Genomic DNA, 288,358 nt, shown 5'->3' with positions numbered 1-288,358 from the left:
TACTCGTCGTACCGCATCACCAGCGAAAGGATGTTCGGCGACAATTCCACGACGCTCCAACTTCTGGACATCTAGGCGTCTCCAGAACTTACGACCGCATTCGACTAGGAGTATTCTGGAAGGATCTGTACCGCTCTGTTCACCGTTAAGTCACATCTTGCGACCTCTGCCAGCGCCGAAAGAAGCCTACGAATCCCTCTGTCGGTCTTCTTCAACCTATTGAAGTTCCAGCCGAGCCATTTTACTGGGTGGGGTTGGACTTGCTAGGTTCCTTTTCTACTTCTACAACTGGAAATAAATGAATTGCAGTGGCCACAGACTATGCCACTCGGTATGCAATCACTCAAACGCTACCAACCAGCTGCGCAACCGACGTTGCCGACTTCCTGCTGTACGACATTATTCTCCAGCATGGCGCTCCGACTCACCTGCTCACAGACCGTGGTCGCTACTTTCTATCTAAGTGTGGTTGATGATCTACTCCGATGTTGTGCTACCCGTCATAACTTCACCACATCTTACCACCCTCAGACTAACGGCCTTACGGAGCGCCTAAACCACACATTGACAGACATGCTTTCCATGTACATATCTACCAACCACACTGATTGGGACATAGCTCTTTCGTTCGTATCCTTCGCCTATAACTCGTCGCGTCATGAAACAGTGGGCTACTCTCCATTTTATGTACACTTCGGACGTCATCCCTTACTGCCCGTCGACACACTGCTTTCATCAGACTACCCATCCTCCACTTAGTACGCTCAGGATGCGATCACCCGTGCCCTCACGGCACGCGCGGTAGCGCGTGCTCGGTTATCGTCGTCGCAGACAGCACATAAGTCTCTTTATGACCGTCGACATAGAGATGCCATTTTTTCTGCGGGATCTCTTGTTTTCCTGTGGCTCCCATCTCGACGTGTTGGCCTCTGCGAGAAACTACTATTGCGATACGCTGGGCCCTACTGAGTCATTCGTCAGGTCACACCTGTGACCTACGGGATTGCCGCTACCACAAACTCATCAGCTGCTGCACCCAGAACGGAAGTAGTCCACGTTTCTCGTCTCAAGCCCTACAACGCCAACTCGCTCATTTAACAGGCACCGAAACGGTGCCTTACGGGCCAGGGTGATGATACGTGTATGGAACTGTCACCCCGACACAGCTGAATTGGCACCCAAATGAAGAAGACGACAACGTGGTTGTTGTGGGTTGGACTCTCGAGCTTCTCCTCCCGTTGGCCTGCATGACTGTGAGCTCTTTAAGCCGTTAGCAAGACCAGCTCTCGGTGAATTAATCTTCCCCGTAACAATATATATATATATATATATATATATGCTGCTCACAGTTGGTTATTTTTTCATCCATGTTTCTTCTTATTTTACATTCCAATGGTTTTAATAACTTCCCCTGTACATTCCTTGGCATTACTGTCTGTTAGATCTCATTAATATTGTGTTAAAACACGGAAAAACGAGCCCTTATGTATACACTTTTTTCCCTTATTTCATTGAACAAGGGTCTCGTACTGGCAGACTTGCTGTGTTTAGGTTGTATAAGAGGGACAATTAATCAGGTGCCCGCTCATAATAAGTTCACGTGCTACGTGACGCCAAACATGCGCATAAGAGTGTTTTCACACTCGTCGTTTGGCTTATAGATGGCGCTGACTGTCACTCCTACTTCTAAATTCACATATAAACCCAAAAAAGTGGATGGAGGGAAGGCCGCTGTGGTAGCTCAGGGGTTAGAGCATGAAACGCGTTATTCGAAGGTCGTAGGTTCGGTTCCTGCTCACAGTTGGTTATTTTTTCATCCACTTTTTTTCCTATTTTACATTCCATTGGTTTTAATAACTTCCCCTGTGCATTCCTTGGCATTACTGTCTGTTAGGTCTCATTATTATTGTGTTAAAACATGGAAAAACGAGCCCTTAGGTATACAATTCTTTCCCTTATATATATATATATATATATATATATATATATATATATATATATATATATATATATATATATATATATATATATTTATATATATGTATAAGACGATGACGAAACTTTACAAATGCGTGTTTACCTAAACGGGTGGTGCCACCCGATTTGTGGCACGCAAGTTCTTCACTGTAAGCGTTTGCTTCAGCTCCAGGAAGCATGGTACACGACCCAAGATTCATGTATTTTCGCTAAATAATTTAATATCGCTCTACTTAAGTGGACCATTTTCGGTTTTGGTTCACGGCGCCCAGTTGGGCAGTGATGTCGATGCATTGGTGTCTTGGTCACGTCACCACACAAGGCTGTGACGCACGTCGTGCTGACTCTCGTCGGCTCTCATACACACGTGACACACAAACGCCAGCAATACAAACACGCTGGCAGTCGATATGGCCAGCCGCACTAACATCAAGGCATCCAGGCAGTGGCATGGAAAATCCATACAAGCGGAAACAGAGCATTTATATCTGCAATGTATGCGTAGCACGTGGACGAGGAAGCGCTGTTCGACGCACGCAGCGTCTCTGACGGACACCTCCGTTGTAAATGAAGTGCGCCTCGAGTGTCTCTTGGAAAGCACCAAGTGTATCTTCAAGGAATACCAGCTCATTCGTAACAGCAGGCATGCGAGTTCTCTCCTTGTTCACAACATGCGTGTTGGAGATGGGGAAATCATTCACGTCACTATGGATCTGGTGTGACGTCACTACAACTCTCTTTGCTACTCCTCTTCTGAAATGTGTGTGTTGATGCGCAAGCAATGGTCCTAGATTATAAGAGTGAGCATCCAGTTACACGTTTAGAAGTTAAGTATGGTATACGCGTTTGTTGTGTCAGAATGTTCGTGTGGTGAGTCCCTGCATAAAAAGGAAACCCACAGCAGGCTTGGAATAGCTTCGAAATTTGGAGGCACCACCCCTTTAACGTTTTCAGCTTGTGAACCAGCCTTAAACAGGGTAATGTAACAAACATTCACACACATGGCTTTGAAAGCACCTTTCAGTTACAGGTTGGCGCCATCCGCACTGATCAGCTGATGAACGTTTTGTCGTCCCTTTCCTTCATTTGCATACAATACGTCAGGTCAAGTGTGAATGGTGTTCGATGAATCCGATATATATATATATATATATATATATATATATATATATATATATTGACACGTGTTTATATGAAAAAGAACGATGATAGGAATGTTTTGTAGATTCCAGCTAGTGGGTCAGGTGGTTTTTCGGGACGACAACGAAGCAGGCATCTTGCTGTACAGCTGATCCTGAATACGCTCTTTTCGCTGCCGTAAACTGCTGTCATCTTTTGTACGCGTTGCACTGCGACACTGGTGGAGGAGCTGGGCCGTGACGCTGCCCGATGCTTCACAGTCCTAATGGGAGCCGTTCATCCAGCCCGGACGTGCCTACTAGAACCCCTGTCCATCGATTCAGTCGTCGGCTACGAGGTATTCCTCCAGACTGCAACCCCTCGCAGAAAACCTCTACCAGACATCTAGAAATGGCTAACACCAGCCCCCAGCCTGTACTTCTCGGCACCAGTGCTCCCGCTCCATCCCAGGTAACGTTTTTTCAATCGCTGGAGCCTAAACGCTTTGGTGGTGGCGCACACGAAGGTGTAGAAGACTGGTTAGACCACTATGACCGTGTTGCGAAGATCAACCACTGGTCTGCTCAGGAAAAGCTCGGCCGGGCCTACTTCTACCTCGATGACAGCGCTCGTACTTGGTACGAGAACAGAGAAGGCAACCTGTCCACATGGACCGACTTACACCAGAAGATGGTTGAAACTTTTGCAAATGTCGACAGACGTGACCGCGCCCACCAACTACTAGAGCTAAGGATCCAAAAACCCAATGAAACGGTCGCCATGTTCGCCGAAGACATGACACGTTTATTTCGGAGGGCTGACCCGCAGATGACTGAAGATAGGAAGTTGCGCTACCACATGCGCGGCGTGAAAGAGCAGCTGTTCGCCGGACTTCTGCGCAACCCGCCAAGCACTGTCGAGAACTTCATCAAAGAAGCGTCGGCTATCGAGCGGGCCCTTCACCAACGCTGCCGACAATATGACCGCTTGTGCCGCAGCCCCCAAACTCAGGCCGCCGCTGTGACGTTTGACAGTCATGGCTCCTTACGTGACATAATTAGAGAGATTGTTCGTGAAGAATTGCGAAGGCTGCGGACTCCGGTAGTGGATACACCTATGGCAACCGTCGATCAAGTCGTCCGTGACGAAATCCGCCAAGCATTCTCGACAGCTGATCCTGCCCCCGAACAACGTCCCATGACGTACGCCGCCGCCCTTCGAAGCTCCCCACCCGCTCCGCCTTCATACTACCCGCCACCTGCAACTGTTCCTTGGTCACCACCACAAGGGGAGACATCGTGGCGCCCATCCATCCAGCCCCCATACGACCAGTCGTCTTTTGGCTTGCCATGGCCTTCGTCGCGTGAGGAGTCATCACGGCAACCACAGCTTCGCCGAACAGACACCTGGCGCACTGCCGACAGGCGTCCACTCTGTTTCAACTGCGGAGGTGTAGGCCACATAGCCCGCTATTGCTGGCACCGCACCGATCCGTCTCGCCCTCTCAGGCCACGGTTTGACATTCGACATGCCAACGAGTACGTATCCCGCCGTGGAGATGTCGGTTCTCAAGGACCTCCGGTACCTCGACACCCATTCGACGGCCGCCGTAACAATGATGACGAGGCTACAATTGATTACGAGCCGGTCTTCCGACATCGACCACGCTCTCCTTCTCCTGCCCAGTCACCTTCGTTGCAGCGCCGCACTTTTGCCGACACCAGAGGAGCGAGGTCACCCAGCCCACACCGGGGAAACTGAAGGCGGCGACCTCAGGGGGTAAGGTTAAGGTTGCAGGCTGTCAAGACGAAGAAAAAAAGCCCCCATTACTCCCACCTCAGGACGATGTAAAGCCGACAAGACGTAATACCGACGAAACCGTGACCCCGGGCCTTACCGTTCTTGTGGATGGACAGCAAGTCAAAGCTTTAGTCGACACCGGGGCTGACTTCTCTATTATCAGTGATGACCTTGCCGTACGCCTCAAGAAAGTAAAGACAGCGTGGACGGGACCTCACTTAAGGACGGCAGGCGGCCAATTACTGATGCCTGTCGGAATGTGCACAGCAAGGCTCGACATCGGTGGCTCTTCTTTCGTGGCGACGTTCGTCGTTCTCGCTTCATGCTGTAAAGACCTGATTATCGGAATGGATTTCTTGAGAGAACATGGCGCCGTGATCAACATCCCTGACAGTGTCATTACATTTCGCAACAACAGCCCTACTTTAGTCGATTGTTCAGAGCTGAGACATACGTCTTGTTCAGGGCCTTTGCGTCTGACGGATGACGATGTGGTCGTCCCGCCACGATCGTGTACGCTTGTTACGGTGGCAGGGGATGAGCCGTTTGACGGCGACGGCATTGCTGACCAAATAAGGTCACTGATATTTAGCCACGGTATTTCAGTTGCTCGAGGTCTTGTCACTGTCACTGCTGGACGCACAAACTTGCTGCTCACTAACTTCAGCACTGAGCGCCGACATCTCCCGAAGGGTACAGCCGTCGCTTACTTCGACACTACTGCAGAAATCCAAGGCAGTTTATCGGCCCTAGATGAAGCACCTCAAGAAGAATCACTACCTAATCTTGACGTTGGTACTACGTTGTCAAGGGACGAACGAACTAGACTTCTTGAGCTGCTAGCTGAATTCTAGGACTGCTTTTCATCGACATCACAGGTCGGTCGAACGCCGCTAACAAAGCATCGAATAATTACCCACGACGCAGAAAGGCCAATACACCAAAATCCTTATCGTGTGGCTCCAAAATAACGGGAAGTAATACAGCAACAAGTCGCTAAAATGCTTGAAGATGATGTGATTCAGCCATCACAGAGCCCGTGGGCATCGCCTGTAGTATTAGTTAAGAAAAAGGACGGTACCCTGCGTTTTTGCGTGGATTACAGGAAGCTGAATGAAGTGACTAAGAAAGATGTGTATCCGCTTCCACGTATTGATGACTCCCTCGATAGGCTTCGGAACGCTCGCTACTTTTCTTCAATGGACCTCAGAAGTGGATATTGGCAGATAGAGGTAGACCCAAGAGATCGGGAAAAAACCGCTTTTGTGACGCCGGATGGTTTATATGAATTTAAAGTTCTACCCTTTGGTCTGAGCTCAGCGCCCGCTACTTTTCAAAGGCTCATGGACACTGTACTTTCAGGGTTAAAATGGAAGACCTGTTTAGTTTATCTAGACGACGTCATAGTGTTTTCCCCAACTTTTGAAGAGCATCTCAAGAGGCTAGAAGTTGTTTTATGAGCCATACGCTCCGCAGGCCTCACATTGAAACCAGAGAAATGCCACTTTTGTTTTGAAGAACTGCTGTTTTTTGGTCATGTCTTCAGCTGTACCGGCGTTCGGCCTGATCCCGAAAAACTTGCGGCTGTGGCACAGTTCCCAGTACCGTCCGATAAGAAAGCTGTCAGGCGCTTTCTGGGCCTATGCGCCTACTATCGCCGGTTCATTGCCGACTTTGCACGGATTGCGTCGCCGTTAACTCGCCTCACTAGAGACGACGCCACCTTTGAGTGGAATCACGAACAGCAAGCAGCGTTTAATGACCTCCGCCAACGTCTTCAAACACCCCCAGTGCTTGCTCACTTCGACGAACAAGCGCCAACAATGCTTCTCACTGACGCAAGCAATGTAGGCCTCGGAGCTGTGCTTGTGCAGTGGCAAGAAGACACGGAACGAGTTATCGCCTACGCAAGCAGGACGCTAACACGCGCTGAGGCCAATTATTCAACAACTGAGAAAGAATGCCTCGCCGTGGTCTGGGCAGTTATGAAATTTCGCCCGTACTTGTATGGCCGTCCTTTCAAAGTTATAAGTGACCATCATTCCCTCTGTTGGTTGACTAATTTAATTGATCCAACCGGCCGATTAGCACGCTGGAGTCTGAAGTTACAAGAGTTTGATATGACGGTCATACACAAGTCTGGGAAGCGCCATACGGACGCCGACTGCCTGTCTCGATCACCAGTACAGTCAGCTTCTCTTTCTGACGACGACGATATGGCCTTCCTTGGTGTTCTCGACGCGTCCACGATTGCCCAACAACAACGAAGTGACCCTGAATTGCTTGATTTGATTAATTACGTGGACGGACGTTCTTCGAGGGCACCTAGAGTCTTTGCAAGGACATTATCGTCGTTTTGCTTACGCAATGGCGTCCTCTACAAGAGAAACTTTTCGTCCATCGGAGCTCCCTATTTGCTTGTTATTCCTGCACCTCTTCGAACTGAAGTGCTCCAAGCCTGTCACAATGAGCCGACGTCGGGCCATTTAGGCTACACTCGCACATTGGCAAGAGTACAGCAGGGATACTACTGGCCACGACTCACAACAGCCGTCAAGCACCACGTCCACACTTGCATCGATTGCCAGCGCCGCAAGTCACCTCCAAAGAGACCCGCCGGTCAGCTGCAACCAGTACAGGTTCCACGTACACCGTTTGAACAGATAGGAATGGATATTTTGGGACCCCTTCCTACTTCTACTGCAGGGAATCGCTGGGTTATAGTCGCAACAGACTACCTAACCAGGTATGCCAAAACAAAAGCTATTCAAAAGAGCACCGCAGTGGAAGTGGCGAGATTTTTCATAGAAAATATTGTGCTCCGCCACGGTGCTCCGACTATCGTGATCACGGACCGCGGAACAGCATTTACGGCAGCTATTTTAGACCACGTCCTGATGCTTAGTGGAACGACTCACCGTAATACCACTGCGTACCACCCGCAAACAAATGGACTAACGAAGCGCCTCAACAAGATAATTGAAGACATGCTGTCGATGTACGTGGACGCCCAACATAAGAATTGGGACGAGATTTTACCCTATATCACGTTCGCATACAATACGGCTAAACAAGAGACAACTCGCATGACTCCTTTCAGCTTGGTTCACGGACGAGAGGTACGGACTATGTTGGATGCGATGTTGCCACATGAATGGGACGCTACCGACACAGGCGCTGACGTATTCACTGAACGCGCGGAAGAAGCTAGACAGCTCGCCCGCTTACGGATCCACCAGCGACAAGACTACGATGCAGGCCGCTACAATGCTCGCCATAGAACTGTAACGTACAAAATCGGTGACAGAGTGTGGGTCTGGACACCCGTACGAAAACGTGGACTGTCTGAGAAGCTGCTAAGGCGATATTTCGGGCCATACCGAGTATCGCGCCAGCTAAGTGACGTCACCTACGAAGTTGTCTCGGGCAGTCCCCAATGCCCGAGGCGTCGCCAGCACCAGCCTGAACTTGTTCATGTAGTGCGTATGAAGCCGTACGTGAGTGACTGACTGCACGTTAAAAAAAATACTGTGCGTCTGCATCAGCATCGGGGCGATGCTCGTATAAGGAGGGGCAAGTGACACGTGTTTATATGAAAAAGAACGATGATAGGAATGTTTTGTAGATTCCAGCTAGTGGGTCAGGTGGTTTTTCGGGACGACAACGAAGCAGGCATCTTGCTGTACAGCTGATCCTGAATACGCTCTTTTCGCTGCCGTAAGCTGCTGTCATCTTTTGTTCGCGTTGCACTGCGACAATATATATATATATATATATATATATATATATATATATATATATATATATATATATATATATATATATATATATGGGAAGGAAGTGTGTACCTAGGGGCTCGTTTTTCCGTGTTTTGACACAATATTATTGAGATCTAACAGACAATAATGCCAAGGAATGTATAGGAAAAGTTATTAGAACGGATGGAATGTAAATAGGACTAAAGAAAAGAGGGTGAAAAAATAACTAGCCGTGAGCAGGAATCGAACCTACGACCTTCGAATAACGCGTTCACTGCTCTAACCAGTAAGCTATCACAGCGGCCTTATCTCCACACACTTTTTTGTGTTTATATGTGAAATTAGAAGTGGGAGTGTAAGTCAGCGCCCTCAGTAGCCAAGAGGCGAGTTCGAAACACCCTTTTATGCGCACGTGTGGCGTCACGTCGCACGTGAACTTATTACGAGCGGGCAGCTGACCATATAGTCCCTCGTAGACAACCTAATAACACCAAGTCTGCCAGTACGAGACCGTCGTTAATGAATAAGGGAAAAAAGTGTATATATATATATATATATATATATATATATATATATATATATATATATATATATATATATATATATATATATATATATATATATATATTACTTTAAATTGGGAGTGCATAATATGCGAAACCCGCCATGGTGATGCCGTGATATGTGGTAGCCTACTTCTCGGCTAATCCGATGGTCGCAGGCTCGCCGTGGAGGTCTAGTGGTGGCTAAGGTGCTCGGCTGCTGACCCGTACGTCGCAGGATTGAATCCTGGCTGCGGCGCTGCATTTCAGTGGAGGCGAAAATGCTGTAGGCCAGTGTGCTCAGATTTGGGCGCACGTTAAAGAACCAAACGTTGTCAAAATTTTCCGAGCTCTCCACTAAGGCGGCTTTCACAATCATATGGTGGTCTTGGGACGGTAAACCCCACATATCAATCAATGAATCATCAACCACATGGTCGCGATCTTTTTAGCAAACTTGATATTTGCGGCGCAAAGCTTGGAGAAGGAAGGAAAACAGACTGATTAGCGCCAGCTACGAACCCTTTAAAGGCTGCAAAGCAAGAAATATCTCAGCATGAGCAGAAGCATAAAAAAGTTATGTCAGACATGTCATCAAGAAAGCTTGTCTGAGCTAACTCTTTCAAACATGTCTATCCGCTAGGGAGTTTATTAGCTTTCAGAATTGACTCCTAATAAGCGGTAGGTAGTGGGCGCTTATCGGTCTATTTTTCCTATCTTGTCTTACCGTTCGAAGCACTGCGCCGCAATTATCATCTTCAGTAAATTTCCGCACCACCTCACTCAGAAAAACGTTCTTCTGTAGTCACAATACTTTATGCGGGGTTCACACTTTGCTTTAGACACAATGCTAGGGGCCATGTGCTTAGATTTTCGTGTACGTTGAAGAAAACCACGTTAAGAAACTGCACGTATCTCAGTAGTCTTGAATGTGGCAGTTCGGCAATGCTTAAAGTCGTTTACTGGGTGTCATTGTACGAGCGCTTCAACTCACAATACAACCAATGCACTTAATTTAAACGCTCAGAAACTACATATTCAGTGGCAAACGTCTTACTTATTTCACACCATGCAAGCATTCTCGTCACGACTGCTCTACTTCAATGTAAGCCATTGCATATCATTTTTTCCTAGCCATCTTTTACTCCGCGTATTGCTTATTCCATCTACGAGATCTGTGAACAACTAAAACGAACGGCATGTTGTTACATGCGCGAATAGCCCCTGCACCGCCTACCCTCCAATTTCTTTACCCCCCGCTTTCCTGATCAAAAAGACTATGGCTATCAACTAGAAAGGGCGACAGCAGCGACAACTGGTAGAGCGAAAATGCAAGTAGATTCGGTGCTAAACTAACCGCAAATGCTAGAATGTTTATCGCTGGTGAAATTAAAAGCGAAATTTATCCTCTACACCTATCGGTCTCTGTTGTATGCGCTTGTTAAATTTGTCGTTTTTTCAGAAGAAAGCAATAAAAAAGAGTCGCTTCTTTGTAGCTATATTCGTTAGTTAGCATTATGGTTATGGGGCTATGTGTTAAGCATTGGAAAAATCTCAGCCTTGAAAGTACAAAAAATGAACGAAACATTTTATGATCGTGGTCTTTGAAATGATCATTACATAATTTTGGTGCCTCTTAAGTAGAAGTTGAATGTACAAGCACCACTAACCCGTAGAGTCAAGCTTTGATGCTCGCAACCATAACTCTGAGCTTGTTGATTAGCTGCGGAAAACTGGTGTGGTGCCACCAGATGGGGGGCTCGAAGGACGTCACGTCATTGATAGTTTGGCACACGCGCGGGTGTACCTACATAAATCGCACTCATTTTGTCCTTTTTTGCTATTAGCATTCACCATTCGTTGTCTGAAGCTTCAGGCGAATGACAAAAACAGCATCGACAAAGTTCGCAGTTAAACTATAGGGACCATACATGGTTTTCAGCACAACTAAATTCGAATATGAATTCCCATTTTCGGCCACGACAGCCGCACTTCAACGAGGTTTAACACCAAGAACATGCGTTTTCTTACGTACAGCAGCACGCTAAAGAAAGCCCGGCCATCATAAATACTCTATAGTGAGCGTCGCAATTAGAAGTGGCTTTCAACTTGCACGTAAAGCACCAGATTAACACTATTATGTTGTATTGTGCGCGTACGCCTCCTTTAGAAGATGTAATAATTTTGCGTGTACAAATGATAATAACATCGAATGCATGCACGTATCAGTGGACAGCGTTTTTGCTGGTCTGCCACGCTCTGCGCACAGTTACCTAAAAAATGCTGTAGCCTACCCTGCTTTGCGAAACGTGTCGAAAGAGTTCCTAGATTATAACAGCCCAAGAATACTGCCTTATCTGCGGTGTTACTTTTTTGATTGCTCTTGCTAGGCCATCATGTTTAGTTTCCCGTTTGGTTTACGATGATTTCTGAGCATCACTTTTACAACAAAGACGAACTTAAATTAACGACTGAATCTTTTTATTTTTGTCAGATTACGTCTTCATGTCATGGCATCGCAGCAAAGGGGCTTTTAAACTCGTGAGTAGTACTGAGGGGAACAGCGCAGAAAAGGGGCGGAGAAAGAATGAACACACAACGCAACCGCTTGTGTCGTGTGTTCATTCTTTCTGCGTCCCGTTTTAGGCAATGTTTTCCTCAGTATCATGTGCCAACTGGCCTCTCAAGAAACCCTTTCGTAGGTAGTATTTTAGAAAGCCAGCAAATATTTTGATTTTTTGCATTTTATTACCTCTGAACACAATAAACCTGTATGCGAATGTCACTAGCGTTTCAGTCGTTGATTGATTGAGTGGAAATACTCCTAATTTTGATGTGGCCTTCTTTGTCCAAAGTGCCATCAAAGCGGTTCAAAATGGAAGCTGACACGTCTGTCTCGCGAAGTGTCACTATTAGGAGGGCCCACGTGAATTGAACAGAACCGCTGGCGAAGTGGAGGTGGATTGGACCATCAGTTTGTGCGAACCAGCGTATACGGCAACGTAATACGCGATGACTATTGAGAAGAATTTCTTACACGTAGAGAATGGCAACTTCTCAGCACTTCCATGACAACTGTGTGTTTGGCCGTATTAGTTTGTTTATTGATCCGAATATGATAATGTATGATAATGTACAAATTCATCACCATTCTGCACTAGGTGTGATACCAAAGCTTTGAAACTATTACACTCTTTCGTTCATTCGTCATATCAGTTATCTAATGACAATTACTTTGTGTATGCTGGTGCTTTACCAACGAGAAGAGTTCACAATCTTAACCTTAAGCCGTTTTTTTCACTTACTAACAAGTTCATATACAATTTCTTTTTCCATTGATAATTGTTTACCGAGAAGATTTATCTGGTTTTGTTCGCGAAATGAATATAAGAGACCCTTTAAGGTCATTTGAGTGACGTTAATATTTTTTCGCTCATTCCATACCCGGTTGTGCTTAGGGGGTGACAATATTCGTTCGGTAAATATCTTGTTCTGTTATTGTTGTTACTTTTTGCTGTTGTATATATGTACCCTACTCCTGCGATAGCCCTTAACTGAGCTGAAATACTTGAAAATAACTAAATAAATAAATAAAACGAATGATCTAAAGCTCCATGTAGAGGAAGACGCAATAATTTGTAAAAGCAGACACACCTTGTACAATAAACCGTAATGCGAATAATAAAGTGAAATCATCAGAATTTTATTTTACTAATTTGGAATTTCTTTTTTAGCCGTGGAGTCTACGCTAAGTTGTGAGGAATATTTTCTGTGCACCGATTTAGAGAGTGCGCAGTAAATCAGCTATAATCTATCTGTCTTGCATCACAATTATTACAGTGAATTTCTCATTTGGCTGGGAGTTTGATCATTATAACATATTTTATCGAAACTTTCTGCAGCTGACCTAACTTCTTGTAGTAAAAGCTCCTTACGGGAGAGGTTCACATGGCAAAAATGAGCAGTAATTTCTATTTTCAAGTAAAAGCTGTTACACGGCAGGCCCGGAAGAAGCCGAGCCTGGGCCATGGAGCAGGAGAGTCGTTATCGTGACGTTAGATCACCGGAACTACTGCACCGTGATTGTTCGTTCTTAAGGCTAAATTAGGGCAGGTACTCTATGGCGATCACAACGCAATTTGAAATAGTTTCTTATACTTTAGTTTCTTCACAGTACAAAGAAAAACCCAAAGATAAAATAAAGACCAACAGAAACTACTCCAGCATTAGTATGGCTTCCTTGAAGTTGTTTTCGGGAGACGCCCGTAACGCCTGAATCTATGCTGTTTGTTTCAAATGCGCCTGCTTTTTCCAGTCAAGCTATGTCGGACGTTCGTCAAGATATGTTCACCGCCTTCTCCCATAGAAACAGCTACGAGCGCACGTGCTTATCCTCGCTCCTATCAACCGGAGAATGGGGTACGAGAATGTATAGGAAAGGGTATGCGTAGTGCTTCACTGCTCCTCCTCTCGTCGTTCACGCTCTCCTCCCTTCGCCCCACTTTTTCGTCAGCTCGCGCCTCACTTTCGACCATGCGCTGGCTGCGCCCCTGTAAAGAACATTCGGAATTGTGTGCTCGAGACGCCGCTGGGAAACGCCAACGCCGAGCCGAGAACGCTGTTTTTTTTTTGTTTTTTCACTAGTATGTTTCAACCGTTTTCGCTAGCTACTGGAGTTCGGCAATCAAAAAACGCCACGTGCTGTGAACGGTACTATTCACTTCACGTTATAAAAAACTTAAAAAAAAACAACATTTTTGTAAACCTGGGTTTTCACGTGTGAAACGCCGTTATGAACGCTACGCAATGCTTTCGCATTTCTCACGATTTCCTTCGGGGAGAGGGGAATAATTTATTTTACCTCACGGTGCGTTACTTGACATATAAGTAGTGCATCGTAAACCTGACTCACCGGCGAATTCTAAATTTCACCTTGCAACCGAACAACCACTTCAGTGAACTTGTTGGCTCTCAGGGGCACTAAATTGAGTTTACTAAGAAGTGAAAATTAACGTCTGAGTGAAGAAAGCTTGAGTACTAAAAACACCCATTCACTGATATTTCTGGAGTTCGTGAGGTACGTTATTCGGCACATCAGATTGAATCTACTTAGCGCACTGGCCGTCGTAACATTGCAGATTGCGGAAATAGGCTTATATTTGAAGCCGAAATCCACGATATAGTTATCTATTTAATTATTTTCTTTACATCACTGCTGACTCTGGGTGGTGTCATTGCAGAATAGGGTTACAGTAGGAATGACGCATTGAACATTTTACAAAAAACAGTAAACAAAGAGACAATATGTAGCGGAGAACAAACCCAATGTCTTAAGAAAAACAGGAGCACAATGTATATTGACCAGAGGAAGCAAAAGAAAGAAAAATGAACAAAACAACACATACCCTATTCAAGTTAAAATGCAAAGCGATAGGCTTATTCTGCATAAGAATGGATCTTCACATAATAAACTGGCCAGTAAAAAACGGACAATTCTATAATGTTGGCTTCAACGATGGGTGTCTATAGGGCATTCCACTCAACGATCGTTCACGGAACAAAGAATACCTGAATACATTACTAGCCGTTTTATATGAAGTGATTGAAGAACAATGTTCCAGTATGGTATCATAAGCTGTTGAAAGATGCACGTAATTTCGTACGCTGCCATTGAGATGACCTTTAGCTATTTTAAACAGAAAACGTAATTGCGCGATTTTGTTCAATTCGAAAGTGTGCTTCAGATTAGCTTTAGCTACTAAGCCAAAGGCCGAGACCATATTGCAGGGAATAAAAATGAATTTTATGGTTTCGCTTGGGGCGCTTTCTCGCTTGTTTATATTAAATTGGGTAAAAGGATTCCAAACAATATTAGCATATTCTGCACTAGGTAATACGAGTGTTTGAAATGGTACAAGCTTTGTATAGCATAAGGAATGACCAAGAGAACGTTTTAAGTAATGCATTTTAGATATTGCTTGGTTAGTAATCTCTGTTTTGTGACAGTTTCATCGCAGGTAGCAGCTAATGTGAAGACCAAGATATCTGTAGCGCTTGACGCGCGATATAGAATAGTACTGCCTGTGATATCGGTTATCAAGCGAGCCATGACGTAAGACCGTCGTCACGATAAAGCGCTTTAAAGCAGAGCATTCCTTCAATAAAGATGCATTCGTTCCTGTCTGGTCCTAGCCCCGTGTCTTTCGTCGGACACGACATAACAACTGGCGACGCAGATGGGATGATAGTACGATCCTGAAGCAAGCCCCGGCACATCGTTTGAAGCGGAACGGACGACTAGCCCAAGCACAGAAGGCAAGCGTTTCAAAATGGCGATTCCACTAGCTTCGCAATGTTTCGGAAGCATGCCAGTGTTTAACCCGAGCAGCGACGACATCAAGTCGTATATAGAGAGGTTTGAGAACTTTGTGGCACTTAATGAGGTTCCGGAGACAAAGAAGCTGAGACTGTTCTTGAATGTTGTAGTAAGCATATTGTACGGGGAGCTTCAGAAAATTTTAGTCCCTGACAGACCTACTGACAAAACCTTCGCAGAAATACACGAGGTTCTAGAACAACACTGCAGTCCTAAGTATTCTGTAATCGCCGAGCGTTGCAAGTTGAACAAATGCATGCAGAAGGAAGGAAAATGCGTCAGTCTTCATGACAGAATTGAAACATCTAGCGCGTAATTGCGAGTTCACGGCGTTTTTAAACGATGTGTTAAGGGATCAACTTGTGGCAGGACTGCGCGACCAAGAGACTCAAAGGATATTGTTCGCTACTGAAAACTTGACCTTTGAAAAAGCGTGCAAAATTGCACTTGAAAAAGAACTTGCTGCCAAGCGAACCATTGAACTACATTCTAAAGCAGAATGCTCGACGGGTATTATTGCGGCCAGTACGAAAAGACAAGCAAAACCAGATCGTCGGCACATAAGAACAAAAGGGGTCAAACGAATACCACTTGTTATCGCTGTGCGAAAGCACACGATGCAGACAAGTGCTGGTATCACAACGCGAAGTGCCGCGCGTGTGCTAAAACAGGGCATCTGCAAACGATGTGTCGAGAAAAGATATACCGTGCGGTGAACTACGCTGAAGTGACAGAAGAGGAATCGGACGATTCCCAGACGTATCACGTCGTGATGTGTGCTAGAGATGGGAAAGGACGCTACAAAGTGTCTTTGCTGATTGAAGGAAAGCCTATTAGGGGCGAAGCTCCTTATGGCGTGGCTTGTGCGTCCCTCGTAGTACGTAACCACCAGTGGCACATACTCGAAATAGGTATAACATTTGACCTCCAAGGTAGTGCCGGTGAGAGATTTCTTCCGTGCATTGTTTAACAATAAAAAATAGTGCTCAATGTACATGCCAATGGCTGCTAATGGGGAATGAGAGACAGGAGCATTCGGCTTTTAGTCAACGCGCACGCTGCGATCCCCATTGGCAGCCATTGGCATGTACATTGAGCGCTATCGGACAAGAAAGGGTTGCTACATTATACTCGCTGGATGTAACCTCCTTAGTTTTAGAAAGGTTTAGCGAGCGTTGAGCCGCAGGGCCATGAGTACAATGAACTAGTATATACCATGAATGAATTCGAGGTGGTTAAGGGGGAAGCAGATACGAAGCGCAAGCCGTAAGAAATTAAAAGCTGAATCCTTCTGTCTGTCATTTCACATTAGCAGCCACTGGCATGTACATTGAGCACTATCTGACAGAAAAAGATTGCTACGTTATACTCGCTGGGCGTAACCTCCTCGGTTTTAGAAAGGTTTAGCGAGCATTGGGCCACAGTGGCATGAGTACAGTGAACTAGTATATACCGTGAACTCAAGGTGGTTGAAGGTGGGAAGTAGAGCCGAAGCGCAAGCCGTAAGAATGTGTGCGTGTGCCACCTCTCGTTTAGTCCTTGGAATGTCCACTGAATGGCGGTGCTTCTATATGGGGATTATATGATAAAAAGATGCGAAATGGTGGGACTTGGAGTGTTGAATAGATGAACGAACGGACACACAGACAGTTGCGTGGATGGATGCATGAACGGACGCAGGGGCGGATGCATGAACGAACGCAGGGACGGGCGCACGAACAGACGCATGGACGGTCACACAGACGGACGCATGGACGGACGAATGCTTCGCCCCACTCTCCATCATTCATTCCGTGGATATGCTGCCATTTTTTTCCTATCTATGCTTTTGGATTTGAGCGCAGCTGTCACATTGATGCCTGAAAGTACGTTCAAGCAATGGTTTTCGCAAACTGCATGCAAACCAACAAAGGCAGTGTTGAAAACTTGTACAGCCCAGCCTGTAAAGCTGAGAGGAACCATCGAGTATAACGGCTGCACAACAGAGCTTCCGCTACTTATAGTAGAGGTCCAGGGCAAGGCTCTGCCTACGCTTCCAGGGCGAGACTGGCTTGAAAAGTTGCAACTTGACTGGAATACCGTCAGTGCTGTCACACAAAGCGCGGATATCCGTTCTCTGCGGGAAAAATTTCCAGACGTCTTCCGTATGACACCGGGAATATTCCGCGACTTCGACGCCAAAATAGCCATAGACCCAAATGCTACGCCTCTGTTCTGCAAATCCAGGTCTATGCCTTTCGCTACTCAAGAGGCAGTCAGCGAAGAACTTCGGAAAATAGAGAGTCATCGCATCATAAAGAAAGTAACTGCGAGCAAGTGGGCGACTCCCATTATACCAGTTCCGAAGCGTGGAGTTGGATTCAGAATTGGCGGAGACTACAAAGTAACAATCAATCGAGTACTCAACACTTTTTGCTATCCACTACCACTTCCTTAGGATTTATATTCGATGCTAGCAGGGGACAAAGTATTTTGCGTGCTGTAGTTATTCTCGGCGTCCCAGCAAGTGCCTCTCAGCGAAGAGTCCAAGCCACTGCTCATGATAAACACGCATCAAGGCTTATACGAATTCCAAAGACTCCCATTTGGAATTGCGAGTGCTCCGGCCTTATTTCAGGCCATTATGGACAAAGTCCTAGAAGGAATTTCTAACGTAGGATGCTATATAAACAACGTCATCATCACTGGCCACACTGCAGAATACTGCTACACAAGTGACACAAAAGTCCTGAAAGCACTTGGCGACCACAACCTAACGCCGAAGGAAGAAAAATGAAAAGTTTTTCTCGAGTCTGTGGTTTACCTCGGGCACAAGGTCTCGGAGGAGGGCATATACCCCACCCCTGAAAAGACAAAAGCTGTGCGAGATACGCCAGAGCCCAGTAACATCACGGAACTGAGGGCCTACTTGGGTCTTCTAAAGTTATATGGCAAATTCTTTCGGGATTTGGCAACTGTGGTAACACCACTTTAGGAGCTTCTGCAAAAAGAATGCAAGTGGGAATGGACGCAACAGTGCAAGAAGGCATTCGAAGAAACCAAGGAAATGATTCTGAACAGCGGAGTATTAGCCTTCTACGACGTCACAAAACCAATCGTTCTTAGTTGCTATTCTTCCGCTAACGCCTTGGGAGCTCTTATTTTCCACAAAATGCCTGATAGAACCAAAGGACCGATCGCATTCGCTTCGCGCACATTAACCAGCAGTGAACGCAACTATGCTCAAGGGGAAAAAGAAGCCCTCGCAACACATTTGTGCCGACCATTCCATCGCTACTCGTATGGCCGTAAGTTCAGCCTATACACCAACCATCAGCCGCTTCTTCGGTTTCCTGGGCGCGATAAGCCACTGCCATCATTAGCAGCTGCGCGAATGCAGAGACGGGCACTGACGTTGACCGCGTATCATTACAATCTCAAGTTCCAGAACGACAAGAAAATGGAAGTCGCTGACGCGCTATCACGGCTGCCACTGTCAACAAGCTTTGGGAACGACGAACCGAAGTGTTTAGCTGTTTTCGACGCAACCCTGCTGACAGCGGAAGACGTTGCTCGAGAAACAACACGAGACATTGTTCTAACACGTGTTTTAAGCTACGTTCTTTCAGGATTGCCACAGCGTTACCCTAACGAACTGCGACCATTTTTCATACACAGAAATCACCTGTCTGCAGAACAGGGGTGCTTGACTCGGAGAAATCGGGTGATCGTGCCAGAAACTTTGCAAGCTCATGTTCTCTCAATGCTGCACGAGGGACAACCAGGAATGAGTCGTATGAAGATGCTTGCACGGTCGTACGTGTGGTGGCCTTCACTCGACAAAGACGTAAAAGAAACCGTCCGGAATTGCCAAGTCTACCAAAGCACTCGTCCAGCAAAGTCGACAGGTCCTCTACAACCCTGGCGGTATCCAAAGCTTGAGAGAGGATTCACGCCGACTACGCTGTTAAAGACGGTGTAAATCTACTCGTTCTGGTAGACGTGTACTCTAAGTGGGTTGAAGTGTTTGTCATGTCATCGGCTACAATTATGAGAACCTTGGAAAAAGTGGATACGTTATTCGCCTAATACGGCTACCCTGAAGAAATTGTAACCGACAATGGTCTACAGTTTACTTCGAATGACTTTGGAGAGTTCTTGAGGCAGAGGGGTATCAACCATACTAGAACCTCTCCTTATCATGCCGCTTCTAATGTATCAGCAGAAAGACCGGTAAGAACGACCAAGGAAGCTCTCTTGAAGCATGTTCTGATCGATCAACACGCTGGAGTGAAGAATACAGTACAAGAGCGTCTCAACAAATTTGTTTTTTTATAGAAACACCCGACACTCGATGACTTCCTGGACGCCTGCTGAAGTTTTCCTTAAGCGCCTGCCCCGAATTACGTTGTCTCTTCCTAAACCAAGCTTTGCAGGAGACATGGCGGAACACCTGAAACAAGACAGGGAGCGACGTAATCTCCTCAGAGGACCTGCTGAATTTTTCTCTGTGGGAGACAGTGTACGAAAGGAACACACGTGGTGAGCCGGTACCATGGCAAGAAGGTACTGTTGAGCAAGTTGTCTGCCCAGTCACATACATGATTAGGGTTGAAGGGCGACTACAGTTCACTCACGTGGATCACTTGCGACAGAAGAAAACTAGCGTATGTACCGAAGTCCCTAGTAAGCCCGCATCTGCAACTGGTTTTCAGAATGGAGGAATCCGCCCAGGAGGAATAAAAGCGCCAAGAAGCCTTTTACAGGATTCGTCTTCTCGAGAGGACTTTTCGAAAGGCAACGTATCAAGCGAACCTTGCCCAAGAAGACAAGCTCCAACTCAGGCAACCTTATCTTAGTTAAGAGATTCCAGCGAAAACCAGACTGCCCAGGTCCTACCAACAGAACCACCTCTAGACGCGTCGTCAGGTACAGAAATAGGGAAGGCAGGACTTAACAAGATCGGATCGAGCTCCCAAGCAGTTGAGCATCCTATTGCTACAGGCAACGAGTCATCGTCAGGATTACCGTGACGAAGCACCCGCGAACGAAAGCCTCCTGAGCGGTATGCTGCAAAATACTTCACGAAAAGAGCAAGTTGAAATAAATGACTGTTGTTTCACTAAGAAGGGAAAAGTCTGATATCGGTTATCAAACGATCCAAGACGTAAGACCGTCGTCACGATAAAGGGCTTTAAAAGCAGAGCATTCCTTCTATAAAGATGCATTCGTTCCTGTCTGGTGCCGGCTCCGCGTCTTTCCTCGGCCACGATAGAACACTGGCAATTGCATAGTTTACTGAGTGTATGCGCATTTTATTTGCGATAGACATGACTACGTTTTTCTTAAGATTATGATGGACGTCGTAGTGGAGGGCTTCAGAAGTGTACATCATGTGGTGTTCTTTCACGTGCACTAGCGTTGCACAGAACACGGGCCTTACAATTTTGCCACCACGAAAATGTGACCGCCACGGCCAACATCAAACTCGCGACCATAGGGGAAGCAGCCGAGCATCGTAACCACTAGAGCACCGTGTTAGACGCAAGAAGTAGCCAGGAATATTATATTAAAATCGGTCTTCCTGAAGGACGAAGAGCTACATGTCTGAACATGGATAACAGTGATCGAAACGAAATGTATGTAACGTTACTGGTGAACAAAAAAATCTTACCTGGTCGAAGTGAATGACATTCTTCATAGATGTTCCAGCCGGCAGGTGACATAAGTAGACTGGCAATCTGGACTATGCAGGAAACGTTGACCATGTAAGGCGACGTTGTATTAAGAAACTTTTCCTCCTTAGAACAATACCAAGAAAATTGAATATTTACTTGTTGACAATGGGGGAATTCTGTATTGCACGGGATTGTGCAACACACTAGTTTAAGCGATTTCGAGGAGAGCCTTTATAAAACTTAACATCTATAAATTCAGTGAAAAACTGTTTCATACAAAAAATAATACTTACTTATACCGTCCATGTCTCGAATCAGAGAATCGAGGACTTTGCAAAATAAAATTGAAATCTCTGTGAACTGGACAATTAGAACGTGATAATTTTGGCAAAGTTGCTAGCCATCACAACCATAATGCTTTCAAAGAGCCAGTGATGGGCGCTTTTTGAGAATGCCTAGAGTACATATCGCAAAAATATTTGCTTAAAAATTTGTAAAATACAGAAGTGGAGATTGAAATATAATAACGGAAGTTGGTAGACAAAATTCTCTTGTGAGTAAGGCGTTTAAAGGGTGGAATACCAGGCATTCCATTTATCTTACGAGCGTCCCCATGAGCCGTCTGTGCTATTCTCCATATGCACTGAAATATCTATTGTCTGACCTCAGCCTCTAGTTTGACGAAAGATTGCAATCTATTGTCATAGCTTTTAGGGGCGCCACCTGTGTAGCATTTCTCAGAGTGTTTCACATAAATTGTTACTGGTAGCTAGTATTTACGAAGAAGTGGTTAATTTCAACGGATTAAGACCATGATGAAACTAAATATGGACACTCGGAGTGAACACACGACGAGCACTTAATTTCCTTTCTGAGTATTCGTACTTATTCATCCTGAATTATAACAACTTTGAAAACTGTCAGTCATCCTAAATAGTACCAATGACATTGTTTGCCGCAATGCGGTGCTCGTTAGGGTATGTTATGCGGGTCTGTTAGGGTAACTACGCCTAACTTGGTTATTGACCGAGGTGAAACGCACTATTTTTGATATTCCTTTCTGAGCCAGGTGCTTTCTATTCTTCAGAGATCTCCAAAAATATGGACGTGATGTTTTTGTGAAAACATACATGCTTTTTAGTGATTTTTGAAGGCACTAAAGAAAAAAACGAGAAAAGTGTGCCCAGGTTACAGCCCTCATGTGCGCTACCATTCTGCAGCTCTCTGAAGTGTGCTTTCCGCGCAATCGTTGGCCGGGGTAAACTGAGCGGCCGCTGCATCGGTTACGCATTGCCTCCGCATCTCTGACTACGCGACACAGCACGCAAACGCCATTGTCCCTGAGACGCGACAGGATTATTGGGCACACGAAGGTTGTTTCACCCGAAGAACGCTTCTGAGATCTCCAGTGCCAAAGCATGGGCGCCATAAGATTGCCTGATTCTGAGTTTTTTAGCACACCTACATTTATTCGAGCCAGCAATTAAATTCACCGTGGAACGTGAAAAAACAACGTTCTTCCTTTCCTGGACGTGCTAGTGAAAATTCAAAAAGCGGGGAGTAGAGTTGAACGTTTCAGCTTTTCAGTGTACCAAAAAGCAACGAACACAGGACGGTGTCTGCAGTTCACTTCTAGTTTCCAGACTGCAACAAAACATCAGTGATTAAGGCACTCCTACATCACTCAGGGGTCATTTGCAGCTCCAAAATATGCGAAAAAAAGAAGAAGAAGCGATTGCCCCTGACCTGCCGGACAATCAATACCCGAGAAGATTTATTCTTCGAAAACGCCAGCGACTTGGCTACCACAAAATTGCCCCCTCACCTCCTGCCTTTTGCGAAAAATAACCCTAACAATGAAGCCCATTTGAAACAATCCTACTCTATCTCTGTCCCATACGGGCCGGGAACCAGCAAGCAGTTGTGCAGGGGACTGAGGAAAGAGGTCATTCAGGTGGCGCACGAAACTGTCTCAGCAATCAGGTGATTTTTGCCGCGACCAGAAGACGGTCTGCCGAAAGAGAGGTTCCCCGGGCTCGTCTACAGAATTCCGTGTACAGACTCTCCCGCCACCTACATTGGTGAGACAAAAAAGTTTCCCGAAAGGATACAATAAAATCGAAACGATGTACGTAACCTCAACACCGCGTGAAACGCTCTTGCTGAACACAGCGAGAAGATGGACCACCGCATCAATTTCGGCGACGCCCGTGTCATTGACAAGGACGATAGCCAGACAAAAAGACAGTTTTTAGAGTCCTGCCACATAAAAACATGCCCTGCTAATATTAACCGTTCAACTGGAATCTACCTAGTGAATACATGCATGGTCTACAGAACCAGTTGAGTAAACACCGCCGAGACAACAATGGTGAAAACAAGGGCGATGGAGAGGACGACACCGCCAAGAAAAATCGCGAGCTTCAAAGCCGACCGAGCAGTCACCCCTGAAGAAGGAACCGAATTGGTCCGGAGATGTCGGCTCGGTGTACAGTCCTTACCTTTAATATTTGGGTTATACCTTAGCTGGAGAATGAATGTTATTAGTATTGATGTAATGTCAAGCATTTAAAAGTTTGTTTGATGTGAAAAAAATTGTGTATAGTACTCCTTTGTCATGTGAAAATCGGTACGTTGGACAAACTGGTGGGTGCCTTAATTCACGTCTAGGCAAGCATGACTACAACAACACTCTAAAAAATATCGAGTAAAAAGGGTGTCTCTTTGTCCCACAATAATTATTGTCATCAGGCTTGCGTGCGCTTCCTTTCTTGAAAACTCGGCGCCGGCCACTTTCCTATCGAGAATGCAATGTAACCCTGATGATGGGCATGTCGATCGTGACCGGATTGTACCAGGCGCGGGGTGATAGCGCGAGGATGGAACACAATACATGACGATTATTGTTGCGGGACAAAAAGACATCCTTTTTAATCGCTCATTTTTTTAGAGTGAACAAGCACATTTGTCACCCTGGTAACTTAGCTACCTATTGCAGCAGGTGAATTTGCAAGCCAGATCACGAAAACACCGTTGTTTTTTCCAGATCTAAAGATATGAAGGAATGAAAAAAACATTGAAGCTTTCACGATGCTCACGCTTGGCGAAGACAGGTGTGTTAGTGCGCCATCTATACATTTGTCCAACGATGAATTTGCTTTTTCGGGGAAATTTGACATAGTTAATAAAGCTTTGATATAAAGCCACACAGTTCATTGCTCTGTTGTAGTGGGCAGTGCGCAATTTTACGCTCCTTATCTTTTCTTTTTTCTTTCACCCTATACATATTTGTCATGTTTTCATAAAATAAACTGTTTTTAGTTTGCCGTCGGATTGGTCCCACGTGTGCCTCGATGTGTTTTTTTCACGTACAATTCAGAGTGTCGTGAGTGTCAACCATTTTCATGGTAAATCTCTTTCTAACGAACACTTTAAAACAGTTATGTAGCCCCGCCGCATTGGTCTAGTGGCTGAGGTACTCGGCTGCTGACCCACAGATCGCGGGATCGAATCCCGGCTGTGGCGGCTGCGTTTCCGATGGAGGCGGAAAGGTTGTAGGCCCGTGCTCTCTGATTTGGGTGCATGGTAATGACCCCAGGTGGTCGAAATTTTCGGAGTCCTCTACTACGCCGTCTCTAATATTTATAAGGTGGTTATGGGACGTTAAACCCCACAAATCAATCAATAAATCAATCAATCAGGTATGTAGAATATGAAAAATTATTGCAATCTCATGGCCTCAATAATTTTTGAGCCCTGACTCTGTATTTTTTTCGCTTCATCTTGCGCATCACAAATAATATTGCTGCTAGCGTCGTACATTTTTACACTTGTGTGCTGGTGCAGTATTAAGAAAACGATAATGTGCCTACGGACAAGGTAAGTCTGCACAGCAGCATATAAGCCATCGCGTCGAGGCTTCTTTGTGAAGTTTTTGCTAGTTCATACAAGCTCGCTAGCTATCGCGAAGTACTAATTTAAATGCACATTGTTTTTTGTGAAATAGCCAAGAAAAAATATTTGAAGTCATAGATAACGATGAGCGGTATACCAAAGCTATACTTCAAAGTTCGCGGGCTATGTAGTAGGCACCAGCGAAAAAGAAATAAGAATGGCATCCTGATCCGCAAGTGAGGTCAGAAGACTACAGCGTTCTAGGTCCATGGACGATGTTTTACACTCGATTGAATGGATTCTTTTGTTCTCAATGAACTATTGCCCCTTTTCATTGTTACTCTGTTTCTAAAATTCTTTCAGACGCCTTAATGCAAACACAGCGGCGCCACGACGTGGTTTTGATGCTTCTTAGAAGCGCTCATCGCTTTTTATGCTGACGCGCCAGTTGTCCGACTGTGCTCGCCACAACTGGTCTTTCCTATAAAGGAAACCTTCACCATCCATTCACGTGCCATGATATTGAATTCGGTATATGCAAAGCTAGCGAAACGGCCCCGAGAACATCATAAGTGTGGCATGTAGTCTTGTTGTAACATGACACGCGTGTTATGAATTTGATGTTAGGGTCTGTCGGTTGTGTTCGCCACGAAGTCATGTCACACCATTCTAGATTCGCAACATATATGAATAAAACCACTGTAATAGCAGAAAGACCATGACACGTAAATCATAACATTTATGACATATCATGATTTTCTTGTTATGACTAGTCAGTCATGTTTGTCATACAGTCATGTTATGCCATTCCAAAATTGGTATCCAGACCATTATCCGAACGGCCAGGAGAGCTAAAAGTCGTAGGTGGCTAGATAGATAGATAGATAGATAGATAGATAGATAGATAGATAGATAGATAGATAGATAGATAGATAGATAGATAGATACGCTCAAATTTGCCGAAGTTCGCATTTATTAACATCCGCTGGAGAAGAACGGTTGCTGAGCCGACCAAACTCCGCGCTCAGCATCAATAACTGTTTTGCTCTCTCCTCGCAATGTGCCGACGCCGTCAAGTTTGGCACGAAAGCCACGCTCTCGAAGCGTACAACACTTCGCGTTCGCCCGTGAGGCTTTCCCAGTTTCTCTTTCCAACTACCTCCCGTAGCGCCGCAGAAGCAGGAGACTGGGAAGAGGTCTAGAATACGTCTAGACTGAACGTCAAAGGCTCTGCGACGACCACGGCCTCGTTACAGGTGCGCTTTGGTCACTTAGAGGCGCCCATTTGCACTGTGAGTTCTACGATGTTCAGTGGATATGTTGGGAATGGTTTGCTTGTTGAAGAAGAACGCCACACGCGTTCAGAGTTTTGTGTAAATATTAAACACTGCGCGTTACATAGCAGTGACAACTCACACTTTTTATTCTTGAGTAGTCTTTCTCGACGAATATTTGGTTTTCTGAAAGACGCCATTCCGCCGCATGTGCGACCCTTTGATTTGGATGTAGTCGAGATTACTATGACTGAACACGATACTGCTATTGCCATTGAAATACCAAAACATGAACATAATACAGATGACGAAAAAGGGGATGGTGATAAGTGATTCACTCTCTCTCTGAAGGACGTGAGGAGTACTTTTAGGTCACCTAATCGTAGCATTTCACAAGATTCTGTAAAATTTACTTATCACAATATTTACCGGCGCGATCCCAGTGGTTTTTTATCTATAGAGCATAAGTGGAATACGGTTAACCACCTGATAATATTGGTAAGCGATAAAATAGTAAAACTATTTCTGACGATAACAGGGCAATTTAATTCAACGACAATAACTAGCCCACTTTTCACCCATACACGCGTCTCCAGAAAGGGAGAAGGCTAGAATGCTTCTGTCACAGCCGAAATATTACCTGTTTGAAAAGATCTGTATAAGAAAAATTCGAAAAGTGCCATGCTTTTATTCGTCAATTGGACCAAAATGAAAGCAGTAACAGTAAAAAATACTTGCTTTCAGTGCTGCCGTAAGATTTGTCGGCGAGTTTTACTCACACGCGAGAAAAAATGAACATACGCCCACTGAATTCCCACGTGCTCTGTTTCCGGTCGTAGTCTCCGGTGCCCGACGAACCCACATTAGACGCGCCCTCTAGCGGTAGCCGGGCGCGTGAGGTTAGACTTGCTAATTTTGCTGGAGAGCGCGGCGATTGGGACGGCCGGAAAATCGTGCCGCGTGCCCGTAAGCTCGGAGGCCACGTCCAGAAACTCTCAAGTTCGCGCGATGACCGTAGAGGGCGAAAAAATGGACCATGGCGCGTTTCGTCCTGTGCTAACTCCTCTTTCAGTGATAGGATAAGTTAATGTGCATCTTTATTGTCAGGGACGCTCAACATGGCTGAAAGTTTCCTTCAAGGTGTATCAAAAGACCGTCAAAAGAGTTGTTATCACGTCTACTTTTATCAAAATTGAATAGAATGCTTTTGATTACTTTTACTGTTAATAGAAAAGCGATGACTGATCGAGCTCAAGTATTGAGATTATTCTGACGCTTGAAAAGCAGCAGCCTATTGGCATCGATTGAGTTTCTGCCGGTTAATTTGTTCAAATTGTACCGTGGTTAGCCGTGGTACTTTTTGTCGATCAGCATTACGAAGCTGCGTTTAAGGTCAGCTTTTATTTATCAATGCGAACTTGTGTGTCAGGCTTTACGGGCCGCTTCGACGAAGTGAACGTGTCTAAAGGCTGTGAATCATGTCAGCTGCTGTACTCCACCGACGTCCGGCTGCGCGACCTCCAGCGGGAAAGTTCATCGCCAGGAAATCGCTGGGAGACTGCCAACAAACATGGAATAATCGTGAACAATGTGGGCGTGTTCGCCGGTAAACAAAAATGCGCTGCTTTGCCTCTAAACATGGCCCTTTTCTTTTGCATGCGCTACCGTTTTTGTGACTTCATAAGACTTTTTGACTTGTACAGCTGATGAGATGCACACCTTGGGATTGTTTAAGATTGTTTACTTTGTTGTCACATTTGCTGAAAATATCTTTACTGCTAAAGTTTGTAAAACAGATAACAGCTAAAGTTCCACCTGTTTCTGCTCAAAATGAGTCTGCTATTATATATGCTCATAAATTGAATGCATAATGAATCCAGGTTAGCCTTTTGTACATATTAGTGTTTGTACTTTTTTTGTAAGTTTACCATGAAGGATATTACATTTGCAAGAACCAATATAGTCCATTCAGTTGAGGAATTACCTAGCTTTGCCCTCTGATAAATGTCACTAAAGCAAATTCATTATAAAGCCATCCACGAGACAAATTCACAAAAACAGCAATGTTATGTCCACACTACCTTTTCTTTAGGCAGCGTTTTCATACACATTCTTCTTAGTCATGCATCACAAATCCGTTCACGCTTTACCAGAGCAGCCAGGACTGTTTTTTCTTCTTACGAACCAACCGCACCCTCCAAGAAACTGCTCATATCAGTGTGCGTATGGATGCCTCATCGCTCTGAACCTACCTCAAGTCAGCGGAGAATGAGTCATCACTGAAAGCAAGCTCATGGGCCAAAATTCTCGCAAGGTATGGTCGAAGACAGTTTACTTATCGAACATATTTTGTTCAACCATTTATGTCTTACCTTGCTCATGATCCTGTTTTTTTTTCTTCTCAGAAAACTGGAGGACTAAAGCAAGACCATTGATTTCCAAGCTACCCACAATCAGTCGTCAGAGGCTCAACAGTTGGCCTAGTCACAACCCCATGCGCCACCAATATACTGGGTGGACAAATGGAAGCCTAATAGAGAAAAGCAGTGAAAGGGTACGGTATGCTCGAACTGTACAAATATGGGACAAAAACTGTTGTTGCTTGCTTTATGAAATACTCGGTTTACAAGAAATGTGCATGCTTCAATTTTCTTGGACAGTGCTTGTGATGACGTGCACACACTGTACTTCACTCTACGTGTGAAAATTTGCATAGAGTATCACATATAACTTGGTAGAATGGCCTTATAGTAGTCCATATATAGCAGAACTTTTTTTCACATTGTGTATAGATTGCTGTGAATGTAAAGACTGTTGCAAGGCAATAGTAGGTACTGCTACAGTAGTGTTGAAACGAAGTTACTGATACCGCTTGCATGTTGGGAGTGACACTGTCAAAGTTCTAAAAAAAAGAACTGCGTAACAGTTCGTCTCTTTATGTAGCAAGACATGTCCTGCAGAGGTAGCAACCGTGAAGCCGAACCTTGGGAGCTAAATAACTAGAAGATTAATGATAGGTGGATCACATTCGGCAAGCAAATCATGAATGATAATATGTCACTAACCCTCACGAAGAAGGTATACAACAGCTGCATCTTGCCCGTACGTACCTACGGAGCAGAAACCTAGGCTTACAAAGAGGGTTCAGCTTAAGTTTAGGACGACACAGTGAGCGATGGAAAGGAGAATTAGATGTGTCCCCTTAAGACACAAGAAAAGAGTAACTTGGGTCAGGGAACCAATCGGCGTTAACGATATCATGGTTCAAATCAAGAAGAAGAAATGAATATGGGCTGGGAGCGTCATTCAACTGACTGTAATCACAGAAAAGGAAAACGCACGAAGTGATCGCAGAACATTAGGTGAGCAGATGGGATTAAAAAGCTTGTATGTATTACATGGCCGCAGAAAGCACAGGACGATTGGCCTTTGGCCTCCAGTGGGTGAAATGAGGCTGATACGCCAAAAACAAGCACTGACATGCACGCAAGCAGTGAGCCTTAGTGTTGAAACGTATGTCACTATTGCTGCTTCGAAACTTGTTCGTTTACATGACGGAGATGACGCAATTGAAAATGAGAAGTAATCAGCAATTTACAGTCGCATGCATTTTTTCCACTGTGACTCCATGAACATCATTCTTAGCTTGTCTAAGGGCTCCAGTTCAGCATCCTAAATCTCGTCTGCTGATAAATGCTGCTGTTCGATTGTTTTCCACCTCTAAAAATTTAGTTTGGTTTGATTTTGCAAAATGTTGTGATCAATATGGACAGACTTGTGCGAGCACCAAGGAAACAAGGCGCTCCCAGTTTGAATTAGCTGTCGTGGATACCCATGTGTTCAAATTGTTGAGAGATTTGCCCCATGGAAATGCACTGGGCTGTGCGCTTTTATTTAACTGAGTTCAAATAACGACCTTTCACTGTATTATTATTTGTTCTATGTAAAAGACATGACACAAGACAAGGCGTTTTTTACGGTATGTTAATTTTGAACAGAACAATGACTGAGTGCACTCAGCAGGTATAATCAAAGTTGGCCAGTGTTTGTATATATTTATAATTGGAATGTCTACTAACAGCTATTTCGTTGATATTGCTGGGAAAATGTAGCCAACAGGATTAATTTTGTGAAATACCCGTGTTAGGATTGAGGCAGACAGTTAGGAAGTAGTGAAGAATAAAGATTTGAATTCAGCTTCTGCCGTTGCCCATCGTATGAGCAGTGTCTTTGATGACTATGCACCACTGGCACAAAAAAGTATCATTTATTTGTCTGCCAATGCAAAGCATAAAATTTTGAAGGTCACTTAATACGTAAGGGTCAATTGATTCCAAGCAGGCAAATACTCATTCGAAAACTTTTTTATTGGTGGGCTTAGTTTAGCGAAAACATACTTCACTTTTTTACAAAATCACTGCGTTACGTTTTGGTACTGTTTGTACCGTCGCAGGAGTTTCTTTAGTCAATTTAAATAAAAGATTGCCACTTCGTAATTGAACCTGTTCCGAACGGTGGTTTAAAATTTCTCACTCTTCAAATTGTACCCCGACCTACAGTTTCATGTGAAAGAAGAGGAAATAATCGCATGGTGCTGGCTCGGGGCAATAGGGTGAGCAATCAGTGTTCCCTACCCAAATATTTGGTCTTCCTATTCTTTCTAACTGTGGTGCAAGAATGCACATTGCCATGTAGGAGGCCAATTTCGGATAAGAATTTGTGACAATGAATGTTTATCGTACTTATTGCTGTTGTGGATGTTTCACAGTGTATGTCAGCTGAAATGAGGCCCACATTTCATGAAGTTAAACTTTAAAAACGCCGTTTCTCACTTGGAAAATGGTAGACACAATTTTTTAGCTGGAGTAAGCTAATTGCTTGAGTTTTTTTTGTTTTTGTGAAAAGGAATGGTGCCACCACTGTGTTGTTTCTGCAGCTGCGTACCCTATGAAGCGGCGTCACCTGTGCAACACTGTGCAAAAAGAAATCATCCTGTTTTATCAATAACAGTCCAAGAAATATTATCTACTTGATGCCCCTCGGTGTTTGAGTTGGTCAGTGAACATTTATTATCTGGGCATATCAGCACCACTAACTGTTAGTCCCCAGTCAATTGCAATATCTTGTCCACTTGAACAGTTCGGTTGGTCTGGATGCTTGGCGTGGTGCTCCACTCTTTGTCGTACACATTTGCGTAGCCATTGCGGATGTCTCAAACCCGTGTTATGACGCTTCTGTCATTCTCACAGTTGGCCCATGAGCTAGGCACAACTCCCCGTAAAGTGTAAAAGTGAGTGATTCTTTTGCATGCAAAAATGTAAATACAGTGTCCACCCCACAACAGGCGGGAGCAACAATATTCGCCAACATTGGTGTCTGCGTTCCCCGGCAAGCAGATGACTACTGAGCCAGAACAATCACTTCAGTGCCTTCGCTGAGAAGTAGCAGATTGTGCTGTGCACATAACTCTTCGGTCTGATGCGCAAATCTTGAAAGATTAGGAAATGACTCTTACTTTGTGAATAAACATAGTAGAAAATTTATTATGCAGATTTTACTGCAATAATTAATCACTACCTAATTTTCTAACATTGCTACCATGACTTCCACCACTTCTCAGCTGTCTAGAGTTACTAGTGTTTCCCATGTCCCTATTGTATGCGTATATGTCATGTGCAGTGTATAGTGAGTACTGTTCACTGGTTTGGTTCAGTTTGGGCAAACTTTATTGCGAAAGTTCCAAGGCGTGTGCCCTAGCACACAGCGGGCCGCTCCCACGATGGGACAGTAAGCCGAGACCTAGCGCCGCATTGGGGGCCCTCTGGGCAGACCAAAGTTGCGATGTTATGTCCGGACTCCTCAGAGCGGAGTCGAACTTTCTGGACGATGCTGTATTGGTACCGCATACCGAACAGCACTACCACAGCATGCGATGTAAGGTAGCTAAACCACCACAGTTTGTACGCGAACTGTTCAAATAAACCACAGGGTAAAGCTTGTGGAGAAAGGCCGGGTTAGGGTAGGTTTCTGTTTGAAGTAACGGCGATGTAAGTGCCTGCGCTCTACTTTGCTTACTATGTGGAGGTGGAAAGATTCTCCTGTTCAAAGCGATGTGTTGGGCGATTTCAGTGTATGTAGTTGGTGGATCCCTCTTTATGATATCTCCAGTTTGATCCAAAGGTCCTTTATGGCCGATGACAGCTAACCCTCGCACCCTGGAGTAGGCCAACTCATTGAGATTGATTATCCCTCCGTCCATGTTTCCCATATGAGCCGCGAACCATGTAAGGGGAATGGGTTGTAAGCGAGTTCTCACCGAGTATGTTTTCGGCCTCTTTGCCCACAGCTATAACACTGAAAGCACGAATGGCAGCTCTAGAACCACTAAATGTATGTTCATTATGCTGATCGAAAAGAGCCAGGGCACTGAAAACCTGCTCAGCTGCATTGGCAGTTTGTTTTGGCTGTGCACTGGTAGATTATTTATTTTTTATGAATTAGCGCTTTCGGCAACACCAACTGGCATTCTCTATCATGTGTCTCAGCTGACCAACAGTAGGCGAGCAATGGCAATGATAGCTCATTCTCTTATCTTGTCATCAGAGACAACTTTACCACGAGCGTTGACTTACCTAAATGTTTGACTCAGGCTTTTTTTATTCGCCAAATGTTACTCAACTAAAGTGCCTGTCATTGCAATCCTTTTACCTCCTTTAAAACGTAAGCAAAGTTTCCTTTTCAACGAGAACCAGTAAATAGCGTTTCCCCGGATTAGCGTGCTCACCACAACTGGAAGTTGATCTGGTTAGTTGTAAATAATCGGATGCGCAGGCAAGGATACAGATAATAAAACACAATATCGAGAACAATGTTCTATGCAGGGGTACCCAGCACAACAGCGTGGGGTAATTTTTTCTTATTCAACGCAATGTGCCTCTCGCCAATATGTTGTCATAAATCATATTGCGGCTCTGGCAAATCGTACCGACACTGCACTATTTGAGGGTACTTGTGATGAGGAAGACAACGGGCAGCATGGTACTAAGTACCGTGCAAGGTAGCATCCAGTGCAATTATTTTTGTCTTACTTAATGACAAAAGAGAGAAAGTTGCACAATTTCAGCGGGTAATTTTATTGTAAGAGATGGCCATTACTGTGTTTTGCATGTATTGTTCAACTCTGTGAAAGACAGTGTTCCTTGTTTACATGTATACTGCTGCATTCACGACTCTAAATAAACATTGTGAGCTTACTTGCTTGGCGTGTTTTTTGCCAGTTGAGGCTTCTCGGCCACCTGGCGCCATAGCGGAGATATTTATGGCCACGTTAGGCTGCCGTGTGCGCGCATACTACTCCTTATTAGAAGCGAATAAATGCCCGAAACCTGCGGGCGTGCACCGCGACCACCTGCCCCAGCACGGAGAAAGGAAAGGTAGGAGAGGCCCTAACGTCACTCGTTGTGAAGCCGCGATGAAGCTGGCAGTCGACTACATTGACTGAGAAAATTCTTCTCTCTTGTTTACATCCGAATGTAAAGCAGAAGGCACGATTTTCTTTCCGGCTCGGAAAGCACGTGAGCTGCGCAGCGCGTGTGTCGTGACGATCCGAAACTAGTGGAACGGGGCTCAACCCTCTGGGCCAGCGCGACACCTTCGGCGAAATCATTTCGTTCGAGTATTAACAGCGCGTAACAGCTCACCGACAACGAAGCAAGTACAAGAGAACGTGTGCTAGATGCACTGACAACAGCGAGTGTTTTCCCGTCATTATTTCAGAAACTGTACAGACAAGACGATCGGTCGTGCGCCTTCTACGGCTGCATTCCGCCACGCGGCCGACGCAGCGTCCGGCCACTGTGTTCGTGTTCCGCGTGAAACTCACCGGTGTCACCATTCTGCGACCATGGTGACTTTGAGCGCGGTGCAAGTGATACTTGAACGCGGTTACTGTTACGTTGAGATTACAAGCAATGCTAGGGGAGAGTATACGAAGCGGAACAGAAAAGGTGTTTCAATACACACACGCAATTTGTTACTGTACACGCACAACGCGAAACTACTTATGTGCACATGGTCTTCATTGCATCTTGCTGGGCTCAACAGCGTCATTCGTTGTCACAAGCAGGAGCACTGCCCAACCGCCACTGATCCGCAAGGCATTCGTCGTCGTTCCGCTTCGTTATGGTGCCAAACGCAACTTCGCTGAACACTAATTGCTTCATCTGTGTCGTCCACCACACGACACACGGATATGCATTTGTTTTACGCAATGTCGAAACCCCGTGATGGACAAAAGAATTTGCAAACGTTACTAAGTGTACAGTAACTGCCACGAGAACACTGCGTGAGCAATAACGCGGCGCAGAGCACGGATATTGTTCGCCACGTCTCAACACGAGACCTGGGGAGGCACACATGCCGCCGCCAGCCACGGCCGCTCACTGCTAGACCAGCTCTACTGCGCAATACGTAACCATAGCAATGCCGCCATTGTGCCCAGTGAAAATGGCCGACATGATGTCAATTCCTCCACACTTTTCATGTAGCACGGCGGCTGGGCATGCCCTCTTCTACCCTTCCTTCCTCCGTGCGCCCCTGCCACCAAAGCAGCTGCCATATTGCCCCACCACAATGATGATAATAGCAGGCCCGTGGCATGTTGCAAGCTTCGCTGCCACGTCGGAGGGAGTCGACGCCATCAAAATGACGACAGCGCACCGCCGGCGTCGGTAAACAAAACTGAACTAGGCCTTCTTTTTCGACAATTTTATTTACAAGTCTTCAAAATATTAAGCATAAAAATAAGTTTCTGAATTATTTTAGGCATTCAGAAACATGCATAGTGCCAACGCGTAGAAAAATGGAAAGTGACGCACTTTAGTTGGCAGCAGCGCGTACCAGAAAACAAAGTCTCACCGCACTGTTCGTGAAAGGCAAGAAATTATGTTGATACCAATTACAGAAAGTTTACCGAATACTGTGAACGAGGTGTTGCGAAATCTTGAGATGCACATGTGAATAGACGTAAGCAGTATACCTTTACTTACTGCAGTGAAGGTTTCGGGGAGTGCGATGGAATATATCAGCCAGCGCTGGACAGCTTCTGTGCTCCGGGCGTCTGCGCGGGGGCTATGCGTAGTACATACCTTCTTTTCACATGAACGCAGATGCACGGATATTTTTCGCAGCTGTTTGTGCCAAAGTGTTAATTACGTGGCGTCCATTTATTGCAAACATCAAGCGATTGACTTGCAATAAAATGATTTATTGCCGCAAGCTGGTGTGATAAGTGCTGCATTTCACCCTGCCTGTGTGCGGCATCACAACTTGATTGATTTGATTGATTTGTGAGGTTTAACGTCCCAAAACCACCATATGATTATGAGAGACACCGTAGTGGAGGGCTACGAAAATTTACACCACCTGGGGTTCTTTAACGTGCACCCAAATCTGAGCACACGGGCCTACAACAATTCCGCCTCCATCGGGAATGCAGCCGCCACAGCCGCGATTCGATCCCACGACCTGCGGGTCAGCAGTCGAGTACCCTAGCCACTAACCCACCGCGGTCGCGCACGGCCTCACAACTTACTTAAGTAAGTATGCAAGATACCAATTAGCCAATAGTAAGCAGTTTAGCGCAATAAAACGAGAGAAATTGAAAAAGGAAGCTGCTACAATGAGCGGGGGTTAGCCGTCACGCTGAAACAAACGACGACGAAGTCGTCTGCTATACGCAAGGCCAGCCGTCGTGTCAAAACACCGCGCTTTTGAAGTCTTTTTCATTTTATACGCAGTTATAAAATATCAGACATTATTATTAGTTATAAGTGGTTAAAAAGAACATTTGTCTGTGAGAGATAATAATTTTGTTCACTGATTGGTCAAAAAGTATTTTTCCAATCCTTTAGCGATTATTTAGGAAACCCAGACGGTGCTACTGTCACTACCAAAGTGCTGTCTCTATTCCCTTTATGAGCACTCCCTTGGTGATAGTTCTGGCAGCGCCATCTCTAGGCCGGATAAGTTAGGTCAGAACGTCACCACTACCCTTATTTTTGTTGCATTGTCAAAGCTACAGTTTTCCTTCTCTAAGTGGACGTATACAGGTGTTCTGCGCTAACGCTCACGCTTTCACCATCGCCTGCCGTGGCATTTGCGCGTCGCCGTTTCGTCCCGCTCTCTTGTGTCGGTCATTTCCAAATGGCTCGGCGGTGTCAACCATGTGCGCGTGTTTTGTGCTGGCAGCTTGGCTGTGCTCTAGAATGAAGATGAACTGATCTTGGCGCTGCGTATACTGCAAGCGCATTGTTTTCGTGATCGTCTCCGGCCCCGAGCGTTCTGCAGTGTGCTGCGTGCGTGCGATATACACGCTGCGTGCTTGGTGCAGTCAGGAAACCGAATGGTAAATAATGCTTCTGTACTATGTTTGCTCGTTCGCATCATCACTCGGGCGCTTGCGGGTGTCGTTCTTTACTATGCGTCACGGGAAAAGTCCAAACAACAGGAAAAAAAATAGTGACAGGGGCAATAAAGGCACATATATAGAACCTTTGTTAGGTGCGTGATGCGCGTGTGAAAATTATAGTGCCGGCATTTTTTACATGATTCATACGGCTAGTTTAGCGACACGGGAGCGCGCTGTGTGGAGGGTGTTTTGTACGATGTGATTGCTAGCGATAAATCACGCAGGCAGTGACTTGCATTCACGAAATAAATACTCAAGCGAAAGGTCTCGTTTATCATCCGGTCATTAGGTCGCATATTTAGACATTCTAGTTTGTTTTCATTGTTTCTGGTCTCATACCTGGCTTGTTGGTGTTTATCGGGATATGGTCATGTGCTCAATAATAATGTGTAACGTAAGCGCACAGAAGTGAACTACCCTGGACATTCTTTTTCCGCCACCGCGCAGCTGTGCACATGTGAGCAACTAAAATTGTTTCTAATGAACACTTTAAAATGCCATTATCTGTACTCGTTTTCGCTCAGCACGAAAACATTTCAGGACGGCTCTCTTGGTTGAAAGAGTGTCGTCATGAGTTGGTTTTTGTACCTTGTGTGAAAATGTGCAAATAATTCTATTTTAAGGTGCTCTTTCATTAAAACTTCCATTTAAAATTCAGTGCTCGTTTTTCATTCCCACGTAGCCTTTGAATTGGGTAGTGCCGAGCATGTAAACGTGCCTTAAAAGGCAAACAGTTGATAGTATCGGCTACACGCATCCTTTGATACGCTTACCTATGTTAGGTAAATTCTTACATTCATGTAGACTTGAAGAGTTCTGTTGATTGTTCGTCCAGTGAGTGGTGGCAAAGGGATAACTTAGGTAATATCAAATATCAATCAGCATAAAAATCATTCAGGGCATACACATTTCACAACTGGCTGAAGCAGGGTGGCATGTAGCTCACGGGCTAAAAGTGCACCTTCCTAGGCTTAGCCAGAAGGGAGTAAAGTACTAACAAGAAGGGTTAGGTTCTGCTATGGCATTCGCAGATGATAATTAGAGCACAAGAACAGAACGACGACAAAGGAACAAGAAGGAAAGGAGCACTCCTCTCCTTGTCTCTTTGTCGTCGTTCTGTTCTTGCCCTATAACTACCGTAATGTCATACCAACTAGTCCAAACCGCCACAGTTTCAAAGAAATTCGCACAGTTTGATATAAATGCACAGTAACGAACTCAAACTATCCACTTTGTTATGGCTCATAGGTTCAACATATCCGTATTGTATAGTCGAGCGTCAGGTTTAATTGATATGTGGCGTTTAACGTCACAAAACAACCATATGATTATGGGAGACGCCGTAGTGGAGGACTCCAGAAATTTCGACCACTTGGGGTTCTTTACCGTGCACCCAAACCTGAGCGCACGGGGCTACAACATTTCCGCCTCCATCGGAAATGCAGCCGCCGCAGCCGGGATTCGAACCCGCGACCTGCGGGTCAGCAGCCGAGTACCTTAGCCACTTGACCACCGCAGCGGGGCGCCCCAGGTTTAATTATTTTTGCAGAAGTTGCAGAACAATTATTTTTTTAGAGGAACACCTTCGATAAAGCAATGATCAGCAGCGCACACTATCCGCCATCCATTGTTACTTTTCCTTGAGTTAAGATGTTGTAGAAAGCACGCAGTGTTTGTTTTTGCTATGTTTTTTTTACGTATTACAAAGACGAAAGTCTATGCTTTCCTCATAAAGTGCAAAACTCATCATAAAATCTCAGCAAGCAGCATCTGAATTTATGTTATTGTGTGTTTTTGATAAAGACTTTGTAGTGGAAGAAGTCAAGCCAGAGTTTTCAGTTAAACAATCAATCTGATGAATGCTGAAAGCCTAACACAATATCTTTGATATTCATTCGAGGAAGACTTTTGGCGAAGCTGCAAGAGTCATTGGCCTAACTGTTTTTGTACAAGATGGTCGGGAAGGAGACATTTTCCAATGCTTTATGGCATACTTTATTAAATATAAGATATATCTCTTCGCATTTGGGCAAGCACTGCGATGTGCCGTCTCAGTGTTACTCGTTCGACTTCAATAAAGAATACAAACAACTTTCCCTTCCTCAGTTGTCGAGTTATGATATTGTGCCATGCACTAAATAAAGAAGAACTAGTGCGTGTGCGACAACTTACTGAAACACTGGCCTAGGTATGTTTATGCTCGTGTTCTACAAACCAAGTTAAACCAATGATTTTAGGAAACCATGGTGAAAAGGGAACAAACAGAAGGCAGCGAGACAGAAAGATCGAAATTGAAAATCGGTTGGTCGATGTTTGATTAGTTGTTGCGTAATTTGATGATGAACTTCAAGTACAAAAGTCAAAAATCAGGTGCAAAAGTCAGCAGGAGAGCGTGTGCCACCGAAATTTGCTAACTTCCTAAAATATTAAGCGCAGTTCCAATATTCCAGCATGGAAAAGTGACAATGCACCACGACCAAGACAACCAGTGTACTGCTGTGGAGATAATGTACCAGCTATAAAAATACCCATTGTCTAAATAACAACTTTATGCAGCAAGAATAAATAATTTTGGTTCGTTATGCACCATTTCTTGACCCCAACTGCACGCGGACGTTCGCAAAAGCGATGTACAGAAGCATTATTTATTTAAAGAGAGACGTACCTGTTCGTCATTAACTTGTGTACGTCACACTTGCCCTTGGCGCGTGTTTTGGTACTCACTTGAACAGAGGTGTGATTCTGAATAAATGTAAGGGTAGCCACTCCCCATAAAGAAGATCAGTTAAAGACTGAATATGAATAAAAACCACTTTGTATTGCGAAATAATGCACAAAAATTTATTTATGGAAATATGTAATTGTGGAAGCGCTAAAAAGGCGCTTCTGCCTCAGCGTCCAGCTCGCGGCAGTTAGCGTGTACGAAATGCAAATGTTAGAATCGGCACGCTAAAATACCCGTGTAACGTTTACGTGTGAAAGGGCATTGTTTTAAAGCAGCTTAGAAGAGTCTCATGTCACTGACACGCGTGTACCTCGCGACACAAATAAGCGAAATTGCTCAGAGCACACACACGTGCTAGAAACGTACGTAGGTTTCGCCAGCCGAACACAGCCTCGTCACACTAGTATCCGCAAAGTTCGATGAGCAAAACACCCGCGGTTCACGGGGAAGCACTAAAACGACGCACGATCACACGTTAATGTTTTCTGCGGAAAGACGCACCATGAACTGAAGTTGGAGCCGCAAGCGCTCACCATGGTTATCTATAGAGTTCATGAAGCCCCAGAAATTATTCGCTGATCAACTGCATGCGCAAACCAATTAATGTTTTGCAAAAAAAAAGTTTAACGTTCCACCGGCGGTTTGCAAAAAGCTACTTGTTAAATATGTACCCCACAAAAAATATAAAAAATTGGCACATCCCATGCACCTGGGAATCGACGTTATGCAAAGCACGCGGAGAAAAAGGTACCGTGCGGCAATTTTTTTAATTGAGCGACAAGTCATGAAATGACGCTAATGATATCTACAAAAGTTGCACGCACATGTTGAATAGTTGTAGATTTTTATGTAACCAGTTGTGTGCACTTGTGCAACGATGCCCACTTGAACATGCGTATTAGCAACACCAGAAGCTTATATCAAGCGCTGATGCTCACGAGGATGCTGGCCCTGGACACTGCTACATAAATCAACCCCAGTTTGTGGTAACTAACCAAAAGTCACAATAATCCAACGACTGTATCAAAGTAGTACATAGTAATATCTATAAAATTGGGTAGGCAGCACTGCAACCACTATTGACGTTTCACGAAGATTCGCGCCTATTCAAAAAGTAGTTCCCCGACCTGGCGTAGCTCTGTGGTAAAATACTTCGTTGCCATGCAGAATGCTCGGGTTCGATTCCTGCGGGGGCCCCTCACGTTTATCCTTTGCATTCGTGGGGTCAACCCTACGGATGTCGGGTATTTGTTTACGCTCGCGCGTTCAGATCGCCAATGTGTGTTCTCGTCGTTCCTGGGTAGATACTAAGTGTCATTCACGTGTGGCACATACCCGCATGCAAGCGGCACATACCCACCTGAAGATATGTGCCACTGTATGGCTGGAAGTGTTTGATGACGTACGCAATGGAATTGTGACATTATTCATGTCTTGACCAGAGCGTCATACTCGTCCCATGCTAATTTCGGTTCACGCCAACTTAAGGAGTGTACCACAATAGCACCCAATAGTAAGCGGTTAGATAGATAGATAGATAGATAGATAGATAGATAGATAGATAGATACGCTCAAAGTCCCCGAAGTTCACTGAGAAATTCTTCGCATTTAAAAAATTGCACTCATGCGGTGGCGCTGTGGTGCATCGGTAAACATCCGCTTCACGTGCATACGGTCCCGAGTTCTATTCCAGTGTTGAGTGTGGTTTGCATGGTAATCTCGCAGATGTTGATGATTGTGATACTAATGGTTTTATGGTTACATATAGTCACAATATCCACCCAATTATTGGTGAGAAACCGCTCTCGAATGCGTTAAGTAATAAGTTTTTTTTCGAAACCACGTGAGATCAGGCTGCCTACAGAAATATCGCGCATTACCGCAGGCCGTACCATTCCAAAAAAATATTTGTTCTGAAATATCGGCTATTCTGAAGGCCGCTTCGAATCGGGCTGAGTTCTCTGGGGCACGCCTACGGAGCCGCGTAACTGACTAGAAGCGGCTATAATTTAACTTGATTTCCTGCCTGCTGCCATTGGTTTGTTGCTTGGACCCAAAGGGATTGGCTTAACCCACTACGAGGGATTGGCCATGAGTCGTGCGGAAGTGGGATTTCGGGGAAAGAAAAAAAAGAAAAAGGAGAGGGGGATGCCTAAGTATATCTTTTAAATAATTGAGAAGCTTAGTTGTGCTATCAAGCTATTATAAACATCTTAAAAATAAAACAAAAGAAAAATCAATATATATAAGTAAAAGTACAGTAAAGATTATATAAAATATACTAATGAAAAAAATAAGCATTGAGTATGTACACATGATATTAACACGGTAGCCGTTTTGATTCCTTTATATAGTTATATATAGCTCCATAGATGCATCTGTTGCAATGGCCAAGTGCCGAAGCCCCTGAGAAGAGTAGTACTGTTTCAGATAGCTCAAGCTCGTGTTTTTGTAAAGCTGGTATTAAAAAATTCTGCCTTTAATTTCAATAACGGTGGCATTCTATGAAAAAGTACTCTATAGTTTCTGTTTGTGTACAATACTGTCGCGGGGTCGTGACGTGGCTGAAGACAGGAGACATTGTGTTGGAATTTAACTGTTTATTTAAACGAACCTGTGCCCGGTAAACGGAAAGTCTGATTACAGTAGCAGTCTTGGACTGATAGCGGCGAACGGAGCGTCGGCCGTCGATCAACTACTCACAAGCGGCGACATGCGTCGGCATTTATACTCTTGCCATCGAATGTTCTAGCGTTATCGCTGGTGGTGGCGTAGGTTCCATAATAATCTGTACAGTTTGCGGAGTGGGCGTCATCTTATCGAAATGATCTCCTACAGTCCGGAAGCTTCTCGAAAACTGCACGCGCGTTTCGCGCTGAGAATTTTGTAGTGTTTTGGGGCGACAACAAAAATTGAGAAATGAAACGTGGCATTGCCCCCCTCTGAAATGAGCATCGTCCCGATGCTTTAACTAAAGATGAAGGTACAACAATAATACAAGAATGTTCAATGAATGAATTACGATACAGTAATAATACAAAAAACACTGTTGCAGTTTGTTAACGCGCATGAAACGGCTTGAGGCGCGCGACATGGACGACTTCAGGTCGCGATCGGCGTCGTTGAGAGTTCGTGTTGCCGTCGGGGACAACCTCGTAATCAAGTGGGCCGAGACTTCGAACCACACTGTACGGTCTGAAGTACCGTCGCAGAAGCTTTTCACTTAGTCCACGTCGGCGTATCGGCGTCCACACCCAAACACGTTCACCGGGCTGGTATTCCACGAAGCGTCGTCGAAGGTTGTAACGGTGGCTGTCGGTCGTCTGTTGATTCTTGATACGAAGACGCGCAAGTTGTCGGGCTTCTTCGGCGCGTTGAAGGTACTCGCTCACATCGAGGTTTTCTTCGTCGGTGACGTTGGGTAACATGGCATCGAGCGTCGTTGCCGGGCTTCTTCCATAGACCAATTTGTATGGAGATATCTGCGTCGTCTCCTACACCGCCGTGTTGTATGCGAAGGTCACATACGGAAGAATGGTGTCCCACGTCTTGTGTTCGACATCGACGTAGATTGACAGCATGTCGGCGATCGTCTTGTTAAGCCGCTCGGTGAGGCCGTTGGTCTGTGGGTGGTACGCTGTCGTCCGGCGGTGGTTTGTTTGGCTGTATGCCAAGATCGCTTGAGTTAGGTCGGCAGTGAATGCCGTGCCTCTGTCGGTGATAAGGACCTCCGGGGCGCCGTGACGTAGGACGATATTTTCGACGAAGAACTTAGCTACCTCGGACGCACTGCCTTTTCGCAGGGCTTTTGTCTCGGCGTAGCGGGTGAGGTAGTCGGTAGCTACCACGATCCACTTGTTTCCGAAAGCCGACGTCGGGAACGGCCCCAGTAGGTCCATACCAATCTGCTGGAAAGGTCGGCGAGGTGGTTCAATTGGCTGCAAAAGTCCCGCTGGCCTTGCCGGTGGTGTCTTGCGTCGCTGACAGTCCCGGCATGTCCTCACATAACGAGTGACGTCGGTGGTAAGACGTGGCCAATAGTACCTTTCTTGTATCCTCGCGGGCGTGTGAGAAACACCGAGGTGCCCTGCTGTCGAATCGTCGTACAGGGCCTGCAAGAGTTCTCGTCGCAGAGCTGAAGGCACCACAAGGAGGTACTTAGCTCGAAGCGGTGAAAAACTTTTCTTTTGGTGAAGACCGTTTCGCAGGAACAATGACGCAAGTGCGCGCTTGAATACCTTTGGGACTTCGGTGGTCCTGCCTTCGAGGTATTCTATTAGGACCTTAAGTTCCGGGTCATCCCGCTGTCGTTCAGCGAAGTCGTCGGTAGTTATTGTTCCCAAGGAGTAGTCATCATCCGGGTCGTCGGGTAGTGGTTGGTCGGCAAGCGCACGAGAGAGACAGTCGGCGTCGGAGTGTTTCTTGCCAGACTTGTAAACGACGGTAATGTCATATTCTTAAAGTCTCAGGCTCCATCGTGCGAGGTGACCTGAAGGGTCCTTCAAGGTGGTTAGCCAACACAAGGTGCGGTGGTCGCTGACAACTTTGAAGGGGCTGCCGTAGAGGTAGGGCCGAAATTTCGACGTAGCCCAGAAGATGGCGAGGCACTCCTTCTCTGTTGTGGAATAATTGGCTTCTGCTTTGGATAGCAACCGGCTGGCGTAACCAATAACCCATTCAAGTCCGTCAGCCCTCTGCACAAGAACGGCGTCAAGACCTATGCAGCTTGCGTCAGTAGGTATTTCTGTCTCGGCGAATTCGTCGAAATGGGCAAGCAATGGAGGCGTCTGGAGGCGATGTTTAAGCTCCTGGAAAGCGTGTTCCCGCGGCGTTTCCCACTTGAACTCCACGTCAGCCTTGGTAAGCTTAGTGAGTGGATCGGCGATGCGGTCGAAGTTTTTTACGAACCACCCATAAGAGGCGCACAGGCCCAGAAATTGGCGCACCGCCTTCTTGTCAGTGGGCGGCGGGAAGTCGGCGATGGTGGCTGTTTTCCGTGGATCGGGACGAACTCCAGACTTGCTGATAACGTGCCCCAGAAACAAGAGCTCCTCGTACGCAAATTTGCACTTTTCTGGCTTCACTGTGAGTCCGGACGTCTTGATGGCTTAAAGTACAGCTTCCAGGCGCCAAAAATGCTCGCAGAAACTCGAGCAAAACATGACGATGTCGTCCAAGTACACAAGGCAAGTATGCCACTTCAATCCTGCCAGTACTGTATCCATAACGCGTTGGAAAGTTGCAGGCGCTGAGCAAAGGCCGAAGGGCATCACCTTAAACTCGAAGAGGCCGTCCATGTTATAAACGCTGTCTTCTGTCGGTCTCTTTCGTCGACTTCAATTTGCCAATAGCCAGTTTGGAGGTCCATTGATGAAAACTACGTGGCGTTATGGAGCCGATCATGTGCGTCGTGTATTTGTGGGAGAGGATACACGTCCTTGTGATTTTGTTCAGGAGGCGATTATCGACGCATAAACGTAGGGTCCCATCCTTTTTCTTCACTAACACCACGGTGGACGCCCATAGACTCTTGGACGGCTGGCTGATGTCATCCCACAGCATCGCATCAACTTGTCTCTTCGTGGCCTCACGTTCTCCCGTCAAAACCCTGTACGGACTCTGACGGAGTGGTAGGGCATTTTCTCCGGTTATGATGCTATGTTTCGTGTTGGGGTCTGCCGAATTTTAATGACGATGAAAAGCAATATTTGTATTGCAGGAGCAAGGCCTTGAGCTGTTCTTGCTTATGGTTCGGAAGTCTGGGATTGACGTCGAAAGCTGTGGGAGGGGCTTGGTTCCTCTGAGCAGGTTCCGCAGAATCGGTGAGAGCGAAAGCACTGGTGGCGTCCACAATTTCTTCGATGTATGCGACCGTTGTTCCTTTGTTCACATGTTTGTACTCATTGCTGAAATTTGTGAGCATAACCGTTGCTTTGCCTCCGCGCAGCTCTGCAATTACTCTTGCGACGCAAATATTTCGGGTGACCAACAGATGCTGACTGCCTTCAACGACGCCTTCCAAGTCAGGTGATTTAGGAGCGCCGACTGAAATAATGACCCTTGAGCGAGGCGGAATGGTGACTTGTTCTTCCAGCACATCCAAGGCATGGTTTCCTGATGGCGTGCGCGGCGGTAGTGCTTCTTTTGTGGATAACGTTATCGACTTTGTTCTTAGGTTGATGACAGCCCCATGGAGGCATAGGAAGTCCATACCAAGAATGACATCTCTCGAGCAACGCTGCAGGACTACAAAGTCTGTAGGATAAATACGGCCGTTAATGGTGACTCTCGCTGTGCAGATTCCTGTAGGCGTTACGAGATGACCTCTGGCTGTGCGGATTTCAGGGCCTTCCCAAGCTGTTCTAACTTTCTTTAACTTCGTGGCGAACGACCCACTGAAGACGGAATAGTCGGCTCTAGTATCGACGAGAGCGGTCACACTGTGGCCATCGATAAGAACGTCGAGGTCGCTAGTTCGGCGTCTCGCATTACAGTTAGGGCGTGGCGTCGGGTCACGGCTGCGTCGGCTTGTACCGCTGCTTCCATGTCGCGTTGTCAGGCCACCTTTGGTAAGTGAGCTTTCGCTGTCAGGGCTTTGCCAGGTTGGCGTTGTGTTCGGAAAGCTCCGTTGCGTCGTCGGAGGAGGAGGAGGAGGAGGATCTTAGGTAGTTCGTCGCACAGCAACCGCACCTCCATCGGTTGCTGCCCTTAGTTTCCCGGATACGGGCTAGGAGACCGGCCCCGCGTTGAGCCAGAGTACTGCCGGTGGTGCGGGGACATGCGGCGGCTGGGCGACGGCGAACGGGAAGGACTTCGTGGTGTCCTTTGAGTTCCTGTCACGCAGTCGGCGATGTCACGTGGCCGTTCTCCTGGCTGTGGACGCGGTGCATTGACGGCAAAGTCATGCAGTCCCATCTGTCGGTACTGGTAACGGCGGTATGTGTGTCCGGCCTCGCTGCAGTGGTAGCAGAGCGGGTGGTGGTCAGGGGTGCACCGGACGTTAGTGTTCCTCGGCGCACTGCGCTGGGCCGCTGGCGAACGGTAGGACGTCGGTGGGGGTGGTGGCGGTGGTGGCGGTGGTGGCGTCTGGCGACTGAAGTGCGATGGGGCAGCGTTTTGGCGTGCGGGTGGAGAAGGGGCGTGGCGGCGCGCGGGCGGCGCGCTGCAGCAGCATAGCTCATGGCTTGCAGCTGAGGGTCTTGAGACTGAGGAATGCCCAGCGATTGCTGGATCTCCTGGCGTACGACGTCCGCGACGGATTACACGTGAGGCTGCGCTGAAGAAAGTAATTTTCGCAGCTCTTCTTGCACGATCGCCTGAATCGTCTCACGCAAGTCAGTGGTTCCAAGCCCTTGAATGCCGGCGTAGCTTGTAGACGAGAAGCTACGGTTATATTGCCGCGTGCGCATCTCAAGCGTCTTGTCAATCGTAGATGCTTCTGAAATGAATTCAGCGACCGTCTTTGGCGGGTTTCTGATCAGCCCGGGAAAAGTTCCTGCTTTGCTCCTCCCATGAGCATATGGACCTCCTTGTCCTCGGACATGTAGGAGTCAGCGTGGCGGAAAAGTTTTATCATGTCTTCCATGAATAGCGCCACGTTTCCGTTTGGCATCTGCATGCGGGTTTCGAAAAGAGCTGCGGCCTTCTCCTTGCGCATGACACTTGCGAAAGTGGTGAGGAACCTGGCGCGAAAGACGTCCCACGTTCTAAGGCTTCACTCTTGATTCTCGAACCAGGTCCGAGCAGCGTCTTCTAAGGCGAAATACACATGCCGGAGCTTGTCATCGTCTGTCCAGTCATTGAAGGCGGCGACGCGGTCAAACCTTTCGATCCAGCTTTCCGGGTCTTCCAATGGCAAACCGCGGAAAGTTCGCGGCTCTTTGGGTTGTCGTAGCACGAGTGGGGCAAGCTGCACGGGGGCAGTCATGGTTGCAGTAGTTGATGTCGGGATCCGGGTCTGTCTGGCTGCTTCAGGAAGGGGCCCGTATTCTGAATGTAGTCCCCTCTGCCAGCGGCTTGTTCGCTGTTCGGGGTTAGCGTCCGTGTCTTCTTTGCCGCATGGGCTGCGGTCGCGGCTTGAAGGGGGCGTCCGGAGCATCAAAGAAGCAGCACCTCCACCAGATGTCACGGGGTCATGACGTGGCCGAAAACAAGAGACTTTGTGTTGAAATTTAACTGTTTATTTGGGCGAACCTGTGCCCGGTAAACGGAAAGTTCGATCACAGTAGCAGTTTTGGACTAATACAAAGAGAAGTTTATAAACTTCAAACTCAAAAAAACTCTACATCATTTTATACATACAGTGCTCGTTTAGACACTCCTCTTGTGCACTATGGGGCATACCATCTTCATTATCCATAGATTAAACTAGCGGCACATACACAGATATATATATATATATATATATATATATATATATATATATATATATATATATATATATATATATATATAGATGTTTGTGCTAAACTACGCATACATTCGTAAAAAAACTACAAAAATATATTTACAATCATATATACATATATATATAACAGATCGTGCACATGGGTAGGCATATTTACAAAACTTCGACGGGTGCTATACATACACTTGTAACACAATGTTTTGGGAAGAAGGGGTTAGAAGGGGATTATGGGGGTATGGAGTTTCGCACCTCTGACGAAAAAAAACTTTGTGTGCCAGCGGCGAAGGAACTGGTCCTCCCCGTCAGCTTCCAGTTGCTTGGCCAAGTACTGCACTATTTTCTGCCTGATCATGGCTACTGCTGGGTAGGCCGCTCTCACTGGGGTGTTCTTTACCTCAGGAAGGCACCGGCGTTTCCAAATCACAAAGAGTGTGATGGCAATCACCAGCCTTGCGAAACAGCCCCTATTCCTTTCGAGGGCCGAGGGAGGGCGGATGCTGAAGTACCTCGCAACCAGGCGCCATACCGACTTGGCCGCCCCGCATTCTAACAACGCGTGGGACATCGTTTCCTCAGTGTGGCAATTAGGACACTGGCTATTCGGCGTGATACCGAAACGGTGCAGGCGATGTCTCGTGGGCAAAACTTGCCACTTGCGCTTCCACTCGAAGTCATGTACTTCGCGTGGTAGGTACTTATTGCTTTTTTATTTGCACAGTCCTAGGCTTTTGATCTGCTCCTTTTTTTCTTCGCACAACTGGTTTTCTGTTATCGCTTCGACGATTCGGGCGGGTGGGTACTTGTCTTGTCTTGTCTTGTCTCCTAGGAGATCTTAGCTTATACCCACATGGGGGATTGGCCACACTGTACCTCATAATAGATCATTTTTTACAACGCTTGCTAAAAATAATAAAGAGAAATTAGATAGGAACAATAATAATTTTCCTTTGAAAAAACATGAAAAAATTGCAGAAGAATGCGATAAACCAGAATATATAAAACAAATTAACAAAAATTAGGAAGGGGGAGAAAGAATTGGATATATCTGGCAGTACCACTAGCAGCGTATCCTTCCGGTTGCCTGAATGAATTTATGTAGCGCTGACAGAATAGCACTGTGACCCACACCCAACTGACTGGCTCCAAACGATAATAGGGTGAATGTATTGACTGGCAATCTTGCCAATGTCGCAGTTCGAGGCTTCTTATTCTATGATCTTTGTCGTACTTGCCACCATCCTGTAAAAGTGTGAGGGCGCTTCCGCGCGCGGGCCAGTGTGTTTGTGGTTTTCCAGATAGTGCGTGATGGTGCGTGTCCAGTAGTTGATTAGATTCTTCCCAACGTAACTCGCTGCGTAATAAAGCATGCGGGTAATCTTGAGGGCCAGTATCTGGCTGGTCATTTGTACGTGCGGGAGGCCGAGGCCACCTTTGTCCTCGGGCAGTTGAAGGAGGTGTCGCTTGACTGGTGCTGGTTTCCCTTCCCATAGCAAATCGGTGATCATGGCGTTCAGTTGGCTCGCGGTTTTCCTAGGGATCACCGCTACCCTACTGGCGTACAACGCAAACGCGCAAACGGTGGTCCTTGCTGCCAGCGCTTTTTCACGTAACGTGAGGTTTAGGAGGCGAATGTGGTCGGCTGCCTGCTTTGCCCTCTCGGGGGCTCTCTGCCACGTGGCTGGTGCCACCCCTTCACTGGAGAAGTAGATTCCCAGTACTGTAACGATGAACACCACTTCGATGTTTCCTAGGGCTTCTCTGCGGAAAGTTCCTCTGCGGAAAGTTCCAGATAGCATCGCCTTGCTTTTGTCCGCATTTATCGCCGCTCCGGATGCCTGCGCGTATCTTGTGAACGTCGCACTGAAGGCTTGGAGGCTGCTTTCATCCCGAACAAACAGGGAAATGTCGTCCGTGTATGCCAGCACTTTCACCTGCTCCTGGCCCGTCAGTGGGAAGCCCCGAATGCCTTCATGCGCAATAACACTTGTGATCAGCGGCTCGCACGACATGACAAAAAAGGTCGAGCCCACTGGGCATCCTTGCCTTATGCCTCTGATATACTTGAATGCCGGCGTTGTGACTCCGTTTATCACAGCGGTGCAGGTTAGGTCATCGTACAAAGTTTTTGCCAGTTTTATAAAACTTGCCGGTAAGCCAAACTCCTGCATCGCGTCGAAGAGGTAATGGTGTCGTACCCTGTCAAAAGCTTTAGCTTGGTCTAGGAAAATAAAAACACCATTGAAACCTCTTGTCGTCGCGTATTCGAAAGAGTCACGGATCACTGTGAGGTTCGCAAAAAGCGACCTTACTGGAATCGCGCACGTTTGGTACGGGCTAATGATGTCCGGTAACAGGAGCTTGAGCCTGTTGTTCAGTATTGTAGCTACCAGCTTGTAATTGGTGTTCAAAAGCGTGATTGAACGCCACGCCGTGGGCTCGTTTGGTTGTGCGCCCTCTTTCTGTAGTAGGAGAATTTTACCCACTCCGAACGAGTCGGGTTTCTTAAAGGACCTGAAGATCGCATTCACCATCGCGAGCAAGGGTTCTTCGAGAACTTCGAGAAAAGTCATATAGAAGGCTGCAGTCAGACCATCAGCGCCTGGGGCAGAATTGGGGGTCATGCTTCTTATGGCTTCGCGAAGCTCTGCAGGGGAGACTTCAGCGCTAAGGGTGCTGGCTCCTCCTCCTCCTTAATTCGCTGCGGATGTTTGCAAAGTTCTTTGACATGGTCGGATCCCCGATTGGTGTCTATTGGTTTGGTGTCTTGGAACTATATGCTGAAGTACTCTCTGAAGATGTTCTCAATTTCTGCTGGGTCGTCGGTTACAGAACCGTCTAAGCGCTTTGCCTTCATAATTCGCAAACAGCCATTACCACGTACTTCCCTCACATCAACTCCGGTCGCCGTGCCCAACAGTCCATGCTCACTTCTAGGTCGCCTCATGGTATCTCTGAGGAGTATGTTGTATTGCTCCTCGAGCGAGGTCAGGTACTCTGTTGTACATGAGGTCAACTTGTCGGTTGCCTTGATGATCTGCATTCGGCGAAGAAGTTCTTTCATCTTTTGTGTATGACGTCTTTTTCTGGATTTTCCTTTTTTTGTAACAGGGCGTTCCATTCTTCCTTAAGTTTATCCCAAAGAGGGGGGGGGGTAATATGTCCAGCATTTTCTACTGATGCGCTGATAGCAGCTTTCAAGTTTCCTACACAAGTCTCATCTCTCAGCAGGTCAGCGGCTATTCTCCAGCTATTGTTATCAGAGTGCAGGCCGGGGGATCCCTTTACCATCGTGACGAGCGGGGCATGACCCGTCTTCTCTTTCAGGTTGGCCGGGAGCGCGAGTACTTCGCATCCTTCAACCAAAGAGAGGAGGAGGTCCGGAAAGTACATCCGGTCTAGTCTACTTCCTGCTGATTTAGAGGTACGGGTTGCTACGAAGCGGTCTTTATAGAGGTGTACCCATATGTCCGAGAGGTTTAGGTGCCGAAGAGCTTTCACCAACTCTTTTGCATTATAGGTTGATCTTCCTTGGCTTGGCCCCCTCACGTCCCGGTTAGAATCTACCACGAAATTAAAATCACCAACCAGTACGTGGGGAATGGGCTCTAGGAGGAGTTCGTGCATCTCTTGAAAAAACTTATTCGTATCTTTTCTTGTCACGGGGGCATAGACGTTCACAATGCGTATCTTTTTGCCTTCGATCAAAATGTCAATCCTTATGTACCGACCATTCGCCCCAAAAATACAATGGGATTTTGATCGAAATCTGCCTGATACGAATATAACTCCGACCCCGCATGCTCTCGTGGTCGCCAAAGAGAAAAAGGTGTCGGTCTGATGATCTCAGCGGAAATTAACCACATCCAGCGGCGTTCGGAATTTTGCCTCTTGAATAAAGAGGAGGTCTATGTTCTCGTTCCTAGCGAAACCTAGGATGGCTCCTTGTTTCGCCCTATCTCTAAACCCTCGGATATCCCACGTAGCCAATTTCAAAAAGGCCATCAAAAACCTTAAAAAGAAGAAAACAAAACGCGGGAAGTATCGAGGCTCGCAAGCAGCGTGGCCGACATCCGCTGATTGGGCGCGATGCCAAGCGCTGGAGGGGAGAAGGAAAGAAGGGTGAGCGAATGCACTGAGCAAGATAGGCGACAGCCGCGTGCCGACAGAAAGGGGCGAGGAGGGTGCTGCACCAGAAGGAGAAGATAAGGCAAATGGGACATAGTGCGGCCAGAGCGAACGAGAGGAAGGGAAAAGGGCCGTGAAGCCGACAGGGCAGGCGCGCCGCTTCAGTGACGTGCGTCTCGGAGCTTGGGGGGTGGTTCCTCTTTCACTACACCATCTTTCTCGAGCTTCTGAGCCTTCGCGTGTGGTGGAGCGTCGCTATCACTGCTTTGGCCTGCTGGCCCGGGTCTACACTGCCGGGCCTCCTTGCTGGCTGCCCTCTCACCCACATACCCCTTATCGTCATCAGGACGTCTTCGTGAGCGCGAGTTAGCTCTCTGCTCTAGCCCAGAGGCCATCTGTCCAGTTTTCGCGTCCGATTTCCGGCTTGGGCGTGCCGAATGGGAGGCGGGGGAGGAGGTCGGTGCAGCATGGTCGCATTCGCTGTCGCCGGGTAGAAAGTAATACCCTTTAATTTCTAGGGGGGAGTCGTTGGCGGCTGGGTCTTGGGTGCCAGCCTCCAAGGCCAGGCTGGTCACTGGGGCCCGGACGTTGACGGGTGTGTGGAATAAAGCGAGGAGGGCCTCTCCCTGCTCGTTGGACTCGGGGGTCGCCTCAGCCGCGGTCAGCGAATTCCCGCAGTCATCCCGGTTCGCCGAGGGTGGAGGCGGCTTAGGGGGGACGATTGCGCCGAACCCGTCTCGATATCGCTCGACTCTGTTTCGCTCGACCTGGTGGTAGTCTCGTCAAAACTCCCGGGCCTCTCCCCCTCACTGGCGGACCGATCGCCCATGCCACTGCCTGAAGTCAGATTGGAGTCTAAGTCGCGGTCCCCGGAAGGGGATCCCCTCTCGGTTGTGTGGGATGTGGACCTGAACGTATACCTACATACGCGGCGAGTTAGTTGCTCGGGCAGAGACGGGGCCGCCTGACTGAGAGTGCGACGAAGCGGATTCAGATAGCGAGGGGAAGCCGCGGGCGGCCGAAGCGTATGAGCGCTTACGAAAGCACTCGCGTGTTTCGTGGTGACCCCCGCAACGTTTACAGTCTGCCGAGCAGACCTCATTATCGTGACCGAAGGTGCCACACCGCTTACAGTACGCCGTGGTGCACGCAGTCGCCATATGCCCGACTTCACCACAACGCGCGCACACCCGGCGCATGCCTCTGTACTCGCACGTGACTTTGTGCTCCGCAATAGTGATGAAGCTTGGAACTGGGCGGCACATCTCAATTTTAATCACACGTACCCTGTTTAACTTGGTCTGGCGAGCGGCTAGGGTGGCAAACGTAATGCTCTTCACTTTACCAAACTGGGCTAAGGCGTTGCTAAGGGCCTCGTCTGATAGAAAAGCGGGGTAACAGTAAACGTTCACATATGTAACCGGCGGCCCGACTGCCTTTACTGGCACCCTCGCCCCATTCACTTCAAATCCTTCCGCCACCATTAGCCTCGTCGCCTGGCCAGCATTGCGGGTGCATAGAAGAAATTTTGCGCCCCACATATGTTGCAACACTAATACGCTGTCGTCACCAGCTGTATCTTCAATAGCGTCAATTAACTCATAGACAGAGATATCGCCCTCGGGTGCGGAAAACATGAAACAATTCTCCCTCACCGGGAGTTCAAATGGCGTGGCCATTATGGTGGGCGGACCCCGCAAGCCGCCGTTGGGCGTGGCTCGTGGGTGACTTGTAACGTGCAGTCGAGCTGCACTCTGGTAGGAAGCGGCTCAGCCGAGGCGGGCGCCGCGCAGGTCTTGGTGGTACCAGGTGGACCGCAGGGGGACTTTGGGACGGCGGGCGTGAACCGGGGACTTTGCACCTCCTCCTGGCATGGAGTAGGCGAGCTCCAGACAGCAAGGCCCGAGACCCAGGGGCGGCGGTCGCGCGTACAAGACGCCGGTGCCGCGTAGACTTCTTTTGTCGACTTGAACCCCTGGGGTCCACGTCCGCGTGACGGGACCCCGGTTCTCGCGCGAGGACTCGAGAAGAGACAGCTAGATCGGCGAACGGAGCGTCGGCCGTCGATCAACTACTCACAAGCGGCGACGTGCGTCGGCTTTTATACTTTTGCCATCGAATGTTCTAGCGTTATCGCTGGTGGTGGCATAGGTTCCAGAATAATCTGTACAGTTCGCAGAGTGGGCGTGATCTTATCGGAATGATCTACTTAATTCCGGAAGCTTCGCGAAAACTGCACGCGCGTTTTGCGCTGAGAATTGTGTAGTGTTTTGGGGCGATAAAAAAACTTGAGAAATGGAACGTGGCAATAGTGACAAGGGGGGAAAGAAACAAAACCCGGTCTGTAGAAATAAAAGTTTAAAGGTGGAACCAACCATTGCAATTTAGTGAATGCCACTTTGAATTGTCTTCTTGCGCCCCGCCACGGTGGTCTAGTGACTAAGGCACTCGGCTGCCGACCCGCACGTCGCGGGATCAAATCCCGGCTGTCGCGACTGCATTTGCGATGGAGGTGGAAATGTTGTAGGCCCGTGTACTCAGATTTGGGTGCACGTGAAAGAACCCCAGGTGGTCGAAATTTCCGGATCCCTACACTAAGGCGTCTCTCATAATTATATGGTGGTTTTGGGACGTTAAACCCCACAGATCAATCAATCAATTAGCGAAAAGTAGCGGCATATACCTATTCAGGATGTACTGGATGCCTTTTTTCTGTGATCGCCGCTGTTCTCACGACGTGCTGTCTTCCGTTTGAAAGTTAATGACGAGCACTCCGCGCATGCATTTTCTCAGCAAGTACTTCCGATGGGTTACGGTACCATTTTGTAAAATAATTGGCCACGGCATACGAATAAACATGACTCCATTTACATTATTTACATATATTAGTTTGAGCATAGTTCATTGTGGATGCTCCCTTTTCTTCTTTCCTTTCTTCAAAGCTCACGCGTGCTTCTCGATGGCTTCTTCTTCTTCTTCTTCATCTTCTCAACTGAAGGTAAACATTCACTAGTGGCATTGCAGCGGCAGAGGAGAAAGAGACAGGAACCAATGAAAAGGTGGCACCGCGTTGGGGGCGCGAAAAAAGGACAACGGGTGGAAATGTTGAGAAAGTCTGACTTGAACAGCGCAGAGGAAGATGCGCTGATGTCAGGGTCGGAGCCGTCCAGATTCAGACACGAGCAGAAATGGCCCAACACTGTCTGTATCCAGATGTCTTTGCAAACGGGTTATCCTGACAACTAGTCGTTCCTTCCGTCTAAGAAGCTGATCCGGAAAGTTAAATCTCCGTAACGAGCAAAATATGCCATCCCCGCAGCCGAGAGAGACCCGTAGATAATACTGGTGAACTGAGGAGTTGAGCGCGAAGGGCCCGGCAGCGTCGAAGGGTCTTCGCATGTCCGACCAGCTGGTTCGAGTAGCTCAACAAGCCCCGTATGCGAGCCACGGGGCTTGCCCAAGTGCTTGCCGCCAGACTCTACCCTGGGTGCGTGGGCACGGAGCTCGGGAGCCTTCTGTGACAAAGGGTGCCCACTTCTAGAACCTCTGCACTGACTCTTCTCCTCAACAACTTCACAACGCCTTCGTCATCGACGCAGGCCCATACCACGACCCAGCCGGCGCGGACATCGCAAGTGACGCAACAACTAGTGACATCGAGCTTTTCCTTGAACATTCGCTGAACTTTATTTACTACATCACCGGTCTCAAAATTATTTACGCGCGTGTAACTTCTCTAGTTATTTTTCTTTCGTTTACGTGTTCCTTTTATATTTTCGTGTTTCTTATAAAATTATACAGATTTTTTTCTCAAAAAAATGGTTTCTGCATTTCTTTCTTGAGACTCTGCCTCAATAGGAGCAATCACATTTCTTCTAGATTGACCCTAGATCAAAGACCGCACCTAAATCAAACCTAGATAGAAAAGTTCCGTTTTTAAAATTTCGACTGACGTTCAAAAGAAACCACCCCAAAGGTGGGACACGTCCGACGGTTCACTTTTTAATGTGATACAAAATAGAAAAGCAATTAAGGATGGTAGACAGTGCCTTTTGTGTCTTCTTGAAGTGCTTTAATAACGTTAGAATGTAGCCTATATAATTTAGTGTTCCCCTTCGTAAACCTTGGCAATGAAGCATTTTTTTTTCTCAAATGCTTCAGCCACTCTCTCGCTCTCTCTCTCTTTCTCTCAGCATCTATTGATTAAACAGCACCATTTTGTGCACTTGTTAACGTTCGACGTACCTCGTTGATGTACCTGCTTCCGAAATTGGCAAAGTTGTCGGCGAGGTAGGAGCAAATGCCGCGCGTCGCATGCCCGCAGAAGTGACGCACGAAGCCCGCTATCGGCATTCCCTGCGGCAGCACCTCGTAGCTGCCAGCGGCGTAGGCCTGTCGCTGTGAAGATCAAATATAATTCAAGGTACATTACGACCACCGAACACTTTCATTCACTGCTGTGTTCATCACACACACTTCGATAGGGGCATGCTATTGAAACACACAAAAACAGACACACGCACGCACGCAGAGACGCATTAAAAACACGCGCGCGAACAGGAAGAGAGCGGATTACTATTAGTTTCGTTTTGCCATGTCATTGCACGTCTAATGCTTGCTTTTGTTCAGAGAGTTTCCATAGTGTCCCCAAATGAGTAGATATATATCTATAGCCAACAAGCTCAAACCAGAGCTCTTTTATTCTTTTCAATAAAAAAAGCCAGTGTGACTGTAATGCTTTGATGTGCAACGTGCCTATTTTTTCAAAGAGAGCATACTTAGGCTTCCTGTAAGAATGTGAAGCCATTGTACTTAGCAGTTTCTTTCTCGGAAAGTTTTATTGTGTTTATGTGCCCAAGACGCACGAAGACCATCCCTTTCGCGTTACAATGACGTTCACCAAAAAAAAAACCTAGATTGTGAATTTTCGCACATTCACCTGCGTGTTTAATTCATCGGGTGGTGCTTTTAATCAGACTTAGTTTTAATACCATGGCTCTCTCATCGCGCCTTCTTTCTCGGTTAGAAAGCTCATTTTTGAGTTGGAAAGAATAACAGCTGAGCGTTGTTTGCTATTCTTTGGCAGCGTTTCGTTAACGCGTTATGTTTCTACATTTATTCGCTAACATCACTGTTACCCAGGATTTTTTTTTCTCACAAAGCTTACTTGGGCAATATTCGAGTACTAAAGGCACGTGCTACAATCTAAAGGGGGATCTGTTTTGTAGCAAGAGCTCTTTGCTGTACACAGAAAAAAGGAAAAAAGCGATTATAGAGATTTGTTACTGCAATTTTATCAGCCAAGCATGCAGTGTACCATTTGAGTGAATTTACACCTGTGTGTACATTTGTAACGACGATCTATTACCGTTGTGCTAATGCACGAGATCATTCTGCGTGGTATATTGATGCAGTCGCTCACCCATGCACGCTGAAAGGGATACCTGCTTTTGATAATAATATGTGGAGTTTGACGTCCCAAAACCACTATATGATTATGAGCCACACCCCAGTGAAGGGGTCCAAAGTTTTCTATTACGAAGATTTCTTTGACGTGCACCCAAATCTGAGCACACGAGCCTATAGCAATTTCGCCTTCATCAGAAATGCAGCCACCGTAGCCGGGCTTCGACCCCGCGACCTACGAGCCAGCAACTGAGTACTTCAGCCACTAGATCACCACGACGGGGCGTCTACTTGCTTTTTTTCAATTTTAGTGAGCTCATTCGACGCCAAACACCTGACACATTTCGCTTGACCATTTCCAATTCTATTCTAAAAAGACTGGGAGTAGTTAGTATTGTGCACTATATGATTTGCTACAGTATCTCTGCAAGCAAAATTTATTCTTGCCTTTCGAGGTATTTATTTCAATATTGGCGTTCGAGGCAAAATCTCTAAAAAAAACGCCCGCAGCGCCTAAAAACCATACTAGTTGCTAGAAAAGGAGAGGTATTTTCTCAATAAGACATGTCCCCTATTCTCTCTCACTATAAGTTTTGCGGTGAAGCAAAACGGCAATTCTGTATGAGATCTGACAATTTTTCTGAAGTTCCGCTGGCTATCAATGCGCAAGGTCACTTATCATGACAATTTTTCTGAAGCAACGAGGAACATGAGTTTTGGATTAGGGCAACATTTGTGCAAACCATGACAGTGCAAGAGCATAATTTCTTTGGTAGTTTTCATTGGACATGCAGAAAACAGATGGAATTCTGCGACAAATTTGTTTCAAAAGGCAGTGCAGACAATTGAAATGCCGCCCGACTTTTCGCATGGGGGGAACTTGAGTAAATGCGTCGAAGATTGCGGAAGGTATTGCGTGAATGATGCGTAATTGTGTTTGGTTTGGGCATGCATAATTGTTATTTCGTCTTTACTATATTAAAGAAGAAATACGTTGCTATGATGGACTATCGTGGCTGTGAATCACCTCACACGGTAGGCTGAAACTGCTGCTCTCTCATAGCGACAGCATATGACGTTGCAACTTTCATACTCAATTGTTTTGTGCTTCGTCCTCCTCGCAAACTTCATAGTGACCGTGGGCGTGTATTTCTCTCCAATGTAATTCAAGCACTACTTCAAAAGTGTCGTATTGTACACCAGAAGTGTACAGCCTACCACCCAGAGACGAGTGGTTTTACTGAGCGTTTTAATCGTACACTGGGGGACTTGTTCGCGACGCATGTCGCTTTTAATCAAACTTGGACCACGCTATTCCATTTGTAACATCTGAGTAGAGCCCCGCTACGCAAGTCACTACAGGGTTTTTCACATTTTTTCTCCTGGACGGTTGCCAACCGTTGCATACCATCAACCTTTTGCTGCCATACGCCCCAGATCCCTCCGAATGCACGCCTGTCTCGTAAGTCGCACGTTACGCTGAAGAGTGACACAACCTAGTCAAACGGCTCACAACCGCTGACCAAATGTGCCGGAAGGAGACTCAAAACCACGAAGACTGTTCTGCAACAACGTTCGTTCCGAGTGCACTTGTATGACTACGTTTAGCACCCTGTGCTCCTGGTGTATCGCCCAAGCAACTCTCTAATTATCATGGTCCCTACCGCGTAGTCGAGCGTACCTCACCCGTGAACTACGCCATCGAACCCCTCACGCCACGAACGAAAGTCGTCGACGTGGACGTGATATTGTTCGAGTAGACCGTCTCAGGTCTGCTTCACTCCGCTCGTCTCCACGTGTTAGATTGCCAGGATGACTTCATCTTTTTCGCCGGGGGTAATTATAATGAAGAAGCAAGACGTTAGTATGATGGGCTCAACTATCATCACCACGATAACAAGGCACGAGATCGGCGATCGAGCACCATCATCTGGGTCCACCTGCGTTCTTTTCAAGCTACCACCCGCTTGCTCGGCTCTTTTATTTAACCCCCTCTACATTATTATTATTATTTATTGAATGGTGGAGAAGCATTGCCTTCAAAGATTGGTAGAAAGCTGATATGCAATCCAGTGCATATGGATCAGGCTGGCCTTCCCCGTGACATTGCAGCCATCACGTGTTCATCAACGTTTGCGCAAAACACAAATGCATATTGTTTTTCAGAAGATCACGCTTTGTAACATCTATTTGTTAACCCACCCCTTATGTAGTACCCCCTCAACGGGGTCTTTAAAGTAATAAAGTGAAGTGAAGTGAAGTGCCTACATATAGACCTTTTCACCCAAGGCGTTCTGGGCGCTATCATTGTCCTGCCTGGGCTGTTGTTACCACGCATGACCCCCCACAAATGCACTGCCGAGGCTCTGACTTTGGCTTTTGTCCTCTCATGCAACAGCCATAAAAGTAGGAAGTCCTCCTCTCTGTAAAAAAAAGGTTCATACGGGGTGGCCAGTTAACAATTGTGCAGCTCGAGCAGTTGGCTTTTACTAGCAGACGCTGTCTGTGTCGACCATGCAAGGCAAGAGAGGGGTATCAAATAGTTGCTCCGAGACGCAAACATGCGGCACGATACGCGAAATGCGAGCATGCGCAGTGGGGGTGTGGACAACATCGACGCACGATGCGTGGCATCGTGCACCCAAGAAATGCTCCACATAAAAAATGTTGCAACCAACTGATGTTCAGGCACTTGCAGATGGATTATGTGCTTTGAAAAAATTGCATGGTCAGACTCTGTTGGCCATAAACACAAAAACATGCATTGCTGAAAAATTGTTAGGAGTGATTTCTGTCATTATTGAAAAAAAAAACTTTGTTATTTGCTACAGCATTCAGTATAAGACAGTACTAAAACGTCTTCTACAATTTAGTTTATTATGTATGTCCAATTATATTTCAGACCTGACACTATGTCTTAGTTGTTTGGTGGCTAAAGCACAATTAAACGTGGATGCGCCAATTTTAAAGCTTGGAGGTACATCTTCATCCAGCCGACTAAAGCTTAAGCTGAATGGTTAGACAAACTCTTGAGGTAGCTGTAGTATTTAACAGATTAGAGTGCAGTTGGAAAAAGCGGTGTGACAGCCAGTATATTGTCGCTGATGGGACGCAGAATTTGGACTAGGATCGCCATTCCACGGCATACTAAACTAAGTTCATGGAGCATCCACTCTCTGCAGCCAGTGAAATTATCCTGCCACCGGAACGCAGCGTCATTCACACTGGAGATGCACCTATTCCCAACCCTACCCGGGAGCAGTGAGACGCGACCATGCTTGGCTGCTGTAACCTTCAGGCCCAAAAAGCATTGGTTAGGTGAGCTCAGGCAGTAGCCGATTCCAACGGGGTCCGTGCGAGGGTTACCCACAAACTCGTTCTGGGTGCCATCCTCTTATGAGGTGGTCACTGCATGCCTTCCTTGTTTTAAATACCGAGAATTTTTGACGAACTTCGGCCACTTTGAATCTATCTATCTATCTATCTATCTATATATCTATCTATCCGACTATGACTCTTAGCTCTCCTGGCCGTTTTTATAATGGTATCGATAATAAACTTGGTATGATATAACATGACTGTATGGCGAACATAACTGACTAGTCATAACATCAAAATCGTGACATGTATGCCATAAATGTCATAACTTACATGCTGCGGTCTTGCTGCTCTTGCAGTCGTTTCATTGACATCATATGTAGCAAACCTGGTACGGTATGACATGACTGCATCGCGAACGCAAAGCACAGACCCTAAGATCAAAATCATGACATGCCTTTCATGTAACGTCATGGCTACATGCCACACTCTTGACGTGTTCGCGGCCACTTTGCTACCTTTGCGTATACCAAATTTGTTATTACGAGACGCGAATGGATTACGAAGGTATGTGACTGATGCAAACATGTAATAACATGACTACACGCCATGCTCACGATGCACTCGCGGCTGTTTCGCTAGTTTCTCATGAATCAAATTCAGTATTACGGAACATGAATGAATGACGAAGGTATGTGAATGGTGGAAACTTGATAATCATGAGATACGTGTCATGTCTTCTCAAGTACCACATTCGGTATTGCATGATGTGAACGGATGATATAGGTAAATGACACGTCCAACATGATGATTATGACATGCGTCTCATGTAAAACATGTATACATTACACGCTCATGATGCGTTCACGGCCGTTTCGCTACCTTCACATATGCCAAAATTTGGTATTACGTCACGTGAATGCATGACAAAGGTATGCGACTGGTTCAAACATGGTAATCATTAGATGCGCCTCATGTAAGAACAATAATACACGCCACATTCAAGGCGCCAATACACTTCAAGGTAAGCCGGCGCGCATTCGCGTCGGCTTTTGCTTTATTGCGTAACACCGGCGAAGCAACGCGAGGCGCCGATGTCCCCCTAGTAGAGACCAGTGGATCTGCGTGTCATATACTCGCTGGCGCGCGCCACGCTGCGTTCCTTTGATGCATGCGCGTTTGAGCGCACACAGCGTCCTTCCATCACGAAGAGAGGCAGACGCGGTGCTGTCTAAGTAACGTGGTCATCGCGAAATACTATATGTCGCATTTCGCGCCGGTTGCCACCAGACCTCGCCGGCGGACGCTGGTCGCACCGGTCGTGCCTGGCGTCACACAATAGAGCGCTCGCATTTCGCTATCGTGGCGTCGCTGCCCCCAGCCTGCGCGTGCATCATTGCTGCGTCGGGGTATGTTGTGCCCTTCATGACGCACTCGCCGCCATTGCGCTAGCTCCACGTGTACCTAGTTTGGTATCACGGGAAGTGAACAGACGACGGATGTAAATGACATGCCCAAACTTAATAATCATAATATTTGTTTCAAACAAAACATGACTACATGCTACGCTCATAGCTTCCTCGCGGCCGTCTCAGTAGTACCGCATATACCAAATTCGGTACTACGTGACGTGAATAGACGATGAATGTAAATGACACGTCCAAATTTGATAACAAAGTTATGAGTTTCTTGTAAAACATGACTACATACTACGCTCATAGCACGCTAGCGGCTGTTTCGCTAGCCTCATATGTAATAAAGTTGGTATCAGGTAGCGTTAATAGATGACAAAGTGAAACGTCTAAAAATGAAAATTATGACATGGAAGTCATGTACGGTATAATTAACCTCCACCTCTTAACGTTGTGCTGATTTTGAAGTGACCTATCACCTTTTCTCATTCATGCTTCGCATATAACTGATTCCCACTGTACGTGCGATCAGCCCATTTTAAATGCGAAGCATTTCTTAGTGAACTTCGGCAATTTTGAGTTTCAGTTGAAGTTAATTGAGCAAAACTTTGAGTCTATCTATCTATCTATCTACCTATCTATCTATCTATCTATCTATCTATCTATCTATCTATCTATCTATCTATCTATCTATCTATCTATCTATCTATCTATCTATCTATCTATCTAGGCGCTTGCGTTTGGGTGCTCTCGTGGTCACGCCCTCTACTTGGCGTGAACCAAAATTAGCATTTGAGGGTAAGATGGTTTGACGAATACGACGCGCTGATCAAGACACAAATAATGGCACAATTCTGTCGCGTACGTCATCAAACACTTTCCGCGAGAGTGTAACACATACCCACGGGTCTGTATGTGCCGCTGGTATGCGGGTTTGTGCCACAGGTGATTGACACTTAGTATCTACCCAGGAATGACGAGAACACTCATGGGCAATTTTAACGTGTTAGCGTTAAGAAATACGCGACATCGGTAGTGTTGACCCAACAAATGCAATTACTAAATCTCAGGGTCCCAGCTGCAATCAAACCTAAGCATCCTGCGTGGCAATGAAACATTCTACCACAGAGCTACGCCAGGTCTAGGAACTACTTTTCAAAGAGGCGCTAATCTTCGTAAAACGTGATCAGTGGTTACAGGGCTGCCTACCTAATTTTAAAAACATTACATAAGTACTCTATTGGTACAGCCGTCAACTCGGGTTAACGTCAATTGTGATTAGCTGCCTTGCGCTGAAATCTATTTATGTAGCAGCGTCTAGGGACAGCATCCTGGCGAGCATCAGCGCTTCAAATCAGCTTCTGGTGTTTCTATTATGCATGTTTCAGTTCGTATCATTGCAAAAGTGCAAACAACTCGTTATATCATCATCATCATCAGCCCGACTACGTCCACTGCAGGTCAAAGGTCTCCCTCATATACCACCAGTCAACTCGGTCCTGTCTTGCTGCTGCCAATTTATAGCCGCAAACTTCTTATTGTCATCTGCCCACCTAACCTGCTGTCTCCCCCTAAACCGCTTGCCTTCTCTGGATATCCAGTTAGTTACTCCTAATGACCAGTGGTTATGCTGTCTACGTGCTACATGCCCGGCCCATGTCCATTTCCTATTCTCGGTTTGAACTGTGAGATGCTTAATCCCGGTTTCTTCCATAATCCACTCAGTTCTCTTCATGTCTCTTAAGGTTACACCTACCATTTTCTTTTCCATCGCTAGTTGCGCCATCCTATATTTAAGCTGAACCATTTTTGTAAGTCTCCAAGTTTCTGCTCCACAGCTGAGTACCGGCAAGATGCAGCTGCTATATACCTCCCTCTTGAGGGATAGGCGCAATCGACCTGTCATGATTTCAGAGTGCTTTCCAAATGTGTACCACTGGTTTTATAAACATGTGCAAATCTTTAATATATGTCTGTGCATGCAACATTCGTACTTGTATTTACCATCATTTATTGATGTGTCACTCAAAAAAATTCGCAACACGGTCACTTTCTTCTATACCGTGTTGCGAAAATATTCGCAAAACGGTACGTGGGATCTGCCGAGTCTAATCTATCTGAAGGTAATGACTTTACCACCACCACCACCCAGCCGCCAAATGTGCCATCTACAGCGGGGCAAACGTAGGATGCATGCGCTGTCACCCTGTTGTTGTCGCGGCTCACAAACGTCACTACACTATCTGTTGGTATAGACATCGATGATTTTCGTACGCAGGGAGCAAGAAGAAGCAGTACTGCTTACTTCTCTTATTTGTCATGCATGAAGCGCAACGAAATGCCTATACCAGTGGCGTTAGTGGGTTAGTCTTGCTCTGAATTCAGGTAGCGCGAAACTCGATCCCGCCAACGACAATCTGGGTCACCTCTTCCACGAAGTGGGGACGTGACATAAGCACAAAGTGGGTTTAACTCCCGTTGGTTACAATATTCAGTTACGTGCACTGCGAAGTGACAAGTGTGTAAGGCTTCGCCGTCAATGTTGAAAATTTCTTGAGTAGTGCTCCTTTTGGCCCACGGCCACCGATTCGGTGGCAGGCGCCTCAAAAATTGGTTTCGAGAGCGATCGGCACGGAGAGGGCTTTTTTGGTGGATATTGCCTCAGCCGAATCGGCTTCGGTGCACTTTCGGCGGCCGCAACGCTCACCGTGAGTGAACCAAAATAGTTATTGAACACCACGAACTGACAAATAGGAAAGGCCATGCGCGTGACGTCTGTCCAACGCCTACAACCTGGTCTCGATTTTTCTCGGGGCCAGCATAAGCGGAGAACGCTTTGTATTAGCCAGACGACGCCTTCATGGAGGGCGCGTGTCTAAGAGGTATTCTTGGTATGAATCGTTGCTATAAGCATAGCCAATGCTTGGACTGAGGTCATCTCAACGCGAGGTGTTAGGGCTTTTACTAAAAAACCTGTACCAAACGCACCGAATGGAACGGGTGCGTGACAATGACGCGTTGCGAGAGCTAGTCGTGCAGCCTAAGGTAATGATGCATTGCTTAACTTTAGCACTCACAGTGGGCGAAAGTGCCTTGCCGATCAAGAGCAACGTGACAGGAAAGTGTGAGATATAAAAGTTGTATTTCCACAAAGCGCAGTTGTGGTGAACAGGATAGTGTGCCCGCGGCATCTGTTGTCGCTGATCGAGAGGTCATGGATTTGACTGACATAGTCGAGCATTCTTTATTTTGCAACGTTATTGTGCGCACGTTTTCAGGGGTTTTGCGCGACAGAAGTGCGTTAAAAAGAGGGCTAATCCCAGCAATAAACAATAAAAACTCTTGTACTCTGGAAACAAAATGCTAGGTTACGTGTTGAACATTGCGGCTGTGTATTGGCAGTTCCTCTAGACACGAGCCCGTAAGTCCGCTTCACTGCGAAAGGGTAAGGTGCGGTGGCCACGCGAATAGTAAGATGGTACGTTTCTTTGAGTTTTTTCACTGTTTGACACGCATTAGTCAGCTTGGTGCAGTGCATCTAAAAAAATTTCGAATTTCTTCCCGTCTTCCAGGCACATTAAAAGTCTATCTATCTATTTATCTATCTATTTATCTATATCTATCTACATATATATATATATATATATATATATATATATATATATATATATATATATATCCTATATAGCCCTGCCGCAGTAGTTTTGTGGCTAAGGTACTCGGCTGCTGATTAGTAGAACACGGTAACGAATCATGGCTGCGTCGGCTGCATTCTCAATGGAGGTGAGAATGCTGTAGGCCGTCGTACTCAGATTTGGGTGCGCGTTAAAGAACCCCGGGAGGTCAAAATTTTCAGAACCTTCCATTATGGAGTTCCCCCTATTCATATGCTGTTTCTGGGACGTTAAACCCCACATATTATTATCAATATCTATCTATCTCTCTCTCTATCTATCTATCTATCTATCTATCTATCTATCTATCTATCTATCTATCTATCTATCTATCTATCTATTGGAACATGACAGTTCGGCAGCGGTGCGCGCCTGAGCAGCACCTAAATATTGCGCTTGCTTTTACAGTGCTGTCAGACCCACAAGAGGAACTGCGGCTGCCCAGCCCAGTTAAGACGGATTTACGCCACGAGCCTAGAGTATTGCCTGCATCAGCTGTGTTGGCGCGTGGAAGACGAGGCAACGCCCACACTTGCGAGGACTGCCTGAAGTGCCGACGGCCTAAAAGGGCCAGCGCAACGAGAATTCGACACAGTTCGGCAGCGGTGGGCGCCTGAGCAGCACCTAAATATTGCGCTTGCTTTTACAGGTAGCCGGCATTCTTGAAAAAATTCTTTATGCTTTAGAAGTGTGCACTGCTGCCGAACAATTCGTCACTTGTTTTGTTTTCATAGTCGTTGCTGTTGGCCTGCTGTTTGTTTTACTGTTGGTTTGCTGTTGCAATGGCTAAAGAAACGAGAAAGACCTTCGAAGATTTCAAGCGTGAGCTTAGGCTAGAAATCAGAGGCTTAAAAGAAAAATTTGAGGGCATTGAGAAATCACGAAGCAGTTACAGGAAGTAATGAAAGAAAACAGACAACTTCGTGCCCAAAATATGAAACTCACAAACAAACTAGAAGAGCTGGAACAATATCGGCGTTGCAACAATGTGGAGATTAAGGGCATTCCACTTGAAGGTGAACCAGTAGCTATATTAAAACAAATTGGAGTAGTCATACAGGAGGAAGTAACGGAAGCTGTTATTGATGTTTGTCATCGTGTGACTACTGCTTGGCACGACGAATCAAACATATTAGTCAAGTTCATTCGTAGCACACCGAGAAAAGAGCTTTCCTCAGCAAAGCGAAGGAATCAAAATTAGATACAAACCAACTTCGATTCCAATCCCCTTCCAGAGTTTATGTGAATGAAAATCTAACCCGCTTTGGCGAGCAACTTCTCGGTGCCACAGTACTAAGAAAGAAGGAACTACGATGGAAATTCGTGTGGACTGCAGGAGGCAAAGTGTTTGCAAGGAAAGATGAAAACACAGCAGTGTTGAGGATTGCATGCATTGGCGACACTGAAAGGATGAACGAAGGAACGTAGTGCGTGGTCTTCTGAGTGTACTTGTAGAGTGCCGCATACGTAATGGACAGTCCTGAAGCCTGTAGCTATTACGATGCTGCCACCTTTAACAAAACTTTCTCATGTGATATTAAACCGTTCAAAATCCTACACCTAAACATGCGTAGTATTAGAAATAAAGAGCAACAACTTAGTGAGTGTATGCCTCGATCAACCTTAGCTTTGATATTCTGATGTACACGGAAACCTGGCTAACAGAAACGGAAAAACCGCCACATTTCCATGGTTACTCATATAATGGTTTCGTGCGGTGAAGTGGTAGAGGTGGCGGCATAGCAATTTATGTTAAAACGTCAATAAGGCATGAATTTATTTCTGAGTGTTCAGTAATAAACAGCAGCGTTGAATGTATGTCGGTTCGTTTACAGAAATTAATAGTTGTAGTTATATATCGACCACCAATGGGCAACAAAATAGACTTTTTGAGTATTTGGAGCTAATGCTTTCTTTTCTATGTCGATTTTTGATGCCTTTTGTAATAATGGGGGACGTCAACATAGGTATGTTATTGAGTAACACTGCCGCTAAAAAGTTTATTGAAATCATACACTCGTTGGCATGCACTAATCTTATTACGGAAGCCACAAGATTAACAGAAAAAAGTGCAACTTCACTCGACATCTGTGTAGCAAACATTCATTCCCGACACTGTTTTTCTGGACTGCTAACGGCTGACGTAAGCGACCATTTACCAATTTTTGCTCACTGCCAAATATGCAAGTCAAACACGAAACGACAGTGGAAGCCTTATCTCGCAGCATTAGTGCTGCAGGCTTGGAAGTGTTTCGCTCACATATTCATTCAGTCGATTGGAAATGCGTGTTTGAGAAAAGAAACCCAAATGCAACATACGAGGTATTTTTTGAAAATTTTAGACTATGTTAATTATAATCAAGCATTTCCAATGACCTTGCGAAAACCAATACCCAAACGTGCAAGGAAGCCGTGGACTGATGAAAAACTATTGAAAATTAATAAAACCAAAAATAAAATGTACCACACATTTGTTCGGTCACGGAACCTAGAGGCGTTGTCAGATATTAAAAAATACCGAAATAGGTTGAACACCGACCTAAAGCTTGCGAGGGAAACATTATGAAAAGTTATTTACGAAAATAAAAAAAATACTCTAGAAAGGTATGGTACGAGGTTAAGAATCTAGTGTCAGAGAAAAAAGAGCCCTCACCGCTATGTTTTCATACTAATGCAGGTACCTTATCTTATAGTGAAACAGCGAATAAGATGAATGATTAATTTGTCATCAGTGCAGAATACAAAAACGATAACAATATAGCTCCCTGTGTTACATTAAAAGAGTGTGGGCTTATAAACTCCGTGTCTCTATCGCCAGTGACATCGGAGGAAGTAATACAATTTATTAACCAGATTAAAAATAACGTAGCCGCTGGCTTTGATAAGATCAAGGCAACTCCACTAAAGTACGTAGCTGATTTTATAGCTCCAGTGATTGTTTATATATTAAATAGATTGTTCGAAACCGGTATTTTCCCAGACAGCCTAAAAATAGCGAGAGTATGACCAGTCTTGAAGGGTGGTGATAAACGGCTATTCACAAACTACAGGCCAATATCCGTTCTTGCTGTTTTATCTAAGGTATTTGAGAATGCAATATAAGCGTATGCTTGCACAAAGTTTTTGACAGCTATAATGTGATCAGTGAGGCTCAGTAGGGTTTTCAAAAAAAATAAATCTTGTGAAGCAGCATTGCTTAATATTAAACATGAACTGATCACAAACATCGTACATATACTGTACTCACTAGGTTTGTTCATGGACTTTTGAGAGGCGTTTGATTCGGTATCTCATGAAGTACTAACGGCTAAACTTAGCAAGTATGCTGTACGTGGTGTGATTCTTGAGTTCATAAAAGACTATCTAACAAACCGCCATCAATTTGTTTGCATAAACAAAAGTGCATCCACTTACTTAAACATAACAAGAGTACCACAAGGGTCAATTCTTGGTCCTCTATTGTTCATAATTTATATAAACAAACTGTGTGATATCCCATCTTCTCCTAAGCTAATGAAGTATGCAGATGACACTAACATAATTTTTAGCGGCACATCCATTCTAGAGCTTGAACACCAGGTTAATAACTCCCTACGAAAGTTGTCCGCGTATCTTAGTTTGAATAAACTGCAACTAAATGTTAGTAAAACGAAATACATTGTCTTTGCCCCACCTAATAATCCGCGTAACTATAGTTCAGCTGTTTTATTTGAGGGCAAAGAGATAGAGCACGTCACCAGCCAGAAGTTCCCAGGTGTATGGTTTTTTTGAAGGCTTGACATCGAACACACATATAGAAAAACTAACGGCAGAACTCAGTAAAACCGTTGGATGTTTATATAAGCTCAGCCCAGTCTTACCAAAATGGTTACGAATAGAATTATATTATGCCCTTTACTACTCTAAAATGACATAGGCTATCTTGGTATGGGGTACTACTACACAAGCAAACTATCAAAAATTACTAGTTTTTCAAAAAAGAGTTTTTCGAGCATTCAAGCAATACCATGGTACTATCAGGGACTTGAAAACCAAACCACTCTTTAAAAATTACGCAATACTAACGGTAACAAAACTGTATCAATGCAAACTTCTGCAGTGTATTAAAAAAACAAGCCACAGTGTCCTCAGAACCCGCCTGACAACACTCATACCATGCGTCAGCCACGCCGGAAAATCCCTGCTATAAGGACAAGTTATGGCAAGCAACACGTTCAGTATCAAATACCCACAATGTTAAATCGTTTACACGGTCTCATAGATTTCAATTCCGTACCTTCGAACACCATTATCAAGTCCATCCTAATGAACCATGATATTGAGTATGCTTATTAAAGTTTCTGTACTTGATTTGTTACATCCTATCAATTAATTTGAGTTATGTGTTATAGTTTTTTTCTTATGCTTTATTTTACACTCTGTATTGATGAAGTTTCTTTTCAGATGACGCTTTTGTGATGAAGTGATTTTTCAATGTTTTCCCTCAACTTTTGTAACAAGACCATGCTAAATTTTGTTGTGTTATGGTTTATTTTTTGTGTTATTTATTTATTTCTGTGTGTTATTTGCTGTGTCATATATTTATTTCTTAAAACATATGCGACAGATTGAGCGGCCTGCGTGCAAACTGTATTTAGGAGCAGAGGCCCCATGTCAGGCTATATAGCCTTTAGCCTCTGCTCCCGATCCTGTAAGAATTTCAGGACAAATAAACTTCAATTCAATCTATCTATCTATCTATCAATCAATCAATCTATCTATCTATCTCTCTATCTATCTATCTATTCGCCTTTGTACGAATGCTCTTGTGCTCAACCTCTCAACTTGGGGTACACCAAAATTAGTATGGGAAGGTAAGATGTTTTGATGAATATGACTTCCTGGTCAGGACAAGAATAATGCCGCAATCCCGTAGGGTACGTTGTGTATTTTCGCCAGACGCGCTGCACGTACACACGGCCGGGCATGCGCCGCAAGTATTCGATTGCGTGTCACATCTATTTGACACTTTATATTTAACCACGTGGACCACAAGTGAATCAATTTGGCGCAGCATTGTCATCACAAGTGATGGTTAACGCAAAAGTACAATAAAAGCCCCCATGAACGAATTCCCCAGCTCGAACGATACATTGAGCATTACTCACAACAGCTAAGCCAAGAACACTGGCATTAGCTTGGCGACCGCCTCAGCGGGCAGCTAGGGTGTAAAAATATGGGGTTCCTGCTTAAACATCTAATTGATCGTAACCACACTAAAACAGAATCGCACAAAAACCTTCAAATTATTACACGCTCAATTTTCGGGTAATAACGATGCGTTCATTAGGGAACTCAAAGATTGATACTTTAGCCTTAATACAGATCTTCCTGCGCCAGCCTGTTACATCAGAAAAACAACAAATAATTAGATCGGGAAATTCTGAGGTTCGAGTGGTTGGATCGAAGGTCCGAGGTTCGAGCGGTTATAACAAAAATCAAAATCACATCAGCCGCTCCTGAGGACCTTGTCACTAATGAAATGTTAGGCAGTCTAGATGACTTCTCAATCACAGAGATCACAAAACTTTTCGATAACCACTGGAAATAGGGCACCCTACCTTTTAGCTGAAAGCATGCTGAAGTAATTTTTATGCCGAAGCATGATGAGCAATAACACTTGGCGAATCTCCACCCCGTTTCTTTTACCCCATGTCTTGGCAGTGTTACCGTGCATGTCACTTTAGAAAGACTAAACGAGAACGCAGAAAGAGAGGAGCTCTTCCCCCTTACAGTGATCGGTTTCAGGCCTAATCTGCCCACGCAAAATATCATATGGCAGATACAACGTGACATTCTAGATACGGGTCTCATTTGAGCGACGCGCACCATTTTTGGGCTGCATGTAAGCAAGGTTTTCGATAACGTGACGGGCGCGCCGATACTTGCCGATCTGACACAAATGAAAGTAGGCAAGCACGTTTATACCAACACTGCCCATTTTCTTAAGAATATAACTATGGAGATTCATATAGGAAACACCAGGAGCAAATCTTTTCAATTAGGAACCTTGGGCACCCCTCAGAGCGCCGTGCTTTCCCCTTCATACTTATTGTTACTACGCAAGCTCTCTCTCCTTTACTGGAGTATATTCCTCATATAAAACACTCCATTTACGTGGACATCACTATCTGGATCAACAGCAGTCGAGATGTTGAGATCACAGACGTGCTACAGGAGGCCCCAATGTGGTACAAAATTTTGTTGAACGAAATGGCCTTCCGTGCTCTCTCCAAAAATCTGAACTTCTTGTAAAATCTCACAAACCCAGAGCTGCAGAAGATCCTGCATGTTCTATTTGCATGTATATGAATGATGAAAGGATCTGACCAGTGTTAATGATACGAGCGCAGAGAATGTTAATACAGCATGATACACGTAATTCAAAAGCATTCGCGCGGCTACAAGCCACGTGACCTGCTGTGGCCTGCTGCGGCATGTGGCTTGTGACCTGCTGTGACCTACTGTGAAATATGTGACCTGCTGCGGCACGTAGCCACGCGACATAATAGCATGAAAGAGCCAGACTTATGCCGGTGGCCCGAAGCCTTCCTCATCAGCCGCATTGTGTACTAATAATGTAATTCATGTACTAGTAATGTATTAGTATATTGTGTACTAGTAATATAATTCGCATGACTTACAAACCTGCCTCAGGACTTCCTTAATATGCACGTTCCAACCTATTACTGGACTTGGACATACATAACGCCTTCGATGAACTAAGTGAGGCGCGAAAAAGAGTGCATGTAGACCATCTGTAAAGTACTAAACCGAGTATAGGTGTTCTAGACAGACTGGGTAGCGACCCAGTGATAAAATTTGCAGGGCGGGCCTCCCTACCACAAGATGATCAGACGCCAGCTTTTGGGGAAGCCTCTGCCGAAGAACATACTACCGGACGGGCATGATAGAGGGTAGTCTGTCAGAGCAAAAGACCTTCTTGAGAGCTAGAAAACCAACCACTTCGTCGGGTACATAGACGTAGCGAAACAAAGTGAGCAATGGTATCCTGTAAGTGTGGTGACCGGAGGGAGACAAATTACTAACACCGCCTCGGTACAGCTTGCCTCTGCCATGGAGGCTAAAAAGACCACCATTGTTTCGGCCATGATGAGTGTCTTTCGCCCAACGAATTTAGGTGACTCGAAGTGATCCATATTTATTCTCTCTAGGAGGAGCATGAACAACCGAGCAGCCAAGATCTTAACAAAAATGATTAGCCTGACAAGACAATTGAATTACTATCGGTCCCAGCCCACTCTCATAACACCACGGGAGCGAGGAGGCGCACCACGTAGTTCGAAGTCTAACAAATCCGGGAGGCGCGTTTCTCGGACCCAATCTGCCCTGGTGAGGCACCTACTTTCATTATTGACATCACAAACTTTTACAGACGTGATCCGTGCCTTTTCCCATCACCTGAAAAATACCCTACGAGATATGGTAAAAGAAACAGTATGAAAAACGATCGCTCTGTGTGCGCCCTTTTTTGTCTGGTCTCTCGTTTTTAGCACTGTTTTTTTTCACAATGTTGTACCAGCAGGCCTGAGCATTCACTTTAGACCGCACGAGAGCACAGGCCACACTACTCCACTGCATTCAAACTTACTATTTTCTTACTTATCACTTACCGATCGGCGAACGCCACCTGACAAAACTGTTGCACGCAAGAATTAACTGCACAAAATAACGTATTGTTGGGCTCTGGTGCCTTTCTTCTCCCCCCCCAACACACCAACGCCAGCAGCGTGATTTTTTTCCGCACAAACGCTGTGAGCAATCATCAAATTTTAGAGGTGAAAAAACGAATCAGGGACCGGATCTCTTCACTGGAAAACAAAAGCAAAGAAGTAGTTTTCGTATTGACTACAGAGGCCCTGTGTATAATTTTACCCTACCCTAATAAAAGAAGTTGACGAAGACGACAACTCTTGTGCTTTCTTGCCTTAGCCTCCTGTTTTTGAAGACAAGCTTCAACAATTCTAAAACTCTTTTGTTTTTCGAATAGACCATGAAGCTACGTTTCGTGTTTTGTCGACAAATGGTCAAGTATATTTGAATGCAAAGTATAAAGTCAAGCGTAATAGAAGGAGCCATAACAGTTTCTGACGTATTACCCACTGAAACAATGCCATATGCTTAAGAAGCCCGCCATAGTGGATGGTTGCAGAAATTTGCGTGGGTTTTTCAATGTCTCATGAAAGCGCTCAGTACAAAAGCTATGAATTTTTACCTTCATCAACAACGCAATCGTCGCAGCCAAGATTATAGCCGTGCTTGTTCTCAAAGACAGGTTCACTTTGCTGGACTGTTTAATATTGTTACAAAAAAAAACAACAACCAGCAAACGAAGGACACCCTACGAAGACGAAGGCATCAGATGTGTCTTATCAAAAATCACGCAAACAATGAAACTAAAGCGACTTGAAACTGTGCATTCTCACCTTCAAAGGTGGAAACTTCAGAGACAAAAGCACCAGTACGTGCTCTTCGACGCCTTCCTACCGCAATGTTGGTAACACTTTGAGAAGCAATGCCATCTGACCGTCTTGCCTCCATTTTCAACTAGAACTACCTTGAAAGCTACGCCTTTAACGGCACTAGCTGATTTAATGTGCGTGGTCATGTTGTTACGAACAGTTAATAGCGATAGGTAATTGTACAGGCCTAATAATGGATGATCGCAGAAGAAAAGTCTAGCCCAGAATGCTGTCATTCCTTTCTCCTCTTTGCCGTCGCATCGAAAGTCTCGTATAATTTCCTCTGTTGCAGATGTTGTCCACTTGTTAAGTTAAAGTCGCGCGTGGTATGAATTGAAACAGATGACATGCATGCCGTCAGTTTGTCTGGAGGGATGACCAGAAGTTTCGGGGCGTCATATCACGTATGTAACGTCACTTAAGGGGTCATTATAGTGGGCCCAAAACTTTTATTAAAAGCCACGCTTACGCTATGGAGTCCACAGCCACAACATATCTCCTTCACTGTACGATACATGTCGATGTCACTTATCGTTCGAGCCTTTCACTGGCGTTGAGCTCCGAAATTCCCGAGATGTGCGATGCGCTGTGCTTCTCTGCGCCACAGAATATCTTTTCAAGCGATGGGCTCTCTTGCTCTGAAAACGGGAGAATTTGTATCAAGAGTACTACATCACTCATGGATATAGAAAAGGTATAACGGGCTAAGCCGGTGGTCTCTTGTAGCGTAGTGTTATAGACATAGGTCGTAAACGGTAAAATTTTGTCCCAGGCAGTATGCTTAGAGTCAACCTACATAGCGAGCTTGGTAATGAGCATCCTGTTTACACACTCAGTCAGGCCGTTGGTATCCGGATGATAAAAAGTGGCGGGATGAAACTGAGAAGCAGACCACGAAGCAACTCTTAGACGACGTCGGCTACAAATTGACGGCTACGGTCGCTGATGACATGAGGGCACCCATGCCGAAGGATGATGTAGCGTACTAGCAAGTGTAAAACGTGATCCGCCGTTTCGGCAGAGATCGCGGTGGTTTCAAAATATTGAGTGGGGTGGTCAAACCAAATTATGATCCAGCGGTTCATAGTGATCAATTTTAGCTTGGGGTGGCCATCAAGTCATGGCCGACGACTTCAAAGGGAAAACGTGGAGGCGAAATTGGATGGAGAAATTCCAGCGGTGCACTTGTTGGTTGTTTGTACTGTTCGCAATGCTCACAACTGATCATGTATTTAGCTGTAGCCTGAGGCATGCGGTGCCACTAAAACCAATCCAGAGTGCGCTTATCGGTCCTGCCGAACCCCATATGCCTAGATGTTGGGCCTTGCGTAGATTGCAGCAAGTGGGGTCGCAAAGCGCTGGGGACAGCTAGAAGTGAACGGGCTCCCTTTGCTGCAAAATTTCGCTTGTAAAGAATGTAATCCTTTACGACGAATGGAGATTTATGTGGCTTATCGAAGATTGATGAGAAAAAAAAGAGCCACACTAGCGTCTTGACGCTGTTCTGTACGGAACGTTCCTAAATCTAGAAACCGCGAGTCAAGAGTGGCCAAACAGTCATCTACATTGTCGGCGTCGAATTCAGTCGATGAAAGGTGAAGTCACGTAAGGCAGTCAGCGTCCGCATCATGGCGGCCACTTTTGAAGCACACATCAAAGTCATATTCTTCCAAACGCATGGCCCAACGTGCAAGACGGTGAAATTGAGCGGTGATATGTGGAGATACAGTGTGATGATATTCTGTGGGGTTTATTGTTTCAAAACCACGATATGATTATGAGAGACGCCGTATAGTGGAGGGCTCCGGAAAGTTCGACCAGCTTGGTTCCATAACATGTACCCAAATCTGAGCACACGGGCCTACAACATTTCCGCCTTCATAGAATATGCAGCCGCCGCAGCCGGGATTCGATACCGCGACGTGCGGGTCAACAGCCCAGTACCTTAGCCACGTGACCACTGCGGCGGGGCGGCGATACTAAATCGGCCGCTATATAACTACGGGCAATACTTCTGCTCGGTGAAGACAACTGCCAGATATTCATGTTCTGTAAATGTGTGATTGCGTGCAGCTTTACTGAAAGAACGGATTGCGTAGGTAATGACCTGTTCGGTGGCTTCGTGAGGTTGAACTAAGACTGCGGCGATACTGATTCCACTGACGTCTCTGTGCACCCCAGTGAGGACTGATGCATCAAAATCGCAAAGAGGCCCGGGAGTAAGCGGAAACATTCACTTTGGACAGCTCAGCTGGATTAGGTAAACTATAATGTGAACGTTATCTGCATGATACCACCACTGTCAACTGGCACTTGAACTAAGGACTGAGCCGGTAGAATTATGTCATCAACGACTGCGAAAGGCTGTTGGCAACGCGGGGCTCCTCGAAAAAACAGACAGTATATCTCTCACAGCAGCGCTGTCCACGGTGGCTTCACAATTTTTCAGAAAGTTAATTCCTAGTATAGCGTCTTCAGTAAAATTCACAAGAACTGAAAACTCTGTCTTAAGCAATTCAGCCCCAAAATAACAGTTGCAGTACACGCTCCCACTGGGCGCAACGGTTGTCCCCTGACAGCACAAATCATTGCCTTGTTTTTTCAAGATAACATCACTTTCTTACAGAGACGAGTCTTCAAATTGCTGCTCATGACGTAAAGATTTGCGCTCGAGTCGACTTAAGCTGACCTCAGAACACCCTACAGAAAAACATCGACCTTAGTGGGAGTGAAGCTACTATTAGTCAACCATTGTTACATGTCCCGCGTAACCGAGAGAAGAAGAGACGAGAAAGAAAAGAAAACAAAAGAAATGCATCATCATTTGTCGTCTCGTTTTCTTGAGGTTGTTACTTTGACACTACTCTCTGAATGGCTGCGCGCTCTTTCCCTGAGTGCACGGAGAACGATTGCCTCTCGGAGTCTCCTGGATAGTCATCGTTTATGGCAGATCATTGGTGGGGCATGGTCGAAGCATAGCGGCGGGCGCGTTGAAAGCGCTTGTGCTCGGCTTTCTTGGCTCACGTCTCGTCGGTATTACCGGCACGCCATCTGCATTCTAGAATGCGATTAGACGCATGAACGCGTGCACAGACGTATGCACACTTACGGATGCACGAACGAACGCTTCGTCTTACTGATCCTCATTCACTTCTTCAATATGCTGACTTTTTTTCGGTAGCATAAAAACAGATCGATGCATATGTGCACGCAGTTAAAAATGTCCGGTGACCTCACCTCCATCTGCCCCGGCGTCTTATTTCCTGTCGGAGGAGAAGAAGTGAGCCGCGGAATAACTGGTGATGGCGAACGATGCAGGCGGGAGCCTGGTGGCGTCACACTCTGCACAGAAGCAGGCATTCACTGGGGGACTCTCATGGAAGTTGTTTCAATAGTAACCATTCTGTGGCCAGTGATGGTCTCCCCGAGTACTTGAGCTCCGTGTGGAAGCCGGAGGTCATTCATACTGCGGCAGAGGCCCAACGGCGCGCCGAGCAAAGGCGAACTATATGTCAAGAACGGCACAATGGAAGCACACTGGTCATTCAAACACGACTCGCTGCTGAAGATGGCCAGCGCGATGATCTTGCCACGCTGCCACGACAGGGGTGACGTTCACATAGAGTCATTTCGCTGCTCATAAAAGAGGCATGACCACGCGACTGTACTGGTATCCTTGAATCGTCAAATCCGGCAATGTTGATAGACAGAGGTGGGGTGCGGCATGGCGTGAAAGATCCGTGAACTCGTGCGATCGACTACGCACCAGCGGCCCACCGATCAAGTTCTTCATGGGCCATTTGTCGTATTGTTGAAGCCAGATCGCTGGGTGGAAGACTCACATCGATGTTTGTGCCTGTAGTAACGTTGGGGAGCCGACCCAAATTTGCCTAAGTGTGCGGAGTTTTACGGACCTGACATGATTGGAAATGTTGGATAATTTCGGTCGCCGACTACAAATAATCTTTTCCTATGAGATAGTGGTAGTTATCCTCCACAAAGCCTTTGAGCAAATGCCCGACCTCATCCTCATCAGTCATAAGTGGGTCAACACGCTTGCACAACTTGAGAACTTCCTTTCTGTTCATAATACACGTCTCCCCAGGGACTTGAGCATGTCGGATCAGGGTTAGCTCAGCACCCTTTTTTTTCACGGCCGGATCGCCAACACACAACTTCATTTCGTCGACAAAATTTGCTCATTTAGTCAAATTGTCCTGGTCGTTGTCGTACGACATCAAAGCAGTTCCCTCAAGGAAAAATGGTACGTAATCCCGCTGTCTGGTAGTGTCCGAATAGTTGTGCAGTCTAACCAGCCGATAGTGTTCAGTCATTTCTCGACGTACTCTCCAGGTTTCCTTGAGAAAGTGCGCGGCTTCCTGTAATGCTCTCCAAGGGTGCCAGGCGCTGGTGGTTGGAAGTAACCGTCAGGGTTCGTGTCTGGTAGCGGTGGAAGTAGTGTTAGTTTGCGGCTTCAGCAAAGCTCCAGTGGCATGTCTTCTGCTTTATTTTCTTGGGGCTCCAAGGTGGTAGCTAGCCCTGTCCATCAACTTTGTTGTGGTGCGACATATTTATTTTACAGGTGGGGTGATGAATAATCGCAGAAGAAAAGCCGAGCCCAGGACGTTGTCCCCTGTTTCTCCTCTTTAACCTTCGTTGAAAGTCTCGTATCAATATTTTCAACCGTAGAAGTATGAGACGCTCCACATTGTAGTTGCATTCGTAAAACATATAAAAAATTTTCCGATCGGGCACAGAATCTGCGTTCGCACCACGGCAAAGTATATGGTGAGGAAGAATGACCGACGGCAGTTGAACGAAATAAAAAACACGCTATTTCTTGTCGAGCAAAGAGCCTTTATTGACTGTGTTTTGTGCAGTTTTGTGTTTTGGCGGATCTTTCTTTGACCCCATACGGCGACAATCGACCCCCTCATTGAGGCGAAAAATTTTGTCTTTGCAAAGATTCGATGGGAGACCGAAAATTGCTCCAAGCTTATTGCCTTCAATTTAAACGCAATAGCGTTATATAGGTCGTTTCGCAGAAATCGCCATGTAAGCGTCGGTGTAAGCGACAGCATCGTTGGTTGTGAGCAAAAAATCATAATTTTGTTCGTGACAAAAACAAAACCAAAACATTTGAAAATAAAATATGAAAAATCTTCAAATGCGGCTGAAAATCAAACACAGAAAGTATGCATAATAAGCAGGTATTCTACCATGAAGTCAGGTGGTATTGTGAAACAGCTGTGGGAACAAAGCTACGTGGATATCAGGTATAGGCAGCAATTTTTAACTCATGCAGTACTCTGTTAAAGAAGTGTGGAATTGTGCCAGGTTTGAAATTATGTTATTATCAATAGGTGTGTGTTTTCAATCCTCGCTCACTACAAAGCCCTCAGGCCTAATTCGTCATCTACATAAGAAGAAAAAGCACCAAGAAAGCCAAAAGCTGCCATAGGTAGGGCGCATTGTCGTGCCTTCGCTGATTCGCAAGAGTAATAATTATGACGAGAATTTCGAGCGCGAAAAACACATATCTGGGAGAACATTTGCTAGCACATAATAACTATATGCCGTAGGTATTCTAGGACTTTTGTGCACGGCCAGTTGTAAGCGGCTAGCTATTTGTATTTTTACTGCGTGGCTGAGGCGTGCACCGAAGCGATACTGGCAATAGAGAAGGCAATGCACAGGACACTCGGTTATGATATTGCCTTATACTCTCTGAACGAGCTGAGCGCTCTGTCTGTGACGTTCGACATGCAATGACCCAGTAGGCAGTACAGCTTTACTAAGGTTGCATGGCGGGCGTGTTGGTTATTCCTGTTGTTCGAGGTATAGCGCATCCAGGAAGGGACAGAGAAGAAGACACAGAGCACAGAACAAGTTAGCGCCGTGTATGTGTTCTGTGTTTTCTTCTCTGTCCCGTCCTGGATGCGCTATACCTCTAAGTACAGCTTTAATTGTAACAAGAGGCAGAGACAATAAAGAAAGTAGTGCTTGCTATACGTACCAATGGTGCTTCTGCATGAGGTGAGAACACGGCTAACGGTGGTACTTTTAGGTGTCCCAACTTGTAGAAAGGTGCCAACCCAATGAAAGCTTTAATCTGAAAAAATGAACTCAAGTTGTCATGCTGCCCACAAGCCATATTAGCTGTGGCACAAAACATCCTTCTAGCTTACCATGCGAAATTCTCATGTCATGAATGTCTCAGAATCAGCAACTTCTCATAACACAGTCACGCGCGTTTGTTATCTTTAGTCTTGTTTTATTTGGTTTTCGGCCACAAAGCTTCTTCGGAATGCGAGACTCACCTATTCCAGAAGGTTCGCAATTATTGTAGATCATTTTGTTAAGATCGTACGCAAGGCGTGAGCACTTGAGCTTATTCTAGAGCTTGCGGGGAGACCAGTCAAAGGCTCATCGATGACCAACAGTCAGGTCAACGCTACCGGTGTTCCTGTGTTACTGTAACCAGACTTCCCGTTTACCATCCAAAAGGTCGACCAAACAAACAGTTTCATCTAAACATCGAGTGTGCTCCCTTCGTCTGCGTCACGAGGCCGCGACAATACGTAATTTGAAATTTTAAAAAAAGCTGGTGATCAACTCTTGGACATAACTTTGCACTCTTTGTGAGTATACGTACAGAGTATGTGATGCACCAAAAACCACTTCTGCACGTGTCTACACGCCTAACAATTTCCAGGATTAACAAAACTGATTTCTCGCCTTCTAACGTGACAAAAATATCGAAAGTAGACTAGCTTCCTCTTAAATTCAAAAGAAAATAAAGGAAATACAAATACAAATACATACTTTATGAAGGGCGTGGCAGTCTGGTAAAATTGAAATTTCAAGGTTTTGAGAAAATACTACTTTGTATTTGTGCAAAAGACTAAAACATACAAAGGACCGCGTTGACAGAACACACAACGTGCACCCGCAAAGGACACACAAGACAAGACGATTATTTTCAGCATTTCGTTTTTTAATGAATGCACGGCTGATAGTACAGTGCGCTTTTATTTATAGCTACATGTGCGGTACCTCAATTCTCCCACTATTTAAGTTTTTATGGCGAAAATTTGATGGAAATATCTGCTCGCCTTCGCGTGTAGTCAAACCAGATAATTGAACCTGAGCTTTTTTGCGCACCTTAATGAACAATTTGGCTGCTAGCTCTTTTAAATCGCAAACACCTTTACACAACTTGCATAGTACTACAAAGAAAATTAAAATAAATAACTAAACATAATGGTGCGTTTGTTGGCTTGTCGGCAGAAATAACGGTTCAAGTACGAATAATGTTTCCAAACAGCAAATATTCAAACGTAAGCAAAGCATTTTTAATGAAGAATCTGTCAAAAAAGTCCTCGGCAGTTATGATATGGCAACTCTGAAGATCTGGCCACTTGACGAATGGCATCGCTCATTCAGAAACAAAAGGCATGGGGCAGCAATATTTGCTTTGCAACTGCTCAATTACTTCCCGAAGCTCGTCTTGGTCGAGACTTTAAAAATATTCAACCTGCTCTTAAGTTAGCATTTGCATAACAATCTTCATATCTGGACGAAATGTTTAGCGTAACAACAACCGTGAACGCCATCGTTCAGTCTGCTTGTAGTGGCATAGTAACACAACTCAATATGCGGGTGGTCTTTCAATTAGGCTTGCGTGAAGGTGATCACCAGATTGCGGTACTCGAGTGCTGACACGCAGGTCCCGAAATCGAATTACGGCCACTGTGCCCGCATAATGATGGTGGCGAAATGCTGGAATAATGAGCGTGTTAAACAACTCCTGAAGGCGAAAATTTCTGAAGTTCCACACAATGCCATTTCATAATCTTATTGCGGTCTTGGGAAGTGAAACCCTAACAATCAAAATATGAGCACATTCCAGCATATTGCACACCGAATTTTATATAGCACTTGTGCAAATAAATGTACATTGTTTCAGTGCTATTTCATCTTTGTTTCAGCGACAGCGTGAGGACATTTCATTTATCGTTGGAAGTGCCTTCATGCACATCGCCCTACTTATATTATCAATAACGTAACGATTGCAAAAATAGATGAACAACGCTTTCAAAAAATCAGCCCTTCCCCGTGTAACTGTTCCTGGGCTTCGCGACAGTATTGCGTCTGCCGGTTTCCGCCAAGCATTTATTGATCAGTTGCGTGAGCGTATTTAGAAATAGCATCATGGCGTCAGCATCAATTTTTCATATAGAGATACAAAGTGTCAAGAACAGGAAAAACAAGAGAAGCGTGGGTAGAGAAGGAAGATGACGTTGCTTCTACTGTGATCGCGGTCTCAGTGCCCATTAAACTCCCCTTAAGTTAACTCACCGTAAGTAACAATTTCGTGGAAGGTGAATTTGGTGGGTAGGACGAACTCAAAGACAAGAGCTTCACTACCGGACTTCGTCACAGCCGCCGCCTTGCCGGAATCCCGCCTTCACCGATCTTAAAGGCCAGGAGCAGCCATCCAACGCTTTGAGGCCAACTGTGATGGGTTCCGTGCCGTACTACAGACATAGTGCCACCAAACTTCGGCGAGACCTCAGAAATAGACGTCAACGTGTGGCTCAAGAACTACAAGCGGGTGAGCAGAAACAATGGCCCGGACTCGAACTAACAGCTTAATCATGCTGTATTCTCGTTAACTGACATTACCCTCATGTGGTACGAGAACCACGAAGACATATTCACGACTTGGCAACGTTTTGTTCAAGAAGTACAGAAGTGCTTGAGAAATTCTAACGCAAAATGGAAATGCGCGGAGCAGACAATTTTCAGATGGCACAGCTTTTAGGAGAAACATGTACGACGTACATAGCAAAAATCTCGAAGTAGTGCAAAATCGTGAATGCAAGGGTGTCTGAAGAAGACAAGGTTGGACACGTGCTCAAGGGTATGGCGGAAGACGTGTACCATTTCTTAATTTGTAAAGACTGTGTGAACTCCGTGTCCGACGTTATGAAGCACTGTCGTGGCCTTGAATCTCTCAAGATTTGACGAATTTCTCCGAAATTCGGCCGCCTGTTCAACGTCCCCACTCTGGCTGGTATTGAAACAGTTCAGCCTAACGACCTTGATTTGACCACACGGCAGATCATCAGAGATGAGCTGCTTCGATGTGAGCAGACCTATCATCGCCCCAGCAAGTTTCAGGATGCGTACGCAAGCGAACCAGAACGTGTGCCCACTCCTGTTTCTCTTCCACCATGGCAACCATCTATCAACGCAGCAGGCGCTTATGAATATCAAGGCACACGGCTGGCTGGATTCCCACGTCAACCACCTTCAAATTGCGAATGAAATTTTCGTCCGCCTGGTTCGCCTGCCTCGCCTGCCTACGGTGCCCCTGAAGAGCAGCACAACTATCCCATGCCTTCCAAGAGAAGTCATTACACTGAGCAGCCACGTGCCCCTCGACCAATTCCGGTATGCTACAAATGTAGCGTCCCGGGTCACATTGCACGCTTTTCTGACCGCCACTCATATCAACGACAGTCTTTGTACATGTCTCACCAACCTTTCGACCATCCGCCCTCCACGTCATGGAAACTACGTGCACCTACTGGGTCATGCTACCCCCGCCAGCCTCTGATCGAAGTTTCACGCCACCACAAGCTCCACGTGCTCTACGAACGCCATCGCCATGGTGACGCACACGGGCACCGCCGCTGGAAAACTAGTCGGTGCGGTCAGTGGGGGTGAGGCCACGAAATCACAGGCGCTATCTACAGATATACCCCCGTCAGCGTTTATGTTGAAAAACAGAGTTCATGTAGTTTTTGATGACGTGGCTACTATGGCATTAGTGGATACGCGCGCGACAGTCTCAGTGATGAGTGTAAATTTTAATAACATGCTAGGACTTAAAGTGATGTTTTCTCTAAACTGTGGTGTGATATTTCGTGGTGTAAGTGGTGACGCGTTGTGTACGGTGGGATATTGTACTGTGGACGTCTCGCTGTGTGGCAAGGTGTTTTGCACGGTGTTTGCGGTTATTCCTTGGTCTACACATGACGTTATTTTGGGTATCGACTTCTTGTGTGAGTGTGGGGCAACTATACCCTGCAGAAGTGGGCAACTTTCCATACACGGTACTTTCTCAACAATGCTCTTGAAAAATTCCTCACCGTATGAATGCATCTTTTTCGTCTTTATGGACACAGTCATTCCTGCATTTCTGATGTGTGTGTTCCCGTGACATGCTTCAATAACAACTGTGGCACGTTTGACGCCACGCTCGAACCGATTCTCTTGGCATGCCTGAAAAAGAACATTATCATTCCTCATTGTATAGTGCCAGTCGTTGATGGACTGGTAGGTGTGTGGACAATGAACAGTTCCATGGAGCCTGCAGTTTTTCGAGGCGGCATGAAACTTGCAGTATTTAGACCCGAATAGCGTACGACGCTGGTTGCACTTGTTGATGCTACAAGCCAAAATGATCATCTAGGCTCACAAGGTTCAGAGTATACCCGATTGCTACAAATGGTCAGCAAGTCACTTGACCAAAGAGAACGTCATACACTGCTCGACCTTCTATCTAAGCACTCGAAAATTCAATTTTTCTAAAACAGCCAAAGGCCCTTAATTGCACAGTCCCGGATACGTCATTAGATCCACACCAAGTCGGCGCATTCTATTAGGCAGAATATTTACCGAGTGGCACCATCGGAGCTCAAGATCATCGACAAACAACTCCTAGAAATGCTTGAAAAGGGAATAATACAGGCATCGGCAAGTTCGTGGGCTGCTCCCGTCATTCTAGTGAGGAAGAAGGATGGTACGGGCAGATTTCGCGTTGACTACCGCCGACTCAATTCCGTTACAGAGAAAGACGTCGATCCACTGACGCGCATCGATGACGCTCTAGGCTGCCTGCATTGCGCGTCCTACTTTTCATCTGTCAACCTGAGATAAGGTTACTGGCACATTCCGATGCACCAAGTTGACAAAAAAAAGACGGCGTTCATGACGACCGACGGACTTTACGAGTTCAACGTTATTCGGATTATGTAATGTTCCTGCGACATTCGGAAGATTTATGCACTCAATACTGAGTGGTTTAAAATTGCATATATGCATGTGTTACCTTGACGATGTCATAATTTTTGACGTACGTTTGAGGAGCACAACACTCGCCTAGACCTAGCGCTCAACTGCATCAAAAAAGCTGGCCTTGTATTGAATTCAAATAAGGCCACTTTGGCGAGCGACAGACATTGGTGTTAGGACATCTCGTCGATTAACATGGCATTAGACCTGACCAACAAAAGGCAGCGGCCGTTGAATAGTTCGAGCATCCTAAATCTGTGAAACGACTGCGTAGCTTCATCGAGCTTCATCCGGCTCTGCGCGTATTTCAGCCGGTCCGTATTAAGGTTTGTGGATGTCGTTCGCTCCCTTGACGAGCCTTCTACGCAAGAACAGCCCGTTCCAGTGGATCCCTGAGTGTGATGCCGTTTTCACCAGCTGAAGTCTGTGTTAACTTTGCAGCCAATACTTCGGCACTTCAATCTTTTGTCACCCACAGGAAATCACACACACGCAAGTGACATCGGTATCGGCGCTCTTATCGTTCATCGTTCTGGTAAAAAGGATAACGTCGTGCCGTACGCAAGCCGTTCTCTCAGACAGCCTGAACGCAACGCAACTACACAGTGACCGAACAAGAATGCCTAGCGGTAGGCTTTGCAAGCAACGGTTTCGCTCACACTTGTGGTCGCCCGTTCGCTATCATCACAGATCCCCATTCACCGTGTTGGCTGGTCAACCTTCGTGACCCATCCGCCCACCTCGCACGATGGGTCATTCGTTTGCAAGAATATGTCTTCACCGTTTCCTACAAGTCTGCACGCTGATGCGTGTTGCCTCTTCAGGCTGCCGCTACCAATGATAGATTGTGAAACCGAAAACTTTGACCACCTTATCGCTTCTCTGCCGTCTGGCTTAATAATAATAATGATGTAGCGAAGCCTCCGAACTATGAAATGGGTCGAACTCTTGAGTACCTTCTAGTGGGGCTACCCAACAAGGACGCCGCTCGCACTGAGAGCCCGTGCTTGGCCGTTACTGTCGCCATTGTGCTTGCTCGCTGTGGACCGGCTATTAAACGCCTTAACATTTTGGTGGAGAGTGCTGTGCCCTTCAAACATCTTCGGTTCACATTCGATGCCCTTGGAGCTTAGATCCCGTACCGTGCCTTCAACCATGCAACAAGACGCCGCCCAGCAAACGCTTCCTCCTGCGCCGACGCCATGTTCCGGTGTCCCCCGCATCCGCGACCCACCTGTCTTCACCGGCGCGGATGGCACCGACGTCGAGGACTGGCTCGTCATGTACGAACGCGTCAGCGTCCCCAATCATTGGGACGAGGCAGGTAAACTCGGCAACCTGGTTTTCTACCTCGCGGGTGTGGCCGGCATGTGGTATAACAACCACGCGTCTGATTTCGCAACCTGGCCCGATTTTAAGACCGCTATCACCAACGTTTTTGGCCGCCCTGCCGTTCGTAAGCTGCAAGCCGAGCAGCGCTTACGCGAACGCGCTCAGCAGGCCGGTGAATCATTCACCAGCTACATTGAAGACGTCTTGGACCTATGCAAGAAATGCAACGACAGCATGTCCGAATCAGACAAGATCCGGAACGTCATGAAGGGCATTGCCGATGATGCCTTCACGATGCTGCTGGCCAAAAACCCAGGCACAGTAGCTGAGGTCATCACGCTGTGCCAGAGCTACGAGGAGCTCCGCCGGCAGCGTTCGATGACCCGTCGCTCAACACCACGAGATGCAGGGCTTGCAGGCTTGGAGGCGAGCTGTGACCAGGTGGCACTGCTGGCAGACCTCAAGTCCTTCATACGTGAGAAAATCGCACGGCAGTTCTCTCTCCTGCCCTTCGCCCACCCACCGGCTGCTCAACAATCGGCCACTACCATTTTCCCCCCCATCCGCCGAGCGATTGAGCAGGAAATAGCGGAGGTTATGCCTGCGTACCACCCACAACAGCTTCCGGCTCCTGTACCCCCAAGTTACGCCCAAGTGGTCCCCAGGCCGCCTCCAGTCGTTCAAGCGCCCGCCCCACTGACTTACGCCGAAGCTGCCGCACGACCTCCATCCTTTGCAGCGGGTATGCCGGCTACGTATGTTGACGTGACCTCTCAGACTCAGCTCCAGCACCCCCTGCAGCCTTTCCAGCCACCGTTCCGTCCATCGGCTCTTGCGTCATGGACAAGACCTACCCCGGCGAACCGATGGCGCACATCCGACAACTGGCCCATTTGCTTTGCCTGCGGTTACGCCGGCCACGTAGCACGTTATTGCACTCGCGTACAGACGCCCCATATCTCGTCGCCTGTTGCTGGCCAGATTAGGCGTACCTATCACGAGGAAACGCCGTCTATGCCACCGCCAACTCGCCTAGCTTCATCTTCTCGTAGGTCACCGTCTCCACGACGTCGTTCCCCGTCCCCCATGCGGCCAAGTTCAGCTGCTCACGAGCGGGAAAACTAGTCGTCGCAGTCCCCGAGGCAAGGACTGCGACGCTATCGCATTGTGAAAGCCCTCAGAGCCGCCCATCTAATGTCATTGACGTGCTTGTGGACGGTGTTCACGCATCTGCTCTTATTGACACAGGAGCTGCAGTATCTGTTATGGACGAAAAATTTTGCCGCTTGCTTCGTAAAGTGACGACGCCAATTTCTGGATTGTCCCTTCGTACCGCCGGTTTGCATCGTATCCATCCTACAGCAGGGTGCACAGCTCGCGTTGTCGTTCAGGACGTTCTGTATGTCGCCCAATTCATCATCATTCCCGCATGCTCTCATGACGTCATCCTGGGGTGGGATTTTCTATCCCGCAACGACGACGTCATCCATTGTGCCGCCGCCGAAATTGAACTCTCCCCCTTCTCGCATTTGACGCCGGAAGACAGTTCTTCGAAAGTGAGCAAGATTCTCGTCAAAGACGATACCATAGTGCTTCCAAGCTCCACGATGGGTGTATCTGTCTACTGCGCTGGACTCTCCGACACAATTGCACTCGTTTCGCCATCCGACCGTGCTTGCCGAAGGAAAGGGTTGCTAGTACCTTTCGCGACCGTGCAAATCACCCAGGGCAACGCCTCTATTTTCGTGACCAACCCATCCCCGTACACTGTTACCTTGTCTCGGCAGAGTGTTACCTTGTTACCTTGTCTCGGCACTGTTACCTTGTCTCGGCAGATGTCTCGGCAGAGTGGAACCAGTGGATAACGCACAAGTCCTGGACGTACCTGATGACTCGCGTTGTCCCAATTTGCGTACCATCAGTGCTGTTTCCACTTCTGATTCGTCATCTCCTGATGTATTTGGCCCTTGCATTGATGACAACCTCACGTCGGTACAGCGTTCCCAGCTTCTGAACCTGTTGCGAGAATATCGTTCTTCTTTCGATGTCGGGCGAAGTTCTCTCGGTCGTGCGTCCGCTGTTACGCATCGTATCGACACTGGTGCCCATCCACCATTACGGCAACGTCCCTACCGCGGGTCGCCTGCTGAACGTCGGGAAATTAACGAGCAGGTTGATGATATGCTCAGACGCGACGTTATTCGGCCCTCGGACAGTCCATGGGCGTCTCCTGTTGTTCTTGTTGCGAAGAAAGATGGTTCTGCGCGGTTCTGTGTAGACTACAGACGGCTCAATGAGATCACTCGCAAGGATGTTTACCCACTGCCGCGCATCGATGACGCAATTGACAGCCTTCACGGAGCCGAATTTTTTTCTTCTCTCGATCTGCGCTCGGGGTACTGGCAAATACCCATGGCTGATGACGCTCGACCGAAGACTGCGTTCATCACACCCGACGGCTTGTACGAATTCAACGTCATGCCGTTTGGTCTATGTAATGCACCTGCGACCTTTGAGCGCATGATGGACACCGTTCTGCGCAACTTGAAATGGCACACGTGCTTGTGTTACCTCGATGACGTTGTGGTGTTCACTCCAGATTTCTCTACGCACCTCCAACGTCTGAAAGAAGTTTTTGCACGTGTCAGCAATGCCGGCTTGCAACTAAATCTGAAGAAGTGCCGCTTTGCAGCACGGCAACTCACCATCCTTGGGTACGTCGTGTCCAAGGATGGCATTCTTCCTGACCCAGCCAAGCTTCGGGCCGTGGCCGAATTCCCCAAACCTGCGTCCGTCAAAGAACTGCGTAGTTTCGTGGGCCTGTGCTCGTACTTCCGACGCTTCATACGCAACTTTGCCACGATCATATCACCGCTGACGAAGCTCCTTGGAAGTAACGGCTCCCTCAATTCGTGGTCGTCTGAGTGCGACGACGCGTTCGCGAAGCTCCGCCATGTGTTGACATCTCCTCCCATTCTACGCCACTACGACCCTACGGCCCCGACGGAGGTGCACACAGACGCCAGCGGTGTAGGCCTCGGCGCTGTCCTGGCGCAGCGCAAACCCGGATTCCCTGAATATGTCGTAGCATATGCAAGCCGTACGCTCACGAGAGCTGAGACAAACTACACCGTCACGGAGAAAGAGTGCCTGGCGATCGTCTGGGCTCTTACAAAGTTTCGACCGTATTTGTATGGTCACCCATTCGATGTCGTCACCGACCATAATGCACTATGCTGGCTTTCATCATTGAAGGATCCCTCAGGCCGTCTCGCCCGTTGGGCTCTTCGTTTACAAGACTACGACATCCGCGTGCTGTACCGCAATGGACGCCAGCATGCTGATGCCGACGCCCTCTCGCGCTCCCCTCTGCCTGAAGGTGATGTGCTTTGCTCAGTATCCTCGGCTGCTGTTTCTGCCATTGACGTTGACATAATCGCTACCGAACAGCGAAAGGATAATTGGATCGGCCCGCTGATCGACTTGCTTTCTGATCCATCCGCAACGCCATCCACGCGTGCATTGCGTCGTCAAGCTCGCCATTTCGCCATTCGTGACGGCCTTCTACACCGACGCAATTACGACGCCGACGGCCGGCAGTGGTTACTCGTGATACCCCGCAGTCTGCGGTCAGAGATATGTGAATCCTTCCATTCTGATCCGCAATGCGCGCACTCTGGGCTATTCAAAATCTACCATCGCATTCGACAACGCTGCTTCTGGCGCGGGATGTACCGCTATGTGCAGCAGTTCCTTCGCTCTTGCCTCACTTGCCAACGCCGGAAACCGTCAGCTCACATGTCGCACGCCAGTCTACAACCGTTACCTTGCCCTGACCGTCCCTTTGGGCGCGTAGGTATCGATTTGTATGGACCACTTCCTCTGACGTCGGCTGGTAACCGCTGGGCCATCGTTGCCGTTGACCATTTAACGCGATACGCCGAAACCGCCGCTCTCCCTGCGGCTGCTGCGCGCGATGTTGCGTCCTTCCTGCTGCATCGATTTATACTGCGCCACGGACCACCCCAAGAGCTTCTCAGCGATCGAGGCCGTGTCTTCTTGTCGGAAGTCGTCAAAGCCATTCTGACGGAGTGCCATTCTGTCCACCGCAAAACTACTGCTTACCACCCACAGACGAATGGCCTCACCGAACGCTTTAACCGCACCCTCGGCGACATGCTTTCTATGTACGTCGCTGCCAACCACACTAATTGGGATAATATACTGCCCTTCGTCACCTACGCCTACAACACCGCCCCTCAGAGCACGACTGGTTTTTCACCTTTCTACTTGCTGTACGGAAGGCACCCGTCGCACACCATGGACACGATACTCCCGTACACGCCGGATCCATCTGAGTGTACACCTATTTCCGAGACAGCCAGGCTTGCTCAAGAGTGTCGCGAGCTTGCCAAGACTTTTACGACGCAAGAGCAAGAGCGGCAGAAGAGTATCCGTGATGCCAACACCACTTCTGAGCCCACGTTCCTTCCTGGCGCGCTTGTATGGCTCTCGATCCCGACCTCTGCTGCTGGCCTCTCTTCCAAACTACGTCCCAAATACGAAGGCCCCTACCGTGTCATCGAGCGCACCTCACCCGTCAACTATCTGATCGAACCCGTTGAACAATCTTCGGACATGCGCCGCCGTGGGCGAGACATCGTCAACGTGGAGCGCCTGAAGGCTTATTATGACCCGCTCATAATAACAAGCTGTTAGGTCGCCAGGCGGCTCCCTCTTCGACCCCGGGGTAATTGTAGCGAAGCCTCCGAACTATGAAATGGGTCGAACTCTTGAGTACCTTCTAGTGGGGCTACCCAACAAGGACGCCGCTCGCACTGAGAGCCCGTGCTTGGCCGTTACTGTCGCCATTGTGCTTGCTCGCTGTGGACCGGCTATTAAACGCCTTAACAATGATAATAACCAGCCGTGACCAAGTCCTGCTCACGGCTGGTTCTTTTTCGCCCACTTTTCTTTCTTCTTATTTACATTCCATTGGTTCTAATAACTTCCCGTATACATTCCTTGACATTACTGTCTGTTAGATCTCAGTCATATATACATATATATTAATAAATTATGGGCATTTGTTACTTACATTGCTCTCATCCATGCATGATCATAATCACAATCATCAGCTTGTTTCTTTGTCCTCATGGCCACTCTGTGGCATCATCACCACCATTTTCTATGTACTGGCTCTGCCCATTCGTTTTGCACGGTTTTTTCTCAAATAAACAATGATGCGACCAAGACTACCAAGACTTCATACCTGGTGGAGGTGGATCTTTGGTCCTTTGTCCTTCCGCAACCCACTCTACCACCTGAAGCTTCATTCACGCCACCGCTTGCGCCCACTGTCAGGCAGCATGCCCCAGACCGAAGCTGCCAGCACTTATATCACCAACCACGCACTGCCGCAAGCTGCCCCTCCTATTTAAATACACGAACATCAGCGGGAACCCCCCTCTTTGCTGGTCTTCGTGGAGAAGACGTAGAAGACTGGCTCGATGACTACGACCGCGTAGGTGCCGCTAATCGGTGGGGCAAGGCCGCCAAACTCCATTACGTCCGTTTTTATCTGACTGGAGTCGCGAAGACATGGTATTTTAACCACGTCATTGACTTACCCGACTGCGCTATCTTACAGCAGCAGCTGCGACACGTTTTTGGGACACCGGCCATTCGATCCTCTGTCGCGAAGAGGACACTCGATACTCGCCGACAACATCGCAGCAAACTGTACACTTCATGCATCAAGGATGTCCTCGCACTGTGCTGGCGTGTCAATCAATTCATGGCGGAAGTGGACAAAGTGTGCCACGTATTGAAAGGCATTGAACATGTTGCCTTTGATGTTCTCGCTGTGCAAACCCAGCTACCATCGCTGATGTAGTGACGACATGCCAGCGCCTTGATGAGCTGGACTCCGTTCGTCTCCAACCGGAACTTGGCGACGACCACTCTACGTCTGATTGCCATCTTTGTGACCTCGCCCGGGACAATGTACGCGAAGAATTGCGGTCTATGGCTTCACGCCTCCTGCACCACGTCCTACACAGTCTTCGGGAGTGCCCTTGCGTGACATCATAAGGGAGAAACTTACATCCCAGAGAAACTTACCTGTCACCACTATTTTGTCTATAAAGGCATAGTTATTCCGTCCGGTGTCATTCGTTTTTGCAATGGCTCTGCACTTCTCACTGCCATATACTGTACACCGGTGAAGATTCTACTGCCACATGGCACTGCTGTGGCCTGTGTTGCCGACTTCGAACCTGTATTTGTCATGCCACTTCAGACCATCGCGTCCAAAAACCCTTGCCTCGGTGAGCATGTTTCTTCCTCCGCCACTACCACTGCTATCAACAACGACTTGACACATTTACAGACACAGCACCTGCTCGCATCGTCACAGAAACACGCGATTTTCTTTGATATTTGCCCGTCTAAGCTGGGCCCACTCATAATACAGCACATCAAATTCAATCAGTGGGGACCTCTATTATAAACTGCCGACCCTTCCGCGTGTCTCTAGGTGAAAGAAAACTTATAGAAGAAAACGTTGCTGACATGCATAAACAGGGAGTCATCCGTCCCTCATCTAGCCCTTGGTCGTCTCCTGATGGTTTGGTCCGTAAAAATAATGGCTCTGCGTGTTGTTGGATGGACTACCGGGAGCTCAATAAGATCACACGCAAGCACGTGTACCCTAAGCCACGCATTAACGACGCCCATGATTCCCTACAAGGCGCGGAATTCTTTTCTAGCATCGACTTGCGTTCTGGGTACTAGCAAATTCTCATGCTTCAAAACAATAAGAAGAAAACGGCTTTCGCGACCCCCGACATTCTACACGAATTCAACGTGATGCCTTTCGGGATCTGCAACGCACCCGCGACATTTGGGCGCATGAGAGACATCGTGCTCGCGGCCTGAAATGAAAAAGTTGCCTTTGCTACCTGGACGACACTATTATCTTTTCGTCAACGTTTCCTGAGCACCTAGAACGATTGGACAGAGTTCTGACGTGCCTTGCCGGTGCCGGGTTTTAAATAAACACTAAGAAATGCGCTTGCGCTAGCAAATCTATCAAGGTCTTAGGACACGTCGCTAGCAAAGATGGCATTTGGCCCGACTCTGACAAGATTTCTCAAGTCCTCCACTTTCCGCGTCCCGAAAGAGCAAAGGAGCTTCACAGTTTCTTTGGCGTCGCCGCCTATTTTGGCCAGTTTATCGAGAGCTTCGCCTCTTTAGCTGCTCCAATACACCAGCTACTTGCTTCCAACGTCCCCTTTTTGTGGTCTCAAAACTTTCAAACGGCATTCGACCTGTTTAAGCCGGCCCTCACGTCTGAACCTCTCCTCTGCCACTTTGACGAAGCTGCACTGACTATCATCCATACCAACGCTAGCGGCCTAGGTATAGGAGCCGTTCTTCTACAACGGGACAAGTCTTCTTTAGAGAAAGTTGTTGCATATGCCAGTCGCGTACTCACCCCTGCCGAAAAAAGCTACATGCTAACTGAGCAAGAGTGTTTAGTGGTGATTTGGTCGGTGAAGAAGTTCCGTCCCCATCTCCACGGCCGTCACTTCACAATCATTCCGGACCACCACGCCTTATGCTGGAATTTTACACTGAAGAACTTGTCCGGATGCTTGGGTCGGTTGATACTACGCTTGAAGGAGAACGACTTTGACATAACCTACAATTTAGGTAGAAAACAACAAGACGCCGACTCTTTATCTCGTTGCCCGCTTCCCACTACCCATATCAGCGTTGGTGAGAACTCAACCGCCACGTCTATCAACGTTCGTACGCTCGCATCAACAGGGCAAACCTTTCCGGACGATGAGCCAACTTTTATTTCGTGCCAGTGGCCCGATTCATACAGCAGACGCATGATGGGCCACCTTTCGGGAGCTTCTCATCCACCAAACGAACGACTTTGTCATCAACTTCTGCCTTTTAAGCTGGACATTGGGGTTCTCTGCCGCGAAATTTACCATCCTGATGGTCAGCGCTGGGTTCCTGTAATGAGGCAGCAATTACCAGCGTGTTCTGTGTAGCGCAATTAACGCGGCTGATGCAGAGCACGTAGCATGTTCCCGACCTGTCAACTAGCAAAGCTGATCGGTTCCGCGAAGGCGAACCCGGAAGACCCGAGCGCTGGAAAGAAAGGAGAGCGGAGGTTCAGGCTTGAACTCGGGCACTCGCCTGAGGCAGCAATAAAGCGTCTCTTCACCGGACTACGGCTCTTCCTCTGCGCTGCCACCATGCACTCGAGTCATAAGGGGACCCATTCCGAACCTCAAACATCTTCCCTCCTTAGCTAGTATAGAAGCTAGTCGAGGAGGAGGAAGTGAACTGGCGCAGTCGACGTGGAGTGGAGAGCCCACTGCGAGGAAGGTGCTGATGTTCGGAAAGCTGACAAGACGCATACTGCTTCGGGACCTGCTGGTGCGCTGCGAGAAGCAGCATATTGGCATTCAGTATGAGCCTGCTGGTGAACATTGGAGCCTAAAGTTGGGCAGCACAAGAGTGCTGCGCGTCACTGAACGAGAGCAGAGCCAAACGTGGTCGTTGACTCAACAGAGAGGCACTGCAGGGTGCTGCTTCAGAAGCAGAGCAGCAGGGCAGTGGATGTGACCGACTGAGTCAGCGACAAAAGTGATCAGGCAGAGACCCACTGCATCGAAAGTGGTCGTTGCACATTGCGTTGGTGACGAGACCGACGCCATTCCTACAGTCAACTTCATCGGGCCTCACTGCAAGATGAGGCCTGCATTGTGCTCTCTTGGGGCCCCAAATTTTTTTCGTACTGAAAGCACTTGCTTTTAGGCACAATCTACGTGATGGCAGATTCAGAGAGAGATGTGGTGAAAGGTGACAGTGTGAATGAATTCGATCGCACTCCCGAGTTGCAGCTGTAGATAGAAGTGAAGCTCAAGCTTGAGCTACAGAAAGTTAAGTCATCGCGTGCCTTGTCAGAGGAGTTGGAAAACCGGAACCAGCATGTTAGCATCGCACCGTACGCTAAAGAGCTGAAGGCAGTCCTAGCATCCATGCCCAGTAGTGAGTCGATGATTCCAGCTTGGTTGAAGAACGTGGACGCTTTTTTTACGGCATTCAGCATTCCTAGGCAAAGACAGGGCGCAATTCTGTTGCCATTCTTAACCGATAAGACGCGTACGTTCGTTGCCAATCAGGCAGAAGCTGGGGTAATGCCGTATTTAGATAATGCTGCGACAGGTTCGCCACATTCAAGTAGCCCGCCACAATCATCGTGGCACCAGCACCAGCAAGACCCGGCTCGGCTGGCATGCGCCACGCGTTCGCACGTTCAACAACGAGGAAGAGGAAGATAGTCGGATCTGTGCCACTCGGCTACTCGAACTTGACGACCATAGTTTTTAGAAATCGTGGGCACAAGTTCGCCCTAATAAAAACGCTTGTTTTCTTAACCTGTCGGCGTCAGCATCGCTACATTTCTGGTGGAGTTGCTGGGTATGAATCGAAGCCCCACGAGCTCAAGACAGCGTAGCCCCGACGACCAGCGTATCAACCCCGTGGAAGTGACTCCTGTACACCAGAGGGCAAGTCGCCGTCTTCGAGGTGACTCACCTGAGTTCGGTCCTCTTCACTTCACACCAAGGGGAATTCAAACAATGGATGCCACCACTATGACTAGCCAGGTAACACCGGCACAAGTGTTCATTAGCCAACCGCACCAGCCGCCAGTTTTCCATGGCGACTCGTACGAGGATGTTGAAGATTGGTTGGACCTGTTCGAGAGAGTAGCGAGCTTGAATGGATGGGACGAAAGAGAGAAGCTCCGTCGCGTATACTTTGCCCTGGAAGACTTCGCGAAGACATGGTTTGAGAACCATGAAACCTCGTTGTCTACCTGGGAGGTATTTCGACGACAAGCGGTGGCTACGTTCGCGAACATAGACCGGAAAGAAAAGGCGGAGGCAGCTCTTCAATCGAGGAACCAGCTAACGAACGAGAGTGCTGCTATGTACATTGAGGACATGGTCCGCCTGTTCAAGCGTGCGGATTACAACATGGCTGAGGATAAGAAGCTGCGCCATCTAATGCGCGGAGTGAAGCAAGAGCTGTTCGCCGTTCTCGTCCGCAACCCTCCGAGCACGGTTGCTGAGTTTTACTCGGAAGCGACGGCCATCGAAAAAACACAGGAACAGCGGGCTCGGCAGTACAACCGGAATCTTAACTGCGCATCTGCACAGGTATTCCCCGGAGGCGTGCGAAACGACGTTGAAGCCCTGCGAGAGCTGCGGAACTATATAAAGTCGAGGGTGCTGAAGGAGCTGAGGACGACTCCGAATGAGTATAGGCGAATATTCGTAGAAATGAAAAGAGAGGCAGGCAAATATTGGAGCCAAGTGACGGCGTGCCTAGAGACTATGTTTGCGTACTACGTGAGAAGTAGAGAGGTGTAGACATTTGAAGGTCTTCAGGAGTTGCTTATAGCGGACAGGCTAAAGCAGTTAATGCAAAGTGATCTCCGCTTACTGGTCATTCAAGAGGAAGTGAAGGGCTGGTTGAAGGCGAAGGATGTTGCGGAGTTAGCCACGAATTTGAAGACAGCTTCGACAGCATCAGGCAGGGTAGTTACTGCGGTGCGGAAACAGAAAATTTAAATTAGAAGCCGCAAGCCAAACTAATTACTAGAGCGAATTTGAGCCGTACTTCAGGAGCGTCTTTTGGCTGCGGAAAACGGATCCACTTTCAGAGAGATTGCGAGCTTTCACGTGACACTGCGGCTGATACAGCAGAAGTTTTATGCGTAGCTTCACATAATAGGCGACCATTTGAAAGCCAAGGGGCACCGTCGCGACACTCCACCATTGTGCAAAACTTGCACATGAGGGATCCGCAGACTGAAATTCTCGAGGGAAGCAAGTCATGTTGTGCACGCGTTGACGAAGGTGGGGATGTTACAGTGGTACGAAAAAATGAAGTGCATGCCCGCTGATGTTTTGTACCAAAGTAGGGACACTATAAGGCAAACAGACGCTTTTGGTCATGATGTTACTGCACGTCTGCTGTACGTACCTCTAGCTCTTCCAACCTTGTCGAGAAGCGCTGCTGAGCCTGTAAAATTTCGATGTGCAGTGACCGATCAGTTGAATACGAGTGTGTAGGTATCGCGGAATCCCGCTTATTATGAATGTCTTCGTCATGACCGGCAAAAGCCACAGCGCAATCTAAATGAGGGTAATAAGAGGGAGATCAGCTGTTCGAGACAGAGCATTACACAGGAGCAGCACTTACCGATGAGGGAGCCAAAGCATGAGCCTCGATGTTCTAGACTTAGCACTGATGCTGTACATCGCAGAGTGGAGAAACAGGACGACCGAGCAAGAGAGCCGCAACCGACTAATTTCGCGTCACTTGTACAGCAGGCGCAGTTGAGAAGTTGCCGTGAATGTAATATTGTGGGCAGCACACGGCTTATTCCATTCGATGGAAATGCTCTCGATGGAGAGAAGGAACGTGATGAGCCACTTGCCGATGTGTGGCGTCCGGTGAAAAAGAGATCGCGTTTCAAAGGAACTGATGTACGGTTGCTGCGTCACAGGGAGAAGTTACACGGGAAACAGCCGCGCCCGTCTGTGGTGCATAAGTCGAGCCGAGACGAAGTGTCAGCGCACGACAACGTTTGCAGTGGTAACTGCCCAGAAAAAAAACGAGAAAGCATGTTAAAAAGCGGCTAGCATTAGCTTTCGGCGGTGGAACAAGGGGGTTCTACGTCTTGCGCATTCCCCGTTTAAAACAAAAAGTTTCAGAATAGGACCGTCACGTGCCCGACAGAAGTGTAAAATGGAGCTGTAAGTTCTTTGGCGAATCGAACTACTGAATTTGTTGAAGGTAATTTTGAGTCGCGTTCTTTGTTTAAGGTATGATGCAGTTATTTTACGTGACGAGAGGTTATTTTAGTGACAAGTTTTGCGTTTTCATTTTTTATTGTTTAGGGATGGCGTGTTACCGAAGAGTTGTGGCATGGTGAAAGGCTTTTAGTGAAAAGTCGGCTATTTATTGGTAACAGCATTTCGAGAGTTTGAACACGCTGCCATGAAACGTAGAGGCACAGGTAGCGTTTGATTGAGTTGGAGGCCTTCGCTTTGATTTCGGTTATGACGACAACCAACCTAGCGAAGCTTTTTCTTTTGCTACGAACGCACTGGAAAGGGCAATGAGAGGTTGCCTCTCCCAAATGATAGGGGAATCAGAACTATCACTCGCATTCTTCAGTAATATACTGAACCAGTTTCAACGAGAGGCGTCCACAGTTGAATGAGAGGCGAATTAAAAAAATAAATTGTTCGTATTGAAGGCAGCCGAACGAGGCTGCTTGTGCTCTTTCGCGTCTCGGATGATCACTGGATTGCGTGATTGTAACTCTTTGTGGCAAGATGCTGTTTTATCTGTCTCATACGGTTGAGTTTTTTTGTTGTTGTTGTTGTATTGCAACTCAAGAAGTATCTGCGAATTGAATGACTCTACAGGAGTTTGCATCACAGGTCAAAGTGTTATGCGTGATGTTTAAATGTTTCCAGCGTGACGTGAAAATGTTTTGTTTTTGTGCATTTCTTGTTGAGTTGCTTGTTACGATACCAGCTTGCCCCCAAGTGGTAGAATTGCTTTTAAGTGTATTAGACGTGTTATGTAGGAATAGTTTTGTAGATAATATAATGTAGTGTTTGTGAAGTGAGTTTGTTATAATTTTTTTCTTGATGCGATTCATTGAGACTAAGGTATACATATAGCGCTCGGTCCATCGCTCCCTTTCAGTGTGCCACGCGGGGCCTGGAGGGCGCATGGAGTGGGTCTGCTGTGTTGGGACATTGATCTTGTGGTGTTGTGAATTTAAAAAACAATATCGCCAGACAATGCACGGTGCCGTGCCCTGTTTCAAGCCAATGCGAACTTACTGGCGCGGTGGACTTCATTCAGAGTGTGTTATTCATTGTGGTGCATTACGAGTGTGTTTTGCTTTCGGAGGACCATTCGCGCTATATGTATATATGTCACTTTGTCTATTTTGCAGTAGAACACGAAAGTTCTCCGGTTGAGTTTAAAATGACAATCGGTTCATGCATGTGCGCGCACCGAGAGTGGGTTTATGTTGTGCGATTTTTTTGTTTGTTTTGTATCACGTTACCGGACATCGAGTATCCAGTAACACTCTGGAGGGGGGAGGAGTTAGTACGAGGCAACAATTACCAGCGTGTTGTGTATGCAGAGCGCGTAGCCAGTTCCCAACCCGTCAACAAGCGAAGCCGATCGGTTTCGCGAAGGCGAACGCGGAAGACCCGAGCACGGGTAAGGAAGGAGAACGGAGGTTCAGGTTTGGCTCGGGCAAACGCCTCAGGCTGCAATAAAGCATCTTTTCACTGGACTACGGCTCTGCCTTCGCGCTGCCACCGTGCACTCGAGTCATCGAGGGGACCCATTCCGAACCTCAAACATCTTCCCTTCTTAGCTAGTGTTGAAGCTAGTCGAGAACGAGGAAATTAACAGCAACCCTTTCCGAACGATGAGCCAACATTTATTTCCCGCCAGTGGCCCGATTCACACAGCAGACGCATGATGGACCACCTTTTGGGAACTTCTCATCCACCAAACGAACAACTTCGTCATTTACTTCTGCAATTTAAGCGGAACAATCGGGTTCTCTACCACCACATTGACCATCCTGACGGTCAGCGCTGGGTTCCTGTACTGCCATGCTCTCTTCGACTTCAGGTGCTCGAAGTCTTTCACCATGACTGAACTGCTGGTCATCTTGGTTTTCAAAAAAAAAACTCTTGACCACATTCGGTGTCGTTATTACTGGTCTGGCCTTTCTTCTAGCGTAGCCCGGTACGTCGGTTCTTGCTACCGATGCCAGCGTCCTAAACTCCCGACGTCTGCTCCTGCTGGACCTCTACAGCCACTTCCATGCCCTTCAATGCCGTTCGAGGTGGTAGGTGTCGACTTTTACCGGCCTCTCCCCGTCAAAACTGCTGGCAAACTCTAAATAGTGACCGCCTTTCACCACCTTACACGCTTTGCTGAGACGTATTCTCTTATTACGGGCTCAGCTATGAAAGTTGCAGACTTTTTGTTCACGCCATAATCCTGCGTCATGGGGCTTCTCGTGTACTGCTTAGTGACCGCGGCAAAATGCTCATGTCACAAATGGTAAATGAAGCACTGAGCGCTTCTGGAACTGCTCACAAGACAGCTTCAAGGTACCACCCTCAGACAATGGACAAATGGTCTCACAGGATGATTTCATCGAACCCTTGCTGGCATGGTAGCCATTTACGTCCAACCCGACCACAAAAACTGGGGTACTTTTTCACCATTCTTGACCTTCACCTACAACGCCGCCGTTCAGCGAACAACTTGCTACTCATCATTTTACCTCATGTACCGGCACACCCCAACTACCTTTCTCGACGTCTCCTTCTTTAACAGCCATGCAATTCATGTCAGTCTTCTAGCGAAGAATACCTTTCCCGCCTGGCCAAGTCTCGCCATCAGGCTCACATCAATACTAAAGCGAGACAGCACGTGCGGAAGATCAACTATTTATTTACAAGTACTGCTGTCCCATGCCTGGGACATTGCAGGAGCGGGTATAAAAAAATCAACGAAAGCACAGAAACAAACGATAGTGCGCACAAATCTATGTGACTAACACATAAAATTTTTCCCGAACTCTACAGTGTTCAGTCTACGCAATGCACCATCAAGCTTGTTCTAAATTTCCACCACACGCGGAAAAAAAGAGAATTTGAAACAATCCAAACCAGACCTGAAGGGTACAAGGTTCAAAGCGTCTGTACTACGTGTTGTATGCGCCGGTATATCAGAGAAAGATAAGGGCGCGTGAAGGCGGGTCATTTTATGTACAATCTTGTGCAACAAGATAATACTCTCACGTGTACGGCGGTGTTCCAGTGAATGAAGTGACAACAAATGAGCATGTGTAGACGGGGAGAAGTCCCGATCATAACGGTTAAAAACGAACCGTAAAGCCTTATTCTGCACAGATTCTAATCTGTTTTTATCTTTCTCAAGAAGTAGGCGACCAAACCGCAGAGGCGTACTCGAGCATCGGTCTCGCTAGTGTCTTGTAGGCAGTTGACTTACAATCTTTTGTCGAGTTTTTCAATCTTCGCTTTAAGTAACCAAGTTTCCTTAGAGCTTGACAAGTTATCTGATCAACATGTTTGCCCCATTTAAGGTCATGTGTAAAGGTGATGCCTAGGTATTTGAATTCATTCACATGTGCTAGGGGGGACCCATTGTAGTTATAACTGAAACTGAGAGCCTGTTTTTTATTTGAGAAAGTCAAAGCTACAGTTTTCTTGTAATTTATGGGCATTTGCCACGTTGAGCTCCAATCACAAAATAACGAGGATACGTTGCTGAGGACTGACTGGTCTTGAAAGGTAGTAATGCAGTTATACAGTACACAATCATCGGCATACAGACGTATGTTTACAGGGGTTCTAGAGATGACATTAACAACATCATTAATAAATATAATAAACAAGAGAGGCCCTAGCACAGAGCCTTGCGGCACACCGGATGTGATTTCAACAGGGGATGACTGCACCTGGTTGAAAGTAACGAACTGAGATCGAGAACGCAAGTAATACGCAATCCAACCGAGTAATTTAGAATCTTTAAGAAAGGAACTAAGTTTTAGAAGAAGTTTGTTATGGCATACGTTGTCGAAAGCTTTCGAGTAGTCTATGAAAATTGCGTCTGTCTGACCCCTTTTGTTAAGTGATGTGGCAATGTCATGGGTGAATTCTAGGAGCTGCGTAGTTGTAGAAAATCCAGCTCGGAAGCCATGCTGACACCGGGACAGAAGGTTGTTTGCGTCCAAATACTCAACAATATGTTTATGATTGATATGTTCCAGTAGTTTACAGCTAGTTGAAATTAGGGAAATTGGCCTATAATTTGGAATGAGCTGCTTATTGCCAGATTTGAATAACGGGACAACATTAACTGTCTTCCAAAGTATGAGAACAGTGGCCGAAGCTAGCGATTTATTAAAAATGACAGTCAAGTAACGAGCGCACCATTCGGAGTACCGCCTCAAGAACGTATTAGGAATGCCATCAGGACCGGAACTTTTAGTCACATATAATTTTAGTATCAAATTGTGAACACCTGAACAAGAGATTGTGATGTCTGGAATTGTAGACTGAACAAAGCTGCAAGCATAATCTGGGATAGTGCCATCATCACGAGAGAAAACGGACTTGAAATAGTTGTTGAAGCTTTCTGCAATAGTGTTAGAACCGGAGCATGATTGGTCATTTATAAGGAAGCAAGACTGAACAGATGACTTCGGGTTAATGGACTTCCAGAATTTTGTCGGGTTTTCTACCCTAAACCGTGACAATGTATTGTTGAAATAGAAATTTTTTGCTTCATGCATTTTCGCCTTCAAAGTACACCTCAAAACATTTAGCAGTGATGATCACGCAACTGACAAAAGAGAACGACCTTTGCGAAGTCGCTTTATACGGGGAGTTAGTTGAATAATTTCCCGTGTGTACCACGGATGTTTTGGATTGCGTTTAATGCACTTTTGAGGCACACACTTTGATATGCACTCCTGCACAATACCATGAAAATGACCTAAGAGTACATTTACATCACTGTGTTCACTGCTAGGAAAAAAATCTTCAAAACTAGATGCAAGCGTATCGATAATAGAGTTGTCATCGGCACGACTAAAATCAAGCACACGCTTAAATTCAGGTCGTTTTGGCGGGCACACTATGTTGAGGCACGCAATTACAGCATTGTGATCAGACAAACCTGTGACAACCTAACTGTGGTATCCCTTTTTGCAAAATTCGTCGCTTATGAAGACAAGGTTAAGTATTGAATTTTCACGGGTAGGGGATGTGACAATTTGAGTGAGGTCAAATGACAGTGCCATGTTTACGAGCGAGTCACAAAGCTTTTTATCATGACCGTAGGATGTAAAATTGTTCTAGTCAATGCACAGGGCATTGAAATCGCCAGTCAAAATTAATTTGCCTAGGTGAAGCTTGCGATCTAAAATATAGTTGGTAATATCAGAAAAAACGTCAGAAGTTTCGTTTGGAGGCGATAAATAGCTCCTACAGCAATAGCCTGGCCAGAAATTTTTAACTTGCACCAGATAGATTCTGTGTTTGGCAGATCAGGAAGCAAAGAAAAGTCAATGTGATTTTGGATAAAAAGCACTACACCCCCTCCACGACCACTTAGTCTGTCTTTGCGTAAAATTACATAACCCGGGGGCAAGATTTCAACATCTAAAACCGAATCATTTAACCAGCTTTCGGTGATGCATCCCATCGCGTTGTGTCTTTCCAACCTGGTGGCGAGGTGCTGTTTTTGACCCCTATTTGCACTCCTGGTCTCTGTGACAAATTCCATCCGCCCTTCATCGGGCCATACATAGTTTTAGAACAAACTTCGCCTGCCAATTATCGTTTGACACCACTTGTCGCTCCAACCAACCACCGTTATCGCAGCCCCAAAATTGTCCGTATTTCTCGCATGAAACCTTTCACGCGACGTTCCCCATCAATTTGACTTACGGCGGCCAAGCCGTGTGCTTCTAAGTAGAGAAAACAAGAGTGGCCGTTTGTTACTTACATATTTCTCATCCCTGCATGATCATAATCACCATCACCCGCTTGTCTTTTCCTCCTCATGGCCAAGCTGTGGCATCATCATCGTCTATGTACTGGCTCTGCCCGTTCGCTTTGTGAGGTCTTTGCTCAAATAAACGCTGTCGCAACCAAGACTACCAAGAGTTCATAATATATATATATATATATGTATATATATTGTGAGCGCTGACTATGTTCTTCATCTTCATCTGTATGACCAAACCATTGTAGTGATCATCATCGTATGTCACGCGGGCTGGCTCTCTGGCTCGTGCGTCTGGATTAAAATAGGATAACCTGGTTGCTGCCGTACCGGACGTGGTCTCATAATATATATATATATATATATATATATATATATATATATATATATTATCTAACAGAATAATGCCAAGGAAACTATAAGGGAAGTTAGACTGAATTGTAATGTCAATGCGAAGAGATAAGTTGCCGCGGGCAAGAACCAAACTTGCGACCTTCGAATAACCCGTTCGATACTCCACCACTGAGCCACCACAGTGGCTATCCTCCCGGCCACGTTATTGGGTTTATATGTCAATTTAGGCGCGGGAGTGTCAGTCAGCGCCTTATGAAGCCATGGCGGCGAGTGTGGCACACTATGAGCCTGTATGGTGTCACGTAGCACGTGAACTTATTACGAGCTGGCAGCTGACCAATATCCTTCGTTTACACCATAAGGCTCCAAGTCCGCTAGTGCAAGACCCTCGTTTATGAATAAGAAAATGAAGTTTGTACTTAAGGGCTCGTTTTTTCGTGTTTTGACACAATAATATTGAGATATAACAGACAATATTGCCAAGGAATGTGTAGGGGAAGTTGTTAGACCAAATTTTAATGTAAATGCGAAGCAAAAAAAGTTGGCGAAAAGATTACTTGCCGTGGGCAGGAACCGTATATCATCTTCCGAACACGAGATTATATAAGAAAAAGGTAATTACATGCTCGCATCAATGTTATCAGGCTTTCAGCACGTTCATGGTCTTCTGCTGTAGTAGTAATGAAAAAGAAAGATGGCTCAGTGCGATTTTCTGTCGACTATAGAGCGCTGAACAAGCTTGCCCATAAGGACGTTTGCCTATGCCTCAGGTCGAAGACGCTCTTGATACATTAAAAAGTGCCGAGTACTTTTCAAGTCTTGACTTACGCTGTGGGTATTAGCAGAGTCCTGTGCACGAGTCGGATAAAGAGAAGACTGCCTTTGCCACACTTGATGGACTACTTGTATTCAAAGTAATGCCAATTTGTCTATGCAATGCCGCTGCCACATTTTAACGCATGATAGATACGGCACAGGGGGGGGGGGCTTAAAAAAGACCTGCCTTTGCTATCTGGATGCCATCATCATCTTTTCATCCAGCTTCTCACAGCATCTGGAATGGCTTGACGAAGTTCTAACGTGTCTACTTAAGGCTAGTCTGCAGCTCAACGCTAAGAAGTGTTGGTTTTCCAGCCACAGCACCATTGCTTTGGGTCACGTCGTCAGTCAACTTGGCATTGAGCCCGATCCCGGCAAGGTTGCTGTGCTGCTTCAATTTCCTACACCAACGACATCTACAGACCTTCGCAGCTTCCTTGAATTAGCGACGTACTTCCGCCGCTTTGCGCGTAATTTCGCCAGTATCGCCGCTTCTCTGCACAAACTTTTGACCACGAACACACCCTTTCTCTGGTCGGATGTCTGAGAAACTGCTTTTCATATTCTCATGCGATGCCTCAAACCATGGGCAGTGCTCCACCATTTCGACCCTGCAGCACCTACTGTTCACACACTGACTGACACGAGTAGACTTAGCACCGGTGCGTTCCTGCTTCCGCGGAACGACGCCTTCGAATAACAAGTCGTGGCTTATGCCAGCTGTTCTTTTTCTTTTGATGAGCTAAATTATAGCATAACCAATCAAAACTGCCTTGCCATCGTGTGGTCTGTGCAAAAGTTCTGCCTCTACTTATACGGCCGGCATTTCACAGTCAAGACTGACCATCATGCACTGTGTTGGTTATGAATCTCAAGAATTTGTCGGGACGTCTTGGCCGTTGGGTGCTAGGCTTACGGGAGTATCACTACAACGTCACAAATAAGTCATGTCGGCAACACCAAGGTGCCGACGCTTTGCTGCGTTGCCCACTCTCGCCAAGTTCTCAACTTCCACCTTCCATCTGTTCGTCACTGACCAGCCAAGCGAACGAGCAGCCGGCTGTTAGTCCGAAAGAGTTCGTTGCCTCGGTGGCCCTTGTTGCATGCACAGATTTCCCATCACTCCAACAAGCAGATCTATACTGCCACATAATCATCGAATGGCTCACTGGCTAATCCTGGCTCAAAACAGCCGCTTAAGACGACATATTGCACGCTTCGAACTTCAAAATGAACAATAATGTCGACAAATTTACCACCCTTTCGGTAACCAATAGGTTTTGGTCGTCCCTCGCTCACTTCGTCTCCAGGTTTCAGAAGTATTTTCATAATGACGTGACAGCTGGCCACATAGGCCTTCATAAGACTTATGACTGCATCAAGACTCACTGCTTCTGGCCTGATCTTTTCATTAGTGTGGCCAAGTACGTCGGTTCGTGTGCGTCACTCCAGCATCGAAAACTGACCACATCTCTTCCAGCGGTGCCGTTGCAACCTTTGCTGGGTCCGTCCAGACCTTTTCGGATTCATGGGCATCGATTTATGTAGACCAGTCCCACTTACTCAAGGCTTGTCATCGTTCGATTGTTACTGCCGTCGACCACCTTACTCGCTATGCGGAGACAGCCAGCTCTTCCCTCTGGTGCTACCTCTGAATTGACCGTTTTTATCCTGCGTCCCATAATCTTGCGCCATGGCACCTCGCATGTGCTCCTCAGTGATAGTGGCACGACATTTCTTGGCCAAGTCTTTGCTGAAGTCCTCCAGGCATCTAACACCATCCACTGATCCAAATCAGCCTACCAGCTTCAAACGAATAGTCTGACAGTGCGCTTTCATCGAACTTTGTGCGACATAATTTTCATGTATATTCAGCAAGATCACTAAAACTGAGATGATATTTCCCTTCGTTACATTTGCATACAATACAGCCATACCATGTACGACAAACTACAGCCCAATTTCCCTCGTGTATGGTAATTCACCGACTTTCGTTCGGAACACCACCTTTTTGTCGACGTCCTTTGCTCTGTTCGTCTATACCAGGAGAATTCACTGCTCGCGTCGCCTGTTGCTGTCAAATTGCCCAAACCAGCAATGCTACAAGAAGAAAATCGGTATTGATTCGAAACGACGGCTTGTTTTGTTTCGCCCTGGCCACGAAGTGTTTATGTGGACACCTGTTCGTGCACTTTGGCTCTGTGAAAAATTCCTTCACAGTTATCTCGATTCATACAACGTGCTCAAACAAGCATCTGATGTAAACCATCGCTTCGCTTCTGGGAGCACAGCTCCCTATCATCGTCACCACAGGACCGAGATCACTCATGTATCTCGAATAGAGCAATATATTCAGCATCCCACCCTCTCTAACTTGCTGCCCTGTTTCGCCAAAGGGGAGGGGGGCAGTGGGAGAGCTGACTGTTCGCTTCATCATCTTTATCTGTATACCCAAAAGTCATTGTAATCGTCATCAATGTTTGACGCCGCGTTCTGCGCTGCTTGTGGCTCACGCGCCTTTGTTGGAGAATACAAGGGTTGTTTCATCGCACCTGACAACGTCTCACAATACACATATAAATATAAATATATATACATAGTGACGACAAAGACCGGAACTGGCACTCTGGCAAAGACGCGCATGCTAGGCGAGGAAGAGAAGAACGAGGTCAGAATAAGAACAGCTGGCCTAGTATCGAGTGTTGTCTCTTGTTCTCTTTCTAGTACATTACACTGGCGCAGTCGACGAAGAAGAAGTCTTACGTCCCAGCTTCGTCATTCAGGACAGCCGCAATAAACGCCGCTTGAAGACGGCGTCAAGGCCTCCTCGGCAGGTGTTCACCTGCCGCCACTGCCACCACCGTTCGGGGACGGCGTCAACGCCTCCTCGGCGGCTGCAGTACACGTTACCGGTACCATTTCACAAGGACGCCATCCACGCGTCCTTGGCGATGGATTCTGCCGTGAGCGCAAGCCGACAAGTGAACCCTTTGAGGGAAGCCACCGGTATGTGTCTTCGTGGTTCCTCGGCAGTGCGGGCTTCTCCATCGAGGAACACCGTTCACGCTTCCTTGGCAATTGGGGTCCCACCCGTCGCTTCAGCTACCCTTCAAACCACCAGTGGATGGCATCCAGGCCTCCCTTGGGGCTGTAGGGCATGACCTTATTGACACCCTGCTACCGTTTCGCGGCAGGGATCCGCACCGGCTCCTGTCCTTTGGGAATGCCGCTCACGCTTCTCATTGCCTACATTCCCGTTGCCGCACTCTTTCAACATACGAGCTGCCAGGAAACGCCTTCCAGGTTTCTCTGCTCATCAACCTCACCGGCGTGAGTGCTGCAACCGCTACTCATTCGAAGACCGTGATCACCAACGCTTTGGACTTCACACACGACAGCGCTACGAACCTGCGGCGTACCATCGCGCTACTCCGCGTCAAGACTAACAAACTGACTACGTCAATCTCCGAGCGAGCTCCTACATTGCTGCCAGAATTGCGTGCCACTAACGCCGTCTTCGATGTAGCTGCCACGCACGACCTTGAGGCAAGCCCATTGGAGCAACGCAGGCAGCTTTGAAACACCCTCCTGCAGCTCCCAGACCACCTCAACAGCGTTGCTTCAGTGATATCCGCATTCTCACGTGCCACCCCACTATCGCCGTCCACCTACAAACTGCCGGCATTCAACGGGGTCCGGAACGACGCTGACAGCTGGGTGGCAACCGTCAACGCGCTAGCAATGCGCGCAGCCTGGACAGAGAATCATAAATGGTATGTGCCCGTAGACCGTCTTCGGGAAGGTGCAGCTGCGTGGCACCGTTATGATGGTTGGAAGCAGCAGTCATGGGCGGAGTGGAGCGTCAAGCTCAAAGCTGCTTTCAGTCCGATTCCCTGTGCCGCCTGCCCATGTAACTAGACCTTCTCTCAGGATGGAACTTGGGAAAAGCCCGACCTTGAGGATGCGATTCAAGCCCCTACCATCCTGTCATCTCTCGGTGACCAAGATGTAGGGAACAATCATGATCGTGTAACTCTGCCTTGCACAGGCAATTCTGCTGTCGTATTTAGAGCACCTGAGGAGCACTGGCCCGACGTTGCAGTTGTGTCCGGCGGGTCCCTGATGGCAAGCTTTGCGCAACGCTCCGCAAGAGGCCCCAACGCAGGTCGTCCGGTCGACTTAGAGGCACCTGCCCCCCTCCTACTGGACATTCTACCACCTAATAAGACAGGTCTTTCCGCTGAGTCTAATGACATCCCATCTGACCAGACAGAAGAGGATATGCGTGCGACGCATGCACTGCCTGAATCGGTAGAGTCTCCGATTTTCGGAACGGCTTCCGTCGAGGATCTCCCGCCAGTACGCAGCGTGGATTCAAGAATCGCTGACTTTACCGCGTCCGGGAGCCCCATAGTGACAACGCTGCGCAATTCACGGACTACGCAAGTCACGGCGCAGAAAATTGCGCAGATGGCTGCAGAGGATGCTACTCGTTTCGTTGCCGGATCCACCATTTCCTGCCCTGTTTTTTAAAATGTGGTGGAACAAAGGAAAGCGTTTTGTAATCAACCTGCAACCATGTCGATCCAGTCGCGGCCGCCCGCCAGAACCATCTCCAAGAAAACCACACCACCGCAGGAAACTTCTACCACGAGAATGCTTGCTCGGTCCACCAAAGGAAAACCGGAGTCGAACTACTTTCTCTGAAAAGTCGCAGCGTGGCCGAGGCTGTAGGCTGCCACGCGACAGTTAATGTCGGCCCGTGGAGTCATCAACAAAGGGACCAACCAGGACCCAGTCCCCACCACGACATGGCGAACGACCCGGGCGACATAGCCAGTGTCAGCCACCGGAGCCAATTTCGACAAACTTCCACGTGGTCGGGGCCGACCACGACGATGCAGCCAACCCCGCCCACCTGAAGCAATGTCAACTGCTGCAGCTAGCCTCACCCACATGAACATTGTCGTGTGGCCCAACGACAATGCTTGCAGTCATGGCCGAGTGAGACGACAAAGACCGAAACTGCCACTCTGGCACAGACGCGCATGCTAGGCGAGGCAGAGAAGAACGAAGTCAGAATAAGAACAGCTGGCCCAGGATTGGGTGTTGTCTCTTGTTCTCTTTCTAGTACTTCACAATATATATATATATATATATATATATATATTGTGGGCATTCATAAGACGCCTCCTCATTGCTTTCAGATATCCATCATCACATGGTGTTCTTCATCTCACCATTTGTGGGGAGATCCCTTGAGTCTGTCCTTTTACGTCGGATGTTATTGTATTGACCACGTTTTTCAGGCCAATTAAAGGCATGTAAAGCACTACGTCGCAAGTTTTGGAGGTCGCTCCTTGATTCCCTGTCCCGGTTCACCCACTATACCTTCGAGAGCTTCGCTCAGGTCGCAATTTGGGCCACGTGTCTGCCACCATGTCACTGGACGAAACCTTAGGCGCTTCTTCCTTTAACTCTCTTGCTAAGACTACCGCAGCTACATACTCTTGAATCGTCAGCGGGCCATCTTGCGGGCCTTCTTGCGGGCCCCCTGAGTTTGCTGAACTCCGCAATGAGGACGTGGATGGCTGGCTACATCAATACGACACAGTGAGTGCGGCAACCGTGGGGACGATCCGCGCAAGCTCCGACACCTCTCCTTCTGTCTTACCGGCGTGGCGAAGACTTTGTTTTTTAATCACCAGATTAACTTTCCGAACTGAACCGTCTTCAAAGAAAATCTACAAGTCTTCACTACACCACAAGTTCAAGCCAGCCTGGCAAAGAGAACACTTGATGGTCGCAAACAACTAGGCGAGTCTTATAGCTAGTATATCGAGGATGCTCTCTGTCTGTGTCGACACGACAATGCCTCCATGACCGAGACAAAAAAGTTCACTATCTGCTCAAAAGCATAGGGCCTGTTGCCTTCATTGCTTTGATCATAAAGGACCCAACAACCGTTGCTGACATTGTTGCTATATGCCAGCGCCTGGAAGAGCTCGAATTTACACGGCTGCAGCCAGACAACTCTCCTGCAGCCACCCGAGACAACCCTACTGCCCACCCCTCTTTACGCGCCATGATCCGCGCAATGATACGAGAGGAACTTAATCACGTCAGTTCCCGTCTGATACCCCGAGTACAAATTTACATGACGTTGTTAAGGAAGAGTTGGTGGCTATGACTGGTAATGCTTACGCAGGCCCTCACGTCTCTTAAGCCCCACTTACTTAAGCAAAAGTCCCCGCAGTCACTTTATCCTTCGTTCCGTTGATGCCACCGGCGACGACGCCAGCCCACCTCACGTCCCTGCACCCAGCATTCAAAACCAGCCTTACTATGCACCACCGGCGCCAGCACACCTGGCTTCCATAGCACCAAGTGCAAACACCCAACCATATTATTAACCATGGCGCCCGACAAGACTTACATGCTACTATTGCGGATATCGTGGACACAACGCACGTGTCTGTCGCACGCGCCAGCGAGACAAGTGTTATTGGTTTTGCACTTACGAACGGAATGACTTTGTTGCTACGGCCACTTTACCACACCGTCAATACGCTACGGTTCATGGTCGCCCTTCCTCGGCATCATCAACCCCTAAAATGACTCCTCATAATATTGTCAAGACGTCAAAATAGAAGTCTTGCCACAGAGATTGAGACACCAGGATGAGGTCGGTTCTTTTTATAGAACGCGCAAGAGAGTTCTTCTTTTTCATCCAATTTCTTGTACTTAATGGCACATGCACAGCTGCCATTGTCTTTATTTTTGACAAGCACGTGACATTTGCACCCCACCGAAAGAGGCATCGTCCCAATGCGCAACTTAGGCGCTCTACCAGGCATATGAAGTGGTCGCGTCAACTGGATAAATACGGTTTCATACGCACGACGTGTACGACTTCGGGTAAAAGCTTTTGGCGCTTAGAACTACTGTCAGTGTCGGGAACAATTCATAGTTCACGTCGTTCAAGCGTCGCGTGAAGCTGTATGGGCTAAAGTACCGTCTTAGCAGTTTTTCCGACAGTGCACATCGACGTATCGGAATCCAGAACCAGACCTTGTCGCCTGGTGTGTAGCTTATAAACTTGTGTCGGGAGTTGTACCGTTGTGCACCTTGATGCTGTTGATGACAGATGCGCACACGCACGAGCTGTCTGGCTTCCTCGGCGCGCTGAGTGAACTCTTCTGCGTCTACAAGGATGTCGTCAAACTCATGCGGCAACATGGCATCCAATTTTATCGTGACTTCGCTACCATAGATCAGCCTGAACGGCGTCACTCCAGTGGTTTCTTGTCGAGCGGTATTATAGGCAAAGGTCACGTACGGCTGATCTTTTCTGTGAGGGTCCTATTGAGGCGCTCCATCAGTCCGTTTGTCTGCGGATGGTATGCAGTTGTTCTCCGCAGAGCTGTACCGCTGAGTCTGAGAACCAACTCCAAAAGCTCTGCAGTGAAGGCAGGTCCTTTGTCTGTGATCACTGCTGTCGGAGCGCCATGCCGAAGGACGATGTTTTCATTGAAGAACTGAGCGGCTTCTGCTACTGTGCCGCGCTGCATAGCTTTAGTATCCGCATGACGGGAGAGGTAATCGGTGGCCACGATTATCCATCTGTTCCCTGTTGTGGAAGTTGGAAAGGGACCCAGGAAATCCCGTTTAATCTGGGTGAACGGCTTCGCTGGTGCTTCGACTGGATGTAAAAGACCGGCTGGCTTGCTGGGAGGTGCTTTGCGTCTTTGGCAGTAGGTGCAAGTTCGCACGTGATGGTTTACAGCAGCAGGTAACTTTGGCCAGTAGTACTTGCATCGTAGTCGGCACAATGTTCGGGTGTAGCCTAGATGACTAGAAGTTGCTTCATCATCGCACGCTTCCATAATTTCTTTTCGAACAGAGGCAGGCACGACGAGCAAGTGCGGGTTGCCGGTTGGTAAGAAGTTTTTCTTATAGAGAACATCGTTTGGCAAGCAAAAAGATGGCAGTTCTCTGACAAATAACCGCGGCACATCCTTACGTCATCCTTCTAAATATTCAATGAGTGGTAACAGCTCGGGGTCACTGCGCGGCTCCTGTGCAATAGTGGTCGTGTTGACAACTCCCAACTTTTGAAGCCTTAGGCTCCAGCGCGCCAAAGGGCCAGATGGATCTTTAAGGTTGGTGAGCCAGCACAAAGAGTGATGGTCACTAACAACCTTGAAGGAGCGGCCGTACAAATATGAACGAAATTTGATGACCGCCCACACCACGGCGAGATACCCCTTCTCGGTGGTCGAGTAGTTCTCCACCGTGCGAGAGAGAGTTCTGCTAGCGTAGGCCATTACTCTTTCACAGCCGTCTTGCCACTGCACCAGAACGGCACCCTGACTTACATAGCTGGCGTCAGTGTGAAGTGCTGTAGGAGCTTCCTGGTCGAAGTGTGCGAGAACTGGAGGTGTTTGCAGGCGTTGTCGTAGTTTATTGAATGCCAATTGCTGTTGTTCACCCCAAAAGAAGGGGACGTCCTCACGTGTGAGTCGTGTCAATGGCGCCGCAACAGACGAAAAGTCCTCAATAAATCGTCGGTAATAGTCGCACAACCCTAAGAAGCGTCTTACGGCCTTTTTGTCGCGTGGTGCAGGAAATGGCGCAACGGCGTCTATTTTGGCCGGGTCAGGTCGAACACCCTCGTGACTGACGACGTGGCCTAGGAAGCTGAGTTCATTAAAACCAAAATGGCATTTTTCCCGTTTTAAAGTAAGGCCGACCGAACATATGGCTTGGAGGATGGTGAATAAACGGCTGAGATGTTCCTCGAATGTTGCTGAGGTTACAACAACATCGTCCAGATAGACCAAGCATGTTTGCCACTTCAGGCCTGATAGTACGGTGCCCATGAGACGCTGAAAAGTGGCTGGCGCCGAGCACAACCCAAAAGGAAGCACCTTAAATTCGTATAGACCATCGGGCGTCACAAAGGCCGTTTTTTTCAGATCTCTTTCGTCGACTTCTATCTGCCAGTAGCCGCTTCGGAAGTCCACTTAAAAGAAATAGCCCGCATGACGCAGCCGATCGAGTGAATCGTCTATGCGGGGCAGTAGATAGACGTCTTTCTTTGTGACTTGGTTCAACTTGTGATAATACAGAAGCGCAAGCTGCCATCTTTTTTCTTGACCGAAACCCCGGGGGACCCCCAAAGACTTTTCGAAGGTTGTATGACGTCAACCGCGAGCATCTTGTGTACTTGCTTCTGAATCTCCTCGCGCTCTTTCGGAGCCATACGGTAAGGGTTCTGCCGAATCGGTCGCGTGTTGTCCTCAGTAATAATGCGGTATTTGGTCGATGGTGTTTGTTGGGCCTTTGACGTACGCGAAAAGCAGTCTTCGAATTGGTGTAGAAGTTCAAGCAGGCGCTTCCTATCAGAAGGCTGTAGCGTAGAGCAGATGTCTACTGACAAAGTTGTCGAGGCGGGGACAGCCGCGTCATCTGGTTGCAAGGCAAAACAATTTCCGGCTTGGTCTACATCGTCGTAGTAGGCAATTGCAGTACCCTTCTGGATTTGACGGCGCTCGTTGCTGAAGTTTGTGAGGAGCACTTCTGCCTGTACACCAGTAAGCGCCAGGACGCCCCTCGTAATGGAAATGCCTTGCGTGAACAAAAGAGCGACGATTTGCTCCATATCACATCTTTATATCAAGGGCACCCACTGAACACCGACACAAGACAGCAGAATCTCGGTGGGAGTGTCACATCGTCGGCTATTCGCAAACGGCCGCGTGGCTCTTCGCTGCTGTTGTCGGCATACGGATGTGCGCAAAAGGTCACCATACGTTGAGGGATGTTGATAACAGCGCCATAATCTTGAAGAAAATCCATGCCCAAAATTAACTCTTTACAGCAGTCTGGCAACAGGACGAAAGTGGCCACGAAGCTAGAATCCCCGATGCGAAGTCTAGTGGTGCATTTAACCGTGGGTTTCATCAGCTGACCACCAGCACTCCTTATGTGCGGCCCTGTCCACGGTGTGTTGATCTTTCTAAGGTGGTCGGCGAGCTCTTGTCGCATGATTGAGAAGTCGGCGCCAGTGTCGACCAGTGCTGTAGCGTGATGACCGTCAATGAGAACGCTCAGATCGGCACGTACAACTTCATCGGCATTAGTATTCGTCGTCGTATTTGTCGTCGCAGTCGTCATACCTTGTTGCGATGATTGGGGGAACTTTTCAGTGTCTCAACGATTGGCAACCTTGCCCCCCGAGGTCGCATCAGTTAGTTTCCCTGGCGTGGGCTAGACAAACGGCCTCTGGTGACGTCCGCGTAGCTCTGAGGGAAGTAACGGTGACGCGCAGGTGATGGAGATCGCCAGCGACCCGGTGGGATTGCTTGGGCAGGCGATAGTTGATAGGCATCGTGGGCACGATGGTCTTCGGAGCGGAAAGAAGCGGGACGAGAAAAGTTCCTGTACCCGGAATCGCCATGACGGCAATGGTGGGCAATTTGACCTGGTTCTCCACAACGGAAGCAAATAGGTCGACGGTCGGCCATGCACCATAAGTCAGTTCGGCGAACTGGTGGTCGTCTCGTAGAATCCCATTGCCACCAAAGTACGGCATCGGGTCATGGCTGGAAGGGCGGCGCCACAAATGTCGGTGGAGGGCGACGAACCACATCAGCGTAGCTCACTGGATGTGGCTCAGGACTTGGCACGGGTGGTGTAATAGCTTGCCTCAACTCCTGGCGGACGATTTCGGCAACAGATGCGACTGGCGGTTGAGCAAGGGGAATGGAGAGGGCCCGAAGTTCCTCACGCAGTATTTTCTTAATGATTTGTTGCATGGAACTTTCGCATACGGCAGTGTTCTGAGCTGCAGCACTTACTGCCGTGTGATTCTGCAGGCGGTCAAAGTGTTGGCATCATTGTTGCAGTGCGCGCTCGATGACAGTCGCCTCTCTTATGAATTCATCTGCTGTGGTAGGTGGATTTCGTACGAGGCCAGCAAACACTAATTCTCTAACAATCTGCATTAGGTGACGCACCTTCTTCGCCTCGGGCATGTCAGGGTCAGCTCGTCGGAACAGACGGATTATACCCTCTGCGTACATGGCGGCTGTTTCATTGGGTTTTTGCACGCGGGCCTCAATCACTTGCTGTGCGCGATCCCCTTGGTCCGAGTTCAAAAATGTAGCCAGGAGCTTTCGACGGAAGTCTTCCCAAGATTGGAATGTAGCCTCGCGGTTCTTACACCAAGTGCAAGCGCTATCTTCTAGTGCGAAATATGCACGGCCAAGTTTGTGCTGTTCGCTCTAGTGGTTAGATACAGCGACCCGTTCAAACTGTTCGAGTCAGTCCTCGACATCCTCGTACTCTTCCCTACGGAAAACTTCAGGAACGCGAGGATGTTTTCAAGAGTTACCTTTGAGGGTAGAGTGGTCTGCAATGGCGGGATAATCGTGGATGTCGTAGGAGCTGCCTAGCTGGAACGATGTGGAACAGGAGTGTACTCAGGACTTAGGCCTAGTAGGCGCCGACTGAATCGGTGCACTGGAGTCATGACGAGGGGCTGAGTCTCCGGACTAGGCGAACGGGTCCGAGCAAGGCTGTCCTGCATCAGATTGTAGGCTCCAGCACCTTCACGAGTGTCAAGACGTCCAAACAGAAGTCTTGCCGCAGAGATTGAGACACCAGAAGCAAGTTGTTTCTTTGAATAGAACGCGCAAGATAGTTCTTCTTTTTAATCCATTTCCTTGTACTTCATGGCACATGCACAACTGCCATTGTCTTTCTTTTTGACAAGCAGGTGACATCAATACATCTGTTTTGGTAAAAGGTATAGCAGTGGAGGCAATAATAGACGCAGGTGCTAGTTTGTCAGTTATTTACCGTTAGTTGTGCATGCGTTTCCGCTAAGTTACTACGCCGTACGATGAATCTACGTTGTTCCCTGCTCAAGGGGACACCATTCAATGTTTCGCCCAGTGCACTGTTCGTGTCTATCTTGATAGAATTTTTCATTATATACAAATCGTGTTGCTTAGGCCGTGCGGCAAACAGCTCTTAATAGGATAGAATTTTTCGGTCCACAGCGTCCATCTTCATCTGATGCCGGCAACGCGTTCTTCACATAAACGATACCGCCCACTCGCTTCACGCATATGACACACCACTTCGCCTTTTTTTGCTGCAAAAGACACTGAGCTACCTACGCACAGTCAGATCATTGCTAAAGTTATATCTGATGTCATTGATCATCGCTATGTGCTCGTAAGCCATCTGAATGTTGTGTAACCAAAGGGATAGTCTTCGCATCAGGGCTCGTCCGTTTCGAAGCTGATTTGGATTTGTTTGTATAGCAAACCCAACGTGCGGAAAAATTTTCGTTCCGAAGGGCATAACGTTAGCTTGCGTCGCTACATCGGAGCTGCTCTCTGTGCTTACTCTTCAAGAGGCTTCTCCTTAAGATTCTTTGTGAAACAGTCGGCATGCATCTCCGTCATCAAAAGTACCATCAGTTCTCACCTGTCTTCTTCGCAGACACAGCAGCTGTTTGCCTTGCTGACCAAGCACGAATCTTCGTTTGACGTCTGTTCTCCTGTATTGGGACAGACGTGCGTTACAACCCATCGGATCGAGACCGACGGTTTGTTCATCGTTCTTCGTCGACCATATTGTGTATGTGTAGCCGAGCGGAACATTAATGAAAAAAAAACGTGGGCGACATGTTGAGACGGAAGGTAATGAGCCCTTCTGCTAGTCCTTGGTCAACACCTGTCGTTTTAGTTCAAAAAAAGGTGGTTATGCTAGATTACCGGGCACTAAAGAAGATCACACGTAAGGCTGTATACCCTATGCAACGTATAGACGATGCCTTGGATTCGCTACAGGGGGCCCAGTACTTCCGGAGTCTCGATCTACGTTCTAGATAGTGGCAAATACCGATACATGAGGACGGTAAAGAAAAAACGGCGTTTTCAACACTAGATGGACTTTACGAGTTCAATGTAATGCCCTTCGGCCTCTGCAATGCGCCCGCAGCATTCCAGCGCTCGACCATTCGATCGTTCTGCGTGGCCTGAAGTGGAAGACTTGTCTGTGCGATATGGATGATATTGTTGTTTTCTCTTCAACCTTCTCTCAACACCTACACCGTTAAGACAAAGTGCTCACGTGTCGTGCTCGCGCTAGCCTTCAGCTGAACACGAAAAAGTGCCAGTTCGCAGGCAAGACAATTAATGCCACAGCGTGAGTGCGGACGGCATTCGTCCTGGTCCCGCTAAGGTTTCGGCCATTTATTTTCCTCGTCCTGAAAGGCTCGAAAACTTGCCCAATTTCCTTGGACCAGCTTCATACTTCCGCCTACTTATATGAGGCTTTGCCTCGAGAGCGGTGCCTTTGCACTAATTACTCGGTTTGGGTGCTTGCTTTGACCTGCCTTCCGACTGCGTATCAGCGTTTAGCCGTCTGAAAAACGCCATCACATTAGAACCAGTACTTCGCAATTTTGATGAAACGGCACCCACCCACCCGCATACTGACGCTAGCTGTCACCGCGTCGGTGGTATTATCTTGCAGCACAATGAGTCATCACTTGAAAGACTGGTTCTGTGTGCAAGCCACGTCTTGACGAATGTCGAAAAGAATTAGACCACCACGGAACAGGAGTGGCTAGCTGACGTGTGGTTGGTCTAGAAGCTTTGACCGTACCTACATGGCCGCCATTTTATCATTTGCTGCTGACCACCATGCCTTGTGTTGGCTTTCTACGCTCAAGAACTTTTGAGGACGCCTTCATCAATACATTATACGTCTTCAAGAATACGATTTCACTTTTATGTGCAAGTGCGGTAAGAAGCACCAGGACGCCGATGCGCTTTCTCGCGGCAACTTCCTACGACACCGTCGACTGGTACCGCTTCTAACTTCAGCGGTGAACGCTCAAACGGTCTTTCGAGATATGTTTCGTTATCAGCCACCATTGTCAAGACACCTCATGAAGACCACGTTTTCATCGTGACGCCCCAACTTGATGAAACTTGCTGTAGACGCGTCATATTGAATTAGTCTGTCAATCTATTTTTGCTGAACACATGGAAATATGTTTCCTTCAGCATTGCTCACATGCCGACGCGAAGCATCTTAACAACCAATTGGTCCAAATTGCGATATTTCACCCCGAATTTCGGTAGGAATTTCATTCTGCGCTGACAGCGCCAGTGTTACGTTCATAATTTGCCACCACATCACGATTATTTACCTCTACTTCTGGTAAACTTTTATTCTCCGCTAAGAGTAGCAGTGTTAGGTTCAGCATTTGCACTACATGCTGACCCGCAGGTCGCGGGATCAACTCCTGGCTGTGGCGGCTGTATTTCCTATGGAGGCGGAAATGTTGTAGGCACGTGTACTTAGATTTGTGTGCACGTTAAAGAACCCCAAGTGGTCGAAATTTTAGAAGCCCTCCACTACGCGGATCTCTTAATCATATGGTGGTTTTAGGACATTAAACCGCACAAATCAATTAATCAATCAATGAAATAATTATCATTTTCACTACATTCACCAGGCGTCCTCGGTTCTTGATTGTACGTCTAGGTGCAGAAGAAAGACACCCTGTCAAAATGAAAAATACTTTTTGACAATTGAAAAACACTAGGGTAGCCCCGAATTGAATTATATTACCCAGTCTGAAAATGGTCACTATAACGTAAATCATGTGGTTACCTACAGCACATGCACCTAAAGTCCAAGTGCAAGTACAAAAAATTATTCCCGCATACCCATTCCCCAAAAGCAGTGCATTGTTTTTCAACAAAAGTGATCACTACCACGTTTATTTGATATGACACCTATGTGCTCATACATTGCATATTACAGTCAATCTGGTCCACTCACCTTGTCGTTGTACCATGGTTTTTCAGCCAACATTGTGAAGAACGTAAGGGTGCCTTGAGACATGCCGATGTAGAGCAAGTCTTTTCGCTTTGTCTCCCTCAGAATGTAGTCGATGTTGGCTGGGACGTCAAAGATGGCGTGTTCGTGAAATCTGTGGACGTAGTGGTATTAAAAACAGAAACTTTCATACAATCATTGATGCTCTCTTTGCCCCACTTTTTATGCTGGAGTGGTGCTCTTCACTTACCATCGATATATATATATATATATATATATATATATATATATATATATATATATATATATATATATATATATATATATATATATATATATATATATATATATATATATATATATATATATATATATATATATATATATAACTATATATATATATATATATATATATATATATATATATATATATATATATATAACCAGCCGTGAGCAGGGTCCTGCTCACGGCTGGTTATTTTTTCATCCACTTTTCTTTCTTCTTATTTACATTGCATTGGTTCTAATAACTTCCCCTGTACATTACTTAACAACACTGTCTGTTAGATCTCATTAATATTGTGTTAAAACACGGAAAAACGAGCCCTTAGGTATACACTTCTTTCTCATATATATATATATATATATTATATTATATTATATATATATATATATATAATTATATTTTTATTATATATATATATATATATATATATATATATATATATATATATATATATATATATATATATATATATATATATATATATATCAAAGTAGATGCCCTTTCACATAACAACTGTGTATTGTGCCGATCGACGGGAACCCCGTCGAAACGTCGGCACAATAAACAGTTATGTGAAATCGCGTGTAATTTGATATTTATAACCTTGCGGCAACCGAAGTTATTCTCCTGCTTTTATATATATATATATATATATATATTGTTGGCATTCATTATACGCTTCTTATCATATATGCAATATCATAATAATCATCATCCGTCTGGGTCCTTGTCCTCATCTTCACAATCATCATCGAGTGGGTGCGCGCTCGGTCTCAGACTGCCCGTTTGCTGCTGAGCCCTTGGCTGAATAAAAGCTGTCTCAACCCAGCCGTCATACGTAGTGGAGGTGGATTTTCGGTCCTCGGTCCTCTCCCACCCCGCTCGACTCCCTGGAGCTGCGTTCAGGCCACCGATTGCCCCCCACCCTGTCTGGCAGCATGTTACAGAACGAGCCTGCACGCGCTGCTGCCATCACTGCTGCCATCTTTTTCCCGCCGTCTCCAGCCGCGCCTCCTGTTCACGTAAACAGCCACCAGCGTATATGCCACTTTCTTCGGCGGTTGTCGTGGGGAACACGTGGAAGACTGGTTGGATGAGTACAGCCGCGTGAGTGTTGCTAATCGCTGGGACGATAGCGCCAAGCTCTGTTATATCTCTTTCTACTTGACCGCTGTGGCGAAGACGTGGTACTTTAACCGCATTATCGATATACCCGACTGGGCGACCTTCGAGCAGCAGCTCCGTCACGTTTTCGGCACACCGGCCATTTGGTCCGCAGTCGCGAAGAGAACCCTGGACACTCGCCAACAACATTCCGGTGAGTCATACACGTCGTACATAGAGGACGTTCTTGCACTTTGCCGGGAGGCCAATTCATCTATGCCGGAGTCCGACAAAGTACGCCACATTTTCAAGGGTATAGGCCCTGTTGCTTTCAATGCCCTGGTTGCTCAGAACCCGGCTAGCATAGCCGACGTCGTTACGACATGTCAGCGCCTCGACACTCTGGACTCGGTTCGTCTACACCAGACATAGGCGAACAATCTAACAGACCTCTCCGTCACCTGATAAGAGACATGATACGTAAAGAGATGGAGAACATGGATTTCACACCTTTTCAACCGTATTCTTCACAGTTTACTAGAGCGGAATTACGCGACATTATCAGGGAAGAACTGACATCTCTGAACTCTCCGGCTTACCTCCAGTCACCCTCGTCTCGGCCCATACGAACCTACGCGCAGGTCGCTGCTATGCCTCCGAGAGAGGTAAACACAAAGTTGTAACTGCCATCGTAATCGTTGGTCGCTGCCGCTTCTACCCTCAACCTTCCTTCGATCCCGCCTGACCCTTCCTCTGCACACCTGACCGCACTCTCTTCAGGCACTCCGCATGGTTTCTACCCTTCCCCCTGACGCTCACCTTGCCCAGTTTGCTATTGCTGTGGGTATCGTGGCCACATTTCTCGTTTCCGCCGCAAGCGCCAGCAAGACGAGCGCCGCGGTTACGACATGCGTGAACGAGATACTTTTTACTATCAAGGTCAACGTCATTCATCACCTACACACTGGTCTCCCTCTCCGCCCGTAATTAGTGCACCTCGGAACAGCCGGAACTCCAGACGCCGTTCACCATTACCCTTTTGCCGCTCCTCCTCCCTACTTCGACCTGCCTCATTCGTCACTCCCAGTCATTCGAAAACTAAGTGATGCAGTGTCTTGGGGAACAACCGAATTCCGAATTAGGACTGATATTCCTCCGCGATGCCCGTGCAACACTATTTCGGTGGTAGTGAAAGGAGTGTACGCGGATGCTCTGGTGGACACGGGTGTGGCTTTTTCTGTTATCAGTGTTGATATAGACCAACGTCTGAAAAAAGTGATGACCCCTTACAATGGACCCAGGTATGTTGCTGCCCAGGGGTATGCCATTCGCCCTCCCGCTTTCTGTACAGCCCGCGTTTATGCATAGTATCCGACACCACATTCAGTTCGCCGTCCTGTCTGACTGCTCCCACCAATTACCTTTAGGGTGAGATTTTCTTTCTTCTGCCTCCGCGGCTATCTCCTGTGGCCAACGCGTCGTCCACCTCGCCGACACGGACTTCGCGCTCAACGACGACCCCCAGAGGCCACTTCGTTCGAAAGCTGCGGAAGATACCGAATTACCACCAGGTCAAGAGTGAATTGTAACTATTACCTCCAAGGACATCAACCATGGCGACGTCTTGGTCTCACCATCATTTAGTTGCGTCGGTAAAGGCATTGTTCTTGCTTCCGATGTAGTTCGGTTTCTCAATGGTTCCACACTAGTCATCGCTGTGAATACAACATTCGAAAAAATTCTACTTCCCCAGAACACCACGGTGACCTGCATGACAGATCCCGAGCCTGCGTGCGTCGCGCCACTTTATGCCGTCTCCTCCAACGACAGTCTTAGGCGTGAGCTTGCTTCTTCTTCAGCCTTTACTGCAGCCATTAGCGACGACTTGACACCTTAACAGACACAACAGTTACTTGCTTTGTTAAAGAAACACGCAAGTTCCTTCGGTGTTTACTCCTCGACGTTGGGCCGCACTACTACTTTAACGCATCGAATCCACACAGTCGGAACATCTGTTGTACGCCGCTGGCCCTACCACGTGTCTCCTGCTGAGAGAAAAATCATCGAAGAAAACGTAGCTGACATGCTCAAAAAAGATAATTCGCCCTTCACTAAGCCCCTGGTTGTTGCCTGTGGTTCTGGTTCGTAAGAAGGATGGCTCCGTGCGCTTTTGCGTCGACTACAGGGCACTCAACGAGATCACTCGCAAGTATCTGTACCCAGTGCCTCGCATTGATGACGCCCTTGATTCTCTATAAGGCGCGAAATACGTTTCCGGCCTCGACCTGCGTTCCGGATACTGGCAAATTCCTATGCACGAAGAGGATAAAGAGAAAACGGCATTCGCAACCCCTGACGGGCTATTCGAATTCAACGTTATGCCTTTCAAGCTGTGCAACGCGCCCGCTACATTTGAGCGCATGATCGATACCGTGCTGCGCGGCCTTAAATGGAAGACATGTCTCTGCTACTTGGACGACATCGTCATTTTTTTGTCAACGTTTCCCCATCGCCTGCAACGTTTGGATGACGTTCAGACGTGCCTTGCCGCCGCTGGTTTCTAACTCAACACGAAAAAATGCCGTTTTGCCACAAAAGCTAACAAGGTTTTGAGCCACGTCATGAGCAAAGACAGAATTCGGCCGGATCCGGACAAAATAGCTGCGGTGCTTCGCTTTCCGCGCTCCAAAAGGCCGAAGGAGTTGCGAAGTTTTCTTGGTTTCGCCTCCTATTTTCGCATTTTTATACAAAACTTCGCGTCATTAGCGGCTCCACTGCACCAGCTTTTTGCTACCAACGTGCCCTTTCTGTGGTCGGAAGAATGACGAACGACATTCGACCTGTTAAAGTGTGCCCTCACGTCCGCACCTGTACTCCGCCACTTTGATGAGGCCGCACAGACCATCCTACATACGGACGCTAGCGGCCGTGGTATAGGTGCCATTCTGCTCCAACGCGACACCTCCTCACAAATAGAGTAGTTGCATATGCCAGTTGAGTACTAACCGCGACCGAGAAGAACTGTACCGTAACTGAGCATGAGTGCTTGGCTGTGGTCTGGGCAGTGCAAAAGGTCCGTCCCTATCTCCGCTGCTATCATTTTACGATCGTTACGCACCACCACGCCCTCTGCTGGCTTTCCACGTTGAAGAACTTGTCTGGACGCTTGGGTCGGTGGATTCTACGTTTACAGAAGTATGACTTCGATGTCATTTACAAGTCAGGTAGAAAACGCCAAACCGCCAACGCCCTTTCGCGCAGCCCGCTACCAAATACCGAGCTCAGCATCGTTCAAAGTTCAGCCATCACTTCTACTGCAGCGCCCGCGCTCACCTCAATAAACCAGCTATTATCGGACAACAAGCGCACACTTCACTCCTGCCAGTTGTCTGATCCATACTGTAGGTGTATAATGGATAAGCTCTCAGGAACTTGCCATCCACCTAATGCACGGCATCTTCGTCAACGCTTGCGATTTAAGCTGGAAAATGGTGTTCTGTATCGTCACATCTACCACCCTGATGCTCAACCCTGAGTTCCTGTGTTACCACACTCTCTTCGACTTGACGTGCTTAAAGCCTTCCACGATGACTTGACTGCTGGACATCTTCGTATCCGAAAACCTCACGGTCGCATTCGAGGTCACTTCTACTGGCCCGGTATTTCTACTAGCATCGTGCGCTACGTCGGTTTCTTTGTCCCGTGCCAGCGTCGTAAAATCCAGACAACTGCACCGGTCGGGCCTCTACAGTCATTTCCGTGCCCCACAATGCCATTTGATGTTGTAGGTTTCGACCTTTACAGCCCTCTTCCCATCACATCTACTAGCAAACGATGCATAGTGACCGACGTAGACCACTTAACACGCTACGCGGAGACAACGTCTGTATCTACTGCCTGCCCCGCCGCGGTGGTCTAGTGGCTAAGGTACTTGGCTGCTGACCCGCAGGGCGCGGGTTTGAATCCCGGCGGCGGCGGCTGCATTTCCGATGGAGGCGGAAATGTTGTAGGCCCGTGTGCTCAGATTTGGGTGCACGTTAAAGAACCCCAGGTGGTCTAAATTTCCGGAGCCCTCCACTACGGCGTCTCTCATAATCATATAGTGGTTTTGGGACGTTAAACCCCACATATCAATCAATGTATCTACTGCCTCTGCTTCGGAAGTTGCCGACTTCGTTCTGCACGTCATCATTCTGCGCCAAGGTGCCCCTCGTGTATTGCTGAGTGACCGTGGAAGGGTGTTCCTGTCAGAAGTGCTAAATGAAGAATTGCGTGCCTCTGGAATAACACACAAGTTAGCTTCAAGCTACTACCCTCAGATCAATGGTCTCACCGAGAGGTTTCACCGTACTCTTGCTAATATGATAGCAGTCTACATCAGCCAAGATCACAAAAACTGGGTACTCTCCTACCATTCCTCACTTTCGCTTACAACACGGCCGTTCAGCGCACCACCGGTTATTCGCCGGTCTACCTGGTTTATGAACGTTTCTCTACTGTCTTCCTCGACGTTTCCTTTATCAACAGTGACGTCAACTCGTCTCCGTCTTCCAGCGAGTAATACATTTCAAGACTAGCCCGGTGTCGCAATCGTGCTCGCCTTAACACGGAAGCGCGAAAGCAAGATAATTTATGACGCATACCATGGCCGTGTACTCTTCCAACCTGGTGAATAGCTGCTCCTGTTCACACCTATTCGTACACCTGGTCTGTGTGACAAGTTTCAGCCACACTTCATTGGGCCTTACATACTTATCGAACACACTTCATCCGTTAATTATCGTGGGACCCCTTTTGTCGTTCCAACAGACTGCCGTCACCGCACCACAGAGATCGTGCACGTGTCTCGCATGAAGCCCTTCAGGTGACGTTCTCTGCCACATTGACTTGCTATGGCCAGATTGGCCACTTCTATGGGGGGGGATTAGTGTGGGCATTCATTATGCGCTTCTGCTCATATATGCAATATGATAGTCATCATCACCTATCTGGGTCCCTGTCCTCATTCTCACAATCATCATCGTGTGTGTGCGTGCTCGGTCTCAGACTGCCTATTTGCTGCTGAGCCCTTGGCTGAATAAAAGCTGTCTCAACCCAGACGTCATAATATATATATATATATATATATATATATATATATATATATATATATATATATATATTGTATTGACAAATATTGGCACTGCTAATGGATCGATTACTGTCTCGTTGCTGTTTAGCACACAAAACAGTTGCCTTCCCTGGGCGTCTAAAATTATTCTTACATTTCACTGAGAGCGCTGGATTCCTCAACCTGGAACTCTGTTCGCGGACTCTATCTCAACACTCTGCCTCGTCAATGCTTGACGACATGATCCAGCCACCTGCAGTCCCAATCCAATGTACCACCTGTTCTGAAACGCTGCGAGAGCGAGGTCCGGTGATTTTCAACGCGAGCGACGACAAAGGCGCCGAAAAACGGCTGTCCCAGCATAGAGTGGTAAGCGTTCACAATAAGAGGTATGACACAAACAAGCTTGGTTACCTTAGTTTAATCTCGTGGATGTGGTACACCTGTGGTTTCACAACCATAGAACTGAAATTTCTTCTTGTTCACCTTTTAAGACGTGATTTGCCTAAGTCTTTGGCTGACTCACTGTAAGGCGCGAAGAGACTCACTGTTCGCAAGCTTCGTGTCGAACAGTGCTTGCGCGGCCACGCACAGTGTTCTATCGAATCTTTTATATCACATGAATAATGATCTGGACCTCTATCGTTGAATTGAGCCCGACATACCCGACACTGACAAAATACGGCACATCCTGAAAGGTATCGAAGACGACACCTTCCATATGCTTGTTGCAAAAAAACCGAATGTGTTGCCCAGCTTTTTCAGCAGCATCAGAGTTACAACGAGCTGCAGATAGAGCGCGCTTCTACGTGATATCCAAACCCCGACATGACCATCGCATCTTCGTTAACCATTGGCGCTGTTTTCTCCGAAAAAAACCACTCTAATGCAGCAAATTCATCAAATCATCTGAGAAGCTGTGGCAAGCTAATTGTTCCTTGTACCGTACTTTCCGACTAGTGAGCACACGCTGACCCTAACGCTCTGCAAGGCAATCGAAGAACAAGTTTATGACGCTCTCCAAGATAACCTCTTTCGCCTGTCTCCTCACCTCTGATTTACGCTGGGGCCGCAAGGCGATTGTCGCCATCGCTACTACCCGTCACAGATCCTGCTCGACAGCCCCATCCCCTCTACAACACGAGTCCACTGATCCATCTGCACCCACCTTTTGTTTGCCACCCCACACTGCCGTCAACTAACCCTTGGTGCACTGCAGACAACAGGCCAATTTGCTATTTCTGGCATCTCCTCGGTCATATAGCTCATGTAGCGCACACTGCCGCCGCCGGGATTACAACCCAAATGCTGGTGAGGGGAGTTACGGCTCCTATCGTCCAGACAAACCACATTTGTCTTCATTCCCATCCACGTCTGATCAGTCACCTTCACGTCGCCACGGCTTCGTAAGAAATTGGTCGCCCTCACCACGGTGCCGTTTCATTTCTCCGGTGATTCCTCGACCTCCACCCGCCCAAGAGAAAAACTGACCATCACAGTTCTGGAGGCAAGAGCAGCGTACATATCGAAAACGCCAAGGCCTCCATTTTTGCCTGCTGATCAATCAACCGTGCATATTGATGGTGTACGCGCGCAAGCAATGGTTGATTCTGGTACTGTCGTGTCTGTGCTCAGTGGTGAAATGTGCTGCGAGTTGAATAAGCCTGCGCTGCCACTTTTTGACGTCATTGTCCACACGGCAACTGCGCATCACGTTCAAATTTAGGTGGCGTGCACAGCTCGACTGGTAATGCAGAATGTGTTGCATTTAGTCGAATTCGCTGTGTTTCCCTCATGTTTGTATGACGTCATATTATCCTGCGACTTCCTCTGCGCTAATCATGCTGTCTTTTACTGTGCGCGTGCCGAACTTGAGTAGTTGACGATGTGTACACTGCCCATGTGTGAAGCATTGACAATTGACAGCCCCTCTTTCAAGCTGTTATCTTCTCGAGTCATCGTTGCCATGGACACTCGCATCCCTCTTCTATCCTGTGCTTTTGTGCCACTCGTCTGCGATGACGCGCCCTCTGTCGTCACGATTTTTATCCCCTTCAACACCGTCGCCTCTTGCAAACGCTTTCTTCTCCCGTTCGCAGTTGTCACCGTAAAAAACTTACGTGGCTCCATCTATACGACGAACTTATCTATCTTTACAAAGAACTCAATCTATACAACGAAAGCCATCTTATGTCGGGGCAAAGTAATCGGTCACCTTGAGGAAACTGATTCTGTTTCATCTAGTCACCTATCTCCTGACTTGTCATCATATCATATGAACGCCATTACTCCTGGTACCACTTTTACTTCATCTGGCGAGACTCCTTCCCATCGATTGATCCTGAACTTCCACCTGTTATGCGTGCTTAACTTATGGCTCTACTCAATCACTTCAATATGTCTTTAATTATAGGCAACTTTCTTTGAATAGCACGTCTGCCATGGTTCACGAAATCAACATCGGTAGCCATGCACCTTTGCGACAGCGCCCATATCGAGTTTCTCTCGCTGAACACCATGTAATTGATAATCAGGTACACGACATGCTACAACGCTGCGTAATACTTCTTCAAAGAGCCCTTGGGCCCCTCTTGTTGTACTGGTAGAAAACAAGAACGGCAGCATTAAATTCTGTGTTGCTTATATGCGTCTTATTACGATTACCAGAAAGGATGGATGTTTATCCACTGCCCAGAATTGATGGCGCCCTGCATTGTCTACAAGGAGCAGAGTTCTTTTCTTCTTTATACCTTCGATCTGGCTTCTGCTACGTCTCTATGAATGAAGCCGCCTGCTCCAAGACTGCGTTTTGTAACGCCCAATGAATTGTACGAATTCAACGTGATCCTGTTCGGCCTCTGTAATGCGCCTGCCACCTTCGAACATATCAAGGACAACATTATCAGAGGCTTTCAATGGACCGCATGCCTGAGCTATTTGGAGGACTTCGTCGTTTTCTCTGATGACTTCGACTCCCAATTCAACTGCCTCGCAAGCTGCTGAGGTGAGGCTCCCGCCCCAGCCTTCTCTCTTACGGACGCTGGACTGCAGTTGAATTCGAAGAAATGCCACTTCACCGCCTGCCAGCTTACCATTTTAGGGCATGTTGTTAACAAGCATGGTGTTCGTCCTGATGCAGCCAAAATTCGCGCTTTCGCAAACTTTTCCGGGCCGGCTGCCCTAAAAGAACTGCGCAGCTTCATAATTCTCTGTATATATTTGTGACAATTTGTGCACAATTTCGCCACCATTATCATACCCCTGACGCAGCGACTTGCCGGCAACTAGGACATTTCGGCATCGTTTCCCGCAAGCGACGAAGCATTCACCCCTTCACTCCACCTTCGGGCGTTACCACTTACCTAAAGCCACTTTGATCCAGACACTTCAAATGAAATCTATGCGGACCCTAGTAGAGTAGGCCTCGACACTATTCTTGCCCAGCAAAAATCTGGTCGCGATGAGTATGTTGTTTCCAACGGTAGTCACACCCTCACTAAAGCGAAAAATAACTACTGAGTCATGGAAAAAGAATGTTTTGCCATTGCTTCGGCAATCACAATATTTCGACCTTACGTATACGGCCGCCCATTCGACGTCGTGGCTGATCACTACAAATTGTGTTGTTAAAACATCCATCTGGTCCCCTGATTCGCTGGGCACTACGTCTTCAAGAATACGACATTCGCGTGGCTTATTTATCAGGCTGCAAGCATTCAGACGCTGATGCTCTTTATCGCTCGCCACTTCTCCACGATTATGCTACAGTGTCTGTTTTCAGCCGCGAATGTTTTTCACTTGAACCTGCCGACAATTCTGCAGAGCAACGCCAGGATACATGGATAGCGTCCCTTCTTGAGTGCCTGTCCCAGACGTCTCCAAGTACTAACAACTGTTTACTTCGATGAGCTGCCCGCCATTTCGCCATCCGTGATGGCCTTTTGTACCGCGAATTTACTTATCTGATGGCCGCAAATGGTTGCTGCAAATCCTACGCCACCTACGTTCTGACGACTGTGCTTCCTTTCACGCGGATTAGCAATAAGCTCATGCAGGTGTAGTGAAGACGTATGCTCGCCTATGAACTCGATGCTACTGGTGTGGAATGTACCGCTTCGTGCGGCAGTACGTCCGTTCATGTTCCTTGCGCCAACGCCGGAAAAGCTCCCCTCGCACAACCACAAGGCCACTACAGAAACTAGCTTCAGAAACGGCTAGCCAGCGCAGTAGGTTATGAATTATATACATATACGCTACGGCTCCATCTGTGCGATTCCAGACATGCCATAGTGTTGTGTACCTAAATAACATATAATGAGATCTGTTGTTGTTCTCATAACGCGCATAGTTTTTTAGGTCACCTACAGTCATTCTTTGCCTACTAAGTTATATATAATATATTTTCGTATTTCAAAGCTTCTTGATCAATGGCATCATATCTTTTCATTGTATCTGTATGTCACCCGTACACTTTCTTTCTATGAGTACTCTATCGTATGGTGCTTGTAGGTTGACATGATTATTTACTATTGATTTGATTAAATAATCTTGCTTTTTTGCCTTTCAAATATATTGTTTTGATATATTTGTTATTTTTTCCCTGAGGTGCTAGGATATTTTTATAGGTATTCTTTTTTCGGACCTTCAGCTAGCCTTCAGCTATAGGTCTGACAAGAGTTTGTTATCTGTATATAAATTACGAAAGAAACATTTATTTATTCATTGAAACCACAATCGAATTTTGATGAACCTGACAGTCTATTGCAAAATCTGTTCCATGACCTGGCTTGGCTCTGTGGTAGAATGCGTGATTGTCATGCAAAACGCTGGGGTTTGATTCCTATTGTGTCGCTTGCATTTATTGCAATGCATTCATCGAGTCAACGCTGGCGATTGCAGATTTTTTAACGCGAAAGGGTTTCATTGCGGGGTCGACCACGGCACTGCTGACATACTTACGTCATGGAAGTGACGCTGAAAATCAAAGGCAAGCCCCTGTCCTACATATATGAACCAGCAATCATTCAATTGTAAACGCGCGGCGCTAACCCCTACGCCACAAAGCGCACGTTGTCTGGAATACTAACGGTAAGCTATATATATATATATACACAATACACCGTTTGGCAGTCCCGAAAGCTTCAAAACATTAGCGCGTTTCTCCTATCACCGGCGAGATGGCGCGACGAGCTTGCGCCATCTCGCCGGCAGAGTTACCGATAGAGTTACACCGGTAGAGTTACCGGTGTGTTGCCTATAGAAGTGTAGTAGCGCATAGGTGTGCCATTTTGCCTGGTTAGCAACCATAGTTACGAGGCGAAGCCATGCTCTGTTTTTGCAGGCTACTAAGGTGTCATCCATCGGCAGATTCGGAGCACTGCCGGTATTTTTTTCCTGCTCCCTGCGGAGCAGGTCTATTGTATTGGCAGACTGAGAGTGCTCCTTGTATGTTTCATTGGCAGATCTGGAGCAGCTCTGTCGCAAGATCCACTCCACGGAGCAGCTTCCTATATACCGCGAAAATCGGTGAATTTGACCTGAAGTCGCAAGCACTCCGTGCCTTGAAACGATGCCAACTTTGGGCGCACCAACGGACGCCGGTCGCGTCATTTGCGCCTCGCCTCGAAGCTCACGTTTTGCTAGCGTAGCGCCGCTGTGCCCAGCGTAGCCACTCAAGCAAAAAGCAGGACGCGCGCATCACGTTCCAATCTGACCCTGCTTTTCGCAGCGCGTATGTTTGAGTGGTAGGTTTCATTCTGTTGCCCCCCGCCAGAGTAGAGTGCTTCAGCGCAGAGCTCGTCGGCTACTGTGATTCTGCCAATCGATGGCACCATTACTTAATTATGTTGCCGATCGACGCAGCTTGTCGCCGATCGCCAATCGACGTGCGTGACGTGACATTGACCATAGAAGAAAGAAAAAACAGCTGCTTTTGAGACTGTGTCACGAGAGTTGAAAGCATTTTTAGTCTGTCCTGTAAAGCAAACCGCAAAGGCGTAGAATAGTACCGAATAACGTGCACCGCGGCTGAAGCCAACTAAGTGAAATAACGCCAGCTGTGGAAGATGAGCAAAAAGTCACAGACATAAAATATCGGTACTCTGAAAGTTAAGTAGCACCCCAGTAAGCCTAGAGCATTGGTTATTTCAGCATCTTTTTTGAAAAAATGGTGCCCACTTTACACGCATACTTTGCTGTCGACGGTTAAGGGTACGAATATAAAGCAAATGAAAGCATCGGTACGTAGCTAACGAGCTAGAGAGCTTATGATTGTGACCTGATAGATTCCAGATGAATGGCAACGGATTTCGGCAGTGCAGCCTGTGCACCAGCTTCTCCGCAGTATATGCGCGTTCTAAAGGTCGGCGCGTCCACTTAGCGCCGCCCCCATAGAGCATGGTCGCTCCTGAGTGAGCGCTTATCAAACTTGTAATTCGCAAGAAGACGACAGTCGCTTAAAAGGTGCCACGGCAGCGTTTACGAATGCAGCGCGCTGCCGACACACGACTCGGGAAGGACTGTTACAGGACAGTTGTCCCCGTTTGTCGCGTGCATACTTGTGTGTTCGTTTCGCACGTCTTTCTTCTTGTCTGAACAACGCGCTTTACGTGTCGAGCTGTGACAGATGTTAGTCCGTACTCACACTTTATGCCACTTTGGTGCGTGCTTTCTCCTTGAGGTGCGCGCTGCTAGTTTCGAGCTACCTGCCGTTCCTAGCGTGACTGGTATGAAATTCGAAGCATCTCCTGGCAAAGTTCAGCCACTTTGAGCGTATCTATCTGTAGCGCCATCATCATCATCGTCATTTTTTCCATCACCGCGCCGCGTCTCTCGCGCAGCTGGCGCGAGCTGGAGCTGCGCGAGGAGGAGAACGAGCTTATGGCCTGGCGGTTTGGACGCTGGTAATCGACGTGGCTCCGCTTCAGGCCTAGCATAAAGTGGCGAGATCGGCACGGCCCCAACGGCCGCCTTCGACGTCATCTCACGTCTCCTCTTCTCTCGCCGCTACATTGGTGACCCGGAGAACAAGCCCTTCGCCGAGCGGCCCGCGGCCATGTTCCCGCAACTCTGCCCACCAGTGCCGCCGTACCAATCAACTTACCCCAAGGTATGGTTTATGCAGCTCGACGCCGTTCTTGCGGTACGCAAGAACGGCGTCGAGCTGCATAAACCATACCTTGGGGTAAACCATACCTTGGGATAAACCATACCAGGGATCTTGCTCGTCTGGGTCACCAATGTAGCGGCGAGAGAAGAGGAGACGTGAGATGACGTCGAAGGCGGCCGTTGGGGCCGTGCTGATCTCGCCACTTTATGCTAGGCCTGAAGCGGAGCCACGTCGATTACCAGCGTCCAAACCGCCAGGCCATAAGCTCGTTCTCCTCCTCGCGCAGCTCCAGCTCGCGCCAGCTGCGCGAGAGACGCGGCGCGGTGATGGAAAAAATGACGATGATGATGATGGCGCTACATATCTATCTATCTATCTATCTATCTATCTATCTATGTATCTGTCTATCTATCTTTCTATCTATCCGCCAACGACGTCTAGCTCTCCTGGCCGTTTCAATACTGGTATCGATACCAAAATTGGTGTGTCACATTATGACTGTATGACAAGCAAAAGTGACTAGTCATAACAAAAAAATCATGAGAAGCATGTCATCAATATCATGATTTACATTTGATGATTTCGCTGCTTTTGCATTGATTTCGTTCACATAACATGCTGCAAAACTGGTATCGTATGACATGGTTGCATGATGAACACAAGCGACAGACCCCAAAATGAATATCATGACATGCGAGTCATGTCAAGCGCATGACATGCATGTCATGACATGCGTGTCATGACAACAAGACTACATGTTACACTTATGATGCGCTCGCAGCCGTTTAACTAGCTTCACATATTCCAGATTTGGTATTTTGAGACCTGAATAGATGACAAATATATGTGGCTGGTGCGAACATGATAATCGTGAGATGCGTGTCATGTAAAAACATGAATACAAGCCACACTCATGGTGCGCTCACGGCCGTTTTGCTAGCTTCACATATACAAAACTTGGTATTATATGACGTGAATTGATGCCAAAAGTATGTGACGGGTGCAAACATGATAATCTTGAGATGCGTGTCGTGTAAAAACATGACTACATGCCACGCTCACGATGCGCTCGCGGCCACTTTGCTAGCTTCACCTATAGCAAATTTCGTATAAATGTACGTCAATTGATGAAGAAGGTGCATGATTGGTGCAAAGAAGATGATCATGAGATGTGTGTAATGTAAAAACATAAAAACATGCTAAGCTCATGATGCGCTCTCGGCCTCTTTGCTAGATTCACTTGCACCAAATTCGGTATTACACGATGCCAACGAACGACCTGGGTAAATGACACGTTGAAGCATGATAATAATGACATGTGTGGTATGTGAGAACACGACTACATGTCCCACTTATGATGCGCTCGCGGATGTTTTGCTAGCTTTATGTAAGCCAAATTTGGTATTACGTCACGTGAGTGGTTGACGAAGGTATGTGTCTGGTGCAAACATGATAATCAAGAGGTGTGTGTCATGTAAGAACATGACTGCATGCCACACTCAAGGTGCCAATACAATTCGACGTGAGTCGATTCACGCTGGAGATCCCACTCCAGGCTTTGATCTACCTACAATATACTCCAGGCGCGCAACGCGCTGCGTTGCTTTGAGGCATGCGCGTTTGAGCGCGCCCGGCGTCCCTCCGTGCTAGTTTCTGCGTCGCGAACAGAGGAAGACTCGGTGCTGTCTTGGTAACTTCGTCGGCACGAAATGCAGCATGTCACATTTCGCGCTGGTTGCCGCCGGGCTGGTCTGGTCGCGTCTGGCGTCAGACTATTCAGGGCTCACATTTTGTAAGCAAAGAGTCACTGCGCCTATCGTGCGCGCGCGTCAACGTTACATCGGAGTATATTGGACCCTTCTTTATGCGCTCGGCGCCATTTCGCTAGCTTCCCAAACACGAAATTCGGTATTATACGACGTGAATGGAAGACAAAGGTATGTGACTGCTACAAATATGATAATAATATTATGTATATCATGTAAAACATACCTAAAAGCTACGCTCAAAGTGTGCTCGCGGCCATGTCACAGTTTCACATACACCGAATTTGGTACTACGTGACGTGGATGGACGGCGAATGTAAAGGACATGTCCAAATATGATAATACAGATATGCGTGTCATGTAAAACATAACTACACGCTGCGCTCATAGCACGCTCACTGCCATTTCGCTAGCTGAACATGAATAAGCGACGACGGTGAATTACACGCCAAAACATGATAATCATGACATGGTAGTCACGTACAGCATATTTCACCTTCACCTCAAAACATTGAGCTGAATTTAAAGTGACATTTCAACCTTCCTTATTCGTGCTTCTCATATGATAGATTCCCACCGTACGTAAGATCTGGCAATTTTTTCTTGTTGTGGAGCTAATACACAATAAAATCTTAAAGGACCACTAACATCAAATTTACCTATGTGAAGACTTTTGCGTCAACGAGTAGCTATCGACCCCCTAGTCGCGATTTGTGGCCTAAAACGCATCTGAGTGAGGAATGAGTATCTGTATTATTGATTAATACATTCGCTATTGAACGCGCCACAAAATGGGTGCAAAGTCCGCTAAATTGTAGTGCTGGCAGCGCTCATCACCACGTTGAGGCCGCTGCAGCGCTGGTGCCACATTCGCAAAAAATGGTGACGTCACATTGGTGTTTCGTCTGCTAGGAGCGCACGTACAGTCAGTCCAGCTGTGTCTCTGGAGGCGTAGACATGCCTCTGTCGCCAATATCATCGTCCGCGCTGTCGTCTCGGTAAACATCGGCAAGTGATGATGACAGTGACCTAGAATTGGGTATCACAGTGATTCGCGATGATTTTTGCTTGACAAGCTCCGCGTTAAATGCAATGTATTTATCAGTGCCGGCCGTACTGTCCGGGCTCTGGAAAACCAACTACGCACCTCATGTCGCGGATGTTTGGCGAGTGAATCACTGCTTTAAGCTGCAGCAGGGCACGCGGTAGGAATAGCCCCGGCCTCGAGAAGAGGCTTTGTACTGCTTGTGAAATCCAACTGGTTCGCCAACACAGGATTTACCCTGTATCAGCTCACCACAAAGTGAAGGGAGCAAATGCGGCTGTTGTTGACAAGCGTCCAGTCCCTCTGTCCAATGGCGCATACGAAGTCAACCCACTGGCTGAAATGAGGTTGGTGGCTTGGAAAAACATGAAACGCCCCGCAATTTCCACTTTTTCCGCGCCTCGACGTGGATTTTCTCACTACGCAGCTGTTTCCCGACATTCTGGCACGCATTGTTGCTTTGAATGATAGTACTCATACGCAACGGGACACTACGCAAATCAGTCGATGCGACACGATGAGTTGCACACCCACTTCAACGCAGCAAGGAGAGCCACTAGTGAAAGCATGGCTGGAAGTCCGCTCCAAACACACTCGGAGATCGTCGACGTCATCGTTACAACGTCATCGTCACTCAGAATGGTAATTGTGGAATGTATCACACCAAACACGTAGTACTTGTGTCGAAGTCGAAGGCAGTCTATTTTTCATTTTTTCTTCCTTAGCCTTTCTACGCTGTTTGACGTCTAAATAACATAACTTCAACGCAATGGACGCCATTCAAATTTGGCCAAGAAGACCTATACATACAATGTGATTGATTGATGAGCACATCTCGATCGCTTCGCATGCTATATGATGTCAGTGCTCCTTTAAGTACCTCTGTAGAGACACGTTTCACTTTCACGTTATGCAGACTTGTTTATAGGGGGTCAGCCACGTTTAATTTGATTAGGTTCTCCCGTTGAAGCTCCACACGTCTGTTCTCGCCGTTCCTGGACAGATATAAACGATTAATGACTTGTGCCACAAGCCTGAATACCTGTGGCACATACCCCACCGTGCGTATGTGCCCCAGGTCTGGCGCAATGAATTTGACGACGTGGGCAACTGGGATGTGGCGCTATTCATGTCATGAGTAGCTAGTCATATTCGCAAACCATTTTACCTATAGAGTTTTCTAAATATAGCTAGAGTAAACGCTGGTGGTGCGATCATTCAGCGACTATAGGGATGAAAAGTAGTACACGGTTTCGTCTAGTCTTCGTGCTTGCGGGCCTCGAACACCCTTGGTCTTTTTTAAATGTGAAGCATTTCTTAGCGAACTTCGGTGACATTGAGCATATCTGTCTATATATCTATCTATCTATCCATCTATCTATCTATATATCTATCTATCTACCTTTCTATCTATCTATCTATCTATCTAGCCGCTTAAGCTTGGGTACTCTCATGGTCACCCTTTTAACTTGGCGTGAACCTAAATTAGCGTGAGAGGGTAAGCTGGTTTCACATGTATGACGCGCTGGTCAAGGCATGAATAATGTCACAATCTTGTCGCGTACATCGTCCAACACTTTCAGTCAGACAGTGGCACATACACACAGGCCGGTATGTGCCGCTGGTATGCGGGTATGTGCCGCAGGTGATTGACACTTAGTATCTACCCAGGAACGTTGAAAACACACATGGGCAAATATAGCGTTCGAGCGTTAAGAAATACCCGACCTCGGTAGCGTCGATCCGACCAATGCAAAGAATAAATTTCAGTGTCCCAGCTGGATTCAAACCACGTATTCTGCGTGGCAATGAAGTATTTTACCACAGAGCTACGCCATGTCTCTGAATTACTTTTCGAATAGAGGCTAATCTTCGTGAAACGTCAATAGCGGTTGCGGTGCTGCCTATAGACCAGACTTTATAAACATTACATATGTACTTTTTTGATACAGCCGTCCCGTTGGGTTAACATCAATTGTGGTTAGTTTTCATGCGCTGAAGTTGATTTATTTAGCAGTGTCCAGGGCCAGCATCCTCGCGAACATCAGCGCTTTATATCAGTTTTTAGTGTTGCTAATACGCATGTTTCAGTTGGCATCGTTGCGGAAGTGCAAACAGATGGTTATATAAAATTCTGTGTGGTAAAAAAAACGCTGCCCTGGAGAGTGTGCGTCATGCTTTGACGTAGAAATCGGTGTGCGGGGCCGATTTAGTATTTCAGGGTAAGCGGGAAACATCATGATGGTGATAGTGGTGAAACTATGAGCTCGCCTATGCGCATGCTCGTGCGCGTACCTCGTGAAAAGCTCCCGAGCCACGGGAACAGCTCGGCTAACTCCAGAGAGCAGAGCGCAAGGACAAATTCAGGCCACGCCCCGGCTGCTCGTTCTGACCCTCCGTGTCCGGGCCTCGTCCCGGCGTTGAAGTCCTCGGGTGCGTCCTGGAGTGGGCATCGCCCCACCTCACCCCCGCGTTGGTCTGAAGCAACGTTCGTCACGGCCAGCTGCTGTTCTGGTCTCGGAGCGAGACGCTGTCCCAGGTCTGTTCGTGGCAGTCGGCGGTACGCTGTTCTCGGTAGTGTACAGGCAAGCCCAGGCGTTGACCACCGTACTGGGATGCCCCTGGCGGTTATCTTCTAGGCTGGGCCCCGCCTCGGTACGGACTCCGCAAGCACAAGGCACACCGCCTCCTGACTACCAGACAGCTCAAGGTCAAGCGCAACGTTCACGCCCCAAGAGTAGAACGTGAGTGGACGAACGAGAACATTAACTCCCTTCCGCATAGGACCGTGAACGCGTGTATATATGTGTGAGTTTATGTTGTGTGTATCCCCTAGTCCGTCTTCATGTATATAAAAGTCTCTCGTTGTCCTCGCAGAACCTCTGTCCTCATCTGGCTAACCTGCGCCCACAGTTGCCCACAATCTGCAACTCTTCAACTTATGTTTGTGCGTGTAACAATTGTACATATACTTAGTGTCATTTCGTGGCGTGTCGCTCAATTAAAAAAATGTAACACGCTGACATTCTCTCCGCATGCTTCATATAACGTCGATTCCCAGGTATGTGGGATCTGCCGATTTTTTTTATTTTAGTGATTGGCTCTTGTTTAAAAAAAACTGCTGGGAACTTTCTGACTCTATTTGAAATGGTGAGTTTAAAAATTAAGGTAGTGATGTGCAACTGCTGAACATTTCCTGATTTTTGTTTTGTAACAAAGCAGATTGGGGCCACGCGAAACCAGACGGAAGCGAAAGTACGAAGAATAAATTCGTGTATTAGCCATAAATCCCAGGCTCACTGAATCACTGTGCATTGCAGCTGCCATAGACACAAACGCCAGAGTTCCCTCGACTGTATTTGTGAGAAACGTTATGATCTTTCCTTTCCACACTAACCTTAGTTTCACCGAAGTTAGGGGGTTATCACGGGAGCACTGATACGTAGGCTGATATATATATAAATATATATGTATATATATATATATATTGTTACGAATAAATATAGCACCTAGTACTATATAAACTCTTTATTTAGGGCGAACTTGTGCCCGTAAATTCAAAGCTAAAGATGGTCAGCCAAGAATGCATCTTGCTCGTTGACTCCAACTTCGTCGGTCTCTTCTTCTGCCCCTCTAGTCTCGTGCCGGTCCCGTGGCGTAGCATCGTGGCGCGTGCAGGACGGCGTTCCATGGCGCGGCTTTCTTGCTACTTGCTTGGCGGCTTTTACGAACGCGAATTGTGGCAGCGTCTTCTGCGATGGTCGAGCTGTGGCATTAGTCCCCCTCCTAGCACGCATCGCCCCGATGCGTAGAGCCGGTTGACAGTTTCTAAACAATAGGACTTGTCCTTGTGTTAGACGACGTTAGTCAGTTCACTTGTTGAGTTCCTGTCATAGTACGGTTTCATCCGTACTACATGTACAACTTCCGGGAGATTCCGGCGTCATGTTGTGCATAGTTGACCTTCAGGGATCACTTCGTAGTTTAATGGGCCTAGCTGACGAAGAACCCTGTAATGGCCAAAATAGCGGCGCATAAGCTTTTCCGATAGGCCACGTGCACGTACAGGCGTCCAGACCCACACTTGGTCTCCAGGGGAGTATTGAACATCCCTTCGTCTTAGATTGTAACGGTGCGCGTCGACGTCCTGCTGTTGAATGATGCGGTTCCGTGCTAAATGTCGCGCCTCTTCTGCCCTTTCTACATATTCGCTCATGTCAGGGTCCTCTTCATTCGTGCTGTTGACAGGCAGCATCGCGTCTAATGTCGTTATTACTGTCCGACCATAAACAAGTTGCAATGGCGTGAAGTGGGTTGTCTCTTGTACTGCGGTATTGTATGCAAATGTAGCATACGGTAATATGGTGTCCCAAGTCCGATGCTCGACGTCCACATACATCGCGATCATGTCAGCAAGCGTCCTGTTCAGCCTTTCAGTTAACCCGTTAGTTTGCGGATGGTATGTGGTAGTTCTTCTGTGGTCGGTGTGCGTTAGCTTCATGACAGACTGTACTAGCCTGGCAGTGAACGCAGTTCCTTTGTCAGTTATAAGGACTTTAAGTGCACCATGTCGCAGCACTATTTGGGTCACAAAAAACTGAGCCACTTCATTTGCCGTTCCTTTTGTGAGAGATGACGTCTCGGCATACCGGGTCATGTAGTCGGTTGCTACAACTATCCAGCGCTTCCCAAACGATGTCATAGAAAATGGTCCTAGCAAATCCATTCCGACCTGCTCAAACGGAATTTTCGGTGGCTCTATCGGTTTCAAAAGACCTGCTGGTTTTAGGGGTGGTACTTTGCGTCTTTGGCATTCTCTACATGATCTTACGTAATGCTGTACTGCATCCATCAATTTTGGCCAGTAATATCTCTGGCGGATTCTTCCCAAAGTCCTACTAATGCCCAAGTGACCTGCCGACGGGTCATCATGACACGCTTCTAAAATTTCCGCTCGCAGTGATGATGGTATCAGCAGTAGGAACGTTTCACCGGTGTGTTGAAAGTTTCTCTTGTAGAGAACGTTGTTGCGGAGGACGTAGGAACGTAGTCCACGGATGAAAACTCGCGGTACTTCGACTTGCTGCCCCTCTAAGTATTGAATGAGCAGAAGTAATTCTGGGTCCATTCGCTGATCATGAGCCATCTCCGATACATTCACAGCTCCAAGAAACGCGGAGTCTTGTTCATGCTCAGGAGATGAGGTCTGGACTGGCGCTCGTGACAAGCAGTCCGCGTCATTGTGCTTCTGGTCAGACTTGTAGACTACGGTGATGTCATATTCTTGTAGATGCAGGCTCCATCTAGCAAGTCTTCCGGAAGGATCCTTGAGGTTCGCAAGCCAGCACAACGAATGATGGTCACTGATGGCTCGGAATGGTCTACCATATAAATATGGACGGAACTTACTGATGGCCCATATAACTGCGAGACATTCTTTTTCCGTAGCTGAAAAGTTATACTCAGCTTTCGACAGAGTGCGGCTTGCATAAGCAATAAATTTTTCTTCCCCGTTCTGCCATTGCACAAGAATAGCACCGAGGCCAACGTTGCTGGAGTCCGTATGAATGTCTGTTTTGGCATCTTCGTCAAAATGAGCGAGTATGGGAGGGGACTGCAAACGCCGTCGTAACTCAGAGAAGGCGTCTTCTTGCTCTTGATGCCAGATAAATGGTACACCTTCCTTCGTAAGCCGTGTCAGTGGTTCCGCAATCTTGGAGAAATTTTCAACGAAGCGCCTATAGTAGGCACAAAGCCCCAGGAAACGTCGCATAGCTTTTTTGTATCTTGGCCTTGGAAAATTTTCAACCGCAGTGATTTTATCAGGATCTGGGCGGACACCGTGAGAAGTGACATTGTGCTCGAGGAACCGAAGCTCCCGGAATCCAAAGTGGCACTTTTCGGGTTTGATCGTAAGTGCAGCCATACGAATGGCGTCCAGTACCGTTCTCAATCTCTGTACGTGCTGCTCGAACGTAGTGGAAAAAATAACTACGTCATCAAGATAGACAAGACATGACTGCCATTTGAGGCCGGAGAGCACAGTGTCCATCATCCTCTGGAAGGTAGCGGGAGCAGAACACAAACCAAATGGGAGTACTTTGAACTCGTAGAGTCCGTCGGGTGTCACAAACGCCGTCTTTTCCCGATCTCGTTCGTCGACTTCTATTTGACAGTACCCACTCTTTAGATCCAACGATCCAACGATGAAAAAAAGTGAGCATTGCGCAGTTTATCCAGCGTATCGTCGACTCGCGGGAGTGGGTACACGTCTCGCTTCGTGACGAGGTTGAGTTTTCTGTAATCAACACAGAACCGCATGGTGTTGTCCTTCTTCTTCACCAGTACTACCGGCGATGCCCATGGGCTTTTGGAGGGCTGTATGACATCGTCGTCGAGCATCTCCTGTACTTGCTTCTTTATCGCCTCCCTTTCTTTTGGGGCTACTCGGTATGGATGCTGACATACTGGTCTAACATGCCCTTCGATTACAATGCGGTGCTTTGCTACAGGTGTACGTCCGCTTTCGATGAAGAGGAAAAACACTCTGCGAATTCTTTGATCAACTCCACAATCTGGTCTTTCTGCAGAGATGAAAGCTCTCGGTCAATATCTATTTTCTCGAGGACACTGTCCACTGTTAAGGGCGTTGTGGGTACTTTTTCTATAGTGCAAACATCTGAGACTTGTACGTAGTCATGAAGTGATGCTATGGCTGCTCCCTTCGCCACATGCTGTACCTTGTTGATAAAGTTAGTCAATAGCACATCAGTATATCCGTTCCGCAGGTTCACTAGACCGCTCGCCACGCGTATCCCCTTTGTGAGTAGCAGTTCGATATTTCCATCAGCTAGTCCGGCATATTCACGAAAAACGTCGCTTTTCACAGAAACTGTCACGCTTCTACGTGGCGGCACTGTCACACTTTCATCCACAATACGAAGAGTCGAAACAATTGGTTGCTCCGCATGACACACGGCAACAGCGTTCTTTGTAGAGAAAGAAACTTGGGATTACTGCAAGTCGATGATGGCACTGTTCGCTTGCAGGAAGTCCATGGCCAGAATTGCCTCACGGGAACACTCGGGGAGAACAATAAAACTGCAAACGTACACATGGCCTCTTATTCCCACTCTCGCTGTGCACATTCCTATGGGGCTGACTAAATGCCCTTCGGCGGTGCGTATCTGCGGTCCGGTCCAATGAGTGAGCACTTTCTTCAGCTTCTTTGCGAGCATGCTACTTATAACTGAGTAGTCTGCACCTGTATCTATTAACGCTATGGTTTCGACGTCGTCGATTCTGACTTGTAGCTCGGATATCCCGTGACCATTAGTGCGCTTGTCCGTCATTGTGTCAGTGTCGTCGTCTGATCCGGTTAGCGATGGAGGGTTTTCAGTTTTCCGAAAATCAGCGGCCCTGCCTCCACAGGTCGCTGGTTCTAGTTTTCCCGTCGAGGGCTTGGTGAACGACGCCTCGGAAGTAGATGATGGGTGTGGACTTGGCGACCTATTGCGCATTGGTGCAATCGACCGCGATTCATGTCGCTGAGTGTTTGGATATGCATAGCGCGAAGATAAATATTCTTCAATTTCGTAAGGGCGCTCACCGTTACGAGGGCAGGGTGCATTCACTGGGAAGCCACGTAGCCCGACCCGACGGTAGTGGCATGTCCGATAAAGATGACCTGCCTCTTCACAGTGGTAGCAGAGGGGCCGCCGGTCTGCCGTGCGCCATACATCACTTTTGCGGGGTCTCGCTTCTGGCATCGGCGGTGGCGTACTGCGAGGAAAGGTCGGTGGCATAACGGGAGCTTGTGCAAAGCTCGGGCGTCTCATGTCTTGCCGTACGACTTGCGCGTATGACAGCTGTGGCTGAAGTTACGGTTGCGTGTGGTGTGGCACCTGAGGCTGCGGTTGAATAATCGCTTGCCGCAATTCTTCACGTACAACGTCCGCGATTGAGGGCATCGCTTGAGGACTTTGGGGGAGTTGCAGTTTCTGGAGCTCCTCCTTAACAATAGCCCTCACCATTTCCCGGAGGACGTCAACGTTGGTGGGGAGGGTTGTTGACTCCACCCTGACTGAAGAGACGCTGAAGTCTCTGTTGTACAGTTGTACAGTCGCGCACGTTGTTGTAGTGTCCTTTCCATGGTCGTTGCCTCAGATCAGAACTCCGCCACAGTTCGCGGTGGATTACGCACCAGGCCTGCAAAAATCTCTTCTTTGACTCCGCCCATTAGGTGCCGCAACTTCTTCTCTTCGGCCATGTTTTGGTCGGGTCGGCGGAAGAGCCGCAACATGTCTTCTATGTACATGGCCACGCTCTCGTTATTCCGTTGGTTCCTTGTCTGAAGAGCAGCCTCTGCCTTCTCTTTGCGGTCCGTGTTCGAATAGGTTGCGATTAGCTCTCATCGGAAGTCATCCCACGACAGCAAGGACGCTTCGTGGTTCTCAAACCACGTACGTGCCGAATCTTGCAGGGCGACGTACACGTAACGAAGTTTTCGGGCTTCGTCCCAACCATTCAATTGTGCAACGCGCTCGAAGCCTTCAAGCCAGTCCTCGGCATCTTCAAAGGCCTCACCGTGGAAGACCTCTGGTGTACGTGGCGAATCCACAATGAGGTGAGATGGAGATGGCATCGACTGGGTGGCCATCGCAGTGATGCTAGTGCTTGAGGTCTCGACAGGTCTTGATGGGTCAATTAGGGGGCCGAACTCGGGCTGCTCACCACGTAGTCGGCGACTCGTGCGTTGGTGCACGGGTGTCAATTCTGCTGGCTCCAATCTTGTGGGATCTGGGCTTCTCTCCCTTGCCTGTGGTGGGCTTGGAATCATACAAAGCACTTCCACCAGATTGTTACAAATAAATATAGCACCTGGTAGTATATAAACTCTTTATTTAGGGCGAACTTGTGCCCATAAATTCAAAGCTAAAGATGGTCAGCCAAGAATTCCTCTTGCTCCTTGACTCCAACTTCGTCGGTCTCTTCTTCTGCCCCTCGATTCTCGTGCTGGTCCCGTGGCGTAGCATCGTGGCGCGTGCAGGACAGCGTTCCATGGCGCGGCTTTCTTGCTACTTGCTTGGCAGCTTTTACGAACGCGAATTGTGGCAGCGTCTTCTGCGATGGTCGAGCTGTGGCAATATATATAAATATATATATATATATATATATATATATATATATATATATATATATATATATATATATATGACGTATCAAGCGTTGGGTAGTAGAGGCAGAGAAGGAAGAAGTCAGAACGAAATAAACATGGCGTATGAGCCAGGCCACGTCTCCCATTCTTCATAGCGTCACACGAGTCGACAGGATGGAGACCTCCTGCCCCTTCATCAGTCACTCATCATCGACGCAGTTCCCCAGAAAACACCCTGACCATACAATGACTACCGAATCATCGCCTAGAAGGACAATGACCAGCACTATGACAGAACCATCGGCTGACCTCGACATCCCCAAGTACACCGGATCAGCGGACGACGGACCCGTACAGGACTAGTTCAACCTATTCGAGGTCCACGCCGCCGCTACATCCTGGTCGGAACGGGAGATGTTCATCAACTTCACTGACTACATCTCCGGTGAGGCATTTAAGTTTTACCTCACCCACATCTTTCAAAATGACGAGTCTTGGCAAAAGATAAAAGAGGAGATGATTACCCGTTTTGATGACTATGACCAATACTTACTCATTGCCAACCATCTAGAGAAAACTCCACACTATCGTCAATTTCCTAAGCAGTCCTCAAGCATTAGAAAGTCCAGCGCGAATTGACAAGTGCTTCAAGACGAAGTGGCACATGCGTTTACTTACAGAAGGCCATGCGTATACTGGAAAAAACCTAACCGACAAGCGCGCCTCCCTTCTGCGCGAAAGACAGCATTCCCGAAGTCATCGCTTCCGCATATGACACGAGACGTTGCTCAACTACCTGATGCCCTTCACTCTTTGTCTCGCGTACGTGGTCCACCACGTGGGTTTTCGTCACGTGGTTCTTCAAGCGCTCCTAACGCTCCCCACTTGCCTTATAAGGAAGCCTTGCTCATGGTAGACCAGCTGACGCATGGAGAAAATGCCGAACAACGACATGATGACTCGAAGAATGAAAATCAGTCTTCACACGTTGGATCAGATTACTTTCCATCTAGCACAATTAGGCTACCTCGTGGTTTTCCGTCACTTGGCTCTTTCGTCGCTTACAACGCCCACCTTACATCTAGCACGCCCACAACGGTCGGGATAGAGCTGCGGAGCTCGGAGAATACTCAGCCAAGCCCTGAACTTACCATCCAGATTCAGGGGCAGGAACCACTCGCTGCTAACAGCGAAGAAGAAGCCCCTGTTGATGTATCAATCAACTCTGAAGCATTAGCTTCATTACCCGAAATGCAGCACAACAGCGTAGAGACTACTACCTGCCCGCTCGACACCACATTCAGTTGCCCAGAAAGTGAGTGTCATGGACAAAAAGGGCTGCCACCTCAGCTCTTTTCGCAGCAACATCATCAATGCCAGCAAGTCCAAGAACAACAAAGATTCCAAGGGCTGTACGATCAAGGACGATGACGAATGGTATCATCTTCGGAAGAACACACGCGGTTTATGGAAAGCCGTTTACAAATGTTTCAACCAAACAGACGACATATTCAAGATTTCTCGCACGAAACAAAGAAAGCATCGAATCCAGGATATTTTTTCAAGAGACGTCAAGTAAGCTTTCTCCAGTCGAGATAAAAACTCAGGCAACATGACATACAACGTCGAGAAAGGCGCCAAAACATACCCTGTATTCCGCAAGAACGCAGAAATCACCAAACCAGCCTCGTTCAACAAGCACGCAAACGGGTGGCGCCACATGGGTTCCAATCAAGACAAATAGCACGACACCTGCGCAAATCATCCAGCCAGTGCTTCAAGGCCGTCACACTACGTTCATTCATCGCAAGAATACCAGCTGTGTTTCCATCTGATTTCACGCTCAAAGCATGCTTATGTCGTCCAGAGCGCAACAGCCAGCCTCGCCCTCCAGAGCTGTACTTGATACCCCGGATTGCTGTCCTCTCCTGTGAAGTTATACTGTGTTAACGGAAACTTCCTCGGGCTTGAAATGACCTTCTCTTTTTGACAGTGTTCAGTTCTAAGCCGTGCATGTTGAGTTTTCATTTCTGTTCGTCTGACGCGACTTCTTTCGGGGGGCGGGGGAATCGTGTAACGTATCAAGCGATGGGTAGTAGAGGCAGAGAAGGAAGAAGTCAAAACGGAATAAACATGGCGTATGAGCCAGGCCACGTCTCCCAGTCTTGATAGCGTCATATATATATATATATATATATATATATATATATATATATATATATATATATATATATATATATATATATATATATATATATATATATTTATATATATATATATATATATATATAGAGAGAGAGAGAGAGAGAGAGATAGATAGATAGATAGATAGATAGATAGATAGATAGATAGATAGATAGATACATACATAGACAGATAGATAGATAGATACTCAAAGTGCTTGCAGTAAGTAAAAAATGTTTTTTAGGAAAAAAGTGACAGCCGGCATTGGTATGGGCGGTCCCAACAATCGGGTTAGGGCATACGAGATAGCGAGATGAGTGATGCGGGATGATACACTATCGTTATGTCACAGGTCGTCGCGAATTACAATGATACATGAACATATCATCGCATGGCATTGTCTCTTCGTCAAAAAAGTGTAACACCAGCTGAGAAGCGGAAAGAATGGGTGGGAAGGGCAACTGAGAAGCAGAAAGAATCAGCAGGAATGGGTGGATGAACTTAATGAAACGCATCAAAGCACAATAAAGAGAGCAAAAGGGTATGAACAATTATGTTTCACACTTAAGCGAATGCTTAGGGGTCCCTGTGAGCTTTTGAGGAGCGTATACATTTTTTGCTCAGCTTCTCATAGCAATTATTCGGCCTTTTCTGGGACAAAGAAAACTGGTTGAACAGCACTTTCAAAAGAATAGGACAGCACTTTCAAAAGAATGGGTGATGAAATGAAACCATTCACTCCAGCATTGAAGACGTACCTCGCAATACCGAAGTTGCGACATTGATCTTTATTAGCGGCTATGTGGACTATGTGAGGATCAAGCTGATAAAATAGGTTGATAGGAGTTGCTTCTGGTAATAAGCATATCTGTAGCCACTGCGAGAAGGTAACTCTGCCGTTATTCCTGAAACACATATGTGACTGTTGTTGAATGACTTATGATCCGGATAAATTACATAGGAGAGTGTATGCATGACCATATCGTACGTGTCATAGCTTTGAGAGCAAACTGGCGTACTGCAGTCGTTCACTCACTATATGAGCTAAAATGCTAGGCTTTCTGTTAAACTGTCTCTCAACTTAGTGATCCACCACTGTGGTTGGCACGCGATTATCCGATAAGCACCGTTCTCACTGCCTTGCATTAGCAATGTCACACTGTAGGCAAAAAAAGAGGCATACATAGGGCGGAGCCTTAAGCTTCGTCTTTAAGGATGTATAGATGGATGGATGGATATGGCTGTACCCTTTAGATCGCGCGGTGGCTAGCGCCACCAAGCCGTAATACCTAATGAACCAAAACTAGATAGATTTTTTTGCTTAAATAGTGAGGTTGAGGATTCGTACTTTGCAGTGAAGGGTTTATTTTCACTCGTGCCTTGAATTTAGCCACCACTCAGATAACCTCATACTAGTTAATTCTACCCGCTTAAAGTCAATTTTGCCCTCCCTGTCCCTGAACCTCAGTGGTTTGAAAAACTCTGCGCCATCATCCTGAACAATGGGGTGAGGCCCTTTACAGAACATTATCAAGTGTTCGGCAGTTTCTTCTTCCTCTCCACACGCACTGCATACCGTATCTACCCCTTCGTATTTGGCCCGATATGTCTTGGTTCGCAACACTCCCGCCCTCGCTTCAAACAGTAGAGAACTACCCCGAGTATCATCATAGATCTTTTCCTTGGCAATTTCGTGCTTAAAACTTCGATAGATCTCTAGTGCGGACTTCTTAATCATGCCGATTCTCCACATATTGGTCTCAGCTTCTTTCACCTTCTTCTTAACCGATAATTCTTTTTGTTTTGGCCCCCTGCTGTTGAGCGCAATAGTGACATCTGTTCCCTAGTGCGGCCTTCAAGCGCAAAGTGCCTGTTTCACAATATGTTTTATTACATACACACACACGCACGCACATACACACGCACACACTAGATTGTACCAGCGCGCACGTGCGAATGGTACATAAAGGTTTTTGATCTAAAGCAAGAGTCGCATGGCCTCCAAGATACACGCCGCGCGCTTGTCATCTCAGAGCCCATAAAGGGTCTCACAATGCCTCATAGGTAGTGACACATTATCTAGTGTTTGCTGTTTGCTTGATCAACGCCTCTGAAAAAGCATGATATATTTTCCGCTGGATGGACATAGCTGTTCATATTAGAGCTGTTTGAAAGTTCCTGTGTATCTCTAGCGGCGATGGCTGCGCTATCACGGCCATGTTTGATGTAGTTCAAGGTCTCCCCAAATGCACCTGATAACTGCCGAATCGGCTCGTTTTCGTCGTGACACCTGTCGAGCAAAAGGCGTTAAAGGAGCCCTGAAACACTGTTTCAAGTAACCATGGAATGAATTTATTGGAAGAGCTTATTGCCTCACAAATTCAATGACGCAAAACTTTTACAAATCTGTACAGTACTAGTGGAGTTACAAAAGTCTGTCGCACGGTGCAATGGCATTTTCTATTCTCTCGTCCTGACAAAAACGCTGGAAGCTAAGCAAGGAGGGGCGGCAGAGGCAAAGAAACTACGTCACCTTCGCCTCATGACCTTGACCACTTTTTTTTTTAAAGCGCAGCGTTTCCGTGTGGTCGCGTGCACAAGCGTAGACAAGTAGCAGCCTCCCGCAATAATCTGTGTAACTTGCTTTTTCGCTCATGAACGATTTTTTGTCTTCACCGAATGGTGCCTACGCCGACAGCGGGATTTTTTCGACACGAGCTCTCTAACTCTATTGCATTAAAACGTTATTTTGTGCCCTTTGAGAGTTGGGAGAAGTGGAAGCTCTAGGTGAACCCTGTTTCTGCTTCCGACTGGGTGTCTGCTCTCGTCGTTGTAAAGAAAAATAATGATTCCTGTAGCGAGGCCATCAGTCGGGTGAACAACCACTTTATTTCAGTTAGGTTAGTGCTATATAAACAGATGCGTGACGTAACATGTCACGTGATTACGGGTGCTATCTGATTGCTGCACGTCCAGCCGGGTTACATCTTCCTTTTATTGTAGCACAAATTAATTATGCCTTTCAGACTGTGGGTATCGACAGGGCTGGCGGCGAGCTCTTGTGCTTCGGCGAAGCTCTCGGGGGAAGTTTTCTTCTCTGGGGCCTTCGTCGCTGTGGGTTGTCCTGTCCCGCAGGTGCTCTCATGTGCGCCTGAATTCTCGACCCTCTTCTGTTTTAAGGATCACTGACGGGGGCGTGCTGGCTGGCCTCAGAAAAACAGCCGGTGACCATGTTCGCCGGAGGGTGTCGTATTCAGACACTGGCTGGCCTTTTCACCCAAATGTTGAAGTCAGTGTACTGTACTTGCCTGTTTTGTGTGTGCTGTAGCCCCGCCGCGGTGGTCTAGTGGCTAAGGTACTCGGCTGCAGACCCGCAGGTGGCGGGTTCGATTCCCGGCTGCGGCGGCTGCATTTCCGATGGAGGCGGAAATGTTGGAGGCCCGTGTACTCAGATTTGGGTGCACGTTAAAGAACCCCAGGTGGTCGAAATTTCCGGAGCCCTCCACTACGGCGTCTCTCATAATCAAATGGTGGTTTCGGGACGTTAAACCCCACAAATCAATCAATTGTGTGTGCTGTATCTCTAATGTATAACGCTCAAATTCTACCGCTTGGTATGCTGATATGACTACTTTCCTCTTTGCATAAAGATGTTCGAGCGTCACAATGTATTTCTTTCCAGAGAGACAGGTCGACGTAGTGTTATGTTTGTTTCGGTTTCAGTTCTATTGTTTTGTGGCGCCTCGCGCGCCAGTGATATGAACATCTTCATATATCTGTATATAAAGGAGTTCGGGAGAAGCACGGGAACAAGGCGGATGTTCTTTTCTGCACTCTGTGTCCCGTTGTGTGGTAGCTATCCGGCGAGCCCACTCGCAGCGTCGTTGCCGGGGCTGCCAAGGCACGATACAACGGGCATCATTTGAGTTTTCAAATAGCATTTGTCCCCGTAAATACTGACGTACGCTCGAGTCATCGCAAAGGGGCTGTGCGGGCCTCGTGGACAGCACGCTATTTCGCTTTTTTGTGTGGTGGCACCGCAAATGCTAACCCAGGTTATCTTCATAATGCATGAGCAATGACAGCAACCACAACTGATAGCGTTTTCGAACGCTACTCACAAACTCCCTGATAATGTTGTGATTTTCTGAGGCAGCCCAACGTTCCAATACTAAGCTACATTGCTATATTGTTTAGGCTTATGCATTATAAGTACAATCATGACATAGCGAAGAGCAGACTCTTATTGAACACAATTTATTGTACGCTACAACAAACATACTGGAAGTCACTTTTGTTCACTCGGTATCAAAACTTCACCGTGAACATTGTGCACGTAGCCCTTCAAGATATCGTCTTTTTAAAGTGGAGGTCAAACACAGTGCAAGATCTTGATAGTTCCTCATCCAATCTCCGTATTGCTCGTTGCCACTGTTGAAGACCCCCCTCATCAACGGGTGGCTTGAAAAAATGCCTTTTTTCGGTCACAAATTTTGTTGAGTCGTAGCCGCATCGGCAACCAGTGACAAAGCAGCAAGGCTTGTTTTATAACGTCGAAAAACCGTCACATGACGCATGAGAGCTATGCAGCTAACAACCAGCACGATAACACAAAAGAGCTGACAGCAAGTGAGACACGATGTGGATTGTCACCATGATATTGCAGTAAGCAGAAGTGGGAGCACAAACTGCGCGAATGTGACCGATCTCGCTGAGACACACAATGATAGCGATTGGCACGAAACACACTTGCACTATATTTGCACGCTACGAAGAAGCACCTGCTGTTCGCCAACGTGGTCGGTCACGTGCAACTAACCGCCGTGAGCCTCGTCAGACCAGTCGAAAAACGACGAGGGCGCCTCCTCGTGGTGGTGCATAGAAAGCTGACAGCTGCGGCGGCGCAGTTTGCAAACTGAAAGAAGAATCTGGTAACGTTGTGTTGCTGGGCCTCGCAGGCACGTGTGCCGCAAACCATTCGATTGGCATACGTATCATCTGGCGCGCGTAACTTGAAAACACACCGTGTCATTGCCCCCCTTTGCAGAGTGCATCGTCCCGATGCTTTTTGCAAACTCGTTGCATGGCGGTCATACCTCGTCGTGGATGCAGTTAACGTCGAACACCGTTGTGTGCTGATGTTTCATTGCCTGTCGTAATACGGTGTCATCATGACGACATGCACAGTTTCCGTGCGATGCCGCCATAGTGATGAAATATCCTGTCTCTTTGGGATAACTTCGCAGTTGAGCGAGCCAACGTGGCGGAACACTCTGTAAAGATTGAAATTGCAGCGAAGCGGTTTTTCTGACAGGCCACGTATCTGTACGGGAATCCACACCTGTACTCTGTCTCCTGGTGTGTACTTGACGTCCCTTCGTCGCAGATTGTATCGGTGCGTGTCGGTTTTCTGCTGTTGAAGAATACGTTATCGAGCCAGACATCTGGCTTATTCTGTTCTTTGTATGTAGTTGTGAACATCATAGTCATTCTCACGCGTCTCGTCAATAGGTAACATTGCATCTAAAGGTGTCGTTACCATCCGGCCAAAAAGAAGTTGGAATGGCGTCATCCGTGTTGTCTCTTGCATCGTGGTGTCTAGGCTAATACTGCGTAAGGTAATATTTTATTCCTTGTACGGTGTTCTATATCTCCGTACATCTACAACATATAAGCAAGCGTTCCGTTCAGCCGTTCAGTAAGACCATTCGCTTAAGAATGATATGCCGCCGTTTTCCTATGACTGGTGTGTGTCAATTTCCTAATAGCCTTCGTCAGGTCGACCGTACATTCACTTCTTCGGTCAGTGATCAACACTTTAGGAGCTTCATGCTCCAGTGGTATGTTCGAGATGAAGAATTCAGCTACTTTAAAGGCAGATCCTCTTACAGGATTCGCTGTCTCGGCATATCGTGTTATACAGTCGGTCGCAACTATTATCCCCCGCTTTCCGACGACGAGGTAAAACTGGGCCCAGTAAGTCTATTCGCACTTGTGTGAATGGGGCCTCTGGTGGGTATGCTGGTTGAAGGAGACCTGCTGGTTTTAACGGTGAGGCTTTATGCCTCTGGAACTTTCGACATGTTCTGATATAGTGTCGTACAGAGCTGAGCGACTTCGAGCAGTACTATTTTGTGTGGATGCGTGCCAACCTTCTGCATACTCCTAGAGGTCCAGCTGATGGATCGTCGTGGCGAGTCTCCAAAATCTCTGGTCAGTAAGGTGAAAAGACGACAAGTAGAAATGACGCTGTATTGTTGTCAAAGTTCCTTTCATACAGGATGTTGTTTCGTAGGACAAACGCTGACAAACCGCGGGCGAAATTCGTGGAACGTCGGAAGACTGTCTTTGTAGGTACTTGATCAACGGGAGTAGCTCAGGGTCGGATTGCTGATGATGTTTCATCTCTTTGAGTGCCCAAGAAAGCAAAATCTTCATCGTCCTCGGTGGAAGTAAAAGTAGCAGGGTGAATCAGAGCACGTGACAAGCAATCTGCATCACTGTGCTTGTGACCAGACTTATACACAAGCGTGATATACTACTCCTGTAATAACAGGCTCCTTCTTGCAAGCCGTTCACGTAGGTCCTTGAGATTAGCCCGCCAGCATCGCGAATGATGGTTGCTTATAGCGCGAAATTGCCTAACATTAAAATACTGTCAAAACGTGCTGGTAGCTCATATCAGGGCAAAGCATTCTTTCTCGTTTGCTGAGTAGTCACCTCAGCTTTCGAAAGAGTGTGACTGGCATACACAATGACTCGTTCTTGTCCCTTATGCCATTCGATTAGTACGGCTCCAAGACCTAAATTGCTGATAACCGTGTGATTATCAGCACCCTCTTCCTCTTATTAATGCGCCAGAATAGGATGATTTTGAAGACACTTCCGTAGTTCATTGGAGGCATCCTCCTGCTCGTCACGCCATACGAAAGGCATGTCTTCTTTTGTCAGCCGCATCAGTGGTTCAGCGATTCGCGTGAAATTTTTCATGAACCGTCGGTAATAAGCGCACACACCTAAAAATCGCCTAACAGCCTTTTTGCCTGTAGGCTTCGGACATTTCGCCACTGCCTCAGATTCCCGGGGTCTGGCCGGACACTTTCTGAACTGATGACATGGCCGAGAAAAAAGAGCTCATGGAAGCCGAAATGACATTTCCATGGTTTTTTCATCAAGTCTGCTGACTTTATAGCAGTGAGCATAGCCTTGAGCCTTACCAAATGTTGTTCGAAGGTAGCAGAGTAGACTACAGCATCGTCGAGATAAACTAGCCACGACTGCCGTTTCAGACAGAGAAGCACTGTGTTCATTATCCGTTACAAGGTTGCGGGCGCTGAACAAAGGCCAAAAGTACCTCGAACTCATATAAAACGTCCGGTGTCACAAAAGCTGTTTTTTTCGCGATCTCTTTCGTCAACTTCTATCTGCCAATATCCACTTTTCAGATCCAGTGAGGAAAAGTACCTGGCATTTCGCAGCTTATCCAGAGTGTCAAGATATCTTGAAAGAGGATAAACATCTCGTTTGGTCGCAGTGTTGAGCTTTCACGAATCAAAGCACAAACGTAAGGTTTGGTCTTTTTACATCGTTTTTTACATCGTCTTTTAGCATTCCTTTACCCTGATTACCAATAGCTTCTTTTTCTCTTGGCGACACTCAGTAAGGTTGCTGCTATATCTGCCTCACTGACTTATCGACAATGATGTGATGTTTCGCGTTACGAGTACTCCGAACTTAAAACGACAACGAGAAAATTCGGCGAATCGTCTCACGAGGCCCTATATTTGCTCTTTTGACTTGATAGTAGCCCTGAGTCGATGTCAATGGCTGCAAGGACAGACTCCACGTCTTGCAAATCAGGCTCATTGGCTTCGAAAGTGCGCAGCTTTGTAACCTGGACAAATCATTCAGACTGGTGATGACGGTTTCTTTGGCAACATGCTTCACCTTGTTTCCAAAGTTTGTAAGCAAAATATTCGTACATCCTTCACGTAACATAGCAAGGTCTCGTGCATCGCAGATCCTTTGTGGAGTAACAAGGCAGTGTTGTTGTCAGCAAATCCTTCAGATTCACTGAATCCTTTGTTGGTTACTGCGACAAATATGTTCGTTCTTGGCGGCCTTATGACGTCATAATCTGCAATACAAAGGCAATATATGTTTTCTTCAGTTTCAAAGTTAGCAATGGCGTGCCTTGTCGAGAATGCGACGGAAAATTCTCTCAAGTTCATTACAGCACCGTTAGTTCCTAAGCGATCTATGCCGATAATCAAGTCCTTTGAGAATTTCGGTAGCCCAATGAAGGTGATGACGTACATAAGAACCCTTAGTCGGATTCTTGCTGTGCGTATTTCAGTTACATCGATGAGAGGCCCTTCTACTTTGCGAACGTGTTGTTCCTCCAAAGGAGTAATCACTTTCTTGAGTATTTTAGAAAGCCCGCTACTTATCACTGAATAATCAGCGCCCATATGTACCAGTGCGATGATTTCGTAGCCGTCAAAAAACACACGTAAAGCTCAAGTAACGTCACTATGAAAGTACCGGTTTCTGAGTTTGTCGTCGTTCTGAGCCAGCGATGGAGTTTTTTCTGCATTAGCGTTGACAGTGGCCTTGCCTCCACAGGTCAATTACTCTAGTTTTCCTGACGCGGGCTTGGGGAACGAGACCTTGGGCAGCTTGAGAAAATTAGGGGGCTTGGTGACTGGTCCCTTCCCGTGGCCGTTGCTCGAGGTTGATGTCGTTCGAAGCAGCTTTTTACTCAATTTCAAAGGGTCACTTATCACTTCCTGGTCGAGGTACACTCATACAAAAATTACGTAGTCCTTCCTGGCGGTAGTGGCACGTATGGTAGAGGTGACCAGCCTCCCCACAATAGTAACAAAGTGATATCCTGTTGGGAGTGTGCCAGGTATCGCTCTTTTTTGTTGCCTCTCGGGCGGTGGCTGCAGAGTGCTCGGCGGCATTTGGCACTTCATAGCAGCCACGACATCCGCACGTCCTGGAGAACCTCGCAGTAGCACATCGGCATAAGTAATTCTCGGCTGCTGTAGCGGCGAATCTTGCTGACCACTAGTCGAAGGTTCCCGTACCACCTGCCTAACCTGCTCACGGATCACGTGGGCCAGAGACGATATCATTGGAGCGTTCCGGTCAAGGCACTGCTTTTGGAGCTCTTCTCGCACAACACACCGCACTAGCTCGTGTGGTGCTTATGCTGTTGCCGATGACTTGTGGCAAGATGTCAAGGCAAGTGATGATTGCGTACCGGTTGTACATCTTTGCTCATTGTTGTAGCGTCCTCTCCATCTTAGAGTCGTCTCGGAACAAAACTCTGCGACGGTGCGGGGTGGGAATTGAATTATTGCGGCAGAGAGTTCCTGCTTCACGCCTCGCATCAGATGACGCAGTTTCCGGCCTGCGTTATGATTTATATCCGCTCGGTGGAATAGGTGACACATGTCTTCCACATACATGGCTAAACTTTCATTATTGCGCTGATTCTTGTCTGGAGCGCAGTCTCGGATCTCTCTTTGCGGTCAGTATTCGGAACTTAGCTATTGTGCAATAATATGGGGGACAACAACTGCAAAAAATACAACAATTAATAAAACTGCAAAAAAGGGCAATGCGAATTTTCGAAAACTATCACGTTAGACCGCGAGCTTTACCCACACACAATCTCTTTGAGAAACACTCGTTAATCAGAGCCAATCAAATCTACTATTATAGATTGCTTTTGCCCATAAAAAAGTGCAAGCTCTATGTTAGTAGCCTGCCCGTTTCTCCCCCTCGATTTTAATTACGCCACCGAACGACAATGCCACCACTTATGCGAACTAACTACGGGTGTCAGGACATTGAGCATCAAGTACCCCGGCTATTGAACATTGTTGAACGTCGTATAGATTTTCAAGCACCCCGCTTTAAAAATTTAAAAAGAACTTTTTGTTACATCCCACGATAACTTATAAAAAATATATCTAATTTTCTTTGTGTACCGCATATACAGTTTGTGCTACAATTTTAAAGTTCACAATTTAATGCGCATAGGTATATATTCATGGAGTGTCTGAAGGATATGTTTGTTTTCATGAAGAGTTTACATAATGATGTCTACCTCTAAGGCATTATTTGCAGTGACAATTATGTACATGCACGTTTTGATTTTTCTGGTTGTTCTATTGTTTGTATACTCGCATCGCATGCAAACATGTACGCGCGTGCCGAATGCGCATGGGAGTAGGAGCCTCTGTCAGGCAATACGGCCTTTAGCTCTTACTCCTCCTTCTGTATCAGAAAGAAATAAAATAAACTTCCAACTTCAAACTTCAAAAGCAGCAAGCAGCTCCCATCCAAAGTGATCCCATGATCGGAAAGCAACTTCGTGGTTTTCATACCACGTTCGTTCGCTATCTTCTAGCACGAAGTAAACACTTGAAAGTTTGCCATCTGCCTCATATCTGCTAGCCTTTGCGACGCGTTCAAAGTGTTCTAACCAGTCCTCTGTGTCCTCATAGCTGTCACCGTGGAAAAGCTTTGGTAGCGTTGGCTTGTTCACTATAATGTTAGCTGGTGTGACCTGAGCAGTCAAGTCGGTTGCGTACCCTGTCACAGCCGCTGAAGTTCGAAGAAAAGTCGACAAAAATGAAAATTCAGGGCCCTCTTCATGTACGCGTTGACTGCAGCGCTGATGAACAGGCGTCCGATCGTTGGATCTAAGTCACAGTGGTTCTGGACTCTGTTACGTCACTCGAGAGGAGCTTGGCATCACACCGAGCACTTCCAACAGAGTTGTAACGCACAGTTAAAAGAACGCTTTTACTTAAACAGCGTAGGCAAGGCGTCCAAAAATGATAAAGCTGCTAGAACGAAATCTCCTAGCAGTCCCGAGAGCTTACTTCTTTTTTTCCGTGGGTCGAGTGCTGCTGGTTCTCCCAGGCACGTGTGCCACAAATCATCCGATTGGCTTGAGCATCAACTTGAAATCACACTGTGTCATTTAGGATGGTCTTAGCGTCCTTCCAAGACTCCGGTGCTCTTCCCGTCAGGAGAAACTTCCTAAACAGGGTGGCTAGTTTTTCTAACACGATCTGTCCTCCATCTTTCAGCAGATTTGATGTTACCCGATCTACACCAGCAGCTTTGCTTCCTCGCATTTTTTCCAAGGCTTTTCTGAATTTTTTATCATTACTGCTTGGACGCCATCTGGGTTCCTGCTAGTTCTTACATTATGACTGTGGTTGTCTCGGCTACTGTACATATTTTTGTGAAACTCTTCCGCTATTTTAACTACCCTATCCATATTGGCAGTCACTTTGCCTTCATTGTCCCTTAGTGCATACATCTGGTTTTCGCCCACCCAAAGTTTCCTCTTTACCGCTTTGACGCTTCCTCCATTCTTTAGAGCCTGTTTTTTCTCTCTATGTTATACCTCCTCACATCGAATACCTTGCAATTATTATTCAGCTATGAAAGCTCTGCGAATGCTATTTAGTCTGTTGTATTCGAGGATTCCTTGCTTTGGCATTTCTTAATGAGGTTCTTCTTCTCCGAGCTGCGGAGAGGTACCGCAAGGGTGATTCTCACGAACTTCAGCAACGAGTGCAAACACGTGAGCAAATATACGACGGTTGTCTACGTGAAAGAAATACTGGAAACCAGAAATTTTATCGCCATTCTCGATTCTACTGAATGCACTCCGATGACTCAAGCGTTTCAACTAGCTTTCAACGTTAATCCGAGCCATCCGACGCATGAACAAGAAGAGCTCAGAAACCTGCTTCTAAAATACAAGAAGTGTTTTTCGTCATTTTCCAGAGTTCAATATAGCCCCGTCGCGAAACATCTAATCGTAACAGAAGAAAGCACCAGGCCACTCCGTTAGAGCCTGTACAGAGTGTCACGACGTGAACGCGAGGTCATTTAGAAATAAGTCGATGATATGTTCCACGACGACATCACTCAGCCTTCAAAGAGTCCATGAGTGTCACCGCTGGTGTTAGTGAAGAAAAAGAACGAAACTCCACGCCTCTGCGTCTAATAACAGTGTCTGGAACGCCATTGTCTTAATCGACGTGAACCTCAAGGACGAAAAGTTGATGCCGCAGGTTTGCTTCACTATGCGACTTCACAATGTTCAGGTTCAATCGACATGAATACCACCTATTGTTAAATTGAAGTCGACGAGAGAGACCGAAAAAAGACTGTCTTCATAACACCGGACAGCCTCTTAGAGTTCAAGGTCATGCCATTTGGTTTTGTTCGGCCCCTGCGACTTTCTATTGAGTCCGGGATACAGTCCTGGCTTGCTTGAAGTGGCAGACTTGAATTGTTTTCTTGAATGACATTGTGTTTTCTTCGAGCATCGACAAACACTTTCAGCCTCTCGAATCCGTATTTCAAGCACTCGGGAGCTCTGGACTAACCCTGAAGCCAGAGATGTGTCGCTTTGCGTACAATGAGCTTATGTTTTCGGGTCACGTGATCAGAAACACCGGAGTCTCCCCAGACATCGAAAAAACAGCTGCCATCGAAGCCTTCCCGCCACCCACCGACAAGAAGGCCGCGCGCCGATATTTCGGCTTGTGTGCCCATTCATCAAGGACTTTTCACATATCGTCGAGCCACTAGTGCAGCTCACGAAGACTGATGTCAATTTAAAGTGGGAAACAGTGCGAATAGAAGAGTTTCAGAAGCTAAAACGACGCCTACAGGCACTTTCGCTACTCGCCCATTTACACGATTACGCCGAAACAGAAGTGTCCAGGAAGATCAGTACATGAAGATCAGTACGACCAGGAAGATCAGTAAATCTTAGGTACTATAACTGCCGATGACTTCAGTGAGCAACAGCGAGCCGACCTGAAACTGAGAGGGCCAGTAGAATACTTGTAGAGGGCCAGTAGAATGCTGTAGAGGGCCAGTAGAGGGCCAGTAGAATGCTGTGCCTGCTTTGCAGTTTTCACCTTTCTTTATCTGCGCGGCCTCGATAACTGCTTTGGCCACCGAAGCGCTGTCAACATTATAGAGCTGAAAGAATAGAAAAAACAAAAACTAGCAATTGCCTGAATTCGCGGTTTTTATACTGTAAACCTATTCTCGCTTCGTGATATTATATTACAGCGAAAACAGTTCCTCGTTTTTTTGCTTTTTTGTTGTTTCGCTAAATCATTCACAGTGCTCTTTACAGCCAAAGCAGTTCTTACATCCGCGGTGAGAAACAGGGAGCAGTCCTTTAAGGCTGGCACATCACTAGTGCCCTGCATACTTAGATGTGGCATATTTGCGACTGGAGATGTCACTCGTGCTGGTCCGCGCTTGACGCTTTGTCGTTATCGACATGAGAGTTCAGCATTGCACATAATTTTCAGCGCAAACAACCCATGCAGTGTTCGATAAGCTTCAGTATTGTAGTAGATCATTTCGTCAAGATTACGCCCACTACGCGAACATTACAGATCATTCTGGAACCTACGTGGCGGCTAGCGATAATGCCAGAATATTCGACTACATGTGTACGAATACCGACGAGCTTCACCGTTTGCCAGTTGATCGATGGCTGACGCTCTGTCAGCCGCTATCTGTGCCATTGTGTATCACTGTAATCGTACTTTTCGTTTGTTGGTCACAAGTTCGGTACAAATAAACAGCTTCTTCTTCGATCTTTAGTCTGTTCCCATCGTCCATGTCACGACCCCTTGACAATATTGCCTTAGGTACAGAAATTTGCTTGTCACCTAATATTGCTCGCTGTGAGTTGTCTTTCTCCCGTCAAATTACCTTATTTAGGGGAGACAGGGACAGATCGCAAGGTGGTGGAGTGCTGATAGCAGTGAAAAAAATTTGGAGGCTCATATTGTTGACACTGACTCATGTCTTGGACATTTGTGGGTAACCCTCTGTTTTCTGCGTCGTGTCACATGTGTAATTTCTTTCTGTTTTGCCCACCAGATGCGTATGGTGAAATTCATGACTTCCTGGATCAGTCACTAATTTTCGTTCAAAATAAGTGGCTCACTTCGTCAATATTCTTAGCCAGCGACTTCAGCTAAACGCTTTTTGAATGGCACTCATATCGACCCATAGGTGGCTTGAAGAAAAATGAATGTGCGAGTTTTTGGTGTGTATCGATACCACGGACCCGAACTATTGAGGGGTTTGATCCTCTGCCACGTCTAGCCGTGCATGGCTAATTCGTGTCCGGGGAAAAGGAGATCCGGGCGGTTTAGCCGACGCCGGCTGATTGGACCCCCGGCAGAAGCAACACACCCCTTCGGCCCCGCCTTCACGTAGAGGGCACCCCTGGGCTGACCCACCAAGGTGAAATAGGAAGTCACGTTTTTTTATCTCTCTCTCTCTCTCTCTCTCTCTCTCTCTCTCTCTCTCTACTCCTTCGTCTTTATCTCTCACTTTTTATTTGTCTTGTCTTCTACTCTCTTCCGTAAACCTAGCAGCCAAACTTCCTGCAACTGGCGTTAACCCTGTGCAAATAGCCTACCTTGGTGTAGGTGCATAGGGTTAAGACAGTGCTGCACAGCGGACGTCTGCAAGCTTTCAGCATCCGCAAACTTGCAGCGTCCTCTTGTTGGGCTCCTTGGTGGGTGGTTGCCAAAACTGCTGAACAGCATACAGATAGCATGCATGAAGCGTTCTCTTTGCTGAGCGATCGCGCCTCCTCAAATCGAGTACGCACCGAAGACTATTTTTTCAACCGGCCAAGACAAATATTCTTTCACTTTCCCGCTATACACTGTGAGAGAAGCAATAAGCAAACCAGAACTGTGTCCGCCTTCGTAGTTGCTAGGTGTTTAACAGATACTCTCGGTGACAGGTTCAAGGCTACCTAAATGGCCAGCAGAGATCTGCTTCTTGAGATGCGAGATAAGGACCGATTCGAAAAGCTTCGCTCTCTTACAAATTTTGGCAATACACCAATCAGTAATACACCGCACAGGTGTATGAACTCCGCTCGAGGGGTAGTATCATACGCTTATCTGCTTGGTCTGACCGAGCGGAACTTCTGGAAGGATGGAGGAGCCGGAACGTAACCAATGTGCCGCAGATTAAGATAAGAAGAGAAAATAAGAAAACACCAAATAAACACTGAATGTTGACCTTTGCTTCGAGCGATCTGCCGGAAACTATTCAAACTGGGTATACAAGGACTTCTGTGAGAACATATACTATTCCTAACCACCGCCGTTCCTTCCAAAGTTATAGATATGCCCACGACTCGCAAAGCTGTCGTGGTCGGCAAACTTGTGCTTTATGCACAATCTAGGGCCACGCGTCCGACAAATGCAAAAAATGGTTACACTGTGCGAGCTGTGGTGAAAATCATGTCGCATTCTCACGGTCCTGGCTATTTTGGAAAAAAAAAACAGATCATCCCAACAAAGGTAAGAAGGAAAACATCACAATAAAAGAAGCAAGAAGAAGGGCCTCGCCATTTTATGGCCCCTTATGCTGATGCGGCGAATCAGGGAGCAGTGTCGCACCAGCCCTCGCCACTCCTTCGGCCTGTGCAGAGCGAGCCATCGGCTGTGGCGCCTACCCCTAAGGCGGTAGTAGTTGAGTCCACTCCGCCTAGTATCTAACAGAGACAAGAGACTCCAGGGTCATGTGGTCTCAATGCCTCACCTCACCTGTCGAGACCTAAACTTCGAACAACCAGCTCACATGTGCGGGCATCCAGTGCCTCCAAGAGCCAATGGATACGGCGAGACCCCTGGTGCCGAAAGAGCGGCGCGGCTTTTTGGAGCGTGCCAAGAGAACTAAAAAGCTAAAAACAGGGCCTGATGCCAGCCCTGTTACTTGAGTCCAAACTTTCAACTTAAACAAGCCGCCCTCTTAAGGTACCCTCAGTAACCCTTTACTTTCACCATGAACACTCAGAATATACAATTTAACGTTAGAGGTCTTCTCGGGAACCTTGCCGACGTCCAAGAACTTCTTCTAAACACCCTCTAAATCTACCTTGTGTACAGTAAACACACCTAAAATCTAAACTCACCAACATTTTACGCAGACACATTATTTTCCGAAAGAAGAGCGATGACGCTCTGGCATCATCCGGAGGTGTAGCTGTTATAATGAACCAAGGAATAGCGTGTAATAGCGTGTCGAGCTTCATCTTGTCCTAGGTGACTTCAATGCGCATAGCAGTCTATGTGGAGACTCTCGTTATGACGCGCGAGGTCATTTAATTAAACAGTTTCTTTTTCTCTTCCGGCGCTTGTCATCCGAATCGGAAAAAGCCGAACTACTACAGCCTCGCTAACAATACTTACTCCTCCATTGACCTAAGCATTGCATCCCGGTCGCTTCTACTCATGCTTCAATAGAAAACAATTATAATCCTTACGTGAGTGACGGTTTTCTATTAGCTTTGAGAACACCAATACTATATGCATATCTTCACAGGTACCCAAATGGCTCACCAAAAAAGCTGACTGGGAACAGTTTCGAAAAGAGACTCTACTAACCTGGGCTGACTTGTGTGCGTTAAGCATAGGGGCTGCTGGGGACTCCTTCACAGATATTTAAATTGAAGTTGCCATCGAAATGCATTCCACAAAAAAGTAGAATATCTAGCAAACGAGGGGTTCCTTGGTGGAACGACGAGTGTCGAAAAACAAAAAAAAACTAAACAAAGCGTGGAGACTGCTTCGGGAATCACCCACGACTCAGAATCTCACTAATATTAGGAACATAAAATCCCAGGGCAGTAAGACGCGCAGACAAGCAAAGAGGTAGTTGGCAAAAGTTTTTATCTGGCGTCACTTCGTCTGCACATGAGGGTAACGTCTGGAACATGGTGAGAAGGGTGAAGGGTAGAAGGAAAACAATCATTTTCGCTCTCTCTGGTGGACACACAAAACAACAGCTTGGAAGGCCAGGCAAACCACTCAGGGGCACGCTTCAAACATGTTTCGAGCTGATCACACTGCTCTCGAGATTTTCAATGGTACAAAGCAAGAATGGAGAAGCAGAAACTAGATACCAAATGTACAACATACGAGCCATACAACCAATCTTTCTCCTTAGCTGAACTGCAAGCATCTCCAAGCTGCTGCAGCGCTGCCGATCCGGCATCTGACCGTGTGGTCTCTGAAATGTTCAAATACCTGCCCCTTGAAATGCAAAAAAACTTTACTGTTCCTTCACAATGTCATCTGGCTTTCCGGCGACATTCCTTCCACTTGGAAAGAGACCATTGTCATTTTCCATTTTGAAAGAAAGCAAGGATTCATCCTCTGTTGCAAGTTACAGGCCCATCGCACTGACAAGCTGCCTATGCAAACTTTTTGAAGAGATGATAAATCGCCAACTCGTGCACTTCCTTGAAACTAACAGCTAACTTGATTCGTGCTAGTGTGGATATCGAAAAGATTGATCCACTATTTACCACCTGGAACGTGCCGAGGCACAGAAATGAGACACTTTCGTCCATAAAGAATTTTTTCTGTTGATCTTTCTCTATATGTAAAAAGCCTACGACACCACATTGCGCTTTGAGATTTTGGGACACTTCTCACACTTTGGTGTCCGAGGTAATATGCTGAAAATATTGCGAACGTATTTGTCAAATCTCACTTTCCCTGACCGAGTGGGAAATTCCTTGTCTTGAACTTTCGCCCAAAAGACGGGAGTGCCACAAGATGGTCTGCTGAGTCTTTTTATTTTAAAAATTGATACTTTGTATACCTGCCTTCCACAGAATACGTTTTGTTATACATATGTTGACGACGTGCAGATAGGTTACAAATCATGCAACCTCGCAATGTTCGAGTGACAGGTTCAACATGACCTGAACAAGGTAGCCAAGTGCGCAGACGGAAATAGATTTACCCTTAATCCAAAAGTAAAGCACATGTGCTTTATTCACAAAAAAACAGAGGCCTCCATCCCGATCCGGACATTGACCTGCATGATCAGAGGCTAACAGTGAAATCTGAGTAGAAATTTTCAGGTATTATTTTAGAGAAGAAAGTAACACATATTCCACACATTAAACATCTCAAAAAACAAGCGCCTTGAAGCAATGAATGTACTCAAGGTTTTATTGCGGACATCATAGGGGAGTGATAGAAAATGCCTGATGAATGTTCATCAAAGCTTGATATGCACACGCCTAGATTATGGGGCATTAATATATCAGTCAGCAGCCCCAAGTGTCCTGAAAATGCTCGATCTTGTCCACCATCCGGGCATCCGCCTTTCTGCGGGTGCTTTTCGCACTAGCTCTGTAGAAAGTCTCTATGTCGAGTCTAATGAGCGGTCGCTTCATCTGCAGAGAAGTTGCACGTCCTTTGTATATTTCCTTAAGGTGAACGAAGACAAGAGGCGCCCTTCATACTCCATGATCACCGATTTGTCGAGCTCCACTCTGTTTGAAAACAGGCCTTAGATGAGACAGCCCAATTGAAGTTAGCCTGAAAGGTCTTGCTGAGGAAACTGGTGCGCCACTTGAACACAGTTTAATAGCTCCCGCAGCATAACCGCCACCGTGTCAGTGACAGACTGTAGATAGCGATGTGCCTTTCTTACAAGTTACAAAACACGCACCCATTGCTCATATCCGCACATACTTCCTCAAACTTCCTCCTATGTACACACATCCTGAGTTCATTCAAGATGCCTCGAAGTCTAAATCCTCTGTCTTCTACGCTGCTGTCGGCCCAACCTTTTCGGTTACTGGCCCTCTACATCAAGATACAAGCATATTCACAGCGAAAACTTACGCGATACTTGTGGCCGCTAAACACCTCAAACAATTACAACTACAAAAATCAGTAATTTACACCATCTCCCTCAGCGTGTTAAAGCCTCGCAAACTCTTAAAACAAAAAACCCATCCTCCTCTCACTTGCTATTCTGCACACTCTACAAACTCAAACATCTGTTAGTGTCCTGGGTGCCAGGACAGCGCGGGATCCACGGCAACGTGATGGCAGACCAGCTTGCCGTATCATTCCACGAAAGCACTGCCATTACACCCATATCTCTCCCAGCGCTCTACCTTAAACGCTCTTTCAATCGGCAACTCAGAGAATACTGGCGTAGCAAGTGGGATAGACACACACTAAGCAAACTTCGCGTTATCAAGCCACACCTTGGTAACGAACGCCAGTATCGAAATCACGTCGACAGAGTTAACACTAACAAGGCTGAGGTTAGGACACACATACATGACACACTCATATCTTTTGTCTGGCGGCGATCCAGCGCTATGTGACAGATGTAGTCAAGCACTGACGATGCTTCACATTTGAACTCAGGGTGAAGAGTTACACAATATAAGAAGACAACATTTTTCGTTACCCTACGGACAACAAATATCGCTTCACCCAGCGATGTTCGCCGGTGGGGATCCACTTTTCACTTATATATCTGTCTTGGCTTTTTGAGAGATGTCCGCACTTTTCATGTAATATACAGAGGCGTCGCGTAGCGCAGCCTCTCAAAAGAGGTTGCTGCTGGGGTGGCTACATTTCAAATTACTTGACTCGAAGCCCTAGAACACAGGGGCGCTGACGAGGCACGTGTGCTAGTGGCAATTATCTCCATCACGCTTTTATTACTAGAACCTTTCGCGATTCAATCTCACTACACATTTCACGTGACTGTTGTGGTTTTATCACTTCTGTGTTTTACCCGTCTTAGCGTGAGGAATTTCAAGGCTCTTATGCAGTCACTCAACATATTCGATATTCCCATCTCCTGTCGTGTAACCTGGCGCTCATAGGCCATCAAATGGCTCTTGCGCCATAAAACTCCGCAAATCATCAATGTGCGACTGTTTGCTATGTACTGTCGTCATTTGATTTTATCCGGATGGCTTCTGATTGCACGCGTGGCATTTACTTTTCAGATTTTGTAATAACAATGGAGACAAATCGTGTTTTATTAACCGTCCTTGAAGGCATAAGTGATCACAATTATTCACAGCAAATTTATATGCGATCGTAAAAAACAGGTTAATGCAAAGAAAGTATTTTTCATTTACGCATAAGTGAATTTCAATATGCTGAATGTTGACCTTTCGAGATTTTTGGCCAGTCTTATACACTTCTTTTATCTGCGCAAAGCGAACATAAACTGGGTCCTTATTCTTGACAAGTTAATATTACTTAAGGAGAAAACTGTAACGGTGCTATGAATTCACCCTAGCAGGTTCAAAAGAAATAAAAAGGACGAAGCACACGCTCTCGGCCACACACACACATAGACATTTATAAAGGCTCAGCCAACTCGTGTTATACACACCGTACTCAACACAACACTTTCGTTAAGTACAATATATATATATATATATATATATATATATATATATATATATATATATATAAAGAGAGAGAGAGAAATTACTTGAGCGGACAAACGTGCGAAAACTTTTAGTACTCCTAAGTTTCGGCGGGGGTCCGGCCTTCTTCAGGGAACGCCGGAACCCTGATTCCCTGATGAAGGCCAGACCCCGGTCGAGACGTAGGAGTAATAAAAGTTTTCGCACGCTTGTCCGCTCAACGCTCAAGCCAATTTCTATTCTTCACTGGATCCACAAAAGACACTCGCTTGATATAACTATATATATATATATATATATATATATATATATATATATATATATATATATATATATATATATATATATATATATATATATATATATATATATATATATATATATATATATATATATATATATATATATATATACAGAAGAATAACTATAATATGCAGAAGAATAACTTCAGTTGCCGTAAGGTTATAAGTATAAAAGTAGATGCGCTTTCACATGACAACTTGTTTATTCAGCCGATGTTTCGATGGGAACCCCGTCTTTTTCACAGCATAATACTATTTACACTTTTTTTTACATATTTTCGTGCTTTCTTACAGCTTCTCGAGACAGAAGAAAAGGAAACAGAAGAAAAATATTAACAACAAAAAAATAAAGAAACAAACAAAAAGAAGAAAGACGCGTTATAAAGAAGCAAGAGGGTCATGTCAGGATTGGGAAGGAAGAGGAACTTGACAAAGGCGAACGTAAACGAGCTATGCCATCTTTGTCAACAGTACCTGCCGAGCAGCCACCCTTCCCCCAAGTGGACATTTTGACCACCATTCCTTTATTTCACTATCTGTTGCAATCCGCTGGCAACTTGCCCTCTTTTGAAGTTTACGACAAATTGGTGGCAGAGCTTAAGCGCCTCAAGTGCATGTTGATGGCGTTGGAAGATACCAAAGAGCCGGTGATTGTGGTGCCGCTATCAATATTCATTATTTGCATTGCCTCCTGTCAGTGAAGGTAAAGAAGAAACACAAGGCAAGAAAAAAGAAAAGAAAGGGAAAAAGAAAAAAAAGGTGGAACTTGTACCATATCCGGGACAACTTAGTTGTGCATTCCGGCTGTGCCTAAAGTGGCAAACTATTTCTCTATATTCAGATGTATACACTAAAAGATTTGTTAGGGAGAATATTATTGTTGTAATGGACGGCAAGGGGCATAGTATTGATTAAAGAGGGGCGTTTGCGTCAATTAGTGATCGTAACGCTGACAGAGTGCCTGCATGTTCATTTATTTTTATTTTTATCGTGTGGAATTTCTAGATAAATTAAGATTCCCGTTGTTCCCGCTCTCTTATTGTTCGAAAGTTGTTTTCCAGTAGTGTAACTCTGATGTCATCAAAGCTGTGGTCTTTTAATGTACTGTGGTTTGAAAGCGGAAGGCCTAGTAGGGAACGTACATGAGCCCGATGGTTGTTGAATCTAATTCTAAACGCTGTGTCTGTCTGTCCCACGTACTACATGTTACACAACCCACATTCCAGAAGGTCTATGACGTTATCTGAGTCACACTCCAGTGCACCTCTTATTCTGTGCTTAAAATCTGAGTGGGTGCTTTCCGCCACTGTCGTTGTCTGCATGTGTTTGCATACTTTGCTTCTACTTTTTCCGCAAGCGCTACACCCTGTTTAAGCTTTCACGCCTATTTTTCAATTCATCAAATGATCCCTTATACTTTTCGGCCGTTTGCATGCCACACAAGGAGGAGAAATTAAAACTTTGGATAGTCACAAACTCTGTTTCATTATGTTAAAATTCTTTCTTAGGACCCTGTTTATGCTAGGTAGGTTGCTCGTAAAAGTTAATAACAATTTTTTGTTGCTGTGCTAGTCAATATCTCTTTGGTGGTGTAGTAGAGTCCGGCGGTCCAGATTTTCCGCTTTTTTGATGGCGTCATCAATGATAGCTGACGGGTGTTCTTGATGAAGGAGTACTTCGCGCATATGTATGCTGTTTTTGTGGAAGTCCTCGGTGCGGGAGCAGTTTCGTCGGAATCTGTGTGCTTCGGAATAGCGAAAGCTGGTCTTGCAGTGTCACGGGTGGCAGCTGTTTAAGTGCAGGCATTGTTGCCTGTCGTTAGGTTTTCTGTGTGAGCTAGTTACTAACGCACCATCGTTCATTCGAATAAGTACATCAAAAAAGCCTAATTCTGGGTTAGAGTAGGAGTGTGTAAAATAAATACTGAGGTGTACTTGGTTAAACGCCTGTATGAATTTAAGCAGTTCGTTTTCCGAATGTGCCCAAATCATGAATAAATCGTCTAGGTACCGTTTATAGATTAGAGGTTTGATATCACAAGATGAAAGAAAATTGGACTCTATATGGTGCACGAATATGCTAGCGTAGTCTGGGGCCATTCTTGAAGCCATTGCCGTGCCGTTGATTTGAAGGTATTACCCATTGTCAAATTCAAAGCTGTTCAATTCGAGTACAAGTCTCCTTAAGATTTCAATTACTTTTTTTGCTTGAATATGAGATTGGGTTGTGGGAGCCATACCATTCAGCAAGTGCCCTTACGCCTTGTTTTTCTTCTTTTCCTTCACTGACAGGAGTCAATGCATATAATGAATATTGATAGCGGTGCAACAACCACCGGCTCTTCGATATCTTCCAACGCCACCAATATGCACTTTAAGCACTTAAACTTTCCCACCGACTTGTCGTAAACTTCAAAAGAGGGCAAGTTGCCAGCAGATTGCACCGGAGGTCGAAATAGAGAAACGGCGGTAAAAATGTTCACTTGGGGAAGAGTGGGTGCTCGGGAGGTACTGTTGACAAAAATGGCATACCTCGTTTACGTTCGCTTTTGTTGAGTTCCAGTTCCTTGCCAATCCCACCATGCCCCTCTTGCTTCACACAAGAAAGGACAGTGTACACGTACGACTGACTCGTACGTGTACACTGTCCTTTCTTGTGTGTGTTTTTTTGTTTCTTCTTTTTCCCACATGCACATACAAAGTGTTTACGTTCGCCTACCTTTTCATGACCATTGAAGGGAAACGGACGAAGATTAAAGGTAAATAGCCGACCGACCCATTAACGAGAAACCTTTCCTTTACGCACGCCGCCCGCCGCCCACCGACCGACCCATTACGGGGAAACCCCTTTCTTTACGCGCGCCGTCACGGACCCTCCCGGCACCGCGGCGACAATCTTGGGTGGCCCGACACACGTCAAGAACTGAACAGCACGTGATATGAACCGTATGTGGATGTAGACGGACAGTTGGTTTCGTTCTCAGTGTTGACAGTGGTCCTTCCTCTTTTTCACTTTCTTTCTTTTCTTTCTTTTTTTCGTCTTTTTTTTCTCCTTTTTTGTTTTTTTCCTTTTTCTAGTTCCCTCTCACTCTCGCAAACGTCTTTCAAGGCGAGAGGGACGCAGCAGCAACGAAGTTTGGAAGCTCATGTCAGTATAACTCATCCCCTGAAGAAGGGAGGACCCCTCCCGAAACTGTTGGGAAATAAATATATTTATCCTTGTCGACAACGCTCCCGTTGTGCCATATCCCATACCTTCACGAAGACTAACTAGCCCATTGAATTATTAATCCCACTATATATATATATGGTGAGGAAATATCGCGGACCATAAAGACTCGTTGGTTTGGCACTGTATAATATCACTAACACTTCTTCTGATGGACAAGACTTTGTCAAAGTAAGAAGTACAATGTGTTAGGTTTCCTTATAAACACGTCTAATTCTAATTAAAATATGTACATGGGGACTATCGATAGAACGATTGAAAAATAGAATCACCGTCACTCACTTTCAACATAGATTAATGCACGCACAATGGTCACTCGTGGTAGCAAAGTCAGATTACAAACAGTAGGATGGATTACACACACAGTTGATATGGCATTGCGCGGTAGTGATGTGGTATTAATATTAGACTGCACGTCACTATGAGGCAAAAAAAGCGGGGAGGAGATGACGTAACATATGCGCTCAACCTAACTTTTTGTAGTTTTGTTAAGCGTTATATATGCTAGTGTTATACTGCAAACAATTTGAGATCGCAATTACTAAATAGGCACATACCACTAAGTTCTTGTCTTTAGGACAATTGTTCTTTTTTTTCTTTTTAGCTTGGTCTCAACCGCACTTCAAGGACGTTAAGGTTAATACAGCAAGACGCTCAAAAACAAGTTGAAAGAAAAATAGGAAATACCACAGCACTGACACTGATCATGATACAACGCAGTACATCAGCACGTAGCCTGGTACCATAGATGTGAATGGTAATGGACGATTATCAAAGTAAACCTATTAGAAACTTGCACGATATTAGAAGCGAAGCTGCCTATCCTTAGGAACACCAGACTATGACTAATTGTGCTTAGTGAGAACGCTCGTAAGTGTGCCTGTGCTTGAGTTATTACCAAATTAGACGGTGTTAAACTTAAAGATGAGGTAAGAATCGTGGGCCTCCAGATCGTGATGCGAATGGGGGCCTTACTCAACTATACTGGCCCGAATATTTTCAAAGAATGTCTCCGTAACCGAACCTGTTTTGATAATGGCAGGCTAGAAAGCTTATTGGCGTGCGATATATTGTAATTGAAGCGCAATATAAATGAAGTTTCTGTTTGATCAATGTACTGTTCTTTGCAGATGGTACACTCAATCATATATATAACGTTAGAACTATCACAATTAAATGAACCTGGAATGTTAAGGGTGACGTCTTGAAACATGCAAATGGCATTCTGTGTCGTATTTTTTGCGCCCAACGTGGAACAATGTCCACGTGCAAAAGACGGGGAATCACGAGGAGCCACCTGTGGCCATTGGTCAGGTGATTGCGATGATACAGCATGCCTTCACGAAGTGTGAAATGTTGAACCTGACGACAAAGGGTGCGTGAGACAGTGTTTGGGGGATGTTAGACAAAATGTCAAGCAGAGAAGCAATCCAGGGATCTTTGCGTTCTTCTTCCGGCATGTCCGTGATGGTCAGAGATGATGAATAACAAGTGGAAGCTGGGGAGAAGTAGGCGGAGCCCCGTCAAGAATTCATCACAATTGGCATTTCAACCTGAGAGGTCAGTGCTGCCGGCGAGAGGCTTAATTGATGGGGATATAATGTACTGCCCAAAATATGAACACAGCCCTATCAAGCTTCGGAGTTTCTTGAGAGTGCTGGGCTTTGGAGGTTCGGCAACCACTCGAAGTTTAGCAGGATCTGGCGAAATTCCTCCTTCGAAGACGATGTGGCCCATGATGGCAAGCTGATGGGCGCAAAAATGGCATTTCTTTAGCTATAACTGCAAGCCGATTTTGATGAGGCACTCTTGAACTTGCTCAAAGTGAGCGATACGATATAAAAAATCTACAGAAAAATACTATATGTCATCTAAGTAGCATAAACAGGTCTGCCATTTCAGGCCTCTGAGATTGGCGTCTATAATTCTCTCGAAGGTAGCAGGCACGTTACAAATGCCAAAAAGCATTACCATAAACTCCTATAAACCGTCAGGAGTGAAGAACGCTGCTTTGGGCGGTCGGCTTCAACCACGGGCACATGCCAGTAGGCTGAGCGCAGAATCAATGATGAGAAATATTCGGCTCATTGAAGGCACCCAAGGGCTTCGTCAATGCGGGGTGGGGGGTAAACATCTTTCCACGTAATCTTGTTTAGCCGGTGTCTGTCAACGCAAAATTGTATCGAACCGTCTTTTTTCCGCAACAGCACGACAGAGTAGGCCCAGAGACTGTTCGATTCTTCAATCACGCCTCGTTGCGGCATGTCATCAATGTTGTCACTAATAATGCGGCGTTCATCCTGTGAAACTCGGAAGGGACGCGGCCGCAATGGAGCATTAGGACCAGTGTCAATACGATGAATCACTGCAGACTACTGCCCCCATGATAGCTGACCGACGTCGAAAGAAGCACAAAAGCGTTCGAGCAGTTCAACAACCTTTGTGCACTGGAATGGCGTAAGCACGTTATCGATGCTACGCAGCAGGATGTCATAGACAGGGGAGGTGGTAGCCACGGTGGGAGTGATGGAATTCATTGGCAACAGTTCGTATAAGGCACCAATTACGAGCATGTTGGATGTAGCGCAATCAATGCAGCTGATGTAGAGCGCGTAGCCAGTTCCCGACCCGTCAACTAGCGAAGCCGATCGGTTCCGCGAAGACAAACGCGGAAGACCCCGAGCATGAGAAAGAAAGGAGCCTCCTTCGTTCTCACGGTCAAAGTAATCGCCGTTCGAGACTAGAAGGAGAAGGCTTACTCGGAAAAGCGTCTAGCAAGAGGCAGGTCAGGCGCCACCGTCTGACTTTAAGCCATTGTTGGCATGCACGCGTGATTTGAGAATGACGTGGGGATGTGACCACTTGGCTGACCGAGACATAGTGGCGGCAGGGAAACGACCGTGATCTCCCCCGCTGTTGTTAGGATGTCGGGGCGCCTCGCTGTCGCACGCACACCTGGTAAGCGCACGGAGCCCAACGGTGTACCCACCACTCTTAAGGAGGCTTCTAGGAAGCAACAATTAATGAGAGAACTGACGGGGCTCGAGCGTGAGAACGGCTGCCGACGGAAATCGGCCGACGGATGCAGCACGGCCTGGCATGGGAGAGAGTCACACGCGAAGAACCGATCTCTTTGCGTGTTTTATTTGGTAACGTGGTTTTAACCAATGTAGTACCTGTTATGAAGGTGTTTCTGCGATTGGTTGTGATGATGCGAGTCCCAACATGTGATTGGTGTTTGTAAAGACTCTTTGTTCAACTGAGGGTTGAAAAGAGGATGCTTGAATTTGAAATGAGAGCGGAGGTTCGGGCTTTGACTCGAGTAGTCGCCTGAGGTTGCAATAAAGCGTCTCGTCTCCGGACTACGGCTCTTCCTTCGCGCTGCCACCGGCCACTTGAGTCATCGAGGGGACCCATTCCGAACCTCAAACATCTTCCCTTCTTAACTAGTGTTGAAGATAGTCGATGAGGAGGAAAATAACTGGGGCAGTCGACGTGCAGTGGAGAGCCCGCAGCGAGGAAGGCGCTGAAGTCCGGGAAGCTGAGAAGACGCTCACCGCTTCGGGAACTGCTGTTGCGCTGCAAGAAGCAGCATTGACATTCGGTACGAGCCGTTTGGTCAACATTGGAGCCTGGAGTTGGGAAGCGCAAGAGCGCTGCACATCAGTGAACGAGATGCAGAGCTAAAGGTCGTCGTTGAGCGACGGACTTGCCGGAGAGGCGCTGAAGGGTGCTGCTTCAGGAGCAGAGCAGCAGAGACAGTCAATGCGAATCAGCGACAGGGATGATCGGGCGGAGACCTGCTGCATTGGAAGGGGTCATCGCACATAGCGTTGGTAACGAAGCTGACGCTGTTCCAACTGTCAAGTGCATCGGGCGACGCATCACTGCAAGGTGAGGCCTGCTTTGTGCTCTCTTGGGGCCCCAAATTTTTTTTCCTTACTGAATGCAATTGCGTTCAGGCACACTCTGGGAGACGGTGGATTCATAGCAATGTGTCATGGAAGGTGACAGTGTGAATGAATCGGATCGCACCCGCGAGTTGCAGCTTGAGATTGAAGTGTTAAAGCTCAAGCTTGAGCTTGAGAATGTAAAGTCATCGCGTGCATTGTCAGAGGAGTCGGAAAACCGGAACCAGCATGCTAGTATCGCACGGTACGCGAAAGAGCTGAAGGCAGTCTTAGCACCTATGCCCACTATTGAGCCTATGATTCCCGCTTGGTTCGAACATGTATACGCTCTCTTTGCGGCGTTGAGCATACCCGAAGGAATACAGGGTACGAATATACTGCCATTTTTAAGTGACAAGATTCGCACGTTCGTCAACAATCAGGCAGAAGCTGGGGTTTTGCCATACTCGGATTTAAAATCTGGAGTGTTAAAGGATCTACGTATGACTCCGAGCGAGTACCGTCGCTTGTTTGTGGAAATCAAAAGAGCAGCAGGTGAGTCTTGGAGCCAAGTGAAGGCGCGCCTGGAGACTATGTTCACCTACTACTTGAGAAGTAGAGCGGTGGAGTCGTTCGAAGATCTTTGGAAGTTGCTAATCACTGATAGGCTAAAGCAGTTATTGCCAAATGAGCTCCGCTCACTGATGCTTCAGCAGGAAGTGACGGCCTGGTTGAAGGCCGATGATATTGCGGAGTTGGCCGCCAATTTTGAAGAAAGCCTCGACAGCAGACAGGGCAGTTACCGTGGAACAGAATCAGGAAATTTCAATTATGGGCTGCAATCGAAACCCTTTGCTAGAGAAAACTTCAGCCCCAAATCGGGCTCGTGTTATGGCTGCAGAAAACAGGGTCACTTTTAAAAGGATTGCGAGTTTTCCCGTGGTACTGCTGCTAATACAGCCGAAGTTTTATGCGTGGCTTCCCAGAAAAAGCGATCATTTGAGAGCCGAGCCACACCGTCGCGGCAGTCTGTGGTTGTGAAAAACTCGCTGATGCGGGATCCGCAGATCGAGATTTTCGTGGGAAACAAGCGAACTTTCGCACGCGTTGACTCAGGTGCGGATGTGACAGTGGTATGTGAGAATGAAGTGTCCGCTGAAATTTTGGGTCAGAGTAGCGGCACAATAGAGGTAACCGACGCTTTTCGGCAGGGTGTGACCGCGCGCCTAGTGTGGATACCTCTCAGACTCCCAGTCTCACCAGGAAGTGTTGCTGAGCCGGTGATATTGCGATGCGCGGTTACCGATCAGTTGGCTTCGAGTGTATCCGTTTTGCTTACACCGAAGGAATATGAGTGTCTTCGCCATCACCGGCAAAAGCCACTGCGCGACCTAAATGAGGGTAATAAGAAAGAAATGAGCTGTTCAAGACAGGGCATTACACCGAGGCAGTATTCACCGATCAAGGAGCCAGAGCATGTGCCTCGAGGTTTTAGCTTTAGCGCTAACGCCGTGCAGCGCACAGTGGAGAAACAGGACGGCCGAGCAAGGAAGCCGCAAACGATAAGTCCGCTTCACTTGTAGAGAAGGTGCATTTAAAAAGTTGCAATTCTGCTGCGGAAGGTAATGTGGACAGCGAGCGGCTTGGTCCATTTCGTGGAAATTATCGCGACGGGGAAGAGGAACGCGATGAGCGTCTGGCTGATGCGCGGCGTCAGGGGAAAGAGGTATCGCATGTCAAAGGAAACGATGGACGGTTACTGCATCACAGGGAGAAATTACACGGGAAACAGCCCCGCCAGTCTGTGGTGTCAGAGTCGAGCCGAGACGAAGTGTCAGCGATCGACAACTCTTGCGGCGGTAACTTCCCAGAATATAAAATGAGAAAGCGCGTCAAAAAGCGGCTAGCATTGGGTTTCGGCGGTAGAACAAGGGGGCTCTGTGTCGGCGTATTCCCCGTTCAAAAGGAAAGGTTTTCAGGATGGGACCATCACGTGTGCGACTCAAGAGTGAAGTGGAGCCGTAAGTTCTTGGAAGGATATAACTACCGAATTTTTTTAAAGGTATTTTTGTTCTGCGTTGTCTTTCTTTAGTTTTGAAACAATTCCTTTATGCAATCGCCGATAAGAGAGGTTATTTTAGTAACTAGTTTTGTGCTTTCTTTTTTTTAATGTTTAGGTATGGCGTGTTACTGAAGAGTGGTGACATGGTGAAAGGCTTTTAGTAAAAAGTCGGCTATTTGTCAGTTACGGTGGTTCGAGAGTGTTGAACACGCTGCCGTGCAACGTAGAGACACAGGTAGCGGTTGATTGAGTTAGAGGCCTTCGCGTTGGTTTCTGAGTTGACGGCAACCAACCCCAGCGAAGCTTTTTGTTTGGCTACGAACGCATAAGAAACGGCAATTAGAGGTTGGCTCTCCCAAACAATAGGTGAATGCGCAGGATCAGTCGCGATCTTCAGTGAGAGGCTCAACCAGTCAAAACAGCAGGCGTCCACAGTTGAACGAGAGGCGAATGGGAAACAAGAATGGTTAGTAATTAGGGCGCTTTGACCGAGGCTGCTGATGCTCTTTCGCGTCTTGGATGATCATTGAAATCAGTTTTGTGACTGTTTAGGGGCAATAGGATGTTTTGTCTATTTCATAAGGTTGAGTTTTTGTTGTTTTTTTTATGATATGTAGCCACTGAAGTAGTTCCTGTGAATAGAATTACTGTACAGGAGTTTTCATCGCATATTTAAGTGCTATGCGTGATTTTAAAGTGGTCGAACTGACCTATAGACCCGGCGCGATGTGAAATTTTTGTTTGTTGTACCAAGCAGTTTTTGTTGTGTTGTTGAGATGCGAGCTTGCCTCTAAGTGGTGGAACTGTTTTTAGGTGTAATATATGTGTTATGTAGGAAAAATTTTGCAGATAAAATAGGGTAATACTTGTGAAGTTCATTATCTATTTTTGTCTTGGTGCGATCCATTCAGACTGAGGTATACCTATAGCGCTGGGTCCGTTGCTCTCTTTGAGTGTGTTATGCGGGGCCTGGAGGGCGCATGGAGTGGGTCGGCCGTTTTGGGACAATGACCGTGTGGTGTTGTGAATTTAAAAGACAATATGCCGCCAGACTATCCACGGTGCGTGTGCCCTGTGCCAAGCTAATGTGAACTGACTGGTGCTGTGGACTTCATTCTAAGTGCATTATTCAGTGTTGTCCATTACGAGAGTTCTTTCTGTCGGAGGACTATTTGGGAGCATTAAGTATATATGTTGCGGTGTCTATTTCGCACAAGGACGCGAAAGCTCTCCTGTTGAGATGGAAGTGATAATCGGTTCACGCATGTGCATGCACCGAGAGTAAGTTTATTTTGAGCGATGTTTTTGTTTGTTTTTGTATCGCGTTACTGAACATCGAATATCCCGTAACACTCTTGAGGGAGGAGGAGTTAGTATAAGGCACCAATAATGAGCATGTTGGGTGTAGCGCAATCAATGCGGCTCATGTAGAGCGTGTAGCCAGTTCCCGACCCGTCAACTAGCGAACCCGATCGGTTCCGCGAAGACGAACGCGGAAGACCCTGAGCATGGGAAAGAAAGGAGCTTCCTTCGTTCTCACGGTCAAAGTAATCGCCGTTCGGGACTAGAAGGACAAGGCTTACTCGGAAAAGCGTCTAGCAAGAGGCAGGTCAGGCGCAACCATCTGAGTTTAAGCCTTTGCTGGCATGCACGCGTGTCATTGAGAAGGACGTGGGGACGCAACCACTTGGCTGACCGAGACATAGGGGTGGCAGGGGAACGACCATAATCGCCCCCACTGTTGTTAGGATGTCGGGGCGCCTCACTGTTGCATGCACACCTGGTAAGCGCACGGAGCCTAACGGTGTACCCACCGCTCTTGAGGAGGCTTCTAGGAAGCAACAATTAATGAGAGAACTGACGGGGTTCGAGCGTGACAACGGCTGCCGACGGAAGTCGGCCGATGGAGGCAGCACGGCCTGGCATGGGAGAGAGTCACACGCGCAGAACCTATCCCTTTGGGTGTTTTATTCGGTAACGTGGTTTTAACCGATGTAGTACCTGTTATGAAGGTGTTTCTGCGATTGGTTTTGATGATGCGAGTTTCAACATGTGATGGGTGTTTGTAAAGACTCTTTGTTCAACCGAGGATTGAAAAGAGGATGTTTGAATTTGAAATGAGAGCGGAGGTTCGGGCTTTGACTCGGGCAGTCGCCTGAGGCTGCAATAAAGCGTCTCTTCACCGGACTACGGCTCTTCCTTCGCGCTGCCACCGTGCACTCGAGTCATCGAGGGGACCCATTCCGAACCTGAAACATCTTCCCTCCTTAGCTAGTGTTGAAGCTAGTCGAGGAGGAGGAAATTAACTGCAACGGTGCCTTATCGCACGTTGCATCATAACAGAAGATGGCGTCAAAACTGTCTAAATGACCAACACATTCGTCACGTAAGACAGTTGCTGAGGAAGACAAGAGATTGCACGCGTAGACCACACCGGCACCATTCACATGGGTAAGGATGGCGAACGGGAGTAGGAGGTTCCGTCAGCGTTCACAGTTATCAGACGGTGTAAACAGGGTGGTCGAATCAGAAACAGAATCATAGAAAACGGACACCAAGGTCACAGAGAACGAAGAAATGATAGCGTCTGCAGCGACAACCAATTTAGGCACCGTGCTGTGGGCATCGACGAATGTGGTACAAAAAGGGGATTGCGAGAGGCACTAGGTTCGTTACCCCGCACTTCATCCACCAAATTTAACAAGTGTGTTCTTCGGAGGAGTTTTCAGCAAGAGACTCCCCAAGGCAGACAATACTGACTGCTGCAGCTCAAAAATGCAGGAGGACGAGAGCGCGACATACGAATGTCGTCGTGTTCTCTCTCTCTGGCACAGAACATGGCACCAATTTGCACCTGTACAGTATATATATATATATATATATTTGTATATATATATATATATATATATATATATATATATATATATATATATATATATATATATATATATATATATATATATATATATATATATATATATATATATATATATATATATATATATATGAGATCTAACAAACAGTAATGCCAAGGAATGTACAGGGGAAGTTATTAGAACCAATAGAGTGTAAAATAAGAAGAAAGAAAAGTGGATAAAAAAGTAACCTGCTCATGGCTGGTTATATTTTCATCCACTTTTCTTTCTTCCTATTTTACATTCTATTGGTTCTAATAACTTCCCCTGTACATTCCTTGGCATTACTGTCTGTTAGATCTTATTATATTGTGTTAAAACACGGAAAAAAGAGCCCTTAGGTATACACTTCTTTCCCTTATTTCATTGAAGAAGGGTCTCGTAATGGCAGACTTGGTGTGTTTAGGTTGTATAAGAGGGACGATTAATCAGCTGACCGCTCATAAGTTCACGTGCTACGTGACGCCAGATATGCGCATACGAGTGTTTTCACACTCGTCGTTTGGCTTATAGATGGCCCTGACTGTCACTCCGACTACTAAATTCACTTATAAACCAAAAAAAGTGGATGGAGGGAAGGCCGCTGTGGTAGCTCAGTGGTTAGAGCATCGAACGCGTTATTCGAAGGTCGTAGGTTCGTTTCCTGCTCACGGCTGGTTATTTTTTCATCCACTTTTCTGTCTTCTTATTTTACATTCTATTGGTTCTAATAACTTCCCCTGTACATTCCTTGGCATTGCTGTCTGTTAGATCTCATTAATATTGTGTTAAAACACGGAAAAATGAGCCCTTAGGTATACACTTCTTTCCCATTTATATATATATATATATATATATATATATATATATATATGAAGATGCTATGGGAGCTTTGAGTTCAAGTATAGATTATCGAGTTACATAAACAGATACATATACCATCGTGATTCGTTAAGCGGGACAAGGGAGGGACCAGAAGCTCAACAGCATAATATTTCAAGGGGAAGGGAGACACATGTGTGAAGAGTCAATAGTTTTTTAAACTTCAAAAGAGGAGGATACAGTGAAAAAAAACTAAATATCAAGAAACATCAAATAGAAAGGGCGAATGAGACGGGGCTACGTGTGTGACTCAAAGAAAAAAAAGCACAACTCAAAAGTAAACAAGTTTCAATGAAGAAGCGATGGCTACCCCGCTAAAAGGCTACTATCCAATCGCTTCAGGATGAAAGTGAAAAGTGGTCATGCATACCGGATGTTATCTGAAGGTGCGTCTTTCTTTGTTCAGTATGTTATCTTCCGGAAGTGCGTCAAAAGTATTTAAGTGCTTGTCTACGCGTGCACTTGGGGGATCAATGTTGAGGGGTTGGGGTGCACTGTGTGTCTATTAAAGTCGGTCGCTGTCCTCGGAGGCGCTAGTGGAAAGCATCGTAGAACACCCACAATGTCAAGGAAGCGGCTTGCCAATGTATGATATTGTGAACAGATGTAAGATGGACAGCATGCGTGAGCACATTAGATATTGATTTCAGCAAATCCAACTGTATATATATATATATATATATATATATATATATATATATATATATATATATATATATATATATATATATATATATATATCTTATGAGACCACGTCCAGTACGGCAGCAACCAGGTTATCTTTTTTTAATCCAGACGCACGAGCCAGAGAGCCAGCCCGCGTGACATACGATGATGATCACTACAATGGTTTGGTCATACAGATAAAGATGAAGTACATAGTCAGCGCTCACACTATTTTCCCCTCTTCGCGAAAAAGGGCAGCAAGTTAGAAAAGGTTGGGACGCCGAATATATCGTTTCAGTCGAGAGACGTGGGCGATCTCGGTGTGCCGGCGACGGTGGTCAGAAGCCGCGTTGACAGGAGCCACGCGATAGTTGACTTCAGATGTTTGTTCTAGGACGGTGTATGAACCGAGATATCGATGAAGGTTTTGGGACGTTAAACCCCACATATCAATCGAGATATCGATGAAGGAATTTTTCGCAGAGGCCAGGTACTCGAACAGGTGTCCACAAAAGAACTTCGTCGCCTGCGCGGAACACAACAACTCGACGCTTCGCATAAATGTCAATTTTTCTCATGTCCTGAATGGTAGCAGTGTTGGCGTGGGTGATTTCACGGCAGCGGGCGATGCGAGCGGCGAACTCTTCCAGGAGAGATGAAGATGGATTGGAAGATGTGGACAAAAAGGTGGTGTCCCGAACAAAAGTCGGTACACGGCCATACACGAGAAAAAAAGGGCTGAAATTTGTCGTACGCTGTAGGGCAGTGTTATATGCGAACGTGACGAAAGGAAGTATTGTGTCCCAGTTTTTGTGATCGGGTTGCACGTACATATAGATCATGTCGGACAAAGTTCGGTGAAAACGCTCCGTCAGACCATTAGTTTCTGGGTGATACACTGATGTGGTCTTGTGGATGGTGTTAGAGGCCTTTAACACTTCAGCAAGTACGTGTGAAAGAAATGCCTTGCCACGGTCACTTAGAAGCACACGCGGTGCGCCATGTCGTAAAATAATGACGCGAAGGAAAGAATCGGCTGCTTCAGAGGTAGCACAAGATGAAAGAGCTGCCGTCTCCGCGTAGCGAGTAAGGTGGTCTACGGCAGTAACAATCCAACGGTGACCGGCTGGCGTAAGCGTAAGAGGTCCGTATAAGTCTATGCCCACAAATTCAAAGGGGGTGGACGTGCACGGCCGTGGTTGCAATGGCCCCGTGGGAAGATACGTGGTATGTTTTCGTTGCTGGCATGACGCGCAGGAAGCGACGTACTTAGCGACAGAAGAAGAGAGGCCAGGCCAAAAGCAGCGAGTCTTGAGGCGATCGTAGGTCTTGTGGAACCCTAAGTGGCCAGCTGTGGCATCGTCATGAAACGCTTGTAGGACTTCCACACGAAGTGAGCGAGGAATGACGGGAACCCATTGGTTACCGAGAGTATGGTAAATTTGCCGGCATAATGTTACCTGTTGAAGCTTAAAACGGGCAAGTTGTCGTCTTAGGCGGCTGTTTGGAGCACGCGAAAAACCAGTGAGCGGATCGATGATTGTGCGGCAGTAGGTATCGGCATGTTGGAGCGAGGCGAGATCTGAGGACAAAAGAAGGTCCGCCGAGGCAACTAACTGTTTCGAAGCAGCAGCCGTCTGTTTGGTCACTTTGGCGGGCGGTGACGAACAGATGGAAGGAGACACTTCGGCGCTTTGCGAGAGCGGGCAACGGGACAAAGCGTCAGCATCTTGGTGCTCTCGGCCCGACCTATATGTGACGCTGTGGACATACTCTTGCAATCGTAGTACCCCACGGCCAAGGCGTCCCGACAAATTTTTGAGAGACGATAACCAACACTGAGCGTGATGGTCCGTCACTTCTGTGAAATGCCGGCCGTATAAGTAAGGACGAAACTTTTGTATGGACCACACGATGGCGAGACATTCTTGCTCAGTGATGCTGCAGTTTTGCTCAGCAGGTGACAGAGTACGGCTCGCGTAGGCCACGGCTTGTTCTTCGGAAGCGTGGTTCCGCTGAAGAAGGACCGCACCGATACCAAGTCCACTTGCGTCATTGTGTAGCACAGTAGGTTCTGCAGGGTCGAAATGGCGAAGCACTGGCCGTGATGTGAGGCATCGCTTGAGTGTGTGAAAAGCGGCTTCGCTGTTATCCGACCAGACAAAGGGTGTGCTCGTGGTCATAAGTTTGTGTAGAGGAGCCGCAATAGTAGCGAAATCACATACAAAGCAGCGGAAATACGACGCTAAGCCAAGGAAGCTGCGGAGGTCTTTCTGTGTGGTTGGTGTAGGAAAGTGCAGTACCACGGCAACCTTGTCATGATCGGGCTCAACGCCATGTTTACTGAAGATGTGACCTAATACCTTGATGCTGTGACTGGCAAACCGACACTTCTTAGTGTTGAGCTGGAGACCGGCCTTAGCTAAACAAGTGAGGACTTCGTCTAGCCGTTCCAGGTGCTGTGAGAAGCTGGACGAAAAGATGACAATGTTGTCCAGGTAGCAAAGGCAGGTCTCCCATTTTAATTCCTGCAGTACCGTGTCTATCATCCGTTCGAATGTGGCTGGGGCATTGCACAGGCCGAGAGGCATCACATTGAATTCAAAGAGCCCATTTGGCGTAGCAAACGCAGTCTTCTCTTTATCAGACTCGTGCATTGGAATCTGCCAATAACCGGAGCGCAAGTCGAGACTTGAAAAGTACTCGGCACCTTGTAAAGTATCAAGAGCGTCGTCATTGCGAGGCATTGGGTAGACGTCCTACGAGTGATTTTGTTGAGACATCTGTAATCAATGCAAAACCGTACCGAGCCATCTTTTTTTTTCACTAGTACGACAGGAGAAGACCATGTGCTTGTCGAAGGCCTGATGACGTTGCGCGCGAGCATGTCGTTGACTTGTTCCCCTATAAGCTTGCGTTCAGAAGCCGACACACGGTAATGGCGGCGGCGAATCACACGGGATCCGTCGGTGTCGATACGATGGGCGGTCACTGTTGTTTGACCCAGACCTTCGGAACAAACGTCAAAGCAAGTTTTGTGCTTCATTAATAACGCTAGCAAGGCATCAGTTTGCGTTGAGTTGAGATGTTCACACAAAGTGGCCTTGAGAGCAGTAAATGCATCTTCCGTGGGCATACACTTTGAGAATGACGAAGCAGATGAACCAGTGACGACACAAAAGGGTGCTTCTTTGGTAATGCTGGCAACAGTGGTCCCCTCTGGCAAAAGAAGTGGTTCTGGCGTCGTGTTGCAGGCCGTGATGCTGGCATAACCACGGGAGAACCGCACAAAACAAGATGCGATGGTGATCCCCAAAAAATGCAGCGCTGGCAAGGAACAACTACAGTGTCACCATCTAGAATGTCTCGTGACTTGATCGTAAGGACACGTTCTTGTCCGGGAGGCAGGTGGAAATCCGCAGCTGTCACAAGGTTGGGCGACGAAAGGTCGGCAGCAGAAGAAAGCTCCGTGTCCGTAATACGAATGAGGGGCCGACCACACGATATTACAGCAGACGCCGCTGACATGAAGTCCCAGCCTAACATTATCTGATAAGCGCACGAAGACAGCACAGCCAATAGTATGTGATGACGAATTCCATCGATGAGAATACGAGCAGTGCACAACCCGGTCGGGCGAATGGAACTGTCATTAGCGCCGCATTACATGGGACCGGAATAAGGAGTTTGCACTTTACGCAGGCGAAAACACAATTCACGATCAATTAACGAAATTGCGGCTCCAGTGTCTATAGGGGCGTCAACAGAAACACCTTCCACACAAACAGGCAGCAAATTAGCTGGACGAGACGGAGGAGTTGTAACGTTCCGACAATAAGCAATTTCCCCTCCAAAAACTGCACCTTCTAGTTTTCCGAGTCCAGAGAGATCGGAGCGGGACGCAGGGGTGATGACGTACGCCGAAACGGTGACGGAGAACGGCGGCGAGATGAACGACAAGGATGAGGCCCAGCATGAGACCGTGGAGGGGAGGGCGACTGACGGGAGGTTAATGGATATGGTGCGCGATTGTATTCATCGGGTCTCGGGGCAAAGTCTCTCTGGCAAGCTGAGTAACCACGTCGTTCATCCTGCTGACGGCGGCGGCAGAAACGGGATATATGACCCCTTATGCCACAGTAAAAGCAGATGGGGCGCGGAGGGCGCCATGTAGAATGTTGGCGTGGCTTTGGCGCTTGCGTTGTCATCGCAGCCACATGGTCGCATCGGACGTCCGCAGGCACGGTTGGAACTGGTGCAGGGGCCCACGATGCAACTTCTGCGTACGAAGGCACTGGGAAGCGCACAAAGAGACGGGGCATGTGCAGCGCTTGTCATTGATGCCAGTTCGTCCTTGATTATCTCTCGCAGGTCGGAAAGAGGTTTGTGGACAGACGCAACGGTAGAGTTGCCTGGAATAAGGCCGTGAAGTTCTTCTCTGACAATTGTGCGGATAAGGGCCCGCAATTCATGCTCTTTGGTAAAGCGAGCATCGCAGGAGGCGTGTGGAGGGCGCATGGAGTGAAGCGCGTCGAGGCGTTGGCATGTAGTGATGACGTCCTGGACGGTAGTCGGATTCTGGATCACGAGAGCATTGAAGGCCACTGAGTTGATACCTTTCAGTAGATGTCGGATGCGATCGGCCTCCGTCATTTTTGTGCTCGGCGACAGAGAGCCAGAATATCTTCAATGTAGGACGTATACGATTCGTCGTCCCCCTGGATGCGGGTTGCGAGCTTCTGTTTCGCTACTACAGAACATCCTGCAGAAGTGCCAAATACCTGACGGAGATGCCCCGTGAAGGCCGACCAATTGGAGAAGTCGCTCTCGTGGCTGTAATACGAGGTTTTAGCGACGCCATCGAGGTAAAAAGGAATGTAGCGCAGTTTGCGCACCTCGTCCCAATAATTACAAACGCTGGTTCGATAATAACTGTCCAGCCAATCTTCGACGTCTTCGTTGAGAAGGCCGGAAAATACCGGAGGGTTTCGATGAGAGGTACTCACGGTGTAGTGAAGCCTAAGTGGATGAGAAGGAGCGGTTGCTGCAGCGGACGCGTTGGGTTCTGCCATCGCTGTTGCTTGAGGGCTCAAACATCGACCACGTCGGAGCTCCAGGGGTGACGGGTAGAGCAGGAGGACGTGGGAACCGAAGCACGCTCCACCACTTATGAGACCACGTCCGGTACGGCAGCAACCAGGTTATCTTTTTTTAATCCAGACGCACGAGCCAGAGAGCCAGCCCGCGTGACATACGATGATCATCACTACAATGCTTTGGTCATACAGATGAAGATGAAGTACATAGTCAGCGCTCACAATATATATATATATATATATATATATATATATATATATATATATATACCCATTCAAAATAACAACCGATGTCTCATGGTTACATCTTCTATTATTGTGTGCATAGGGAAATCAGCAAACCGCATCAATTCGCAATGCAACGCTATTGAAATGAAGGAAAATTCAACAATGAAGAGTTTTGGGGTGGAGAGAGGCTTCATCGTGTAGGTGCCGGCGAAATCAGTATTTTCAGGTTCGCCGTAGGCCAAGCACGATAGCCGGCATTTGCAGTTTAATAACTTGTGGATAAGAAACGATTATCAAGCCTCCCGGTCATGTAATGGAACTGGATTGAAGTACTACCACGTAAAATGTGTGAAAAGAGTGGCCAAATTCATTAAAATGTGTAAAGAGAGAAAGGTGGGGTAGGAACTTACGTGTGCTCTGTGGTTGCCGATTGTGATCTCTAACACAGTCTCAGTTAGACCAACGTACTGGGCGTCAAAAAAAGGCGCATTCGAGAAGGTAGATGACGCTTACGCTGTCACAATTGAATTTGCATTTTATTTGATGAGAAATTGATGATGCGGTACTTGTGAAGATGGATACCTTGTTTAACATTTGACTGATTATTCACCTAAGTTTGTTGCAGGGGCGGCTGCTGTGTATTCTGGAGCGCTAACTTGAGAGGGCGTTACAATATTTTTTTAGGTTCCTTGCAGGTCTGTAGACGACGCGTGGAGGCTTCGTGAAGACACACTGACTTTTGTCGCTCTCAAGAAAAATGTTGTGGTGCCTTTTGGGGATGCGGATTAGTTGGGGGAGAACTTGAATATGTTAGAACAGGATTGGGAGTAAAATTTGCGGAATTGAACTTTGCGTCTTTTATCAAATGGCGGTAATCCTGATTGTCATATTTTTTTATCAGCGACATTTATGACAAACTGCGGGTATTGTTTTCCGAGTTAGGACCTTGCTTAGTTGTTGACAGAGGTGAAATCAGCCTGTTCAGAACATGTACGCCTAAACTGAAGACATTGACTTTATGGTATGCCAAGTTAACAGTGCTTAACGTGGCTGCTGCCAAAGTGGAGGTATTGGTGTCTGCCAGTCGGTTTCTTGTTAATGGAGGTCACAAGCTTATCATCCAAAGATATTTATGACGAGTTGAGGAAGTCTATGGTAAACGCAGAATATCAATTGATTAATGAAATATTCTCGTGAGCATTGTCGAAATCACCTATGAAATTTATAAGCTTCTCTTCTCCAAGGCACCAAAACAGAAAGATGTCATCGCAAACTTTCAATACAAAAAGGGGTGGAATGGGGCGCTACTTAAGCATTTTGACTCCAATGTACTCCTAAAGAAATCGGCATAGTTATTTTTGTTAAAAAGATAATGCAATTCTTATTTTGATTCATTTCTCTTTCTTCCCCGGGAAACACGTCGGTTCACAACTAATGATGCCGACACCGACACTTTGGTGACGCTAACTATTTCAAGCTATCGTTTTATTATTAGTCACCAGTACCTTGAACACATAGACAGCGTTAACCTGAAGCGGAGAGCCTACCCCTCTCCTTCACTATAATACTTTGACCTCGTACTTACACTACTAGCTCTTATTAGCTGATGATGCAGCCCACTCCGCTCATGAAGTATCACGTGTGGTCCCAATTCCTCTATCAAGAACTGACGCAGCAAGACAGCTTTACTTGATGGCTCGAGATATTACACGCACGTTCTGGTCGTCTACAAACTTCGAAAGGTATCGTTTATGTAAATGGATTCTTCACTCACGCTGCAGCTACGATCGCAACTTTCCCGCTCGCATGGGACACTGTCATGCCGCCTTTGGTTGGGTGTTGCATTCACAAAGACATACTTATTTCACATCGGTATGGTAGACACCTCTACATGCGACTCCTGCGGAGCTCAAGAGACCATCCAACACGTTCTGGGCAGGTGCGCTTGCTACGAAACCCAGCGATGTCAGCTTCGGATGGTTTTGAACCAACTGAAGTAAAGACCATTATTTGTGCAGAAGACTCAGGCACCTTGGGCATGTGCCTCAATACCGCAGAAACCGACCAAAGCGTTATTACAGTATTTCAGCACAACAAACCTGAGTGGCCGCTTATAGACTGTGTGTGCTCCCCCAAGTGTGCTCGTGGTTTTGTCGATTTGCTCTCTCCTACCTCTTTTATTCTCTTCATTCTCTTATCTCAGTGCAGGGTGGCAAACCGGAAGTGCATTTGGTTAACTTTCCTGCCTTTCCTTTCATCTGCATCTGTCTCTCTTTCTCCCTGCACTGCCAGCTCGTGCCCCCATTGTGGGGACGCAGCTAACTTGGAAAATAGGCTCTGACAATGCCCCTTGATACTCGGCAGTGATCATGCCAACCCGGCCAAGTGGTGCTTCGCCATTAGGAACCCCAACAAGGAGGACCAGCTCTAGGAGAGAGGCCCCAACGCGGCGATCAGGCTTAGCCTGTCCGTTCATCGTGGAAGAATCCCATTGCGAGCTAGTTCAGTTTTTCAGGAGTAAAAATGAAATTATTCCGTATATGTACTACCGTACAGCTTTCTAGCTTGTCTTGCGTTTTGATAAAGTCTAAAATAGCCCTTGCAGCAGTTTTCGACACTGTTTGGTCGCACATACGCATCACATATTCCTGTCCCTATCATCATTCCTTATGTCCTGTGTAGAATTGACTGCACCAGCAGAGACCGGCCTCTGTGCCTTTTAGTGAATTCTACCTCTCTATTTCATCTATCGACAGCTTGATTTAGAGACTGACACTCAAGAAAAGAAATACTGGTCCTCACGAAAAATTCCAGAACTTTTTAGATTTGACTTCCAACTCCTTATGCTTCTTTCCATAGGTGGTCCCACGGACGTTTCCGAGCCACACGTCGTATCCATTGTCAGCCAGTACGTATCCTGAAATATCGCATTGAAAAGAGAACAAATTACATATGTAAAAAAGAAGGTCATGTTCTCAATTTAAAAAAAAGGCTTGCTTGCTTAACCAGGCTCATCACACTTTTAATAAGTATAGTATAACTTGTCCAAATAATTTTATAGGTCATGTACATCGCTTGTTGTCCAAAAAAATTGACACTGAGGCCATGTCGATTCTGATACAGACGTGGTTGCTTCGTTTGTTGTGCGGCCATGCATCTCAAAAATAGAATTCATATTGCTCGATATAAGAAACATTTTTTTCGCCGTATTAACCTTGAATATCACGAAAGCTAATGACAGCGTGCAGCATGTGAAACTGCTATATTCGCTTCAGGGCTTAAGACTGCCTCAATACCGTGCGGCCTTAATCTCTGCTTTTTTAAGTGATAGATAATTTTACTGCCCGTAGTCTGGCACGCACAAATGACGCAGGAAACGTACTGACACGTACACATGAACGTCAACAAGCGTCTCAGTTGTGACTTTGCTGAGTTTGAAAATCGCGCCAAACTTGCCACCAAACGGAGAGTGCAACGACTTCAGTGACCTTTTTGCGCCTGGTAACTGCAACAGAATTGTTCCGGTGAAAGCCCAAGGCAAGCGAAGACGTACGATTGTCCTTACCGTGAGATGTGCGGCAGAATCACCCTGGAAAACCCACGTATTCGAATAAAAAATATTGCAGCATATCCACGGAGTGAATGATAATGAGTGGGGCGTAGCTTCGATTGGTTTATTCAGGAAACTGTAAATCACCCGCTGGCCACGTCCGTCCGTCTGTCCGTAGTTCGTCTGTCTGTCTTTCGGCGTGTCTGTTTACCTGTCTGTCCGTCCATCTGTCTGTCGCTATGTATGTCTATACGTCCGTCTGCCTGTACGTATGTCTGTCCGTCTGTCCGTGTGTACGTCTGTCTGTCCGTCCGTCCGTCGATCCACACATCTAATGAACACTCCAAGTACCGCCATCTTAAATCTTTCCATAGTATATTCAATACACGTACCGCAATCCAGCGGACATTTCAAGGACTGAAACGAAAAGTGGCTAGTACGTAGAGGAAACCCAAGACCTACGCCTTAAGGAGCTTTGCCCCTAAAAGTGCTCAACATCATGAGGCACGTAACGTGTTTTCTTTTCTCATCGCAACCTACCCTACTTAGCTTCCAGCACTTTTGTTGGGACGAGGAAAGAGAAAAGCAATCTTTTAACTCCGCTCGTACTGGACTGATTCTTAAATTTTGGAGGTGTTCAATTCGTGAGGCAATCGGCTCTTCAAGTGAATCCACTTCATGGTTACATAAAAAGTGTTTTAGGGAATCTTTAACTTATCACTTTGTTACGTGGGCGGTGGCAATGCCGCTCCAGCAGTAAACGAAACAGTCGGATCATGCCAAAAGAAAAGCTGCCAGTTTCATTCACACTTGTGAACATATAGCAAAATAAAAGAAAGAGAGATGGGGGTGAAAGATTGCGCACTTGAAAATTGCGCACATGCATACTTGAAAGCTGAGGTCACGTTATTCAAACGGAGAGCTCATTCTTCTTTTTGTGAAACTCGGCGATTGCTCTAGCTTCCAACTCAAGCTTATGTGGCCAACCTTCAAGTGTGTACTTGTGAACCTGGAACAGTACCTCATCCGCAACGAAGATTACCTGAAGATCCTTCAATGGCAAGGCTGGCTGATCTCACTCAATCAGAGCCAGAACCCTCATCCTGCTTTTGTCTTCCTGTAACGGTTGTGGTAGACGGCTCAGAACATCGACATTGCACATATGTTTACCAGATCGATGTTGCAGTCGATATCGATAGGCCCCAAGTATGATGGCCCAACGCAGAATACTAGCGGCAGCCATAGCAGGCGTATAAAGATCGGCGCCTAAGAGACCCAGCATTCGTTGATTGTCGGTGATAAGCGTGAACTGTCTGCCCAGAAGATAATCTCGGAATCGCGTGACGCCATAAACCAGGGCCAAAGCCTCACGTTCGATCACTATTTTTATGCAGTAGTCAGGGTCCTATACCTAAAGCCAGGTGGTTGATACAGTCTTTCCGTTCGGTGAAATAAGGCCACTTCCACACCATAAGGTGACGCATCGCACTGCAGAAATAGCTCTTGTGCGGGATCTAATTGCGTTAGCACTGGCTCGGAACACACAACAGCTTGTGTTTTTCGGAAGGCATCGTTTTCGCGCTTCTCCCAAGATCATTTCGATTTCTTTTCTAGCAGATCATATAGAGGGCTCAGGAACGTGAAAAGATTATTCAAAGATTTGTTGTACAAAGAAGAGATGCCTAAAATGCAGTTCCGTGCCATTGCGAGGAGTCTGTGCCAGCCTAATTGCTTTGATGCTATTCTCTGAGGAATGCAACCCAGCCGCGTCAATGATGTGTCCTAGATACACAACTGACTGCTCCCCTATTCGGCACTTGTCCGAGCGGAGCTTGATGCCGTTTTTTCTGAAACACTGCAAGACTGCTTCAAGGTTCGCAGTAGACATATCGTTCACATCTGCTATCAGGACGTCACCTAGCCTCACCGTGGTGGTCTAGTCGCTAAGGTACTCGGCTGCTAGCCCACAGGTGGCGGGATTGAATCCCAGCTGCGGCGGCTGCAATTTCGCTGGAGGCGAAAATGTTGTAGGCCCGTGTGCTCAGATTTGGATGCACGTTAAAGAACACCAGGTGGTCAACATTGCCCGAGTCTTCCACAAAGGCATCTCTCATAATATTGTAGTGGTTTTGGGACGCTAAACCCTCCATATCAATCAATCAGGACGTCATCTAGGTACGCTTGAACCACTGGAAGGCCTCGCAGAATTTCCTCGATGGTTCTTCGAAAAGTCTCAGAAGCTAAGGCTATCCCAAACGGTAGCCTATTACACAAAAGAGGCCCCTGTGAGTGCTTATAACCGCTATCTTGCGTGAATCTTCGTCTAAAAGAATTTGGTTGTAAGCGTCGCGTAGATCTAAAATGCTGAACTGCTGCCCTCCGCGAAGCGTAGCGATAATGTCGCCCACTACGGGCAGAAGATATCCCTCCATTTCACATACTGGAGTAAAGTAACTTTGAAATCACCACAGATGTGGACTTGTCCGTCACGTTTCAGCACGGGTACCACGGGGGTTGCGCATTCAAATAGAAAGCTGGCGTAATGATGCCTTCGCCAACGGGTCACTCTAGCTCGGTGGACACTTTGTCAAGCAAAGCAAAAGGAAGTTTTCTTGCTTACAGAATTTTCTGGTTGTTCCGTCTTTTACACGAAGCCTTACTGGTGGTACCTTCATGGCTCCCAGGCTCTCCACAAAAAGGTCTCTGTACTGTTGCATCAAGGCTTCAGCTGCTGGACATTCCAGCTTCCTGTCAGATGAGAGGGACGAGATGTGCTAAAGCTGTGCCCCTCGGGTCTCGAGCATCTGCAACATGTCACGGCCACAAAGACTAGGACCTCCGCAGTCTAACGCAACGAGATCGCGGTCAACTGTTGCATACTTGTATGAAGCTTGCATTTTGACAACAGCCTGCACTGGCATCTTTCCAAGATAGCATGACAGACTTATTGCTGCTTTAGGAAGCGGTGGCCGCTTATGAAGACAGTTTCCGTATATCACTTTGGACAACACGGAGACAGGTGAGCCTGTGTCGATTATGATATTCGGTGGCACTCCGTTCCATGTAACCCATTTGTGTAGGGGCGGAACCAGGCTCCCCTTACTATTCACTGACAATGTTTGTAGTGCATTACACTCGTTACCTTCACTTTCTGCTGAACTGTTATTGCGAAGGCTCTGTTGGTGGGGACCGTCTGTATGCATACTCGTGCCAAGTGACCTTGATGGTCACGTGTGTAGCACCTGCGCCATCGCAATGCGTATTCCGTGGCATGATAACTATGTTTGCCACAGCAGCTGCAGTGCTATGATAAGCTGTTCGGTTCTCTTCGGCTGATTTCATTTTGCCCGTTATGCTTCACGCTGAACAACCCGATGGTGTGACCTTGCCTGTTCTTCTGTTGAGACCCTAACTTCGCATTTCCGGTTGCTAGGGCTAATGCTTGTGCTCCTGCCAGCGTCAAGTCTTTTTTTGCTGGTAGTTGTTTCTGCAGGGTTTTCCACCACACTCCACAAACGATGCGATCACTCAGCGTTCGCTCTAACAATGAAGAGAAGTTGCAGTTATGAGGTAGCTTGCGAGTCTCGACGATAAACGCCTGCACGCACTGTCCTTCTTGTTGGTTTCTGTGAAAGAACTTCAAACTTTCTTACATCTCGTTCGGTGATGAATCATAATGCTCGGTCTAGCTTGCCACAACTTCTTGATAGCTCAGCGAGCTCGGATTTCGGGGTGAGATTCCTCCCGCACAGAATTTCAATGGTCCTCAATTCTAACGCTGCCACCAACAAGGCCCTTTTCTTCGCGTCGTCAGTCACCTCATTTGCTTCGGAGTAGGCATCAATCTTAACAAGACACACTTTCCACTCATCTGTATCCTCTGCAAGGTCCGGAAGCTTCAGGGCCACGGTTGCACGTGGGCTGATGGGTGTCTTCGTCTCGGTTTCGTGGCAGGCACCCTGCTTAGGTGGATAAGTGGGTATTCTCGTCTCCACTGTTACGTGGGCGGTGGCACAGCTGCTTCAGCAGTAAACGAGACGGTCAGATCATGTCAACAGAAAAGCCGCTAGTTTTACTTACACTCGTGAATACATAGGAAAGTAAAGGGGAGAGGGAAGGGAGCGAAGGATTGCGCACTTGAAGATAGCGCACATGTGCACTTGAAAGCTTCAGGCATGTCATTGAGTAGGTTACCGCACACTCATTATTAGCAAACGCGCAATCGTAGTTTTTGCACAATAATAATCTGTGCAAATTTCGTTAATGTACTGACAAGATGTAATACCTCAGGTTGAGTCATTTAGGTGTTTATATGTAACTGACACCAAAAATACATACCCGGAGTCCCCATAAAAAACAATGCTGCTAAGAGAGCACGTGCAGTAGGGATGCTGCGTACACTTAGCAATAACCATGTGGTTTGCTAGAAACGTGCTTGTCATGATTTATTGCATCTATTCTCGAGAGATGTTAGAGCTCAGCGCCATTTTGTTTTATGGCGCACCGGCCTATAAAGTTCGACCAGTGGTTCTGTTTGAAGGTTAATCATTACGATTGTGCCTGCAGCGACCTAAATATGCTCCGAACAATATTTTATATGAAGAATCGTTTCCTGTTCTTTCTAACCAAAAAAATTTATATTTTAACCGTAAGAAGGGTCCTAAAAATTTATGCATCACCTCAGAGGAGGTCACAATATGTGCTAATTAACAAGCAGGCCTCAATTTTCAACCACAAATGGTCTATATTGTGGTGCATCCCGGTTATTAGGGTCGAGGCTTCTCTTATTTTAATGGGGCACGGACGTAGCAGAGCGGCGGGTGCGCTGAAGACGTTTAATTGTGCTCGGCTTCCTTGGCTCGCATCTAGTCGGTGTTACCCGCCCACCGTCTGCAAAGACGGATGGACAGATGGACGCTGCGCACCACTCATCATCACTCAGTCTAAGATTATGCTGCGATTTTTTTTTTGCACAGACATTTTCGGACTCGTTAAAAGTTCTCTTTTGGGAAGTACTTTTACTCAATTCCGAAGATACAAATAGCATTGAATTTTAGAGTATATATTTGAAAAGCACTGAACGTTTACCATATCCATATATAAATGACATTTTGGAAGCTCATTTGGTCGATCTAGAAACAACCATTATGATAGCGACTGTTGCTTCTGTTTGTGAACAGGCGTGGGAATTGTATCATCCTCTCAAGATTGGGCTTTCTCGATTGGGATGCCCCACTATACACATATTAACCAAGCTGAGCTACTATCAAGAGTCCTAGCGTTGGCCGAATCACCCCATGCTATATCAACGGCGGTTGTTATAGGAGGTTGCCTCTCTGTCTGTGCTGCCGTAGGCGCACTTAATATTTCACGTACCTTAGAGACATTCTACTCGCTCATTCCTATAGAAAATGGTGACTCGTTGAACTACTTTGGATACACGGCTGTAGAGACTTAGCTCTCAATGGGCATGCAGATACACAAGCAATATCTTCCTATGATGCTCCTGTTTTGCCTACGTCGGAGTATATCACAGCAGCGTGTTTTGAAAAGCGTACGATGGCCAATTTCCTCGAAAGCTCTCCTATGTTTTCATCACAATTTTTATACTTGAAGTTTTCTTGGAAGAGTAGGTGGTGTTTATCTAGAAAGGAGGAAATAGTAATTGAAATGCTGCATTGTCGAGTTCCTTCACTGAACTTTTACTTTCTGAGGTTAGGTCTGGCACAGGCGCCTTTATACCTTCACTGTAATCCGAATAAATTTCTTGAGCAGTTCTTGACATGCCGAAGATATACAATTCAAAGGAGAAAACTACCAAACGAACCCCTCCGAAAGTTGTGCCTAAACTTGTCACTTCCAGTGATTCTTTCATTCGGCCCAATCACATTTGGTTTTAGCCACAGGAGCGTTTTCAACTCTGTTACAAAATTTTTGTGAGAGTTTAAAAGAATGAATTGTAAGTATTCTAAATTCAGTTGTATCAGGTACAGATGTTCTTGTTTGTGTGTTGTACGTTATTTCTAAAGCTAATTTTTGTTTTGAAATCTTATAATGTTAAGTATTACCTGTTGTGCCGAATAAATTCAACCTGTTCCTTCAAAAAATGAATTAGTTTCGAAAGAAAGGCACCGTCCAATTCATGGTCTATTGCCCCGAGTGGGTTCCACCCAGCTGTTGAGGAACCAACCAACGGACTAAATGCACTACTTACCTGCCGTTCACCATATTTAAAATGTGGGGACTAATTCTTTTTTTACTTTTCTTCAGCTATAACTGAACATTGTCAAGTATTTCTGATAATCTTGTACTTTTCATTGTAACTCATATGCGTGATATCTGATATATGTTACGTATACACTCTAAGAAGTAAAGATTGATCATTGAGTTTGCGCCCGCAGTCACTGAACACACAAAGCCCCTTACCATTCTAACAATACATAACAGGCATTTCCGGCGATTCCGACATTTATTTTATATCCCCAATAAAAGAGCTAGAACTAGCCGAGTGTGTTTGCAAAACGCCACTACGTCATAAGTGACGTCACTTCTAGTAACGTGAGTCAGAAGAGCGTCTTCGAAAGCAAGTAAAGATTAGGATTATACTGATAATTTATTAAAAAATGCCCTGGAAGAATGGAAAAGTCAGAGGGCTGAGACATATATAGAATAAACGTCATACACATGATATTGGAAACAATGCGAAGTGAAGAACTAAAAAGATAGCTTGAACTGATAAAGCAAGCGCATCATAAATGAGAGCGAACAAAGCAAATACAGGAACAAGCTGTTTAAAAAGACGGTTAGCATACAATAAATGCGAGATACGCTGTAAATAAATTGGGGGAGACAGAAGACCTAATAATATAGATAGATGTGGCAACTAACCAAGGGACTGCTTGGGGAAGTCGAGCACCAAGGAGGCTGAGTCCGCCAAAAGGCCTGTCATGACGAACACCGGTCCACGCTCGCAGCACGCCATGCCTGTCTCGTTAGCACCGCAGTGTCCATCCCTACCGTGGAGAATCCGGTGCATCTGCAGAAGGTAGCCGTCTTGCGTGGCAACCTCGTGTGTCTCCAACGGGTAGCCCTTGCTGCGAACCAGCGTCTCCTGCATTTCGTACAGCATCCAACGATGGCGTGCATCCCTACGAGGCCACGGGTGTAGACGGACATACTTTTGGGCAGGTGGTTCGGGAGGGGTGCATGGGGTACCATTAGGATTTGATTAGCAGCAGGACAGGCAAGTCATCAATTTGTGCTCCCTTATTTTCTCATCCCCCTCCCCTAGCGTGCGGTAGCAATGTGCACATAGTTAACGTCCCTAGCTTTCGTAATTTTCTTCTCTCTCTCTCTCTCTAGTGCTCTTTGTGTCTTGGTGATAATGGTTTCGGGAGGGGGTGCGTGGGTCAGCGAGCCACTTCCTGGCTAGAATACTCTATCAGGCAGACGTCATGATTGCCCTTCGTCGGTGGTGTTAAGACGCATGCGCTCGGCACACCGACTCAAGTGTCTCTACAAATTAACTCCCATCCAGCGGCGCTCTCTTGGAGCTGCAGAAGTTAACAGCACTGTTATTGTTTGTCAAACTCCCGTCATTGTAAATGCAGTTCAGCTGAAAGATGCAGCTGTTGATCAATTTTTCAAAATAATTTACTTTCGGTGCATTTATTCACGAGTGCGGACTGATTATTCGGTTGAAGCATCACACAGAACCCACGAGTAGACTGCAAGAAAAAAAGTAAGCAAGCAATCACTAAGCAAACAAAAATAGATGAGCGCAGTTTGTACTAAGTCATGCGAAGCTGTGTCACAGAACAGCTGGAAGGAACCCATACTACATATCGCCAGTTCCCTGCAACACTGTGAAGGTTATCAGGCCCTTCATCAGTAGGAAGGACGACCAGAACCTCGTCTTCCCAGTGTTTGCTCACACACGCAGGGCAAGCAAACGCCGCGACACACTTACGCCAGGACCGAATGGCTGGGCGCCACGAAAGTGCAGAATCACCACTCACAATGAGACAAGTGGGCCGTAGGGTTTGGAGAATTTTAAGTGGCAGGAAAGCAGGATGGTGCGCAAAGGACGTGGCGAGCGGAAGGCTGTCATCGAACCGGGCGCTGAATATTGGTTGTTGGTTTAGGGCTTGGAACATCGAAGATTTCAACCGTCCAGAGCCTCCTGCCATCACATTCATGTGCGGCAAGACGAGAGCTTCTATACGTTAACTCCGGCCAGGGCCTGTCAAGCAACAGCAGTCCGGCTGTAGGTCCGAGCTGTTCATCCAGCAGCCTGGCGAGGTTTTAGGGACGAAGCTCCTTAGAGCGGCACCAGTTCGTCCCTCGAAGTCGTAGTCGTAGTCGTAGTGTGTAAGGAGTGTTACATTTTGACTTCCAAGGTGGTGCCGGTGGGAGAATTTTCCTGTGCTTTGTTGAACAATAAAAAAATGGCAGCATATCTATGGAGTAAATGATGGAGAGTGGGACGAAGCATCCATCCGTCTATTCTTTCTTGCTTCCGTCCGTCCATGCGTGCGTCTGTGTGGCCACCCGTGCGTCCATCCGCATGTCCGTGCGTGCGTCTGTTCGTGCGTCCGCACGTCCATCTGTGCATTCGTCCCTACGTTCGTCCATCCATCCGCTCCTGTGTCGGTCCATGCGTCTATCCGTCCATGCAGTCATCTGTGCGTCCGTCCATACATCTGTCGGTGTGTCCGTTTGTCCACCTATTCAACACTCCAAGTACCACCATCTCGCATCTTTTCATCACATATTCTTCATATAGAAGCACCGCCATCCAGCGGATATTCCAAGGATTGAACAAGAGGAGGCACACGCACACTTTCTTACGGCTTCCGCTTCGTGTCTACTTCTCACCTTTAACCACCTTGAGTTAATGGTATATACCAGTTCACTGTACTCAAGGCACTGCGGCCCAACGCTCGCTAAACCTTTCTGAAACCAAGGAGGTTACGCCCAGCGAGTTTAGCGTAGCAACCCTCTCTTGTCAGATAGTGCTCAGTGCACATGCCAATGGCTGCTAAGGGGGAATGAGAGACAGGAGAATTCGGCTTTTAGTTAACGCGCATGCTGTGAATATTTCATTCTTCAACAACGCACAGAAGATAACTCTCAGCGGCACCACCTTGGAGGTCAAAATGTAAGTCTGGTTACACACTACGACTACTACGACGACTGCAAGGGACGAACGGGTGCTGCTATAAGGAGCTTCGCCGTTAAAAAATCTGATTGATTGAGGGGTGTCTGTGGAAGCAGGCCTTTGGTGTGTAGCGACACCACGGACCAGAGCTAAAGGGGGGGGGGGGTGCTTCGACTCCCTCCCATGCCAAACCATGTGTGGCAGAGCTATGTCTGGAGAAAACAGGATCGTGGGGGTTGAGCCGACGCTGGGTGCTTGGACCTCTACGGCCCCCCGGCAGAAGCAACACACACGAGTGGCCCCGGCTTCACGTAGACGGCTCCCCTGGGTTGATCCACCCAGGGGAAATCGGCAATCACCTTTTCCTGTCTATCTCTCTTCTGATATTCGTCTTTTCTCTCTTCTAATCTTTCCTGTCAACTCCTCACTTCTGTTTACTTCCATCTTCCAGGTGGCAAGAGTTAATCTTGTTTATGTGCCCCCTCTTGGTCACATAATATTGGGTTATAGTGGTTTTGTACAGCTGGCGTTGCCATGCCTTTTAATAATTTTGCTGACGCATCCCTGTGTTGGGCTCGATGGTGGACAACTGGTATATCTGCTTTTTTATTGTTCAACTACGCACAGAAGAAATCTCCCACCGGAACCACCTTGGAGGTCAATATGTAATACGGGTTACATACTACTACTACGACTACGAGGGGCGAACGGGAGCTTCTATCAGGAGCTTCGTCTCTAAACGTTCGCGGCGTGTGCGTTAACTAAAAGCCGAATTCTCCTGTCTTTCATTTCCTATTAGCAGCCATTGGCATGTACATTGAACACAATCTTACAGGAAAAGGTTGGTACATTATACTCGCTGGGCGTAACCTCCTTGGTTTTAGAAAGGTTTAGCGTGCGTTGGGCCACAGTGCCATGAATACAGTGAACTAGTATATACCATGAACTCGAGGTGGTTAAAGGTGGGAAGTAGATTTGAAGCGCAAGCCGTAAGAAAGTGTGCGTATGCCACCTATCGTTTAGTCCTTGGAATGTCCACTGGATGTCGGTGCTTCTATATGAGAAATATGTGATGAAAAGATGCGAGATAGTGGTACTTGGAGTGTTGAATAGAAGAACGAACGGACACAAAGATAGATGCATAGATGGACGCATGAACGGACGCAGGGGCAGATGCATGGACGATAGCAGGGACGGACACACGAACAGACACACGCACGGACGGGCGGATGGACGCATGGACGGTCACAAAAACGGACGCATGGACGGACGGAAGCAAGAACAAATTGACAGAAGGATGCTTCGCCCCACTCTCCTTCATTCACTCCGTAGATATGCTGCCATTTTATATGACTTCACGACGCGTCGCTCAGCCACAAACAAACGTTCCTTTGCCATGACCATTGAAACCGCGTTTGCAACACCAACAGCCAAGACTCTTCATGGTTGACGAGACAAAACTCTCACCTTTCTCCACTCCTCCGCTCAACCACGTTCGCATTGTGTAGTTTAGCTGTATGAACTCAACTGGTATTGTGTTTGTAATGAAGAGGGTTTTACCGTATATATTCAACCTTTTAAAAGATACTTTGTTTTTTGCTATTTTTGTGTGTTTACCTAAGTAAAGATTTCGTGTGAGTTCTGGTAAAACATACGGTTTTGACCTTTACGGCTCTCATAGGCTCTACCTAGAGAGAGAAAGAGAGAGAGGTAAACTTTACTATGTTGCGACAGGTTCCTGTCTGGGCTCCCACCTAGGATCTAACGGAAAGACCGTATCTCCCGGCAGCTTCATTTGCCTGCTGGATCTCCCATAGTTGCTTCTCCAGGTCCGAACTAAGCAGCGCAGCCTGCCAACGCATGCGAAGGTTTTTATTGGTGGCTGTGACCCCAGAATTTTTTATAATGCTGGGCATTCTCATTGAATAGCGTCAACAGTGGCTCTGGTACTGCAGTGCTGGCAGAGATTAGAACTATAGACGTCGGTATATATGTGGTGAAGCACGACAGAGATATTAATAACATAAAAAGAACCTGCACCACAAATTGGCCCACGCAGAGGCAGGACAAAGCTCTTTGTTCGCGCTGGATTTCATCGGGAGTACGATCAGTGGTGACCGCCCCTGTTTGCACAGTGACAAGAGTAATCGCAGTTTCAGGAGAGGTGGTCTTTTTGGTGGACATTTAGCCCACGTTGATTTCCCTCGGCCAGCATTGAAACCATTATCATGCCGTTAAAATTTGAAGCGCCTCCACAGATTTGGTACGTATGGCCACACTTGCAGTATGTGTAGAATGTTTAATGTGTTTTGGCAGTTCAATAGACACAAAAGTAAGAATATTGTATTTCGTTGGCTTATCTGTGTTGTCCAGGGTGATCTTTATATTCTGAACGTTCACGACATTTTGCTATTTCGATTCATTAAGCAGCTCAGCTTCAGTTAGGTCTATGAGATCGTCATCAGGGACAACACCTTGAACGGTATTTATTTATTTAATTATTAAAAATACCTTTTTAATTTAAATAATAAATATTTATTATTAAAGAAATTATTGCAGGGAGGAATACACAACGTAAAATACACTTACACAAAGAGAACTACTCAAAAACAAGATGGTCACAAAAAGATATATAGAATGCAACTATGACGGTAGCTATGTCTCTGAAAAATGTTTCAGTGTGGCAGTCAGCAACCTCCTGTGGGAGCCAATTCCACTGGAAGATTGCGAGCAGAAAAAGGAAGTTTTGATAAATATTTGTTCTGCAAAAAACTTCATTTGATTTTAGATGGTGGTCAGGTTTATTGGATAAAAAATGGGGAGGCGAAAGGTTAAACTTTTCATCTATTTTGATGAACCCATCACTTGTTTTGAATAGCATTTCTAATCTCGAGTGTTGCTGACGTATTACCAACAAATTCTACCCTAACCTATCTTTAAGCGCAGTGATACTGACACTGAAGTCTTACTTCCTAGTCACAAAACAAGCTGCACGGTTTTAAACGATATCAAGCATAATAGACAAAGTTTTTGTTTGTGGGTCCCACGCCACACAGGCGTACTTTAATATAGGTCAGGCATTCTAAAGGTAGAGTAGTTCTCTGATTTTGGGAGAAACTAACCGGAAGATTTGTTTAACAAAGATCAACGTTCTGTAGGATCTTGCTGTGACATATTCGACGTGTTTATTTCAGGTAAGATTTGAAGAAAAGTAAACACCTAGGTATTTATACTCACTCGAATTTACTGGATATTGTCTAATGTATAATGAAACAGGTATGTGTCGCGTTTACGAGGGAAGGAGACGCACTGGCACTTCTTAGGGTTCAGACTCATACGCCACTTATCACACCACCGCGTAATACCGTCTCAATTGCGTTGCAAGTAGTGATGGTCAGAGGTGGATCAAATACAGTCATCTGCATACAGACGTACTTTACATGACAAACTTTGAACAATATCGTTGATGTACACCACGAACAGCAAAGGTCCCAATACAGACCGTGGGGGAACTGCCGTAGTAACTGCAACACAATAAGATTGGGAACCATTATTACGACAGGTTGCATCCGGTCTTGTAAATAACACCTGATTCAATCAAGCAAAGCCGGAGTAATACCAAGGAATGAGAGTTTATGTAGCAACAGAACTTTGGGCAAAGAATAAAGCGCTTTATGAAAGTACAGGAATGTGCAGTCCATCTGCACCCCAAGGTCAGATGAACAAAAAAGATCATGACTGAATTGGTTGAGCTATGTTCAACAAGAAAGACCAGACCGAAATTCATGCTGAAATTCCGTAAAAATTGTTACTTTCTAAATGTTTCTTCATAACGCTGTAGACTATGCGCTCCATTGTTTCCCTGCACATGCTCGTTAGGGAAATTGGCCAATAGCTGAAGACAATATTTTTTGGGTCAACCTTATGTATCGGAACTATATTCGCGACTTCCCATTCGCTAGGTAAACAAGAAGTACGCAATGATTTCTCAAAGATTAGAACAAGGTAGTGGGCAATTACATCAGGACAAGCTTTTAGCACATTAAAAGGAATTACGTTTGGGTCATTTGCAGAAGAAGCCTTTATTTTGTCAACTAACTTAAGTATACTACAACGTGCTATCACGAACTTCGACATAGGTTCAAAGACATTTTCAGGAATACGTGGTGCTTCACTGTGACAAGGGTGCGTAAAGGAAGCCTGAAAATATCAATTGAAAGCAGAAGCTTTATCGATCTTATCAATTAAAAGTACACCACCATCCTTTTTGCTCGAGATTCCTATCGATTCTTTGCTTATTCATTTTAAACACTTCCACATTTTTTCTGGGTTATTTTGTAACTTTAGGCCCAACGCTAGAGAATATTTTTTCTTGGCAATCTTGTTTTTGTTTTTATATGTTTTCCAAGCAACTTTATCACCATGATTAAACCAGGATTGCGTTGCTCTCTATAAGAATTCAGTAGACGATGGCTCTTGTTGATCATTCGCTTGACTTCTAGAGTAAGCTAAGGTTTATCACTACGTTGTTTGGCAGACAAACATTTACTTGGAACACGTTTGTATATCATCTGCTTTAGTGTGAAACAAAATGTATCCCACAGGGTGTTGCAGTCTGCGGACTGAGCTAAATGTTTGAATTCCTGCAGAAAATCTGCAAGCTCATTCAATAACGAAGCATACTTTTCTTTATCAAAAAGATATATCTTCTTTGGTCGATCATGCGCACAAGAAAATGGGACTGTCTGAACGTGAGCCATAATACATTCATGATCACTACTTCAAGAAATAACAGCGATACCATGCACTAGCGATGGTTGATTTGAAAAGAGCAGATCTAAGACGGAAAAACTAATGCAACCACACTTAATAGGTTCAGTAATAAACTTATACAAGTCATTGGCAATAATTGCCTCATGAAACGCCATATATAGGGCAGATTAATAACCAAGGACAAGTTTGTTGTCGACCCACCTAACATAGGGAGTATTGAAATTACCGCCTATCAGATAGCCATTGTTCATTGCAAAGAGAAACTTGCAAGGAGACCTGAAAGACTCAGGCGATACGTGGGCAGGGGCATGGTAAAAGGAAGCAATTGTCAGCGACCTTGCAGTTTTGAAATTGATATTGCATCAAACTGACTCGGAAGAATCAGATGGCGTTAACACGGGAGACTACTGTAAGCATGAATAAACAAGAAGAAAAGCACCACCATCATGCACGTGGCGATCAGAATGGTAGGCGTGAAAACCAGGTTGGAAAAAAACTCTGCGCTACCAACAGGTTCCGTGAGCCAGGATTATGTGCCTTAAATCGCGTTATGTTTGACTGAAGAAGTCAGAGAAGCGAATTCATCGGTCTTGTGTTTTTATGCTTTGGCAGCTAACGACCAAAATGGTGAGCTCGGAAACTGGATTGGTAGAACGCCTTCTGTCGACACACAGCTCTGGGGAATCACTGCTCGGCCACCGCCCCTTTTGCTTTTTTTTCCAATTCAACTACAATATTCTGCGTGCCATCATACACGAATCTATTTTTATCAACAAGGAGCATATCGTATCAAAGTTTAAAGGGGCATTTTAGCGTTCTTGCATGTTTCACAAGTTTAGGTCATGCAAGCCTGATGTCCGGGCTGAAGTCCTCAAGATTAGCGAAGTCAGTGCCTTAAGCTTATTAGCACGAGATAAGATGCTCTTATCCTTGAAGTTATGAACCCAATAATGAAAACCGGTTTTTTTTAGAATCTATCAAGCCGATGACAGCGTACAACAGTTATCGCACTTATCTGTTCACCCAGTTGCCCTTGTAAGAAAGATAGCACTTTCTCCTCTGACTCAAATCATGTTACCTTGTTTGTGTCATCTAGGACAACAATAATTTGGCTGTTTCTTCTGGATCGGTTGCTCTCACTATCGAGCGACGCCCAAAGCTTCACCACGTCTTGACAAAGGGTATCAAGAACGCATTCCCTGCCAGATGATGGTGAACGCGGGATGGAAAGCGATTCTAGTGCGGATACACGAGCCTATAAAGCGTCAAACCTAGAGTTGACAATTTACTGGAAATACTTGATTCTATGTATACCTTGTGATATACGTTTTCGACCCTTATTTGACTCAGTAAGCGTTTATTCACTGAATTTGAGTCAGCATCTGCACAGACAGAATCACCTGTCTCATAGGCAATGGACCAACCACGTAGACGAGCGCTAGTCTTGTTTAATTTAGGAGGCCCCGAATTCAACTCTACATCGCCGGACAAAAGAAGCTTGCTAACGCAGACTCTAATGCCAGAGCAAAAAGACAGAATATCAGAAGTACAAGGCAAACTGTGTGGGCGAGCAGGCAGCCTGCTGCAAGAAGGCAGCCTGCCTCGGACGACATCATTCTCATCGGCATAAAGGATTTTACTCGCGAAACAGCAGAATTAGTGGAACATTGCCGTGAACTTAGTCACCTACAATTCCTGCACAACATAATAAATGGAAAAATTGGCCTTCAGAAGCCTCATTTTTAGTGCCCCTAAACGCACGGTCGACTAGACACAGACACAGCTTTTCTCTCATGCCTATATTCGCCAAAACCGAATCTCACATGAACAGTTTTTTTCCGCGCACCATAAAAGAATGGAACTCTTTACCTGTTCACGTCATACAATCGGAAAACTTTACAAAAAAATTAGGAAACCACTTCTCTTAATATTTATTGTTCAAACATTTCTTGCAATTGTGTCGTGAATCCTATGAGTCTCACACTGTACGTTTTTCTTCTTGCATTGTTAGTCTTTTTGTGAATGCCTTGTCATTGTATTATTGTATTTACCCCTCCTTCATGGGCCAGCATAATGGCCTGCAGTATTGATAAGTAAATAAATAAATGAATAAATATACTGTGCGCGCAAACATAAGACCTCTTCGGCAAACCGCATTAGATTTACTTCAAGTTGAAATACTTGTTTAGGAATGACGATAGTTAGAGCGAGAGAACAAAACGACGACACAGAGACAAGAAGGACACGAAGGACATGAGCGCTCGTGTCCTTTGTGTCTTTCTTGTCTCTGTGTTGTCGTTTTGTTCTCGCGCTCTGAGTATCGTCATGCCATACACACTAGCCCAAGCTGTCACACTGTCAAGGAGCCCAAGGTTTAAGAAGGCAACTGCTCATGAGCAGCGTGTCTCTCGGAAAGGTGCTAGCACTTGGGCTGCATTGGAGCAGTTCTACAGACAAGGCCTTATCAGTTTTCTAGGTAAATGCGTTGCGACTCGTCGTGCTGCCGCTGCATGTATCCCGTTTAGTTGTGTTGGCCTATGAAACGAAGAATTCACATGTCGTTCACTTCATTACAGAAGAGAGCTCTGCCTGGGTCAGTTTAATTTGAGATAAGCCAAATCGCAGTTTCGATTGCAATAGAAGTGCCCCTTTCTACCCGTTCGGCGATCTATGCTAGTAGGTTTGTAATAATAATAATAATAATAATAATAATAATAATAATAATAATAATAATAATAATAATAATAATAATAATATGTATATATATATATATATATATATAGAGAGAGAGAGAGAGAGAGAGAGAGAGATACAGAACATAACTTAGCGGTTGTCTTATTTTATTTTATCGCGCGGCGGCAGCGGCTGCATTTCCGATGGAGGCGGCAATGTTGTTGGCCCGCGTGGTCACATTTGGGCGCATATATATACACACACACACATATATATATATATATACACACACACATATATATATATATATAGATATATATATATATAAATATATATATATATATATGTCACCAGAAGAAGCGAACAAGCAAACGAAAAACGATGCTTTATTGTCAACGTTACAGCCGGGGAACGGCCTTCGTCAGGGCATACGTGCAAATTACACTAACACGCACTTCTTAAGGACATAGCATGGAGGCCTCCAATTGTAAATAATCACTCTTAGCAATATTGACATACATGTTAACAAAAAGATATTCAGACATGCCCAGCATTTTGTTGATAGCGGAGCAGCAGTGCGCCATACAGAATATGGTAGGGCAAGGTGACTTGATAACATAGATACAAATAATATGATGGACACTTGTGATATCGCAACATTTGTGAATGAATAGAAACAATAAAAGAAGTCAATGCCATGTTAAGTTACGTTCGTTGTCAATAAAATATACATGAGCATAATATCACCATTGATGTCACAATGTGGTAACAGAGTGTGCATGCGTTCTGGCCAACTAACTAATGTGTCACCAATGACACCACAACGTAATCACGGCAGTGAGCAAACGTGTATATGGGCTACGGCGGTTTGATTTATCTGTTTTGCTGGTAAAATCGTAAGCCTCCCTGGGTTCTCGTTTATTCCAGACGCTATGGCGTTAAATTTATGAATAAGAAAAGATTCACGAACTTCCCTTTCGTAGTGCGATTTAAAACCAGATTCGAGTATTGTGGCAGTTATGTTGTCGAAAGAGTGGCCTGGGGTAGCGAGGTGTTTGGACACGGGAAGGCTAGGCAGGCACAAGACGTGTGACCTGCGATTATTGAAGCGCAACCGGAAAGCTGTCTCCGTTTGACCAATATATTGGAGGTCACACAATGAGCAATGAAGCAAGTAGATTGCATTGCTCGTGTCGCAGTCGAAATTGCCTTTTATACAGAGAGTGAAGTTTGATGCGTAGCTGAATGCGTGCTGAACAATACGCGACGTGGTCATGTGGGGGCACACCTAGCAGCGTGCCTTGTTACATGGGTGACACCCCACATGGGCTGGCGTTGGTATTTTGGATGACGTAAGTATGTTTCGTAGGTTTCTCGATCGGTGGTAAACTGCTCGTGGAGGCTCCGGGAAGACGTCTTTGAGGCGATTGCTCTGCATTAGTATGTTGTAGTTCTTTTTGAGGATCGCGTTAGCATTTGGAATTGATGAAGAATGTGTCAGAATTAAATTGATGTGCTTCCGGTGCGCAGGTTCTTTATTTAATTTTAGAAGTGCTCTTCGGTCTGTTGCATCGGCGCGTGATCGCGTTGTCAATAATCTGAGGCGGGTACTGTTGCACAGTTAGGGCATCACTAAGCTTATCACAGTTTGCAACCAGCTCTGAACGTTCAGAGCAAAGCCTTTTAAAACGAAGTGCTTGACTGTAGGGTATACTCGTCTTACAATGTTTTACATGGCTGCTTTTGAAATGAAGGTATCGGTGAGCGTCGGTGGGTTTTCTGTATACTTTAGTAGATAATTTTTTGCCACAAAGGGATACTGTTACATCCAGGAAACAGGTGGATGCCTTCGAGTACGATTGTGACAATGAAATGGATGGATGAACTTTGTTATAGTCTGCAATGAAAGTCATGAGTTCCGCTTCGCCGTGCTGCCAGATAAAAAAAATGTCGTCTATAAAACGTTTGTAGTAGTATGATTGTATTCTGCACGTTGAAAGAAAATGTTTTTACAATTGGCCCATAAATATATTCGCGTAATTTGGACCAATTTTGGTGCCCATTTAAGTGCCACTAACTTGTACGTAGTGAACACCACAGAACTGAAAACTGTTAAGCTCCAGGACGAGTTTTAATAATGTGGCTAATGTGCAGCTATCAACAGATTTGTCACATGGTGAGTCATTATAAGCATCCACTACTACTCGAATGTCGTCTTTGTGGGGAATATAAGTATAAAGTGACGCAACATCTTATGTTACCAGAAATGAGTCAGCAGGTATATTGAGGTCGACGATGCCAGCGAGGAAATGAGAAGTGTCCTTCAGATAGGATGGAAAAGTTGGAGGTAGTATACTACTCAGGCCATTGACATAGCTTGAAAGTAGTTCGGTGACAGTGCCAATGCCTGACACTATAGGACGACCGGGGTTATTGAGCTTATGTATTTTAGGCAATAGGTAAAACCTTCCTGGAACAGAGCTCAGTGGAACTAATGAGTGCTTTGCTTTATCGGGAAGTTTGTCATTCAGTATTAAATGCTTGATTGTATCAGTAACGATGTCCTTAAATTTTTCGGTGGGGTTTTCACTGAGTCGCTTGTATACGTGTCATTATCTAGCTGTCTCTGAGCTTCACAAACGTAGTCCGTTGTGTTCATTATCACGATTGCGCCTCCTTTATTAGCGGGTTTTATTACAATATCTGTGCGTTCTTGTAAACAATTAACTACATTCCGTTCTTTGAATTTCAGGTTTCCTTTGAATGAAATGCGGTTTCCATAAGCCTGCAGGATGTCACGCTGAACTGCAGAAATGTACATATCAAGGAATTTATTGCGTTGTGTTGGCGGCGTCCAGTGTTGATGGGAAGACATGTTACTCTTGGATGATGAACGTTTATGGAAGAATTCGCTTAGCCTCATACTGCGCGCGAATTCATCTAAGTCTTTTATCAAGTTAAATTCATTGTAGCCGCCAGTAGCTGGACAGAAATTCAAGCCCCGAGCAACCACCTTTGAAACGTTTACTACGTTAGGTCTAGCTGATAGTTTGTCTCGTCTAGAACAGGATGATTCGACGGAAGTGAATCTTCGTTGGTCAGTGGTTTTGGAAGGTTAACGTGATCGCGCAAAAACTTTTTTGATTTCTTCTGTTCAATTTCTAATTGTTTTCTCTGTTCGTATTTAACCAGCGAAGCCGATTCAGAGGGATCCAACCTACGAGCTTTGCGCAACTGTCGTTCACTGTTTAGCAAAGCTTTGACAGCAGAATTATAATGGTCGATGATGATGCGCATGAGAGCTAGGGACGCGTTCTTTAACGTTTCGTTCCATTTCTCAACGTTGCGTTGTGACATTTGGGAAGTTGCTGGTTTGAGTGAAATCACAAGTCCTTTCGGTACAGTCAAGGCGTTTAAATAGGTGTTTAGCGTAGATGCGTGAAGTTTGTATTTCACACGTTTTTCCACAATTTTTCTGATTCTGAGAAAGTCACGACTCGAACAGGGTTGTCGAATGAGGTCAGTATTAGTCAATTCTTTGAAGATACAGTGCTTTTCTCAGGATTGAGTTTTCTTAAAGGGTACCGGTGAGACAAAGAAATGTTTCCAGACCTTTCACGAGTGGAGAGTCCTTGGTTCTTTGCTTTCGCAGCAACTGTGGCGTAGGTAAAGTTTTCTTGCGCAAGTGGCTCGGTGTAGATTTCGGGAACGTGGAGGCGTTGGGGTGAACATGAGCGGGACGAGGACGCAAGTTCCACAAAACCAGGTTGGTAGGCGTTGGAGGATTGCTTCTTGGGGCCACTGGGCATGTGGTCTAGCCAAGAGGAAGACGAGGCGTCCATTGCGTTCCGGAAACACAGCTGCTTGATGTGGCTAGCCGTCAGAGCAACGCCCTCGAAGTTTGGGTGAAGGCCGTCTGCCGCGAGGATGCGCACCGACGGAAACCATTCCAAGGCATGGTCCAAAAAGAACACCCGGTCATAGCGACAGCAGAAGCTCCGTAGGCGGTCGTTGAAATCACAGGCTTCGCGATTACAGTGGCGGACAATTGCTTCATTGTGCTTGTCACGACGGCGGTTTAAAGCACGGGGTAGTAATAAAGTTGCATAGATGCGGCTCGTCATGGGGCGTTTTGACAGAACGAGTTGTAGCAGGGCCTTGTACTTGTAGAACGTTACACGTCCAGTGCTGTGAACCAAATAATTTGTCCCAACATGAAGAATCAGAGTTGTCGTTGAAGATGGCACGAAGTCCAAAAGGCCACGTACGTCACGTATCACAGCGCCAAACTGTGTGATAAAATATATATATATATGTATATATATATATATATATATATATATATATATATAATAAGAAAGTTTTTCCAACAGGCCAAGCTTAATTTTATTACCAATAGTTTCAGCCAGTAGACCGGTCTTCATCGCAAACCCTGACGCAGACTGGTCCTATATATATATATATATAAGGAAAGAAGTCTACACCTAAGGGCTCGTTTTTCCGTGTTTTACACAATATTAGGGAGATCTAACAGACAATATAGCCCAGGAAACAATAAGAGAAGATATTAGACCCTTTTGACATTGAATTGAAAAAAAATTGACCCAATTGTAATGTAAATATGAAAAAAGTGGGTGAAACAATAACTTGCCGTGGTCAGCATCCGAACCTGCGACCTTCGAATGACGCGTTCGATGCTCTACCACTGAGCTTTCACGACAGTTCTCCTCCAGCCACTATATAGGGCTTATATGTGAATTAAGCGTGAAAGTGTCAGACAGCGCCACCAGTAGCCATGGCAGCGAGTGTGGCACACTCTTTTAAGCCTGTTTGGCGTCACGTAGCACGTGAACTTGATACGAGTGGGCAGCTGACCAATAGTCTCTCGTATACAACCTAAAGGCACTAAGTCTGCCAGTTCGGGACCCTCGTTAATGAATAAGAAAAGAAGTGCATACTTGAGGGCTCATTTTACCGTGTTTTTACACAATAATAATGAGATCTAATGACAATAATGCCAAGGAAATTATAGGGGAAGATGTTAGACCAAATTGTAATGTAATGATGAAGAAAAATACGTGAAAAATAACTTCCTGTGGGCAGGATATGACGCGTTCGAATGACACGAATGACGCATTGTCTGTTAGATCTATAGGTGTATATATCGTTGTCTGTTATATATATATAAATATATATATATATATATATATATATATATATAAATAAATATATATATATATATATGTATATATATATATATATATATATATATATATATATATATATTTGTGTGTGTGAGTGGGTTTGTGTGTGTGTGCGCGAGGCGCGTGCGTGCGTGTGTGCGTGTGCGTGTGCGTGTGTGTGTGTGTGCGTGTGTGTGTGCGTGTGTGTGTGCGCGTGCGTGTGTGCGTGTGCGTGTGTGTGTGTGTGTGTGTGTGTGTGTGTGTGTGTGTGTGTGTGTGTGTGTGTGTGTGTGTGTGTGTGTGTGTGTGTGACCTAGGAAGGCAGTGACTGGTGATAGAGGCGGAGAAGGAACAAATGCTTTAGAATAAACATGGCGTATGAGCCAGGCCACGTCTCCCGCATCTAGCGTCACAAGAGTCGACAGGATAGAGACCTGCCAGGCCCTTTATCCCTCGCACATCATCGACCAGGTTCTCCACAAACACCCTGACCATAAATGAACTAGCGAACCAGCACCTAGCAGTACACATCGACGAGCATCATGACGGAATCATCGACTGACCTTCCTGTCCCCAAGTACACCGGAGAGGCGGACGATCGACCTTTAAATGACTGGTTCGACCTATTCGAGCTCCACGCTACCGCTGCATCATGGTCGAAACGGGAGATGATCACCAACTTCCCTGACTACATCTCCAGTGAGGCATTTAGGTTTTACCTCACCCACAACTTTGAGAATAACGAGTCAGGGCAAAAGATCACAGAAGAGATGATCACTCATTTAACGACTATGACCAAATCCTACTTACTGCCAATCATTTAGAGAAAACCACACACTATCGTATAATTTCTAAGCAGTCCTCAAGTAATTGTAAAGCCCGACGTGAATTGAACATGCCAGAAGAAGACGTGGCACATGAGTTTACACACAGTTAGGCTATGCGTGTTTTAGGAAAAACCTAACCATCCAACGCGCCACTCTTCCGCACGAAAGTCGGCACTTCCAATGTCCTCGCTCCAGCATAAGACACGACACGTTGCTCACCGACCTGATGCCCTTTATTCTTCGTCTTGCGTACGCGGTCCACCACACGGTTTTCCATCACGCGGCTCTTTAAGCGCTCCTATCGCTCACCATTTGCCTCATAAGGACGCCGCGTCCACTGTAGACGACCTTACGCTTCACGAAAATGCCCTGTCAAGCAGTGCTCCTTCCGGACAGGTTCATTCATCACCGTTTGGTGCACATACACTAGACAGTAGAAGCAAAGCAGGCGGCTTAGATGCATCAAACTTCGCACGCTACCAGGCGGGCGAACCACTTAGAGTGAACAGCGAAGAATTCCCTGATAAACTACCTGTCAACCCTGAATGTTTTCCGTCGCAAGCCTTCATTTGTCTGGCAGCAAATACTTGCCAAAATCTGCAGTTCAAACCTGGTGAGGCCAGGTCAACTGTGGTACCCTCATGCAGTTCTCATCAATTCAAGAATCGAACCAATTTAGAAGTACATCATACATCACACCTCGTACGCAGTTGTCTTTAAGAAGCGTTCGTAATGAACCACGCCACCGAAGCCTCTGAAGAGCATGATAGCAATGATGGCGCACCACCAACCGTGCCCAATAAGCAAGACACAAGTTCACAATGCACCAGCTGTCTACAGGACGCGTCAACTTGCGAAAGAAATGAATATGCAATTCACCAAGGTGCTCCACTACAGTCATCTCCTGAGCAATATCAGCAAAGCAATCATAGCCAAGCCCACAAAATTGTGCGACAACGAAAGAGACTGCAACGAAAGCATCGACGAACCCGAAATTCAACGGAAGCACACTCACCATTTGAACAGCGGTAAACAAAATCTCCAACCCAAAGACTATTCCAAGATGTCAATTTTTCTCGCACAAAAGAAAGTCGCCAGAGACGCTCCCTGCGCCTGCATTTAAACAGACTCCAAGACCACGGAAAACGCCACGAAAGCTGCGAAATCACTTCTTGCATACCGCCAGCACTCAGGCATCACGCCGTCACAATCTGTCAAGAAGCACGCATACTAGAAGCAAAGCGTCTGCCGCAGCCACGACTCAGTATCCAACGCGTGAGACGTCCGAACTTCCAACGCTACAGAACTCCCAGCCTTGTTCGTTCCTCACTACTAACCAGTCTTTGTCATAATTTTTCGCGCTGAAGGCATGGCTATGCTGTCGAAAACGCAACAGCCAACCTCGCCCACCTTAGGTCTCCCAGATATCACCAGACTGTCTTTGCTGGGAACGTTTTTGTGCAAGTGCATGGAACCACCCGGTGACATGGAACTAGTGCTTTTTGTGGCATTCATTTTTATTATGGGACTCCATTTGTTCATATTTTGATTTCTCGGCCTCTACTGATGGTAGAGGCCGAGAAGAAAGTGCTTTAGAATAAACATGGCGTATGAGCCAGGCCACGTCTCCCGCACCTAGCGTCACACACACGCGCACACACACACACACACACACATACACACACACATATATATATATATATATATATATATATATATATAATCAATTTTGATGAAGGTTAGACTCTGGCTGAAACGTCGAAATAAACCACGTTGTGACTGCTCTTGGAGGATCTACTTGACTATATATATATATATATATATATATATATATATATATATATATATATATATATATATATATATATATATATATACGAACATGCATAAACGCACGCGATGCAAACTCGACCCCTGCACCTACGAGCCTGTTTTTGTGCGCGTATATGAACACATTCGCAATCAAAAATGCTCGGGGGGAAGGATCCAAGAAGCTTATTTTCATAATGGGTAGCTCTACGACTAGGTCAGACAAGTATATGCGAAAAATACAGTCACACATGTGAGGTCAAAGTTTCCCAAAGCGCTCGCTTATGTAAACAATACTACACTCCATGCTCAAAGAAGCTATAGTATTGATAAAATGAACACGCTCTAAATAATGGTGTACTCACAAAGGAGAATTAAGCCATCATGAGTGAATTCATTAGAACAAACTACTGTGGGTCCCGTCACCTTTTTGCATGCGCAAGTTTGTGATTTGCGCCGTTCTCCGTCGAACTACTCTGTACGGTCTGAAGTACCGTCGCAAACGTTTTTCCCTGAGCCCACGTCGGTGAATCGGCGTCCATACCTAAACAAGGTCCCCGGGCTTGTACTGCACGAAGCTTCTTTGGAGATTGTAATGGCGGCTATCAGTCGCCTGCCGACTCACGGTGCGCAGGCGGGCGAGTTTACGAGCTTCTTCCGCACGCTGAAGGTAGGCAGTGACATCGAGGTTTTCTTCGTCATCAACATTTGGAAACAGAGTCGACCATGGTTGCCGGGCTCTTTCCATAGACAACTTATACGGCGGCATCTGCTTCGTTTCTTGAACGGCCGTATTGTACGTGAAGGTCACGTACGGAAGGATTGAATTCCACGCATTGTGCTCGACGTCGACATACAAGATCAGCATATCAGCTATTATCTTTTGAAGACGCTCCTTGAGGCCATTGGCCTGTGCATGGTAGGCGGTGGTCCGGCAGTGCCTTGTCTGGCTGTACATCGAGATCGCCTGAGTTAGGTCTGCTATAAAGGCCATACTTCTGTCTGTAATGAGGACCTGTGGAGCTCAGTGACGCAGGACGATGTTCTCGACGAAGAATTTCGCTACCTCAGTGGAAGTGCCTTTGGGCAAGGCTCTCGTCTCAGCGTAGCACCTGGGGTAGTCGGTTCCTAGCATTCGATGTAGGGAATGGCCCCAGTACGTTCATGACGATTTGCTGGAGCGGCTTGCGAGGTGGCTTGATGGGCTGGACAAATCCGGCTTGCCCAGTTGGCAGTGTACTTCGTCGTAGCCAGCCCAGCATGTCTTCACATAACGAGTGCCATCAGAGGAGAGGCGTGGCCAGTAATACTTCTCCTGTACTCTTGCAAGCGTACGGGAAACACCGAAGGGTCCAGCAGTTGGGTCGTCGTGTAGAGCATTCAAAACCTCTGGACGCAGCGCTGAAGGTACTACGACGAGGTAGTTGGCCCGAAGTGGCGAGAAGTGTTTCTTCAGAAGAATGCCGTTCCGCAGAAAAAAACGACTCAATTTCTCGTTTGAATACTTTGGGAACAACAACGGCCTTGCCCTCGAGTTATTCAACAAGGCTCCTGAGTTCCGGGTCAGCTCGTTGTCGCTCGGCGAAATCATCGGTACTTACTGTTCCCAAGAACCAGTCATCGTCTGTGTCGTCTTTCGGTGGTGGTTCGACGGGGGCGCGAAACAGGCAGTCGGCGTCACAGTGCTTTATTCCGGACTTCTAAACGACGGAATTGTCAAATTCTTCAAGTCTCAGGCTTTACCTTGTGAGACGACTCGATGGGTCTTTCAGGCTTGTCAGCCAACACAACGCGTGGTGGTCACTTACAACTTTAAAACGCCTGTTTAATTGTAGGGGCGAAATGTTGATGTAGACGAAATGATAGCAAGGCACTCCTTTTCTGTTGCAGGATAGTTGGCCTCTGCCTTCGATAATGATCGGCTAGCATAACTGATGACCCTTTGCTGTCCATCAGTCGTCTGTACAAGAACGGCGCCGAGTCCTACACTACTTTGCGTCTGTATGTATTTCTGTTTTGGCGAACTCGTCGAAATGCAAAAGTAAGGGCGGCGTCTGCAGACGTCACTTTGGTTCTTGAAACGGTTCATCCTGCTGCTTCTTACACTTGAATTCTACGTAGGACTCAGTAAGGTTAGTGAGTGGCTCGGCGATCTGCACGAAATTTCGGACTAACCACCTCTAATAGGCCCATAGGCCGAGAAATCGACGGACGCCCTTCTTGTCGGTGGGTGGTGGGAATACAGCGATGGCGGTCGTCTTCTGCGGGTTGGGGCGTACTACAGACTAGCTTATCACGTGGCCCAAAACATACGTTCCTCGTACGCGAAGCGCCCCTTTTCTGGCTTGAGGTTGAGCCCGGAGGTTTCGATTGCTTGAAGTACACCTTCGAGGCACCGGAGGTGTTCGTCGAAGTTTGCGAAGAACACAATGGCGTTGTCCAAGTACACAAGGCAAGTGTGTCACTTCAAGCCGGCCAGTTCAGTATCCATAACACGTTGGAAAGTCACGGGAGCCGAGCGAAGACAAAAGGGCATCACCCTAAACTCGAAGAGGCCGTCTGGTGTTATAAAGGCGGTTTTCTCTCGGTCTCTTTCGTCAACTTCACTTTGCCAATAGCCGGTCTTGAGCTCCATTGACCAAACATACCTCGTGTTGTGGAGCCGGTGGAAAGTGTCGTTTATTCGTGGGAGAGGATACACATCCTTCTTCGGGCGGCGACAGTCGACACAGAAACATCGGGTGTCATCCTTTTTCACTAACACCACAGGGGATGCCCACGGACTCTTGGAAGGTTGGATGATGTCGTCGTGTAACATTTCGTCGGCTTGCTTCCTTATTACCTCTCGTCCTCCCATCGAAACTCTATATGAGCTTTGACGGAGTGATCTGGTACTCTCCTCTGTTATAATGCGATCTTTTACTACTTTTGTCTGCCGAATGTCCGACGACGACGAAGAGCAGTCCTCGTATTTTCGGAGCAGGCTTTTCAGCCATTCTTGTTTATGCTTCGGAAGAATCGAATCGGCGTCAAAATTTTCTTGGAGACCTCAATTCGTTGAAACAGGTTTAGTAGACTCAGTGAGAGTGATAGCGCACTGGCTTCTACAATTTCATCAAAACAGGCAACTGTCATCCCATTGCTCACGTGCTTGTATTCGTTGCTGAAGTTCGTGAACATTACTGTTGCTTTCCCTCCTCTCAGCTCGGCTACTCCACTTGCGGCGCAAATCTCGCGGTTCACTAAAAGGTGCTGGTCGTGTTCAAGGACAACTTCCAGGTATGTTATTTCTGAGAGCCGACAGAGATGTTGATGCTGGAGCGAGGGGAAATGGTCATTTGATCTCTCAGTAAACTCAATGCCTGCTTTTCGGGCGGCGTGTGCGGCGTTAGGGCTTCTTTTGATGACAGCGTTATTGACTCGAATCTGAGATTGATGATTGCACCATTAACGCATATGAAGTTATTACAAAGGATAACATCTCTCGAGCACCCCTGTAGTACAGCGAAGCTTCCGGGGTAAATGCGGTTGTTAACGAACACTCTCGCTGTACAGATTTCCTCTGGCGTTACTAGGTGGCCTCAAGCTTTACGTATATTAGGGCCTCCCCAGGCGTGCTTGACTGTCTTCAACTTCGTGGCGAATGCTCCATGGATGACAGAAAAGTCGGCTTCGGTGTCGTTAAGAGCTGTCACACTGTGGCCGTCGATACGGACGTCGAGTTCGCTAGTTCATCACCTCGCGTTGCAGTTAGGTCATGGCGTCGCGTTACGGGTGCACCGGCTTTTTCCGCTGCGTCAATGTTGCGTCATCAGAACATCTTCGGTAAGTGCGGTTCAGTCGTCAGGGCTATGCCCGGTTCGTGTCATGTTCAGTAAGTTCCGTCAACGTCGGAGGGTGTTGGGTATGTAGTGAAGAGAAATGCCCACTACCCAAGCGACATCGACACGTTCGCGCGAGGCGTGAGCTGGCACTGCCTGGTTGCTGCTGCGACGACGCCCGTATATCCGGCCAGCTCTTGCTGCTTATGTTCAGACGCTGCTACCTTTTATCGCCTTGCATTTACATTACATTTTGGTGGAGGTTGCTGCAGTTTTCCCGGACCCTGGAATTGCTTAGCCGAAAGCTGCCGTCCGTCATGCCTGACGACGCTGTCTTCACTCCCCCCCCCCCCCGAGCTTCGCCACCAAGGGGCTGTCCCGGTGCCCAGCTCCTGCGCGAACCCGACAGCTTCAGCGGCACAGACGAGAAAGACGTTTAGGATTGGCTGGAATCCTACGAACGAGCCATCGCTATCAAGAAATGGAATGATAACAAGAAACTGGGTACCGCGATGTTTTATTTAACGAATGTCACCAAGCTGTGGTACAGAAATCACGAGATGGACATTCCTACTTGGATGACCTTCAAGACCTGCATCACAGCTGTTTTTGGACGCCCTGGGGTGCGCAAACTTCGTGCAGAACAACGCCTACGAAGCCGGTCCCAACGCACTGGTGACGCATTCACCAGCTACATCAAGGACATCCTCGACCTCTGCCGGCGTGTTGACCCGACGATGCTGGAAACTGACAAGGTAGGACTCATTACGAAAGGAATTTCCGACGACGCCTTTCAAATGCTCCTCCCGAAAAACCCGGCCACTGTCTCGGAGCTCATCGAGCTGTGTCAGACTTTTGACGAACTCCGACGACAGCGTCTTCTGACGCGACACCCTCACGTCCCGGATGACACCCTCTCAAGCTTGACAACCACCTCTGACCATCACTCGCTGCTATCGCAGATCAAGGAGTTTGTTCGCGCTAAGGTTGCTCGTCAGCTGTAGCTGCTATCAACAGCCGGCCAACCACCGTCACATCTGCCAGCAAACATTCGTGAGGTCACCCAGGAGCAAGTTTGCACGGCTCTGCCACCTTCCCGCGAAACTTCACCATTTTCGACCCCTGTGGCCTGTGCCGAGGTGAATGCACCTCTGAACTATGCTGAGGTTGCCGCAAGGCCACCTCTCCAGACTTTTAGGTCACTACCATCAGTCGTGCCCACTCCTTGGTTTGCTCAGCCAAAATCTCTTCAGAGTAGTGGACAATGGCGTACACCCGAATATCGGCAGATATGCTTTGTCTGCGGGTTGCCTGGACACATAGCGCGATACTGCCGCTGGCGTGTCCCTGCCTATCACCAGAACTACCACCACAGCTTCGAACCTCTTTTTATGTGCCACCTCACCCTCGTTCGCTAGATCTCAGCGTCCCGACCAGATGTGATTGTCCACCGACCACCACCCACCTGTTAACCGTCGCTCGCCTTCATCGCGACGCCGCTCGCCATCGCCGCTGCGTCGTCGTCCTTCATCGCCGGAGCGGGAAAACTGATTCCCGCAGTTCAAGAGGCAGGAAATGCGGCACCCGCGAAAAGACCAAGGCCTCTCTCTTCACCGACGAATTTAGTGAACGTATATGTGGAAGGCGTCGCTGCACTCGCTCTTGTCGACACTGGTGCCGCAGTTTCAGTGATGAGTGCCTGACTCTGCCGCTTGCTCAAAAACGTTATGACGCCACATGCAAGTACATCACATCGTACAGCAAGCGCAGAGCACGTAACGCCGGCCGCTGCCTGTACTGGTCGCATTTCGATTGACGGCCTTATATATGTCGTCAAATTACTATTGTTGGATTCCTGCTCCCATGACCTCATTTTGGGCTGGGACTTTCTCTCCGCTAATAAGGCCGTCATCGACTGCTCGCGTGCTGAGGTGGCATTTGAAATATTTAGCGATGCTACTTTACACGACGCCGTTGAAACCGGGGACAAACTATTTGTTGCTGAAAACGTTACGATACCGCCGCACTCTTTTGCCCTTACCATGGTTTCTTGCAACGTGCTCGCCGAGTCAAGTGCCCTTTTCACGCCATCTACCGTTTTCGTTCGTCGCAAGTGTTCGCCGCTACCGCATGACCTTTTGGAACTTCATGACGGTGTCAGAAGAATGCTCATCTCGAATCTGCTGTCATCTCCTGTAACACTAGTTTGGGGCGAGTGCGTCAGGCGTGTTTACAGTCTCGACCCTTCTGCCATTATTGACACGCCAACTGGTTCTTTCAACGAACACGAAGTCTCTGGATTGACGTGTGCCTCTTCGCTGCAGAATAATAGGCCTGACGTACTGAGCAGCTCCGTCGCCAACACGTTAATTGTTTCGCAACGTGCTCAGCTTCTACGACTCCTGAACAAGTTTAGATCTTCCTTCGACTGCAAGCATAGTCCCCTCGGCCATACATCAGCTGTGTGCTACCACATCGACAAGGGCACCAATGCACCACTGCGTCAAAGACCCTATCACGTGTCCGCGACAGAGCGCCAGGTTATCGGTGACAAGTAGCTGACATGCTCAAGGGTGGCGTCATCCAGCCTTCGAACAGCCCCTGGGCATCTCCAATCGTTCTCGTTAAGGACGGGTCAATTCGCTTCTGTGTTGACTACCGTTGTCTTAACAAAATAACTCGAAAGGACGTTTACCCCCTTACTGAGAATAGACGATGCCCTTGACAGCCTCTAAGGTGCGGAGTTCTCTACTTCTGACTTACGGAGCGGCTACTGGCAAGTCCCTATGGCGCCTGAAGATCAGTCTGAAACGGCCTTTGTCACACCTGATGGCCTTTACGAATTCCGCGCAATGCCTTTCGGTCTTTGCATCGCGCCCGCAACATACGAGTAGATGATGGACAATCTTTTGCGTAGCCTGAAGTGGAAAACATATCTGTGCTAGTTAGATGACGTGGTTATATTTTCGCCAGATTTTCTCACGAATCTCCGCAGGCTAGATGAAGTACTACAATGCCTAACTGACGCCGGCCTTGAGCCTAACCTGAAAAAAAGCCGCTTCGGTGCAAGTCAGCTCACGATCCTTGGCCATATTGTCTCTAAAGACGGTATTCTTCCTGACACCGCCAAGCTTCAGGCAGTTTCAGAGTTCCCTAAACCCTCATCTCCGAAGGATCTGCGCAGCTTCTTTGGCCTCTGCTCATATTTCCGCCGCTTTATTCGGAATTTCGCGGTGATCACCGCCCCCTCGACTGAACTTTTACGGAATGACTCGAAAAGTTACCTGTCGTCACCCGCCTGTGATGATGCCTACAAAAAGTTGCGCCACCTGTTAACCTCACCGCCAATCTAGCGTCACTTCGACCCGACTGCTCCGATTGAGGAACACACCGATGCAAGCGGTGTTGGTCTCGCCGCCGTGCTTGCACAGCACAAATTGGGATTCCAGGAGTATGTACTCGCTTACGCAAGCCGTACCCTCACCAAAGCGGACAAGAATTATTCTGTAACAAAGAAGGAGTGTCTGGCAACTCTTGGGGCTCTAGGTAAGTTTAGACCATACTTATATGGTAACCCTTTCGACGTAGTCACCGACAACCATGCACTTTGTTGGTTATCCACGTTGAAGGACCCCTCCAGCTGTTTAGCTCGTTGGGCGTTGCGGTTGCAAGAGTTTGACATTTGTGTTGTCTAGAGGTCTGGCCGACGTCACACTGATGCCGACGCCCTATAGCGTTCACCTGTATCATCGGAAAGCTTTGCTTGTCTATCTGCCATGGACGAAATGGTTGTGTTTCCAGCAAACTGTGACATGGCGTCTGAGCAACGTACGGATGACTGGATTAACGCTCTTCGGCGATTCCTATCAGACACATCGACTTCTCCATCTTCTCGAACATTGCGCCGTCAAGCGGTTCACTTTGAGATCCGCGATTACATCCTTTATCGCAGTAATTACAAGTCTGACGGCCGAAAGTGGTTTCTGGTCATAGCTCGCCATCTTCGTGCTGCAATATGTTAAGGTTTTTACGCTGACCCTCAGTGCGCACATGCGGGCATCTTCAAAGCATACGCTCGGCTTTCCTCCTGGTTTTATTGGTGAGGCATGTACACCTTTCTGCGCAAGTACATTCAGTCATGCCCGCAGTGCCAACGACGGAAAGCTCTGGCTCATCACACCTCTGGTTCGATCCAGCCAATCCCTTGCCCATCCATGGCTTTCGATGGCATTCGAATCGATCTGTACGGACCTCTACCATTCACGGCTACCAGAAACTGTTGGATCATTGTCGCTGTTGACTACTTGACGCGATACGAAGAAACAGCCGCTTTGCCTGCTGCCACAGCAGACGACGTATCATCTTTTTTCTTGCGGAACTTCATTCTCCGTCATGGCACACCGCGTGAACTTCTCAGCGACAGAGGACGTGTGTTCCTCTCTGAAGTCGTCAACCTTGCCGAATGCCGTATCAATCACCGCACTACCACCGCCTACTATCCACAAACGAATGGCTTGACGGAAAGATTGAACCGTACCCTTGGCGACATGATATCTAAGTATGTTGCCTCAGACCACTCCGATTGGGACCTCAATCTGCCTTTTGTGATATACGCCTACAATACTGCTCCACAGGCGACTACGGGCTTTTCACCATTTTTTGTGTTATATGGCCGAAGCCCTTTCACCACACTAGATACCATTCTGCCCTACCACCCCGATTCCTCCGAGTCTATGCCCATCTCTGAAGCTGCCCGCCGCGCCGAGGAATGCCATAAGCTCGCCCAGTCGTTCGCAACCTTCGACCAATGGTGACAGAAATTTCGGCATGACGATAACCACCCGTGCCCTAACTTCGTTCTGGACACCCTTGTGTGGGTTTGGGTTCCAGCTGTCCCTACAGGTCTTTCTCCGAAACTTGTTTCAAAATACCAGGGACCTTACCGCGTTGTCTCGCAGACTTCACCTGTTAACTACATCATCAAACCCGTGACGCCATCCACAGACCAGCGCTTTCGGGGTGGTGAAACCGTTCACGTACAGTGGTTGAAAGCATATTACGATCTGCTCGTACTCTGTTCTCCGTGAGTCACCAGGATGGCTGTTTTTCTGACGGGGAGGATATGTAGTGAAGATGAATGCCCACTACCCTAGTGACATCGACACGTTCGCGTCAGGCGCAAGCTGGGACTGCCTGGTTGCTGCTGCGACGACACCCGTATATCCGGCCAGCTCTTGCTGCATCTGTCGGGACGCTGCTACCTCTTATCGTCTTGCATTTACATTGTAGGTAGTTAGTCGCACTGCGACCGCACCTCCATCGGTTGCTGCCCTTACTTTCCCGGATAGGGGCTAGGAGACCGGCCCCGGGTCGGGCCAGAGTACTGCCAGTAGTGCGTTGACATGCGGCGGCTGGGCGACGGTGAACGGGAAGGACTTCGCGGTGTTGATTGTGCTCCTGCCAGGTAGTCGGCGATGTCGCGAGGCCTTTCACCCAGCTGCGCACGCGGCGCTTTGATGGCAAATCCCCATAGCCCCATATGTCGGTATTGGCAGCGGCGGTAAGTGTTGCCGGCCTCCCCGCAGTGGTAGCACAGCGGGCGGTTGTCAGAGGCACGCCAAACGTCCGTGTTCTTAGGTGTGTAGCGCGGGCCGAGAGGATAACAGTAGGGCGTCGGTGGTGGTGGCGGCACTGGCGTCTGGCGATGGAAATTTGACCGTGTGGCGTCTTGGTATGTGCGCGGAGGCGGGACGTGGCTGCGGGCTGTAGCAGCGTAGTTTATCGCGTGCGGCTGAGGCTGCGGTGTTTCGGAAACAGCGATTGCCAATTTTTTTCGCGGAGAATGTCCGTTTGGGGTCACGAGGAAAGCAGCAGTTTCCGTTACTCTTCCTGAATGATCGGCCGGGTAGTTTCACGTATGTCGATGGAGCCGAGAGCGAGAACAGTTGCACTACCTTGCGTTGATCGGCGATTGTACTGGTGGGTACACATTTGAACCGCTTTTTTGTTCAATTGTTGTAGCCTCCGACACAAACTTTTGGACTGTTTTGGTTGGGTTCCGCACCAGCTCAGCGACGATGTCTTGCTTTACTACTCGCATGAGCCAACGAACCTTCTCCTCTGTCATGTCGAGGTCGGTAAGCCAGAACAGATGAACCAACTCTTCTGTGATGATTGTGACAATCTCGTTTGGTAGCTGTACCCGGGTTTCGAGCAAAGCAGCGGACCTTTTTTTTTGCGGGTGACACCCGTGAAAGTTGTTTCTAGGAACGGGAGCGAAGTGCTGACTCCCGATTCTCGAACCAGGTCCTCGCCGCGTCTTCTAGGCAGAAGTAGACGCGACGCAGCTTTTCATCTGAGTCTCACTGGTTCAATGTTGCCACTCAGTCGTTCGTCTCGAGCCAGGTTTCCGGTTCTTCAAATGACGATCCGTGAAATGTGGGCGGCTCCTTTGGCTATTGCATAACGAACATGGCGCGCGTTGGTACAGGGGCTGTCAGAGTTGTCGCAGTAGAGGTGGTGTCCTTCGGCTTGCGACTGTTATCGAATGGAGCCCCGTACTCCGGAGGCAGCCCTTATTGCCGGCTGCTTGCTCGTAGGTCGAGGTTGGCGGGGATGTTTGGTTCATGGTTGGGGCTTGCCTCTCGACCGGAGGGGGGTGTTAGGTACATGAACGGGAAGCACCTCCACCAGATGTCACGGGGTCGTGACGTAAACCAATGAACCAGACTGCAGGTTGAATAATAAACTGTTTAGTAGGGCCGAACTTGTGGCCACTTAAAAAAAGTCGGAATATAGCAAGATGCTGGCGCTGACAGTGACGAGTATGGTGTCGGCCGTCGATCAACTGACAAGCGCCGAACCGTGTCGGCATTTATAAACTTGCCATGAAATATTCTAGTGTTACCACTAGCGGCGACGTAAGTTCCAGAATAACCTGAAAAGTTCATGAAGTGGGCGTTATCTTAAGAAAACGATCTACTACTGCCTCGGAGCTTCTCGAACATCGTAGATGCGGGTTGCGCTGAACATAGTGTAACGGTGCGATAACAAACCTTAAAGGAAGGAACGTGGCAATAGAAAAGAGCGAAACCTTGTGACCCAGGTTTACGAGGTAATCCAGTTCACTGAGTTTCTCAATAACAGGGAAAGGACCCTTCCAGAGAAGCACCAGCTTGTTAGCGTCGGCTGGTAACAACACCAGCACCTGGTCACTAGGGACAAGTTCGCACTTTCTCGCTTTCAATCAATCAATCAATCAATCTTTATTTTTGCATAGTATGGTTACATCGTTAAGGATATGCAGAAGAGGGTTCCAAGGTCAGAAGAACCTTACCGGGACCCTCTCGACATGATCATTAGGTAAGGATTACAAAATATGAAAGAAAATGGAAAAATTAAAAGAAATATCAAGTCAACCTAAAAACAAGTGTACAATAGTTATACAGAAAGAATACTACGATAACGATAATCGGAGACATCGACATTTTTACGCGTACAGAACTGTTTTCCAATTGTATAAATACTAATATTAAATATACATACACATGCATATAAGTATATACACACATCTATATACAAATATATATTCATACCAAAGTGAAAACATGTAAAGAGATACACCACGAAAAATAACAATGTATTTCACGTAATGTTCATATTGTTACGGATGTGATGGGTTTATTTACAATGAAAAATGTCAGCGCTCTACCGTCACTGCCGAATCACCATCGCTCGAGCGCGTCCGATCTCTTCTTCTTCCTCGCTCTTTCAGTCCGCGTTACATTTCCCTCCGGGCCAGACAAAGCTCACCGAGCGAGTAGAAGCGATCGGTTGTTGTAGGGCTTCAATCGAGCAATGTGCACAATTTGCGTCTTGCGCGAACGCCGGTTCTGAGCTGTCACTCTCGCGACAGCGTAAGTGATGTCACTTAAGCACTGAGTAATGACAAACGGTCCTGAGTACTTAGAAAGAAACTTCTGGCAAAGTCACTTTTTTCGAATAGGCGTCCACAGCCAGACCAAATCACCTGTAGCGAAAGTCACGGGTGGGTGTTTTGCGTCGTAACGGTCTTTCGCGCGAGCGTGGGCGGAAAGAGTTCGGAGCCGTGCAAGTCGACGAGCTTCTTCGGCGCGACACAAAGTCTGCGCGACACTGGCGTTTTCGTTCGTCGAAAATGGAAGTATGGTGTCAAGGAAACTTTGCGGATGACGAGCATAGAGAAGAAAGAAAGGCGTATAACCTGTGACTTCGTGTTTCGCGGTATTAAAGGCGTATGTAACAAAAGGTAATACGGCAACCCAGTTCTTGTGATCCGCTGCGACGTACATTGAAAGCATGTTGATGATGGTACGATTGGTGCGCTCAGTGAGGCCGTTGGTCTGAGAGTGGTATGGCGTAGAATGGCGATACTGACACCCACAAAGCCGTAGCAACTCTTCGACAACGTCAGCGGTAAACTGACGGCCGCGATCACTTATCACCACACGAGGGGCCCCGTGACGAAGTATGATCGAGTGTAGAAGAAACCATGACACATCAGATGATGTGGCTGAAGCAACCGCCATCGTTTCAGTATACCGCGTCAGGTAATCTACGCACACAATAATCCAGCGGCGGCCGGTGGTATACTTGGGGAAAGGGCCCAGTAAATCTATGCCGACTTTTTCGAATGGTGATGTCGGTGGCTTAACCGGCTGCAGTGGGCCGGCCGATGGTGTGGTAGGTTGTTTGTGGCGTTGGCAGACATCACAACTTGCGACGTAGTGCTTGGTGGTCTTCCAGAGTCGAGGCCAGTAAAAACGTTGTCGGATACGGTGAAGCGTTCGGGCAAATCCAAGGTGCCCAGACGTGATGTCATCGTGCATGGCTTGGAATACCGCAAGACGCAGGCATTCTGGCACGACGAGTAGTAGTGTGGAACCATGGCTGGAGTAATTCTTGCGATATAGTAGGGCGTCATGAATCACGAATGGCGTGGCGCGTTTAGAGCTACGAGCCACATCAATCATTGGTTTCAGCGAAGGGTAACGCTGTTGTTCGTAACGAAAGACATCCAAATTTGGGAAGTTGGATGAGATTGCGGCCAGGTAGTTGTCAAAATCATCATCATCAGCATCCACAGTTGGAGATGGAAGACGAGATAAGCAGTCGGCATCTGCGTGACATCGACCGCTCTTGTAGGTCACAGAATAATTATATTCTTGAAGCCGTAAGGCCCAGCGAGCCAACCGACCAGCTGGGTCACGTAGTCCGACAAGCCAACAAAGCGAATGATGATCTGTGACGATCTTGAACTGCCGGCCGTACAAATAAGGTCTGAACTTTTGGATGGCGAAAACAACTGCAAGACATTCCAGTTCGGTGACAGTATAATTCCTCTCCGCCTTAGTCAAAGTACGACTTGCATACGCCACGACGTGCTGCCGGCTATCGTGATATTGAACTAGCACGGCACCAACTCCGATACCACTAGCATCTGTATGCAGTTCCGTGAGTGCCTCCGGGTCAAAATGGCGCAAGAGGGGCCCGGAAGTAAGCAAATACTTCAGCTGCTCGAAAGCAGCCTCACACTCAATGGTCCATCGAAATGGAGTGTTTTTGCGGAGCAACTCTGTCAGGGGATGAGCAAGCTGGGCGAAGTCTTTGATAAACCGACGAAAATAAGAACACAGGCCCAAGAAGCTACGGAGATCCTTCAAAGACGTCGGTTGCTTGAAGTCTCGGACAGCACTGATTTTGTGCGGGTCTGGTCGTATACCGTCCTTGTCAACTAGATATCCAAGCACAAGGGCTTGACGCTCACCAAAATGACACTTCTTTGCGTTTAAAACGAGACCAGCTTGTTTGACGCAGTCTAGAACAACGCTAAGCCGATGGTTGTGTTCGTGTAATGTCTTGCCAAAAATAATTACATCATCGAGATAACACATACATATCTCCCATTTGAGACCTCGAAGGGTGGAGTCCATGAATCGCTCGAAGGTAGCTGGGGCATTGCATAAGCCAAACGGCATAACGTTGAATTCAAATAATCCATCAGGCGTGACAAAAGCAGTCTTCTCTTTGTCAGACGGATGCATTGGTATTTGCCAGTATCCAGACCTTAGGTCGACAGACGAAAAGTAGGCGGCCGAGTGCAGACGATCAACAGCATCGTCGATGCGTGGTAGCGGATACACGTCTTTCTTTGTGACGGCGTTGAGACGGCGGTAGTCTACACAGAATCGCCAAGAGTTGTCTTTCTTTTTTACCAATATAACAGGAGCTGCCCAGGGACTGCTTGACTTTTGAATAACGCCTTTCTGCAGCATGTCGTTGACCTGATCGGCGATCACTTGCCTCTCTGACGGGGATACGCGATAGGGTTTCTGGCGTATCGGTGTAGCATCTCCCGTGTTGATGCGGTGGTACATACGGGATTCGGGCAACATTGAACAACGCTTGTTTTGAGCGAAATCAAAGACTCCCGCGTAGCGTGTAAGTACCTCCTCAAGGACATTCTGCTCGGAAGAAGGCAACGACTTGTTGATCATACGTTTAATCTCGGCTGAGTAGTTGGGCGCAGTCTGACTGATAGCTGGAGACTCTGAGACCATTCTCACGTCAATTGTGGCCTGCTCCTCGAACGTACCCAGTTTGAATCCGGCTGGTAGAACAACAGGCTCTGAGGCTGCGTTGAGTGCCCACAAGCAAGCATGTCCGTCGATGGCTGTAAGGACAGACCGTGGGACCAGCACATTCTTCTTAATGGTGTTTGCATGATCAGGCTCCACAAGTCCAGTGCAGGGTCCTGAGCGGACATGAGAAGAGCATACGGGTATAAACACTGCTGTCCGACCAGGGATCGTCACATCTTCAGACAACGAAAGAGCATCGATGGGCAGAGTCGGAAAATCGTCAACTATTGCAGCGGGCAACGTACTTTGTAGAAGAATCTCTCCAGTTCCACAGTCAAGCGTAGCGCCGCATTCATGAAGGAGGTCTATCCCTAAAATGATGTCATGAGTTGCGCGAGCCAGTACGGTGAATTCAACTCGGAAATTTTGTCCACCAATCCTGAGTACAACTGAACAAATACCAACAGGGCATAACGTTTCGCCTCCAACTCTACGAAAAGTTTCTTTACGATTCCACGCGAACATAACTTTGTGACCCAAGAAACGATGTTTGAAACGAAGGCTCATAACCGAAACAGCAGCACCAGTGTCTACAAGAGCAAGAGTATATACACCGTCTATACACACACGCACTTTGTTCATCAACATCACAGCAGAAGGAGGAATTGGCGAAACTGACCGTCCCGCGACCGCACCTCCATCGGTCGCACCAGTTAGTTTCCCAGCTGATGCGGGGAAGGTGACCGACGACGCGGAGACGGCGACCGGCGGGACCGTGTCGGAGGCGGCGTCACGCTTCTCTCGGAGGCAGGAGACTCGCTGCGAAATTCGTTAGGTCATTGCTGTCGGGGACGGTGGTCGGCCGAGTGAGAGGTCCAGGTTTCGTACATACGAGGCGGGTGCGTCGAAAAACGTGGCGGCACAGGCGTTTCGTACATACGAGCCGGATACGTCGAAAAACGTGGCGGTGCAGGCGGCCGTCTGGGACAGAAGCGCGAAATATGCCCTGGGAGACCACATGTGTAGCAAACGGGGACTTGTCGACTTACGTTAGCCGGAGCAGAGGTGGCAGAAGTACGCGGAGACGGGTCGTGCTCCGCAGGAACATTTTGTGATGAAGCATAGTAATCTTCTGGTAGAGGCCTGGTTGACGACGGTCGGGGGTCCGCAGCGGCACGTCGAGATGATGACATCCGGTGGTGGCCACGACCCGTCGGGGAAAACGGAAGCCGCGGAGTCAAATCTGCAGTTTCTGTGCGTGGTCGGTTTTCGACGTGACGCTCTCGCATCCAGTAGGGAGGTTGTTCGGGGCACGCGGTGAACGAGCATTGGTGGTGAACGTCACCTGCTTGAAGTCGTACGAGCTCTTCTCGAACTACCCGACATACGAGGTAGGAAATGTCTTCGCAGGTGGCGACATCCATACTTGCGACAGTGGAAACATTGTCCAAGCGCCCGAACTTGGGTAAAATTCTTCGGGTCTTCAACGCCTCGAATGCGCGACACTGCTGCCTGAAAATCTAAGGAGTGTTCAAGTTTTCTTTTGTTATCAAAAAATTGTACACGTCCTCAGCGATGCCTTTCAACAAATGACCGACTTTGTCTTCGTCAGACATATTTGCGTTGACAATTCCGCAAAGCTTCAACACTTCTTCAATGTAGGTTGTGCACGTCTCGCCGGGCAACTGAGCCCTACGTGACAGCGTTTGCTCAGCTTTCTTTTTCATGGAACTCGTGTCCCCAAAGCAGGCCTTCAGTTCCTTAGCAAATATATCCCAAGTGGGGAGGACATGTTCATGGTTCTCAAACCAAAGCAAGGCTGTCCCGGCAAGGAAGAATACTACGTTCGCGAGCTTCGCCGGTGCGCCCAATTCGTAGTAGCGGCTCACTCTCTCGAAGTGTTTTAGCCAAGCGTCCACGTCTTCGTCAGTTTTACCTGAGAAAATTCGGGGATCAGGTGCCCAGTAGTCTGGTTGTCGAGGTCGACGGCCACCTTGTGCCGTGTCGGTGGCACTGGTGGATGCAGCAGCGTAGGACGTCGATGGGATTGCTGTGTCGTCGTTCGTGCTGATGTTGTCCGGAGGTAGGCCAGCTAAGCGTCTGCTTCTTCGATGAACTTCTGCTGCGGGGTCCAGGATGGCAAGTTACCCAGCACCGCTCCACCAAAGCTGTTACGGATGTGATGAGTTTATTTACAATGAAAAATGTCAGCGCTCTACCGTCACTGCCGAATCACCACCACTCGAGCGCGTCCGATCTCTTCTTCTTCCTCGCTCTTTCAGTCCGCGTTACAATATGTAAGTATAGAGGAAAGAAAAAAAGCACTAAAACAGTACATGCTATGAATAAGTTATATTTATTGGTTCAAGAAATGAGCTTTGAGTGTTCTTTTTAAAAGAGGAAGAGATGACGATGTTTTGATGGGGTGAGGAAGAGAATTCTATATTTTGATACCACAGAATGATGCTGTCATTTTACCATAATTAGTACAAGCTTTAGGCAGCAAGAAGTTATTTTTTGAGCAAAGCGAGTAGGGTCATTATTCTTCAAGGAATCCAAGGGAATGAACTCGTGGGTGAGATCTTTATTAATTAACCTGAAAAGCAAGGTAATTAAGTTAAATGCAAATAAATCATTAGTGGTGAGCACGTTATTCTCCACGCGTACGATATTAATATTATCGCGACTAAAGTTAGAAATAATGCGCAGAGCTTGATTTGGTATATGCTGAATAGAAGAGAAATGACACTGATATGTGTTGCCATAGGCAGCAATACCGTAATTTATATGAGTATGAATGAATGCGTGATAAAGTGAAAGGAGAGCAGAAGTAGACAGACAATGTCTAGCTTTTATTAGTGCTCTTATGCCGAAAGAAGTTCTTTTCCTAACTTGTGATATATGATTGTGAAATTTTAGTTGTTCATCGAGATAGACACCGAGAAATGAAACGCAGTCGCTAGTCGAAATGAAGTGGGAGTCGAGGGTTACCTGAGGTGAAAATTGAAGTCGTCTTTGAGGAGAACGGAAAACCATGAATTTAGTTTTGTTTGGATTTAAAATCAAGTGATTATTCTGACACCAAGTGACAGTATTAGCTATGGCAGTGTTTAATTTATTAGTTAACGATGTTATAGATACATACGAGTCTGAGATAGTAGTGTCATCAGCGTATAACATGCATTGTGAGGGTGAAGCGTGTAGAGGAAGATCATTAATATATAGGATGAATAATAATGGTCCCAAGATTGAACCCTGTGGCACCCCCTGATTAATTGTTTTAGTGTCTGAAAACTTGCCAGATAAATAAACTGTTTGCTTTCTGTCACACAAGTAGTTTTTCAGAAGGATTAACGCTGGCCCTGTTATTCCATAGGCTTCTAATTTTTTAGTAACATACCGTGATTATTTGTATCAAAAGCCTTTGAAAAATCTAAGAATACGGATCCAATAATGAGTCCTTTGTCTATGGAACTTTTAATGTAGTCTGTTATTGAGATTACCGCCAAGTCGGTTGAACTACCAGAACGGAAACCGAATTGGCGGTCGTTCAAGAGCTTAAATTTTTTTAGGTAGCTATTCAGGCGACTAACAAATAGTTTCTCAAATATTTTGCGGACGGATGGTAAGATAGAAATAGGTCGGTAATTGGAAATAATTGACCTATCACCTTTCTTAAAAATGGGTATGACTTTTGTGTTCTTAAGGGTGCGTGGAAAAATTCCAGTTTTAAAGATGCTGTTAATTATGCTGGCCAGCGTTGGAGAGATTAACTGGCCTACCATTTTTAGGTGACGTGCATGAATGTCATCTAATCCAGGAGAGGTATCTTTAAGGCTCTTAATAGTGGTAAAAACTTCTTCTGATGTTACAGGGTAAAAAACGAAAAATTAACTCGACTCATGCTACATTCAGCGCCCGTGTGATCCTGATTGTAATTTTCAAAAAAGAAGTCACTGAAAGCATTAGCTATTTCAAGCGCGTCATCATACGTACAGTCATTATACATAATTTTTGAGATTGAAGTGTGACACGTTGTTCTGTTTAGGAATGTATTGAGCAACTCCCATTTTCATTTAGAATTGTTCTGGCGACTTATAAGTTCTTTTTCGTAATAACTTTTCTAAGCCTTTTTGAGCAAAGAATTTAAGATCGCGCTCCTTAGCACGCTCATCTCGAGCTTCAACTCACTCTCACTTTCTTGACGTAGTTTCCTTTCTGTAGCTGTTTCACCTTTTTTTGTTAGCGCCTGTGCTCCCATGAAGTTATTGGCAGTATCGCACAATGAACTGTAGGTTTTGCAACTTCTTTCCTTGAGAAAAATTCTGTGTTCCGGAGAACAACCTTTCATGAATTGCTCACTTATAATCAGGTCTCCGCAAGCTAGCAAAGCTTGTCTCCGTTTTTCTCATTTCAAGCCAATGGTCAAAAAGCCAGAGAGTCTTGCAGCATGCTGCAGATCAGCCTCGTTTTCTTCGGGCTTCGCTTTACAAAAACTTTCGTGGTAGCCTTCCGCATTATAGTGGAACTTGTGAGGAAGCACTACATTCAGTCGATCATGATTCAGCGCTGCTGTTGAATATAACCGGCCTAGGAATGTTGGCGCTTCTACTGCCATGCATAGGTTAAGCAAAAGAGCCCACTTTTCACGCGGCCACCTTCGACACGTTGCGATTCGTTCAAATCGCTGCAGGTACGTGTCGAGGTCATCCCGAGCTTTATTCAAGGGCGGAATCAGTTTCTGAGGACTCCAGACTTCTGTTATTCTTCTGGCACTCATGCTGGATCCTCCTTGTCCATCAGCCACCATTAGCTGTACCCTGCTTGCACTCTCCTGAAGTCGAAGATTCAGCTCGAGAATCTTCAGTTCTTGTTTCTGCACCTTCTGCTGCTGCCACTTAGCGTTTTCTTTGGCGACCTCGCGCTCCTTAGCACGCTCATCTCGAGCTTCAACTCACTCTCACTCAACCCACTCTCTGAGCTCCTCGTATTTTAACCCTAGCTGTTGGCCAAGTGCAATAAATTTTTTCCTGTCCATGACAAAGGCTCTGTGTGAGTAATGGCTTTCGATTTCAATAATCCATCCTTAAAGAGGCTCGCCAATTGTGGTGGTTCTTGGGCCCTTAGACGAAGAAACCCAAGACAAGGACAAGAAGAACATTTATCAACTTCACACACAGAACAATCACAACCTTGTGGCTGTTGGTACAACATATATGATCCATAACTCAGTCCTAGAGCCCTTATGTCTACGCGCACGCGAGTCACCCGCGCATCGTCTACACTCGGATGTCTTTCATCGGGTGCCACTCACGTTCCTGCTAAGATGATGACATCGATGACGCAACCTCATTACGGGAAGGTTTCCAAGTGCACGAGAGCTCACGAGCAGACCATCAGCAGCTGCTCGTGCTGGAGCAGGCGGCCCCACCCTGCGGCCGACGCAACACCGAAGTCGCACCTTCAATATTCGCTAGTGCCGGACCAGCTCCGACGTGGCACCATGGCCACAATCTCGGTGACTAGTTGTGCAGGACCCAAGTCTGGACAGGATCAGACGGTCGTCCTGTCCCGCACGCTCGTCCGCCACAGGACCAGCATGTCCGGCCCGGCCTGGAACCACCCCTCGCCTCAGGAACACGCCATGCTCGTCCCGGCTGGGTTTGTGACACCGGCTCATCCATTTGTTCCCCTGAGGTCCAATGTCTAGCGCTCTTGCTAACTGACCACTTTCTTCCTCTGGCTATCACTGTTCCGAATCTCCCACGCTCACGTTCGTTTGACCCCACACACACATTTGTCTTCGTCAGTTGTTTTTCGCTGTCGGTTTTACGTCCAGTTTCAATTTTGGTTGTGGAAAGCACTCTTACGACACACATCATTCAGAGAAAAAACATAACGCTGACTGCAGCAAGCGACAGTCGTTGACTGAATGAATTCCCTTGAATATCCCAATGTCGTCAGCATACAAAAGAAAATAAGATTAACGAATTGCAAAAGAAGCATCGTTATCTTAAAATAAGAACAAGAGTGGGCTTAATACCGATTCTTGAGAGACTCCACTAGTCACTTCGTGCAAGAAAGAAGTTTGGTCATTTATGGCAACATAGCATGATCTATCAAGCAAATAACTGCGCAGGAGACTCACAACAGACGAGTCAACATCAAAGTTTACAAGTTAAAAAAAACAGGGAGTGGCTGACTACCTCAAAAGCCTTGCTCAGTACACAGTAGAGCACATCAACCTGTCCTCTAAGAGAAATAGAAAAAATTCAAGTCTTAAATTTGACAAGATTTGAGGTAGTCGAGCGGCCAGGAAGGACCCTTGTTTTTTAGGAATTATTGAATTATTCACGCTAACATATAATATGTTGTGAAGAGCCAGCTCAAAGATCTTCGATGTGGCACGCATTAGAGATATTGGGCGATAATTAGAAACACCAGTTTTGCATTCTGATTTAAGCAATGGAAGAACACGCACAGTTTTTCACGTACTGGAAAATGTGCAAGCGCTCAGAGAGTTTTAATTATTGTAGTCAGTACTGAGACAAATACAATACCATAAAATATTAGTATGACGGAAGAGATGCCACCTGGCATCTCTTCCGTCATACTAATAAACTACTATATGTGTTAACTTCCTTGGGCTCTTACACTATCTCTATCGGAGAGTCTGAAGTCGTGTAAACAGATGAAATTGCGTGGCAAAACAATCAGCAATGGCATGCTCTTCGAAACAGCCAGAGCCCAATAGCCTGATGGACTTCCCACTTTCGACAGACCATTGGCGTACATACTTCCAAAACTCAGCTGGCATGTCAGAAAGATTCTATTTTAATAATTCAATACATGAATCGTGGTCTCGTTTATATAGGTGCTTAGATAGAGTTCGAAAAACGCGGAACTCTTCTACTTGCTAAATAGAGAACATTTAGCCTTCTTGTGCGTGCGATATTTATGCTTCAGTGCACTTAAAGGTCAGGGGAATACCAGTGGGGATATTTACAATGTTTTGACGTATATTGCGGTATAAACCTATGCAGGCTGTTTAATACAAGCTCTGTAAACTGCTCAACTTGTTTATCAACATTTGGTTTGTCAGTAACCTTGGACCAATAAACGATTGACAAGTAATGATAAAAGCCCGTGTAGTCTTATCTCTTAAAAGCGAATCTTGGAGATTGGTTAAATTGACTTCTGTAGCTCGTAGTTTCAGCATATAGAAATAAGCTTGTATTAAGCGGTGGGTGGTACTTGTCAAGACGAACCAGAGACATGTTGGAGGTTGCGATTTCAATGGGTTGATCTTTTGGCACACAGAGGTCAAAAACGTTATTTTTGCAATTGACGACAGTGCTGTGCTGCAGTAGATAATTGAACGCCATAAAATCAAAGCAGGCGGCACTTTTTCACGATTAGGTGCTTACAATGAGAAATATTAGGCGCGTTCCAATCTATTTCGGGTTCATTGAAGTCACCCAGAACAATAATCCGGTGGCCGCTATGAGACAAAATCACACGTTTAATTGAAGATATGGCATCATGAAACAATGCAAAGGAAATACTGGTTGTTAAATAGAGACGTCCAATCAACAGTTTTTCTTGGCGCTCCGGGCTGATATCTAACCAGATGGATTCTTCAAAGCATTCCAGTTCTTTCCATCTAACAGATTTCAGTAAACTTTCAATGACAATCAGCACTGAAATCTTGGTCGCTGCGAAAGGCTGTGAACGTCTATGATAAAAAAGTAAATGAGCTAACTGCAGGGCCCAGCCACGTTTTAAAAATAGCTAAAATAGGAAACCAAGACGAAATATTGTTAGAAAAAAACGTGTTTTTTTTTTTGGTACGTAGACAACGAACATTGTGGTAGATAATGTCCTTGTTACACTGCACTTTGAGCACTTGGCACTAGCTCAGAGGAACGAAGCTTGGCGTTGTGCAGCACCCCACGAAAAAGCTTGAAAAGGCCTGCCTGAGGCTACATCGAAGGGTTATTCAAGCGCTGTAAAGTTACCTTTTCAGTTCGTTGTGAGAAGAAGAATGACCAGCAGATCAAAACGTGCCCCGCGTTTCACACGCACAAATGTCGCAAAAAACTTACTTTCAGGCACAGATAAAAGTGAATAAGCGTTTTCGTTGTTACTTCGCTGTGTCTGAAAAGCGCGCCCTTTTCGCTAACGTTGACTGTGCAACTATTGTAGTCACCTTTGTGCGTCCGGTAAACAAAACAGAATCGATCGTTACAGTGAAAGCCGAAGGCCACCCAAGACGTACGATTCTCGCTATCACTAGATAAGGGTGCGCGACGACCGTGAACTTTCTGCTGCTTTCGGGGCGAAGTGCGCGTGGAAGATGACAACGCGGCCGCTGCGTCGTGACGATGTTGCTATGCGTGCTGATTGCGCCATTTTTATGGTAATGCTGAAAACATGATAGTTCCGTCCGCGAGATGCCCGTCAGCAGCGGTATGTGGTAGATATAGATCGCTTGCCGTTTGCGATTTCAAGGACGTGCAAGTTAATGAATCGTTCACGCCTCGCACTCACGATTCGGAGGGCCTAAGTTCGATTCTATTCACCGAAGTCTTTTTCTGGATTTTTTTCTTTCTTGCATTTTTATATATCTATATACGTATATACATACGGTGAGTGACGGCGACGTTGGCGCTGACGCCGGCACGCAAAATCTAGCCGACATTGTCTATATAATTGCTGTCGCAATAATACCAACAGTATTATTCGCACTCAATCATTTCTTTACCGTGCCCAGGAACAACCATAAGATACTTGTGCAGGCACACGCGAGAATGAAGCAGCAAAAGTAAGCACTAGAACACAAACAGTCTTCAAAAACGTAATGAAATTAAAAAAGTGCAACAACGCAGACGAAATGAGATCAGCGCAAAATGAGAAGAATAAAAAAACGAGGCGAGATTCAAGAAATTTTAGGAATTGCAGTGAAAAATAAAAGGGAATAGACGCAACTAAGCGGACGGCTTCCAGAAAAACGGAAAAGAGAAGAATCCGTACGCTGGGAAAAACTAAGTTAGTACAAAGCAGATCTGAAAAAAACAATGACAGTTGAATATCAGAAACATCAATTTGATAATGCTAATATTTTAGACTTTGCATCTTGTGAATGGTAGAGGGTTTAATGAAGTTGGCTGGTACAAGAAATGACCAATGCTCTGCAAACGTTTGAATATATATTCAATCACTTATTCATGAGAATGTTTGAATATTATAATAATATATTAATAATACTATAGTGTACGCATTCTTGAGAACTACAAAGAAACGAGCCTGTATAAGTCTACGTGGACTTGTGCGACTTGACCCGGCGGAGCTGGTTACAGCGATGTGCTTAAAAAGGGACAGAAACTATCTTTCTTTCTTTTCTCTTACGAAGAGACTGATTGAATAATACTGTTGCTTTTTTTACAAGCAGTAATTAGGAAAGCGAAACGAAAGACGAGCCAAGAGCACATATGACATACAAGCAGACCATAGTGGTGTGATTTTACAGCTCAGAGAGTAATTTTCTTGATTGCTTTTTTAATGTAGCTGAAGAAATTTCTTCGGGTAGTTCATTGAACAATTTGGGAATATATACACTTCTACAAGCTTCTTCATATCTGGTAGAAAATCGCGATACAGTAAAATATTTTTTCTTTCAGTGCTTGATGCAAACCATACGGCACTCTAAACTCATCACACCAGTTGTATTTTAGAACAAATGATTTTGTAAACAAATTCTGGAACCAACAAAAACTCTTACAATGAAAAATAGCATTGGCATATACCGTGCTAATGTTAGCAACACTTTTTAGAATATTTTGAATCAAACTGTTTATGCGTATTTTCCAGCCCTATCAGCAAAACGCGGAAACTGTGATACCATATCTCACAGAAATATGTGCTAGCGAACGAACTATCAATTTTTTCACTGGTAGAGTCACCAAGCTCTTCACGTGTCAAAACACACATGCCACACTTCTAAATGTAGAACATATAAATGTATTGTGATGCTGCCAAGACATACCACTGTATTAAATACGCCTAAATATCTGAACGTCTCACAATTATCTACAACTGCAGTACATATACAATATTTTCAATGATCAGCAAGAAGAAAATTGGCTTATTTATTTTCTGTATTTCTAGAGGGCTTCGAAAACAAATCAGTTTTGTTTTTTTGTTTTTGTTTCGAATAAGCAATTTTTCTCAAACTGTAGCATGATGGTATGAATCTCACGCTGAAGAGCAATAATGGCTTCTTCATGACGTATGTGAGGTGTTGATAGCCCTTCATCACCTGCTTACTGATACACATTAGCTTCACAAATCGCTGTACTCGGCTGCTGACCCGCAGGTCGCGGGTTCAATTCGCGGCTGCGGCAGCTGCATTTCCGATGGAGGCAGAAATGTTGTAGGCCCGTGTACTCAGATTTGGGTGCACGTTAAAGAACCCCAGGTGGTCAAAATTTCCGGAGTCCTCCACTACGGCGTCTCTCATAATCAAATGGTGGTTTTGGGACGTTAAACCCCACAAATCAATCAAATCTTCACAAATTGCTGTGGGAAAGTCATTCATAAATAAATTGGTTAGTTGGTTAGTAGGGTTTATTGGAGCAAAAGCAACTTAGGCTATGATGCGCCAGCCCCAAGTTGTCAGGTGTAATTAGTTTGAGTTACATAATTTCATAATTTAACTAAAAAGCTTGTCGACTGTAGAAAACTGATAACGTTGCGTAGCGAAACAAGTGGGTCTTCTTCGAGAATTAAGCTAGGGTGCAGGGGTGTGTGATGCTTGTATAACCTGCAAAAGTATCTGCGTCTCTCTGTTCCGATGTGGGGACGTGTATTAAGAATCTGGACGACCGTTAAAGGTTCCTGGAATTTTTCACACGTTGGCTGTTGCTGCTTCCTAAGAAGGTAGTTGTGTGTGAGATGTGTGTACCTATTCATAGTCGACATAATATTACCTCAATATAACGTTCTCGTTCACTACCTGTATTGCAATCACTAATTAAGGGTTTCACAAAGTGGAGTTCGTTATTTACCCAGCTGCCCCACTGTTCTTGGCACATGATTGATATGTGAGGTTTAACGTCCCAAAACCACCATATGATTATGAGAGACGCCGTAGTGGATGGCTCCGGAAATTTAGACCACCTGGGGTTCTTTAACGTGCACCCAAATCTGAGCACACGGGCCTACAACATTTCCGCCTCCATCGGAAATGCAGCCGCCGCAGCCGGGATTTGAACCTGTTTTTGGCACATCAACTGTTGAACCGCCCGAATCGCACGCTGGCTATCTTCTAAAGATTTTTATTCTTGTAACAGGCTTCTGGGCTGCCAGAGAAGCGCATTCCTTGGCCTTCTCACTCCTGGAGATCCCCGTGGGACTTGGTACGCAGAAACCGGTTGGTATTAGCTTCATTATTTAAAAACACTATTTAAATTATCGCCGAGTAAAGGTTTACACTCTGATTCCAGATTGAGGGCTCTAATTGCACTGAGACAGTCTGTATATATTACAGATTTCGTGTGTTGGGCCGTCATTACATTTTCTACTGCTTCCCAGAGCGCATAAACTACGCCTGTAAAAATAGAAATACGTGGGGACAAAATTTAACAAATTGCATTTTGTTCTGTGACAATTCCTATACCTGCATGGTTGGTTGTTTTCGGGCTATAACTGTAGAATTTAGTGTACTCTTTATATTTTTCCTTAAGAGCTCGAAATTTTTTGTATATGTTCTCTTCCTTAAATTTATACAGGAAAGATAGCTCAGTTGCGTCAGATCCAGCCAAGGGGGCAGTCTTGCCGGTTTATCAGCGATATTGATAGTTTCATTCAAAATACCGTACGTACCGCAGTATTCTTCGCAACCTATTATCAGTGGTTTAATGAAGTGTGGTTTGTTTGAGTAGTGTAGGCGTGTATTGCATGTAGTCAAAACGTCTCGGCATATGTGCGTGGGTGACGACCTTATTTTTAACACGTAAGACATAGTTTATAACACTCTTCACTGGCACAAGGAAGGTTCGTTACATTCAGCGTATAGACTCTGCACCGGCGATGTTCCGTAGGCGCCACAGGACAAACGCATACCAAGGTTATGTATAGGGTCCAGACGCTTGATGTAGGAGTCACGCGCCACGCCGTAAACTTCACAACCATAACCTAGGATGCTTCGAACCACGCAGCGGTAAATCCGCAGTAGACACTGTCGGTCTACACCCCACTCCTTATGAGACAGCACTTCGAAAATGTTTATTGCCTTATTCCACTTGCTTTTAGTGTATTTATGTGCGACAAAAAGTTTAGCTTATGGTCGAATGTCAATTCTAAAAGTGTGTGTTCTTGTTTAACTGGCACTAGGTTATTCATTAATGTCAGGATTGGTTCAGGAAATAGTCCCCTTTTTTGTGTGAACAGTACAGCCACAGTTTTTTGCGTTGAGAAGCGGAGACTATTGCGGTCATCCCATTGCGTAAAATTGTTCACGGTTATTTGAAGTTGCCTCTCACAGGACGGTAAGTTCAAGGCCCGAAAACCTGTTTGTACATCATCTACGTATATAGAGTGCATGATTGTAGGTGGAGTGGCTTTGTTAAGAGAATTTGTTTTCATTATGAACAAAGTTGTGCTGAGCATGCAACCTTGTGACACTTCGTTTTCCTGCCCATATGACCGTGACAGTACTGTCGCTAAACGTACCTGAAACGTGCGATTACTTAGGAAATTATTGATTGATTTGTGGGGTTTAACGTCCCAAAACCACCATATGATTATCATAGACGCAGTAGTGGAGGTCTCCGGAGATTTTGACCACCTGGGGTTCTTTACCATGCACTCAAATCTGAGTACACGGGCCTAAAACATTTCCGCCTCCATCGGAAATGCAGCCGAAACAGCCAGGATTTAATCCCGCAACCTGCGGGTCAGCAGCCGAGTACCTTAGCCACTAGACCACCGTGGCGGGGCGATTACTTAGAAAATCAGCCAGACAGTTTAGCATATTTCGTCCAATTCCTAAGTTAGCTAAGTCTCTCGAAATTCCGTATCTCCATATGATACCACAAGACTTCTCTAAATCAAAGAAAAGCACGAGACAGTGCTGCCTGTATAGAAACGCTTCACGAACTTTATGCTCAAGCTGTACGTGATGTTTGGTTGTTGAGCAATTCTTTTTATAACCACACTTACGGTAGTCTAACAGGTTCCTGAAATCGAGTATAAATGAGAGCCTAATATTTATGATGCTTTCATAAGATTTTCCTAAGCAGCTTGTAAAAGCGATCGGTCTGTAGCTGCTTGGAGAAGACGGAGGTTTTTCGAACTTGAAGAAAGGGACTTTAATTGCATTTTTTCATTGTATTGGCATGACTCTGTGTTCCCATAATATATTAAAAATGTCAAGAAGAGCCTGTGTTGATCCTTTTGACAGGCATGCCAACATTGAATAATGAATACGGTCGGCACCCACCGCCATTTTTTTTCATTTGACAGCACTCTTTTCAATTTGTGTAATGTGAATGGACTGTTGTAAGTTTCGTGTGCATAACCATTGGTGGGTAATTTCTGTTTTTACGAAGTTCCTTTGTGTTTCAGAAATGCCTCAGAGTAGTTCGATGAGCTTGAAACGTTTTAAAAGTGGTCACCCAGAATATCTGCTTGTTTGAGTGCCTGCATTTTTTAGTAAAACCAAGGTGTAAAAAGAATAGTCTCCCCTGAACTTCCTCAACTGCTCCCATAATATTTTAGATGAAACTGTACCGTTTATAGACGACACATATTTTCGCCATGATGCTTTCTTAGCTTGCCTCCGCACATATCTCGCTTTAGCTTTCGTCTGCTTAAAATTCACTAAGTTTTCGTAAGTGGGGTACCTCCTCAGGATACCTCATGCTTTATTTTGTACCTTCTCTGCTTCTGTACACTCTGGTGTCCACTAAGGCTTTAGATTTGTTCGTACGTGATTTGAGGAATGAGGTATTGTTCTTTCAGCCGCTGTTATCAACATTTCTGTTAGTTGTTCGCTCATCTCGTCGATGCTGAGATCTGGTGAGACCACGTTTTCAAGCTTAACGTTCTTAGTAAAACCGCCCCAGTCAGCCCGATGAATTAACCAGCGACGGGGTTTATGGTTGATCATGGGTGATGTAAACGTGATTTTTATGATAGCAGGTAAGTGATCACTTTCATAAGATGTGTCTAAAGCTTCCGGATCAAGATCACTATAAAGAAATGGCGAGCAAAACGCAAAGTTAAGGCATTTTAAATTGCGGGAGCTAGGTGAGAAATATGTTGGCGCCCCAGAGTTTAAAAGACATATGTTGGTCGAAGGGATAAAATCTTCAATACCTTGCCCTCTCTGGTCAGTTTTTCAGCTGCCCCTGAGGGTACAATGAGCAATAATATCACCGACTAAAGCAAACGCTGTGGCAGTTGCCTTGTTAGGCTCGCGAAGTCATGAACGGTTAAAGGTTGATGAGGTTGTATATACAATAAACAGATGAAGATGGTTTTATGTGCTAAAATGGTGATCGCGATAGCCTGCAGAGAGGTGTTAAGTGTGATAGCTCGGGTTAGGATGCCACTTTGTATAAAGATGGTGACTCCGCCCGTTAGTCTGTTAGCAGGTTTGCTGTCCTTTCGGACCACGGTAAAACCTTTTAAGAAATTAGTGTTTTTCCACCCAAGTTGGTCTCTTGGAGACAAAATGCCACTGGTGAGAAGGATTTAATGAGGTCCTTGATGTCACCTAAATTATGGATAAAGCTCTACAGTTCCATTGTACAATAAAAGCCATGATGGGGTGAACAGAGTAGAAGAAGAAGAAGGTGTTTATTGAAAAGAAGGAGGAGAGGTCGGCTTCTGGCCTGCTACTCCACACGGGGGTAAGGGGATAGGGAATGAAAGAGGAGAGCATGATGAGGGGTGATTGTGGTATAGCACAATGAGTCACTGCACACAATCTCTCGTTTGGTGTGGAAATGCACAAAAGTCTCTACATTATCAGAGTCTTTAAAGACGGGAATCTAAACCGGTCTTGCTTAGAAATGCGAGCAGGCCCTGTAAACCGCGTTGAGCATAATTTACACGTTCCCAAGCACCCAAAAGTTTCTCTTCCGAAAAGGGTCGGCAGTCCAGGTCATCTGTGATGATGATATATGGTGTTTTTTGGCGCAAGGGCCATTTGATGGCCAAAGAGCGCCAGTTCATGAGACAGGAATGTGGACAATGATTGTGATTAGCGGCTGTATAAGGGCCATAAAATTCCTCGCAGTAAAGCCGGTAAAAACATACAATTATTAAATTCATGACCATGCCGTGAAAGGTGTGTGTGGTGCGAATAGATGGCAAAAGTTAATGATAATAAAACAATGGTGGACATGTATGGAATTAGCACAAGTGCCTCACTCGTTCATACCCTTGCGTCCAAGGGCCGTGAGGCAAGTGCTTTATTGTGTAGCCACCGCAGCGAAAACCTCTCTGGAGAGGTCGTGCTACGGTATGCCCGGGTATATAACATGAAAGCTATGAATTTCTTTTAAAAACGCTAACAATGATTTGTGACTAAAAAGCGGTTCCCTACCGACGAACATTGCAGGGTGTAAAGGTATATGTTGTCGGTAGGGTGAAGGAAAGTGTTGTTTTCTTAGAGTGTCCAATTGTTTGCACTGAATTAAAATGTGAAGAACTGTTAGTGTTTCACCACATCTGTCACACAATGGTGGATCGCAGCCAGACAAAAGATATGTGTGTGTCGTGTATGTGTGTCCTATCCTGAGCCTCGTTAATGTTACCTCTGTGTGACGTGATTTTGATACTGGTGGCCAATGGCTAAGGTGTGGCTTGATAACGTGTAGTTTGTTTTGTGTGTGTGTATCCCACTTGCTCTGCCAGTAGTCCCTGAGTTTTCGTTTGAGAGACGGCTTAAGATCAAGGGCCGGGATTGATGTGGGTGTAATGGCGGTGCTTTCGTGGGCGGATGCAGCAAGCTGATCCGCCATCATGTTGCCTTGAATCTCACGGTGCCCTGGCACCCAGCACAACACAACATGTCGGTTGAGTGTGTAGAGTGTACATAAAATGGAGTAAAGTGAAGCGAGGACAGGGTTTTTTTGTTTTTTAAGACTGTGCAGAGCCGTTACCACATTGAGGGAGCCTGTATAAATTACTGCTTTTTGTATTTGTGATTGTTTGATGTGTTTAGCTGCCACAAGTATCGCGTAAGCTTCCGCTGTGAAGATACTTGTGCCTGGATGTAGAGGGCCAGCATCCGAAAAGGAAGGGCCAACAGCAGCGTAGGACACAGAGAAGTTAGACTTAGAGGCATCTGCAAAAAACTCAGGACGTGTGTATTTGTGTTGAAGTTCCAAGAAGTATGTTAGAATATGGGCACAAGGCGCATGTTTTGTAACTTCTAGGAAAGACACATCGCAATCTATATTCTGCCACTGCCACGGTGGCGGGTATGCTACAGGAGCCATTAAACTGTGTTCGAGTGACACTCCAGTGTCCTCAGCTAGACCCTTCGGGCGAACTGAGAAGGGCTGCCTCATTGAAGGCCTGTTTTGAAAAAGAATGGAGCTCGACAAGCCATTAATAGTAGAGTATGAGGGGTGCCTCTTGTCTGCTTTCACCTTAAGGAAGTATACAAAGGACATGTAGGTTCTTTGCAGATGAAGCGACCACTCATTTGACTCAACGTAAAGGCTTTCTACGGGGCTGGTGCGAAAAGCACCCGTAGAAAGGCGGATGCCCGAATGGTGCACGGGATCCAGCATCTTCAAAGCACTTTGAGTCGCAGACTGATAAACAATGGCCCCATAATCTAAGCGGGTGCGAATGAGGCTTCTATACAGGTTCATGAGGCATTTCCTGTCACTACCCCACGTAATACGTGACAACACTTTTATAACAATTATGGCTTTTAAACATTTTGTTTTTAAATACTTAATGTAGGGTACGAAGGTCAACTTGTTGTCCAAGATTAAGCCTAAGAATTTATGCTCGGCTTTGACGGACAGACGTTGCCCGTTCAGTAGAATGTCAGGTTCCGAGTGCATGCCTCTCTTTCGAGAGAACAAGACACACGTGCTTTTTTGTGGGTTAAGTCGAAATCCGTTTTCATCTGCCCATTTGGAGGCCTTATTTAAACCCAGCTGAACCTGCCGCTCACACATGGCCAAGTTGCATGACTTGAAGCCAAGCTGAACGTCGTCGACATATGTACAATAGAACATATTGCGGGGAATGGACAAGTGCAAAGAATTCATTTTAATAATAAAAAGTGTGCAACTAAGCACACCACCTTGTGGCACGCCTGTTTCCTGGACAAAGGTTTGGGAGAGCACACTGCCCAGACGGACACGGAATGTCCGGTTTGACAGGTAACTTTCGATTATATGAAACATTCTTCCGCGCACATCAAGGTGGGACAGGTCTTTTAGAATTCCGAAACGCCATGTTGTATCATAAGCCTTTTCGATATCGAGGAACACAGAGAGAAAATACTGTTTATGGACGAAGGCGTCTCTGATCTGTGCCTCGATACGAACAAGGTGGTCTGTGGTGGATCTACTTTCTCGAAACCCGCACTGAAATGGGTCGAGCAAATTATTTGTTTCAAGAAAATGTACAAGTCGGCAGTTTATCATTTTTTGAAGACTTTGCACAAGCAGCTTGTAAGTGCTATAGGCCTATAACTCGAGGGTAAAGAAGGGTCCTTGCCCTCTTTCAAAATGGGAATAACAATAGCCTCTTTCCAGGAGGTAGAAATAGTGCCAGAAGATCAAATAGCATTGTACAAACAAAGTAAGGTTTTTCGGGTTTCATTTGGTAGGTTTTTTAACATTTCATACATCACACGGTCAGAACCTGGGGCAGAAGTACTGCAGGAGTTTAGAGATGTTCGGAGCTCAGCTAGACTGAAGCTTGGTTATATGCCTCGTATCTAGTGGATTTTTGTTCGAGTTTCTGCTTTTCTATTCATGTTCTGTATTTTTGGAAAGTGTCAGTATTGTGGGACGAGCTGGATACCTGTTCAAAGTGTGCACAGAGGAAGTTTGCCTGATCTTCCAAGGTATCACCCTGACTGTTTACGAGTGGAAGTGTGTGTACTTGTTTTCCTGCTATCCTACCGACCATGTTCCAGACTTTAGCCTCCTGTGTGTATGAATTAACCCCTGATAAAAACTTCTGCCAGCTTTCTCTTCTGGCCTGCCGACGCGTTCTCCTGCCTTGAGACTTTATTTTCTTGAAGGTTTCAAGATTTTCGGCTGTCGGTGAGTTCCGAAGCAGCCTCCAAGCTCTGTTTTGCTGTTTGCGCGCGTTTCGGCATTCGGAGTTCCACCATGGCACATATCGTTTTCCAGGGTGTCCATTGTTTGTGGGATGCATTTTGTTGCAGCATCAATCAAAAACGCTGTGAAGTAGTTCACAGCAACATCAATGTTCAAAGTACAGATGTCATTCCAACCTAGACAAGCGATAGTATAAAACTGTTACCAGTCGGCTCTGTTTATGAGCCACTTGGGAACACGTGGTGGACACTCAGTTACTGTCGTTGTGCTCAAAACTACGAGAAAGTGGTCACTTCCGTACAGATTACTGACGACTTTCCACTGGAGTAGAGGCACAAGAGGTGGAGATACTATGCTCAGGTCTATGGAGGAGTAGGTGTTATTAGCGAGGTTATAATAGGTTGGTTCTTTTCGATTTAGGAGACACGCGCTCGACGAGATAAGGAACTGTTCGATCAGTCGACCTCGCGCGTCATACCGAGAGTCGCCCCATAGCCTGCTATGCGCATTAAAGTCTCCAAGGAGAACATAAAGCTCCGGAAGTTCATCAATTAGAGAGTGTAAATCGCGTTTTTGCAGCTTATAGCTAGGAGGAATGTAAATAGTGCAGATTGTGATCAGTTTATCAAAAAGAACCGCTCGAACAGCCACTGCCTCAAGGGATGTTTGGAGTTGTAAGTGTGTGCGTGCTATTCCTTGATTCACTATGCTGGCAACACCTCCGGATGATGTCATAGCATCAACACGGTCTTTTCGGAAAATAACGTATTTACGAAGAAAATTTGTGTGTTTTAAATTAAGGTGTGTTTCTTGTACACACAGCACTTTTGGCGAGTGTTCATGTAAGAGTTCTTGAATGTCGTCAAGGTTTCTGAGAAGGCCCCTGACGTTCCATTGTATAATTTGAGTGTTCATGGTGAATGTGAAATAGTGCTGTGTGTACGAAAAGCGAGTAGCTGTTTAGACAGGGAGTTTGAGTTCACCTAACAGGGCCATCACCGGGCCCTGTTATCTGCTTTTTTGTTTTCTTGACGCGCTCCAGGGAGCCACGCTGCTCTTTCGGCACCAAGGGTGCCGACGTATCCATTGCCTCCTCGGAGGCACTGGATGCCCGCACGTGCGGGCTGGTAATTCGAATTTCGGGCCTCGCCTGGTGAGGTGAGGCCTTGAGACCGGAGGACTCCAAAGTCTCCGGTCTCTGTTTGGGAGTAGGTGGCGTAGCCTTGGCTACAGCCGCCTTGGGGGCAGGTGCCACAACCACCGGCTCGGTATGCGCGGGCCGAAGCAATGGCGAGGGCTGGTGCGGCGGTGCTCCCTGACGCGCCGCATCAGCGTATGTAGGTCCATAGAATGGAGCGACTCTTCGCCGTGCTTCCTTAAATGTAATGTTCTCCTTCGCCTTCAACGTAATTATTTCTTTTTCTTTTTTCCAGTATGTGCAGGAGCGTGAATACGCGGCATGGTTTCCTTCGCAGTTTACACAGTGTGGCGGTTGTTTGCAGTTCTCAGACACGTGCCCTAGAACTCCACATTGTGCACAAGTCTGGCGACCACGACAGGTTTTAGAGCCATGGCCATACCTCTGGCATTGGAAGCAACGACGAGGGTTTGGTATGTACGGACTGATAGATGTCTTTGTGTACCCTGTTTGAATAGATTCCGGTAGTTTACTGGATGCAAATGTGAGTATTAAGTGTTTCATCGGTGTTTCCTTATTATCTCTTCTAATGATGATTCTCTGTACATTAGTGACATTTTGGCTCTTCCACCCCTCCAAAAGTTCAGTTTTATTCAAGTCAAGTAAGTCCATGTCAGATACCACTCCGCGAGTTGTATTCATTGATCTATGTGGTGTTATGGTTATTGGTATGCCACCGAAATCTGAAAGACGGTCTAGCTTTTCAAATTGTTCTTTGTCACGGATTTCGAGGAGAAGGTCTCCACTAGCCATTTTGGTTACCTTGTATCCTGTGCCAAGAGTTTCAGTAAGACATCTAGAAACCAGGAAAGGAGAGACGGTTCTGGCTTGCTTTTCAGTTTTTTCACAGTGGATAACATGATAGTGAGGATATGTTTCTTTGGGCTGGTTAAAAGTTTATATCATCGGTGCGTACCCGCTTTAAGCCGGTACGATCAGACAGTAAGGGGAATGCTCCATGCATGCCTTTCTTATTTTTGTTCAGCAGCGTTGGCGGCCACCCACCACGGAGCCCAACGAGGCGACGCTACAAGTTTACAGATGCTGAAAACTGCAGACGCCAGCCGTACAACGCCACTATAACCCACTGCGCCTAGACCAAGGTAGGCTATTTGCACAGGGTTAACCCTAGCCGCCAGGAAGTTTGGAAGTAAACGGAAGAGAGTAGAAGACAGGACAGATCAATAGTAACAGATAAAGACGAAGATGCAGGGAGAGAGGGATAGGAAAAGGCGACTGCCGATTTCCCCTGGGTGGGTCAGCCCAGGGGTGCCGTCTACGTGAAGCCGGGGCCAAAGGGGTGTGTTGCCTCTGTCGGGGGGCCTTAAAGGTCCAATCACCCAGCGTCGGCTCAACCCCCAGGATCCCCCTTTCCCCGGACACGGCAAAGCCATGCACGGCTAGGCGTGGGAGGGAGTAGAAACTCCCCCGTTAGCTCGGGTCCGTGGTGTCGCTACACACCAAACACCTACTTGCGCAGGCGCCCCTGCGGGGCAGGTCATCTGTGAGGCCCTTCAGAGATTGTCTTTCAACTGCGTATAAAGGGCACATATACAGGATGTGATTAATAGTTTTTGTCGTGTTACACAAGTTGCAGTTAGGATTTTGCTCTTGTCTCACCATGCATAAGCATCGTCGCGTGTATGCAACACCCAGCTGCAGTATATGTAGTAGCGTTTCTTGGTCTCTCCTTAGTCGGAACGGAAGGCGAAAAACACGACAAGAGTCAAACCTGTAAATGCGCTAGTGGCGACAATCCGGATCATTCCATACTCTAAAAGAAAGCAAATGTATACATACGAAGCATTCAGATATTTACAATAATAGGTGACGCATGGACGGTGAGTAAATAGAGAATATTGTATGCTGTATGTCACCAGAAAGTAAACTGTCTTATTTTACAGGGCCTTCGTCAGGCCCTGTGACGGGTTCTGTCTTTTTTGGGGCGGTCGAGAGTTTTTCGCCGCCCCCTAGGTAGTACATGCGCCGGTGGGGGAGACATGTCTATCACCTTCATTGAGGCGATGGACATGTCTGCCCCTGCCTAGGGGGCTGGCAGCAGGTGCCCAGGCACACCGCGTGTGGCCTGGGCGACTGCCTGTATTTGCTGTGGTGCTGCCCCCTGTGTCACCACTTTAGAAAAAGATTTCCTCGGAGAGTATAGGGAGAGACAATGCCTTGCTTCGCGAAAACTGATGTTATCTGTGACTTTCATAGTAATGATTTCTTTTTCTTTCTTCCATGCGGTGCAAGGTCTGGAATACGCCGGATGTTCCCCATCGCAATTTGAGCAGTGGTAACCGGCATTGCCGTCGCCATCAGTGAAGTGCCCTGTGACACCACACCATGGTCAAGTAAGTGGCCCATGGCAGCTTTGTGAAGCATGCCCAAATCTTAGGCTGGCTTTTGAAGCAGCACCACGGATTCGGGATGTGGTGCCTGACAGGGAGTTTAAGATAGCCTGTTACTATTTCTTCAGGTAGGTTGCATGTAGCCAAAGTAAGAATGATGTGTTTAGTGGGTATTTATCGTCTCTTCGGAGTTTAATGCGCTGGACCTGTACGATGTTCTCTTCTTTCCAGCCATCTAAGAGGTCGCTGTCTGTGAGATCAATTAAGTCATTATCAGAGACGACACCTCTTACCGTGATCATTGTGCAATAAACTGGGACAGTGATGGTATGTCCCCGAATCCTACAAGCTTTGCCAGATTTTGGAATTGTAACTTGTGTTTGATTCGACTGGAAGGTCCCCACTGGCCATCTAGGTGGCTTTGTAGCCACTTTCGATGGTCTTAGTCAGACTCTTTGACACTAGAAATGGAGAAATATATCGTGCTTTCTTGTCTGAGCTCTCGCAATGTATAACATGATACTTGGGAAATGAGTCTGGTTTCTTTGAAAGGAACTGTTTGGTTGCTTCGTTCCACTCCCTTTTAGGGGGACGATCTTTGAAAGAAAAGGTTAGGTGAGCCCACGAGCAAGTTGCTTGTTCGGTAATAAAGCCATCCACGAACCACCGAGCCCAACGAGGGGACACGACAGAAGTCGTGATGAAGCAAGCCCTGTCGTGCCAACTGTACATTATCACTATAACTTAATATGGTCTACCCTAGGTTGGGGAGCCACATACGATTAGCCCTCACCGCAAGGAAAAATAAAAGTAAATAGAAGAGAGGAGACGATAGGAAAGAAATAAATAGCGAAAAAAGAGGAAAATGTAGAGAGAGCAAGAGATAGGAAAAGGCGAATGCTGATTTCCCCTGGGTGGGTCAGCCCAGGGGTGCCGTCTACGTGAAGCTGGGGCCAAAGGGGTGTGTTGCCTCTGCCGGGGGGCCTTAAAGGTCCAGTCACCCGGTGTTCGCTCCACCCCCAGGATCCCTTTTTCCTCGGACACGGCTCAGCCGCGCAAGACTAGGCGTGGGAAAGGTCAAAACCTCCCGTGAGCTCGGGTCCGGGGTGTCACTACAGATCAAACATCTGCTTGCACAGATGCCCCTGCGGGGAATAAATAAATTGAATAAAAACGATGACAACAACACTTTTTAGCACACTAGCTGTAATATATTTTCTATTGCTTATTATTTTTCTTACTTCTTCAATCAGCTGTGTCTTGTAGGTAATTGTACAGCACATCATAAAAAGGCCCTCTGAAGCCTGAACGAACTAGCTTTTCTAATAAAATTGTACTACTCAAAGTTTTGAACGCTTTTGCAAAGTCTAAGAACAGAGCCCAATATAACAGGCTCTTGTTTAGAGGTGAGGATATTTAATCACTAAACTTATCTAATGTTATAGCATAGCAGTTAGCAATGATTCAGAATTACCGTGGCGCTAGTACCGAAAGTTTTTGTGAAAAGCACGTCATACATTGAAGCAAAAATTTTTTCACTATCCGGGAGAGTAAACGCAAAATAGAAATTGGTCTAATTGGTCAAAAAATGATGCGGAGCAACACAGAGTGATCTATGTAAACAATACAAATCTACAGGAATAGTGTTTGCACATCGATAGTGTTTAATTTGTCAATTTTCATTTGTTGCTGCTCATTTGAGTTGAGTATAGTAGGTAGTATGTGGCTAAGCATTTGGGTGCTGTAATTGGTGCGAGATACCGGAATTTTCTATGGGGGTTTATATCAATGGAAGTAAATGGTTTGAGTATGTTCAAGATTTGCGAGCGTCCGAAATGCGTCAAGTTTCTCTCTGTTCGCGCTAATGTAGGAGTGTAACAACCTGAATTTGTATATGTCATTTGCCTTTAACAATTTTATGTTTAACAAAAAGTTGCCCTGCGTGTTCAAGGTATGGTATATTTTCTATTACCCTGATCACTCTTTTCTGAAGTATTTTTAGCCTGTTTCGATTTGTTGACGTAGTGCTAGCCCAAACTAGAGCGCAGTGGTTCAAATGAGCGTGGAAAAGAGCCTGATATAAGAGTCGCTTCACAGTAACCGGCAAAACACGTCGACAACAATTTAAAGTGCCAACCACGCGTCTCAACTTTAAACTAATAACGTCTGTTTGCTCATTCCAGGATATATGTTCATTAAAAATTACTCCAAACGCCTTAAATAATTTAGTCACTGCAATTTTGTAGGGGCCTAGGGTAACACAATTTGGTACCTGCAGGGATATGCCGAAAGCTCGAAAAAAGACAAATTTTGTTTTTGATTCACTTACCGTCAAATTGTTCTTGGAAGACCAATCACGAAGCTCATACCATGTGTTGGCCGCTAAAGCCTTGAGATTACTAAAATCTTTTTCAGTAAAAAATAATGTGTAGTCATGGGCATATAATATGAAGTTACAATTTTCACCAATTCTAACTATATCATTTATGTAGTATAAAAACAATACAGGCCCCAGAATACTACCTTGTGGCACCACGGTTTTAAATGGTTGTGTGCCCAAATTGAAGCCATTTATCTCAACATACTCAGACCGCATACTCAGATATGACTGCTTAAGTTTGAGTAGTATTCCCCCAAATTCATAGCAGTCCAATTTATTTAATAGCAGTTCATGAAACACGCGATCAAAGGCTTTACTAGATTGCGAATATAATGCAAGTGTCAAAAGCCTCTTTTCGATAATGCAAAATATGATTTCTTTTTGTGCTAATAAGGCATTTCCTGTTGAAAGTTCCTTTCTGAAACCATATGGCATTCGGTTATTAGATTGTGCTTTCTTGAGAAACTGTCAATTCTACCGTTTATTATTTTTTCATGGCATTTCGAGAAAACTGGTAGTATAAATATTGGGTGATAATTGCTTAAGTTGTTTTTATCTCCGGACTTATATATAGCATTAACTTTCAATAGTTGCATGTTGGTTGGGAAAATACCTGTTGATAACACTAAGTTGTACATATGTGCTAGCACTTCTGCTATGAGAATTGGTCGCATTTGTATGCCATCAGGATCACAGCTACGACTATTTTTTGTGCTACCGAATAGCGTAATTACTTCAGATGTGGGAGTTGGTTTAAGAAAAAGTGTCTTTGATAAATGAGTAAAGTCAGTTGTTGTTTACGCGCTCTGACTGGCGTTTCCTATTTTCGCATAGAAGTCATTACATTTTTCAGCAAGGTCGATACCTTTTATTATCCTTCCGTCTATTTCAAGATTATCTGTTTTCGTGGCAGGTGCTCTTCTGTTCAATACTTCATTTAACTTTTTCCCCATGTTTTTACGTTGCTCTGGACGTTATAGGTCAAAAATACGACTGTACTAGTCTCTTTTCGCCCTTTCTTTTTCTCTATTCAACCGATTTCTAAGAGCATTGTATTCAACTCACAAGTCCGCATTACGTGTTTTGATGAACTGATAGTAAAGTTTATTTTTATGGTTTATCTGACGCCAAAGGTAGTTTTTTATCCATGGCTTCTGCGATTTGCTTGACCTGTGATGTGCCTTGAGAGGAAATGATGCGAAGTGAGGTTCCTTGAATGTTGCAATAAAGTTCTTATATGAGTTGTTTGCATCTTCATCAGCCATTATATTATTCCAAAGTGTCTGCTTGATGCGGCCCCTAAAGTGCTCCAATGTGTTTGGTGTTATTGAGCGGTACATGAATTTTTCCGGTTTTACATAAGGCAAATTTCTGTTCATTTTTAGGAAAATGAATATAGGCAAGTGATCACTTGTGCCAGAACTGATCACCCCTGAAATGGTTTCTTCTGCGATAGAATTGGTTACAAACGTGTCCAGCAGTGACTCTGTCGATTCAGTAGTACGTGCAGGCACAGTAATGGCATTTTTAAAAGAGCTGCACTCAAGCACGGATAAAAACTCAGTACTTGTGACTGAGTTCTTCGAGACATCTATGTTGAAATCGCCACCTACGGTAAGCATATAATCCATTACACTTGCATGTGACAAAAGACGATTAATAAATGTTAGGAAATCAGCCGTAGAACCACCAGGATGGCGATAGACAACAGCAAATACATTTGTGCCCTTCTTTAGACATAATGACACGTAGTTTGTTTTGATAGAACTATATTCCTCGATTACTTCACAAGACTCAAGCGTTGTTGGAATTGCAACGCCTCCCCCTCTACTCTTCATGCGATTTAAAAAGAATTGATTGTACCCTGGTAGCATGAAATGTTTTGACTCATCAGTATACCACGTTTTTGTGAACATTAAAAGGTCAACGTTTGTGCCACACGATTCTAACAGCAAAGTGACATCATCCTTTTTTTTTGTTGAAGTGATTGGGCGTTTAAGTGCATCACTTTGAACAAACCATAGGCGTTTTTTCTACATTTCACAATGCGCTGAATGTCCTCAGCGGTGATATAACTAGCCAACAACATGGTAAAAAGCGCCATCACCCAATACTTCAAAAGCTTCACTTGTTGAGTGCCACTGATTTTTTTCAACATCACTTTTTCGACAGATTGCCGCGATAGGTGATGTCTCCGCGCGACGGGAAAAAAAGTTTCCGTTTCTTGTCCAAACAAACTTCCAACCATGTTCACGCTTTCGTGAAACTGCCATGCGCAGTAGTCTCTTCACTTCCAGACACAAGTGCTCATTGACATAGATGTAGGCGTCACTTTCCAAGCTGATAGTAGCGTTCGTTATCTTCTTTTTTCGAGCGACATTGAGAATCCTGTCACGCTTTTCCCGCCATTGGAACTGAACAATGATATTTGGTATTTCTTTATCTTTTCTCGGCGCCCGATGACACACATTGACGTCACAGGCTGATATGGGTTCTCCGATAGCATGTCCAACATTTATGAAAAGCTGTGCAATGTTCAAATCGGCCGCCTTTACAATTTCCTTGATTTCAATGTTTCGATTTCACGAGATTGATGATTGATTGATTTGTGTGGTTTAACGTCCCAAAACCACCATATGATTATGAGAGACGCCGTAGTGGAGGACTCCGGGAATTTTGACCACCTGGGGTTCTTTAACGTGCACTCAAATCTGAGCACACGGGCCTACGACATTTCCGCCTCCATCGGAAATGCAGCCGCCGCAGCCGGGATTTGAACCCGCGACCTGCGGGTCAGCAGCCGAGTACCTTAGCCACTAGACCACCGCGGCGGGGCTCGATTTCACGAGTATTGCTCAGATTTTAGCATGTTCGCTTCACAGGTAGCAAGACTCTTTTCTAGAGTGATGATCTTGAGTTTGAGAGCGTCATTTTCTTTTTTGATTTGTTCTCGTTAAGACCAAAGTCAAGTCGGCGATTCACATCATCGAGACTGTTGCTAATATGATTTAAGATGGATTTGATTTCCTCAAATCCCGCACGCATCTTGCGCTCATCTGTGCGCATGCCTCGTTCAAAAGCCTCTTTCGTACTTTTCCACTCAGTTCTCATTTCCTCTTAAAATCTCGCAAAAGTTTGGCAATTTCTTTTGACTTGATAAGTACAGAGACTGAAAGAGACACAAGGAAAAATCAGTCACAGGGCAGCAGGGATATGGGCTAGAAATATTGCACAACCTATCATAGATCAATGCAAGAACTTTCCACCAACCTGGAAAATGCAGTACATGCATGTAAAAAGACGTGTGCACACGACTGTCACTGCAGCCAAAATGCCGATTCGTGGGGAGGTTCCGGAAATATGACGTTGCTCGTTGAAGTCTCATACACCTGTCATCGCTTGAAGTCAGTCGTCGTGCTCGCTCGCAGGCGTTGATAATTTAGCAGTTCCCGCACGCAGCCGTTTAGCAGTGTTCAGAATTGCTCGACATCCAACGGCGTCGAGATCTGGGAAATGCAGTAGATGCATGTAAAAAGATGTGTGCACACCACTGTCACTGCAGCCGAAATGCCGGTTCGGGGGGCGGTTTCAGAAATATAACGTGGCTGGTTGAAGCCTCGTACACTTGTCAACGCTTGCAGTCAGTCGTCGTGCTCGCTCGCAGGCGTCGATGATTTGGTATTTCCCGCATGCAGCCGTTTAGCAGTGTTCAGAAGTGCTCGACATCCAATGGTGTCGAGATCTGGAAAATGCAGTAGATGCATGTAAAAAGACGTGTGCACACCACTGTCACTGCAGCCACAATGCCGGTTCGGGGGGCGGTTCTGGCAATATAACGTGGATAGTTGAAGCCTCGTACACCTGTCGTCGCTTGCCGTCAGTCGTCGTGCTCACTCGCAGGCGTCCTAAATATAGTAGTTCCCGCACGCAGCCGTTTAGCAGTGTTCAGAAGTGCTCGACATCCAATGGTGTCGAGATCTGGAAGATACACTAGATGGATGTAAAAAGACGTGTGCACACCACGGTCAGTGCAGCCAAAATGCCGATTCGGGGGGAGGTTCCGGAAATATGACGTGGCTGGTTGAAGTCTCGTACACCTGTCGTCGCTTGCCGTCAGTCGTCGTGCTCACTCGCAGGCGTCCTAAATATAGTAGTTCCCGCACGCAGCCGTTTAGCAGTGTTCAGAAGTGCTCGACATCCAATGGTGTCGAGATCTGGAAGATACAGTAGATGGATGTAAAAAGACGTGTGCACACCACGGTCAGTGCAGCCAAAATGCCGATTCGGGGGGAGGTTCCGGAAATATGACGTGGCTGGTTGAAGTCTCATACACCTGTCGTCGCTTGCCGTCAGTCGTCGTGCTCGCTCGCAGGCGTCGATAATATAGTAGTTTCCGCACGCAGCCGTTTAGCAGTGTTCAGAAGTGCTCGACATCCAACAGCGTCGAGGTCTGGGAAATGCTATAGATACACGTAAAAAGGCGTGTGCACCTCACTGTCAGTGCAGACAAAATATTGGTTCGGGGGGCGGTTCCGGACAGATAACGTGGCTGGTTGAAGTGTCGTACACCTGTCGTCGCTTGCAGTCTGTCGTCGTGCTCGCTCACAGGCGTCGATATTTTAGTACTTCCCGCACGAAGCCGTTTAGCAGTGTTCAGAAGTGCTCGACATTCAACGGTGTCCAGATCTAGAAAATGCAGTACATGCATGTCAAAAGACGTGTGCACACGACTGTCACTGCAGCCAAAATGCCGATTCGTGGGGAGGTTCCGGAAATATGACGTTGCTCGTTGAAGTCTCATACACCAGTCATTGCTTGAAGTCAGTCGTCGTGCTCGCTCGCAGGCGTCGATAATTTAGTAGTTCCCGCAAGCAGCCGCTTAGCAGTGTTCAGAAAAGCTCGACATTCAACGGTGTCGAGATCTGGAAAATGCAGTAGATACACGTAAAAAGACGTGTGCACACCACTGTTAGTGCAGACAAAATACCGGTTCGGGGGGCGGTTTCGGACAGATAACGTAGCTGGTGGAAGTCTCGTACACCTGTCGTCGCTTGCAGTCAGTCGTCGTGCTCGCTCACAGACGTCGATAATTTAGTACTTCCCGCACGAAGCCGTTTAGCAGTGTTCAGAAGTGCTCGACATTCAACGGTGTCGAGATCTAGAAAATGCAGTAGATGCACGTAAAAAGGCACACCACTGTCAGTGCAGCCAAAATGCCGATTCGGGGGGGGGGGGGGGGTTCCAGAAATATGACGTGGCTGGTTGAAGTCTCGTACACCTGTCGTCGCTTGCAGTCAGTCGTCATGCTCGCTCGCAGGCGTCGATAATATAGTAGACTCCGCACGCAGCCGTTTAGCAGTGTTCAGAAAGGCTCGACATCCAACGGTGTCGAGATCTGGAAAATGCAGTGCATGCATGTAAAAAGACGTGTGAACACCACTGTCACTGCAGCCAAAATGCCGATTTGAGGGGAGGTTCCAGAAATATGACGTGGCTGGTTGAAGTCTCGTACACCTGTCGTCGCTTGCAGTCAGTCGTCGTGCTCGCTCACAGGCGTCGATAATATAGTAGTCTCCGCACGCAGCCGTTTAGCAGTGTTCAGAAAAGCTCGACATTCAACGGTGTTAAGATCTAAAATGCAGTAGATACACGTAAAAAGACGTGTGCACACCACTGTTAGTGCAGACAAAATACCGGTTCGGGGGGCGGTTTCGGACAGATAACGTGGCTGGTTGAAGTCTCGTACACCTGTCGTCGCTTGCAGTCAGTCGTCGTGCTCGCTCACAGACGTCGATAATTTAGTACTTAACGCACAAAGACGTTTAGCAGTGTGCAGAAGTGCTCGACATTCAACGGTGTTGAGATCTAGAAAATGCAGTAGATGCACGTAAAAAGGCGTGTGCACACCACTGTCAGTGCAGCCAAAATGCCGATTCGGGGGGGGGGGGGGGGTTCCCGAAATGTGACGTGGCTGGTTGAAGTCTCGTACACCTGTCGTCGCTTGCAGTCAGTCGTCGTGCTCGCTCACAGGCGTCGATAATTTAGTACTTCCCGCACGAAGCCGTTTAGCAGTGTTCAGAAAGGCTCGACATCCAACGGTGTCGAGATCTGGAAAATGCAGTGCATGCATGTAAAAAGACGTGTGAACACCACTGTCACTGCAGCCAAAATGCCGATTTGAGGGGAGGTTCCAGAAATATGACGTGGCTGGTTGAAGTCTCGTACACCTGTCGTCGCTTGCAGTCAGTCGTCGTGCTCGCTCACAGGCGTCGATAATTTAGTAGTTCCCGCAAGCAGCCGCTTAGCAGTGTTCAGAAAAGCTCGACATTCAACGGTGTCGAGATCTGGAAAATGCAGTAGATACACGTAAAAAGACGTGTGCACACCACTCTTAGTGCAGACAAAATACCGGTTCGGGAGGCGGTTTCGGACAGATAACGTGGCTGGTTGAAGTCTCGTACACCTGTCGTCGCTTGCGGTCAGTCGTCGTGCTCGCTCACAGACGTCGATAATTTAGTACTTCCCGCATGAAGCCGTTCAGCAGTGTTCAGAAGTGCTCGACATTCAACGGTGTCGAGATCTAGAAAATGCAGTAGATGCACGTAAAAAGGCGTGTGCACACCACTGTCAGTGCAGCCAAAATGCCGATTCGGGGGGGGGGGGGGGGGTTCCAGAAATATGACGTGGCTGGTTGAAGTCTCGTACACCTGTCGTCGCTTGCAGTCAGTCGTCATGCTCGCTTGCAGGCGTCGATAATATAGTAGTCTCCGCACGCAGCCGTTTAGCAGTGTTCAGAAAAGCTCGACATTCAACGGTGTCGAGATCTAAAATGCAGTAGATACACGTAAAAAGACGTGTGCACACCACTGTTAGTGCAGACAAAATACCGGTTCGGGGGGCGGTTTCGGACAGATAACGTGGCTGGTTGAAGTCTCGTACACCTGTCGTCGCTTGCAGTCAGTCGTCGTGCTCGCTCACAGACGTCGATAATTTAGTGCTTCCCGCACGAAGCCGTTTAGCAGTGTTCAGAAGTGCTCGACATTCAACGGTGTTGAGATCTAGAAAATGCAGTAGATGCACGTAAAAAGGCGTGTGCACACCACTGTCAGTGCAGCCAAAATGCCGATTCGGGGGGGGGGGGGGTTCCAGAAATATGACGTGGCTGGTTGAAGTGTCGTACACCTGTCGTCGCTTGCAGTCAGTCGTCATGCTCGCTCGCAGGCGTCGATAATATAGTAGTCTCCGCACGCAGCCGTTTAGCAGTGTTCAGAAAGGCTCGACATCCAACGGTGTCGAGATCTGGAAAATGCAGTACTACATGTAAAAAGACGTGTGCACACCACTGTCACTGCAGCCAAAATGCCGATTTGAGGGGAGGTTCCAGAAATATGACGTGGCTGGTTGAAGTCTCGTACACCTGTCGTCACTTGCAGTCACTCGTCGTGCTCGCTCACAGGTGTCGATAATTTAGTAGTTCCCGCAAGCAGCCGCTTAGCAGTGTTCAGAAAAGCTCGACATTCAACGGTGTCGAGATCTGGAAAATGCAGTAGATACACGTAAAAAGACGTGTGCACACCACTGTTAGTGCAGACAAAATACCGGTTCGGGGGGCGGTTTCGGACAGATAACGTGGCTGGTTGAAGTCTCGTACACCTGTCGTCGCTTGCAGTCAGTCGTCGTGCTCGCTCACAGACGTCGATAATTTAGTACTTCCCGCACAAAGACGTTTAGCAGTGTGCAGAAGTGCTCGACATTCAACGGTGTTGAGATCTAGAAAATGCAGTAGATGCACGTAAAAAGGCGTGTGCACACCACTGTCAGTGCAGCCAAAATGCCGATTCGGGGGGGGGGCGGGGGGGTTCCCGAAATATGACGTGGCTGGTTGAAGTCTCGTACACCTGTCGTCGCTTGCAGTCAGTCGTCGTGCTCGCTCACAGGCGTCGATAATTTAGTACTTCCCGAACGAAGCCGTTTAGCAGTGTTCAGAAAGGCTCGACATCCAACGGTGTCGAGATCTGGAAAATGCAGCGCATGCATGTAAAAAGACGTGTGAACACCACTGTCACTGCAGCCAAAATGCCGATTTGAGGGGAGGTTCCAGAAAAATGACGTGGCTGGTTGAAGTCTCGTACACCTGTCGTCGCTTGCAGTCAGTCGTCGTGCTCGCTCACAGGCGTCGATAATTTAGTAGTTCCCGCAAGCAGTCGCTTAGCAGTGTTCAGAAAAGCTCGACATTCAACGGTGTCGAGATCTGGAAAATGCAGTAGATACACGTAAAAAGACGTGTGCACACCACTGTTAGTGCAGACAAAATACCGGTTCGGGAGGCGGTTTCGGACAGATAACGTGGCTGGTTGAAGTCTCGTACACCTGTCGTCGCTTGCGGTCAGTCGTCGTGCTCGCTCACAGACGTCGATAATTTAGTACTTCCCGCACGAAGCCGTTCAGCAGTGTTCAGAAGTGCTCGACATTCAACGGTGTCGAGATCTAGAAAATGCAGTATATGCACGTAAAAAGGCGTGTGCACACCACTGTCAGTGCAGCCAAAATGCCGATTCGGGGGGGGGGGGGGGGGGTTCCAGAAATATGACGTGGCTGGTTGAAGTCTCGTACACCTGTCGTCGCTTGCAGTCAGTCGTCATGCTCGCTTGCAGGCGTCGATAATATAGTAGTCTCCGCACGCAGCCGTTTAGCAGTGTTCAGAAAAGCTCGACATTCAACGGTGTCGAGATCTAAAATGCAGTAGATACACGTAAAAAGACGTGTGCACACCACTGTTAGTGCAGGCAAAATACCGGTTTGGGGGGCGGTTTCGGACAGATAACGTGGCTGGTTGAAGTCTCGTACACCTGTCGTCGCTTGCAGTCAGTCGTCGTGCTCGCTCACAGACGTCGATAATTTAGTGCTTCCCGCACGAAGCCGTTTAGCAGTGTTCAGAAGTGCTCGACATTCAACGGTGTTGAGATCTAGAAAATGCAGTAGATGCACGTAAAAAGGCGTGTGCACACCACTGTCAGTGCAGCCAAAATGCCGATTCGGGGGGGGGGGGGGGTTCCAGAAATATGACGTGGCTGGTTGTAGTCTCGTACACCTGTCGTCACTTGCAGTCAGTCGTCGTGCTCGCTCACAGGCGTCGATAATTTAGTAGTTCCCGCAAGCAGCCGCTTAGCAGTGTTCAGAAGTGCTCGACATTCAACGGTGTCGAGATCTAGAAAATGCAGTAGATGCACGTAAAAAGGCGTGTGCACACCACTGTCAGTGCAGCCAAAATGCCGATTCGGGGGGGGGGGGGGGTTCCAGAAATATGACGTGGCTGGTTGAAGTCTCGTACACCTGTCGTCGCTTGCAGTCAGTCGTCATGCTCGCTCGCAGGCGTCGATAATATAGTAGTCTCCGCACGCAGCCGTTTAGCAGTGTTCAGAAAGGCTCGACATCCAACGGTGTCGAGATCTGGAAAATGCAGTACTACATGTAAAAAGACGTGTGCACACCACTGTCACTGCAGCCAAAATGCCGATTTGAGGGGAGGTTCCAGAAATATGACGTGGCTGGTTGAAGTCTCGTACACCTGTCGTCGCTTGCAGTCAGTCGTCGTGCTCGCTCACAGGCGTCGATAATTTAGTAGTTCCCGCAAGCAGCCGCTTAGCAGTGTTCAGAAAAGCTCGACATTCAACGGTGTCGAGATCTAAAATGCAGTAGATACACGTAAAAAGACGTGTGCACACCACTGTTAGTGCAGACAAAATACCGGTTCGGGGGGCGGTTTCGGACAGATAACGTGGCTGGTTGAAGTCTCGTACACCTGTCGTCGCTTGCAGTCAGTCGTCGTGCTCGCTCACAGACGTCGATAATTTAGTACTTCCCGCACGAAGCCGTTTAGCAGTGTTCAGAAGTGCTCGGCATTCAACGGTGTTGAGATCTAGAAAATGCAGTAGATGCACGTAAAACGGCGTGTGCACACCACTGTCAGTGCAGCCAAAATGCCGATTCGGGGGGGGGGGGGGGCTTCTAGAAATATGACGTGGCTGGTTGAAGTCTCGTACACCTGTCGTCGCTTGCAGTCAGTCGTCATGCTCGCTCGCAGGCGTCGATAATATAGTAGTCTCCGCACGCAGCCGTTTAGCAGTGTTCAGAAAGGCTCGACATCCAACGGTGTCGAGATCTGGAAAATGCAGTACATGCATGTAAAAAGACGTGTGCACACCACTGTCACTGCAGCCAAAATGCCGATTTGAGGGGAGGTTCCAGAAATATGACGTGGCTGGTTGAAGTCTCGTACACCTGTCGTCGCTTGCAGTCAGTCGTCGTGCTCGCTCGCAGGTGTCGATAATTTAGTAGTTCCCGCAGGCAGCCGTTTAGCAGTGTTCAGAAGTGCTCGACATTCAACGGTGTTGAGATCTAGAAAATGCAGTAGATGCACGTAAAAAGGCGTGTGCACACCACTGTCAGTGCAGCCAAAATGCCGATTCGGGGGGGGGGGGGGGTTCCAGAAATATGACGTGGCTGGTTGAAGTCTCGTACACCTGTCGTCGCTTGCAGTCAGTCGTCATGCTCGCTCGCAGGCGTCCATAATATAGTAGTCTCCGCACGCAGCCGTTTAGCAGTGTTCAGAAAGGCTCGACATCCAACGGTGTCGAGATCTGGAAAATGCAGTACATGCATGTAAAAAGACGTGTGCACACCACTGTCACTGCATCCAAAATGCCGATTTGAGGGGAGGTTCCAGAAATATGACGTGGCTGGTTGAAGTCTCGTACACCTGTCGTCGCTTGCAGTCAGTCGTCGTGCTCGCTCACAGACGTCGATAATTTAGTACTTCCCGCACGAAGCCGTTTAGCAGTGTTCAGAAGTGCTCGACATTTAACGGTGTTGAGATCTAGAAAATGCAGTAGATGCACGTAAAAAGGCGTGTGCACACCACTGTCAGTGCAGCCAAAATGCCGATTCGGGGGGGGAGGGGGGGTTCCAGAAATATGACGTGGCTGGTTGAAGTCTCGTACACCTGTCGTCGCTTGCAGTCAGTCGTCATGCTCGCTCGCAGGCGTCGATAATATAGTAGTCTCCGCACGCAGCCGTTTAGCAGTGTTCAGAAAGGCTCGACATCCAACGGTGTCGAGATCTGGAAAATGCAGTACATGCATGTAAAAAGACGTGTGCACACCACTGTCACTGCAGCCAAAATGCCGATTTGAGAGGAGGTTCCAGAAATATGACGTGGCTGGTTGAAGTCTCGTACACCTGTCGTCGCTTGCAGTCAGTCGTCATGCTCGCTTGCAGGCGTCGATAATATAGTAGTCTCCGCACGCAGCCGTTTAGCAGTGTTCAGAAAAGCTCGACATTCAACGGTGTCGAGATCTAAAATGCAGTAGATACACGTAAAAAGACGTGTGCACACCACTGTTAGTGCAGACAAAATACCGGTTCGGGGGGCGGTTTCGGACAGATAACGTGGCTGGTTGAAGTCTCGTACACCTGTCGTCGCTTGCAGTCAGTCGTCGTGCTCGCTCACAGACGTCGATAATTTAGTGCTTCCCGCACGAAGCCGTTTAGCAGTGTTCAGAAGTGCTCGACATTCAACGGTGTTGAGATCTAGAAAATGCAGTAGATGCACGTAAAAAGGCGTGTGCACACCACTGTCAGTGCAGCCAAAATGCCGATTCGGGGGGGGGGGGGGGGTTCCAGAAATATGACGTGGCTGGTTGAAGTGTCGTACACCTGTCGTCGCTTGCAGTCAGTCGTCATGCTCGCTCGCAGGCGTCGATAATATAGTAGTCTCCGCACGCAGCCGTTTAGCAGTGTTCAGAAAGGCTCGACATCCAACGGTGTCGAGATCTGGAAAATGCAGTACTACATGTAAAAAGACGTGTGCACACCACTGTCACTGCAGCCAAAATGCCGATTTGAGGGGAGGTTCCAGAAATATGACGTGGCTGGTTGAAGTCTCGTACACCTGTCGTCACTTGCAGTCACTCGTCGTGCTCGCTCACAGGCGTCGATAATTTAGTAGTTCCCGCAAGCAGCCGCTTAGCAGTGTTCAGAAAAGCTCGACATTCAACGGTGTCGAGATCTGGAAAATGCAGTAGATACACGTAAAAAGACGTGTGCACACCACTGTTAGTGCAGACAAAATACCGGTTCGGGGGGCGGTTTCGGACAGATAACGTGGCTGGTTGAAGTCTCGTACACCTGTCGTCGCTTGCAGTCAGTCGTCGTGCTCGCTCACAGACGTCGATAATTTAGTACTTCCCGCACAAAGACGTTTAGCAGTGTGCAGAAGTGCTCGACATTCAACGGTGTTGAGATCTAGAAAATGCAGTAGATGCACGTAAAAAGGCGTGTGCACACCACTGTCAGTGCAGCCAAAATGCCGATTCGGGGGGGGGGCGGGGGGGTTCCCGAAATATGACGTGGCTGGTTGAAGTCTCGTACACCTGTCGTCGCTTGCAGTCAGTCGTCGTGCTCGCTCACAGGCGTCGATAATTTAGTACTTCCCGAACGAAGCCGTTTAGCAGTGTTCAGAAAGGCTCGACATCCAACGGTGTCGAGATCTGGAAAATGCAGCGCATGCATGTAAAAAGACGTGTGAACACCACTGTCACTGCAGCCAAAATGCCGATTTGAGGGGAGGTTCCAGAAATATGACGTGGCTGGTTGAAGTCTCGTACACCTGTCGTCGCTTGCAGTCAGTCGTCGTGCTCGCTCACAGGCGTCGATAATTTAGTAGTTCCCGCAAGCAGTCGCTTAGCAGTGTTCAGAAAAGCTCGACATTCAACGGTGTCGAGATCTGGAAAATGCAGTAGATACACGTAAAAAGACGTGTGCACACCACTGTTAGTGCAGACAAAATGCCGATTCGGGGGGGGGGGGGGGTTCCAGAAATATGACGTGGCTGGTTGAAGTCTCGTACACCTGTCGTCGCTTGCAGTCAGTCGTCATGCTCGCTTGCAGGCGTCGATAATATAGTAGTCTCCGCACGCAGCCGTTTAGCAGTGTTCAGAAAAGCTCGACATTCAACGGTGTCGAGATCTAAAATGCAGTAGATACACGTAAAAAGACGTGTGCACACCACTGTTAGTGCAGGCAAAATACCGGTTTGGGGGGCGGTTTCGGACAGATAACGTGGCTTGTTGAAGTCTCGTACACCTGTCGTCGCTTGCAGTCAGTCGTCGTGCTCGCTCACAGACGTCGATAATTTAGTGCTTCCCGCACGAAGCCGTTTAGCAGTGTTCAGAAGTGCTCGACATTCAACGGTGTTGAGATCTAGAAAATGCAGTAGATGCACGTAAAAAGGCGTGTGCACACCACTGTCAGTGCAGCCAAAATGCCGATTCGGGGGGGGGGGGGGGGTTCCAGAAATATGACGTGGCTGGTTGAAGTCTCGTACACCTGTCGTCACTTGCAGTCAGTCGTCGTGCTCGCTCACAGGCGTCGATAATTTAGTAGTTCCCGCAAGCAGCCGCTTAGCAGTGTTCAGAAAAGCTCGACATTCAACGGTGTCGAGATCTAAAATGCAGTAGATACACGTAAAAAGACGTGTGCACACCACTGTTAGTGCAGACAAAATACCGGTTCGGGGGGCGGTTTTGGACAGATAACGTGGCTGGTTGAAGTCTCGTACACCTGTCGTCGCTTGCAGTCAGTCGTCGTGCTCGCTCACAGACGTCGATAATTTAGTACTTCCCGCACAAAGACGTTTAGCAGTGTGCAGAAGTGCTCGACATTCAACGGTGTTGAGATCTAGAAAATGCAGTAGATGCACGTAAAAAGGCGTGTGCACACCACTGTCAGTGCAGCCAAAATGCCGATTCGGGGGGGGGGGGTTCCTGAAATATGACGTGGCTGGTTGAAGTCTCGTACGCCTGTCGTCGCTTGCAGTCAGTCGTCGTGCTCGCTCACAGGCGTCGATAATTTAGTACTTCCCGCACGAAGCCGTTTAGCAGTGTTCAGAAGTGCTCGACATTCAACGGTGTCGAGATCTAGAAAATGCAGTAGATGCACGTAAAAAGGCGTGTGCACACCACTGTCAGTGCAGCCAAAATGCCGATTCGGGGGGGGGGGGGTTCCAGAAATATGACGTGGCTGGTTGAAGTCTCGTACACCTGTCGTCGCTTGCAGTCAGTCGTCATGCTCGCTCGCAGGCGTCGATAATATAGTAGTCTCCGCACGCAGCCGTTTAGCAGTGTTCAGAAAGGCTCGACATCCAACGGTGTCGAGATCTGGAAAATGCAGTACTACATGTAAAAAGACGTGTGCACACCACTGTCACTGCAGCCAAAATGCCGATTTGAGGGGAGGTTCCAGAAATATGACGTGGCTGGTTGAAGTCTCGTACACCTGTCGTCGCTTGCAGTCAGTCGTCGTGCTCGCTCACAGGCGTCGATAATTTAGTAGTTCCCGCAAGCAGCCGCTTAGCAGTGTTCAGAAAAGCTCGACATTCAACGGTGTCGAGATCTAAAGTGCAGTAGATACACGTAAAAAGACGTGTGCACACCACTGTTAGTGCAGACAAAATACCGGTTCGGGGGGCGGTTTCGGACAGATAACGTGGCTGGTTGAAGTCTCGTACACCTGTCGTCGCTTGCAGTCAGTCGTCGTGCTCGCTCACAGACGTCGATAATTTAGTACTTCCCGCACGAAGCCGTTTAGCAGTGTTCAGAAGTGCTCGGCATTCAACGGTGTTGAGATCTAGAAAATGCAGTAGATGCACGTAAAACGGCGTGTGCACACCACTGTCAGTGCAGCCAAAATGCCGATTCGGGGGGGGGGGGGGGCTTCTAGAAATATGACGTGGCTGGTTGAAGTCTCGTACACCTGTCGTCGCTTGCAGTCAGTCGTCATGCTCGCTCGCAGGCGTCGATAATATAGTAGTCTCCGCACGCAGCCGTTTAGCAGTGTTCAGAAAGGCTCGACATCCAACGGTGTCGAGATCTGGAAAATGCAGTACATGCATGTAAAAAGACGTGTGCACACCACTGTCACTGCAGCCAAAATGCCGATTTGAGGGGAGGTTCCAGAAATATGACGTGGCTGGTTGAAGTCTCGTACACCTGTCGTCGCTTGCAGTCAGTCGTCGTGCTCGCTCGCAGGTGTCGATAATTTAGTAGTTCCCGCAGGCAGCCGTTTAGCAGTGTTCAGAAGTGCTCGACATTCAACGGTGTTGAGATCTAGAAAATGCAGTAGATGCACGTAAAAAGGCGTGTGCACACCACTGTCAGTGCAGCCAAAATGCCGATTCGGGGGGGGGGGGGGGGGGTTCCAGAAATATGACGTGGCTGGTTGAAGTCTCGTACACCTGTCGTCGCTTGCAGTCAGTCGTCATGCTCGCTCGCAGGCGTCCATAATATAGTAGTCTCCGCACGCAGCCGTTTAGCAGTGTTCAGAAAGGCTCGACATCCAACGGTGTCGAGATCTGGAAAATGCAGTACATGCATGTAAAAAGACGTGTGCACACCACTGTCACTGCAGCCAAAATGCCGATTTGAGGGGAGGTTCCAGAAATATGACGTGGCTGGTTGAAGTCTCGTACACCTGTCGTCGCTTGCAGTCAGTCGTCGTGCTCGCTCACAGACGTCGATAATTTAGTACTTCCCGCACGAAGCCGTTTAGCAGTGTTCAGAAGTGCTCGACATTTAACGGTGTTGAGATCTAGAAAATGCAGTAGATGCACGTAAAAAGGCGTGTGCACACCACTGTCAGTGCAGCCAAAATGCCGATTCGGGGGGGGAGGGGGGGTTCCAGAAATATGACGTGGCTGGTTGAAGTCTCGTACACCTGTCGTCGCTTGCAGTCAGTCGTCATGCTCGCTCGCAGGCGTCGATAATATAGTAGTCTCCGCAAGCAGCCGTTTAGCAGTGTTCAGAAAGGCTCGACATCCAACGGTGTCGAGATCTGGAAAATGCAGTACATGCATGTAAAAAGACGTGTGCACACCACTGTCACTGCAGCCAAAATGCCGATTTGAGAGGAGGTTCCAGAAATATGACGTGGCTGGTTGAAGTCTCGTACACCTGTCGTCGCTTGCAGTCAGTCGTCGTGCTCGCTCGCAGGTGTCGATAATTTAGTAGTTCCCGCAGGCAGCCGTTTAGCAGCGTTCAGAAGTGCTCGACATCCAACGGTGTCGAGATCGGAAAAATGCAGTAGATGCATTTAAAAAGACGTGTGCCCACCACTGTCACTGCAGCCAAATTGCCGGGTTGGGGGCGGTTCCGGAAATATAACGTGGCTGGTCGAAGCCTCGTACACCTATCGTCGCTTCCAGTCAGTCGTCGTGCTCACTCGCAGGCGTCGTTAAGATAGTAGTTCCCGCACACAGCCGTTTAGCAGTGTTCAGAAGTGCTCGACATCCAACGGTGTCGAGATCTGGAAAATGCAGTAGATGCTTGTTAAGAGCCGTGCGCACACCACCGTCACTGCTGCCAACATAGCAAGTATTCAGACTTTTCTGCTAATGTATTAAGCCTTCAGAAATACCTAAAGAGAAATAGTAGCTATTCTCGTCTTTGGGTTGTCAAACAACTCAATAATTGTGCGGATAACAGCTGCATGCATGGCGTCCGCTTGCACTTTGTCGTCTCCTACGAGAAGCTTCTTGCTGCAGCAGCGTCACGTGGACCGGAAGTAACTTTGTGCGAATTTCAGTGTATTGTAGAGAAGAGAGTTTGGCAATTGAACAGGATCTATAAACTTTGGTTGTGATTACGGCTGCTTCCCACGTGATCACAGAATATACGGCAACAAAGGAAAATCTAGGAGGCTCTGCATCTGTTCAAGGCGATGACGATAAGCATGTGCTGCAGACATACTTGGATGACATTAAAATATGTCTTAATGGCCTAAATTTTTCTTCAAGTGACCTCTTTGCTTTCCCACTGACTGTTCAGATTCCACGGATATATGGACAGGCCTACATTCCTTAGGTAAATTGAATAAGGTATTTAGGCCTAATATACACAGCTGAACTTCGATGGAGCCGTGCATAGAGCATAAAGGTTCACGTGCAGTTGAATTATAGGGACAAATCATATAGGTAGCCCTTACTTGGATTGGTCCTATTCACTCCGACTGCGTCAATTAATACCCGTTTTTGTGGCTGAGTTTCTGGCAGTTGTACTCGCCTTACGAAAGTTAAACGTGAAAATTTCATCGGCGGTTATAATTACAGATTCTCTGTCTCTTCGCGCTGCACTTTCTGTTGGTTCTGAATCGCACATAATAAAGGCGTTTCGTGCATTATTATTCGCCCCCACCCCCAATTTCAGAAAGTTAGATTAGTTTGGGTGCCGGGCCATAAAGCGTTGCTCTTAAACGAATGGACCTTTTCTTTAGCGAAGTCAGTGATAAGGGGCTAATTTTACCGTGCTTACCACCATTCGCCTATGTAACGGCTGCGCGATTTGCAGGCGTACCATTATGAAAAGCTCCGCCGGTACATCACTCACCAATTCGACAGAATATCGGTAATTGTTATATCACTGTCTCCAATTCTCTTGTGACACACGTAAACTAGAAGTCGCAAATACGAGTCTTGCACTGTAGGGTGCTCAAAGAAAATTTCTACCAACACAGGTCTGGTAAGGCTCTTTACTCCAATGTGCACTTTCTGTGGCGAGCCAGAAACTATGAATCATGACTATGAAACTATCAAACTTTGAAACTTTTTGACGTGTAGACGATTTACTACAGCTCGTAGATCCAAGCTAGATAATTCTTCGCCCGCTATTGGAATAAATTTATTCATGCCCATGATTCTGTTCTTTGAAGCCTCTGTTTCTGGGTTTGCCAGTGTGAAAGTTTGCGAGTCAGTGCAGAATTATCTGAATGAAACAAAAACACTAACAAACTAATATTATTCTACTGTGTCGACATACGCATAACTTATCCTTTTTTTCTTTTTTTTCTTAAGTTAGGTTTTGATTTGGTTAATATCTATTATTATAACAAAAACTTTGTAATAAGTACAGATCAGTGATCATCAAAATTTCATTCTAAAATTTGTAACGTTTTCTGTTCGTAAGTTTCTTTACTCTAAAATTGAATACTACTTTATAAGACCACTCAATTGTTCGATTCCCCACAGTGGGTATGAGCCACAAGTAAAGGGCAACAAGAACTAGAACAAGAAAAAATCAGCCACAGACAATCTGGCATGGGTAGGAAAACATTCCAATTGCTGTATGTCCGCCCAATATGTGAGTTTTGATATGTATTATAATCAGCAGGAGCCGCTTATAAACATCGCCCGCTTTTAACTTTAGAACGTGAGGCGTTATGTATATGTCTCGGCCTTCAAGTATTTGTTGCCAGCAGTTTACTTTATCATGAAGCATACGTGTCATCTCTTTTAGCTGGGTTCCGAATGCTAACAGTAAACATGTCTAAAAATATATGCCTTCCCACGCAGACGCTCGCAATATGCGTTCCTTATTGAGCGGTGCACATTTTTTCAATGTGAGGGCTCTAGTTTACACAGACTTCAAATAACTTTTGTGGAAATGCTTGTGGAACCGTCACGAGTATCACGTCATGATATAACTTTATCAAACATACTTAATCCCGCAGCAGTAATAGAATTTGATTAAAAATTCCTAAAGAACGCTAAACAAGTTGCCACTACATATATAAAAGGGTTGTTGGAAGACCACCTCAAGAGCGTACGGATAAATCCAGGCGTAGCCACAGATGCTTCTGTAACTGAAGTGAAGGCCGGAGTGAGAATCTATTCAAGAGACCTTAGTCAAACCTTTTCATTTTGCTAGTCCAAACTCACACCAGTATCGCAGGCAGAATAGATGGTCATTATTCTTGCATTGCGTGAGCTCCCAGAACACACAATGCAATGCTCAGTAGTGTTCAGCAGTGGTGGCAAGGGTGGCAGTGTAGTATTAAGTAGTCGTGCTAGCAGTCCGTGGGCACTCGTGGAGCAGTATCTCACTCGTTCAGTTGCCTCGCAGATTTTTATTCGTATATGCCGAATCATGTGCGAAACGTTCGTCTGGTTTGGGTACTATGCAACACTGGATTAAAATGAATGAGGCGGTGGACACTTTAGCAGAAGCATTCATAAAAGGGTCTGTCTTAAATATTCTTAAACCATCCCGCAAAATAACGCGTTCGCATGATTCAGAAGCGTTCGTCTGCACAAGCAAGATGCTAAATCTTTACTGAGTGACACAAGCTTCCAGCCACATGAGTATCCATGGAATAGTGCATAGTGCAGCACAAGGCAGGTGGAAGTTACCTGAACAAATTTGCGAAGGAGACTAGCGTGATTAAAGTTTTATTTAAACAGGTCTGGATTCGTTCTTTCTCCCAATACAACTTATCAAATGAAGCAGAAACCATCCAGCACTTCTTTCTGAAATGTCGAAAATATCAAAACCTAAGGCAAGGTTTTGCGAACCACCTTTAAAAAAAGCACAGCATATCCACGGAGTGAATGTTGATGAGTAAGGCGAAGTGTCCGTGCGTTCACCCGTGCGTCCGTGCTTCTGTCCGTTCGTCAGTGCGTTCATGCGTCCATCCATCTGTGCTTCTGTTCATTCGTCCATGCGTTCATCTGTCCGTCCGTTCACATGTCCGTCCATGCTCCCTACGTCTGTCCGTTCATCCATGCGTCCGTCCGTCTGTCCGCGCGTACGTCCGTTCTTCCGTCTTAGCTTCCGTGCATCCGTACATCCGTCCATCTGTCTCTCTATCAGTCTATCTGTCTGTATGTCCATCCGTCTGTCCGTCTGTCTGTCCGTCTGACTGTCTGTCTGTCTGGCTGTCCACCCGTTCGCACCTACTGAGTGAGTCATCAAACAAGGCGATCACGAATTAAGACGAGTTGGGAGGGACGAACCCACAGCCTAAAGAGCTTCGCCTTTAAAACTGGCCTTGACGTTTCTACTTCGGCATTGCTCTCCCTGGGGGCGTCGGCACTAACGTACTGCAACGTAGGTCATTTATGTTGCTATATAAAATATTTGAAAGAATTGGGAAAATTGGCATGTTAATACTATCCGAGTCAATCTAAAATATTCTCATTCATTTATCCACTCACCATAAAAATATCGATTTGGTCCATATGTTCAACTTTAAGTAGCGTTGCATTAAAAGACACCAAAATTGTCACGAATAATTTTGTCTTTCCTTTATTATCTTTGCCGCATATTTTCACCGTATTTTTCTCCTGTACCTTTCCGTTTTTTTATTTCTTTATTTTGTTTGACGAAGTCTACTGCCGCACATCTCGTGGCATATCGCCCGTAATCAGCTGTTTCATTCTTTTGGGAATCATCGTGATCATCATCCGGCTAATTTCTCTTCGAGTTTTGGTGAAGAAGACCAAGACAGCGTTTTTTGTTCCACTGACCTTGAGCACGCTCTTTCTCTGACACAAGTTGTTGTCACTTTTGTTTGCGTTGCGCTGTGGAAATAGAGAGTTTTAGTACTGCAAAATGGTGCTACGTACGCATCACGCAAGCGCCTTGCGTTACCTGGCGTCGTTTGCCACTAATCGGCTTTTTGTACGCCGTAGTACTCGCGTACGTAACGAGCGTGAAACGTGTTGCGCCATCTGGTAGATCAAAATAGAAGCACGTGTTGTTGACAGCCAATGTGAGCCAATCCAAGTGTTATAGCCAAATTATGGCCATATTTTGAGCCACAGAGCCGGTCGGTGCTTGCCTTCGATGCCGCCATTTTGCAAAACGAAGTCTCGCGCTGTCGCGAACTTGTTCGAGAGCGGCGCGATCACCTCAGACGTACGCACGCACGCATCTCATGCGTGCGTAAGTAGCAGCTGCGCACGTAACGCGATACGTGCGCGTTGTGGTCTGCGCATGCGCACTACGCAGAACGTGGCGTCCTTACGTACGCAATGCCGCCACGTACGCAGCATACGCAGTACTAAAACTCTCTAATATAAAAAATTTGGCCGCGTATCTCCCTGCTCACGCAAAGGGCGCCAAAAGACGATAGTCTTCTATCTAGAGGCGCTGCGTGAGATATGGCGCCTAATGACAGTTTTGTGAAGAAATGAAGGTTTTTTTTTTTCAGAACGCACAGTCACTGGTAGGAGACAATCAAGTTTTTCCAACATTCATGGTAACAACACGGGTAATTTTAGTCTTTAGTTTAGAATAAAGCGCCCGTTTTTTTAAAGGGCCCCTCACCAGGTTTCACAATTTCGAACTGACAAGCGCAATGCGCAGATGAGGCGTTAACGATTACGTCTGCCAACACATGCAACGCTAAGCGCCATCGAAATGAGTCAAATTTCAAGGTGAACGCTGCTCCCCCTTCCTTTCGCGGGCGCGCGCCCAGAGAATGAGGGCATGACGGGCACGTATGAATGACCCTACGTATATGGCAGTGCAGTGTTGCTGGTCCTCTGCGTAGACGACTGTGCTCTGAAGCCCCAACAGTGGCACGTGACATGGAAAAAATTATTTCATGATGGTAGACTTTACTGGCGCGATCAGGCCAATGAGCGCCAAAGAGCACAAAAATTATTTAACCCGACAAGCGATGTTTACGTAACTTCTTGCTTCATGGGCCTAATAGAACGCGAGATAAAAAATTGGCAGATCTCGCGTGCAGTGGGTATCAATGATATGCGAAGCACGAATGAAGAAGGCTCATATATGTCACTTAGAAGTTAGCACAAGGTTATGAGGTGGAGGTAAATTTGGCTGTACATGACTCCCATGTCGTAATTATCTTGTCTTGACGTGTCATTAACTTTTGTCGTCTATTCACGTCAAGTAATACCGAATGTGGTATAAGTTGAGCTACCAAAACTGCCGCGAGCGCGATATGAGCAAGCATGAAGTCATGGTTTACATGACATGAATATCATGTATATCATGATTGAATGCGTCTTTACAATCGTTGTTCATTCACGTCAAGTAATACCAAATTTGGCACGTGAGGAACTAGTGAACTGGCCACGAGCACTTTATGAGCGTAGAATGTAGTCATGTTTTACATGACACTCATATCTTGATTAACATGTTTGAACGTGTCAATTACCTTCGTCGTATATTCACGTCCCGTATTACCAAATTTGGTATATGCGAACCTAGCGAAACGGCGGCGAGCGCATCATTAAGGACCCAGTATACTCCGACGTAACGTTGGTGCGCTAGATAGATAGATAGATAGATAGATAGATAGATAGATAGATAGATAGATAGATAGATAGATAGATAGATTGATAGATTGATAGATAGATAGATAGATAGATAGATAGATAGATAGATAGATAGATAGATAGATAGATAGATAGATAGATAGATATGCTCAAAGTCGCCGAAGTTTGCTAAGAAATGCTTCGCATTTATTAATGAGACGCGATAGGGTAATGTGCGTGTCTTTGTTCATTTCTTTCCGTGAAATACAACAAGATGTGGGGCTATTGTACGAACGTTTCGCATGCCTTCCTGTCCCTGCGGTCAGCGCATCGAGCAGACGGCCACCATGGAAGCTAAAGTGACGCTCCTACATGTTCGCGCAATCATTGTGCTCGTGTATTTTACCGCATCTAAGCCAGCGTTTTCAAACCATCCCGCAGAACCAGGCTGTACACCACAACAAAACGCTGGTCCACAACAACAAAAAAAAAACGTCTATCACGTGCTCAAGGGTGGAGCTTGTTCGGGCACGCCATGCACGCGTGACTTCTTGGTGAGATGCCAGAGAGGGTAGAAAAGAGATTAGGCTTTCGAAGACTACGCAGGTGAGCGGCAATGGTTTCGCGCTTGCTTCCCCTCGTCCTCAATTCGCACTGCTAAAAAAGGTGTTTTCAACTCGTAATGAACCAATTGAAAAATTTTTGCGGCATAATGCTCCTTATATGACACAAAATATTTTCCACAGTCTAAGTTAAGCCCCACCGTGGTGGTCTAGTCGCTAAGGTACTCGGCTGCTGACCCGCAGGTCACGGGATCGAATCCCAGCTGCGGCGGCTGCATTTTCAATGAAGGCGGAAATGTTGTAGGCCCGTGAGCTTAGACTTGGGTGCTCGTTAAAAAACCCCAGGGGGTCGAAACTTTCTGAGCGCTCCACTACAGCGTCTCTCGAAATCATATGGTGGTTTTGGGATGTTAAACCTCACAAACCAATCAATCAACGGTCGCAGATAAATGTGTTATGGGGCCTGGTGAGTGGCCATTTAACAAGGCTTAGGAAGAACCGTTTTTTATGGTGTTTCATTATCAGCGTAATGTAATACACATTTCAGTTTTTAGACTCACGTATCTATAGATTTTCTAGTAAAAAACACGCTGTCTAATATTCAGGTATTATTGTAGCGCCTGAAATGTGCGTAATATTTGTTTTTCAACTGCTAATGTGAGCGCGTATAAAAACAGGAATCGGAACAAAATGGCTGCTCGTTGATAATGGGGTTAAACATTCATCATTCTACACAAACACACACCAAGATTGCTGCGTTCCAAAGACTCTAGTCTTTAAAGATACATATTACGAATGCATAATCACATAATCCGCATCACTTAACTTCCTGCAAACGCACTTGCTTTATAAACGCCTTAAAGATATGCAGTGCTTGGTCAGGAAATTGTAGCCATTTCCGTAAATGGATAGTTTAATCGGCCACCTTTTGTTTCACAATATGGCAACCAACTTACGCTGATGATGTCAGGTGGTATTCGTAAACATGTGTGGGCATAGAAGTGCAAGTTGGATTGGTTTTTATGCACAGAACATCAAACATGAGGGGGCACAGAGGAAGAAGGCGTGCATCTCCGCTGCCATTTAGTGAAGCCTAGCAGATTTTTTTTTTTTTAAGGGCGAAGCTCCTTAAAGCGGCACCCATTTGTCCCTCGTCGTAGTACGTATTTGTGTAGTGCTGGTGAGAGATTGCCCCTGTCTGTTGTTGAACAACGGAAAATTTGCAGCATGCGCGTTATCTTAAAGCCGAATTCTCCTGTCTCTCATTCCCCATTAGCAGCCATTGGCATATACATTGGGCACTATCTGACAAGAAAGGGTTGCTACGCTATACTCGCTGCGCGTAATCTCTTTGGTTTTAGAAAGGTTCAGCGAGCGTTGGGCCACAGTTCCATGAATATATTCAACTAGCATATACCATGAACTCGAGGTGGTTAAAGGTGGAAAGTAGACACGAAGCACAGGCCGTAAAGAAGTGTGCGTGTGCCACCTCTCATTTAGACTTAGGAATGTCCACTGGATGACGGTGCTTCAATGTGCGGAATATATGATGAAAAGATGTGAGATGGTGATACTTGGAGTGTTGACTAGATGGACGAACGGACACACAGACAGATGCATGGATGGCTGCAAGTACGAATTGACGCATGGACGGACGCAGGGGTCGATGCACAGACAAACGCAGGGACGGACGCACGAACAGGCGCACGCACGGACGGGCGGATGGACGCATGGAAGGTCACACAGATGGTCCCATGGACGGATGGAAGCTTAGCCCCACTCTCCACCATTTACTCCGTGGGTATTCAGCCATTTTTCTCAGAGTTACAAGCTGTCTATATATAACGTTGATGTCGCCGACCTGTATAAAGGATTTGTGCTTGTAGGTGTCGTATATATTTTTTCCACAATTAGGATTTTCGTTGGTCTACTTAAAGGCGAAGGATAGTCAAGGGACGGCTCAGTGAGTCCGGGGCGGCTCTCACCCCCTTCCCCCCCCCCCAACATTTTTTTTTCACAATGGCATGGAGAGAAAAAAATATTGACAGATGGCACGTACAGTGGAAATCGATGACATGTGAAGCACGAATGAAAAATATTGCGTCGTGTTGCATTTCGCGCCAATGCGACACCCAGACAACACTGCGTCTCCCTCTTTTTGTGATGGAGGGACGCCGGACGCGCTGAAGTACGCATTCGTCAAATCAACACAGCACGGTGCGCGCCTGCGAGTATATGGCAGGACCGGCGCCTGGCGTAGAAACGCAGGCGCGACGCGACGAAATGAACGCCGGTGAACACACGCACCTGCGTCACGTCGAAATGTATTGGCACCTTGAATGCGGCACGTTGTCATGGTCTCACATGACATGCATCTCATGATTATCATGTTTGCACCAGTCACATGCCTTCGTCATCCATTGGCATCCCGTAATACCCAATTGGGCATATGTGAAGCTAGTGAAACAGCCGCGAGCGCATCATCAGAGTGGCATGTAATCATGTTGTTACATCACACGCATGTCGTGATTATCAGGATTAGATATGTCATTTACTTATGTCGTCCGCTCGCGTCACGTCATACTGAGTTTGGTACATGTGCAGCCAGCGAAACGGCCGCGAGCGCATCATGAGCGTAGCATGTAGTCATGTTGTCACATGACACGTTTCTCACGTTTGTCACGTTTGCACCAGTATTATATTTTCGTCATCCATTCACATCCCGTAATACCAAACTTGGTATAACTGAAACGATCCAAACGGCCCCCAGTGCATCATGAGCATGGCATGTGGTCATGTTACATTATACGTATATCATGATTATCATGTTTGCACCAATCACATATCTTCGTCAACCATGTACGTACTGTAGTACCAACTTTGGTATATGTGAAGGAAGCGAAACGGCCACGAGCGCATCATAGCGTGGCATTGTAATCATGTTGTTACATGACACGATGTCATGATTTTCAGGTTAGGGTCGGTCGCTTGTGTTCAACATGCAATCATGCTTACCCTACCAGTTTTGCAACATACCGTGTGAATGAAACCACAGCAAGAGTTTCAAGACCATGAAATATATTTCATGACATTTATGACATACATGTCATGTTTTTCATGCAATGACTGGTGAAGTATGTTCTTCATACACTTATAGTATGCCATACCAAGTTTGGTATTGATACCATTATCGAAACGTCAAGAAGAGGTAAATGTCGTTGGCAGATAGATAGATAGATAGATAGATAGATAGATAGATAGATAGATAGATAGATAGATAGATAGATAGATAGATAGATAGATAGATAGATAGATAGATAGATAGATAGATAGATAGATACGCTCAAAGTCGCCGAAGCTCGCAAGAAATGCTTCATATTTAAAATTGGCAGATCCCACGTACAGTGGAAATCGATGATAGGCGAAGCACGAATGAGCAAGGTTGATATGTCACTTTAAAATAAGCACAACGTTATGAGGTGGAGGTAAATTAGGTCTTGCATTGCTTCTATGTCATTGTTATCATGTTTGGACGTGTCATATACCTTCCTCATCTATTCGCGTCACCTGATACCAAATTTGGCATATGTGGAGCTAGCAAAACGGCAACGAGCGTGCTATGAGCATAGCATGTATTTCAGTTTTACATGACACGCACGTCATGATGATCAAGTTTGGACGTGCCATTGACAATCGTCGTCCATTCATGTCACGTAATACCAAATTTGGCATATGGAGAAGTTGTGAAACGGGTGCGAGCACACTATGAGCGTAACATGTATACATGCGTTACATGACAAGGAAATCATGATTGTCATGTTTGGACGCATCATTTACCTTCGTCATCTGTTTACGTCATGCAATACCCAATTTGGTATATTTGGAGCTAGGGAAACGGCCACAAGTGCATCATGAGTGTAGCATGTGGTCATGTTGTTACATGACATGCATCTTATGATTATCATGTTTGCACCAGTCACATACCTTCTTCGTCCATTCATGTCCTGTAAGACAAACTGGGTATATATCAAACTAGCGAAACGGCGGTGAGCTCATCATGAAGGGTCCTGTATACTCCGACGATAAGCTTGCAAAACGCGCACACTATATAGTATTAAGCCAGGTGCGACCAGCATCTGTCGGTGCGGCCCAGTGGCCACCAACGCTAAATGCGACATGCTGCATTTCGCGCCGACGACGTTGCCCAGACATCACCGCGTCTGCCTAGCTTCGTGACGGAGGGACGCCAGTCATGCTCAAACGTGCATGCATCAAAGAAACGCAGCGCAGCGCACGCTTGCGAGTATATGCTAGGCAGATCGGCACCTGGCATGGCATCGCCGGCGTGGCACAACGATACGAACGCCGGCACGCATGTGCGCCGGGTCACATCGAAGTGTATTGGCGCCTTGAGTTTGGCATGCAGTCATGTTCTTACATGGCACGCATCACATAATTATCAAGCTTGCACCAGTTACACACCTTCGTCATCCATTCACGTGACGTAATACCAAATTTGGCTCCTTAAGAAGTGAACCCATCCCAGAACATGATGAGATCAGAGTACTTGGTCTGTTTATTCATAAACATCGCCTAGACGATACCACATTGACAAAACTGTGCAAGGTGGGGGACCTGGTGGGCCGTACGGTCCGCCGGGTTTCCAACAAGCGCGGGAGGTTACGTTGCAAATTTGCCTTGCGGTTGGCGCATTCATTCATAACCAGTCGAGTTCTCTACTCGGCTCCTTATCTCCACCTGCGCAAGTCTGACGAGAACGCCCTTGAGGTGATTCTCAGGAAGATGTACAAGCGTGCACTGGATCTCCCAATAGCCACGTCTAAGCAGCGTCTTATGGGCCTGGGGATAGTAAACACTTTCGCAGAGCTCCGGGAAGCACACTTGATTATCCAGTACAGGAGACTTTCGAACACTCCGTCGGGTCGCCACCAATTAGCCCGACCACACATCCACCACGCAACAGAGATGGAAGAACGCATACGCATTCCAGAAGTCTGTAGATACGCCCTACACGTGTGCCCTCTTTCAGCCAACGACCTCAATGGCAGCCGCCTTGCGCGGGCGGAGGTACTAGCTCGCCACTATGAGAACAAACATGACATATTTTACGTGGACGCCTCTGGTCCTCACCATGGAGGGTGGTACACGGCTGCAGTCGTCCACTAAAACATCGTGGTGAATGTTCTCACATTCAGAGCACAGGACATACCACGTGCGGAGGAAGTCGCCATCGCGCTAGCTGCTGCTGACCAGGACTAGTGCGTCATCAATGCGGACTCGAGAGGGGCCTGCAGAAATATTCAACGCAGGTACGTCCAATACCTGGCGTAACGCATCTTACAAAATAGTAATTACGTCGCGGCCTCCACGTCCCGTAGCATCATATCGGTGTCACGAGTCTATTTAATAAGCAAGCTCTGGTGTAGGTTCGTGCAAAGCAAAAACCACCGATGACATAACCTTCATCGATGAATGAGCCAACGAGACCATTTGTTACCACCAAATCCCCAACACTCGATATTTTTACGAAACTTTCAAAAAATATTCAACGACAAAGAACACAGCATTCAAAAACAGAACGAGGTTAACAGGAAGAACGTATGGCGGCATGCAAAAAGACAATGAGGTTAACAGGAAGAACTAATGGCTAAAGACGCGAACAGTGCGTGGAGACAAACGTTCAGTGGAAAATAACCCTTATCACAACAAAGTGGGATGCGGTGCTTGAAGCGGAGGCTCTGCTATCAAAGCATGGACGCACTCACGCGATTGGTGGCAGCGGTAATACGGGGCTTGCAAACTGATGCGTCGGAGTAACGTTGAAGACGCACTCGTGCAGCAGGAGAAGAGTGGCGAATAGGTTCAGACGCTCACGTCGTTGACTGGCACAGAAGGAAGCGCCAGGTTGGTCGAGGTCAGTGACTTTTCATCGTTCGGCAGCCGCAGCTCGCACACGAAGCCGGAGACGTTTCCTGGCCAACGCCAGAAGTCGAGAACATGCCTGGCCCACATCAGGTGACGCGAAGAAGCTCTGTGTCCAGGTGGTAGCCCGCTGGCCCCTTGATACAGGAGATCTGGTGGCCGCCGCTCCCGCACCCTTGCCACCTTCTTCACTCGGTCCCGACTCAGCCACGTCTGCCTGGCTTCGCTGTTGTTCTCCTGTGGCTCTCCTAAATCTCCGTGGAAGCACCTTATTGGCTTAAAATGTTCACGCACACACGTGCCGAAACCGAGCGTCGTTTTCTTCGTCCTCTTTGGTTGAGGCTTATGGCGTGGTGCACTTTTCAAACTCGCACAATCACATCACAAAGGGCACCAGCTCACACGGGCCTCGAAGGATATGAAACGGCAGACGCCGCTACCCGCGCGCTCACTCTCCGGGTAACGCCTTCAGACCTTTCCAGAATGGATCCCGAACCTAGTCTGGCCTTAACATTTCGAGAAATTACTGAATTCTATCACTTCAACCACGCGATTCATCATAAACCACGTAAGGGTCTTAGAAAGGCAAAGGAACGCTTATTCCTCCACCTGCACACCAAAACAGTGTTTTCACCCGCAGTTTTTAAATATCTTGATCCTGCGTGTACAGGAAAATGCCCGCAATGTGCCGAGAAATCAATCCTCTGACATCCTCCCCATGGTGCCGGCATGCCTGTCAGCTCTGCACTTCACGACAAAACCAAACCACACCCGGGAGGATTGGGAGGCAGCACTGCTCAGCTGTTCCGACCTGACGATCCTGAAGGCCCTGGTCAACGGAGCTCAATGTGAGTTGGCTGCCAATGGACGTCTGTAACGAGGAGCCCGCCCAGTGTGTGTGAGGGGTGGCCCACACAGGGCCTTCTCCCTCCTACTTCTTGTATATACATAAATAATACAGTTTTTCTCTCTCTACCAAATATAGCATGCGTGAAGCTAGCGAAACGGCTTAGAGTGCCTCGTGAGCGTAGCCTGTAGTAATGTTGTTACATGACACACAAGTTATGATTATCATGTATGGACGTGTAATTTAGATATGTCGTTTGTTAGCGTCACGTAATACAGAATTCAGTACGTGTGAAGCTATCGAAACGGCTGTGAGTGCATCATGAGCGTAGCATGTAGTCATCTTCTTGCATGACACGCATCTCATGATTATAATGTTTGCACCAATACATACCTTCATCATCCATTCACTTCACGTAATACCAAACTTGGTATATGTGCAGCTCGTTAGACAGTCGCGAGCGCATCATGAGCGTGGCATGAAGTTATGCTCTAACATAACACGAATCTTATGACTATTATGTTTGCACAAGTCATATACCTTCGTCATGCATTCACGTGCCGTAACAATCAATTTTGTATGTGTGAAGCTAGCGAAATGGTCGTGAGCGCATCATGAGTGTGACATGTCATATTGTTACATGATACGCATGTCTTGATTTTCATGTTAGCGTCTGTCACTTGAGTTCACCATACAGTCATTTCATGCCATGCCAATTTTGGAACATTTCATGGGGACAAAACCACCGCAAGAGCTGCAAGACTATAAAAAATATATCATGACATTGATGACATCCATGTTATGATAGCCATGTTATGACTATTCAGCTATGTTTGTCATACAGTCATGGTATGCCACACAAAATTTGGTATTGATACCATTAACGGAACAGCCAGGAGAGCTAAAAGTCGTAGGCGGCTAGCTAGCTAATAGATAGATAGATAGATAGATAGATAGATAGATAGATAGATAGATAGATAGATAGATAGATAGATAGATAGATAGATAGATAGATAGATAGATAGATAGATAGATAGATAGACAGACAGACAGACAGACAGACAGACAGACAGACAGACAGATAGATAGATAGATAGATAGATAGATAGATAGATAGATAGATAGATAGATAGATAGATAGATAGATAGATAGATAGATAGATAGATAGATAGATAGATAGATAGATAGATAGATAGATAGATAGATAGATATGCACAAACTCGCCGAGGTTCGCTAAGAAATGCTTGGCTATAAAAAAAACAACGAATTCAAAGTCCCGTCTCGACCCCCCAAAAAATGGCATGCTACGCACATATTGTGGCTGTTTTATATAATATTTCTTTACAATTAAAATTGTTTATATGCATTGGAAACCTTCATTCGATTCGCATACATATTTCGACTACGATCTAGTGGCTAAGGTACTCAGCTGCTGACCCGCAGGTTGCGGGATCGAATCCTGGCCACGGCGCCTGCATTTCCGATGGAGGCGAAAATGTTGTAGGCCCGTGCGCTCAGATTTGGGTGCACGTTAAGGAACCCCAGGTGATAAAAATTTTCGGAGCCCTGCACTCCGGCGTCCGTCGTAGGCATATGGTGGTTTTGGGACGTTAAACACCACATATCAATCAATACATTATAGCAATGGTTTTCTTAGCACTCTGACAGCACAGCAGACAGCGAGCTTCAACGAGAAAGCTGGATCCTAAAGTGATAATGTGTACGTTCAAGCCACCGATCAGTATAAAGTGTCGTGATTCTAGGTGTTTTTATTGTTTCGTCACAATTATGATAGATATTTGTATATTGTTAAACATGTTTTGTGTCTCCCATTCATGAATCATAGCGTGGCGGCCGTGGACGCTGAGAATGTCAGGGCTAAGGAGCTTCGCCCCGAAAATATCTTTGCTGTGCCCTTCTTAAATAGCTGATCACTGCTTCGTACCATCTGGAAACTACATTCAAACAATACTTTGGAGATTTTAATGAAAGAGATAAGAATATACCGGCCTCCCTGAGTGAAATTGTTTGTTGATGTATACTTCGTTGAGAACTGAGCACCGCTTTCAACTTCTGCCATACAAAACCGATGATCATTCAAAATAATTTGTTCATTTAAGCGAACATTGCAGTTATACACTAGGCTGTAGTCGCAAAATGAAATATTTGTTACAGCTTTGATGCTCGATAAGAACCATCCGCTTTGCGAGCATTTAAACTTCAGTCTTAACACAAGTGAACCACATATACAATGGTAGTCGAAACTAACTACTGAAACCCAAGGACGGTAACACGCGTAGCGAGTATTGCGCAGTTCTCGGTTTCTTAACACTTACTGAATCCAAGTAAACTCATATTCTGGAGTATTTTAGCGTCAAAAACAACTTCCATCTCTAGCCATTGAGCTAGATGCTGTCTCGCCTTCAGTTTCTCATATGAGGTGAAGGCATTTACAGTAATAAGAACGTACAAACGCATTTTGTGTGTGTGTGTGTGTGTGTGTGTGTGTGTGTGTGTGTGTGGAAACAGTATGTTTGCCATGTTAGTAATCCGCTCTCGAAATAAAATGCAAGGATGATAACTGAAGTGACAAAGGCGTTTCAGGCTAGTTAATATCAATGGTCATCGCAAGTGCCCAATACTCAGTTTTTTTTTCTGCTTCATATCAGCAATAGTGAGAACGTATCTGTATGTGCCATTAGAAGAATTTTTGAGATGGCCTAATCAAGTGTGGGTCCCACGGGGTGGCTTCATGGTCTCCCTTGATAGAGTACCAAGTGCTCGAAATTGTTAACTAATTTCTAAACGCGCGAAATGAATGAGAAACTATCTGGAGCAAACTAGACGAACGACTTACGATGGTCGTGCATACGTCAGGGTCTTTAGCGTTGTTGTTGAAGAACTTCGATGTGAAGTTTAGAACAAGGCCGATGCTGCTCATGATCAACCCTGGAACGACTTGCGCCACGGCCACCATTTCAAAGCTGCGGGTGCAGTATATAGCTGCTTGCTACCAATACACGGATGCGCCACATCGCACGAGCAGCTGTGCAAACGGCCTGTCCTTGTATCCGAAAGGCTTTGCTGTCTCACCACGTGCGTCACTATTTTTCATAATTTGACGCCGCTTCTCGCACTGCTGCACTTGTTCCTCAGCTGGAGCTTGCCTGGCTTATTGCCGATGCGGGGTAGAGACCTAATGACACAATTGCAGCCCATCAGGAAGGGTTGGCCACTCTTGTGTTGTGTAGAGTTTTGTACTTGTAAAGTGTCATTGCCACACATATCTGGGCAAAAAAATGAAACAATACACGTGAATCTGCGCGAATTCACTTTGCCTTACGTTATTGTTGTGGTTCCGCAGTTGCTGTGAGAAACTCTATAGAGTAGTGGCCATCTAATTTCGACTACCTGAGGTGCTGTAATGCGTTGCCAACGTTAAACTCACCAACGTTCTCAAATTTACAATCTAAAATAGTATAATAGTGATAAGGAAATTCGACCACAGCTACTCATTTTCGAGACTTCATGCTCAGGCGCAGCACCGAAAGTCTATCTAAGTTGCCCCTCTGAGTGGCTGCAAACATCGTGGTCAAACAGGCCTCCTAAAGAATTACCCAGCTGGAGAATGAGACGCGGGTAAGTGACACATAATTGAGCATCCGCAAAAGTTGTCAGGATTGCCTCAATGGGGTGTCATGAATGTTGAGTTCAGCAGCGCTTAAATTTTTTTTACCAGCTGTTTAAAGGTACGAACACACCGGCGGGAAGAATGCCACGGCGGCGTCCCGCTGGTCAGTGCCTCCGCTCGGCAGCCAGCGGCACGCTGGCCACATTAGCGGCGCTGCGAGAAAGCGAGACAAGAATGGACATGTCGAGACGCTCGCACCCACCTGCTAGCTGCCCGGCTTGCGGCTTCTCTTCTCTGCGACAGACGGAGAGAGAAAATAATTGGCCCCGCATCTGCGTGTAAACTGCGAATGTCGTCGAAAGACGATAGTCCTGCGTGTGGAGGGACTGAACAAAACGTTTATTTGGTGTTCTGCACAAGAAAATCGGTGAATGGTATTCGGGAGGCGCTGCGTTAGAGTGCCTCGAGCATGCAGCGGAGGCGAACGAGTGCATCAAGTCACGTTCCACGTGAGACATGAGCGCCATCTGGCAGTTTCTTTTGGAAAACAAAGCGCGTGGCCGTGCGCACTCGTCTTAGAGGGGATAAGGTGTAGAACGCGAGGCAACGGGTAGGTGCCACCACCATCTCGTCTTAGCAAAGCGTTCAAAACACTCCCCGTTCCGTG

The 288,358-nt window shown here is 46.7% G+C and overlaps 1 protein-coding gene across 1 annotated transcript; it reads right to left on the bottom strand.

Annotated features, from left to right (window-relative positions):
• Nucleotides 1–53,891: 53,891 nt before the first annotated feature.
• On the bottom strand, nt 53,892–198,589 carry LOC119178013 (lipase 3-like). The gene is made up of 6 exons (XM_075866117.1): nt 198,361–198,589; nt 190,725–190,839; nt 120,610–120,760; nt 80,471–80,566; nt 56,368–56,520; nt 53,892–54,158 (listed from the first exon to the last, which is right to left on the bottom strand). The coding sequence occupies exons 1-6, from the start codon at nt 198,587–198,589 to the stop codon at nt 53,892–53,894; spliced, it is 1,011 nt and encodes a 336-aa protein (XP_075722232.1).
• Nucleotides 198,590–288,358: the final 89,769 nt, after the last annotated feature.

The sequence above is a fragment of the Rhipicephalus microplus genome, chromosome 1 (assembly GCF_043290135.1).
Source record: "Rhipicephalus microplus isolate Deutch F79 chromosome 1, USDA_Rmic, whole genome shotgun sequence".
Taxonomy (NCBI): domain Eukaryota; kingdom Metazoa; phylum Arthropoda; class Arachnida; order Ixodida; family Ixodidae; genus Rhipicephalus; species Rhipicephalus microplus.
Note: the sequence above shows the minus strand (reverse complement) of the source record. Positions and strands in the feature narration are given on the sequence as shown.

Excerpts from the sequence above, each read along its gene's own strand:
- LOC119178013 (XM_075866117.1), bottom strand. The coding sequence starts at position 198,589 with ATGCAGGAGACGCTGGTTCGCAGCAAGGGCTACCCGTTGGAGACACAC. Across the intron at positions 190,840-198,360 it reads CTTCCCCAAGCAGTCCCTTG|GATACGTACTGGCTGACAAT; the intron begins GTTAGTTGCCAC and ends GCGATATTTCAG. Across the intron at positions 120,761-190,724 it reads AAAAAGTTCTGGAATTTTTC|ATTTCACGAACACGCCATCT; the intron begins GTGAGGACCAGT and ends CTACGTCCACAG.